Raw genomic sequence first — 284260 nt, forward strand, 5'->3', positions numbered from 1 at the left:
CAGCCAGACATGCTCAAGAAAAGTACAGAGGCCCTGCCCCCTCCAGGCCTGAGCCTGCCTCTTCCCTCAGGATGATTCCTCTATCGTATCTGTGAACATGCCGAGCCAGTGCCCTCAGACGATTTTCCGTCCTCCCCCACACCCCGCAAGCTCCTGACTAGTTAACCCCCCCGTCTGTCCCACCTCTTCAGCGGTGGATACATCCGCATCCACACATTTATTCTTGTGGCTACCGTTCTCTCTGTACTTTTGACCAAAGTGAGAAAACGTAAGTCTTTAAATACACTAAGGATATCTTTGCGGAACACCAAAGTGTCCCAAGGAACTAGGAGGGAAACCGTGCCTGTCTTCTCGGGGGGAAGGGGCCTGCCCCCAAGTCCTGTGAATCACCTGATGGCACACAAAATCAGTCCTGCCCCAGGAGGCAGCTCATCTCCCTAGTTCTTCAGGCTAGAGGGTATCACCTACTGATTCCTCGGCATGTTCGGCCCCTGTGGACCGTCTTGGGCATTGGAATCTCCTGCAGAGCTCAGACTCGGCTGCCTCTTCTTTAACCGGGAGCACGGGCACTCTCAAAAGGTCAGAGCCCCTGCTTGCCCCAAGATCTTGTCTAGCAAACTTACAGTATTCAGCTTCTGTTGTAGGGAGAGAGCAAGGCTTCCCTGTACCCATGCATCTGCTGGAAACAAGCCTGTGTCAGGCCCTGCGCGGCCGTGCCCACCCCTGCCCCTCTGAGTCACATGGGACAGAGGCAGAACTCCCACCTAGAGTGTTCTCTTCACTTTTTCGTCCAATCTTTGTTTTTAGTAAGCAAGACCTTTTTCTTTTTTTTAATGATCTTTGTAGTTGATTTGTCTGAACTGTGGCTATTGTGCATTTTTTGAATAATCACTTGTAAAAACTGTCACTGCTTCAAGCTATTTCCTTTACTCATGTTGAAGGGATTTTGCTGGTTTTGGGGGTCTTGGTAGTAACTCCAAGAGCAGAGTGGGGAAGAGCCCAAGCGTAGACTTGGGTGCCACGATGGGTGCAGTCAGTTTTATGATTCCACTTTTATGTGTCCCTTGGTAAAAGTGACTAACAATATACATTCCTCGTAAATAAAAAAAAAGAAGAATCTGAATTGTTAGAAAACCTCAAGTCTTGGTTTCTTGGGGGGTGAGAAAGTGGGGACAGAGGGAGCCGTGGTTCTGGGATTTCTGGCAAGAGCACCACCTGCATCTGACACAGAACCTGAGGAGAGGGTCTCCCTCAGCCAACAGAGAGGAGCCATTTCAAAGGGGCTGCCTAGGAGGTGAGCTTGTGTCCGGTGTGTTGGAGTGTATCAGACAACCTTTAATTACTTCCCCAGGTCCAGAGCCCCCCTTCCCCATCAGATCCACCATCAAATATCTTGTCCCCAGAGACTTGCTGTGCAAGATTTCAAGGCCCAGAGTAGGAAAGCGTCCCTTGAGACCACACCACAAATCACATACGCAAATCCGGCTCTCCTTGAGGGGTTTCTAGAGCCTTCCGCTCCCAGCTGTTTTGCCTGCGGGGAGGTGCAAGTTGCAGCCTGGACCAGAACTGGCTTGGCTGCAGTCTTAGGAGACAGGCCATTTGCTTTTTACTTCATAGATGGCATCCAGAATATTTCTCCGTCTTGATTTCAAAGAGAATATGCACCACTTTCCAGATTACAATTTAGTCCAGGATTTCTACAAGACTCTTCCTTGACCTTGTAAAAATACCATACCAGAGGACACGAAATATTTGACAGTGAGGCTTCCTAAGTCGCAGTGAAACCTCCCTCTTCATCCACAATACAGATGGAACAACTGAGGCCAGGAGGGCCAGCGACATGTTTGGGGGGCACATTAAATAAGGACCAGAACTCTGCATGGGTGTCGGTCACAGTCTGTTGAAATACAGTACCTGGTGAGCTGGACAGTTTTGACAGACAGTGAAGGACAGTGTCTCCGCCTACCGTGAGGTACCTGGAGCCTCGAGCATCTCTGTCCTCTCTGTTCCCAGGCATCTGGTCCCACCTGGAGGGAAATGTAGTATCCAGGCTTTGTAGAAAATGGACCGTTTCTTCCATACCTACAGTGAGTGTGTGACGTAAGACTGTCCCCCCGCCACCGAGCTCTGGGTGGGCTGGGAAGCAAGGCTACCCCACGGGAGCACAAGAGGGGTTTTCTTCAGCTCAGCACTGCAGTTGCTGTTCACCCTACATTTCATCTCGGGGGCCCACCATTTAATATTGCTTCCAGGATGTGGGCCCGGGTCAAACCCATGTTCCAGGAGCAGGAGTGCCTTCCACACAGACAGCCCTGACTTTGCAGAGTGCAGGGGCTGTGCGAGGAGTCCCCAGCCATCCCTCCAGGAGACCGGGCCTCAAGTGCCCTGTCCTCCAGGGCCCCTTCTTTACAAAGGGCCTCCCCAGGAGCTATTTCTGGGCTCTGTCTACTCTAGGCGCAGCCATTTGGCCCTATCTTTTCCATCTGATGAATGGACTTGTCAGGCTACAAATCACAATCATTGATGTTACCACTGATCTTTTCTTTAGATTCGTGCGATGTGCTTAACCTCTCATGAGTCCAGTTTCCCCAATATTCTCCCTTCCCTTATTCAACCCTGGCCCGAGAGGACGTCCCCACCCCCCAGCCCCCGTCCCCACCTCTGCCCCCCAGATGTAACAGAGAGATATGACACCTTTGGAAACAACTTTCTTTATGAGAATCTTGAGTTCCTAATGAGTCTGGCCTGGAGTGGGCTAGGTCAGTGCAAATATTCCAGGAGCACAGACGGGGGCAGCCGAGGCCAGTGTGGGAGAGATGGGGGCACTGCAGGTGGGTGAGTGAGGTGTTCTAATGATTCCTAGACCAACAGTCCCTTAGGAACCATGTGACTGTCACACTGACCTCTGAGACCTGTTGGGATGAATACTGAAGGGTGGCTGCTTATTCTCTGTCTGGTCTGGGTGGGCGACTGGCCAGCACCAGTTGGCTTGTGAGGGATGCTGTGACGCCAGCCCAACTCTGCCTACAAGCAGAGGGTGACGGCTGGAACTGAGTGGGGAGAGATTTCAGAGAAGACGCTGAATGCCCCTCACTTCCCTCCCAAGGAGCTCTCCTCCTCCCTGCCTCAAAGGCCACAGAGAGCGTGGACTCTGGGATCAGTGTTGGGTTTCAGGTCCAGCACTACGCACCAGCTATCTCTTGGTCTCTCTGTGCCTCACTTTTCTTCTGTCAACAGGGGCCCCTTCCCTGCAGGACAGTGAGGGGTAAAGACAGTGTATCCGAAGCAACTGGCCCAGAGCAGGCCACTGTGCACAGCAGCTAATACTGGGATTGGGAGAAGCAGAACAGGAGTCAAAGCCCCACATCCTCCCTGTTTCCTTAGAGGGAAATGGCCTTGCCCTTTCTGCACAGATAGCCTTCCTCCACAGAAATGCCAGCTGGGGGCTGCCCGTGTCTTATTTGCTTTTAAATCTGCAATAACTTGGTACCAGCTGTTCCAGTATTAGACACCTCGCTGCCAGGAGACTGCCTTCCTCCTGCCGCAGTTCCAGCCGTCAAAAGCAGTCTCTCATACCCTCTTTTTCAAACAAGAAGTGGTTCTCAGATGGCCTGTGGCCTTCTCATCTCTGATGGAGATGATCCCAACTGTTTCCTCACTGCCCTCTCCCAAGCCCACCTTGCTTGGGTGCCAATCCAGTATCTCTCCCTCCCTCTTCAGATCTGGGGCCTTCAGTCCTGGCCTGGAGCTCAGCTGGGTACCCCATTCTCTCCAGAGATGCCCTGCCCCACCCCATGGAAGGGGCCAAGAGGCTTCCCTGACAACACCAAGAGAAGAGGACGGAGGACCCAAGAGTAGAAGAGACTGGTTCTCCAAAGCTTCCCAACACCCTTGAGGGTTCCAAGTCTGTACTGACACGTGGTAACACCTTGCCTGAGCCCTCTTTCCTCCACCCATCCTCCCCTCCTCCCCACTGGCGTGGTCCCCTAGGGGCTGCACCCAGAGATGGAGGGAATGGTACTGCCCCAGGGACCCTGCCCGGCTAACCCCTTCCATCAGTCCCTCCCATCCTTGCTGTAGCCCTCAGCCAGCTGTCATCCCCACGTCACTGATGAGGATGAGCAAGTTCAGAGTTAAGTGCTTGTACAAGGTCAGCCAGCAAACAACCTCTGGGCCTCCACTTCCCTGTGTGTCGGGGGGGCCATGGCGAGGAGTTGGACAAGCTGCTCTCCAGCAGCCCCTCTGGCACTGTCTGGTGACTTACTCGGACGACAGCCAATTACAGGAAGTACTGAAAGCAAGTCCAGCCATAGCAACAGCTGATGGGGCCTCCCTAGCAGCCTAGACCCTGGCAAGGAACCCGGGAGAGCTGGGCAGGAGGGCCTCAGGCCAGCACCTACCCTTCAGAGGGAGGGTTCCTTTTCATTAGCCGTTTCGGGTTCCGGGATGTTTCCTCAGGGCTGTGAGTCCGAGGTGGGTCCAGCCATAATAGAGGCAACTCTCCATTTGCTGTTCTAGAAGAAGGGAGTCTCCATGGTGCCGAGACACTCACCCCCCAGAAGAGATGTCTGCCAGCCCATTCCGGCAGGTGGGGAAATGCGCTGAAGCACATCTCTCACAGCTGCTGGCTTCATGTCCCAGTGGCGTTCCTCCACAGCCAGTACGGGACTAGATCACCTGGGGGCCTGGGCACACACCTGAGTCAAGAGGAGCTGATCCAGAAGGGAGGCCGGAGCCTGAGCCTAGCCCGGGAATGGAACGAACCTTTGCTGAAGAGGCTCCAGAGGGCAGCCCACCTGTCAGGCTCACCCCAGCATTCCCTGTGTTGCTCCTCTCCGGCTCCAGCTCCCCCAGACCCCATCCCTGTTTCCGGGGGCTATCTGCTCCAGGGTATGGGTGGGTCTGGAAGGAAGAGTGACATGACAAGGCAGGTAAGCCCATACCCGTCAACTCTGACCACCTCTCAGACTTGACATTCACGAAGCATCTACTCTACGCCAGGTACAGCCCTGGGCTTTTTCACAAACATCACTCCTGCCTCACAACAACCCCACAAAGAGGGCCTTACTATCCCCGATTTATAGATGAGGAAGCTGAGGCCTAGCCAGAATTGCTCAGGATGGCTGAGAGTAAGTGGCAGAGCGGGGACAGGAATTCAGACTCTGCTCCCTGTCCAGCGCTCTGTGCCTGTGCTGTCTCCGCACCTCCGAGGTGCCTGCGGAAGCAGGCGTCCAGCCAGGCTCCAGAGAATAGCACGGTGTGGTGGGCAGGCCCCTCAGGTGCGCTTGGCAGACGGACCCCTCTGTGACCCCGCTGGCCCAGCACTGAGCCCAGGCTGGGACCACAGATCAGAGCCAGTCACGTGGCGGGGGCCAAGGCAGGTGATCCCTGAAGAGGTCTGTTTCCTGGGCTAACAGGCAAGGTGGCCTCCAGCTGGCCCCTGGGAGCAGCGTCGGGATACACCCTCCAGGGACCCACAGGACAGGAAGCCGAAAGCTGGGCTCTGTGTACAGTCTGCTGTGCAGACCGGCAGTAGCAGACCTGTCCATCCGAAGCTCTGCTTCAACCCTGCTCAGGTTTGCTTGGGCGGGGCAAGAGGAGGAGCCAGAGCAGGAAGGATGGAGCCAGGAACAGAAGTAGGGGGGCAGGAGCCATGCTGACGTGGCAGAGTTCTGGGCACTCACACCCTGCTGGGCTGGCCTCCACAGGCAGCCCTCTCCTGCCCGGCCTGCTCTGCTGCGGGCGAGAGGTCTGGGTCTGCTTACAGCTAATGTCCTTAGTTTACTCGTTCCCATGACCAGTCGGTTCAAATTGCAGCCGAGGAACAGCCTGTGAACTTCAACTCGCACAGTTCAAGAATTTGGCCCTTAAGCTCAAGCAGGTCACCCAAAGATTCAGAACTCCGGGGCTCCCCTAACACCCAGCCTTGCCCCCCACACCCTGGCCTGAGCAAGAAAGGAAGTCTAGGAAGAATCTTCACTGGGAGAAGGGGACCTGGGGCTGAACTCTGGGGCCCTTGGAAGCAAGGGGCTGTGGGACTGGGCTGGAAGCCTCACTCAGGACTCCGACCTCAGCTCCAGGCTAACCTCTGAGCAGGAACCCCTGGCTGCCGTGAGGCCCACCCAGCTAGCTGCTGTGCAGTTAAGCAGGGACAGACATCAGGTCGCACCCAGGCCTCTCTCCCCTTGCTCCTCCCTTCCGATCTGCCATTGTGTCAGGCCAGCCCAGCACGGAGTCGGAGCCCCTGTCTTGCCCCCATGCACCTCCCTTTTCCCATGACTTGGAGGCAGCTGTTGATTCTGTCCCCTTCTTGGCCCCTTCCCCATCACACTTTCCTCAAGGTGGAAGCCTCCAGCCACTCCATCCTCCACTTCTCAGCCTTCATGCTCAACCAGCAGCACTAGTGCCTGGGTTGGTACAAGAGGAGGAGAGCAGCCAGAACACGACGCAGCTGGTCCAGCCTCCAGGTTGGCGCTGGCAGGGGGGCGGGCTCCAGGTGAAGTGAAAAGATGGGTCTGTGGGGGCAGCGCCCCTCTTCCTCGTAGCTCACTCATCCCTCCTCGACCCAAAACTACTGTTCAACAGAGGGGTGAAGGAGCATGGAGCTGGGGAGGGCCTCACTTGGAGCTGGGAGCCGAGTGGTCTGCGTGGAGGAAGGTGGCAGTGGTGTAGTTCTGGAAGAGAGGCTGCAGGAACATGCCGATGGTGCCAAAGACACAGACGAAGACAAAGATCCAAAGGAACAGACGGTCGATCACCATGGCGACATACTTCCAGTCCTCACTCACCTGGACAGAGGAGAGGAAGGAGACCCAGGTATCAATCACATGATCTGGGAGGGGAGTGGAGCAGGTAGAAGCAGCTTCCACCACACATCACTCCTCTCACTCCACGACCCCAGAGTGACCTTTCCAAAGCATGGCCCCAGTCTTGCCTGCTTAAAAGCCTCCAGTGGCCCCACTGCGTTCAGCAGCCACCCAAACTCCCAAGTCTAAAATCAAGACCCACCCAGGACAAATATGAGCCAACCACCTATCTTCCACCCTCTGACCCAGCCTTACCAAACTCCAGCCTGTCTTCTCAGGTCTCTGTGCCTTTGGGTTTCCTTTTGGTCTAGAACTCCAGTCCTCCCTATCGCTACCTGTGAACTCCTACACATCCTTCAAAGCCTAAATCAAATGTCACCTCTTCTATGAAGGCTTCCCTGATCCCCCTAATGAGAATGAACCACTGTTTCCTCTGGGTTCCCTCAGCACTATGTACACGTCTTATCACGGTATTTTTACTGCACTGTATTGTCATTTCAATTTGTATGCCTGGCCCCTCCTTCCTCTCCCGCCCGCCTTCCGCCACTTAAGCTATGAGCTCCTAAACTACAGGGACCCGATCTGATTCATCTTTGTAATCCCAGCATCTCAAACACAGGGTTCCGGTAAACGGGTGTTGAATTAGTGAATGAATGGCTGCCTCTGCAGCCCTCACTCCTTATATGACTGCCTGGGGAGCCCCATCCAACAGCCCCAGAGGGTGAGGACTAGATCTCAGGTGTAAACAAACCCGTCCAGAAGAAAATAACCTCTGTGGGTTTGGGAGCCAGTCACAGGGTCTGCAGGAGGCCTGGCCTCCACTCAGAGCTGCTCCACTCCGGCCTGAGTCTGGACCTTTGTACACGTGTTCATCTGTAGCCCAGCCAGCTGGGGGGATGGGATGAGGCACTGTGCACCTTCCTTCAGTCAGCAGCTGAATAATGGCTCATTCATGTCACACTTGTGCCTCCTATGTACCTGGCACCATGCTAGGCACTGGGGATGTGACTGAGAGCAAGACAAACACATCCTGCAGTTTACAGTCTCCTGAGGGAGATGGACACAAAATTAGTAAAAATAAAATAATTACACATTGGTGGGTGCCTATATGGAAATAAAGGACGAAGAAATGGAGGGGGAGATATAATTCAGGGTGTGATCTGGGGAGGCCTCTTTGAGGAGGTGACACCCTAAGCTAAGATCTGATAAGTGAGAAGGAGCCAGCTGAGACAATCAGAAACAATCAGAGAAACCCAAACCGAGGGACCTTCGATTGGCCTGTACCCTTCAAAAATGTTTATGCCATGAAAGACCATTCCAGATTGAAGGAAACTAAAGAGACAGAACAACAAAGTGGAATTCAAGATCCTGGATTGAGGTGGGGGTGATGCTACAAAGGACATTATGGAGACAACTGAAAAAATGTTAGTATGGACTTTATATCAGATAAAGGTATTGTATTGATGCTAAATTTCCTGAATTGCATCACTGAGCCTGGGTTATGCAAGACAATATCTCTGTTCTCAGGAGAGAAAAGCTGAGGTATTTGGGATAAAGGATCACTATGTCCACAACTTACTCTTAAACAGTAGTGCAAAAATTAATAATAATTTTTAAAAGGAAAAAAAGAAGGGAATTCCAAACAGAGGGACCAATCTGTGCAAAGGTCCTGAGTCAGGAAAGAGCTTAGCTGGCTTAGAACAGTTGAGCAGATAAGCCAGTGACCTGAGCAGGGGAGAGATGGCACAAAGTGCACAGGAGACACTGTGTGTTTGGGTGGAGAAGCACGAGAACTGAATCAGGGAGACCATTAGGAGTCTCTGCCCTGGTCCAGGCAACAGCTGATGGAGGCCTACAGCTAGGGAGGCAGCATGGAGATGGTGAATAAAGAAGGAAGCTGAAAATCTCTTTGGAGGTTGGTTCCACAGGACAGGACTTCTGATGATTTGGATGGTGGGGGACGTAAGAAAGAGAGGAGTCAAGGATGACTCCAGGTTTTTGGTCTAAACCATTGGGTGGATGGTGATGTCATTTACTAAAAGATGGGGAGATTGGAGGAGGAGCAAGTTGGTGGTGGGGATGTAGATTAAGCACTCAGTTTGGGACATGTTAAGTTTGAGATGCCTGTGAAGGTAGGTCATTGCATCCTCATCACCTAACTCAGTAAATGCACATTACATGAGTGGACTGCTGTGGGGGAGGCGGAGGCAGTGACGCAGCCGGTCAACCCCCTGCACCACCGGCATCTCCCACTTGGCCTCAGCCACCTGAGGCTCCCGCCCCATTTCCTCATGACTTGGTCCCTCTCTTCTTCCTTCAGGACCATAACTTGCTCCTTAGCTCAAGCCTCAGCTCCTGCCCTCCCAGGGAATAGAAACACCAGGCTCTGAAGCATCCCCCCCCCACAAAAAAAACCGGTAGTGCAGGAGCCCACCCTTCCTCATCCCCCAAGCCGGAATGGCTGCAATCCAGTGGAAACATGGCCAATCACCAGAGCAACAGCTAAGTCACAGCCTGGAACCAGCCAGGTACCCAAAGACTGATTGCCGGATGGGGCCAGCCACAGCCGAAAGTGGGGGGAAGTCAACCCATCATCTTCCCCCCCCATCCCCTAGCTCAGTGCTCCCCTTCTGGGAGTCACTGCAGAAAGATACCAGTGTGCAGAAAGCTCAGAGTGGGTCTTAAAAACCCTCGCCTCCACCTGCCCCCACCTCCATAAATATTTCACAAGGGCATCCCCTGAGGACCCAGAAGAGCAGGAAAAGGATATTGATTCAGGACTCTGTGCTCTTCCCAGCAGCCGGTGGAACCTCTTAACCACCGCCACCCCTCCCATACACACTTTCTACAGCCCTCAATTTTGACCCCCGACGCGGGGCACACAAAGGACTCATCTCTATTTGTGCTAAGAGATGCAGGTTAACAACATGGGCTTGGGAGTACAAGCGGCAGAGAGGGTGTCTGGGGTCAGAGCCACGGGCCAGCTGCAAACCCAGAAGGGCCTCCTCCACTTCCTGGCCACCCTCCCAACACTAACGACACTCACGATGCCCCAGCCGAGGCATTTCGCCCTGGATACTAGTCCTCAGGAAGCCGCAAGTTCATCCTGTACCAACCGCCACTTAGGCGGCGCCGCCTCCCGGAAGTCAGAGAAGAGGCCATGCCAGCGCCCAGGCCCACAGGCCCCGGCCGGACTCTCACTGCCCACATCCTGCACTCCCGTTAGCTCCTCGGTGTCTGTCTGCGCAGGCACCGAGGGCCCTGCAGCCCGCATCCCACGCCCGAGTCCCCGCGCCTCACTCACGCTCTGGTCGTCGTCCTCACTCCGCATGTGGTCCGCGATGAAGCGCACGCCGTCCACCGCCTCCCGGAGGCCGCAGCCACACGGCCCCCCGGAGCGCCCGGGGCCAGCTGCCGGCGCCGGCTCCGAGCCGAAGGCCCCAGCCAAGCCCTGCACAGACGCGCAATTGACGAAGCACGTGCAGGAGTCTGCCCCCAGGGCTTCGCGGTAGAAGACGGCGCCGGTTCCCTCGCGCCCGCGCTGGCGCCGCCGCAGGCGCAGGCGTTGGCGGGCGCAGCGGTGGCGCGGCTGCTGCATGAAGAGCAGCTTGGGCAGCTTCTCCAGGAAGATGACCTTGACCCAGGGAGCCATGGTGTGCGTGGTGGGTGAGCGGTGGTGCACGTTGAGCACGCACACGCTGGTGACGATGGAGAAGGTGACAAGCACCATGGTGAACATGAGGTACTTGCCTACAAGCGGCACGTCGAGGGAGGTGGGTGGCACGATCTTGGAGATGAGCAGCAGGAAGACGGTGAGCGCCAGCAGCACGGAGATGCACAGCGTCATCTTCTCGCCGCAGTCGGAGGGCAGGTAGAAGACGAGGATGGCTAGTGAGGTGATAAGCACGCAGGGGATGATGAGATTGATGGTGTAGAAGAGTGGCTTGCGGCGGATGATGAAGTCGTACGTGATGTCCACATAAGTGGAGTCGTCCGGGTTCTCGTTGCGCCGGCCCGGCAGCGCGACGATGTCCCACTCGCCACTGGGCGTGAAGTCATCCAGGCTGGCCACGTCACTCTTGAGCACCAGGTCGATCTCGGTGCGGTCGTAGGTCCACGAGCGGAACTTCATGGTGCAGTTCTGCTGGTCAAACGGGAAGTGCTTTACTTCGATCTTGCATGCGCTCTTGTAGATGGCAGGCGGCAGCCAGAAGATGCTGCCATCATAGGAGACCACGGCATTGGAATAGAAGGACACCTCGTACATGCCGTCAGCACTGCCAAGGGATGAGCACAGTCAGCCCTGGCCTAAGCATTCCTCCACCCCACCCATCAACCCAGCCCTGAGTGGGAAGAGAGGAAAGCCAAAGGGATATATGGGAAGAGGGTAGCCATCCAGGGGCCTAGGGAGGAGGGGCAGGAATTGAACAAGAAGGGGATCTGGGTGGGTTGGTGAGGAGAAGAGGCCTCAGAGACAGAAGAGGGTGATGAAGAGGGGAGGCATATCTGCTACTTGTCATGCATTCTGTAAGCTGGTTGCTCCACATGAAGGTGGAGGAGTTAGGGGAGCCAGGGAGGCCAGAGTGAGGAGCCCCAACTAATGGAGAGGGACAGGGGCAGGTGGGAGGAGGAGATGGTCCCTAGTGGCTATGGACTAGTGGTTTTGGGTCTTCGAGATAAGAGGGATTATTTCAGGAGAGGGGCTGGAACCTGGAGGAGAAACTGGGATCTCCAAGTTCTTTGACCCTCCCCAATCCTCCTGGAAGGCCTATTCTTGCATCAGTTCAGGCACTGGAGTCTGTCAATCCTCGTTTTTATGCCACTGCAGCTCCAAACACTGGGAGTCCTAACTGGCTGAGAGGGAGCTGGCCATGGCCCAAGTTACCTTGGCTGTCCACATTATACCTCACTGGTTTGGGTCTGTCTGGGTAGTGACTTGTCGTTGCCAATGAAAAGTCCCTCTGTCCCCCAGCATGAGCTAACTTCCTTTCCCCAAGACCTGAGTACTCCCACGGTCTCCTCCAGCCTTCCCATCCCTCCAGGGTTACCTACTTGTTGTATAGGACCACATCTGGGAGCCAGATGTGTTTGGAAGGGAGCCGAACTTTCTTCATGTTGTCAAATTCCTCAGGCTTCCAGGTGAGGCGATAATCCTCCCACTCCTGGGAAAGGGAGAGAGGGAGGCAGCACCAACCTCCGCCCTGGGAGGGGCTCAAGGTCAAGGACAGGGACAAGAGGAGGCCTATCTGGCTTGAGGAAGTTTTGAAAAGTCATTGCATCCCCACAGTGACTTCTCTGCCCAGCAAAAGTGTCTTCTCGTTTAATTTGCATAGCCAAGCCAAGATATTAGAAGTTACGTTTTACAAATGAGAAAATGGATCTTGCCGAGTTGAACATATTCAAAGTTACAGAGCTGTGAGTAGAAGAACCAAAATTCAAATCCAGTTATTTAGGGCTCCAGAGTCTAAAGTTCTGCCTCTCTTGAGGACATGAAAAGAGGGAAAAGCACATGCCCCTCCCCCCCCCTCAAAAACAAGGAGGAAAGAGAAGCCCAGGGGTGTGGACAGGAAGAGTGCTAACCTGGGTCAGCCAGACATTGGTGGTCATGATCTGCTCCCGCTCATGCTGCAGGGAAGAAGAGAAGCTGCTGAGAAGTGCCCCACCCCCACCCCTCAAGCCTGTGGTCCCACTACACCACCCAGGCTCCTTCCCCCACCTCCCCAAGCCTTGGGAACTCCAGAAGAATAAGCACAAACACTGACTTCAGTAGCTGGGCAGAGAGTTTGGGACCTTCACTCACCACACTGATGAGCTGGGCCAGTGATACCATGAGCTGTACCGTCACCAGCTCAGAGCCATTGGTGGCTGGGCGGATAAGCTTATTGTAGCGGGAAGGATCCAGGAGATGCTCCACCAGCCGCTCCTCTGTGTCTGTACCACAGACTCCTGGGTAGTGTGGGTGGAGGGCAAGAGGTAAGTACATAGGCAAGGAGGTCCCACCCAGGATCCCACTCTCCCTAGGCAGGTGGTACAACGTAGGCCCAAACAGGAGGCTGTAGCTTCCCACAGCCCCATCCTTAAGAATATATAGCAAAATGCTTAGGTTACCCCACAGAGGCCCCTCATAGAGAAGTCCCTCTCTGAGACCACTGACCAAGGAGCCCAGTCAGCCCCCCACAGTCCCCCACTAAGAACCCATTCTGCAAGGATTAGTGGAGACCCTGCTCTTCCTGCAAGGTCTCAGAGGGTGGTTTCAAAAGAATTGACATTTCTGTCTCCATGACTTCCCCTAGAAGATACCTACAATTCAAGGAAGGTTCTGGAGGGTGGTGAGAGGGGAACAGTTATTCATGTCCCACCATTCAGCCTTTCTCCTCAGTCTGTGCCCATCTATGTGTGCAAGTAACACTATGTGCCTCTACATGTGACTGGCTGTGACCCCCTCCCCCCACAGGTACTGGGTTGGAGTAGAATAGTTGGGCTGCCTGAGCTCTGGGTCAGGGCATATATTTAGTCCCAAGTTGCGCACCTATGGCAGCCCACCTCTCATGAGATTGCAGGCGGGTATGGAAAGCTCATTTAGTTGTATATTCCCTTTGTACCTGCCCCACCACACACTCTATCTCCTTCTGCAACCCTGCACGAATGCACCCCACCCCCTCAGAGATTCCTCCCTGGCCCTCCGCCTGGCAGAGCTTCTTCCCTTCCGAGTCTCCTGCCCACCCTACAAGAGAGTTGAGAAGTTGCTTCTTTCCCCCTCCTGCCTTGCCCCTTTGGAGTCCAATATGAGGGACAGAAAATGATGGAGAGCCAAGGGAGGGTGCGGAACCAGGTAGATTTTCTTGAGATAATGTTTCACAAGAAGTCAAATGGCATCTCAGCTGCAATCAGACTCTCCCCTTCCTTCCACCCTAGATAGCCTGGGGAGATCCCCTCCCTCCTTCCTCTCTGTGCCCACACCCTCTCCACCACCCCTGCCCGGGTTGCCCTCTCTTCCCAGCATCACTTCAGGTATGTCCTCCTCCCAGTTCAGTCTCCCAGGTACTCCCTGCCGTCCAGGGGTCTCTTCCCTAACCCCTAACAGACTCCCCGCCTTAGGGATCCCTCCCGTACACCTTCGAGACTGAGTGAGACAGAGCGCGGCGACTTGTCCTTACCTGAGCACAGCCCGAGGAGGCCAAAGCTGAGGAGCAGCGCCATGGGGCCCGAGCGCCAGGCCATGCCTCTGGCATAGCTCGCCGGCTCGCCTAAAGCTGCCGAAGCGCGCCACAGGCCGGAGGGCCGCGGGCGGGGTGCTGTCCGTGGTGCTGAAGCCGCTCCCGCACCGCCCGCGCCCAGCTGGAGCTGAGCCCAGGTTGTGCTCGCAGCCTTTGGTGCTGCAGTGCCGACCGCCACGGCGGTTCCCAGGGCTCAGAGAGCTGGTTGCGAGAAGGAACCAGCGTCTCGTTTATCCCGGTCTGAGCAGGAGGAGGCTTTTCCGGCTGCTCTTCCAGGGAATACAATTGGGACGGTGAGGGGGAGGAGTCTCCGCCCCGGAGGCGGAAGCGCCAGAGCTCAGAATAAAAGGGGTCCCTGGGTTGTGTATTCTTCTGCTGGTCCTGCTTAGTTAGGGTGTGCGTGAGGCGGAAGAAGGGCGGCTCACCGGACAGTGGAGGAGTTCTGAAGCCCCTGAGTTGGAACAGGACCCTGGAGGGGTCTGAAAAGGCTCCGGAAGAAAGCGCGAGTAAGACAAATAGGTCAGGACCCGCTACGAGGGCCAGAATGAGGGGGTGGGAGTCGGAAGGAGTTTCTGGAGTTCCCACCTTCTTTCTTTTCTCTTACCAAGCCCAAATGATCCTGCTTCCAGGGAAGGCTGAGGATGCAGCCAAAAAAGTGCATTTTAGGCCCTTAGAGAAAGAGACAGGGGGCTGTAGGTTTGCTATTTTAAGAAAGCAAACCGTTTTGGAGTCTGGAAACAGGATCCTCACCTGTTTCCTTCTCTACCATCGTAGAAGGCCAAGCTTCCTGCCCTCCCCCAGGGAATCTAAGGTGGGGACATGTGGACATCTCCTGAAAGAAGGTGACCTTCAAGAGTGGAAGGGTAAATGGCCCTTATCAATTAGTCTTTCTCACCCACATTCCCTTCCTCTCCAGTCTTTGGCTTCTGTGAGACAAGGGAGGATCAGAGGATGATTTCACAGAGGCCAGCCCAAGAATGAAGCTAACACAAAGGAAAGCAAAGATGAGACAGAGACAGAGAGAGATGTCAAAACTCAATGACATCTTTGATCTTGAAAGCCCTGAACTTCTTAGGGGGATTTTTGTCATTTTCAACCAAAAGATTCCTGACTAAAGCAGCCTTATTATGCATACATCAAGGCACTGTCTTATTCCAGCTCTGCCCACTTCTTCAACCTCCTCTGGGCCACTACCCCCAGCCCCACACTCCTCTTGGCAATGTCTTTAAGATCCTCCCAGCCTCCACACGTCAGGGCCTTTTAAACATGTAGTTTCCTTGATTCTTTTATCACCCATTTCCCCTCAACCACTTTCTACTTTACTTTGTACACGTGGCAGAAACGTCAGTTCCTCAAGGAAGCTATGCCTGACCAAAGATTAGGTCAGGTGCCCTGCTACCTGTTTCCAGAGGATGATCAATGAGTAAATAAATCAATCTAAGGTGGTGGCTATCCTGCTAGATCATGAACCAGCACAGTGTCTGGCATGTTGTGAGGGCTCAACAGATAAGGAAAAGGGCTGGTATAGGACTGAAATCTTTTAACATGTAGAGGAAAATTCCTCTCTAAAAGCTCAGCCAAAAGCAATTTATTTACATGTACTTAGTTCCTGGAATTGAGGAGGAAAAGCAAGACCAGTATCAGCAAAGGGCTGGAGAGGATGTGGGATGACTACAGGCCCCATAATGCACATGGAAGTGGCCATAAAGCTGCACCACAAGCTCCAGGGCATGTGCATGTGTAAACATGTAATCATCTCTTAATTCAAGAAATCTTGGAACCAACAAAAGATGTAGAGAATAAAAGCCTTAAGGAAAAGGGAAGGAATGTGTATAGTCACTCCACTTTGGAAAAGGGTCAAAGATGGGAAGAAGACACCCCCTTCAGTAATTCAGATCAACATTTGTTGGGTATCTACTGTATGGGTATTGAAGCAGTGATCAAAAAGACCTAGTCCCAGCTACTAAGGAGATCACAGTCTGGTGGCAAAGACTTGTTACACCATGCGGTGGCTGCGCTAGTAGAGTATACACAAGGTGCATTGGAAGCACAGAGGAGAAAGGGGTTCATAGTGCCTGAGAGCCTGGAGGGGATGGAGATGAAAATTGAGATTGGAAAGATGAGAAAGCCAGTAAGACAAAGGTGGATAAAAGGCATTCAAACTCCTGAAAGAGAGAGACAGGGAGCTTTACATGTAGATAGTACTTAGTACTTTCATCTTTTGGTGGAAGCTGGGTGATTGAAGAAGGCTGTGAAAGTCTTCTGTTATGAAAATCTCTCTCTGGAGTGGTTGCTTGTCTCTGTATTGATAGACTGGAGAGTCATGTGCTTGCTTGAAGCCCTCGGTCACTCCCTGATGCTCCTCTCAGGTCAGTCAGGGCAGCCTGTTCACCTTGACCTCTACCTTTTCTTTTCAAATTCCCCAGCTTTTATTTCAAGTTTAATTCCAGCCTGGCAGGGAGTGAGTCCTCTGAGCACAACCACTCAGTGGCCAAGGAGAACTGGAACACCATTCCTCACTCCCTCATGTGTCTCACACACACCCCTTCCATATCCACCAGGGAGATAGGACAGGTCCAGAACCATGCAGGGTGATGGATACATAAAGGAGTATCAGCCCTCAGGCAAAATAGTGACCAGGCAAGGTTTTGGTGGGACAATCCCAGTGCTTTTGATGGTAAGGAACATTTTCTCTTGAAAGGCATTACAATGTTATTTTCCTTTAAGATATTTTAAATTTAAAAACTTGCTACCAGAGTAATACATATCCATAAAGAGCAATTGGAAAACACAAGTTAGCAAAACACAAACTAGATTCATAATCTTACCTCCTAGCAAAAAAATCGCTGTTAACATTTCATATATATACAGTGTAGCTCCACATGTATCTATGTGTACTTAGATATAATATACATGCAAAAAGTATATAAATTATGAGTGTACAGCTAGATAAATTTTCACAACATGAACACAGCCGTGTAACTCCCACCTAGATTTTTTTAAAAAGGGAACATTACCAATATCCAGAAGCCCCCCACTCTGTTCCCTCCAGGCATTATTCCCTCCTCTTGGAAAATAACGTCATGGGGGGGAGGGAGGAATGGGGAGTGACTGCCTAAGAGGTACTGCTTGAAGTTCTGGAACTAGAGAGAGGTAATGGTTACCCAACTTTGTGAATGTTTTGCATGCCACGGAATTGCACACTTTAAAATGGTTGAAATGATAAATTTTATGTTATGTATTTTCTCACAATTAAAAAAAAAATGACCAAAAAAAAGTAAACACTATTCTGACTTTTAATAGCATAGATCAACTTTGCCTGATGAATTTTATATAAATGGAATCATAATCTTTTGTGGGTTTTCTTTTTTTTCCCCAACATTATGTTAGTAAGAATCAAGGGCATTGTTGAATGTAGTTGTAGTTCATTCATCTTCACTGCTGTAGACTATTCCACTGTATAAATATACCATTGTTTATCCATTCCGCCAGATAGAAATTTGGGTTGTTTTCTCTTTCGGACTATTAAAAATAATACCGCTATGAACATTCTTGTTCATGTTTTGGGTGTACAAATATATGTATTTTCATTTACTTTTTAAAAAGGAGCACACTGTAAAATAACTCTGTAACCTTCCTTTTTCATTTACTATTTCTGAAACATCCCTCTATACCAATAATTATTCTTTGATAACTTTTTTTTTTTTTTTGCGGTACACGGGCCTCTCACTGCTGTGGCCTCTCCCGTTGCGGAGCACAGGCTCCGGACGCGCAGGCCCAGTGCCCATGGCTCACGGGTCCAGCTGCTCTGCGGCATGTGGGATCCTCCCGGACCGGGGCACAAACCCACGTCCCCTGCATCGGCAGGCGGACTCCCAACCACTGCGCCACCAGGGAAGCCCTTTGATAACTATTTTTAACAGCTGCATAGTATTCCATTGTAGGTAAATGTTTGCACATACCTTTAATAGTTTCCAAGTGAAATTGCTGAGTCAAAGGTTTTTTTTATTTTTTTGATTATTTAATCATTTATTGCTAAATTGACCTCCAGAAGGATTGATACTATTAGGGTTACCCTGGGGCCCCAGGCTAATGCACCCATGACCAACACCTCTACGATCTTGCCTGTGCTGAGCCCCTTCCTTGTCCTCTTCCCCTCTTCTCCTAAGTCATTCCTCCTTTGTCTTAGGCATTTCTGCCCAAGCTCCTTCTACTTTAGGGCCAGTTCTTTAAAAACATCCCCCCATTTCCATCTAAGTAACTTCTACTTTCACATTCTTTCTTGGGAGTTAATCCTGACTACTAGCACCCTTCAAGGCCCTCACCCTCCTTCATCCCTGTTATTGCATTTGTCACATTGTATTACAGTTGATTACATCTGGCTCCACTGCATCCATTACCACCTGCTCCTAAGAGCAGGGGTAAGAAATACAACAAAAATGATAACATGAGTAGCAGCTGTCATGTGCGGAGCCAGGAATCAAGCCAGGCTCTCCCCACAGGGACTGAGCTTACTTGTCTCTACACTCCCAGTGTTTATTACAGTTCCTGGCAAAGAGCAAGTGCTCAGGATGCGTTTGTTGAGTCAGTGACAGAATGCTGTACTTCTGGGAGCAACTCAAAGGAGAAGGCTGCTCACTCTGCCCAAAACAAGTGCATCTGTTCACTCTGATAAGACATGACCTTTTGGAAAAGAAAAAAAAAAATCTCTGTAATTCATTTTCCATAGAGCAGCCAGAGTGATTTTTTTTTTTTTTTTTTTTTTTTTTTTTTTTTTTTTGCCTTGTGGGATCTTAGTTCCCCCGCCGGGGATCGAACCTGGGCCCACGTCAGTGAAAGCACCAAGTCCCAATCACTGGACCACCAGGGAATTCTCCAGAGTGATCTTTTAATATTTTAAATCAGATCATGCCACTCCCTGCTTAAAATCTTTCAATGGTTTCCCGCTGTACTTTGAATAAAACCCAACAACCTTCTTTCATGAGACTCAAGCTATGCTGATCCTCTATTTTTTTTAAAAAATGAGCTCTTACTGTGTGCACTGGACTGAGCACTTTCCATGTGTTATCTCACGTAATCCTCCCAACAACCTTATGAGGTAGGGTGGTTTCCATGTTAGAGATGCTGAAAGTGAAGCATGACAGGCTAAGGAACTTGCCCAGGGTCACACCACTAGCAGCTGGCAGAGCTGGGGTTCAAAGCCCATGCTCTCAGCCGGTATATCATGAGCTTCCTGCTTCTAGACCACGCCACCTTTGTTCTCACTCAGTGTCTCGGAGGTTGGCTCTCCCTGATGGAATGCTCTTTGCCAGTTCCTCCCAGGCCTGCCTTCTCTTAATCAGATCTCAGCTCAAACCCCACCTCCCTAGGGAGAACTCCCCTGACTGCTGGACTTAAAGTAACCCCCAGTCATTCTCTCCCACATGACCCTACTTTAATTCCTTGCCTCTACTTGCCAGTCTGATATTCCTCTGGTTATTTTATTTATAACTCCTTGCACTTAGAATGTAAGTGCCATGGGAGCTGGGATACTGTTTGTCTACTGCTGTATATTCATACCTCGACCAGTGTCTGACACATGACAAAGCTCCATAAATGTTTATTGAATGGTGAGTACCTCTTGACTTTGTGGCAGTAACAGTAATCATAGCAGTTGCAGGGTTTAGCATTTGCTGAGCAATGTACTATGTACCCAGCACTGTAAGATGTGTTAATCATCCTACATATCCCATTTCATCTACACTGGCACAATGACCCACGCTGCAAGTCAGAGTGTCATACCCATTTTACAGATAAGGAAACTGCGTTTCACAGAAAGTAAATAACTTGCCCAGGGTCACAGAGCTACCAAAGCAGAGAAGCTCAAATCTAAACCCAGTTCTGTCTGACTCCCCAGTCTATGCTCTTTCCACTCAGCTGTGCTGCCCCCTTTATGGTCTAATTCAAAGGAGAGCTGTAGCTGACTCTCTCGTTAACACCTATGGCTCTGCCTCTCTCCCAAACTCAGAACCCTCACCCCACTGCATGTCCGGGAGATTGTCCACGTCGCCCTCCCTCCACACACTCAATGTGTTTATAACTCTCCACCTTTCCCACAAAGTTTAGCGCTCCTTTGAGAAGCCTTACCCTCTGTTAGCACTACTACCATTAGTTACCCAGGCATCCAGAGCCTCTCAAAATTCTAGTGACTTTTTGATCTTCCTGCATCTTAAAATAAAGCCCAAGTTCCTAAACATGGGTTTGAATATCTGCCAAGACTTAACCCCTGCCTAGCTTACCTGCATCACTCTCTTCCTCACCCTAGACACAGACCTACTTTCCGTTCCTCCATCTTGCTCCAGTCCTACCTCAGTACCTTTGCACATGCCACCCCTTCTGCCTCAGACAGTGTCCAGCCTCTCCTCCCTTAGGTAATTCTACTTACCCTTCAGAATTTAGCATATCACTTGTTCAGGGAGGCCTTCCCAGATCTCTAGTCTTGTTCTTTGAGGCACTTACCATAACTGCAATTAAGTGGATGGGTGTGTAACAAACAACTCATGAAGTATCTGACTTTCCCCCAGCCTGAATACATGGAAAAGGTGAAGACTGGGTCTGTCTCACTCAGTGCTGCATTCCCAGTGTGTCACGTGTCACAGATGCTCAGTACATTATTTGTTCTTCTTTAATGAGTTTGCTTTGTCAACTCCACCGTTATCATGTCTGTTTCCCCCAATAGAATGTAAGCTTCGAGGGCAGGGATTTTTTTGTTTTATTCACTCCTGTTCCCCTAGCACACAAGTGTTCATTAAATTAATATAGCCATAACTTCATTTCCATTTCTAATGCCCCTGCCCTACACATCTCAGCAGAACATCAGGTATGACTCCCCACTAGGCTTCTAGATGCCAGAGGACTCTCCCAGCCAGAGAGCTGAAATGCTGAACACACCAGCAGAGGAAGCGACTGAGCTCATCCCAGTGACCACGACTTGAGTTTCCTCCCTGGGGGCCTTAGAGTCTGTGCAACATTGTGAGACTGTCTCATCATGTTGTTTTCTTGTAATTAAAACTCTTTATAAAATATGGAATTCAGGATCTTCCAAATGGCTGCATATGTGGTTTTCTTGGGTAAGGGCTAGAGTCAGTGGACATGTGAAAACTTCTTGAGAAAGCATCAGAGGAAGGCAGAGATGGGTAAGGCATGGACTTCGGAGACATGCCCAGGAACTCTCCTTACTAGCTGTAAATCCTTGGGCAGTCATTCCTTTTCCCCTCTTGTAAAACAGGGATAAAAATGCTTCCCTTGCAATGTTGCTGGTTGGGGGGTGGGGTGGGGGGGGGTTAGAAATATTTGCAGGATACCCTGACTCAGGAAGTGCTCAGTAAACGGGAATTCTTTTTAAATTGATGTTAATTGATTTACAATACTGTGTTAGTTTTGGGTATACAGCAAAGTGATTCAGATATATATCAATATATATCTTTTTCAGATTATTTTCTATTATAGGTTATTACAAGATACTGAATATAGTTCAATTAACGGGAATTCTTACCACAGCCTTTTATGCCCTCAACTTGCACATTGAGACACAGAGGTGACATGTAGCTAACTGTTCAGCCTCCCCAAAGGAGATAAATAGCCCCAGGAGGACCAGGAACACATCTCAATCATCTTTGAATACCCAGAGCCCAGCTTAGTCAAAGGCCTTTATCAACCGCCACTGACAATATAAATGAATAGCCCAGCACAAAGAACCGAGGTGCACAGTCAGCTTCCGACAAAGGCTAACTCATTTCAGTCCAAGTGAAAGGAGAAGGTGGCAATCCGGCCAGCTTCTCAAGCGCCGAGTTGGCTCGGTAGAATCCATCAGGCCCTACCACGGGCTAACACCAGCCCTTGGCAGAGGAACCTCAGCCAGCTTTGTCCTTTGTGATAGTGCCACCTAGCGAGGCCCCGGAGGCACTGCCGCGCACTCCCGGCAATGCCAGGACCACTGCGACAAGGTGTTAGCCGGTGAGACTTGGGACTGGGATTGTGGTCTCCTTTCATCTTATTGCCGGGTTAATGGTTTAGACTAGTGCTGCTCTCCTTTCAAGACCCGGCAGAGGAAGCCCGTGTCGTCCCTCCCCACCCCCCTCGTCCAGACCCAAGGAATCTGATAAGCGCGAAGAGTGAGCTATCGTCTACCCGTCGTACATTAATTGACCACCGATCCCTTCGTGATCTCGCATCCAATCCTTGGGAGCAGGCGAGGCAAGCATTATTATCCTCATCAAAGTCATCGTACAGATGAGGAAACTGAGGGAAGGTGGTTAATCCACGGTCACGGAACGTCCGATAACCCAAGCCTCCTGTAACTGGGTCCCTGGTTCCTTCCCCAATCACACGCCCCTCATTTCAGTGTGTCCCCAAGGGGGCAAAGCATCAGGGACCCTGCGCCGAGGACAGGCGTGTGAGCGCAGGATAAATACGGTACAGCGTCGTCCGCAGCTCTCCCACTTTCTTTTCTGCCCACCTAGCGCCCGGCACCTTCACAGCGGCTCAGGGCGAGGGAAGAGGGGCCCAAAGCAGGAAACAGGGTCCCGCGCAGGTAGCCCCTGGGAGCACGCGGCGCCGGGTCACGTGAGAGGGGAGAGGCGGCGAGACCCGTGGCTCGCACGCACGTACGCCGTACGTAAACACGCACTGAGGCGCTGAAAGCTGCGAGCCCGAAGCCCCCGGTCACATGTGGAGGGTGGCAGGGGAGAACAAGGGGGCGGGAAAGAGAGAGGTGTCACGTGAGGGAGGTCAGAGCAGCGAGGTCACGTGAGGGGGGACGGAGGCGGGGCCGCCGAGGAGGAGGAGGAGGGGCGCGCGGCTTCCGGCGGCTGGGGGGGCCGGAGAGCGGAGGGGGGGGGCCCTGTCCCGGAGGTGGCGGCGGCGCCATCTTGGCGAAGGGGGGATCAGGAAGTGCGGACCGCGGCGGCGGCGGCGGCGGAGCCCGGAGCGGAGGCCGGAGGCTCCCGGCCCGCCGGCCCCGGAGCGGAGCGGAGCGGAGGATGCAGCAGCCGCAGCCGCAGGGGCAGCAGCAGCCGGGGCCGGGGCAGCAGCTGGGGGGCCAGGGGGCGGCGCCGGGGGCCGGGGGCGGCCCGGGAGGGGGCCCGGGGCCGGGGCCCTGCCTGAGGCGGGAGCTGAAGCTGCTCGAGTCCATCTTCCACCGCGGCCACGAGCGCTTCCGCATTGCCAGCGCCTGCCTGGACGAGCTGAGCTGCGAGTTCCTGCTGGCTGGGGCCGGAGGGGCCGGGGCGGGGGCCGCGCCCGGACCGCATCTCCCCCCACGGGGGTCGGTGCCTGGAGATCCCGTCCGCATCCACTGCAACATCACGGTGAGGATACCCTCGCGTGCGCGTCTCAGGGGGGCTCTTGTCTGGGACTCAGGATCACCCCACACAGCTTTTTGCTCTCGAAAGACCTGGGAGGTCGAATCCCCTCTCGGGGCTCGGCTCCTTTCTCCAGGTTACATTTGTTTCTGCTGTGCAGCCAGAATCTCTACTCTACATGGTCAGGGACACCCCGACATATGGCGCCTCGACTACCCCTTTTCACTAACCCACCCACATCCCAAGGTTCATGATTTCGGCTCATTTTGGCTACTTCACGACTTAACCTTGACCCCTGGGAATGCTCCTCTCCCCACCACTATCATCTTCAGATTCCAGGTCTCTGCATTGACCTTAGCTGGAAGGACCTGGCTTGGAACTCTGCAGGTTTCAGTGATGCCCCTTTCTCAGTAGTACCTTTGATTTAGGACGTTGCCACCTGTGAGATCCCTGCGCAGGCATCTCTCATTCCACTCCTCTTTGCTCTCTGAATTTTACCAAGTGATGGTGTGCAGTTTAGTGACTCCTCTTTTTCCTCTCCTTTGGATTCCCTTTTATTCTGGTGTAACCTCTAACTCTCCTCCTTTTGCCCCAGCTGGTAGCTGCCTCTCTCCTCCTGTTCTCTATGGATATCTCCAGTTGCCCTGGGTTGTTGCCTTTCCTGCTAATGATGGTGATGTGCAAGGGCTATCCCATTTATTCTGGGGGGTAACAGTTCCTTTTCTCTCAGTGAACATCATTCCATCCTAGGCATGCAGGACTAGGAGACACCTTACCTCTCCTGCCTAGGCTGCCCTCAAACATCCTGTGAAGAGGGTTGGCCTCTGATAATCTGGGAATGCCTGATACCGCATGGTATAGCACTTACAGTGATTGATACCACCTGGTGTGATAGTGTTCTCGCCCTGCTGGGAGCACTGGATAGCAAGCCAGGAGACAGTACTTAATCCAGGCAGGCACACTGCAAATGGGAGTAGTCTGGGGAAAGACAGACTTGTGAACTGTGTGGCACTTTGGGGCCTGAATTCAATTTACATGGTTCTTGTTTTCTATCCCTTTCTTCCATCAAACCAGGTCAAGGTTTGATGAGGCAAGGTTCAGCTTGGGTTGGATGGTCCCCCCTGCCCCCAAAATTCGTGTGTTCCATTTTCCTCTCCCATCTTTTTTCGTACTAAAAAGTTGAGATTGAAGGACTCGGTGTGGTTCCGTGAGCTGAAGAGTTGAGCATCTTTGATAATTTGTTTTCCTCCAGCATTGAGGATTAGAGCCATGGCAGAGTTAAGACCCCGGGTAGAAGAGGATAAGGTTTCCTCGGCATATGTGGAAACTTCAGGGGTCGATTTGGTACCTGAATTATGCTTCCAATTCCTTAAGGGTAGGTTTGCCCCCTTCTAGCTGCCTTCCCAGTTGCCAGAGGCCATCTACTGTCTTTGTCCCTGGAAGGAGGTTAGTTAGAAGATTTTCAGTCAGACTCTCGGTGGCCCCTATAAAGAAGACTTGGCCTGAACTGGCCCCCTTGGTTTGGGCGGAGGGGGAGTCTGGTCAGGCTGCATTTGGCACCGGTGGCTCAGGAATGCTGGGAATGTTAGTAGCGTAGGTTTCTTTCTCCCAGCCTGCCATGTGGAGCCCTACAGCCTACGCCTGGACTGAGAGGGTGGCAGTTTCCCAAGGGAGAGGTGGGGAAAAGTGGCCTTTGAGGGATTCTGTTGGGAGTGAGGTGGGAAGATTCTTCCTGCTACTCTTTTACGTTTAGGTTCTGGAGACATCTAGTTTCTAATCCCTCCTTCCCCAGCTAAAATGGAAGTAATCTGTGGTCTTTGCTTTTTTTCTGTCAGTGTGATTGTGATGAGGTGATCCCTTCCTCAACTGGTTAAGGAGGGTCAGGGGCCTCTGTTGAGTGTGGGAGAACTTCAGGTCTGGAACTTGTAGAGACAGCACAGGAGATAGGAAGTCTCCCTCACTGTTAGCAGCGTTTGGCTCTGCTGCTTCTCTGATGTTTACTCTTGAGAAAATAAAGAAAGGGGCCCGGCTTCTTGGAAAGGGTCCTCCTAGGGACTTTTTCTCCTGGTCTGGGATTTGTTGGGAAGCTGCTTGGTTAGATAATGACCTGCTGCACTGGGCTTGTATGTGTGTGTTTGCGGGGAGAGGGGCGGGGGGACGGTGGAGAGCAAAGGGACTAGAAGTCTTGGTGCGTGGAAGGCAGGCAAAATCTAGCTTTCCCCAGTCTCCCATCTTGACTGCTCTCCCTGCTCTTTTCCCCTTAGGAGTCATACCCTGCTGTGCCCCCCATCTGGTCAGTGGAGTCCGATGACCCTAACTTGGCTGCTGTCTTGGAGAGGCTGGTGGACATAAAGAAAGGGAATACTTTGGTGAGGGGGCCAGGGTGTTGAGGTGGGAGTGCATTTTCCTCCTGTGACACCCATGCCATGAAAACATCCTGTGAAAGATGCCTCTGGAAAGTGGGTGGTGCAGTAGCCTGTACATTTGAGGCAGGCGTCTTAGGGGAGTTGCTTCCTAAAGCCAGAGGGAGAGCCTTGCACCAGTCCCAGGGTTCGTCCCCTAAGCTCCTCCCCCTGGCCGTATGGTCTGAGTTTTAGAGAACTAGGTACCAGTTTGGGGGCTGAGACAAGAGCTCACCCATGTACCTGTCCAGATTGGGGTGGGGAAGGAGTGTTTGATGTCACTGTGGTCCCCTGCCCCCAGCTATTGCAGCATCTGAAGAGGATCATCTCCGACCTGTGTAAACTCTATAACCTCCCTCAGCATCCAGATGTGGAGATGCTGGATCAGCCCTTGCCAGCAGAGCAGGTGAGCAACGGAGGGGCTTTGGACCCTGTTATGCAGAGTTGCCCCACAGATAGCACTCAAAAAATGCATGTTACTTCAGATGAACCTGCAGTAGTTTCTCTCCAGCCCTACTCCAAACACGTACACATATCGTGACTCTTGGCCTCTTCTCCAGATGGGAATCTAGCTAAATGGGGCACTAGTAGCTTCACCTCTCTGATCAAAACTCACTCTTCTGGGTAGGATCATCCCTCATGGGGGGATTTTTATCATTAGCAGTAGGTAGCCATTGGGGACCAAGGTCCCTTGTTAAGATCCAAGAATGCAGTATCAGTCTAGAGATGATTTAGTAAAGGAGGGGTTCTTGAGGTAAAACTGGGATTTGTGAGTTAGGTGACAGAAACAGCTATTGTGCTTCTCTTTTATTCTTTGGCATATGGTGGTAGAGGAATAATGGGCCGGTAGTGAAGTCATTCCCTGGGCTGTTGCTTCCACTCAGTTCTGGCTGATGGAGAGGCTGGTAGCATTATGGCCAGGCGCACAGCTTCCAGACCCAGAGGCTCAGGGGAGTAGGTCAGAGGCTGCATTCTAGGAAACCACCGGGGTCTGATCTCCCTCTTTTCCCTCCCCACTGCAGTGTACACAGGAAGATGTATCTTCGGAAGATGAAGATGAAGAGATGCCTGAGGTAGGCTTCCACCCAACGCGGCACTGGTAGGAAGCTCTTTCTGTCAGCAGCATTGAGTCCCCGCTGTGTACAGAGCTCCAGTCTAGACCTGGGGAGAGAAAAATACCAAAGGAAATAAAGACAGATTTACTGACCTGGAGGAACAGCAGTATAGTAGAGGAAGAGACAGGGCACCCATATCCAATCACTGAAGACAGTTAAGTGCAAATCTGTTTACACTGAACAGTCAAGAAGTTAATCGCAGATGGCTTTCTAGTCAGACCTGAGCTGGCATCCTGTATCTCCTAACTCTCTTAATTGGGGAATTGTACCTACTCTCACTAAGCTGCAGTTTTCCTTATTTATAAAATGTGATTATAACAGCTACTACATAGGGTTGTCTTTAAGATTAAATAAGGGATTGCATGTAAAATGCTCCATTCAGTACATGATAAATGCTAAATAATTTATCTATTTTCTAAAAACATAATTTTGCAGAATATAGCATAATGGTTAAGAACTTGAACTTCAGAGTGAGACAGAATTTGATTCACATCTTAGCTCTATTAAGAGGTGTATGACTTTGGGCATAATAACAACCTCACCTAGATCTCAGCTTCCTCATCTGTAAAATCGGGGTAATGATAGAATAATGGTATGGTGGTTATAAGAATTAAATGAGCTAGTGTGTATAGCATCTAGTATGGTACCTGACATATAATTAAACATTCAGTAGATATCAACAATTAATGTAGTAATTAGGAGGTTAGTATTAACATATCTTGCTAGAGTGAGGTCACTGATCACTTTGTTTCTCTGCACTGAATTAACATCCCAGGTTCTGCAACTTCTGTAACTCTGTCAGGGTCTTAAGCCTCACAAAGGGCTGGGGATACCTGAAACATTCTCCTCTCAGACAGCAGACAGCCCTCCCAAGTCTGACTGAGAGGGGCTGAATCCTGGCTATAGGCTCCTTCCCCATGTACAGTGAGCTACTTCCTCACTTAGAGCAGGGCAAATAGGGACTAATTCTGTTCTTGACCTCTACCATCTGCCTTTCTGGACCTCCTTCCTTATTTCCACCTTGGCACTGGGTACCTCTGCATACCTCATCAGGCCCAGCACTTGGGAAGGCAGGAGATTTCTGATCCAGCTTTCTCCTTTAGACCTGGAGTCCTGGGAACTCCTGGGTACAAAAGTCACCTGATGAAACATGAGCTTTGAGTCACAGCATCAGGCCAAAGTCATTCTAGGAATTAAGGAAGAGTTTCTGCTGCCAAGGGAGAGCTTTAGGGATGGTTAGAGCAGGGTAGGTCTGGGGAACAAGAGAGCTGAGCCTGCTCGGTTTCCCTAGGCCCTTACGCAGCTCTGCAGCTTGAGAATTGAATAGGAGGAGAGATTTGCCACAGCCTTTAGAGTGTGGAGGGAATGGGACTGGGAGTCTTGCAGCAGTGGAAAGGGTATTTTACTCATTAGCCTGCCAGATAGACTACTGTTCCTTGACCTGCAGCTCTAGGTCAAGTGGGACTGGGAAGGCGATGGCCCCTCTCCACAACGTGTGTTGGTTTCTTTCCTCCTCTATCCCACTCCCACCCCACACCTCCCCCAGGACACAGAAGACCTAGATCACTATGAAATGAAAGAAGAAGAGCCAGCTGAGGGTAAGAAATCTGAAGATGACGGCATCGGAAAAGAAAACTTGGCCATACTAGAGAAAATTAAAAAGAACCAGAGGCAAGATTACTTAAATGTACGTGCCCTCTAGGGAGAAGCTGGGCCAAGGGGTCGGCTGGTGCTGGCTGGGAGGTGGTAGGCATTGAGTATCAGTCTGGGGAACAGAATCCACCTTGGGTGGGTTATGGGTGTGCCTCATCCTTGCCTAAATCCTGGCTGCCAGACTGCTCCTGAGGTCTAGTACGGTGTTGCTAAGCACATGGCCGTGAGATGTTCTCTCCTCCATCCCTCCCTTGTAGGGTGCGGTGTCTGGCTCGGTGCAGGCTACTGACCGGCTGATGAAGGAGCTCAGGGATATATACCGATCACAGAGTTTCAAAGGCGGTGAGTTTGCCTCAGAGAGGGGTCTGAACATGAGCTCATAAAGAAGGATATGATGGTGGCAGCAGATGCACGGATGCTTATGAAGTTTTCAGGCCAAGGACGGAACACCCCCACTCCAGTGGCTTAGATTGGATGCATGTCTGTCTGGGGTGAACCTGGAGCCTTTGACCTTTTTTTCTCTCAGCATGGGAGAGGGATCTGCATCAGGGACCACTTGCCACTTGGACCATCATCTAATGACACCCATCTTCTTCCCTCCTTCCAGGAAACTATGCAGTCGAACTCGTGAATGACAGTCTGTATGATTGGAACGTCAAACTCCTCAAGTGAGTGGGGACTGTGGGATTAGAAAAGAAGTTGAGTAGTGAGTGGAGCCACTGTGGTGGGAGTCTCCGGGGCCGTCCCAGGGAGCGGGTGTGGGCAGTGGCTTGGCCCTCTGCTGCTCGCCCAGGGTTGGTGGGAGCCTTGAGGCTCCTGAGCTGGACCTGGAGCTGAGCCTGAACTCGTTGCTTCCTAGAGTTGACCAGGACAGCGCTTTGCACAACGATCTCCAGATCCTCAAAGAGAAGGAAGGAGCTGACTTCATCCTACTAAACTTTTCTTTTAAAGTAAGGTCTTCCTTTCAAGTCCGTCCCTGGCCTAGGCTTCCTTCTCCATCTTACAGTGTTGCAGAGGGCACTGGCCTCCCCTCCCTGATCGTTGCCTCTGTCTCTCTTAGGATAACTTTCCCTTTGACCCGCCGTTTGTCAGGGTTGTGTCTCCAGTCCTGTCCGGAGGGTGAGTAGCTCAGTAAGCGCAGAGGGTGAGGAAGGGTAGGGAGCTTTTGCCAGTCACAGCTGACTAACCTTTCTTCTACAGGTATGTTCTGGGCGGAGGTGCCATCTGCATGGAACTTCTCACCAAGCAGGTGAGCCTGCCTCTCATTCTTGGCCTGGCTGGCCTGGGCAGGGCTAGGCTGAGCTCTAACCACCCTCCCCCCCACCCCCACCCCCGGGTTGGGCGATGGGCACAACGTGGCCCTTTCATTCTGCCTCGCAGGGCCTGTACCCATTGACCTGGGCAAACAGGTGATGGCCATTCTGGGAGTGAAGGGCAGGGGCCCTTCTATAGGTGCAGCTGCTCTCTGGGAAACTCTCCTGACTTGTTTGCTTTGTCCCTGTTGTTACTTAGGGCTGGAGCAGTGCCTACTCAATAGAGTCAGTGATCATGCAGATCAGTGCCACACTGGTGAAGGGAAAAGCACGAGTGCAGTTTGGAGCCAACAAAGTAAGGAGCCTGGACCTGGGCCTGGTGGGACTGGCTGGAGACATACACGCTTTAGGCCACGAGGAGGCCAAGGCGGCCTTCTTTTAGGGACTGAGAGGATAAAATCTGTGGGCTGGCAGCATCGGATGAGTGGTCCTAGGATGCCCGCAGTGGGAACAGGAGCAGGGCCTTGGTCTGAGGGGCAGCCTAGGACTTTGGGGAGGGTGCAGGTCTGGAAAGGGAAAGCTAGGGGATTGTGCCCTGAGGGGACCTCCCAGGTGGAAGGTATTTGGTGTGTCAGCAGAGCATGGCGCTGGGAGCTGGGACTCCTGGGTGGCAACAGGGCCACAGCTTGGTGGCCTGATTTAGTGGCTTCCTCTCCCCAGTCTCAATACAGCCTGACAAGAGCACAGCAGTCCTACAAGTCCTTGGTGCAGATCCACGAAAAAAACGGTGAGGCTGGCGCCACAACTCGAGATTCGGACTTTTGCCAAGCCTGAGGTTTCCACTTCCAGCCAAACAGCAAGAACCCCTTTTGGTTTCCGAGCGTTTACCACCCATTAACACAGCACCTGCCCCTGTTCTCCAAAGAACTCAGTGAGGTAGAGGCTAACGTCCGCCACCTCTTCTCCAGTAAAGCACCAGCGGTCCATAGCGCCGGTAGACTCAGTGCTGTCCCTCTTCCCCACCACCCTGTGAGAAAGCTCATCTCACTCTGCTGTCATCTCAGGTTGGGCGCATCATTCTCCCTTTCCTTATAATCTCCAGGTAGGCAGTTTCTTACCTTCCCGTACACCTTCTCCCTGCACTGGGGAGCCCTTTCTAGACTCTTTCCACCTTTGACCCTGGAGATGTCTTCAGTGACTGGGGCCGGGAGGGTGGACATCAGCCTCCACCTCACTGTTTTCTTCGGTTTCTTTGCAGGCTGGTACACACCCCCGAAGGAAGATGGCTAACCCGGGAGTGCCATCCCCTTCTTCCTTCCCCAGGCACCACTGGACCAATTACCTTTGAATGCTGTATTTGGATCTCACGCTGCCTCTGTGGTTCCCCCCCTCATTTTTCCTGGACGTGATAGCTCTGCCTATTGCAGGACAATGATGGCTATTCTAAACGCTAAGGAAAAAAAAAAACACAGAACTGTTTCAAGTACTCAAGACTGACTTACAGACCAACCAACCACCTGGCTGGAACCCTTGCTAGCAGGCATTCTTATAAAAGAAACTTTCGAGCCTCCTTATATTGCTGGAAACTCAGCTGTGCTCCAGACTAGAGCCTCCTTACCTATGCTATGGATTTTTAATTTATTTTCTCTTATTTCATGTACACTGCTTTTTTTGGTTACAGTGTATGATGGATGTGTATGAAAAAAAATGTATCTTTGGGAAAACAATTACAGTTTGTTAATTTGAAGATGCTGGTCTTGACTCATCTTTATTTTTATCCCCACGTCCCACCCCACCCCCACTCCTGAACTACTTGAGCAGTGGGGGAGGGGCACCAAGTCCTCCATGGCTTTGGTAGCTATGAGGGGCTGTGCTTCGCTGCTAAAGCAAGAGAAAGGTGGAGCTGAAGCACGCACCTGGCTCGCCCCTGAAGGCCTCTGGAGTGACCAGCACTTGTACCCCTGGGAATGCAGAGCCTGGCCTGCTGAACCACAAAGTAGTAGGCTGAAATGATGACCTTAATTCTTAGGACTACTTTTCTAGTCACAGATGTTTTCAAGTTTCTAAGAAAAAAATAACAAGGAGGCCTAAGAGGCTGCTTCACAGAACTACTTTAAAATGAACTGAGTAGGGTTGGGGGCAGAGTCTCAAGCACGTATGTGACCTTTCTGGTCTCAGCAACTTGCTATATAGCTAACACTCCAGTGTTCACTGGTTCCCCTCCCTCCCAGCAAGTGGCACTGAAGGGTGATGGTAGCTCCCTTGTTCCGCCCTCCCGTCTCTTGCTTCATCTGGTCTTATCAAAGAGGAGCCATGTGGCTTGGAGACTGGATTCTTTTAAGGCACTCATAAGGTGGGTCCTACTGCAAAGAGTCAGCTTTGAGGGGGCTGGTCTGTATACCTGTGTCCTTACCTCAGGCTCTGAGAACTGCTGGGGAGGGGAGTCTGCTGAGCTGAACCGTAGGTGCCATGTCTGTTCCTGCTTATTTAAAAGTACAGGCGTACTGTTTTTGCATGTGGTATGCGCTGCCTGCCTCTTCTGGTCAGTGAGCTTGCCTTGAGGCAGAGGCAGCCTCTTTGGACCTACTCTGCCTACAGACTGGATGGTGACAAACGCCAGAGGCCAGGGATGGCTAAGTGAAGACACTCATCTCAGAAAGCCCAGACTTAGGACAGCCATCTGGGAACCTGTAAGATGCCAGAGTTCTGTAATGCTTTGTTTGACACAGCAATTTTAACATTGGTCGTTTCTCCCCCTTTTAAGGGATTTTAATGTTTTGCTGCTTCAGGTGGACGGAGAGTTCACCAGTCCCACTCAATGCTGCTCCTACCCCACCACACCCACCTGATACAGGGTGCTAATTTATGCTGAGGTGGAGATAAAGAGGGGACCCAAGGGGGAAACTCATTTCATGAAGCTGAAATCTGGTTTCAAGGCCTCCGAGGCTTTCTTCTGAACTTATCACCAGCCCTGGCTGGAAAGTAGATTGTGTTTTTAGTAATGTGTACTGTGATCTGTCCTCAGTATAATGTATTTTGTAATGTATTTTTCTCATCTACCAAAGGATGAAACAAATAAAATTATTTAAATAGCTTGGCTCTAATCAAATTATTTAAGGAAATAATGGGATCCACATTCACCTGATGTAAAGGGAAGCACCAGCTCCTGTGCGCTATAGCTATATAAACACCAACTCTAAAGAAAGTCTTCCACTTTTCTTGTCAAGCCTAACAGTCCCTTTCATAACCTTAGATTAGGCTGCTAATGAAGTTACACAGCATTAGAAAAATAAATAAATAAAATCAAGGCCACCTCACCCTGAACCAATGTTCTAAGAAGGCAAAGAGAAAGGACACAAAACTTATACCGTATGCAAGTGTGCATCTATATCCCAGGCAGTGTCCGCACGGCCGGCACACGACAGCTTCCCAGTCTCGCTGCTTCGGTTTTAGAGGGCAGCACTGGGGAGGGGTGGCTAGACAGAGGAATCAATCACCCCAAACGTGAAGCATGCCAACATTTATTCACCAAGGCGATGCATCAATGTTTAAGTGCTCCCTACCTGATTCTATGACAGAATGCCAGGAAAATTAAAGCGTGGGCCCCTCCATTCTCCAGAATCTGTCAGGGCAACTTATATCATGCTCTGAGGGTACAAAGAAGAGACACAGGAAAGAATACAATGGCTACATCAGACTTTCAACCTCATGGAAGCTTCCAATGTTTGGTTCAAATGTTCACACTGAGCTGGGGGACGGAAGGCACATGACAAATTGAGAAGTGAGCTGGGGGAAAGGCAAAGGGGAATCCAATCAATCCTGGGCACCGCTGTGGCCTTTTTCACCCCCAAGGCCTCAAGAGTGAAAGGGCAGAGCAGGCTGAATCTAGACAAGAGAAGAAACGTGCCGATTGTAGCCATGTTATTTAAACTCTTCAAACTTCAGGATGTGCAACTGGAAGAGAAAGAGAAAATCTGATTGGGAAGGCAGGACTGCCCCCAGGTGGTCCACCCAACACCCCCTGGACAACTTCAGTTTGTTTCCTCTAAGGGAATGACAGGTAAACCCGCAGCATCCAGGCCGAGGCCAGGGCCTGCAGCTGAGACCTTGGGAGGTAGGGGAGGGGAACAGTAGATACCCAGCAGTTACCTCCAAGTTCAAAGCACCAGTGATTTTCCCTTTGAGGATGCGATGGATAACCTGACATGAACTCCAAATATCTGTAAAACAAAACACAACAACAAAACCTTGGTGGCACTTGGTCAGGCAGAAGGAGCAAGGGAGGGAAGTGAGAAGCCGGGGCTGCAGGGAAGTGTTCTGGCTGCAGACCAGGTCTTGCAGACAAGTCTCTGCTAGTTAGTACTCATTCCCTGCTGCCAGGATATCGTGAGATATCCTGCACTGCAGAGGGAGGAGAAGGGGAGGGCAAAGTAAGAGCAAGTAAAAGGAGGCATTATTGTTGTTAAAATAATTACAGGGATCTGGGATTTTACATTCCCTAATGGAAATTCTGGAGACAGAAAACTGTTCATTCAACTCTGCTCTGAGAGTTTTGGCTGGAGGGATGGAGGTTAAAAGGCAGAGAGCCTTTTTACCATGACGAGTGCACATTCCTACCTGCTGGGACAAGGCAGGGCAGAGCGCTGGTCAGACACTCACCTTTCTCCAGGACATCTGCCCTTACTCAGCTCCCGCCACCCCGCCAAACTGGGACTGTTTGTATGCATGCAACTGGCTCATATCAAGGGTCAGACCTCAGTTCCACCCCCAGCTATGCCATTTTCTTGCTATGAAACGTGAAGAAGTCCCTTTCATTCTCCTGAGGCTTACTTTCCTCATGCATAAAGGGAGAAAAATTGTACACCTGCCCACCTGGCCTCGGGGTCATCTCAAAGTCCACACAAGAGCTGAGAACCCACATATCTGGGCTGAACACTCTGGCCCCTCTGACAGGCTGGGAGCTGCTCTTTGGGGGCAGGGGCTCCTTACTCTGGGCCACCCTCCAACAGCCAAGCAGTCAGGTTCAACCCACCAGAAGCTCCCAGGTCCTGTCTGCTGGCATTACTTCCCAGGCCGAGAGGCAGGGGCCCTCTCCATGCAATGACCCAAGGTGACCTCTGGGTGGCGCCCATCAGCCTAGCAGGGAGGCTTGGCCCTGCACTTTGGGGAGGTGCTTTTCCATCTTATTTTGTGTTGTATGTGTATTTCTTCACATCCACTTCTCCTCCTCAGCCCCCAGAGCATTCTTTCACTCTTTCACATCTCACCTAAACCCCAGTCTCGAGAAGGGGCAGAGCAAAGAAGGGGCCTCTCCGTTTCAAGGGTGTAGAAACTGAGGCTCCACAGGTGCCTGGATCTACAGTAACAAACACCTCACACTATATACAAAAATAAACTCAAAATGGTTTAAAGACTTGAACATAAGGCATGACACCATAAAACTCCTAGAAGAGAACACGGGCAAAACATTCTGTCATAAATCGTAGCAATATTTCCTTAGATCAGTCTCCCAAGGCAAGAAAAATAAAAGCAAAAATAAACAAATGGAACCTAATGAAACTTTAAAAGCTTCTGCACAGCAAAGGAAACCATACACAAAACGAAAAGACAACCGATGGATTGGCAGAAAATATTTACAAATGATGCGACCAACAAGGGGTTAATTTCCAAAATATACAAACAGCTCATACAGCTCAATATCAAAAAAACAACAACCCTATCAAAAATGGGCAGAAGACCTAAATAGACATTTCTCCAAAGAAGACATACAGGACTTCCCTGGTGGCGCAGTGGTTAAGAATCTGCCTGCCAGTGCAGGGCACACGAGTTCAATCCCTGGTCTGGGAAGATCCCACATGTCGCGGAGCAACTAAGCCCGTGTGCCACAACTACTGAGCTTGTGCACTAGAACCCGTGAGCCACAACTACTGAGCCGGTGCACCACAACTACTGAAGCCAGTGTGCCTAGAGCCCGTGCTCTGTAACAAGAGAAGCCACCGCAATGAGAAGCCAGCACACCACAACGAAGAGTAGCCCCTGCTCGCCACAACTAGACAAAGCCCATGCGCAGCAACAAAGACCCAATGCAGCCAAAATAATAAATTAAAAAAAAAAGACATACAGATGGCCAACAGGCACATGAAAAGATGCTCAACATCGACAATTATTAGAGAAATGCAAATCAAAACCACAATGAGTTATCACCTCACACCAGTCAGAATGGGCCATCTTCACCAAGTTCACAAATAATAAATGCTGGAGAGGGTGTGGAGAAAAGGAAACCCTCCTACACTGTTGGTGGGAATGTAAATTGGTACAGCCACTATGGAAAACAGTATGGAGGTTCCTTAAAAAACTAAAAATAGAGTTACCATATGATCCTGCAATCCCACTCCTGGGCATATATCTGGAAAAGACAAAAACTCCGATTCAAAAAGATACATGCACCCCAATGTTCATAGCACCACTATTTACAAAAGCCAAGACATGGAAGTAACCTAAATGTCCATCAACAGATGAATGGATAAAGAAGCCACAAAAAAGAATGAAATAATGCCATTTGCAGCAACATGGATGGACCTAGAGATTATCATACCAAGTGAAGTAAGTCAGACAGAGAAAGACAAATATATCACTTATATGTGGAATCTTAAAAATAATACAAATGAACTTATTTACAAAACAGAAACAGACTCACAGACATAGAAAACAAACTTATGGTTACCAACGGGGAAGTGGGAAGGGGAGGGATAAATTAGGAGTATGGGATTAATAGATACACACCATTATACATAAAATAGATAAACAATAAAGATTTACTGTATAGCACAGGGAACTATAGTCAACATCTTGTAATAACCTCTAATAGAAAAGAATCTGAAAATATATATATATATGTATAACTGAATCATTTTGCTGTAGACCTGAAACTAACACAATATTGTAAATCAACTATACTTCAATTTAAAAAAGAAAAGAAAAAAATAAAGTAACAAACAGCACATTGGGGGAGATGCTGAGTCCAAATGCTCTAACCCCTATCGTTGGTCTCCAAATTCCAGTTTTCTTCTACACAGAATGCTTCTCTAAAGAAATCTTAAGCAAAACTCAATGTACATGAAACAGATGGAAGCTGAGCCACTCTGGCAGAAGCGAGACCGGAGGCTTGCCCTCCCCTCACTCCACCCAGAGAACTCAGCCTTCGGGCAGCACCTGAGGCTCCTTTCCAGATCTTGTTGCTCAGAGAGACCAGGTGTGAAAAACAGTTCTCAAGAAGCAACTTTGCAAGGGGCAGATGCCGGAAAACCGGGGTGAGATCAAAAGAATAGAGGCTGAAGGGCAGGCATCCTGAGGGCCTCGGCTGCCTGGACGCCATTCCCGCCGAGGTCCCAGAGGCGCGCACAGCATCTCCTGTCTCCGAGTGCTCAGGAGGGTGGAGGGCACCTTACCTTTCTCCAGCATGAATGGCTGAGCCAGGGGGGGGATGGTCCAGAAATCGTCACTATCCAGGCTGCGCAGGGATTGCACTGGGATGGTGGCCGACTGGCCGAAATCGATGAACGTGACAACAGCCCAGGAGTCCACTCGGTCCAGCACCCAGCACCTGGCCAGAGGGAGGGAGAGGAGGCTCATCTCACCTGGTGGCACGCACAGCAGTCCTCACGGAGAGGGCTTGAAGGTCTGGGCTAAGAGGGATGGGAGTTTCCTACGCTGTTCCCCACCTTGGATGGAGAGGTGATCAGGGGAGAGGTATCTTGAGAGAGGAAGCAGCAGCAAAGAAACAAGAGTCCAGAGAATGGAGAAGCGAACCTCCAGCCCTGCCTGGTACACACCTGTTCCAGGCCCATCCGTAATCACCCAGCTGGTACTCGGCCAGACAGCGGGTCCCGCGCCGCACAGCCGAGTCGTGCAGGTAGGGCTGCTGCTCCTCTGCCTCGGCCAGGGCTCTGAACAGTGCCTGCATGTTCTGGTGCAGCGTCTGTGGACGGTACAAATGCCACGGGCCTCGCTGCCTGCCCCACATTGCACGTCTGTCTCTGCAGGTGTCACCTGTTACATCAGCACCGCTGATCCACCCCAAGGGATGACGTGGGACCAGGGATCAGAGTGCGGCCACTCTGGATGTCCACCGCTGATGGGCCCCCATCAGCTCGCTGACCCCAGCAGGGCCCCACGAGGTGGCACCGAAGCCCAAGAGGACCCCCAACAAGCCTGTACCTCCGTGACATGCATGGCCCAGAAGAAGGGGGTCTGAGGGACAATACTGGTCACCAACAGCCCCACGTCCCCGCCGACGCTGTGGATGGTGGCCAGCCAGCCCAGGTCTCGGAAGCATTCCCTCAAGAGCAGCGCCAAGAAGGACCCTCTGCAGGAAGAACAGGGAACAAAGGGAAGGGAGTGAACACAGGAGTGATTCAACCAACACCTGTCCTGGAGGATGCTGGGCAGGAGAGTCACCCTGACAAGAGGGCTGTGCACCCCCCCGCCCAGGGTGGCAACAAGACAAGTGCCCAGGTAATCATAACGCAGAGCAAAGGAAGCACCACGCCAGGGGACACAGGGGTTGGAGAGTTTGGGGAAGGGGAGAGGCAGAGGGCAATAAAAACACACCAGGGAACTCCACAGAGAGAGATGGGCAAAAGCCCTCACTGGGCTGACCTTGGGCCTGCCTGAGTGATTCATGAACCTCAAGGGATGCAAGTTTGGACCGTCCACAATGCAGGACACGTCTGCAACGCCCAAACCACTCCTCCCTGTGTTTAAGCACATGCCACGCCTCATCCCACCACTCCACTAACTCTATCGCCTAAGTCACACATGGTTAGAAAGGCAGACCTGCCATTTAGAAAAACGAAACAAAAAACATACATCCTATAGCATTTCAAGTCAAACAGAATAGTCTGGCATCACGGACACTAAGAATGGTGCCTGCCGTTAAAGCGGAAGATGTGGTGGACATGCCGATCTCATGGCATCCAGGGTAGGGGAGAGTCACAGGCCATCACTGTACAGAAACGGAGACAGACTGTGTACGTCACTGTGGGTCACAGCCTTAGAGCCTGGGTCTGACGCAGGAGTTCCTGAAAACTTTATCCCCCTCCCCAGTACCATCCTTGCCACCACCCTCTAGGGACTGAGCAGACGTTTACAGTTGTCCTTTGCCGGCGGCCTCTCTACACCTCCGCTCACCTCATTTCCATGGGAACTGCAAAGATGCTTGTCCTCGGTTTCTCCGTCTTACAGGGGTCAACGGAAGCTTTAGGAACGAGCTGTGTACAAGCTGGAAAGCAGAAGGTTGTGTTCTGAAGGCACCAGGGCTGTCTCAGAGGACCGTACCCCACCTGCCCCCCAGAAGGCCCTGGCCCCACCCTCAGGGGCAGGACGAGATGGGAAGTGAAGCTACATCCTTCTGGGTCTCGGCCTCCACATCCTCAGCTGGATGGGGAGGGTTTGCTGGATGACATTCTTTAATCAAGAAAGCATCCTAAGGAGGCTTCCCTGGTGGCGCAGTGGTTAAGAACCCGCCTGCCAATGAAGGGGACACGGGTTCAACCCCTGGTCCGGGAAGATCCCACATGCCGCGGAGCAACTAAGCCTGTGCGCCACAACTACTGAGCCTGCGCTCTAGAGCCCGCGAGCCACAACTATTGAAGCCCATGTGCCTAGAGCCCGTGCTCCGCAGCAAGAGAAGCCACCGCAATGAGAAGCCTGTGCACTGCAACTAGAGAAAGCCCTCGTGCAGCTATGAAGACCCAATGCAGCCCCCCAAAAAATAAAAATAAATAAATAAGTTAATTAATTAAAAGAAAGCATCCTAGAGGAATAAAAAGGGCTATTTCCTACACTGAGGGGTCAGCGTGGGACAAAGCTGGAAGGGAGGCTGGGAGAAGTGAATCAGGAGCTGCAAAGACATGTCCTGGGAACAGATGGCAGCTCAGGATCTCACCAGTGGTTCTAGCAAATCCTTGACCAGAGGTCTTCTCCAAACCCTAGAGAGAAAAAGAAAAGGTACCACTCAGGCACAGTAGTATTCGTTTCACTGGTTTACATGTTGCGTCTCTCCAAGCAGATCTGGAGACAGCGCAGCAACAGCCCCTGTGCAGACACAGGCTTCAGCTAACTTTTGGGGCTTCCTCCACTTTCTCCTTTCTCTCGGGGAGGTCCTGAGTCAACCAAAGACAAGAGGTTCACGGAACAGGAAGGGAGGAGGGAGGGAGGTGCTGCCGGGGGTGCTGGTCGGTACCTAGAGGCGCAGAAGCCCAGCACTGCTTAGCCCGGGAGGCCCCTGCGGGCACTTCTTAGGGGAGAAAGAGGTGGAAATGGTTACTCGGGCAGCAGGACTGGGTGGAGACAGAAAGACTACAATCCTGCAGCCCTCAACCCACGCTGGCTTCCCTTGCTCCACCGTCCACACCTGGAAAATCCCCCACCCTGGTTACACCCACGGATCTGCACGCCTGCCGCTTCGCTGCTTACCCCACTCCCCGCTGACCGCTACCTGAGAACACATGCGGCCACTGTTCTCAAATGGACATGCCACAATCCCATGGTAAGCCCCTGGTGAGAGAACACCTCACCCCCTCCTCTCTTCAAACCCTCCATACTCCCACCCTCTGCCCACCCTATGAACCTGCCTCTTCATCAGGAGAAAACTGGAAGCAACTGGATGGGAGGCCCCTCATCCTCTCACCACCCAAACCACCGCCCCCCAGCCCCGCCCTCCCTGCCATCCCTCTGTTACCTTCTCAGAAGGGGCTGGCTCTGGGGCTGGCACTGTCTCACCTTCTGGAGGGCAACACCCCTGCAGCCACGCCCCTTCTCCTCTACTGCCGTCTCTCTCCCAGTGGACACCTCCCACCAGGAAACAAACATGCTCCATTATCCATGTTTGCAAAGACCCTGCCTCGCCCCCCAGCCCCTCTGGCGACCACCTTTCTCTGCTCCCTTCACTGAAAGGGGTGTCTAGAGTCCTGTCTCCTTCCAGTCAGGCCTCATAGAGATGCCTCCTTGACAGGCCAACCAAGAGGTACACAAACTCAGCATGTCTAAAACGGACCCTCCGCCAGCTGCCTCACCTCGGCTTTCTCCATTTTAGTAAGCCTAGCGGCTCAGGCCAAATTCAGCTCTCTTTCTAGCTCTGCATCAAATTCATCAGCAAGTTAAGCCGTCTCTTCCTCCAAAACACACCCAAACCCACATACTCCTCTCTCTCCATCTCCACCACCCCAATACTAGCCATCACCATCTCTTACCAGGACCGCAACAACCACGTCCAAAGACGCTGCCACACAGCCTCCTGGAATCCAGTCCCCACCCAGAAGACAACACAACCTCTTACACACCAAAATCAGATCACATCACTCACCTGAGTAAAACCTTCCAACACCTTCCCACTGTGCTTACAAATAAAACTCCAAGTCTCCAGGTGGGCTCACCAAGGCCGCCATGATCTACCCTCCTTCCCACTGCCCTCTTCTCTGCCCACTTACCCCTTTTCCCCCCATGTCACACTCTGAGGCATTTGTAGGTGGCCCCTCTGTCTGGAATGTTCTTTCCCTGGTCTTACCCATGGTAGGCTGACTTGTCATCCAGAGCTCAGCTGAGAGGTCACTTCCTCACAAAGAGGACTCCCTAAGAACCATCTAAGTGACGCCTCTCCTCTCTATCACATCACCTTATTTCAGTTCTCTGTCTGGTACTTGCTACTGAGACAGGCTGGGCCCTGGGACCCTTTGCTGCTGTGCTTGTACCTGGACACACGTCTCCTCAAGCAATGAAATACAAGGAAACTATTAGGGACTAAAAATACCTGCGTGCATGTGCAGTCGGGGCAGAGATACAAAAAACACGGAAAACCCAAAACCCAACTGCCATTTCTGAAGAGCCGGGAGCAAAAGCAGGGTCCTGCGCAAGCCCCCCGCACACACCACCACCGAAGGGGTGGGCAGACCTCCTAAGCACCCCTCTGGCCCGAGCGCTGGACACACCCCTCCCCTCACCCCATACACGAACCAGCTCTCCCTGCCTCGGGGAACCGGCAAGGGAACCTGTTGCTTGTTTTCACTCCCCCCCGCTGCTGCAGGAGGGGCCCCAATAACACCTTGCGTGAACTTCTTGTCTGGCCCATTATCAATTTGTATTGATTAACGATGCCAAGAACCCTGGTTGGTAACGCTATTTGACATTTTCTTTTTCTCTCTCTCTCTCTTTTTTTTGGGGGGGCATTTTCTTATGTATTCACTTATTTATTGGTTCACTATATGTGTCTTTCCACTGGAATTTAAACATTATGAGAATGTGAATCACATCTGTCTTTTGACAATTACCTTCATTGCTGAGGTAACCCCAGAGCCCAGAACAGTGTCTGATACATATTAAGCTCTTAGTAAATATATGTGACAGAGAGAAGAAAAAGAGAAGAAAGGAGGGAGAGAGGAGAAATGAACCGGGGCAAATTCTTAATCTAAGCCTTGGCTTCCTCTTCAATACCACGAATCACACCTGATGTGAGGATTTAGTTGGACCAGTATCTGTTCAGGACACTGACATGAAATAGGTGCTCAATAAATGGAAGCAGTATAAGAGAGGTTAAAAGTACAGGTTCTGGAGTCAGACTGGGCTCCAATCCTGGTTCCAGAACTGACTGGCTCCTTAACTTTGGCCTGGTTACTTGGTGCCCCCACCTGCAGGATGGGAGAGTAGCAGGACCTACTGCTGTATTTAAACAGGTTCACACAGCAAAGCGATCAGAACACAGCCCGCAGAGTGAGCCCTCCGTGAGTGAACTACCACTGTCCACCGATGGGGCCCAGATCAAATCTCCACGCTAAACCATTCTGCCCCTGCTGTTTACCTACAACAAAGCAAAGTGACTGTTAAAAACTGTCCTCTAGGGCTTCCCTGGTGGCGCAGCAGTTGAGAGTCCGCCTGCCGATGCAGGGGACACGGGTTCGTGCCCCGGTCCGGGAAGATCCCACATGCTGCGTAGCAGCTGGGCCCATGAGCCATGGCTGCTGAGCCTGCGCGTCCGGAGCCTGTGCTCCAAAACGGGAGAGGCCACAACAGTGAGACGCCCACGTACCGCAAAAAAAAACAAAAAACAAAAAAAAAAACTGTCCTCTAGCCAAGCACAGAAGGTGCCTTTTTATTTAGAATCTCCTAAGACAGTTCCAAATACCAATCCCAAGAACCAATTATTAGCGGTGGTTTCAGGCTAAAAATTATTATTAATACAGAAACATTTAAAACCATTTGGGGTCTAATTATGATTCCCTAATGATTTAAGAGATAAATATAACAAGCCTGTTTTGCCAGTTTGTGAAATTAAGTTTCAGAGGAAAATCTACACAATTATCATTCCACCACCACAGCAGAACCTCACATTTCAGGATGTCTGCAGCGCGGAAGTGGCCACCTGGAAGCTACAGAGATCGAGGCGGCACCTCAGCAGCTGCCACACCAGCAGACTGTGATTAGGTTCTACTGTTGCTGTAAGCAGTTACTCTACGCCCAATCCATCCACAGCTGTTAATGCTCTCGTTACTTTGTTCTGGGACATTACTACCAGCTGGTCAAGCGTTCCAAGAGGTGGCCTGGTCCAGAATCATGCTGGTGAGTCCCAGCAGTGGGAGAGAACACACAGGGTACACAAAGGTCAGTGGCCAGAAGGCTTCTGGGGACGGGGTTGGGGGAGGGTCCCATCCGGTTCCCCTGCACACCAGGGAGAAACTCTCCAACCATTACTGGGGGGTGGGGGTCACAGGCCTCACATGACACTCAGAAAAGTGGTGGCCTCCCTGAGACTGCTCACTGCCACACCCCTGGCCCACTGTGGTCACCCTGGCCATCACTTTTAAGGCCCTGTCTCTACCCGGGGAACTGCACCTGGAGTCACCTGAAAGGCACATCCACGTGGAAATTTAATACTTACAGCTTTAACCCTCGACTGCCACCCAGTACCACACCTTGTACTTCACAGGTGACAGCACAGACCTTGCTCTCAGGGAGCCACACTGAGTCACTCCACACATATTTATAAAATGCGTACATTCTAGACTCGGCCACCATGAAGCTCACACTCTTGGTGGGGGCAGCAGACAAGAAGTATACGAAGAGGTATAAGGTCAATGACCATAAGGGCAAAGAAGAAACGCAAGTCAAGGAGAGGGGACAAGCGGGCAGGGGTGGGGGAGGGAGTGATGGCTGAACAGACGCCTAAATGAAGTGAGAAGGCAAACCCACAGACGCCTGGGAGACGAGCCTTCCGGCTGGGAACACCTGAGGCCCTAAGGTGGGGATGTGCTTGGTGTGTTTGGGGAATGGCACTGGGGCTGGAGGAACAGACTCTTGCATCTCTTACCTGGACCACCTGAGACAGGTCTTCTGCTTCCACTCTGGCCCCTGGAGTCTATTCCACAGGGTCCCTTTAAAACCTAAATCTCGGTGAACAGATGAACTAATGGTGGCACATCCATACAAGAGAACACCACTTAGCATTAAAAAAAGAATTGCTGATGGTGCGACCGCATGGATGAATCTCAATAGCATTCTGCTGAGTGAAAGAAACGAGACACAAAGAAGCACATATGGCATGATTCCATTTACACCAAACTCTAAAAAGGATAAATCTCATTTAAAGTGATAGAAAACAGGTCAGTCACTGCCTGCGGGGCACAAAGCTGGGATAGGGCACAAGAGAACCTTTTGGGTGACTGAAACGGTCTATATTTGATTGTGATGGTGGTTACATGGCTGCATACACTTGTCAAAATTCATCAAACTGTACACCTAAAAGGGGTTTATTTTACGTAATACTTCAATAGTTGATTTTTTAGTGTACATTCGTGAAATCTGGTTATGTCGCTCCCTGCTCAAACTGTCCAGTGTTCTCATTATTATGTGACTATATAAATACCAATTGCTGCTGAATCAAGTTACATACTATGAAAATTTTTTTTAATTTTAACATTAATGGGACTTCCCTGATGGTCCAGTGAGCAGGACTCCTTGCTCCTAATGCAGGGGGCCCGGATTCAATCCCCGGCCGGGGAACTAGATCCCACGTGCACGCCGCAACAAAGATCATACGTGCCACAAACTGAGACCTGGCACAGCCCAAATAATTAATTAAAATAAATAAATAATTATTTTTAATTTTAATATTAAAAAAGGTATGTATTATGATTACTTTTATCCTTATACAAACTTCTCCAGGAATTAACTGCTCCTTTTTTCCCCTCCATTTACTTTTTTGCCTTATTGCTTCATTGTATTGGTGCATATCCCTCCATAGCTTTCTGAGAGCAGCTACATGGGACATACATTTTTTGAGACCCTACATTTGTGAACAAGTCCTTATTCTACCTTCATTCTAGAGTAATTTAATTAAGAACAGATTGGGGGTTAGACATTATCTTCCTACAAAATTTAATGACACATTCCAATCCTATACCCTTCAATGTGGATTCTCTTTCTGAAGCTTTATCCAATACTCTAAAATATTTCTATAATGTGTCTTGGTGTAGGTTTTTATTTTCCCAGTCATTATCCTAGGTACTCAATGGTTGCTTTCAAACTAAAAACATATCCTTCAATCCTGGGAGACTTTGTTATATCATTTGATATTTTCTCTCCCACGTTGACCTGAACTCTTCCTGCATGTTTATGTTGCACCACTGATCCTCTCATTTGACCTTTACTCTTCTCTAAAACAATTCTACTACAAAATATTTCGATTGATAAATCCTCTCCCCCAAAAGCTATTATAAAAATTGACAAAATTGTCAAAAACAACCATTTCAGTATTCTGGACATTGAACAGAAGCATACAAAAAACAGGGTATCTGTTAAAAAGCAACAACAACAGAAAACGACAGGCCCTTGGATAAGAATATGAGACTAAGGTGTGTCAGTCTGGAGCTTCTCCCACTCTCTGGTCCTTTGGCTGATAGTTCTACCACAGTAGGCAAAGCTGTGAAAACCAGTAGCTTCAGAGGTGGCTGACTTTACTGGAACCTTGAAACATCAGAAAGTAAGAAAGAACATGGTAAGAAAAAATATGGGTAAGTACAATAGGTTTTCTTCTCATGAGTTTTCTAAATTATGTTTGACAGTTGAAATAAAAATTGTAACTGTCCAATATGGTTCTAAATGAACACAGAGGGACATATTTTTTAAAATTACATTATAAACAGGGGAGGGTAAAGAGAAATAGGGTTTCTATACTTAACTCAAACCAGTAAAGTCAACAGGCATAGACTATGTTATGTATATATAACATGTAGAGCAACCACTTAAAAAGGTATACAAAGAGATACACTTAAAAAACACTACAGCAGAAGCAAGAAGAACTACAATTCTGCAGCCTGTGGAAGGAAAACTACTTTCACAAAAAGACAGACAAAATGAAAAGGCAGAGGACTTTGTACAGATGAAGGAACAAGATAAAACCCCAGAAAAACAACTAAATGAAGTGGAGATAGGCAATCTTCCAGAAAAAGAATTCAGAATAATGATAGTGAAGATGATCCAGAACCTCGGAAAAAGAATGGAGGCAAAGATCAAGAAGATGCAAGAAATGTTTAACAAAGACCTAGAAGAATTAAAGAACAAACAAAAGGGATGAACAATACAATAACTGAGATGAAAAGTACACTAGAAGGAATCAATAGCAGAATAACTGAGGCAGAAGAATGGATAAGTGACCTGGAAGACAGAATGGTGAAATTCACTGCCACGGAACACACTAAAAAAAAAAGAATGAAAAGCAATGAAGACAGCCTAAGAGACCTCTGGGACAACATTAAATGCAACAACATTCGCATTACAGGGGTCCCAGAAGGAGAAGAGAGAGAGAAAGGACCTGAGAAAATATCTGAAGAGATTATAGTTGAAAACTTCCCTAACATGGTAAAGGAAATAGGCACCCAAGTCCAGGAAGCGCACAGAGTCCCAGGCAGGATAAACCCAAGGAGAAACATGCCAAGACACATAGTAATCAAATTGACAAAAATTAAAAACAAAGAAAAATTATTGAAAGCAACAAGGGAAAAACGACAAATAACATACAGGGGAACTCCCATAAGGTTAACAGCTGATTGCTCAGCAGAAACTCTACAAGCCAGAAGGGAGTGGCACCATATATTTAAAGTGATGAAAGGGAGAACGTACAACCAAGATTACTCTACCTGGCAAGGATCTCATTCAGATTCGACGGAGAAATCACAAGCTTTACAAACAAGCAAAAGCTAAGAGAATTCAGTACCACCAAACCAGCTCTACAACAAATGCTAAAGAAACTTCTCTAAGTGAGAAACACAAGAGAAGAAAAGGACCTACAAAAACAAACCCATAAGAATTAAGAAAATGGGAATAGGAACATACGTATCGATAATTACCTTAAACATGAATGGATTAAATGCTCCAACCAAAAGACACAGGCTCACTGAATGGATACAAAGACAAGACACATATATATGCTGTCTACAAGAGACCCACTTCAGACCTAGGGACACATACAGACTGAAAGTGAGGGGATGGAAAAAGATATTCCATGCAAATGGAAATCAAAAGAAAGCTGGAGTAGCAATACTCATAGCAGATAAAATAGACTTTAAAATAAAGAATGTTACAAGAGACAAGGAAGGACACTATGTAATGATCAAGGGATCAATCCAAGAAGAAGATATAACAATTATAAATATATATGCACCCAACACAGGAGCACCTCAATACATAAGGCAAATGCTAACAGCTATAAAAGAGGAAATCGACAGTAACACAATAATAGTGGGGGACTTAAACACCCCACTTTCACAAGTGGACAAATCATCCAGACAGAAAATTAATAAGGAAACAAAAGCTTTAAATGACACAACAGATCAGATAGATTTAATTGATGTTTATAGGACATTCCATCCAAAATTAGCAGATTACACTTTCTTCTCAAGTACACAAGGAACATTTTCCAGGACTGATCACATCTCGGGTCACAAATCAAGCCTCAGTAAATTTAAGGAAGTTGAAATCATATCAAGCATCTTTTCCGACCACAACACTAGGAGATTAGAAATCAATTACAGGGGAAAAAAACGTAAAAAACACAAACACATAGAGGCTAAACAGTACGTTACTAAATAACCAAGAGATCACTGAAGAAATCAAAGAGGAAATCAAAAAATACCTAGAGAAAAATTACAATGAAAACATGATGATCCAAAACCTATGAGATGCAACAAAAGCAGTTCTAAGAGGGAAGTTTATAGCAATACAAGCCTACTTCAAGAAACAAGAAAAATCTCAAACAATGTAAACTGACACCTAAAGGAACTAGAGAAAGAAGAACAAACGAAACCCAAAGTTAATGGGTTGGGAGTTTGGGATTAGCAGATGCAAACTTTTATATATAGAATGGATAGATAACAAGGTCCTACTGTATAGAACAGGGAACTACATCCAGTATCCTGTGATAAACCATAATGGAAAATAATATGAAAAAGAATGTACATATATGTATAAGTGACTCATTTTGCTGCACAGTAGAAATTAACACATTGTAAATCAACTATACTTCAGTAAAATAAATTATAAAAAAATATTTCAATTGAAAAATACACAAACCCAAAGTTAGTAGAAGGAAAGAAATCATAAAGATCAGAGCAGAAATAAATGAAATAGAAACAAAGAAAACAATAGCAAAGATCAATAAAACTAAAAGCTGGTTCTTTGAGAAGATAAACAAAATAGATAAACCTTTAGCCAGACTCATCAAGAAAAAGAGGGAGAGGATTCAAATCAATTAAAATTAGAAATGAAAAAGGAGAAGTTACAACGGACACTGCAGAAATACAAAGCATCATAAGACACTATTACAAGCAACTCTATGCCAATAAAATGGACAATCTGGAAGAAATGGACAAATTCTTAGAAAGGTATAACCTTCCAAGACCGAACCAGGAAGAAATAGAAAATATGAACAGACCAATCACAAGTAATGAAATTGAAACTGTGATTAAAAATCTTCCAACAAACAAAAGTCCAGGACCAGATGGCTTCACAAGTGAATTCTATCAAACAATTAGAGAAGGGACGAGGGGAAGATGGCGGAAGAGTAAGACGCAGAGATCACCTTCCTCCCCACAGATACACCAGAAATACATCTACACGTGGAACAACTCCTACAGAACACCTACTGAACGCTGGCAGAAGACCTCAGACCTCCCAAAAGGCAAGAACCCCCCACACCACCACGTACCTGGGTAGGGCAAAAGAAAAAAAGAAAAAACAGAAACAAAAGAATAGGGACGGGACCTGCACCAGTGGGAGGGAGCTGTAAAGGAGGAAAAGTTTCCACACGCTAGGAAGCCCCTTCGCGGGCAGAGACTGCGGGTGGCAGAGGTGGGGAGCTTCGGGGCCGCGGAGGAGAGCACAGCAACAGGCGTGCGGAGGGCAAAGCGGGGAGATTCCCCGCACAGAGGATCGGTGCTGACCGGCACTCACCAGCCCGAGAGGCTTGTCTGCTCACCCGCTGGGGCGGGCAGGGCTGCGAGCTAAGGCTCGGGCTTTGGTCGGAGCGCAGGGAGAGGACGGGTTGGCGGCGTGAACACAGCCTGAACGGGTTAGTGCACCACGGGGGGGGGGGGTGCCGGGAGGGAGTCCGGGAAAAGGTCTGGAGCTGCCGAAGAGGCAACAGACTTTTTCTTCCCTCTTTGTTTCCTGGTGCGCGAGGAGAGGGGATTAAGAGCGCTGCTTAAAGGAGCTCCAGAGACGCGCGTGAGCCGCGGCTAAAAGCGCGGACCCCAGAGATGGGCAGGAGACGCTAAGGCTGCTGCTGCCGCCGCCAAAAAGCCTCTATGCGAGCACAGGTCACTATCCACACCTCCTTTCCGGGGAGCCTGTGCAGCCCGCCACTGCCGGGTTCCCGGGATCCAGGGACAACTTCCCCGGGAGAACGCACGGCGAGCCTCAGGCTGGTGCAACGTCATGCCGGCCTCTGCCGCCGCAGGCTCGCCCCGCACTCCATGCCCCTCCCTCCCCCCCGGCCTGAGTGAGCCAGAGCCCCCGAATCAGCGGCTCCTTTAACCCCGTCCTGTCTGAGCGGAAAAACAGACGCCCTCCAGCGACCTACACGCAGAGGTGGGGCCAAATCTGGGAGCTGTGAGAACAAAGAAGAGAAAGGGAAATCTCTCCCAGCAGCCTCAGAAGCAGCGGATTAAAGCTCCACAATCAACTTGATGTACCCTGCATCTGTGGAATACATGAATAGACAACGAATCATCCCAAATTGAGGAGGTGGACTTTGAGAGCAAGATTTATGATTTTTTCCCCCTTTTCCTCTTTTTGTGAGTGTGTATGTGTATGCTTCTGTGTGAGATTTTGTCTGTATAGCTTTGCTTCCACCATTTGTCCTAAGGTTCTATCCGTCTTTTTTTTTTAAATTTTTTTCTTAATAACTATTTTTTAATTTGATAACTTTATTATAATTTACTCTATTTTATTTTACTTTATCTTCTTTCTCTTTCTTTTTTCCTTCCTTCCCTCCTTCCTTCCTTCCTCCCACCGTCCCTCCCTCCCTCCCTCCTTCCTGTTTCTTTCCTTTCTTTCCTCCTTTCCTTCTTTTCTTCCTTCTTTCTTTCTTTCTTTCTTCCTACTTCTACTAATTCTTTCTCTCTACTTTTTCTCCCTTTTATTCTGAGCCATGTGGATGAAAGGCTCTTGGTGCTGCAGCCAGGAGTCAGTGCTGTACCTCTGAGGTGGGAAAGCCAACTTCAGGACACTGGTCAACAAGACACCTCCCAGCTCCACATAATATCAAACGGTGAAAATCTCCCAGAGATCTCCATCTCAACGCCAGCACCCAGCTTCACTCAACGACCAGCAAGCTACAGTGCTGGACACCAGATGTCAAACAACTAGCAAAACAGGAACATAACCCCACCCATTAGCAGAGACGCTGCCTAAAATCATAATAAGTCCACAGACACCCCAAAACACACCACCAGACGTGGACCTGCCCACCAGAGAGACAAGATCCAGCCTCATCCACCAGAACACAGGCACTAGTCCCCTCCACCAGAAAGCCTACACAACCCACTGAACCAACCTTAGCCACTGGGGACAGACACCAAAAACAACGGGAACTATGAACTTGCAGCCTGCAAAAAGGAGACCCCAAACACAGTAAGATAAGCAAAATGAGAAGACAGAAAAACACACCGCAGATGAAGGAGCAAGATAAAAACCCACCAGACCTAAAAAATGAAGAGGAAATAGGCAGTCTACCTGAAAAAGAATTGAGAATAATGACAGTAAAGATGATCCAAAATCTTGGAAATAGAATAGACAAAATGCAAGAAACATTTAACAAGGACCTAGAAGAACTAAGATGAAACAAACAACGATGAACAACACAATAAATGAAATGAAAAATACTCTAGATGGGATCAATAGCAGAATAACTGAGACAGAAGAACGGATAACTGACCTGGAAGATAAAATAGTGGAAATACCTACTGCAGAGCAGAATAAAGAAAAAAGAATAAAAAGAACTGAGGACAGTCTCAGAGACCTCTGGGACAACATTAAACTCACCAACATTCGAATTATAAGGGTCCCAGAAGAAGAACAGAAAAGGAAACGGACTGAGAAAATATTTGAAGAGATTATAGTTGAAAACTTCCCTAATATGGGAAAGGAAATAGTTAATCAAGTCCAGAAAGCACAGAGAGTCCCATACAGGATAAATCCAAGGAGAAATATGCCAAGACACATATTAATCAAACTGTCAAAAATTAAATACAAAGAAAGCATATTAAAAGCAGCAAGGGAAAAACAACAAATAACACACAAGGGAATCCCCATAAGGTTAACAGCTGATCTCTCAGCAGAAACTCTGCAAGCCAGAAGGGAGTGGCAGGACATATTTAAAGTGATGAAGGAGAAAAACCTGCAACCAAGATTACTCTACCCAGCAAGAATCTCATTCAGATTTGATGGAGAAATTAAAACCTTTACAGACAAGCAAATGTTGAGAGAGTTCAGCACCACCAAACCAGCTTTACAACAAATGATAAAGGAACTTCTCTAGGCAAGAAACACAAGAGAAGGAAAAGACCTACAATACTGAACCCAAAACAATTAAGAAAATGGGAATAGGAACATACATATCGATAATTACCTTAAATGTAAATGGACTAAATGCTCCCACCAAGACACAGATTGGCTGAATGGATACAAAAACAAGACCCATATATATGCTGTCTACAAGAGACCCACTTCAGACCTAGAGACACATACAGACTGAAAGTAAGGGGATGGAAAAATATATTCCATGCAAATGGAAACCAAAAGAAAGCTGGAGTAGCAATTCTCATATCAGACAAAATAGACTTTAAAATAAAGACTATTACAAGAGACAAAGAAGGACACTATATAATGATCAAGGGATCGATCCAAGAAGAAGATATAACAATTGTAAATATTTATACACCCAACATAGGAGCACCTCAATACATAAGGCAAATACTAACAGCCATAAAAGGGGAAATCGACAGTAACACATTCATAGTAGGGGACTTTAACACCCCACTTTCACCAATGGACAGATCATCCAAAATGAAAATAAATAAGGAAACACAAGCTTTAAATGATACATTAAACAAGACGGACTTAATTGATATTTATAGGACACTTCATCCAAAAACAATAGAATACACATTTTTCTCAAGTGCTTATGGAACATTCTCCAGGACAGATCATATCTTGGGTCACAAATCAAGTCTTGGTAAATTTAAGAAAACTGAAATTGTATCAAGTATCCTTTCCGACCACAACGCTATGAGACTAGATATCAATTACAGGAAAAGATCTGTAAAAAATACAAACACATGGAGGCTAAACAATACACTACTTAATAATGAAGTGATCACTGAAGAAATCAAAGAGGAAATAAAAAATACCTAGAAACAAATGACAATGGAGACACGACGACCCAAAACCTATGGGATGCAGCAAAAGCAGTTCTAAAAGGGAAGTTTATAGCAATACAAGCCCACCTTAAGAAACAGGAAACATCTCGAATAAACAACCTAAACTTGCACCTAAAGCAATTAGAGAAAGAAGAACAAAAAACCCCAAAGTTAGCAGAAGAAAAGAAATCATAAAAATCAAATCAGTAATAAATGAAAAAGAAATGAAGGAAACGACAGCAAAGATCAATAAAACTAAAAGCTGGTTCTTTGAGAAGATAAGCAAAATAGATAAACCATTAGCCAGACTCATCAAGAAAAAAAGGGAGAAGACTCAAATCAATAGAATTAGAAATGAAAACGGAGAAGTAACAACAGACACTGCAGAAATACAAAAGATCATGAGAGATTACTACAAGCAACTCTATGCCAATAAAATGGACAACCTGGAAGAAATGGACAAATTCTTAGAAATGCACAACCTGCCAAGACTGAATCAGGAAGAAATAGAAAATATGAACAGACCAATCACAAGCACTGAAATTGAAACTGTGATTAAAAATCTTCCAACAAACAAAAGCTCAGGACCAGATGGCTTCACAGGCAAATTCTATCAAATATTTAGAGAAGAGCTATCACCTATCCTTCTCAAACTCTTCCAAAATATAGCAGAGGGAGGAACACTCCCAAATTCATTCTACGAGGCCACCATCACCTTGATACCAAAACCAGACAAGGATGTCACAAAGAAAGAAAACTACAGACCAATATCACTGATGAACATAGATGCAAAAATCCTCAACAAAATACTAGCAAACAGAATCCAATAGCACATTAAAAGGATCATACACCATGATCAAGTGGGGTTTATTCCAGGAATGCAAGGATTCTTCAATATACGCAAATCAATCAACGTGATAAACCATATTAACAAATTGAAGGAGAAAAACCATATGATCATCTCAATAGATGCAGAGAAAGCTTTTGACAAAATTCAACACCCATTTATGATAAAAACCCTGCAGAAAGTAGGCATAGAGGGAACTTTTCTCAACATAATAAAGGCCATATATGACAAACCCACAGCCAACATCATCCTCAATGGTGAAAAACTGAAAGCATTTCCACTAAGATCAGGAACAAGATAAGGTTGGCCACTCTCACCGCTCTTATTCAACATAGTTTTGGAAGTTTTAGCCACAGCAATCAGAGAAGAAAAGGAAATAAAAGGAATCCAAATCGGAAAAGAAGAAGTAACGCTGTCACTGTTTGCAGATAACATGCTACTATACATAAAGAATCCTAAAGATGCTACCAGAAAACTACTAGAGCTAATCAATGAATTTGGTAAAGCTGCAGGATACAAAATTAATGCACAGAAATCTCTGGCATTCCTATACACTAATGATGAAAAACCTGAAAGTGAAATCAAGAAAACACTCCCATTTACCACTGCATCAAAAAGAATAAAATATCTAGGAATAAACCTACCTAAGGAGATAAAAGACCTGTATGCAGAAAATTATAAGATGCTGATGAAAGAAATTAAAGATGATACAAATAGATGGAGAGATATACCATGTTCTTGGATTGGAAGAATCAACATTGTGAAAATGACTCTACTACCCAAAGCAATCTACAGATTCAAAGCAATCCCTATCAAACTACCACTGGCATTTTTCACAGAACTAGAACACAAAATTTCACAATTTGTATGGAAACACAAAAGACCCTAATAGCCAAAGCAATCTTGAGAATGAAAAACGGAGCTGGAGAAATCAGGTTCCCTGACTTCAGGCTATACTACAAAGCTACAGTAATCAAGACAGTATGGTACTGGCACAAAACCAGAAAGATAGATCAATGGAACAGATAGAAAGCCCAGAGATAAACCCACGCACATATGGTCACCTTATCTTTGATAAAGGAGGCAGGAATGTACAGTGGAGAAAGGACATCCTCTTCAATAAGTGGTGCTGGGAAAACTGGACAGGTACATGTAAAAGTATGAGATTAAATCACTCCCTAACACCATACACAAAAATAAGCTCAAAATGGATTAAAGACCTAAATGTAAGGCCAGAAACTATCAAACTCTTAGAGGAAGACATAGGCAGAACACTCTATGACATAAATCACAGCAAGATCCTTTTTGACCCACCTCCTAGAGAAATGGAAATAAAAACAAAAATAAACAAATGGGACCTAATGAAACTTCAAAGCTTTTGCACAGCGAAGGAAACCACAAACAAGACCAAAAGACAACCCTCAGAATGGGAGAAATTATTTGCAAATGAAACAACTGACAAAGGATTAATCTCCAAAATTTACAAGCAGCTCATGCAGCTCAATAACAAAAAAACAAACAACCCAATCCAAAAATGGGCAGAAGACCTAAATAGACATTTCTCCAAAGAAGATATACAGACTGCCAACAAACACATGAAAGAATGCTCAACATCATTAATCATTAGAGAAATGCAAATCAAAACTACAATGAGATATCATCTCACACCAGTCAGAATGGCCATCATCAAAAAATCTAGAAACAATAAATGCTGGAGAGGGTGTGAAGAAAAGGGAACACTCCTGCACTTCTGGTGGGAATGTGAACTGGTACAGCCACTGTGGAGAACAGTATGGAGGTTCCTTAAAAAACTACAAATAGAACTACCATATGACCCAGCAATCCCACTACTGGGCATATACCCTGAGAAAACCATAATTCAAAAAGAGTCATGTACCAAAATGTTCATTGCAGCTCTATTTACAATAGCCCGGAGATGGAAACAACCTAAGTGCCCATCATCGGATGAATGGATAAAGAAGATGTGGCACATATATACAATGGAATATTACTCAGCCATAAAAAGAAACGAAATTGAGCTATTTGTAATGAGGTGGATAGACCTAGAGTCTGTCATACAGAGTGAAGTAAGTCAGAAAGGGAAAGACAAATACCGTATGCTAACACATGTATATGGAATTTAAGAAAAAAAAATGTCATGAAGAACCTAGGGGTAAGACAGGAATAAAGACACAGACCTACTGGAGAACGGACTTGAGGATATGGGGAGGGGGAAGGGTGAGCTGTGACAAAGCAAGAGAGAGACATGGACATAAATACACTACCAAACGTAAGGTAGATAGCTAGTGGGAAGCAGCCGCATAGCACAGGGAGATCAGCTCGGTGCTTTGTGACCACCTAGAGGGGTGGGATAGGGAGGGTAGGAGGGAGGGAGACGCAAAAGGGAAGAGATATGGGAACATATGTATATGTATAACTGATTCACTTTGTTATAAAGCAGAAACTAACACACCATTGTAAAGCAATTATACCCCAATAAAGATGTCAAAAAATAAATAAATAAAGTAAATGGTTCAATGGAAAAAAAAAAAACAAACAAACATTTAGAGAAGAGCTAACACCCATCCTTCTCAAACTCTTCCAAAAAATTGCAGAGGAAGGAACACTCCCAAACTCATTCTATGAGGCCACCATCACCCTGATACCAAAACCAGACAGATATACTACAAAAAAAGAAAACTACAGACCAATATCACTGACGAATATAGATGCAAAAATCCTCAACAAAATACTAGCAAACAGAATCCAACAACACATTAAAAGGTTCATACACCATGATCAAGTGGGATTTATCCCAGGGATGCAAGGATTCTTCAATATACACAATTCAATCAATGTGATACACCATATTAACAAATTGAAGAATAAAAACCATATGATCATCTCAATAGATGCAGAAAAAGCTTCTGACAAAAGTCAACACCCATTTATGATAAAAACCCTCCAGAAAGTGGACATAGAGGGAAACTACCTCAACATAATAAAGGCCATATACGACAAATCCACAGCAAATATCATTCTCAATGGTGAAAAACTGAAAGCATTTCCTCTAAGATCAGGAAAAAGACAAGGATGGCCACTCTCGCCACTATTATTCAACATAGTTTTGCAAGTCCTAGCCATGGCAATCAGAGAAGAAAAAGAAATAAAAGAATACAAACTGGAAAAGAAGTAAAACTAACACTGTTTGCAGATGACATGATATTGTACATAGAGAATCCTAAAGATGCCACCAGAAAACTACTAGAGCTGGGCTTCCCTGGTGGCACAGTGGTTAAGAATCTGCCTGCCAATGCAGGAGACACGGGTTCAAGCCCTGGTGTGGGAAGATCCCACATGCCGAGAAGCAACTAAGCCCGTGTGCCACAACTACTGAAGCCTGTGTGCCCTAGAGCCCGTGCTCTGCAACAAGAGAAGCCACCACAATGAGAAGCCTGCGCACTGCAACAAAGAGTAGCCCCCGCTTGCCACAACTAGAGAAAGCCCAGCACAGCAACAACGACCAGATGCTGCCAAAAATAAATAAATAAATATTTGAAAAAAAAAAAAAAAAAGAAAAATACTAGAGCTAATCAATGAATTTGGTAAAGTTCCAGGATACAAAATTAATGCACAGAAATCTCTTGCATTCCTATGCACTAACGATGAAAGATCAGAAAGAGAAATTAAGGAAACAATCCCATTCACCATTGCAACAAAAAGAATAAAATATCTAGGAATAAACCTACCTAAGGAGGTAAAAGACCTGTACTCGGAAAAGTGTAAGACACTGATGAAAGAAATCAAAGATGACACAAACAGATGGAGCGATATACTGTGTTCTTGGATGGGAAGAATCAATATTGTGAAAATGACTATACTACCCAAAGCAATCTACAGATTCAATGCAATGCCTACCAAATTACCAGTGGCATTTTTTTTTTTTACAGAACTAGAACAAAAAATCTTAAAATTTGTATGGAGACACAAAAGACCCCAAATAGCCAAAGCAGTCTTGAGGGAAAAAAATGGAGCTGGAGGAATCAGGCTCCCTGACTTCAGACTATACTAGAAAGCTACAGTAATCAAGACAATATGGTACTGGCACAAAAACAGAAATACAGATCAGTGGAACAGGATAGAAAGCCCAGAGATAAACCCATGCACCTATGTTCAACTAATCTATGACAAAGGAGGCAAGGATACACAATGGAGAAAAGACAGTCTCTTCTCTAAGTGCTGCTGGGAAAACTGGACAGCTGCATGTAAAAGAATGAAATTAGAACACTTCCTAACACCATACACAAAAATAAACTCAAGGGCTTCCCTGGTGGCGCAGTGGTTGAGAGTCCGCCTGCCGATGCAGGGGACACGGGTTCATGCCCCGGTCCGGGAGGATCCCACATGCCATGGAGCGGCTGGGCCCGTGAGCCATGGCCGCTGAGCCTGCACATCCAGAGCCTGCACGTCCGGAGCCTGTGCTCCTCAACGGGAGAGGCCACAACAGTGAGAGGCCCGCGTACCGCAAAAAAAAAAAAAAAGTGACCCAACTAGATGCTGTCCACAAAAAGCTCGCTTCAAATATAATGACATAGTTGGGTTTAAAGTACAACGATAAGAGGCATGCAAACATAATCAAAGGACATGGTTATATTACTATCAGATAAAATAAACATCAAAGAAAAATCACTAAGAGAAAAATTACAGAAAGGGATATTATGTAATTATAGAAGCATCATTCCACCAAGAACACATAGTAATCCTAAATGTATATGCACCAAACAACAGAGCTGCAAAATGTAAAATGCAAAAACTAACAGAATTGAAAGGAGAACTACACAAATCCACAATTATAATTGGAGACTTCAACACCCCTTTTAATAACTGACAGAACAACTAGTCAGAAAATCAGCAAGGATATAGAACTGAACAATACCATCGACCAACAGGATCCAGTCAACATGTACAGGACACCCCACCCAATAACAGCAGAATACACATCTTTACAAGTGCCCATACAACATATACCAAGACAGACTATATCCTGGGCCATGAAATAAGTCTCAGTAAGTGTAAAAGGATTCAAATCATATGAAGTATGCTCACTAACCACAAAAGAATTAAATTAGAAATCAATAACTGAAAATATGTGGAAATATCCAAATATTTGGAAACCAAATAACACACTTCAAGAAAACTCCACACAATGAAGAAATCAAAAGGAAAATTAGAAAATATTTTGAACTCAATAAAGACATAACAAAAATGAAACTGAAAAATATCAAAATCTGTGGAATGCAAGTACACTTAAAGAGAAATTTATAGCACTAAAAGCCTATATTAGGAAATAAAATAGTTACAAATGAATGATTTCAGCTTTGATGCTAAGGGGGGAATAAAAAGAAGAAAAGCTAAAAGCCAAAGAAAACAGAACAAAGAAAGCAACTAAGAGCAGAAATCAATGAAATTGAAAAAAAAATAGAGAAAAATCAATAAAACAAAGAGCTGGTTCTTTGAAAGGATCAACAAAATTGATAAACATCCAGCAAGAATGAAAAGAAAAAGGGAAGACAGGAATTGCCAGTATCAGGAGCAAAATGGGCTATCACTACAGACCTCACAGATATCAAAAAGATAGCAAGGGAATACCAAGAACAACTCTACACATAAATACAAACATAAATTTCAAACAAGAAGTTTGACAACTCAGACAAAATGTACCACTTCCTCAAAAACTATAAACTATCAAAACTCACCCAATCTGAAATAGATGATTTGAAGAGCCCCATTACTGTTAAAGAAATTGAACTCTTCCATTAAAAAAATCTCGGGAATTCCTTGGTGGTCAGGTCAGTGGTTAGGACTCGGCGCTGTCACGGTCGGGGGCCCAGGTTCAATCCCTGGTTGGGGACCTGAGACCTGAGATCCCACAAGCCATGCAGCACAGGAAAGAAAGAAAAGAAAGAAAGGAAAGGAAAGGAAAGGAAAGAAGGAAGGAAGGAAGGAAGGAAGGAAGGAAGGAAGGAAGGAAGGAAGGAAAGAGAGAAAGAGAGGGAGGGGGAGAGAGAGAGAGAGAGAGAGAGAGAGAGAGAGAGAGAGAGAGGAAGAGAGCAAGAAAGAAAAGAAAGGAAAGAAAGCAAGCAAGCAAGAAAGAAAATCTCCAGGCCCAGATGGTTTCACTGGAGAATTCTACCAAACATTTAAGAAAACTTAACACAGTTCTATATAGTCTTTTCCAAAAGGAGGGAACACTCCCCAATTCATTTTATAGGGATAGTATTACCATGATACTAAAACCAAAGAGAGTACCACAAAAAACAAAAAACCTACAGATCAATATCTTTCATGAAAATAGATGCAAAAGTCCTTAACAAAGTATTAGCAAATAGAATTCAGCAATATATAAAAATAATTATACACCATGACCAAGTGGGGTTTATTCCAAGAATGCAAGGTTGGTTCAATATTTGAAAAATCAATCAAGGTAATCCATATTAACAGGCTAAAGAAAAAACATCACATGATCATATCATTCAATACAGAAAAAAGCATTTGACAAAATTCAATATCTGTTATAAGTTGAATTATCTCCCCCCTTCAAAAAATGTATGTTGAATGCCTAAACCCCAGTGCCTCAGAATGCGACCTTATTTGGAAACAGGGTCTTTATAGAGGTAAGCAAGGTAAAACAGTCACTAGGGTGGGTCCTAATCCAATATGAGTGTTTCCTTATAAAAAGAGGAAATTTGGACACGGAGCCAGACACAGAGGGAAGACAATATGAAGACACACATGGAGAATGTTATGTGAAGACAGAAGATTGGAGTGACACATCTATAAGCCAAAGAACACCAAAGATTGTTGGCAAACCACTGGAAGCTAGGAAGAGGCAAGGAATAATTCCCCTACAGGTTTCAGAGGGAACTTTGCCTTGCTGACGCCTTGATTTTGGACTTCTAGCCTCCAGAACTGTGAGATGATCATTTTCTGTTGTTCTAAGCAGCCCAGTTTGTGGTACTTTGTGATAGCAATCCTAAGAAATTAATACAATGATTCATGATAAAAAAAAAAAACCTCTCAGAAAAACAGGAATAGAGGAGAACTTCCTCAACTTAATAAAGAACATCCATCCAAAAACCTATGATAATATCATACTTTATTGTGAAAGACTGAATGCTTTCTACACTAAAAGGATAAGGCAAGGATGTCCACTCACTACTCTAATTCAACATAGTGCTGGAAACCTAGCCAGTACTGAGAAAAAGAAACAGAAGACGTATAGATCAGAAAAGAAAAAATAAAACTGGCCCTATTTACAAATGACATTATTGTCTACACAGAAAATCCTAAGAAATCTACAAAAAAGAAAAGAAAAAAAACAAATTCCTATCACTAGTAAGTTCAGCAAAGTAACAGAATACAAGATAAATATACAAAAATCAATCGTATTTCTATACACTACCAATGAACAAGGAGACACAGAAACCAAAACTACAGTGTGACTTATAATCACTCAAATAAAATGAAATACTTAAGTATAAATCTAATAAAATATATTAGGACCTAATGTATGCTGAAAACTATACAATGTTGATTAAAGAAATCAAAGAAGGTCTAAATCAATGGAAATTTATACTGTGTTCATGGACTGGAAGACCCAACATATAATAAAGATATCAATTCTCCTTAAACTGACATATAGGTCTAATGCAATTGCTAGCAAAATTCCAGTCAAAATTTTGGTAGGTATAGATAAAACTATTCTAAAATCTATATATACAAAGGCAAAAGAAATAGAACAGCTAAAACAATATTGAAAAACAATAAAGTTGGAGGAATCACTCTACCCAATTTCAATACTTTTTATAGCTACAGTAACTGAGATAGCAGGAGGCATAGACATGTAATCAGTGAAACAAAACTGAGGACCCAGAAATGAATCCACACAAATATGTCCAACTGATTTTTTTTTTTTTTTTTGCAGTACGCGGGCCTCTCAGTGTTGTGGCCTCTCCCGCTGCGGAGCACAGGCTCTGGACCCACAGGCTCAGCGGCCATGGCTCACGGGCCCAGCCGCTCCGCGGCATGTGGGATCTTCCCGGCACGGGGCACGAACCCGTGTCCCCTGCATCGGCAGGCGGATTCTCAACCACTGCGCCACCAAGGAAGCCCGCTATATAACTTTTTAAAATACAAGATAAATTCTTTGAGACCTAGGACTGGCCAAAAAGTTCTTAGACCTGACAACAAGAGCGTCATTCATAAAAGGAAAAATTGATAAACTGGACTTCACTGCTCTGAAAAAAACCCTGTTAAGAAAATGAAAAAAAAACAAGCTACAGAGTAGGAGAAAACATTTGCAAACCATGTATCCAACAAAGGACTGGTATCTAGAATGCACAAAGAACTCTCAAAACTCAATGGCAAAAAAAAAAAAATCCAATTAGAAAATGGGCAAAAGAAAGAAAGAGATATTTCACCAAAGAGGATATACAAATAGTAAATAAGCACATGAAAAGGTGTTCAACATTAGGGAAATGCAAATTAAAACCATAATATCATTATATACCTATCAGAGTGGTTAAAATTAAAAAGTGACAATACCAAGGGACTTCTCTGGTGATCCAGTGGTTAAGATCCCACGCCTCCAATGCAGGGGGCACAGTTCAATCTCTGGTCAGGGAACTAAGATACCACATGCCGAGGGGTGTGGCCAAAAAAAGTGACAACACCAAATCCTGGAGGGGATGCAGAGAACTCCTCATACATTCCTAGCAGGAATGTAAAATGGTACAGCCACTCTGAAAACAGTTTGGCTGTTTCTTAAAAAAGTAAACATGCAATGACCATACCACTCAGCAATTTTAATTTTGGGCATTTATCCCAGAGAAACACACCAACTCCATACATGTATATTTATAGCAACTTTATTTGTAACAGTCAAAAACCAGAAACAATGTAGATATCCTTCAATGGGTAAATGGTTAAGCAAACTGCAGTACATCCATACCATGTAATACTACTCAGCATTAAAAAGGAATAAACTAGGGCTTCCCTGGTGGTGCAGTGGTTGAGAATCTGCCTGCTAATGCAGGGGACACGGGTTCGAGCCCTGGTCTGGAAGGATCCCACATGCCGCGGAGCAACTAGGCCCATGAGCCGCAACTACTGAGCCTGTGCATCTGGAGCCTGTGCTCTGCAACAAGAGAGGCCACCATAGTGAGAGGCCCGCGCACCATGATGAAGAGTGGCCCCCGCTTGCCACAACTAGAGAAAGCCCTTGCATAGAAACGAAGACCCAACACAGCAAAAATAAATTAATTAATTAATAAACTCCTACCCCCAACATCTTAAAGAAAAAGGAATAAACTATTAGTATATGCAACAACACCTGGATGAATCTCCAAAAATTATGTTGATTGAAAAAAGCCAATCCCAAAAGGTTATATACTATATTATTTCATTCATATAACATTCTTGAAATTAAATAAATAGAGAACAGATTAATTGCTCCAGGGGCTAAGGTGGGGATGGGGATGGGAGGGAAATGGGTGTGGCTATAAAAAGGCAACAGGAAGGATACTTGTGGTGGTGATGGAAACGCTCTGTATCGTAACTGTATCAACGTTAATACCCTGGTTGTGAAATTGTTTTGTAAGATGTTACCATTGGGGGAACTGGACAAAGGGTACAGTATTGTTTTTTACAAGTAACTGCATGTGAATCTACAATTATCTCAAAAAGAAAAGTTTAATTGAAAGAAAAAAAAAGTTCTTATCGTGCTAGCAGCATAAAAGCAGGCAGAGGGCCACTGGCCAAAGTTTGCTGACCCCTTTCCTGGTTAGTTATATTATGGCAAATATCTTCTCCCAGTTTTTGGCTTGAATTTATCTTCCTTTATGTTATCTTTCAAAGAAGATAAATTCATAATTTTAATTCATCCACCTATCTTTTTTTTTTTTTTCCAGTTAACTCTTTATGCCTTAACAAGTCTTATTCTACTCTGAGGTCCTAAAGATATTCTTGTACATTTTTTCCTAAAAGTTTTAAAGTTTTGTCTTTCACATTAAGTCTCTAGTCCATCTAGAGTTTATTTTTTATTTTTTTTAAAATTTTATTTATTTATTTTATTTTTGGCTGTGTTGGGTCTTTGTTGCTGCGCACGGACTTTTCTCTAGTTGCGGTGAGCGGGGGCTACTCTTCGTTGCATTGCGCAGGTTTCTCATTGCGGTGGCTTCTCTTATTGCAGACCACCAGCTCTAAGCGCATGGGCTTCAGTAGTTATGGCTTGCGGGCTCTAGAGAGCAGGCTCAGTAGTTGTGGCACATGGGCTTATTTGCTCTGCGGCATGTGGGATCTTCCCGGACCAGGGCCCAAACCCGTGTTCCCTGCATTGGCAGGCAGATTCTTAACCACTGCGCCACCATGGAAGCCCTAGAGTTTATTTCTGTGCATGAGGTAAGGCAGGGATATAATTTCGTATTTTTCTACATGAATAAGCAATTGTCCAGATTCAATAACTAAAGTGTCCATCCTTTCACCAGAGATGTACAACTCTACCAGAATAGTTAGTAGTTTCTGCATTTGCATAAGCCTCCTTTAGGGGCTTTCTATTGTATTTTATTGGTCAAACTGTCCAACCCTAGGCCAATAGTACAACGTCTTCTTGTAGGGCAAGGCCTCCCATCTTTATTTTCAGGAAGAAATGTCTTAAATATTCATAGACTTTTGGTCCATATAAATTTTAGAATCAGCCTGTGGGAATTTTTATTGAAATTATACAGAATCAAAAGATTAATTTTGGGAGAATGACTCTTAAATAACTCTTATTATCTTCCTATCCATGAACATGAAACTTTTCCTATTTTAGAATTCCTTAAAGACTTTCAATAAAGCTAAATTATTTCCCCCAGATAGGGCATGAGCACCTTTCACTGGATTTATTCCTAGGTACCTTAATTTTTAAAACTGCTGTTTGCTTTTTTTGTTTGTTTGTTTGTTTTGGGTTTTTATTTTTGCCATACGCGGGCCTCTCACTGCCGCGGCCTCTCCCGTTGCGGAGCACAGGCTCTGGACGTGCAGGCTCCGCGGCCTGCGGGATCCTCCCGGACTGGAGCACGAACCAGCGTCCCCTGCATCGGCAGGCGGACTCCCAACCACTGCGCCACCAGGGAAGCCCTAAAACTGCTCTTATAAATGGTATATTTTTAAAGTTATTTTGTTGTTTATTCATGGAAATATAAATTAAATTGATTTTTATATACCTGATATATATCCAGCTACCTTGTTAAAATGTTATTTCTAATAATTTACATATTATTTAAGTTTTTCTATGTAAAGAAACATCATCTGTAAATAATGAGCTTCATTTACCCTGTTCCAATATTTATGATTTTCCTTTCCTCACTAGATAAAACTAGACTTCCAGTATATCCTTGTCTTGTTCTTATTTTTAAAGAGAATGCTTATAATGTTTTTCTATTAAAATATTATTTTCTGTAGAGTTTTGGGAGATTGCCTTTATCAGGTTAAGAATAACCTTCTATTTCTAGCTGCTAAGAAACTTTATTTTTTAAATCATAAATTAGTAGTGAATTTTATCAAATGCTTTTGCTGTGCCTATTTAAGACGATCATATGGTGTTCACTCTTTAATCTGTTAATGTAGTGAAAGATTTATCGTTTTTCATTCTTGTTTTCTTTCTTTCTTTTTTTTTTTTGGCTGCACCATATGGCTTGTGGGATCTCTGTTCCCTGACCAGGAACTGAACCCAGGCTTTGGCAGTGAAAGCCCAGAATACTAACCACTAGGCCACCAGGGAACTCCTGATTTATCATTTATCTAATATTAAGCTACTTCTGCATTTCTAGAAAAAAAATGCAACTGCCATGATGTATAATACTATCTTCATTAGCCAATATTGACTTCATTTTGCCAATATTTTGTTTAGAAACATTGCATGTGTATTCATGTGAGTGAAACCAGCCTGCAATTTTTCTCTCTTATGCTCTCCTGTCTGATTTGATATCAGGGTTATATTGGCCTCATAGAATGAACTAGCAAGTATCTCATTTATTCTTTAGAAGAATTTATATAATATTAGAATTTTCTGTTCCTTGAAAATTCAGTAAAATTTGCCTATAAAACCATCTGGGCTTGGTGTTTTCTTTATAAGAAGATTCTAAACTTTGATTCAACTGCTTTACAGATATAGGACTAGCAGTTTTTTTATTAGTTTTGAAAATGATATACTTTAAGAAATGTGTCCATTTCTTCTAAGTTTTCAAGTTTATTACCGTATTAGCTTATATTTTATTATCTGCTACATCTATAGTTATGATCTTTTTATTACTAATGTTTACCTATGCCCTTTTCTCCTTTTTTCTTGATTAATCATTCCAAAGGTTTTTCTGTTTCATTAATCTCTTTAAAGAATGAAATTTTGACTTTACTGATCCCTTCTATTGTAGCTTTGTTTTTTTATGCTTCTTGTTTTCCCCCCTGAGATGTAACTGACATATAATTGTGGCTTTGTTTACTAAATTTTAAAAAACTTTGTTTTAAAACTTTTGTCTGGGCTTCCCTGGTGGTGCAGTGGTTGAGAGTCCACCTGCCGATGCAGGGGACACGGGTTCGTGCCCCGGTCCGGGAAGATCCCACATGCCGTGGAGCGGCTGGGCCCGTGAACCATGGCCGCTGAGCCTGCATGTCCGGAGCCTGTGCTCCGCAACGGGAGAGGCCACAACAGTGAGAGGCCCGCGTACCGCCAAAAAAAAAAAAAAAAAAATTTGTCTGTTCCTTATTTGGGTTTATTTTTACTTTTTATATACTTCTTCAATCAACTCTAAGCTCATTTATTTTCATCCTGTCTTCTTTGCTCATTTAAGCATTCAATATTATACAGTTCCCTATAAGTATTGCTTTCGCTGTATCCCACAACTTTTTTTTATATATAAATTTATTTATTTTATTTTTAGCTGCGTTGGGTCTTTGTTGCTGAGCGCCAGCTTTCTCTAGTTGCGGCAAGTGGGGGCTACCCTCATTGCAGTGCACGGGCTTCTCATTGCGGGGGCTTCTCCTGTTGCAGAGCATGGGCTCTACGCACGCAGGCTTCAGTAGTTGCGGCATGTGGGCTCAGTAGTTGTGGCTCGCGGGCTCTAGACTGCAGGCTCAGTAGTTGTGGTGCACGGGCTTAGTTGCTCCGAGACATGTGGGATCTTCCTGGACCAGGGCTCAAACCCATGTGCCCTGCACTGACAGGCGGATTCTTAACTACTGTGCCACCAGTAGTTAAGTAGGGAAGCCCTATCCCACAACTTTTGATGAGAAAAACTTTCCTTATCGTTCAGTTCTAAGTACTTTTTTTTGGGGGGGGCTGTGCAATGCAGCATGCAGGATCTTAGTTCCCCGACCAGGGACTAAACCCGTGTCCCCTGCAATGCAAGTGTGGAGTCTTAACCACTGGACGGCCAGGGAAGTCTCCTAAGTACTTTTAAATTTCTCTTATGATTTCTTCTTTGACCCATGTGTTGTTTACTTAGGAATATGTTTTTAGATTTCCAGATGTATGGAGATTAGTGTTCATCTTTTGGTTACTTATTTCTAATGCAAAAGCACTGGGAATGTTCCTGAGAAATGATAGCCATCCCAAAAGGAAGAAGGCGAGCCTCTTAACACCCTTTTCTAGTACCTGGTTCTGGCATGACAGTACTCGCCCGTCCCAAATAACCCTAAAACTGGATGAACTATATGAATTAACCGTTTCTGGCACAGGCTAATGATACTGGGTAGCAGAGAGCAGTTTGCCTGAGAAAAGGAAAGCACAGCCGGTGAGCCCACATTTACTCTGGACATTTTCCCAAACCACAGCAAAGGCAAGCAGAGCTTGGGCAGTCAGTGGCAGTCTTCCTGGGCAGAAGAAACCCAGATAAGAGTTTTGGTGCCAGGAATTTGTGAGACAGGGTACCAGAGAGAAAGGAGTCAGAGAAAAGCCCCAGAGATCTAGAGGCTGACCCCAGGTCCTTGGCCGAATCCTAGGCTGCCCGTGTGCAGGGCAAGTTCTGGGAGGCCTTCGAGAGAAGAGCTGCTGTAGAAGGTAGAGGACAGGGAGCTAAGAGAGGAATACAGGAATCAAAGATCTCACGGTGCTGGGGAGACAACAGAGTTCCGACCCGGCCAGAGTGCAGAGACCTTGGTAAGCACCCTGAGACCCTCACCCTTAGGAAAAGGATTTTGCCCAAAAACTATGGCTCAAACTGAAGTATACTAATTCGAACAAAGAAAACCAACCTTAATAAGATCAGAAGGCCAGCTAGTGTTCCATTTTTGCTAGGAAAAAATAATCAACACTATTTAGAGAACATAATATAAAGTCTCTACAATACAACATCCATAATATCCAACATACAATCAAAAATTACCATATTTGTAAGAAGTCTTGACCCTTAAGCAAGGAGGTAAATGTCACTAGAAGCAGAGCCACTAATGACCCAGCTGTTGGAATTGGCAGAAAATGATTTTATAACTACAGTAAGTATGTTAAAGAACATGGAAGAAAAGGTAAACAAAATGGATGAAAAGATGGAAGAGTTCAGCTGAGAAATGGGGAAAAAAGAACCAAACGGCAGTTGAAAACTACACTATCTAAAATGAAAAATGCATTAGCTGGGCTTAATAGCAGATTGGACATAACAGCAGAAACGATTAGAGATTTCCAATACAGGTCAGTTGGAAAGAGTGGGGAAGCTGTGGCCATACCTATACTGAGAGCAGTTGGCAAGGTGGTGTGAATATCTTCAGCGGCTCACAGGGCAGCTTCAGGAGAGATTGAGGGCTGGGTTCAACTGAGAGAGGGGTTTTGCAAGATATGACCTAGTAAGCTAAGGGAATTCAGGTCGTTTGAACTAAGGTAGTTATAACTACGGAATCTAAGCTAAGAAGGGATGTGATGGAGCAAAGAGTGTTGAATAATGAAGAAATGGTGAGGCAGTGGATTTTGGGTCCCAGTGTGTCTAATCATTAGACTGGGGGCTTTAGAGCCTTGCTACTCAAAATGTGGTCCCAGGACCACCTGGCACTTGTGAAAAGTCTCAGGCCCTGCCCCAGATGCACTCAATCAGTATCTCTGCAGGTGAGGCTCAGCAAGCTGTTTCCCAAGCTCAGCAGTGTTTCTGACGCTGTTCAAGTTTGAGAACTGCTCCTCCAAAGTAAGAGAGCTGCAAAGAAGGCGACAGGGGCAGAGTGGGATGCTCGAAATGGATATTTTGGAGATGTTCGGTTATGAGCAATGACAAGGTCTGAGATATAACTCAGGGAATGGGAAACTGTGACTGAGTGGAAGAAAAGATCATTAAAGATAAATGCTCTAGAAATAAGGGGCCAGGCTCTTAGATCATTCACAGGGACACAATGTGAGTGTCAGTAAGAGAGAAAGACAGTGAGTCAGAAGCTGAAGTTATCAGGGGAGCATGACAGCGAGAATGGCAGATGACTGCAACCAAGAAGGTCAGTACATAGCATAATCTGACAGCCTGCCCTTCCAAGAGCTAGAGTTTCAGGAGAAGGGAAAGAGAATAGTTTGGACTAGCAAGGGGAGCCACCTCTGACAATCTTACTGTGGTGATTCCTATCCACCTCTCAACTCCCATCTCCAGCTTCTGCAGCAATGGCTGACCTTGTTAACTGCCTGCCAACAGGCATTCTCCCTTCCCTTGCTGACAAGTTTAGCAACAATGTACCTATTTTAAAATAAGCTATATTTTCCAGCCTCCTCTGCACTGAAGGTCACCAGTTGTAGTTCTCTCCAGCACAACAGGAGTAGAATTGTGGTCAGGCTTCTGAGAATGCAGCTTTTATGAGGATACAGCCTCTCCACCCTCTGCCTCTCCCCTTCTTCCTGCCTGGAACTCTGATAACACCATGGAGTGCCCATACCAACCTTGGACTCCTTACCTCCTGAATTCTTCTACAGGAAAGAAAAACAAATAGCTAACTTGTTTAAGTCACTGTCGGCTGTATATATGAGGAAATCAGAACAACTCAATCGCTAACAATTCAGGCTCTGAAGTGAGATGCTTTGCTCCTGGTTCACCTTTACCTACCGAGAACGGGCCCACCTCACCGGAGGGAAGCTCCCAGGGCTTAGTTACGGGCCTTCTCGTCTCTGTCCACAAAGGCAGCCCCCACCAGGCGCTAACCCACCATTAACTCTCCCCTTGCAATACCTCACATTTGTCTTCCTGCCAGGAAGGACCAGATTTTATTCACTTTTGTCTTACTTACCCTCACACCAGCACCCAGAACAAGGCTGTGCAAACAACAGATACTCGATTAATGTCTGCTACGTTAAACAAGTAAAAGCCTCAATTTCCATAACCCACGTTGAAAAAGCCCTGACTGAATTGCCTAATAACCCTTTTTTTGTCCTTGCTAAGAATACAGCCTTCCTTTCATTTCAAAATTCCAAGTTTTCCATACTAACCTTGCTTCCAACCGTTAAAGGTCATAAAAGTTCCCAAATTTCATCCCAGCCCCTGCTCTGTCCACAGTACGACTGGGATGGAAGGAGGAGGAAAGTCCAGAAAGCAAAGTCGGCCAAGCTCTGAAGAGTGAGCACAGAGCAAACCAGAGCACAGAGAGGCCAGACACCTACCAGCAGTTCCTGGGTCCACTCAGTCACATCAAGGGTCCTCTTGGGAGACCTGTTGGAATTCACGTACAGTTTTCGTTTGCGGAAGAGCTTGCCATTCAGCTCCTGGATCGCAAGCGCCACTTTCTGCATGGAGCCCACATCTACAAATGCGAAGCTGCAAAGGAAAGAGAGGGCAGCTCTGAGCCTGGCTCAGAGCAGAGCCACAGGAGGGCACCAAGCCCAAGCCTAGGAAAAGTCTCCTCTCCCCTCTGTGGGGACAGGAGAGGAGCTGGGCTGACACTAACACACCAGGAGGCCACAGTGACATCCACATTTGGGCTGGGATGGGCAGTGGGACAGCCTGTCCTGGGTGTCCTGGGGATCAGGAGACACATGCTGACCCTATCACCGTATAACATAGGGCACGGCTCTGGGCTTCCTTCACGCCACTCCCCACAAAATTTCAAAGCCCTTTTACTGCCTGGAAAATAAGAAAGGGAAAATATGAGTAGGTCCAGATTTCAGGGGCAACCAAGGCTGAGGGAGGTACAGTAACTTGCCTCGAGTCAGAAACCAGAGCAAGGACATGACCAAAAGCAAACCCAGGTCTCTGGACTTCCAAACCAAGGCTGTATGGATAAGGCAGCGTTAGCTGCCAAGTCAGAGGGTTGGACGTGGAAAGGGGGTTTCCCAAATGTCACTCTGCCAAGTCGCAGTGGGTGTGGCTTTGGGAGTTGTTGAGCTAGTCTGTAACATCAGTGCATCAGCAAAATGGACAAAGAGGAAAGGAGTTGCTTCCCAAAGAAAACAAAGGAAGAACAGTCATTACCATTTGCAGCCATTCTGGATTTTGTGGACATGGAGAGGGTTGAAGTCCTTTAGAAGGCACCGAATTTCCTCCTACAATGGCAGGGTTTAAAAGAGAAAGAGACCCAGAGACAATACTTACAATCAGTTCTCAATGTTTCAGATCCCCAATCAGCTAATCTGTAATCAATTGAACACAGACTTAATGAGAACCTATGACGTGCTGAGCGTGTGCCAGGCTTTGTGCTCAGTGATGCAAATACAGAGACAAGAAAGATATGAGCCCTGCCTTCAATTGAAGCTCAACAGACGTGTGGGGTACAGACGAGTCCATCAAGTAAGCAGACCATTTCACCAGAGGGTGCAAAATGCCACAATGAGGAAGTACACATGCCTCCGGGAGCACACAGTATGGGCATCTAACCCAAATTTGGAGACGGTGGGCTCCCAGGAGGAAGTGACTTTTAATTTATTAGGAATGTAGGCTATCTCCCTTTCATCGCTACCTAGGTGGGGAGGCTTGCTTTAACCAAACCAACCATGCAAGGCCAACTGCCCCTGCTGACTCAGTCCTGTATTCGTGGCAATTTCCCTTCATTTCTTCCCTCACACGTCCTACAGACATTCAGCAAACATGGGTTACACACAGCGTTATGCTGAGTGTTACAGGAGATACTGATTTGAATTTGACATAAGCCTTGCACTCAAGGAGCTTATAGTTTGTAAATGCGTGATCTCTAACAGATGGGGCGGAGTGAAGTCTGAGGGTAAAAGTAAAGCCCAGAGTGGGCAGTGCACTGAGGGAGGACACACCATCGCTGGTCACCCTCTGAGGGAGCTCTCATATCCACCACGCCCTTCTCTGCAAGGCTCCCCTCCCCACTTTGCTCACTGCAGCCTGGCCTCCACTGGCCGGGTATATGGCCACCTCCCGTCCCTGGACATTTCTCCATCCCACTCTCAACTCTCCCTCCTGCCTGCCCTCAGGCTGCCTCCCTTCCCCGTGGACCCTGGTCCCACTCCTTCCCCTGGCTGCCCTCCCTTTTCTGAGATAGCATCTACCCAACCCTGATGCCCTTTTAAGCAACACCCTATTTTTTCACTTTTCTGCCAAAGGTGTAGAAAGAGCCGTGTCCGCTTAATGCCTCCGTTTCCTCCCCGCCCACTCCCTCCCGGCTGCCTGCAGTTTCGCCATGTTCCTGCTCTACTGAAAATGCTTTCTTGCAGGTCACGGATGCGCTCCTGCTGCCCACCGCAAAGGCCTCCCTGTCAACACCTACCTGCGCTTCTCCACTTCCTCCTTCCTCAGCTCCCCCACCAGCACGTTACCACTATACATCCCACACCTGTGATGAAAACCAATGTTTCCCTAGAAAATTCAACTCTGGAAAAATATATGTATACCATCTTCTGTTAAAAGCAGCTTTTACCAATCTAAAGTCACTTTGTTGGCTTCGGAAAAGAGAAATGCATAATGTATAGCTCATTTCTCTCAGTCTTCGTATTTATATTACATTTAAATTCAAATTTTCTAGTTTGCTTTTACTTTTAAATATTTAATGTTTATTACAGATGAATCTAGAAGATGCTGAGCAACAAGCAATTTGTGAGAACAAGCGATATGTGCTTAGCATTTTCAGTTTATAAAGCACTTTCACATACCTTATTCCATTTGATCTTTAAAACCACCCTGTGAAGTGTACATTATTACTGTCCTCATTCTCAGAAGCATAAAATAAGGATCAGAAAGGTTAAGTGACTGCCCTAAAATTACACAGCCAATTTAGAGTCAGGATTTGAACCCAAGGCTTCTAACTTTAAATCCTACATTCATTTCATGATATCATGCAAAACCATACCTTTCTTCTTGTCAAATTTTACCATAATTAAAATAAAAGAGGGAATTCCCTGGCAGTCCAGTGGTTAGGACTCCGCGCTTTCACTGCCGAGGGCGCAGGTTCAATCCCTGGTCGGGAAACTAAGATCCCACAAGCCGTGGGGCACAGCCAAAAATACATAGATATATAAATAATAAAATAAAGGAGAAAACTCCCATATTTTTGTACCTTCAATAGCAGATGTCAGGAAACCACAGCCTTGGGCCAAATCCAACCTACCACCCTTTTTGTAAGTAAAGTTTTACTGGAATGCAGCCATGCACAGTCATTTACTTATTGTCTATGGCTGCTTTCATGCTATTATTTACATTTTTGGCTAGAACACTTTATAGATGGTGTGATACTCTTCAATAAAATTATATCACTTTAGGAGGCTTGTATCTGGTTGTCTTACTTTTAGTGATGCTAAATTAATCAACAAATTCAGATAGTAACAGCCTGATTAAAACTGCCCATCAATATTTTACCTAATTGGGCTTCCCTGATGGTACAGTGGTTGAGAGTTCACTTGCCAATGCAGGGGACACGGGTTCGATCCCTGGTCTGGGAAGATCCCACATGCCACGGAGCAGCTAAACCCATGTGCCACAATTGCTGAGGCTGTGCTCTGGAGCCCTCAAGCCACAACTACTGAAGCCCATGAGCCTGGAGCCCTGCTCCGCAACAGAAGAAGCCACCGCAATGAGAAGCCCACTCACTGTAACGAAGAGTGGCCCCCGCTCGCCACAACTACAGAAAGCCCACGCACAGCAACGAAGACCCAACACAGCCAAAAATAAATAAATAAATGTATTTAAAAAAAATATTTTACCGAATGCATTTACCATGCTCTGATAACTACTGTCTGAAACAGCTATTTTATTATGGTTTGCAGAATGATGATTTTCTATCGTTTCTTCGGCATTTATGAGCTAAAGGTGCTCTGTAAAGAACTTTTTCTCATCCACTAGGGTGAGAAAATGGCACTGGTGTTGGCAAAGCAAAATAAACACTTATTCTTTCCCTTTAATTGTCAAGTTTTATATTAATGAACTATTGTCTTGCTACCTTCAACGTGTCCAGCAAGCTTTGCTTTCTTTAGGTATTACTTCTTTAGGTATTACTACAAATTATTGCTTTTTATCACAGTAGTTTTAATCAGAGGTAGTCATTAGTATTTTTGAAACACAAATTGTCCCATCTTTGGCCTGTAGGACCTCCTTTTCCCTTGTTCTTATGCTTTTTTATTTTTATTTGGAAACTTTCAAACGCATAGAAAATAGTATAACAAATCCCTATATACCTATCACTTAGACTTACTAATTCTCAACTCAAAAAAAAAAAAAAAAAAAAGGAGCGAGCAAGGGCACCTGTTCCTTATTTTCACTCCTTTGTGTTACAGCACGAACCCCCAATAAAGCCTTGCCTGAAAAAAAAAATTCTTAAGTCATGGACATTTACATGATTTCATCTACACCTCTCCCTACCACTAGGCTGTTCTGAAACAAATCTCGAACACCTCATCACTACATCTGCAAACATTCCAGCACATAGCTCCAAGAAACAAGTTATTTCACCTCTAATCACAACCTCTCCCATCCTTTCAACCAAACCCTTTGAGAGCTTTCTAGCTTTCTGGCATAACAGCTCCAGACCTGGAATCAGGCATTTCCCTAAGAAGGCCTAGTTCCTTTCAGTGGGGAATGGTATTTAAAGTGAGAAATCTAGCAGGTAGGAGCTTAATGCCACTGGGTTGTTAGAGTACCAAGGTCTTTCAATGAACAGAGTTAGAAGATATGTATCTTTGAAAGGGAAAATAATCATTGTAATCATGGATTCTAACTCATATATAAGAGCTACAGATAGTTTTTATTTAATTTCTTTTATTTTTATATCTTTTCTCTTATGCTGAAAATCTTTATTCCTAACAACATTAAATACTTATTGTATCTTATTTTAAATATGTAACAGGTTCAAATAACAATACCAGGATTACTACAGACAACAAAATTATTGAGTAAAGTTTAAGATTTCTTTGCAGTTCTTTTTATGCTTGTAGTATATCCTACTGAGGATCTACAGTCAAAATACCATATTCTGAGGTCACTTGGAATAATTCTTTTCTCTGGCACATTTACATATTTTAAAGTCAAAACAATAATACAAGGTTTTGCGTCGTGGGTAGGGACAGAGAAGAGGGTGTCCCAGGAGCAGATGTCTGCAAGGGGAGAAAAGTCTGAGCCCTTCCTGATTGATTGTTTCCCTTTGGGCCCCCAGGGAGAATCCTGAGATTGAAATCAGCCTCAGTTTAGAAATCCCTTTAGTAGAGAACAGAGCAGGGCTTTGCAGCCCTGGGAATTTTTTTGCATTGACTTTTTATTTGCAGAAAACTTAAAGTCTTATTTTTATTAATGCCTTTAAAAAGAGGTGAGATTTTAATACTGATTTAATATTCAATGAATAAAACTATCTTGAGTGCAAAAAATAAAATTTAAAAAAGAAATACAAGGTAAGTTCAGAAATTGTGCCACCCTCTCCCTTCTACCCTTTTTTCCTTCCCTCCCCAGAGGTCACCAGTCTTTATTCCCTTTTTATCCTTCCATTGTTAATTTTGGCAAATTTAAAGAGATATTCCATTCTCTCCCTCCCTTCTGATGCAAGAGATTGTTTGATTCTAGGTGTATTCTTATACCTGCTGACAGACTGAATGTGAAGTGTGAAAAACATATGAGGTATGAAACGAGAATATTTCCCAGGTTTTGGGCCATGTACTGAGATGGGGAAGACTGTGGGAGAAGCAGGCTGGACACATTAAGTGTGAAACGCCTATTAGTTGCCCAAGTAGAGATAAGGACTTAGGCAATTGAATACACAAGTTCAGAGTTCATGGGCAAGGTACAAGCTGGGAATACAGATAACTGGTCATGATTTTCTACTACCACAATCATATCGCCTGCACTGATGACACTTATTTCTGCCTTTCCAATTCTTATTCTTTTTCCTTGCTTATTGCACTGACCAAGGCCACCTGTACAATGCTGACAGTAATAGCAATACCTGGTGTCCATATCTTTTTCCCGATCTCAAAGGGAAAGCTATCAAAGTTGTGTCCCTAAGTATTATATTTGCCGTACATTGTTAAGTCCTTAATCCATCTAGAATCCATTCCATGTATGTTATAAGGTTAAGGCCCAACTTCATTTTTCCTGTATGGATAATGAAATGTTTCAGAACCAGTTTACTGAATAGTCCCTTCTTTCCCAACTGATCTACAATACCACCTGGTTACACACACCAACTGCTCATATATGTGTAGGTCTATTTCTGGACTTTCTACTCTGTTCCATATGTTGACTATTAGCAATGCACCCACATCAAGATCATCATTATTACAGTGGAAAATTTGCTCTCCTCTCTGTCCCCCTTATTCTTCTTCAGAAGGGTGCAGTTATTCATGGGACTGTTCTGATCCATGTAAATTTTAGAATCACCTTGTCAAGTTCTTTGGAAAACCTTTGGGTATTTTGATCACAATGGCATTGAACCTATATATCAATTTAAGGATCATAAAACTGATTCTTCTTATCCATCTTTTTATTTAGGTCTTCTTTAATGACATTCAGTAAAGTCTCATAATTTTCTGTGTATATGTCTTGCACAACTTTTATTATATTCTAGCTCTTTGTATTTTTTGTTCCTCTTGTATAGAAATACAATTGACTTTTGTATATTTAGCTTATATTCAACCAACTTAACTCTCAATAATTCTAACACGTCCAAGAGTCTTTTAAGCTTCAACTTAGGCAATCATCTGCAAATAATGACAGCTTTGTTTTTTCCTTTCCAATTCTTACACCTCTTATTTTTTTTATTTTCTCACTTGCTCTAGCTAAGAGATCACATAAAATGTTAAACAGAAGTGATAGAGGCACTCATGTCTTGTTCTTGATTTTAAAATACTTCTGTTTCCCAAGTGACCATGTTTTCTGTGTATTTTTTGTAGATACTCTTCATCAGATTTTGGAGGTTTCCTTCCATTCAGTCTAAATGTTTTTCTGTGAATTGGGTTTTTAACTTTATCAAAGGTTAAATTTTAGCTTGAAGGTTCCCAGACCTTGTAAGTAATATGAATTTAAACTGCAAGTCACGTGAAATCAGGCCTACTGTTACATGTTCTTGGGGAGACTGCTTAGCCCTACCAGCCCCAGATCCAGGCCAAGACAGATTAACTTCCTCAACACCACCCTGGGCCAATGAGCAAAGTTTCTGTGGTTCACACTTTCACTAAGGGTCCAGCCCTTCAACAATCCTGCTTTTGCGGGGATGTCAGTTACCATTCCCCTCCTCACATAGGCCCAGAGTGTCATCTCCCGTCCTGACATGGCTGTTATAATCCAATCTACTCTTTGGGTTTTGAGGTAGGCACAGATCCTAGGGCAATGGCCAGACTCTCCTGGTTTTCAGTTATTGCTTATTTGGGGCCCTATTAATTTTCCTTACTTTCTTAGGAGTCAGATATGTATTTAAAAGTGGTATTTCCTATATTTCAGCTTCTATTTCCAAGTATTATCTTGTGAGAGGTTATCCAATCTATCATAATTATGGAAATCCATTTGGCATCATGAAGGTTACTCATATACTCAGCAAGACCAGTTTGAGAAAACAGGTGAGGGCAGAAAGCAAACCAATGGGTTCAAGAGTAAGTGTGTGATCTATTTCAAAACTTACTACAAAGCTACAGTAAGTAAGTGCAGTACTGGCATAAGGAAAGGCATACAGATCAATGGAATAGAATGAGACTCCAGAAATAAACTGCTACATTTATGGTCAATTGATTTTCAACAAGGATGCCAAAATAATTCATTGGAGAAAAATAATCTTTTTAGCAAATGATGCTAGGACAACTGGACATCTACATGCAAAAGAATGAAACTGACCCCTACCTCAAACCACCCAGAAGAATGAATTCAAAAAGGATCACAGGACTTCCCTGGTGGCACAGTGGTTAAGAATCCTCCTGCCAATGCAGGGGACACGGGTTCGAGCCCTGGTCCAGGAAGCTCCCACATGCCATGAAGCAACTAAGCCCATGCGCTACAACTACTGTGCCTGCGCTCTAGAGCCCACGAGCCACAACTACTGAGCCCATGTGCCACAAATACTGAAGCCTGCACACCTAGAGCCTGTGCTCCGCAATGAAGAGCAGCCCTCGCTCGCCACAACTAGAGAAAGCCTGCACACAGCAACGAAGACCCAATGCAGCCAAAAATAAATAAATTTTTTAAAAAGGATCATAGACCTAAATATGAGAGCTAAAACTATAAAAGTCTTAAAAGAATGCATAAGTGTACATCCTTGTGATCTTGGATTAGGCAATGGATTCTTAGATATGGCACCTAAAGCACAAGCAACCAAAGAAAAACACAAAATTGGAATTCATCAAAATTAAACTTCTGAGTTTCAAAGGACACTATAGAGAAACTAAAAATACAACTGATGGGAGAAAATATTTCCAAATCATATATCTGATAAGAGATCTGTATCCAGAATGTATAAAGAACTCTTTCAACTCAATAATAAAAAGACAGGGCTTCCCTGGTGGCGCACTGGTTGAGAGTCCGCCTGCCGATGCAGGGGACACGGGTTCGTGCCCCGGTCCGGGAAGATCCCACATGCCGCGGAGCAGCTGAGCCCGTGAGCCATGGCCGCTGAGCCTGCGCGTCCGGAGCCTGTGCTCCACAACGGGAGAGGCCGCAACAGTGAGAGGCCCCCGTACAGAAAAAAAAAAAAAAAAGAAACAGGGACTTCCCTGGTGGCGCAGTGGTTAAGAATCCGCCTGCCAGTGCAGGGGGACACGGGTCCGATCCCTGGTCTGGGAAGATCCCACATGCCGCGGAGCAACTAAGCCCACGCACCACAACTACTGAGTCTGCGTGCCACAACTACTGAAGCCTGTGTGCCACAACTACTGAAGCCCGTGCACCTAGAACCCGTGCTCTGCAACAAGAGAAGCCACAGCAATGAGAAGCCCGCGCACTGCAACAAAGAGTAGCCCCACTCGCCGAAACTAGAGAAAGCCCGTGAGCAGCCAACAAAGACCCAATGCAGCCAAAATTAAATAAATAAAATAAATTTATTTTAAAAAAAAAAAGACAATAACAGATTTGGGCAAGGAAGTGGAGAAACTGGAATCCCCATACATTGGAATCCCCATATATTGCTGGTATGAATGTGACAATGTTACAGCTCTTTTGGAAAACAGTTTGGCACAGAGTTATCATGTGACCCAATAATTTCACTCCTAGGTATATACCAAAGACAACTGGAACATATGTTTACACATAACGTGTACACCAATATGCAGAGCATTATTCATAAAAACCAAAAAGTGGCAACAACCCAAATGTCCAGTGATGAATGGATAAACAAATGGTGGTATATCCGTATAAATATTTTAGCCATAAAAAGGAATGAAGTACTGAGACATGCTATAAAACATGTGAACCCTGAAAACATTATACTAAGTGAAAGAACACACAAAATGCCACACGTTGTATGACTTCATTTACATGAAATAGCCAGGATAGGCAAATCCATAGAGACAGAAAGTAAATTAGTGGTTGCCAGGGGCTGGAGGAAGAGAGGAGGAGAGACTGCTAACGGGTATGAGATTTACTTGGGGGTGATGAAAATACTCTGGAATTAGTGGTGATGGCTGCACAACCTGGTGAATATACTAAAAACCCCTGAATTTTATGCTTTAAAATAATGAATTTTATGGTATGTGATTTATATCTCAATAAAAAAAGGTTAATAAAGTAAAAAATCCCGGCTACTGTTATTGCTATGAATAATAAATCATCTTTCATCTCTGATCCAAGACTTTCATCTTCTACCAACAGCCATGAAACTGCTGCAGGCTAATCTGTTGGTTTGCAAGCAGGGTAAAGTCGCAGACACTTCATGGTTCTTCATGAGGCATTAATGTTTTTCTGTTCTGTTTTTTTTTTTAATTAATTAATTTATTTATTTTTGGCTGCATTGGATCTTCGTTGCTGAGCGGGCTTTCTCTAGCTGCAGCGAGTGGGGGCTTCTCATTGCGGTGTCTTCTCTTGTGGAGCACAGGCTCTAGGCACGCGACCTTCAGTAGTTGTGGCTCACGGGCTCTAGAGCGCAGGCTCAGTAGTTGTCGTGCACGGGCTTAGTTGCTCCGCAGCATGTGGGATCTTCCCGGACCAGGGCTCGAACCCGCGTCCCCTGCATTGGCAGGTGGATTCTTAACCACTGCACCACCAGGGAAGTCCAGCATTAATGTTAAAATAAGAAACTTCTTTTTAAAAACCTACTTCTTTAGCTCATGTCTGTCCTCTCCTATGAGACTGGTCTGCGTTTGTTAAGTTAGAAGAAAGCACCGTGGGGAAGGCTGCTGCTTTCCCGCGAAGGGGGCAAGGATCAAAGGCCCCCTATACCACAGTGTGGGTCAGCATAGCCAAGCAAGCCCCAGGTGCTGGGCTGCAAAACAGGGTCTTCTGGAGAGAGGTGGCAGAGCCTCTCAGTGCCTCGCCTCCCCAAGACCACTGCAGAACTGCCTGCAGGGCTCCTGCCCTCATCTCACTGTCAAATAATGGGTTGTAGCAGCCTGCCAACAAGGGGAAGGGGAATCAGCCCCAGTACTCTCTTCTCTCCGATGCCAAGAATCCCCCAACCCACACCTTTGACTCTTGGCTTAATTCACTGAGTCAAAATGAATTACTTTATTCTCTGGGCTCCAATACCATGTTCTTCTCTCTTTGTCAGATAAAAACATAGTAGATTCATCTCTTTTTATGGTGAGTTATTTACACGTCTTATGGATTATGTGGTTTGGTACCTGGGGGCAACTGGACATGGACTCAACTCTTGGCCGACCACTCACTAGGTCTGTGTACTTGGGGAGGGGGGACCTCTTAGAGCCTTAGCTGCCTCATCTCCAAGATGGAAATACCACCCACCACCCAGAGTTATTATAAGAATTTAATAAAACCACACTAATGAAGCATTTAGCCTATTTCCTGGAGCATCTCTGATAATTAAAATATAGTAACTGGTGTAAAAGCAATACGGCACAATTTGGGCAGAGAAGATTGAGTTTAGCTAATTGGCAAGGGGGCACGAGACGAGGACATTTTTGAAAAATGTCTGACATGCAGCAGGGGCTCCACAAAAGTTAGTTTCTCTCATCCTTCATCTAAGACTGAGCTTGAGCGCAAGGACCAGGTTATCTTTTAGCGTGCTGAGTGAGCCCCAGGCACATTATTCTGCGTTACTCGCAAATTTTTAAATGCTCCAAAAAATTAAAAAGGCAGAGGATGCTTCAAATCAGTAGATTACACTTCCGTTCTCTCTTCATCTATACTTCAAATGCACTTATTACAAATTTTAAGTACTTATGTTGTTCTATAATTATTTCGGGTTTGGTGGTCTGGCCTCCCCAAATAGACAGGAAGATTCCGGGGGTCAAATATGGTTGTTTCTATTCTACTCTCTAAGTACACAGCCAACTGACTGAACTGGTGCATTTCAAAGTGAAATGGGTGTAGTTTCTTGGCTGAGACCCCACCGCTCCCTATGACCAAAGGATCGGCAATTGAACCCTCAGAAGGCTCCCTTCCTAAAGGGAAGCTGCCTCACCGCTGCCCCTCCATTCACAGCGATAAGCAGGGTGACCACCCATCCAGGTTTACATGGATGGTTGGATGCAGGATGCTCCACACTAAAAGTGGGAAGTCCAAGGCGAACCATGAATTGGCTGTGAGCTGGTCAGCGGAGTCACCAACCAGCGACTGCTTGCACATTCGTAGCTCTAAAATACCTTTTAAAACTGGTAAAACTGTTACTGGCAGGTTTAAGTCATATGGGGGAGACCAAAGAAGATAAGAAGCAACCGTTCACAGAGAGTGAAGCATACCTCAGAGATATCCAGCGGGAGATTGCCAACGTACACCTGTGTCTCTCTTTTCTTGAATCCTAAGAAGAAAAATAGCCAAAAAGAAGGCAGGTGTAAGGCTAGAGGATTCAGAGGAGTTAGAACATGTGATAAGTGACACATTTTCCTCAAGGTTAAAACATACACACACAGTCCCCTACAAACATCCCCCCCCCCGCCCCCCGTGATCAGTGAAGGGTTATACAGCACTCAATCGGTCAGCAGACACTTATCAGGGTTATGGGAGTGGTCCAGTGTTAAGTGTTGGCCTTGGATATCACTGCCTTCAAGGCAGGAGCGTACTCTCTCTCTGGGGGTTGGGAGGACAGCGAGTCATCAGCACACCAGGAATCCAGCGCTTCCAATGGGGTATTATGTAGTTTCAGGACCAAAGTGGGTAGTATTTCAAAGTTAACATTCAGCTGAAGGAGGGAAGGAAGTGGGGGTTAATGCAGGAGGGAGGCAGAAGGGAATCCAGGCAGAGGGCAGGGCACACGCAAAGGCATGGAGATTCGAAAAGGCACGCGTCTGGGAGGCTGCCTGGAGTCAGGAATAGCTAGACGCACGCTGCAGGTGGGTGAGTGGTGAGAGCAGAAGGAAGAAAGGCAGGCCAGGCCAACTGCTGAAATCGCTGACTGCTGCCCACAGCAGTCTCAGCAGAGTCCACTGGCCGTGAGAAGGAGTTGAAGGGTTTAATCAGAGAGGTGACATCAACACGGCTAGGTTGCAGAAAGATCACTTTGGAGATGGTGGAGGGTGAAATGGGAGGAGATAAGGATTAAAGAGAAGTATGGGGTTAGGAGCAGCCAGCGCAACAGCGCCTGAGGGTCTGCACAGTGTGTGGCAGAGGGATGCATCCCTCATGTGAAAGGAAACGTGGTGACTGGAGCAAGGGCAGGATCTCAGGTTTCATGCTTGAAGAGAAACTGAGTAGATTAATTAGGATCCAGGTTACAGACTGAGCGTCCCAGCACCAAGCAAACCCCCAAGCTAACTCACTTGGAAATTTCTGTTTCTCCAACACTCCATTCTTCCCAAATACTTCAGCAGAGGGTCCGAAGTCACTGCTGCTCCAGGACCTGTCAAACACAGGTCTTAGCATTGCACCTCCCGAGGGCAAACTCCAACAGAAGGAGTTTGGGCATAACAAGCAGGGCCCGGCAGAAGCCTCCATACCCGCTTCTTGACAGAGGGTTTCCCTTCCTCCCTCCAGACTTGGGTTCCAAGTACGAAGCCCTCCACTGGACCTTTTTAATCGCTAATTGTTACAGCACATTTAGTGTCAGAATCAACAGGCGAGAAATGCTGGGGTTGACTCCTAAGCTCTGGGCATTGGGAGGCAGGAGGAGAAGGAACAGAAGGCTGTGGGGTGGAAGGAGGCTTGTTTATCAGCAAAAGGGAACAACTTACATGCTGCAGTTTCTTTCCAAAAGGATCTCCTGCAAAGCCAACCAGCCACAGTTAGAGGAATGCCAGGATCATTCAGCATCACATTACTGAATAGGTACTGCGGCAGGCAGAATCATGCCCCCCAGCAAAGCGGTCCGTATCTTAATCCCCAGAACCTATTAAGGGTTCTGGTCACCAATTCCGATGTAGGGGGGGAGCAGTTTTACCACACCACCAAGCACTGCTCCAGACACCAGCTGGGTGTCCTACAATGCAACTCAGTTCTGACACTGTCTACCCAGGAGATAACATCAGATTCCACAGGTTAAGGGCTCAGTCCCACAGGACTGCCCCGCTTCAGCCGCCAGTCACCTGTGCTTCTGACTGACCACCTAGAGACTGGAGGTTCGCACGACCCCTCCTTGGGTCCCATCACTTTGCTAGAGTGGCTCACATCTCAGAGAAACATTTTCCTTACTAGATTGCCATTTATTTAAAAAGTATATAACTCAGGAACAGCCAGATGGGAGAGATGCATGGGGCAAGGTACAGGGAAAGGGCACAGAGCTTCCATGCTCTCTAGGTGCGTCACTGTCCCCAAATCTCTACTGTGTTCACCAACCCGGAAGCTCTCAGAACCCATACTTTTGGGTTTTCATGGAGGCTTCATTGCAGAGGCATGACAGATCAGCCCTTGGTTCTTTTCCTGCAGGTAAGAAGGCTGTCAAAGTCATTTTAAAGGAATTTTTTTCTTTACTTTGGGAGAAACAAAAATTAAAACATTAAATTTTAAAAGAAAGTAGTAACGCTGTCCTCTAAATTGTTCCCAGCTGCAGGAGGAAACCGCTTTAGTTGCAACTAAATTTAAATAGAACTAACAGTGGTTAAGATAATTAAAAGGCTTAAGTATTGATGAATAAAAATAGAGAGGTTTATGGGCAGAATCAGGCTATGGCTGTTACTCCCAATTTCCTGGTAATCCCTGGAAAAACCTATGGGCTTCTGGAACAGGGAGGGCACCAACACCTCCCAAGCAAGGGCCCAGCATAAATCTTTCAAAGATGCCTTTAAGGGCCTGCCAGGTGCTATGCTAACTAAACAGCTAATGTACATTGTCTCATTTAATCCTCATGGAAACTCTCAGAACTTGCCATTATTACCCCCCTGTACAGACGAAGTCCTGGAGGCTCAGAGACCATAATGGTAGTCTGTCAAAGATCACTTAATTTATGCTCATAAATAGAGAAGCCTGTTTTTTGAATTCAAACCATATGACTCAAAAGTCATGAGCTTCCACTCTATTGCTTGGTCTGGAAAAGTGTCTTATTTGTGTTTTTAAAAAGACAAAGAGTAGGACTTCCCTGGTGGCGCAGTGGTTAAGAATCCGCCTGCCAACGCGGGGGACACGGGTTCGAGCCCTGGTCCGGGAAGATTCCACATGCCATGGAGCAACTAAGCCCGTGCGCCACAACTACTGAGCCTGCGCTCTAGAGCCTGCGAGCCACAACTACTGAAGCCCTGGCGCCTAGAGCCCGTGCTCCACAACAAGAGAAGCCACCGCAATGAGAAGACTGCACCACGACGAAGAGTAGCCCCTGCTTGCTGCAACTAGAGAAAGCCCACGTGCAGCAATGAAGACCCAACGCAGCCAAAAATAAATACATTTATTAAAAAAAAAAGACAAAGAGTATATAAAGAACTCTTACAACTCAATAATAAGGCAAATAGGGAGTTCCCTGGTGGTCTAGTGGTTAGGATTCAGCGCTTTCACTGCAGAGGCCTGGGTTCGATCCCTGGTCAGAGAAACCATCCTGCATGCAGTCCGGCGTAGCCAAAATAATAATAATAATAATAATGCAAATAAACCAATTAAAAGTGGACAAATCACCTGATAGACATTTCGCCAAAGATAAACAAATGTCCAATAAGCACATGAAAAAGACTCTCAACGTATTTAGCCATTAAGGAAATGCAAATCAAAGCCACAATGATACATCACATCCACTAGGAGGGCTATAATTCAAAAGACAGACAATAAGTGTTGAGATGTCGAGAAATGGGAACCCTCATATTGCTGGTGGGAACGTAAAGTGGTGCCGTTTGGGACACAGTTTGGCAGTCTCTCAAAAAGTTAAAGAGAATTCCATATGACCCAGCAATTCCACTCCTGGGTATCTACTCAAGATAAATTAAAATTGATGTCCACCAAAAACTTGTTCACAAATATTCACAGCAGCATTGTTCACAATATCCAAAAGAAAAACAACTCAGGGACTTCCCTGGTGGCGCAATGGTTAAAGAATCTGCCTGCCAATGCAGGGGACACGGGTTCGATCCCCGGTCGGGGAAGATCCCACATGCCTGCCACGGAGCAACTAAGTCCTTGTGCCACAACTACTGAGCCTGCGTGCTGCAACTACTGAAGCTCACACACCTAAGGCCCGTGCTCCGCAGCAAGAGAAGCCACTGCAATGAGAAGCCCGCGCACCGCAAGGAAGAGTGGCCCCGGCCACAACTAAAAAAAGAAACTAAAGAAAGAAACTAAAGAAAGCCCACATGCAGCAACGAAGACCCAACGCTGCCAAAAACAAATTAAATTTAAAAAAACAAGAAACAACTCAAATGATCATCAATTGACAGATGAACAGATAAATAAAATGTATACCCAAAGAATGGAATATTATCTGGCAATATACGTGGACTAAAATATTGATAAATGCCACAACATGGATGAATCTCAAAAACATGATGCTACAGTAAGAAACCACACACAAAGGGCCACATATTGTATGATTCCACTTATATGAAAAGTCCAGACTAGACAAATCTGTAGAGACAGAAAGTAGACTGGTGGCCGCCTAGGTCTGGGGGCGGGGGGGGGGGGCGGCGGGGAATGAGGAGTGACTGCTAACAAGGTTTCCTTTTGGCGCCCCAAATGCTCTAAACAGGGAAATGTTCTAAAATTAGATTGTGGTGATGGCTGCACTGTAAATATACTAAATACCTTTTAATTGTACACCTAAAACAGGTGAATTTTATGGTGTACAAATTATATCTCAATAAAGTTTTTTTTTTTTAAAGGTAAGGCACATTTTCAAGAATGGCTGGAATAAGCAAGCATTTCTTCTGCCACTCCACCTCACAAACCAACGCCCACACAAATGAAGCCAATGAGTGGCCAGGATCATTCAGTCCCCCTGGCTTGTATTGGATTTAGAACGTATTGCGTTAGCCTCAACAGCACGTTTAGTTTTTTAAGCTAAAAAGTTTTTCAATTTAAAGTTTTTAAATTCAGTCTGGTATCCACTCCCACCCACCAACCCCACTAAAAATTAGTTCTGCAGACGCACCTGGCGAGAGCAAGCGACAAGCTCCGAGGGGTAACACGCGCCCCGCCACCATGGAGGGGAAATGAGAGGTGCAGTTTCCACAAATGCCTCCCAACGCCCAGGTCCCCGCCACCGTCCGCCCGACAGCCCGGGGCCGGGAACCAAAAAGCTGTACCTTGCCCCTGCCAGGTACATCCAGCCTGCAGCCCAGACGCTGAGCCTTAGCTCCTTCCTGCGCGCTTCTACTCCTCCGACGCCTGCGGGGCACGGGGCGGGGCCGCCCCTCCGCAGCCAATCCCCGGGCGGCTGCAGCCCGGCCGGGCGGGAAGACCTGCGTGCTAGCTGCGCTGCGCCAGCAGTGCTCGCTAGGACGGTAACTGCACCGGCTCGGGAGCAAGCGTCCCCGGGCCCTGCTCCCGCTTTTAATAGACACCCTCCCCCCACACACACCCCCAAAATATGCTTGCAGAGAGAGTGGAGCGAGTGACAGCGGCGCGCGCGTAGCTCTTTTAGGAGTGGAGGGGCTCCCATCCTGGGTCGGAGAGGTGCACGTGGAGCACTTGGGCTGCGTTTGAAGGCAGCGCCTGGCCGAGACCGGCTCAGTGCAGATGGGGAGCTGCTTACCCAAAACGTGGGGGGCCCTAACCACGCAGGCGCAACCGGTCAGCACGTAGAGCTGCTGCTACCTTCCCCCAAACATGCACCCCGGACCCGCCTCTGCAGAGGCACTGACCCCGGCGCCCCCGGATCTGGGCGGGAGGTGGCGGGCGGGGAGGCGCCAGCCTCGGAGGGGAGGGGCGCGCGGAGAGGGCGGGCTGCCCGCTGGCGGCCCACCGTCCGTCGCGGCGCCGGGGACACTCCCGCCGCCTCCGCTTCGTCTCCCCTGGTCCCCGGGAGTGTGGGCAGGGCTGTCCCCGGGCTTCCGTGGGCCCGGCCTCTCCCACTTAGGGAGGAAAACGCAGGGGAAGCCCCCGGCGCCCGCCGCCCCCGGAGACCCGCGGAGCCCCCGGCCGTGCAGGCGCTGAAGACGAGCTCGGGCGGGGCCCCGGTGCGTCGTGCCTGTCGCCGTCCGTGTCCGGAGCGGCGGCTCGCGCCCGCCCGCTCGGCGCCCCAAACACCCCTCCCCGGGCCATAGGGGCCCCACCCTGCAGGGTGTAGGCGACGGCCGGCCCGGGACGAGCGGAGCAGCCGTCGCGGGGCCTCGCCGCGGCCTCTAGCGCCCCAGCCCCGGGGAATGCAGTGGCCCCCGGCCCCTGGCGCTTCTCCGTGTCTAAGCTGGGCCTCCTCGCTCGCCTGCTCCGCGGCCACGACGCTCCTGAGCCGCGCCGGCCGGGCCCCCCTCATGGCGGCCAAGTGGTTCAAGGAGTTCCCCCTGAACCTGAAGACAGTGTCGGAGCGGGCCAAGCCCGGCGGCGGGGGAGGCGGCAAATTGCGCAAGAACTCGGAGGCGGGCGGCGCGGGGCCCGCCCCGGGCAAGGGCCGAAAGAACTCGGCGGCCGAGCTGGGGAGCAGCCGGGCCGGGGTCGGCCCCCCCAAGGATAGCCGACTATCCCGAGACAGCCTGCAGGGTCTGATTCAGGCCGCCGCGGGCAAGGGCCGCAAGAACTCCCGGGCCACCGAGGAGGAGCCCCACCGGGGCGCGGCCAAGAGCTCAGGCTGCAGCACCTACATCAACAGGCTCATCAAGGTGGATACTCAGGAGAAGAATGGGAAGAGCAACTACCCCAGCAGCAGTAGTAGCAGCAGCAGTAGCAACAGCAGCTCTTCCTCCGCGTCCTCTTCGCCTTCCTCCCTGGGACCCGAACTGGACAAGGGCAAGATTATTAAGCAGCAAGACACGGTAAGAATACAACCTCCCTTGGACCACCTCTCCCCTACTGAAGCGGAACAGTGGGAAGGGAGCATCGTGAACCCGCTAAACTCTAGGGTTCTTTATACCTCAGAGAAGGTGAGGATGTATTTACCCCCTCTAACATTTGACTCCTAAGTGACCATTTAAAATAGATTTTGTTTTTTTTAATCTTGAAAAATTCTCATTCTGGCGTTGGGGAACTTGGCAGAAATGTACTTCCCATTTAATTTTGTTATCAGTTTAGAAGAATAAGTGAGACAGTTGGGTGCTTTGTTAAATGTGATCCCCTTGTAGATGTGGTTTATTTTAATTTAGAAATCCAGGGGAATTGCAAAGCTAGATTTGTGTGTAAATTTTATCCTTCTTGAGCATAAGGAATGGTAACCTCTAAACTGTTGTAAGTACTGATTTCAGCTGCCCCCCTTCTCTGCTTTTTGGAAGCGCCATCGTTCTTTGCACTTCAACCCAGTAAAGGGTTTCTCAGCCCTTCACTAGCAGCACAAGATTACAGCCCTCTTTCATTCATCCCATGAACATTCACTGTGCAGGAGCCATATAGGATAAGGGGCACAGGGCTCTAAGGACTGCGGAGGCTACAGAATAGGACAAGGAAATGCCCTGAAGGGAAATTACAGATCAGGACAGAAGGTGTTTCCTGCTTCTTACACGCTGGAGGTTTTCTGGGTGCTGTCCAATGTGAGACAGTTAAGAAAAGGAGTGTGAACATGTGAAGAGACCCACTCATTCTTACAGAGATGAGTTGGGGTTTTGTTTGTTTCTTATTTTTTTTGGCTGCGTCGGGTCTTAGTTGCAGTGCTCAGGCTTCTCTCTAGTTGTGGCGTGCAGGAGGTTTTCTCTTCTCTAGTTGTGGTGCGCAGGCTCTAGAGCACGTGGGCTCTGTAGTTTGAGGCGCGAGAGCTCAGTAGCCCTGCACGTGGGATCTTAGTTCCCCGACCAGTGATCGAAACCCTGTCCCCTGCATTGTAAGGTGGAATCTTTACCCCTGGACCACCAGGGGAGTCCCCGTTCGTTTGTTTTTAAGTCTGCTGTTCCGTGTGAAGGAGAGAGAGAAGAGCTTACACCCAGCTTTCAGACTCCAGCCCAGCCGATCACTTCCCTGTCATGAGAACTTTAATTTTCTCTTGCCCAGTCTTCAAACATGTGGCCCACCCGGATGGAGTCAGGAGTGGTAGCACATACCACGTGTGTCTGCATTGGCACTTCTATTCATTCCTCCACTTATTCTGTCCACAAGTATTTACAGCGTACCTACCCCCCTGCCAGACACTGCCAGGAGAGCCATGGAAAGATGATCAGCTCGTCCAGACATTAGTCAGTGGTCTCTCCATGTGTTTAACTAGATCATAAGCACCTTGCAGCCAAGCACTGAGTATCATGCTTCGTGTTCCTCGCTGTACCTTGGGAATGCAGTACACATGTTCAGGCAAGAAGAATGGAGTGAGGGAGTGAATGGTAATCACAGTCCTCTGCAGTGATTGCCCGGTTATTGGTCGTCGCTTCTAGATGTCAAAAGTTTCTTAGGCCATCTCCTCCCAGGAAGAGGACTCTCATCCAGGCTGTCCCCTCCTCCTCACTTCTCCCTGTTTAGCTGGATTCTTCTGCCAGCTCCAGTGGTGCTTCTCCGTGAACTCTTTGGAGTATGTAATCAGAGATTGTACCAAGGCCTGGGGCTTCCTCCCTTCATTTTGATTCACCTTTGGTTTTTATTCCTCTCTTTCTCTTTAACTGGAATAAGTAGTTTATCTATACTATCCTAGCTGTTTATTTGTGGAGCCACGTTGACAATAGGGAAAGTGCTGTGCTTTAAAAATGAATATATCTTTTTTCCCCATAAAACTCTTCCTCCCTGAGAAGCACCTGTCAAGCTCAGGCTCCCTAAGCGCCCACATTGTCACCCAGCTGCTGCAGAACAGAACTATTGCACTCACACCACCTTCCCAGGCACTTTTCTATTTTTGGAAGGATGGATGCTTTCTGTAGCAAATACGGATCAAAACTCTATCTGATCGTAGTCTATGAGAATCAGTCTGCCTATAAATTATTGAACCTAGAACTCCCACAAATACTCTTCAGCTCTGACCTATTTCTTAGGCTTCTTATTATGAAGCCTGCCTCTTTAGAGCTGTTACAAATTCCTTGAGGACAAAAAGTAAGTCTTGGTCTTATTTTATTCCCTCTCAGTGCCTAGCCAGTGCTGGTGGGTGTTCAGTATCAGTGGGTGATGGGCTGACTTAACCATGACTATATTGCTCAACTGGTTGGCATTAAAAAAACCAAAATCATGGAAAATGTAGTAGACCAGTTCATTTTTTTGTGCTCTAAAGCCATAGACATCTTCCACCTTCTGCCATCCACCCCTGCTACACTTTAACCGGCAAATGCCTTATTGCTTGGGGAGAGAGAGGGAGGTGAAAAGAGCCTTGGGGATAAGCAGGAGAATTTAGATGGATTGTTGCCAATCAATTATACTACCAAAATAAACCAGATGTTTGTCCAACTGGGTGGATAATAGTGTAATCAAGTGCAAAAGCTCTTCACTGGTTGGAAATTTTGACCTCTTTTTGGGTCTGCAGGTTTTTTAGCAGTCTTTTTGATACCATTGTCACTCTGGTATATGACAATCCTTAGCAACTCCCCTGTCTGGTTCTTTTACAGGTCATCATTTTAGAAGACTACGCTGACCCTTATGATGCTAAACGGACGAAAGGCCAAAGGGATGCAGAAAGAGTAGGGGAGAATGATGGATACATGGAACCCTATGATGCACAGCAAATGATAACAGGTTTGTAACCAGGAGCTGCTTTATACAGACTGAAATCTCACACTCACTCAGAATGTAGTAAAAATAATCACCAGTGTGTATTTTGGGAAGAGGGGAGAAGGGACTATACCAGATCCTGCTGAGTGGAAGAAACAGAAATTAGACTCAAAACTAAAGTCAAAATATCTGGTTAACATCCCTAATGGTTTTCTGCCCTTCAGTTTTAGAATTTGTGGGAGTCTTTAAAGTTTTTCTAATTCTATGCAAAATGACACTTGTGAATTTGCAGATCTGCTCAGAATGTGACCTTCAGTTTTAAGATTATTTAAATAAACTTTTTGGCCACTTTCAAAGCTTTGACATCCATAATGGGAGTCATAAATCTGTACCAAGGGACTAACACATACTTAAAGTACTTTAAGTTGTTCAAAGTTGCAGAGGGCTTCCCTGGTGGCGCAGTGGTTGAGAGTCCGCCTGCCGATGCAGGGGACACGGGTTTGTGCCCCGGTCCGGGAAGATCCTACATGCCGCGGAGTGGCTGGGCCTGTGAGCCATGGCCGCTGAGCCTGCTCGTCCGGAGTCTGTGCTCCGCAACGGGAGAGGCCACAACAGTGAGAGGCCTGCGTACCGCAAAAAAAAAAAAAAAGTTGCAGACATGATGTGATCCTCTGTTTTATAGTAGAAGATTGATTTCTCAACAAGCTTTACGATATTGGAGGAAAAAAATTTAATTACTAAGGAATGAGTATTAATCACTGACATGAGCCAAACCACTCAAGGCAAACCTCCTAAAACCAAAGTTGACTACTCTTGTAACTTTTCAAGTTGGAATAATTCCAACTTGTGAGTTGAGCAATCACTGTCATTTTTTGTGTCACACTTTTCCCTTTTATTCATAATTCTCTTAAGTTGGTATAAACAATACCTTAAAAACTAATTATTTAGATTTATTTGTGCAATTTTAGAGTAAGTTATCTATTCACCTAATTTTCCTTAAAACAAAACATTCTTTAATCTGTAATGAAAAAATGCAGTTTCTAAGTGCTGACTCAAGGGAGCCTTGTTTGAACATCGTGGGTTTCACGCCTGGGAAAGGAATAATTGGTCACACATTAAAGACTTTGTCTCTTCTGTTTAAAAACAGATGGAAAAGCTGTAAGCTCAGGCTCCATAAGCATAGTCTCAGAAGAGTTGAGCATGAGGGTAACTGCAGCACCCTGGAAGGGTCAAGACAGGCTTCAGAGTGAGACTGAGCTGCAGCAGGAAAGCACTGCTCTGTTTCCTGCTCTCTGCTTACAGAGATAAGGCATCACATTTGGGAAGGGTGTACCCTGACCAGGCTGTGACCCTGAAGGTTACTGGACTGTGACCTCTAATGAAATCTGTGAATGAAAGGAAGTGAAAATGAACTTAGTCAGAATTTTAAAAAATATCAGAGGCTTGAAAGGAATAGGAGGAAAGATTTTCTTTTACATAAAACTGAGGGAAAAGATTTTCTAAAGCAGAAAATTAATGTTTTGTTTTGATTCACCTCTTTGTCCTTTGGTTTTCATTCCTCTCTTTCTCTTTAATTGGAGTAAGTAGTTTATCTATATTATCTCAGGTTTTTTGTTTTTTGTTTTTGTGGAGCCACACTGATAATAGGGAAAGTGCTTTGCTTTTTAAAAGTGAATGTCTTTTTCTCCCCCCATATAACCAACTAGGGGACCCTCATACTACCCCCTTGTTACAGGGTAGAAAATAAGATCAAAGAGATTCTGACTCTCCTATGTTCATAAGACTCTTCAAGAGACAGAGCAGGAATTGGAACCCAGATCTTCCCACTCCAGACTGGGTGGTCTGCTTTCTACACCAAGCTGCCTCAGGACCTGTGAAATGATGTATGAAAAAGTTTAAACTTTACATATAAGCAAGGCACCTTTCCACTCAGACTCACAAGGAAAGTTGTATTTAAAAGTCAAAAGTTGGTATGTAACTTGTTGCTTTTCCCCAAAAAATAAATAAATAAAATTTAAAAATTAAAAAAAATAAAAGTCAAAGTGTCCAATACGAAATAAATGTAATAATAGTAGTAGCTAGCATTTAATATTTGAACATTTATTAAGTTCCAGGCTCTGTTTTAAACAGTTTATCTGAATAAATTTACTTAGTAATACAAAACTAATGTATTCAATTGGAGGATAAATTCAAATTTATTAAAAATTTAAATTACTAACATTTAAGAATTACTAGTTTTTTTCCTTTGCTCTTTTAAAAAACATTATATTGGTGAATTTAAAAAGTCCTTCATTTAAAATATATATCACAAAGTACCTTCTTTGTGCTTTGTGATATATATTTATGTGCTTCATATATATAAAAAATATATATCACAAAGGTATAAGAGAATATACCTCTTATTCTACGCATAGGTTACACAGCTGGACAGAATAACAGGAAGTGGGTTTATCGGAAGCTGGGAATAAAAGATTTGCTGCTGGGTGGGTTTTTTTTTTTTTTTAAACCTTTTACTTTTTTCTGTCCAGTTTGCTCCCTGTGGGCTTGGTTGTCAAGTCCAATCTCAGAAATGTCTCACATTTCTTGAGAAATGTTAGGGATTTTGTTTATTTCAGCAGGAGATAGAGAGGATTCTGAAGAATATGATTTAACTGTGAAGCACCAACTTCTGTACTGCCTTTTTGGGTGTGTTGTTTTGTTTTGTTTTGTTTTTTGGCCATACCACGCAGCTTGTGGGATCTTAGTTCCCCGACCAGGGATTGAACCCGGGCCCTCGGCAGTGAGAGCATGGCATCCTAACCACTGGACCACCAGGGAATTCCCAGTACTACCTTTTTAATACCTGTGAAGTGGAAGTAACATGCCTGATTTCAACAATATCTTGGATGTATAGAACACTGTTCATGATGGTATTTTGTAACAACCATCAGATATTTCCTAGGCATTTCTTTACCATGCACCCGGCCCTGTGCTGGGCTCTGGGCATCCAGGCAACAAGATGCACAGGACCCATGTCCTTATGGACCTCACAACCCAAGGGGCAAACAGACCTAAGAGCGGAAAATATGTCACTTAGCCCTTAGCCATGAAGAGGAGAATAAGAATCACCGTCTGCCTCAGGGAACAGAGGAAGGAACAGAAATTGAGGCATTTATTACTTTCCTATGGCCAAGGCTTAGGGGACCCAGGCTCCCTGGATTCCCCCCTGGCCAAAACTTTGCTCTTAACTTTTAAAAGCTAAGGATTTATAAATTTATGAATAAATGCTCACTTAGATTTCTCCAAAGGATTGTTAATAAAGATATGACAGTCAGTACAAGGCAATATTAGTTTAAACCTGTTGTTCTGTTAGATTTGCAGGAACATTTTAGCTAAATAATTAGCAGAAACATTCTACTTAATTTAGCATGATAAGTTTTCGCCACCAGATTAAAACGTTAGCATTGGGAGGATCTTTAGAAGTTCCCTAAGATGAGCCAGCATTCAGCATGATAATTCCTTCTGCAGCTGATATCACACAAGTCGAGCGTCTACTAGGTGCCAAGTTGCCACATTACCCCGCTAAATCCTACCACCCTGTGTAGTGGGTGTTAGAAGGCTCTGTTTTACAGAGAGGGCTCTGTTTTACAGATGAGGAAACCAAGGTTCAGAAAGATTCAATAACTTTTCCAAGTTATGCAGCTGGAGAGGGGGGATACCAGGTCATCCAACACCCTTTGGTTTTAGTTACCGAGCTCCAGTCACAGATTGTTTTTAAATTTTTATTGTTGCCTCCAAATGGTTTTATTGGTTGGTGTAGATAGTCAAGTCTAAAGGAGAACCTCATTTTTTCAGTCTCCATTTAAAAAATTATCCATGATGGAAAAAATAGAAATAGAAGACTTTTTGATTTATTTACTTTGTCTATATTTTGCTTGTTAAACTTAAGTTTCAGGACCTCTGAATTATATCTGCTTTTGTTCAGATATTTAGATTTGTTCAACAGGAAAATATTAATTTTAAATCAAAATTTAAACATTGGTAAAAGATCCCTATTGCTGATTCTAAGAGAAACATAGAGCCTTATGAGACTCTAAGTTTGATGTTTTGAATACATGGAATGGATTAAGGGAAAATGTACATTACAGAAATTGTAACTAGCATTCTACATGAAATCTTTGAGGCATAAAGTAAGATATGATAGAGAAGGCATGGGCTCTGGAGCTAGTAGTGAATGGCTCCCCTGCTGACTACTACACAGCCTCAGTCTTTTCACCTGTGAAAATGGGCTAACACATCTCTTGCTGCATTATGATGAGGCCCCACTGAGCTGCAGGTGTAACACGCCTAGTACATGCATATGTGAAAAATATCACAGTTATTTAGACACTCTGGAGAGAGAATTCCATTTTCAAAGAGAATTCTGAACAAGTATAGGGGAATATTAATTGCTAACTAGAATTAATTTAGCAAGAGAAAGTCTTAGTCTTCTGCTGATGTTTTAAAATATAGATGGCATACTTAGGTACAGTGAGAGCTGGGAATTGAGAAGGGAAAATTTTCGGCCAGTATTATGTTTCACGGCAACCAGTTGCAGATATGAACTGGTGCAGGTCAGGCCTCAGTTCAGCCCTTGGTGAGATGGGTGTTTATCTGCAGCCCGTTGGCTGTATTCTGTTGTCTGCCGTGGTAAATGGCCTCTATCGGCAGAGCCAGGGCGTAGCTTCCTCTAGCCATTTCCTCCTTCTCAGGCTCGTTTCCTCTCGGAGCCAGCTCTGCACGTCAGGGGCTATTCTCCCTGCAGGAAGGGTCGGCTTGCAGCCCCCGCAATTGTTTCTGTTTCTATGGCGCCTCAGGTTGGGGGCAGCCAGGTGCTGGAAGGGACTGGAAGGTTACTCCCCTTGAAGGGGCAGATAGGCCCTGCGCTCAAGCCCTATTTTTCCCCGTAATTAAACATTGTTTAAAAAGATGATCATACTCTGCAGATTTTGCCCAATCCCAGGATCATCCTGGGAAGGAACATTCTCAGCTGTAGACTTTCCAGTGTTTTTCCCAGAGCTCTAAGTGTGCAGTGACTATCTAAAATAGAAGGAATACTGAATTCCCTGGCGGTCCAGTGGTTAGGGCTCCACGCTCTCACTGCGGAGGGCCTGGGTTCGATTCCTGGTCCGGGAACCTAAAATCCCACAAGACACGTGGTGTGGCCAAAAATAAAGAAAAGAAACAATCATATATTTGGGACTTCCCTGGTGGTCCAGTGGTTAAGAATCTGCACTTCCACTGCAGGGGGCACGGGTTCAATCCCTGGTTGGGGAGCGAGGATCCCATATGCCACGCAGTGCAGCCAAAAAAAAAATTAATAAAATGAAATAGAAGGAATACAAGTGCTGCCTCATCTCAAAAGTAAAAACCCAAATACATGTGTAATAAGAACTCAAGATTCTAATCACTGTACATCATTCTAACACAAACTCATTGAAATTTCCTGTGAGCAGGACTCCTTCTGTCTTAAGGTTGGAGTCAAGCCTTTTTCTATTTTGTTCGACTGGGACAGAATTGAAGCAAGGACCTTAGGAAAGGTTTCCCCAGCCTATGCCAGTCTGAGGGTAAACTTAGGTTTTGATCAGAAACTTTAAAATTCTAAATTAGTCCTTTGAACTCCTTTGTGTTTTCTCTTTCCTCTTTCCTAGTTCTGTAGAAAAGTTCTTTTTCATAAATTCCAGGCTTATCTTAATTGAACCAAGAGCAGAGTGAGTTTTTTGTTTCTTGTTTTCCATAACTCCATCTAGAATAAGCCATGAAGAAAAAAAACTGTCGATTGAAAGTCAAGAGGCTTGAACCAGAGATGCAGGAGACCTCAAATAACCCCAGGCACCTTCCTGGCCTGGGGATGGGGAATAGTCCTTCTAACTCTCACATTCGGATGTGGAAGTTTTTGATAGTAGGAGGACCCTTTTCCTTGGGCTGGGGCTAGCAATGATAAGATTAGCTCTGGAGGGCAGGAGGAACTGGGATGGGGACTGTGGGGACCCAGGTTTTGTGGGAGTACTTCTCGGGCTTAGCTTCTTATTAGAATCACCTGGGGGAGCTTTTGCAACTCTGACTCCCAGGCTCTACCCCAGCTCAATTCAGTCAGGACCTGTGGTGATGGGACCCAGCCATGAGTATTTGTTAAAGCTCCCCCAGGTGATTCTAATGCACTAGAACTGCAGTTTTATAGGATTGGAGCCAGCTGCAGTAAGGGGCCCTATCCAGCAGAATTAGAACCTCATCCTACAAACAAATTCTGCCCCTTTGACTTTAGTGTCCTGATTTTAATAACTTTTCCCTAGAGTGTATCCTTTCCTTGTTGTAGAAGTCGTATGGAGTCAGTGATCCTTCTCTATAGAGTGTCACCATGCCCATTTTCAGTTGCCTGGAGAAAGTCTCACTTTCCTTCATTTCTATGGCACTGTAAGTCTCCTGATCCTCTTCCTCCTTACCTGACCATTCCTTCTCAGTCTTCTTTGGTGGCATCTCTTCTTCCAACCACCCTTAACTGAAGAAGTCCCAGATTTTGCCTTTGATCCTCTTTCCTTTTCAATCAGCCTCCTTTTCTCTGGCGATGGCTTTCATTCTCACAATACCAACAATGATCCATTTGTGAGTAAATCCTAGACATGTACCTCTGACCTTCATCTCTCTGCCAAGCTCCAGGTCCATACTGTCTGTCACCTGCCTGGAGAAGTTCTAGAGCTCCTTCCCCTCCCTCTCTCCTCCCATCCATCCATCCAACCATTATTTAGCACAACTGTTTCCTACAAAGTCAAACAAGACATGGGGGTCCCTGGCCTGGCAGTCTCCACCAAATTGGAAACACAGACACATCAACAAATAAATCCATACACTGAGAGAGATGTAAGGTGAGAGTGGGTTGGCAAAGCGGTGGCACCTGGGGGACATGGGGCACTGGAGGAGAAGGTAGGCAGGAAGGAGGAGGAGATGCTAGGCTAGACTCCAAAGGATTGGCAGATCACCAGAACACTGGTGGGTATAAGACAGTGCAGTGTGCAGGGAACTTCAGAAGTTCCGTTTGGTTGGAACAAAGAATTGGATTTTAAGGGGTTCAGGGATAGGGTGGTATTGAGAGAAGAAATTGGAGAGCGAGGCAGTGATGTGACCACAGAAGGTGTCCCATGCCATGCTGAGCAGTTTGCACTTTGTAAGTGGACATTTGAGAACTTATTGGGTGTTAAGTGATGAGGTGAGATGTTTGTGTTAGAAAAGTCCTCCTTCATTGTGACCGGGTGGACGGATTGAAGGCTTCCTCATGGGCATTTAGAGGAACCACAGCATGATGCTTCTGTCGGCCTATATCACCAGCTCTGGTTGTCAGAGACTCTAGTCATCGCTGACTCTACCTGCCAAGGCCTCTGGGCCCCAAGCTGGTCAGTCCCCAGACGCTGCTGCTTCCTTCCCACTGTGGCTGGCCGGCTGGTTAGCTGGTGGTTGGTTGATTTGCATCCGGTTTTTTGCATCCATTTCTGTGCCTCCGTTCAGACCATACCTTTATTCAATCCTGTACACTGTGTTGGAGTTATCTTCCAGCAAATCACAAATATAATTATTATTACCTGTTTAAAAACTAGCAATGGTTCTCCACAATATAAACTTTTTAATTCTGGCTTTTAAAACTTCTGCACTTTGGTGCCTGTCCTGCCTGCTTTTCCAGCTTCTTCTCCCGCTACCCCTCTCCTCTCTTGGCCTCTGTCCTTTGAACTTCTCTCTCGATTCCCCCTGATGGGAACAAGCCCTTTCTGGTTCCCACCTCCATATCTTCACTCATGCAGCTTCCTCCACTGGAAATGACCTTCTCTATCAAAGTCAATGCATCTTCCATTTCTCTTCCACTTGGAGTCAGTCCAAGTGTGGTGGCTAAGAGTATGGTTCCTAGAGCCCAACTTCCTGCTTTTGAATCCAGGCTTTGCACTTACTGGTTTGGGCAATTTCCTTAAACTCTTTGTGCTTCAGTTTTCTCTTCTGTTATATAGGGAACTAATAGAACCTATCTCATAGGTTGTGAAAATTACAGTGCACTTAGAAAAATGCATAATGCATAGTACACTATGGCTAAATGTTAGCTCTTGAGATATTATTTTGGTTGTTTTTCCCCCAACTCCTTTTACTTTTATTTATTCTGTCGTTGTTAGCCTGTTAAGTATTATTTGTGAATATGTCACTACGTCGAAACCGCCTAGAAGTCAAGAACTCTGTCTGACGCACATGAAGATCTTACCTCAGTGTATGTGGTGGCCCAGTGCTTGAATATAGTAAACACTCAATTTTTATGAACATACTTTGATCACAGCTTCCTAACAAGATGTAAACGCTTTGAAGGTGAACCACACTCAAGAGGAGACAGGGGGACCGGGAGTTGTGGAGCAGGTTGCCTTGAGGCCACTTCTCCAAACTGCACGCGCGCGCGGCCCCGGAGGCAGGCCTGTCTTCAGTTGTGATCCCCTAATCGTTGGACTCGATCCTATTATCTGGCTTGATCCTATTATCTGGCTCAGGCAACTGGCGGGAAGAAGTCGTAGGGCCCTTCCCCCAGCTGGGCAGCCATCAGCCCAGTAAGGAACAATCCAGGTGTTCTAGGCCACCTTCAACCAGACAGACCTGTCGGTTGGGGGTGCAGTGATAACTGGGTTCATCACCGGGCTTCCGTGACACCTTTTCTTCAACAGTATTGTGAATGGTGTGTGTTTTTCAGAAATCAGACGACGAGGTTCCAAAGACCCTCTGGTGAAGGCTCTTCAGCTGCTCGACAGCCCCTGTGAGCCAGGGGAGAACGGCACGAAGCCCGAGGCGCTGGCCAAGAGACGGAGCTCCAAGGAGCTGCTGGGAAAGCCGCCGCAGCTGTACGACACGCCCTACGAGCCGGCGGCTGAAGGCTGCCCGCGCGCCGAGGGGCCGGAGCGGAAGGCGCGGCTGCCCCAGGACGACGAGAGGCCCGCGGCCGAGTACGAGCAGCCCTGGGAGTGGAAGAAGGAGCAGATCGTGCGGGCGCTGTCGGGTGAGGGCTGGGTCTGCGCCCCCCGCTCCCTCCTGCTTTCTGCTTCCCTGATGGAAAACCCCGCCAGCCGCAGCCAGGGCTTTGCAGCCAAGGCTCTTTTCTTTATGTTCCTCAACTGCAAGCCTCTTTTCCCAAGAAATCTGATGATATGGGGAAACGAGAATTTGGCTATGGTTGGAAGACCAGGACTGAAGACGAGCCCTTAATGTTGCATGTATCCTGTATCCTTCTGGATATCTTTATTTTCCTTTATCTTGGCAGTATGCGACTCTTTTGGAAATGCCTTAAGTCACTATTGAAAAACCTTATCTAATCACCACCAAAGCTATCAAATTGAGAGCAGCTTTTTCTAACTCTTACTTGGTGCTACTCTTCAAACCTGTTAAAATCCCTGTTTATAAGATGCCAGTAGTGGATCAAATGGATTAGAGGAGAGGTGGTTGGAAAGCTGGAGGAAGCTAGCTTTTTTTTTCCTGTCAAAAATCCTCCTAAAGGAATCAATTCTTCAAGTATGAACTTCTTTTAATAACTTAAGAGGAAGTTGATAAGTAGATTGTCAATAGTTATTAAAGGTAATTCTCCCTCCTGCTTCTCCCTGGCCACCGAATTTCTTTTGCCTTTGATTTTAAAAGTTAGGGCTATCTTTTCCCTCTAACAGTAAAGCTATGTTTTTGACTAAAAGTGTAGTCAGTGTAGGGAATTCCCTGGCGGTCCAGTGGTTAAGATGCTGTGTTTCCACTGCAGGGGGCACGGGTTCGATCCCTAGTCAGGGGAACTAAGTAAGATCCTTAAGCCACACAGCCAAACAAACAAAAAGTATAGTCGACGTAAAGGGTGAATAGAAAAGGTAGTTTGTTTGATAGCAAACATTTGAGTCAGGTTTTCTGTTTGTGTGCTTTAATTTTTTTATATAATTTTATTGAAGTATAGTTGATTTACAATGTTGTGTTAATTTCTGCTGTACAGCAAAGTGATTCAGTTATACATATATATATTCTTTTTCATATTCTTTTCCATTATGGTTTATCACAGGATATTGAATATAGTTCCCTGTGCTATACAGTAAGACTTTGTTGTTTATCCTATATATAATAGTTTGTATCTGCTAATCCCAAACTCCCAATGCTTCCCTCCCCCACCCCCAAATCAGTTTTTGTCTTATTTTAGAATTGTTTTCCACAAATCTCTGCTGGGCACCTGCTACAGTGCTAGATGCTGCTCATTTTATCTCTTTATCTTCTATCCAACCTAGATGTCATAGCATCTTTAAGGCACTATTAGTAGTTTTTTTCTGAGTTGATTTTTCTCTTTATTATTTCATAGTGAAAACTTCATTTGGTGTCAAAGAATGATATGCACTCTTGCAGGGAGTGATTACCTGTAACTCTGTTTAGTCTCTTATTCTAAATATACCAAAACAAAGAGTTTTTTATAAGTGCATGGTGAAGGGACTTCCCTGGTGGTCCAGAGGTTAAGACTTCCCTTCCAATGCAGGGGGTACGGGTTCGATCCCTGGTCGGGGAGCTAAGCTCCTACATGCCTCATGGCCAAGAAGAAACAAAACATAAAACAGAAGCAATATTATAAAAAATTCAATAAAGACTTTAAAAATGGTCCACATCGAAAAAATCTTTAAAAAAAAAAAGAACATGCTGAAATATACTAAAGTGGTTTCCTCTCATAATCTAAAACTGTTCTACATTAATAAATATCTTGCAGAAAAAGTGGCTGCATGTGGATGCTAACAGTATGATCAGATATCAAAGACAGCAGGAGCTCAGCTATCCCAGGGCCTTTTGCAGTATTTTTTTTAATTAATTTATTTTATTTATTTATTTTTGGTTGCGTTGGGTCTCCGTTGTTGCACGCGGACTTCCTCTAGTTGTGGTGAGCTGGGGCTACTCTTCATGGCAGTGCGCGGGTTTCTCATTGTGATGACTTCTCTTGTTGCAGAGCACGGGCTCTAGGAGTGTGGACTCCAGTAGTTGTGGCACGAGGGCTCAGTAGTTGTGGCTCGCAGGCTCTAGAGCGCAGGCTAAGTAGTTGTGGCATGAGGGCTTAGTTGCTCCACGGCACGTGGGATCTTCCCGGACCAGGGCTCCAACCTGTGTCCCCTGCATCGGCAGGCGGATTCTTAACCACTGCATCACCAGGGAAGTCCCTTGCAATGTATTTTAGCTCAAATTAAAGAGTGGGAAAAGCTTCTTTCCTAAGATGAGGCAGACAAGGTCTTTTCTTTGAAGTTTACATGGGTCACCTCAGTGGCCTCTGATGTTAAATGGAGGCTTCCTTCCAGTTCAGTTTGAAGGCTCTGAGCGACCTTCCGTCAAGGAGGAGACAGTGAGGCAACACCACCGACAGAAGAGTTGGACCCAGAAGATCTTGAAGCCAACCCTCTCTGACCACAGTGAGGGGGAAAGAGTAGACCCAGCCCTGCCACTGGAGAAGCAGCCGTGAGTCTCCTCCACAGATACGTGTAACACACAATGACCGGGAACTTGGTCGGGGCACACTGGACCATTTTACATGATTCTTTTTGGTGCTGAATACTTGTCTGGGTGGGACTTATTAGTGAAAACCCATTTTCAAAGCCCAGTGCATGTGTGCAGAGTAGAGAATGCACTGCATCCCCAGAACCTGATCTCAAATTCCATTCCTCCGCATAGAGTGAAAACTTTTAAAATGACACTAGCCCTGTTAACTCCCTCTTAGGTGATTGATAGGTTTTGTGATCCAGGATTACCCACATCTCATTTTGTCTATTTTGAATGGGAAGCAGGATCTAGTCCAGCTCTTGAGCTTTCACTAGAAGTTCATTTCAAATAATGCTTTATGGAATGATGCCCTGTCTGGACTGGTATCTTGATGCTCATGGTTTCTCCCCCTGCCCCATTTTTCAGTTGGTATCATGGTGCCATCACCCGTGCTGAGGCTGAGAGTCGACTACAACCCTGCAAAGAAGCTGGGTACCTGGTTCGAAACAGCGAGTCAGGGACCAGTAGGTACTCCATTGCACTAAAGTGAGTATCGTAGCCTCCCTGTCCAGATGCAGGAGAGGAGACTTTCCTATCATGGGTAGATGACCAGGCAAAAAAGCTATACTTTGAAGGTGGTTCACAGGGGTATGTACTGTCAGAAAATAAGATGCATTTGCTTGGACAACAGAGTAAGACATGCTCTGATTAGAATGCAAAATTGGGGGAATTCCCTGGCGGTCCAGTGGTTAGGACTCAGCACTTTCACTGACGTGTGGCCCCAGGTTCAATCCCTGGTTGAGGAACTAAGTTCCTGCAAACCGCATGGCATGGCCAAAAACAAAAAAAGAATACCGAACTGGTACTGGGTAAATGTCCCAATACCTCTTATGATAAAGAGAGTCCTATTTTATTACTGTTGTACACTGATCACTTTCTGCCTTACATTACGTGATCTAAAGTAGGTCCTCTCAGCAGAGAAATAATTCTTGATAAAAAAAATAATGTCTAACAGGATAGTTCAGTGGTTCTTTTATTCCCTAGTGTTTGGGACTTTAATAAATCTAATCCCTTGATTGTCAAAATGCCAGCTGCAATTTTGGTCCTAGTTTCTTTTGATGAAAAAGGAAGCACTGCCTTGCAATGACTCCCCTGCCCAGTTGTACACAGAACATTCATTTTGGCCTGGTAGGCCTGGTGGAGCTGGTGTCATGGAAATTCTCCTTGCTCTTGCGAGTTCAGTGGTGCTATATTGGAGGATCATTGTCAAGAGCCCTAACAGCATTTCCTTCCTGAGGAAGCTGAGCCCCTGCAGCTGAAACAATCAGACTGGAGGGGATAAGAGGTTGTCGGGGGGAGCAGCATGGCTCAGAAAACGGGATAGGCCACCAGATACACAATACCAGGAATAGCTTTGCTGTGTTCCTGAGACTGGTGCTCGTGGATTAGATCTTTGAGCCTTCGGTGCCAGCTGTCATTATACACAACCAGGAACAGTCTTTCCAGATTGGGTTGGCCGTGGGGGGAGGAAGGAAACAGTTTTATTATTATTATTATTCTTAATGTGTTCTTTGGGGAGGAAACCTTACACATGTTCTTTTAGCCATGACAAAGAGGGTGAGTTTAAACCTCACCTTCGTGGTCTCATACTTGGGTTTAAGCACTAGTTTGGCAATTGGGGGGCCAGGAGGGACTGGACGTTTTTTTTTCCTTTTGGTCCAGTGCCTGATGACTTGTGTGTATGAAGGATAAACAACCCAAGGGATGCTACACATTTAGCTGAGGGCTGTGAAGCTTCTGAGAGCTTCACTGGAGTGCTGACTGCATTTCTGTTTGAATATCACAGTTCCAGGAATGGATGGGAACCTGTTCGCCTGTGGATCTGGCTGAGATTGTTTTCAGTGGGGAGGGATCCCTCTGCTCACTCACTCATGTCTTCTCCTCCATTTTGGTTTTGTTCCAGGACTAGTCAAGGATGTGTCCACATCATAGTGGCTCAGACCAAAGACAACAAGTACACCCTGAATCAGACGAGTGCTGTCTTTGACAGCATCCCGGAAGTGGTACACTATTATTCCAACGAGAAGCTGCCTTTCAAGGGGGCAGAACATATGACCTTGCTCTACCCGGTGCACAGCAAGCTGCACTAAGTTTCAGCCACCAAAAGCCCCAGCGGGGCCTCTCACACCTAGGAGGGCATCAGCACCCAACCAGTATCTCAGGGGACAAGGCTGGACTGCACCCTAATATTTTGGAGGAAGCGGGACGCTTCATTTAGGAGTCCAAAAGTCTTCGGCCTTGAATCCATTCCATGACACTTGGTTACTGACCTGTCCCTTTTCTCCTTGCTAAGTAGTTCTACAATGAGAAACCATAATTTACCAGTTGCCTCCAGTCCTGGAGTAGGGTGCTCTATTCGGGGCGTGACCCTCAGGAAAGGTAAGTCAGGAGTCCAGAAATATTAAGATTCTCCAAAAACGTGCTAGTTGTTCCGTGGAATATCTGGTCTCCAAACAAACCAACAAAAATGCACTTGGCTTCTACATAAGACAACAAAAAATGATCATGTGGACCCAAAGAGCATGTAATACAGGACCCCTTCTTGGGGGAAAAGCACGAACAGTGGAAAATAAGTAAATAGTGGGCACTTTGGAGAAAGCTATATTTCTCTCTTGAGGGTCCTAGTTCAGCTCCGGAGTCCATAAAAATTCACAACTGTAGGGTCTGGCAAAAGGATTGTTAAGAAAGTTTGTGTTTTCTCAATTTCTGTGGACTTTTTCAGCAAATCAGTAATATAAGCATAAATAAGAAGGAAGATGCCTCTGGTTTAAGAATCACCAACATAATTAAGCATTGGCAGCGTTACCATTATTCTGAATTACAGAATAAAATACACAACGAAGATTTCATTTCTGATTTTTAACAAATCTGAAAATTTACAAAGCTCAACAGGTCTTTTCTTATTGAATAATTATACAGAACTTCTGATATATTTTGTTTCACCTTTGCTCATTTTAGTTATTGGAGCCATTTTTAATTTTTATCCCTAAAATTGGATTCGCTTTGTATTTTAGAGTAACTTAAAAATATATATATATAGGGAGTTCCCTGGCGGTCCAGTGGTTAGAACTCCACATCTCACTGCCCAGGGCCCGGGGTTCAATCCCTGGTTGGGGAACTAAGATCCCACAAGTCACGCAGCACATATATATATATATATATATATATATATATATACACACACACACACACACACACACACATAAACTCTAGGATATGATTGTGTGAACTGGGTCTCTAAAACCTGCAAAGTTTCTCTAATGCTGTACAAAGCAGACCGGTTGGCACCGTATAAAAATATTGTAAAAGACTGGCATTTTCTCTATCTACTACTGCTTAAAGATATTAAAATAATATTCATAGTACCATTATGATTTATTGTGAACTTGTATCGCCAATGTACTTACTGTGAAAAAAAAAAACTGTGGGAATGGCATACTGTGAGAAGGCTACAGTGAGTGGCTCTATAATTACAACTGAGCAGATGTTTCTGTATTCTGGGGTTTGTAATTTGGTTCTTGAAACTGGTCCAGATGCAAATGTGCTGACTGTCATCAATGAAAAGTTAACTTTTGTAACTAATGTTAAATACACAAAAGAAATGTTGATTCGGTTAATTTTTAGGAAAACATATCCTTCTAGTTATTAGTTATCATTTTACTATTATGATTTAGAGATTAGTAAATATTCGCTTCTTTATTCAGTTAAGATTGTAGCCAAAGAGTCATGTGATCTTTGTTTTTAAAACTTTGAAAGGAACTTTTCCTCACTGGATGTCAAAGATTTTATTAATCAAGAACGTTCTGTTTTTTAAGTACTGATAGAATTTTTTAATGTATTGGTTTACGTACTATATCTTTAGTACGAGATTTTTTTTTAATTTTTAGCATTTGTAGTTCCAATTCCATTAAACAAATATTTATCTTCCATATACAAATAATTCATTCTGTTAAACTTATTTTCAGTTCAACATTCTAGAAATGAAACCTTATTTTTTACTTAAACGTATTCTACAAAGGAAATACAGCAGTCACCCTAATTTTAATAAATGCTGAAAGCTTTGTAAACTTTTTCTTTGTGCACTAAATGATTTTTGGCCCATACCCAGCAACTGTGATGAATGTAATAATGAAATAACATTTTGAAAGCAGACCTGATACATTAAGTATTTATTGAGCTTCTATCATAGGCTCAGTATTGTGCTTTCTCTATATTGTTTTTCTGTGACAGTCATGCTGTTTTCTTTATATAATTAAAAGTGGAGATGTGGAGTTTATATATGGTCCAGTTCCTTCACAATTGTACAGGAGGTTATAATAAGGAGAAATATAGTAAATTCGTAGAAGGGGGGTAAGCTACTATTTTCTTCAGGTTGTGACACAAGCTGACAAAAGCCAGGGAATTCACAGCTGGGTGGTGGCACAAAGTACCATATGTTCTAAAAACAATTAGGCCCAGCAGGGTTTCCCTAATGGCTTCCTTGTTAAGCCTCCAGGGCCAGCTGAGCTGAAGCCCTCTTGACATGTCTCCTCTCTGAGCTCTGAATGCTTGTGCTTTTTGTCATTTTGTCTTGATACAAGTATTTTCCTGTAGTCGTAATTCTTTTGAATTCATTCAGTCTCCCAGAATATTTTCTGATTCTTTCTGGAGAGAATAATGTCTTCTAGCAAATTTGTACTCATTTGCCTTGAATTTTAGCATCCATGGAGCTTCCTACAACCGTTCCTTCCCCTTTATCGCACCTCCTTTTAAAAAAATGCTCTGTTCCAGGTTATGAGTTTATTTCATTGGCTCATTTCAGGCCTATAAGAACGGAGGGTAAAGGGACACTTCTATTTATTTTGCTACCATAGCTGTTTCTATCAGGATGGATTTCAACCACTGGAGTTGGTGTATTTAAATAAGTAGGAATAAAATAATGGAGAAATGGTAATATATGTACAGAAAGGTAAATGCTGATATGCCTATTCTGTTCTGAGGATGGAAGTGTCCTTTTTAGTTATCCAAAGTACTTTCTTAAGAATCATATATAAAAAGAGCCTTTATTCTTATCTGTTCAAAGTCTCCATGCTTGGCGGAATTGTTACTCATTTATTGGCCTCTGCCAGAGGACGGGGAGGTGGGCAGATGATCCGTAGGGACAGCCAGAAGATTTTGAGATAGGTAGGAAAATAATCCTAAGTTATTAATTGGGTCATTTGACTATGTCATTAGTCTGTTAACGGCCACTGTTAGTGAATAAATCTTAATACTTAATTCAGAAGAACAACTGAGCATTTGAGACATTCTTCAAGTTGCTTTTTAAATGAGAGTAGCATTTCTATTCTATTAAAATGTCCTTTTTAGTCAAAGGTTAATGGCTCATTTTTCCTTCAGTCTAGGGGTATATTTCATTTCCCTTCTTTCCTCATCCTTTTAATATTTAGCAGAATTTATTTGATACCTTTCTCACACGTCTCATTCATTCGTTGTCTCTTTCTTATTTTCTGTAACCAGCACTATTTTGGCCTTATGATCTCTTTAGAATCACTCTTCTTTATTGTTGTCTCCAATTTTTGTACCCCCATTAATTTGGACTTAGAGAAACTTGGCCTGCAGTGAACCTTAATTTATTCTCCTTAATTTCTGACGCTATAGAAAGAAAACGGTGGTGTGTTACTGCCATCTAATGGAGAGAAAGAAAACTGCAGTGGGAAAACAAAGCGCATTTAGGGCAGGGTTTTCTGAAGGATTTCTGATACAGTCCTTAGCAAGAAAATGATGACACAGCAGTTGCCATCTTGAAATCTGCCCTTTCCTGCGGAAAGGGTGATTTGCAACCTAATACAACCATCGTCACGAGGCCTCTGGACTATGGCTGGATCATGTCGTTTAGAATCTGAAATTTTAATGAATATGCTGGCAACAGATCATTGAGACAGGCATCTCATTTTGTCAAGTTCTTACCCATTCAGTTATTTTGTCAGGGGCCTTAACATTTTAAGTATCAACTAATACATAGTTTTAACTTCTGAAAATATCTGAAGATTGTATGTAATACTGGTGCCTATCGGTAGTGCTTTAGTAATTTATATTATATCAGAAAGATTTTATAAAAATTTCTGGATGTACTGCAGTAGCCAATATAAGCTGCATGCCCGCCTGAAGATTGGTTTACTCTGAAATGTAACTTTAAATAAACATTATTCCAGGAAAACCAGTGTTTCTGCTTGAGTCAATTAGTTTTGAGAATCACCTCCCTTCATAAAAAACACTTTTCTGCTATAGCAGAGAGAGTCAAAAGTTTCATTTGCAATCACCGTTGATGAAATGTATAAACAAACCGCATTTGAACATAACCAGCAGACGTGACTTTAATTTTTTTTCTGAGTTCACCTTTAGAGCCCTCCTATTATGTTTTCCGTCCCAAATAAAACAGGACCACACTGAAGCTCTCCTCTTCCTCTCCACGGCCGTCTTCTTCCTGAGTAGGCGGTTGTTACATTTGTCCTTGTCCCTGACTAGGCGTCAGAGTTGTGGCTTTGCTTTTGTTTTTACCCTTGTTTGTTATTTATACAGATGCCCCCAGCCCATCCATGGGATGTGATGCTGCAATCTGTGATGAATCTTAAGTTTTTTAAACTTCTACCAGGTGATTCTGATACCCAGCCAGGGCTGAGAACCACCACTGGAAGCAACTGTTTAGAAACGCACAAATAGATTCATTTGAGTCTCTAGAAGAAGGCTATAGTGTTGAGTCTTTCACTATCAAAGTCTTAATTTCCATTGAACATTTATATAAACTGCCACCCAGTGGTACATTGGGTGCTTATTGTTTTTTCCCATCTGTGTTAACCGAAAGGGAAGTTTGCATTGAGAAATACTCACCTCCCCAACATCACCACAGCAATTGAGTAATTACTTTCAGAATTCAGGTTGAACACATTTACAAGAGCCCAGGGTTTGCTGAGTATTGGAATTTTGACCCTGTGAAAGGCCAAGATGTAAGTAATGAGAATAGACTCTTGGCTACACTCCAGGTGTGCTCCTAAACAAATGCTTTTCATGCTACATTATCTTGCTTTAATCCTCCACAACTCAGTGAACCAGGTAACCTCATTTTTCAGATAAAGACACTGGGTCAGTCACATAGTAAGTAGTAGCCCAGATTGCAGCCCAGGTCTAATTCCGGAGTGGCTCTTAATTGGTGTACCTAGACAGGCATACCTCGTATTATTGCACTTTAATGCACGTCACAGATACTGCGATTTTTACAAGTTGAAGGTTTATGGCAACCTTGCATCGAGCAAGTCTATTGGTGTCATTTTTCCAACAACATCCTCTCGCCTCCTGTCTCTGTGTCTCATTTTGGTAATTCTCATAGTATTTCAAACTTGTTTATTATTATATTTGTGGTGGTGATCTGTGATCAGTAGTGTTTGATGTTACTCTTGTAATTGTTTTGGGGCACCATGAACCATGCCCATATAAGATGATGGGCTTAATAAATGTTGTGTGTGTACTAACTGCTCCACTGACTAGCCATTTCCCCCATCCCCTGCTCGGGCATCCCAATTCCCTGAGACACAGTAATATTGAAATTAGGCCTATTGGTAACCCTACAATGACCTCTAAGTGTTCAAGTGAAAGGAAGAGTCTCTCACTTTAAGTCAAAAGCTAGAAATGATTAAGCTTAGTGAGGAAGGCAACGCCTTAAGCCGAGACAGGCCGAAAGCTAGACCTCTTGCGCCATTTAGCCAAGCTGTGAATGAAAAGGAAAAGTTCTTGAAGGAAATTAAGAGTGCTACTCCAGTGAACACACAAATGATAAGAAAGTAAAACAGCCCTATTGCTGACATGGAGAAAGTCTGAGTGGTCTGGATAGAAGGTCAAACCAGCCACAACATTCCCATAAGCCAAAGTCTAATCCAGAGCAAGGCCCTAACTCTCTTCAGTTCTATGAAGGCTGAGAGATGTGAAGAAGTTGCAGAAGAAAAATTTGAAGCTAGCAGAGGTTGCTTCATGAGGTTTAACATCGAAGTACAAGGCGAAGCAGCGAGTGCTGATGTACAAGCTACAGCAAGTTATCCAGAAGATCTAGCTAAGATCATTAATGAAGGTGGCTACACTAAACAGATTTTCAGTGTAGACAAAACAGCCTTCTATTGGAAGAAGATGCCATCTAGGACTTCCATAGCTAGAGAGGAGAAGTCAATGCCTGGCTTCAGAGCTTCAAAGGACAGGCTGACTCTTGTTAGGGGCTAATGCACCTGGTGACTTGAAGCTGATGCTCATTTACCATTCCAAAAACCCTAGGACCCTTAAGAATTATGCTAAATCAACTGCACCTGTGCTCTATCAATGGCCCAACAAAGCCTGGATGACAGCACATCTGTTGACAAAGCCCACTGTTGAGACCTACTGCTCAGGAGAAAAGATTCCTTTCAAGATATTACTGCTCATTGACGATGAACCTGGTCACCCAAGAGCTCTGATGGAGATGTACGAGATTAATGTTGTTTTCATGCCTGCTAGCACAACATCCACTCTGCAGCCCATGGATCAAGGAGTAATTTCAACTTTCAAGTCTTAGTCTTTAAGAAATATATTTCATAAGGCTCTAGCTGTTGTAGATAGTGATTCCTCTGATGGATCTGGACAAAGAAAATTGAAAACCTTCTGGAAAGGATTTGCCATTCTGGTTGCCATTAAGAACATTTGTGGTTCATGGGAAGAGATCAAAATATCAACATTAACAGGTGTTTGGGAGAAGTTGATTGGAACCCTCACGGATGACTTGGAAGGGCTCAAGACTTCAGTGGAGGAAGTAACTGCAGGTGTGGTGGAAATAGCAAGAGAACTAGAATTGGAAGTGGAGCCTGAATATATGACTGAATTGCTATAATCTCATGAAAAAACTTTAATGGATGAGGAGATGCTTCTTATGGATGAGCAGAGAGGTAGATGTTTCTTCTACTCCTGGTGAAGAAACTGTGACAGTTGTTGAAATGACAACAGAGGATTTGGACTATTACATAAACTTAGTTGATAAACCAACAGCAGGGTTTGAGAGGATTGACTCCAGTTTTGAAAGAAGGTCTATTGTGGGTAAAATGCTATCAAACAGCATTGCAGGCTACAGAGATATCATTCATGATAGGAAGAGTCAATGCATGCAGCAAACTTCATTGTTGTCTTATTTTAAGAAATTGCCACCACTATCCCGACCTTCAGTAGCCACCACCTGATCAGTCAGCACCATCAACAATGAGCCAAGACCCTCCACCAGCAAAGATTATGTACAACTCACTGAAGGCTCAGACACTGGTTAGCACTTTTTAGCAATAGAGTACTTTTTTAAGCATTTTTTAAAATTTTATTTATTTATTTTTGGCTATATTGCATCTTTGTTGCTGCATGCGGGCTTTTTCTAGTTGCGGTGAGCTGGGGCTACTCTTCGCTGCGGTGGGCAGCCTTCTCATTGCGGTGGCTTCTCTCGTTGCGGAGCACGAGCTCTAGGCACGCAGGCTTCAGTAGTTTTGGCATGTGGGCTCAGCAGTTGTGGCTCGCAGGCTCTAGAGCGCAGGCTCAGTAGTTGTGGCACGTGGGCTCAGTAGTTGCGTCTCGCGGGCTCTAGAGCGCAGGCTCAGTAGTTGTGGCACGTGGGCTCAGTAGTTGTGGCTCGTGGGCTCTAGAGCACAGGCTCAGTAGTTGTGGCACGTGGGCTCAGTAGTTGTGGCACACGGGCTTAGTTTCTCTGCGGCATGTGGAATCTTCCCGGACCAGGGCTCAAACCCGTGTCCCCTGCATTGGCAGGCGGATTCTTAACCACTGAGCTACCAGGGAAACCCCGGCAGGTGAATTCTTAACCAGATTCCTTGCCGCCAGGGAAGTCCCGTCTTGCACTTTTTAATAAATAATTTTTCATAAGCAGTACAACCTGGCTGAACTATCCCAAAACAGAGGGATTATAGTTAGTTAGTGAAAAGCTTACTCTAGTTGTAAAAACATACAGGCTCATGAAAAAAATTTTAATATGCGTAAAAGAAAAAAGAACGTGCAAATCTGGTCTTCAAGCAGCTCCCTAATGCTCTTAGGATATCAAAAGATTGCTCACCACAGAGCATGTCCAAGGCAGGCCTCCCCCCCAGCCCCAGGCCCTGCACCAGCAGCCTCCCTGGGCCGCCCCCTCCACCCGGAGCCCTCCTCCTCCGTCTTCACTCTCCCTATCACTTCCTTCCCCGACTCCCTAGACCAGATTAGTCACTTGCTCCCAGAGAGCGTTTGCACCTTAATTGTGTGGCTCAGTGACACTTGGGGGAGGAATTGATTCCTCTTATATCCCTGCAGCCGGCGTGGTGGTTGAATGGATCTCATGGCCCAGAGAGAACCACCTCTTAGTGTGGTGATCGTTCACCCTTTCAGAGGCAGTGGACAGAAAAAGATTCCCACGCCATAAAAAAAGCACAGTTAGGGGATTTCAAGGAAGTTCATTAAAGTTCACACCAAGGAAGCAACAGAACACAGAGTTCAGAGGAATAGATAAAGGGCTGATGCAGAGAAGGGGAAGTGGTTTGGTTTGGTTTCTGATCAAGGACCATTAAGTGTAAGGAGCTGCTTGCTGCCCCTCCCCTTTGTGGCCCATCTTCTCTGTGGCTGCCTGTTATGTGAGCAGCGCCGGGGCCTGGTGGCCTCAGGGACACGCTGAGGCCACCGGCGTGTGGCTCAGACTCCCAGGGTCTCAGCTCCCACACTGACAGGTGTGATAAACCCAATGAGGAATCCAGGTCCATCTCTCCGCAGGGGTGAGTGGGCCAGGCCCCACCCAGCACAGGTGAGGGCACCTGGCCTGGAAAAGGGGTTGGAAAGATAGGCCCATCTTCATTGTCACCAGGGGCTGAGGGGCCACACAAAGAGCACTGGCCTTGGAGTAAGGCAGACATAGGTTTGGGGTCTAGGTCAGCCTCTTAACTCAGGTGTCTTAGATCACTATCTTCACCAATATGAGCCTCTGTGACCTCACTTGTAAACAGGTGAAAACACTTTCCTTGCAGTGCCATTATGAGAAAGAATATCCTGTTTGTCAAGCACATGGTGGAGGGTCCATAAACGGTTGTCGTTATCGTGAGCTAATTTTTTTTTAAGATGTTGGGGGTAGGAGTTTATTAATTAATTAATTTATTTTTGCTGTGTTGGGTCTTCGTTTCTGTGCGAGGGCTATCTCTAGTTGTGGCAAGCGGGGGCCACTCTTCATCGCAGCCTCTCTTGTTGCGGAGCACAGGCTCCAGACACGCAGGCTCAGTAGTTGTGGCTCACGGGCCTAGTTGCTCTGCGGCATGTGGGATCCTCCCAGACCAGGGCTCGAACCCGTGTCCCCTGAATTAGCAGGCAGATTCTCAACCACTGTGCCACCAGGGAAGCCCTATTAGCTAATTTTAATAGACCACCTTGACCAAAAGGGGATGGTGGCCTTCTAGGTAACCAGTGGGGCCGGTGGAGTAGCTCTTTGCTGTCCACAGATTTTGTTACCCAATTAGTACCGGGATCCTCCCAGACCAGGGCTCAAACCCGTGTCCCCTGCATTAGCAGGCAGATTCTCAACCACTGCATCACCAGGGAAGCCCTATTAGCTAATTTTAATAGACCACCTTGACCAAAAGGGGATGGTGGCCTTCTAGGTAACCAGTAGGGCCGGTGGTGTAGCTCTTTGCTGTCCACAGATTTTGTTACCCAATTAGTACCCACAGTAACATGTTGCTATAGAATCTCACCTCCTGCCCTGTGGTCTCCAGCACAGAGACCCTCAGAGCTGGCTGCACAGCAGGAGAAATTGAGGACCTTACACTCAGGTAAACAGACACCCACTTTTGTGATTCAGAGGGCCTGGGGGTGGAGCCTGGGCTGCCTCTAATTCCTGGACCCATCCATGGACATGATCCACTGAAGTTCGCCAAGGCCTGAAGTCCGAGGCCCCAGAACACCCACCTCATCATAGAAACAATCACGGTCCACAGTCACCCTCAGGGTCCATTACCACCACCTTCCTCAGAAGCATCTCAGTCCACATCAGACTGATCTGGAATCCCTGCTCGGTTGTGGTGACTCCAGTGTACACCCGTGTATACCTGCGCTCTGCAGGGCAAACATGCTGCCCACACAAGTGGCTGTGCGCACGCCGGCCTCCTCTACCTTTCCCTCCTCTCTTCGTCTATGGTTGGGCACAGACCCCAGAACGTCCCACTTACACCATTCATCATTGCAAAACCCTCATTGTGCAGCACAGGCATTTAAAAACCAAAATAGAATTCAACTGTCCTCCCAGTAAATTTCATTCTTTAAAACATCGTAATGAAATATTAAAATGGACTGTGGTTGCCAAGGGGGTAGGGGTGGGGGAGGGAAGGATTGGGAGTTTGGGATAAGAAGATGCAAATTTTTGTTTTTGGCCATGCAGCATGGCTTGTCGGATCTTCGTTCCCCAACCAGGGATCGCACCTGGGCCCACAGCAGTGAAAGCACCAAGTCCTAACCGCTGGACCGCCAGGGAATTCCCAGATGCAAACTATATAGAATGGGTAAACAACCAGGTCCTACTGTATAGCGCAGGGAGCTGTAGTCAACACCCTGTGATAACCCATAACGGAAAATAATATGAGAAAGAATGTCTATATGTATAACTAAATCACTTTGCTCTACAGTAGAAATTAACACAACGTTGGAAATCAACTATACTTCAATAAAATAAATTTAAAAAAAAGAAAATAGTAGGCTATTTTCTTTGTGGACATTGGGCAGCTTTACTCAGCAATTTGAAGTTACCTTAGAAGAAATATCCTAACTGAATATTGCATATTCCCATAGTATGAGTGTTTCCAGATTTTACTGAAAAACTTCATTGTATTCCTGTCTTGGATGGTCACGGAAAACTGCTGGTATGAAATAAGATGTGGCTGAGGTTGTTCTGTTGTTTTTCACTAACACATCAGCAAGAAGACAGAACTTTCACAGAGAAAGGAGGGGTTGGCAGTATTTGAAGCACAGTGCAGGGCTCGCCCTCACGCTCAGGACTGTTTAAAGCGACAGGCTACTCAGGCAGCCCACCTGGTCACTACTCTGCCGGAGGGGCTGCTGTGCCCCCAGCCCAGCCCTTGAACACTGCATGGACCAGTTTAAGGCCCTTCAACGGCACACTTCTGCTACTGCAGGAAGGCACACAGTTCCCTGCCGCTGGCCTGTGCTTCTCACAGACATGGAGAAAGGTTCGGTCTCCTTATGCATTAATAAATAAGAAAAACGCTTTCCTTAGTGGCTGTTCCAGGAACTGAGTGTTCCTTGCCATCCTCTACAAGATTCACCATCTGCTCCCCCAAATTCTTCTGGAAAGAGCATCGTAAGCATGTCATCCTAACAGTGACACCGTGGAGAAGAGGGAGGCACCCTCTCCCATTTCCTGCCCCTTACCCCCACTCCTGCACCCTCCGTGGGGCCCACACAGCCAAGCCACCATAGGGACATCTGTTTCCTGTGTCACTTTCTGCAAGACAGGGACCAACCTTAAATGAGACAGTGGCATCCTCAAGGAGTCGATGGGCGCTGTAGGTGTGGTCGTGAGGCTTTCCTCTGATTGCCCAGGCAGCCAGGGGTGGGGTGGGGTCACACAGCAGGGCCTCACACTTCAGCTTTTGGTCTGAGTTACACAATTTCCAGGTTTCCATGCAGTTTCCTCCTCCCCAGCCCTGAACTGTTTACACAGCAACTCTTATCCACAGAGCAACCACACGATGACTTTCCTCTGTTTGGAAGATATGGGATGGCTGTGTCCCAAGTTTTTCCTATTGAGGACCCTTTTCAATAGGGGACAGATGCAGCCTATCTGATGATCAAGAAGTACAAGGTTGCCTTTGTGATTCCGTTAACACCCCCCTGTCCAATAAACAGTCTTCTGATGAATAATGGCCCTTCCTTTTCCTTCCCCACAGGTTCATCACCTGCTAATGATGTAAACATGGCAGAAGCAACCACGCCCCTTCCAGAAACCCCAGGGCTCATTTGGGGAAATACTTTCATCATTAAAGTCTTTGAGAGATTGCTACTTATTTCTTAAACTTACCTGATTTTTTTCCCAGAGGTAATTTAATCCTGCATTAAGGAGAAGCTCACCCCAAAAGGGTCCTCCTTAATTTTAAACCCATCTTTCCTTACCCCTTTCCCCCATAATCATTCAAGTCTTTCCTTGAAATGACCCAGGTGCCAAAGCATAAATTACCTCTCAAGCATAATTTTAGAACTTATTTATTTCAAACATTTACAATTTTCACTTTAAAAGCAAAGTAGCTGGTAAAAAGAGAAAACATTGAAAAACATCATACTGACCCTTTGCCCCATATACAGACATCATCAGCCTTTGGTATTTGCTTTCAGATAATTAAGTAAAAAAATAAAAACAAAAACTTAAAACTATTATTTCTCTCCAGAAAAAAACAATGTAAAGTTGAGGTATTCTATTTAACGGATGTGTGATCTCCAGCCAAATATGGTTTCTCTATTAATTAACAGCCTTGCTACATGCTGTTCCAATCCTTTCCTTCTGAAGTAGATCTGCATTTGAGCATATGTTCAGACAACTGACAATGTTCCTTAATAATCATTAAGGTTGCCATAGAAACTCACTGGCGCTGGGGCCAGGCTACACCAAGGACACGATGCTGGAAGGACCTTTCGGGGATGCTCAGGAGTGTCTGGCACAGAAGCTGAGCCAGCTGGGCTCCCTTTCAGCAACAGCCTCACTGCCAACTGCTGCACGGAAGGCTGGGATCCAGGTTCCCGCTCCCAAGGACCACCAGTTGCCCCTGCTTCTCCAAATTAAGATAAATTTCTCACCAACTCCTCCCCGACTGGGTCAATCTTAAGTGCCTTTGATGAAGCGATACAGCTCAGCACTAAAGCAGCCAGCCAAGACATTCCTGAACATTCTGCACGAAACCCACAAACCATGACCACTCCCAGCCTGCCCTGCTCAGCTCTGTCCACCACCGGGTGGGCTCCCAGTCCATTCCAGCATCAGATTCCACCCCTCATAACGGTGTTTCCTTCCCTTGGGGGCAGCTGGGAAATGGCGGACACTCGGGGTGAGCCAAGAGCCTAGCCAACAAACTGCAAGGGCCAGGCTCCCTCAGGGCAAAGAGCTCTCAGAGCCACCAAGGGCTGTGTTGACACATTCAATGCTACCTCCTTGACCTTTTTTTTTTCATTAATGCTACAAAAATTAATGACCACTTTAATTGAGACCTTGATCTAGCATATTTTCAACTTTTCCCACCCAGCAGGATAAGTTGCCCATCTTTAACAAAAATTGTCGCTGTGCTAATAACATTTCACATCTGGCTGTGTAGCAGATGGCTACAGATATTCGGTGAGTAGCATCACTGTTGAGGATAAAAGGCAGCACGTGTGCTGCAGAAACACAGGTAAGGATGACCTGTGGATTGAAACACATTCACTGACCACAGATTCAAGGACAGAGAAAGCTTAGGGTGTATACCTGTGTACACTGAGCAAGGCCTACGACCCAGAGAAGACAAATATTTTTCCTTCATCTATACTAGCTTATAAAAAAAAAGGGAAAAAAACCCTCTTCAATTAAAAAAAAACGCAGTTCCGTTCCAATAATAATGAAAGCAATAACAATTTGGAGATCAAAGCTGCCTAGCTCTCAGCAATCATGAGCTATCTGGATTTCACATCTTCCACTAGCACCGCTCCGCCTGGCTCTGGTAAAATTACACGTGGGTAAAACTTTGTCAAGACTTAAAGAACCGTGGGCACAGAATCACCCTATCTCGTGCAGATTCTCATTTTTTATATTTCCCTTTAACAGCATTTTTGCTGTTCGCAGTCAAGGAAAATTTAGAGAAAAACAAAACAAAACAAAACCACCTGCCTCACTTTTGTCAAGTTAACATCAGCTGCCAGAAGCAGCAACAGGGTCTGAAATTTACAGCCAAAGCCAGCAATGAAAATCACCGCGTAGTCCAACATCCTAACAGTTTGAACCTGGCAAACGGTAAATAAAACATGGTCATTTCCATCCTTTCCCCACCTATCTGGTGCTGGTGGTTATTTTTCTAAAAGGGGAGACTACTAGAAAAGTTTTGTGGTCTGGTAAATTTTTAGTGGTGGTTACACGACTGATTTTAATCACAGCTTCATTCTGGGACATCCCAGAATACTTGAGGGTGCTTGTTTGGGTAACCACGAACATCACTGAATTTTCAAAGCCCAGACGGAAAAGTGAACTGAAGTGGTTACTGCAGTGTCACGGCTAGACATTTACTCGGTGCTTCAATACTAGCTGAACTGAATCACATTCAAGGAACTAACTAAAGAGAGGAAGGCACCAAGTTTAGGGCTGTTGTGTTTCCTCTAATGAACCTCCTCTGATACCCGAGGGCTCGTGGCTTTCAGGGGTGGGGATTTTCAGCTGACCTGCTGGGTAATCGTGGGAGGCTTGCTTCCCAGCACCGTGACACGAGCTGGACACCGTTTCCTTCTCAGCCGCCTGGGGGAGTAGTAACAAGCTGCTTTTCCGCTAAATTAGAGAAGAGGCAGACTTTTTTTTTTCACTTTTTAAGGCAAAAACAAAATTTAGAATGAAACCAGAGTCTCTTCTCTAATAGGGCAAAATCTCCTTTTCTCCCCCTTTTCCACTTGACTCAGTTTTGTGTTAAACAAAGCTATCGTGCTTTTCCCCCATTATTTCTATACTGACACTCAGCTAATACTGGATCTTCCACCCTCTGAAGATAAAATAGTCAGCAGTTTTTTTAAAAACCAAATTAAAATCCATTCTTGCCGGGTTCTTTTGTCTTTCTGCATAAATATTACCTTCCCTGGTTACTCAGGCTCCGCTGAAACTAAAATAAACAAAGCCGGAATAAGGCAGCTTTGATTTCACCACTGGCAGAAGCCCTCCCTCATGCCAGTTCTCATTTTGGGGGGCCAGGGGAGGGGGAGAATGGAGAATGGTGGTTTGCAGAGGCCGCTGTCCCCCTCAGCAATGCTGTGACAGACAAGCATGGAGACCCTGTCCCCACCACTCCCCTCCTTCCCCACGGCTTCTTTCCTGAAGTCCTGGGATCCAAAAAGGGACCTGGAGCCAGTGCAACTGCTTCTGGATTCAGCAAGCGCTTGGACTATCATTCACATTTAGAAAAATGCTAATGAGGAACTGATTATAATTCCATTTCAAACCATCAGGCCCTGAGATACAATCACCCCCCTCTCAGCTGTTCAGTGAAGAAAAGCAGGTGAGACGTTTCCCCCAGCCACGGTGGTTTAAGAAAAGCCAATCTCAGGCCTAGCAAAACTGAATTGAGAAGGCACTTGGGCTTCAAGAAGCTTAGAAGATGAAGCTGTGCGGTGGGCCAAGAGATAAGCGACTCGCGGAGTCTTCGGCTGGACGTTCATCCCACCCGCCTGAGGGCGCAGCTCCTGGAGGTGGGTCGGGGTGCGCGGGCGGCCAGCAACTTGTCCACGCCAAGCCCAGGGGGGAGTCTGAGGCCTGTGCAGCCACCTGGCTCTGCCCACCTGAGCGTCTGGGAGAGTCTTGACACCCCTCTCTTCACGGGGGCCTGAGTTCACTCTAAGCCCTGTAAGCAGGGCACTGGGGGAAGAGTGGTTCAAAAACTCAACCACCTCTTCCTTCTGAACAGACGCAGCAAACCTTTTTTTCACCCAGCACAGAACTTTCTGCGAGGCCCTCCTGTAGAGGCGAAGCCAGAGGCCGCGAGCACCCGAGGTGAGCCGGCACGGCAGCGAGGAGCGTCTTTGCTAGGCCAGTTTGTGCTTCGGCATCCACACAGTCCGGGGGGCCTGACACCCCAGGCTGCCAGGTGCCACCCGGCCAGCCAGCTATCTGGGGAAGAAGTAGTCTCTGTTGCTGACGTCATAAGGTCTCTGAGGGCCACTGGCATCTGGTCGGCTAGTCCTTGAGGTGGTGTCAGACCCAAGGCTGCTGGGGGACACCGGCAGGGAGATGAGGGGCACAAGCACTGGGGTGGGCTTGGGCCTCTCAGGGACCAGCTGTCCCAAAGAATACGGTGGGTGCACGCTCGTCTTGCCTTCTTTCAGAGCCTGCAGCTTCCCCGTCTTCTTGAACCTTCACACAGACACACAAAGACAAACCATGCAAATGTTGAGTTCCCTCTGTGATAAACCCGCGAGAAAAACACCAACAGCTGGCGGCCCTGGTGGCCTGGCGCTCCTGGGTTTCAGCTCCAAGAAGTGATAACTATTTATTCATTGGCTGTTTATTGTTACCAGGAGTTACACAATCCTCTGAAGAGTCATCAAAAATATCCCAAGAGGGCTTCCCTGGTGGTGCAGTGGTTAAGAATCCGCTTGCCAATGCAGGGGACACGGGTTCAAGCCCTGGTCCAGGTAGATACCACATACCGTGGAGCAACTAAGCCTGTGCGCCACAACTACTGAGCCTGTGCTCTACAGCCCGCAAGCCACAACTACTGAAGTCCACACGCCTAGAGCCCATGCTCCGCAACAAGAGAAGCCACCACAATGACAAGCCTGCGCACCGCATCAAAGAGTACTCCCCGCTCGCCGCAACTAGAGAAAGTCCGCGCACAGCAACGAAGACCAACGCAGCCAAAAATAAATGAATAAATAAAATACCCCAAGAGAATAGGTATGTGTTGTGGGTCCAGTTTACCAATGGGGAAACTGAGGCTTTGAGAGTGTGGCTTTGAATGCCCCTTTATAGCACCGAGAATTTAGTTTGTCCTGCTCCAGAGGCTACCCAGAGGGGCCCCTCAGTCAAATTAACACTGGCTAGAGGTAGAGAATTGGCAGCTGCCTTTAATGGCAGGGAAAAGGCTGTACTGCTCCCTCAGCAGCCCTCCTGCTCCTCTTGCTTCCAATATTCCCGGCGTCCCCAATTCTCCTTACACCTCTGGGTCCCCTCACACCATGCTGGCATGTTCTCACAGACTCGGCCGTGGGCACCACTTGGGCACAAGTGACTCATCTGACAGGAAAGTCAATGTTAAACAGGAAGGAGATAGACATCTCTCTGATCATAGCTTCGTTCACCCTGCTCCATTCTGGGCCCAAAGCCAGGGCTCAGTAACTGAGAAAAGTCACTTGACAGCCCAGAGAAAGATGAGATGGTGATAGCAATCTTCAAAGGTACAGTCAGGTCTCCTCCCTGAAGGGGCCCTTCTGTTGGGTGGGGCAGCTCATCTCCCCCTCCTGCTTCCCACTTTGTCGCCTATTAACTTATCGCCCATTGACCTCAAAGTGGGAGCAAGGTGGTCTCCCTCAGTTCTACCAAATGTCAGCTACTCCAGGAAGGGCTGGGAGGGAAGAGGGGAAACCAATGTCAAAAACAAGGTTTGGGGATTTTCCTTAGGTTTCTTTTTATATCGACAGGCTACTCCTGTCCTTGTTATGATAAATAATTGATAGTTGGCTCCAAATCTGCCATTGGCTCTTAGCCTGTTATCCAAATGGAATAAACAATCTGCAGAATGTGACTTAGGCTTCACCATTCAGGCACTGCACAGGAAGGGAACACAGCAGGGGTGCTTACTGGAGCTACGCTGTGTCCCTGGGTGGAATCCTTCTCCCTCATGAGAGAACTGAGGATAGAGTCATTATGCTCTGGATTTCAAAATATTCAGATCCTCTGACCCAAGAATTCCACTCCTGGGAATATACCCTCAGGAAAGAGCATAGCTGCGGAAAAAGCTTTATGCACAAAGATGTTCAACACAGTGTTATTTACAAAAGCAAAACAACAACCCAAATGCCCAATAATAGGAGGTTGGTTAAGTGATCTTGGGTATTATAGCCACCTAATGGAGGAGTGATGAAAGTGAGGTTTACAAAGAATTTGTAATAATGGGAAGAAGTGCTTATGTTATATAACTGATACTAAAGTTATAAGGCAGGATTCAGAGCTGTAGAGACAGAATAATCATGGCTACATAAAAACAAACAAGAAACTATGCAGAGGAAAAGGACTCAGAAGAAATTCATCTAAATATAAAGTGTTCATGAGCTGGGTGTCAATTGCACGGGTATCTTCACTTTGTGGAAATTCATGGCACTGTACACTTATGACATCTGCACTTTCCTATATGTTTGTTAGATTTCAATCACATTTACATTTTAAAAATTAACAGTGGCTGTCTTTGCATAATGTGTCATTTTTCTCCCTTCTTCCTATTTGTCAGTATTTAGCAAATTACCAATTTTTAGCAATCATGTATCACAATTTTTTTAAAGTCCCTATTGATGTTACCTAACCAATATGGAAAGCAGTCTCTGTCCTCAGTTTTTTTCCAAAGCAATTGGACGGGTAACTGAGAAAGATGAGCTTTCCTTCTTTTGAAAAAATTTGAGGAGTGAATGAGATTTTTTGGCAAATCACTAAGCTCAGAGGGGCCTTTGAAACCCCAGGGCCTGGGGTATATCCACACTTGGCACTGCCCTGCCCTGGGCAGGGGTCTGAGCAGGGCCTGGGGGCTGGAGAGGGTGCAGAGCGGGTAGAAGGAACGAAGAGCTGAGCTGTCAGACTTTTGCACCTCAGCCGCCACCTTTTACCTATTTTACATACTTGGGCTTCGTAATGTTTTGCTTAAAGAAAAGGTTCTGCAGCTAAAAGAAATTTTTAAAAAACACTTATAGGGCTTCCCTGGTGGCGCAGTGGTTGGGAGTCCGCCTACCGATGCAGGGGACAGGGGTTCGTGCCCAGGTCCGGGAAGATCCCACATGCCGCGGAGTGGCTGGTCCCGTGAGCCATGGCCGCTGAGCCTGCGCGTCCGGAGCCTGTGCTCCGCAATGGGAGAGGCCACAACAGTGAGAGGGCCGCGTACCGAAAAAAAAAAAAAAAAAAAAAAAAAAAACACTTATAATATCCCTTAACCATAGAAGTGGGAGAGTGTGATTTTAAAATATTGAAATGAGGGACTTCCCTGGTGGTCCAGTGGTTAAGACTCTGCACTTCCCCTGCAGGGGGCACAGAACTGAGATCCCGCATGCCCCGTGGTGCAGCCAAAAATAAAAATTGAAATGAGACAATACATTCAATACAAAATGATTTAAATCATAGGCATACATATAGGAAGTCCTCACCTAATAGCGTTAGCCATTCTAGATAAATGTGCAGAAAAGCAATTCTCTGCTATGAGAATCCTATTTTCTCAGTGCCTGAGAGCATAAAATAAAGAGAGAGAAGCAGTGGGGCACAGGGAGTAGGGTGGGGAGAATTGGCCCCTGTAAGTTATAACATTCACTTAAGATGGCACACCTTCTTCAACAGCACATTTAAATTTTAAAAACTTGTCACCGATGTTGCTGGAAAAATATTTAGGAAAATACTATGCTTTGCTTGAGACACAAAATAAATGTACTAAAAATAAAAAGATGGTGTCACAGGTGGGCGGGCTTTACTTCCTCCACCTGCCTCTCATTCTGTCCACTGTAATCTGGCCATCCCAACTGTACAGTGGCCCAACCATTTTGGCACCCCAGGCTCCCACATCATCTCTACATTTATACTCTTGTCTTGACACGGGGGACTTTGGGAGTAGGAGTTTTTCATTACTTGAAATAACTGGCCTCTTTCCAAATAAATTTGCCTTATATGAGAGAAAATGGAAACTCACCAGGCTAGGAAATAAATTACTGATATGTTCTCTGCACAAGGCACTGTGCCTTCGGGGACTCTGGTTGTGTAGCAACCAGCCAGTGCACAAGCACCATCAGCACATTAGCAAACTAAGTCTGTGATGAGCACTGTGGCCAATTCCCAACCTAACGCTTCTCTCTTAGGGGTTAACAGCACACCAAGATGGCGCTGCTTGTTTGCGGGGCCACGGGCCAACACTGGACTGATAGGACCAACTGGGCCCACCTCTTAGCTGACAGCAGGCTGGTGCAGTGGGCAGGGACTCTCAGGACACAAGTTCTAGGCCTGTCTCTGCTAATTAATAAGTTGTGTGTCCTTGGACAAGTCATTTACCTTTCAGGGCTGTTTTCTCATTTGTAAAATTAAAGAGTTTGACTAAATGACCCATAAGGCCGTATCCAAAAAGCACAAGCTTTGGGTTTGAATCTTGGCCTTATCCTTACTAGCTGTAATCACTCCACCTCTTTCAGCTTTCATTTCCTCATCTGTCAAGTGGAAATCACGATATTTACTCTGTAGGGTCTGTGGTAGGTTATAAGAAAGGCCTTTTGAAGCCCTAATGATATAGAAATAGAAAGAGAACACAGAAGTATGTGTCTGAGGTGAGGCAAGGGATCCCTTAGAAGGCAGCAGGAAGACCTCGGAAAGTTGTCATGGCCCCTCTCTGACCCAAAGGTATAAAAGACAGTGAGTTCTTGGTTCCTCCAAGGAGTTACCTCCACTCTTGAGGAACCTTATCTTCTGCACACCCTTTGGACAGCTTGCTCACTACTTCATTGGAAAATCAAAGCAAAACAACCCGAACACAGCTTGAGTTGTCATCTTCCAACCCAGACCACCTTGGTGGGCGAGCTGTTTCAGGGTCACTGTGAGAATCCAATGAGCTGTAACATGTGGAAAAGCTCTCTGCCGAGGTCTTACCCCTCCTTCCCAAGCACCCTCAAAGACCACCTCTCACAACCACCAGGTAGAGTCCTTGAAAGTTACACACAAGGGGAGAGACAGGAAAAACACAGTGAAGTTTCTCCTCTACCTATATTATTGTAATGAACCACCATCCAAAGTCAGAGCCCAGCCTGATTTCCTTTAGGGCTTCAGCATATGCAAAATTACCAGTTCCTGCAGTAAAATCATGAACATAGCAAGTTTTCTTTATTGCCCATTCATTGGGAGCACTGTTACGTGATCTCTCCGCAAGCTTGGGAACGAAAGACAAACCAATGACCGAATGGAGAGAGAGACTCGGATGAAATGGGCAGGGGCGTTACAGTGACCAGGGTGCCAACCGAGCCCTCACCTGTGGTGTTTCCTCACCATGACCAGACGAGGGCACTAGGACAGGGCATTTAAAGGTGATCCACTAGGTCTGCTTATTTGGAGACATGGAGTATTCCCAAGAATGTCTAGCCAGGCACTTCAGAGTTACCTGTGCACATACCCCTGGTGTGGTGCTTCTCTCGTGGTATTTTACTGATTTTAGTACGTGGCTCTTGGAGGAGAGGGAGGGTCATATTCGTACCGTAATCCCAGAGCCTAAGGGGTTTCTTCAGTGTCTAACACACACTTCTCCCTCTGGTGTTCACAGCCAGGTTTTCCTGCTGCTTCTCCTCCCTGTCAGGCCACTCCTTCTCAGCCCCTTTCTCATCGCCCCCTCTACACAATTTTTCAATTGTATTCCACAGGTTACGTTGTTGGCCCCATCCTCTCCCCTGGCCCCAACTACCACCTGCCTGCTGCCAATGATCTGAATTACCTCCAAAACTTGTTCACTTGGAGTTTCCCCAGTGGCGCCAACATGTAATCGTCGCTTTTCACTCAGTTGTTCTACCTCCAGTGTTTTCCATTCTTCATGGACGACACCCACCATCTGCCCAATTGCTTAAGCCAGAAACTTGAGGGTCAGACTTGACTCCTCCCTCTCTTCCATTCTTCTCTTCTGAGCTGTCATCAAATCTTGTCAATTCTACCTTTAAAATATACCTTGAATCCATTCATGGCTCTCCAACCCATTGCCAGCATCCTAGCCCTGGCAAAGCTAGATCAGAAACATGAGAACACCACAGGACCACCCCCCGGGCCCATCTCACCTCAGGACAATGCCAATACAGAGGAGCGTCCCGAAGGCCAGGCTTCCTCCAGCCACCAGGAAGGTGGGCAGTGGTACCGAAGTAGAATCTTGCACTAGAAAAAAAAAAAAAAAGGAAGAGAAAGAAGAGGAGCAGGAGGAAGAGAGGAGCAGAGGAAAGAAGGGAAAAAACCACTCAGCAGGTGCTGTCAAAACCTCAACAGAACCTCACCCCTGTAGGAGGAAACAGCTCTGCGTTAAGCAACAGGCCCCTTGACGAGCTTGCCAGTTTTCTGGCCAAAGCCACCTCTACAGGAGTCACCCCCAGCACAACCTGACAGACCCCAGGATGCCACCACTTGGCAAGAGATACACCTCAAGCTCAGAGCTTCTGAGCGCCTGCGGCCAGCCACAGACTCCCACTCACTTTCAAAGTGGCTTTTCTAGTGGCATTCAGCCTGCCCCACAAGGCACAGAGGGAGTGCCAGAAACGGAGGCTTGGGGGACCTCACTGACGGCAGCGCCACCGAGGACAATGTCACGGAGGCTCAGGTGCTTTAAATCAAGTGTTCAGGTGCAGTTTTCCCCAGTGGGGTGTCACCTCTTGCCTGTCTCCCCATTTGGTACTCAAGCCCCAGCCATATGAACTTCATTCCGTCTTCCTCATGCCATGTTCCCTCTTCCCCCAGAGCTCTTCCCACATGTCCTCTTCTCCCCCAGAACGCTCGTCCACCTTCACTGCACCTCTTTGCTGTCCAGTCCCTCCTGGACCTTTGAGTCTCACATGAGGTGATGTCATTTCCTTTGAGAAGTGACCCTGCTCCAAGCTGGCTACGCGCCCTTCCTGGTTACTCCACCCCCTCCAGTCTGAGCTCCCTGAAAGCCGGGACCGCATGTGTCTTTTTCCCAACTGCTCCCAACGGCTCATGTGGTGCCTTGAACAAAGCAGGCTCACCAATATTTCATTGAATGAATAAAAGAACAAACTAGCTTCACGGGCTGCCCTGGTGGCGCAGTGGTTGAGAGTCCGCCTGCCGATGCAGGGGACAAGGGTTCGTGCCCTGGTCTGGGAAGATTCCACATGCCGCGGAGCGGCTGGGCCCGTGAGCCATGGCCGCTGGGACTGCGCGTCCGGAGCCTGTGCTCCGCAACGGGAGAGGCCACAACAGTGAGAGGCCCGCATACCGCAAAAAAAAAAAAAAAAAAAAGAAAGAATAAAAAAACTAGCTTCACAAGCAGCCACGTCCTCCCACAGAAAGCTCCTTCCCATGGCTGCCAGAGAGAGACCCTGGACTAGACAGAGAGTACATCTGTCTACCATCATTCTCTCCTGCTGGCAATGCAGATACTTGCAGTCTCATGGACTTGGGATTCAGCCCCTTCCGCCCCAAACAGTACCCAGTGCTGATGAAGATGTCACCTACCAGTCATCAGTTCGAGTGCCCAGTGGATCAGGCTTTGCCTTGAGCCCCAGCTGGTAGTGGGCACTGACCACAAGGACGGGTCTCTCCTAGTATGTCCTACGTCTCTTGGCAGAGACAGCCATTTCACGTAAGCTTGGCTGACTCGTTTACTAATATTTCATCACCTTTTGTATTTGTCCCTTCATTAATTCAACAAATATTTATTGAGTGTCTATCGTGTGCCAGGCTTTGTTCTAAGCCTTAGGGATACAGAGAATTGGATGACAGAAAGGCTCCTGGCTTCCTGGATCTTACATTCTAATCAAGCGAGACAGACAAATACGTATGTAATATGATGTCATCAGTGACAAGGGCAATGATGGAAAACAAAGCACAGGAAAGGAAGAGTGACAGCAGGGGGTTCTGTCAGATTGGCTGGTGGGGAAAGGCCTCCCTGAGGAGGGGGCATTTGAGCAGAGGCCTGGATGAAGGGGCTGGCCTAGTGGAGGTCGGGGGAAGAGCACCCAAGGCAGAGCAAGCAGCAGACGAGAAGGCCATGAGGTAGAGCATGTGTGGAAGAGTGAGGAGGGTAGAGTGAGTGAGAGGGAGAAAGGAGGAGGCGAGGTCTAAAGACTGGGGGCCTGACCCCATGGAGACTAGGGCCTTTCTTAGGTCTTTGGCTTTTACTCCAGGAGAGAAGATGGTGTTGAGTGAAGGAGAGCTTGGATTTGTGTTTTAAGAATCATTCTGGGGACTTCCCTGGTGGCGCAGTGGTTAAGAATCCGCCTGCCAATGCAGGGGACACGGGTTCGAGCTCTGGTCTGGAAAGATCCCACATGCCGCGAAGCAACTAAGCCTGCGCGCCACAACTACTGAGCCTGCGCTCTGAAGCCTGTGAGCCACAACTACTGAAGCCCACGCACCGCAAGGAAGAGTAGCCCCCGCTCACCACAACTAGAGAAAGCCCGCGTGCAGCAATGAAGACCCAACGCAGCCAAAAATAAATAATAAATAAAATAAATAAATTTTTTAAAAAAAAGAATCATTCTGGCTGGTGGTTGGAAAAGAGTCTATTGGTGATTAAGACTAAAAGCCAGGAGACAAGCAGGCAGCTCCTAAAGTCCTACAGGAGGAAAGACAGCAGTGGCTGGACCGGGTGTTGGCAGTGGAGGAGGTGAGAAGTGGTCAGCTCCTGGACGTGCCTCGAGATACAACTGGCAGGACCTGCTGAGGGACTGGACATGGGATGAGGGATAGAAGAGGAAGCATGTCTAATTCCCTGGCCCCAGCAACCCAGAAGATGTGGTGTCAGTTCCTGAGATGAGGAAGAAGGATAAGAACAGATTTGGGTTGAAGAGGCGGGGAGGCATCAAGCATTCTCTTTTAGGCACATTCAGTTTGAGATTTTTAGTAGGTATCCAGGTGGACACGTCACCTAGGCAGTTGGATACACGAGTCTGGATCTTAGTGGAAAGGTTAGAGATGGAGCTAGAAGTTTGGGAGTCATGAGCCCATAGATGGTCTTTAAAGACATGGGGCTGAATGAGATAGATCATCAGTGAGAGCAGATGGAGAAGACTCCAAGGTCCTTCCTCCACAGCAGCCCCTGAACTGCTGCCCCAACCTCCTGCCATTCCACCCATATCATTTAAGGCTCATTTCAAACGGCACCTCCTCCATGAACTTTCTCTGATTCCCCCAATGGACATGTTCTCTCAAGTCTCTAAATCCCACTTTGCTTTATCTATGGCTCTCTTTTGGCCAGTCTCACACTCTGCTCTCTGTTAGTTACTACTTTACTCTTTACCAGAGCCTGCCCCCGGGATGGTAGACTCCTGGAGAGCAGGGATGCGTTCAATTCCCTCTGAGTCCCCAGCTGTGCAGGCAGAGCTTAGCCTCAGGTGTTTAGTAGGTCCCCCCAGGTGCACTGCACTAGGTAGGGCTTTGCAACTGGGATGACAGAGCATGGGCGTCCAGCATCAGGTGTGGCAGGAATCTGCCCAGGTAAAGGTAAGGAGGCCAAGGCCTTCCTCAGAAAGCCATCAGCTGGATCTACTCAGCTACCGAGCCTCCAGAGTCTGGACCCCATGAGTGCCATACATAGAGTAAAAAAGCACAGGACCTGGGATCTTTCTTTTTTCTTTCCTTTTTTTGGCTGGGATCTTTCTTGATGAGAATGTTACTAAGTTTTCCTGGTCTCACAGGTATAGGGAATCAGAACCATTGAAATCAAGGGTTTCCGAAGCAAAGATTTATTCCATTCCTCAAAGCGTATTGCATTTCAGACTCCAATAATTTTGTTGGTAGCACATTCATTTGTATTCTGGGCCAATTGTGAAGTATTTTACTGACTTATCCCACCCTTCTTATGGTCTCCTCACTATATCATAGCTAACAATATCAAACTTGGAGGTATAAAGTAACAAAAAAGAATATTTCTGCCATTGATCCTTTTCATTAAGCAGACTGGTCCTCTGCCAATATTTCCAAAAAGAAAAGGACTTTCTGCAGAGACAAGTTCTTTTGCATCCCATAGGCCATAGAAATACAAAAATATCCAGTCCTTACCTGGGAGGCTTGTTGCATTTGCAGAATCTTTGGAGAAAATATTTTCATTATCTTCATTAGTAGTAGGTGCCTAAAAGAGACATTCCTGACTGTAAGCCTGTTTCTGCAGATTCCACCATCATTCAGGACCCAGCTCAGGTGCCACCTCCTCCTTAACCCCCTGCCTGATCCACCCAAGGCATTCCTTTCTCTATCTCATGGACCTCTCCATGTCTGAGCTGTCAATCTCAACTTTTGCACTATTATTTATATCTAACAGCTTGCCTACTCAAGGTGGGGATTTCTTCCCATCTGCCACTCTACCAGGAGCTTAAGAGCACAGCACCTTCCACAGAGGAGAATCAATAGATACCCTGAAGCAGCAGTTGTATTACGGGTCCGGTCCCAGGGCGTGGATACCACCACTTACTAGGAAAACCACAGGCTAGAACTTTGGATCCACCACTTACTAGCTATGTAACCCTGGGCAAGTTTCTTAACCCACGTGGGCATCACTTTTCCTCCCTTGTAGGCACAACCATCCTGACACCCAAATCTTGGTTATCCTAAGGATGAAATGAGTTAGCAAACGCCAGGCTCAGAGCCTAGCACGGCGTGGCAAGTTCTCAGTGTCAGTTCCCTCCACGCTCCAGCCCCACAGGCATGGGCTTCACCTTGGAGCTGCTTCCACTGGTGCCTGGACAGTCCTGCATCCAACATAGCCAAGGTGCAGGACCCTAGGCTCCTTCCCTGTGCTGTCCAGCTCCAAGAGTGGCTGAGCCTCCCAGCTTAGCATTTAGGGAATTAAGGGCCAGGAGAGGAGTTGTAGTTGGATGGGAAATTGGATTACTCGAGGATTTGTTGAGCAGCTTCAGAAGTAATCCTCTTTCCAGAAAATTATGACACCAGGAGTCCACAGGGGAAGAGCTCAGAAAAACTGAATGTGAGTCACAGGCTAAGCTGTTAGTGGTGCCCAGAGGTTCAGAGATGAAACAGCAGGCACCAGACACAGAGCAGCTCAGTGAGCTAGACCGGCACCGCTCCACACTTTCCATGGCCCACATCCCCGGGACGAGAACTGCTCTTACCCTGCTTTACAGAGGTGTGAAAAGGACAGGCAAGTTGCCCGTGGCCATGTTTCTAGTAAGTGGCAGAGCTGGGATTTAAACCAATTTCTGCCTGATGCCAGCCCACAACCCTTAACACTAGGTGCTGTTGCCGTGACCCTTTGACAAGAACATGAGCTCACCTGTGTGGAGGGGGGCAGCTCAGTCTCAGCTGGAGAACTCTTGGATTCTGTGGATAGAAGAGTCATTATTAATGATTCATGGATGCTGAAAGTCCTATCTGATGGAATAAAATTCGTCACAATGAATTTTATGCTGGAAACAAACAAATATCCAAACCTAGAGGACTAGCTATATAAATTATGATATAGCCACATATTGTAATAGCCTTTAAAAATATTTTAGAGGGCTTCCCTGGTGGTGCAGTGGTTGAGAGTCCGCCTGCCGATGCAGGGGACGTGGGTTCGTGCCCCGGTCCGGGAAGATCCCACATGCCGCGGAACGGCTGGGCCCGTGAGCCATGGCCGCTGAGCCTGTGCGTCCGGAGCCTGTGCCCCACAGCGGGAGAGGCCACAACAGTGGGAGGCCCATGTACCGCAAAAAAAAAAAAAAAAATTTAGAAAACAGCTAAGAATATGCTATGTTTTATGAAAAATTCAAGACAAGAAAAAGGCCACAGAGTTTGATCCAGAGCTTCTAAAGAAACACATTTATATCATTTTTCATTATATGTTATATGATATATTGCAATATATATATTCACACAGAGGAAAAAAAGTTGGAAGGATACACAGCACTAGATATAAACACCATTAAAATTTTAATTTCCTTTATGCACATTTTTGCAATAAAAAATATTTATTTAAACAACAGATTCTGGGGACTTCCCTGGTGGTCCAGCGGTTAAGACTCCGTGCTCCTAATGCAGGCGTCCCCGGTTTGATCCCTGGTCAGGGAACTAGATCCCGCATGCCGCAACTAATACCCGGCACAGCCAAATAAATACATACTTTTAAAAAAATATAAACAACAGATTCTCACCTGCCTGGGTGGGCTTAATACACTTTGCCCGAGAAGGGAGGTGGACTGGGCACCCTCCCAGGCCCGTCTCCCTCCATGGGAACCACGTTTCTGCAGAAACCCGCAAGGCTGCAGAAGGCCAAGTATCAAAGCGAGAGTGCTGACACAAAGCCAGGCTCAGCGGCAAACGTGGGCCCGAGGGACCAGGCGCTGAACCCTGACAGGCAATGTGTGGAATGCTCTGGAGTTTAAAATATTTTCTTTTCAGTTCATCATTTTTCCATCAAGAAATTAAAAATACCACAGAACCGGTTTACACAAAGATGTCGAGCCTCCCTGAGCCAGGAGTAGAAGGGCTAGCAAGGGGTTGGAGGAGAGGGTGACCCTACTTCTGCTCAGGACAGAATTTCCAGAGGGAGTGTGACTTCCCAGGAGGGGAGAAAAACCACACACTAGCAGCAGTGGAAGGGACACAAGAGCATGTTCACCCTCCGCATTGTACAGAGAGGAAACAGAGGCCCAGAGAGGGAAAGCAACTTGTCCAAGGTCATACATCAAGTTAGCCCCAAATCAACCTAGGATAAATGGGAGGGACACAGTCTCGTATTCCTGTGTGTTCCTCCCAGACCAGCCTAGCAGAGAACAGTTAGACTCATAGCAGGGGGTGATTGAAGGATTAAAGGAGGGGGCGGGGATACTAGAATGAAAGCTAAAACCGGGAGACAGGGGCAACGCTACATAGGAAACATGGCTGACCATGGATGGTCATTCAGTGCAGTGGTTCCCAAACCCAGACATGTTCAGCATCACTGGTGGCTTTTGAGGTCCCATCCTTGACCTATGGCCTCAGGATCTCCAGGATAGGATTCAGACATCAGGGTTTTGAAAAGGTTCCCCAAGCCCAGAGACATGTTTCAGGAAGAAAGGGAGACCAGTATACTTTCAACCCTCAGCTCTGACCCCCCAACATGGTACATGGTCCAGAAAAGGATGTTTAACCTTTGGTGGCTCAGATTTCCAGGGATAAGATAGGAATTTTATCTCAAGTAACCCAGGAATGTTACCAGAATGGACAAAATTTTTCTAATGCATAGTAAGATTGTCTTACATAACAAGACTTTTTAAAAAGCTCCCTAGGGACTTCACTGGTGGCACGGTGGTTAAGAATCCACCTGCCGATGCAGGAGACATGGGTTCGATCCCTAGTCTGGGAAGATCCCACATGCCACGGAGCAACTAAGCCCGCGAGCCACAACTACGGAGCCCACATGCTGCAACTACTGAAGCCCGCACACCTAGAGCCCATGCCCCGCAACAAGAGAAGCCGCTGCAATGAGAAGCCCACGCACCACAACGAAGAGTAGCCCCCGCTCACCACAACTAGAGAAAGCCCGCACACAGCAACGAAGACCCAACACAGCCAAACAGAATAAAAATTTAAAAAGAAAGAAATAAATAACTTTTTGTAAAAAGTTCCCTAGATGATGATGGGGACCCCTGATTCAGACCATTTGTCCCCTGAGATGGAGCAACTTTTGCATCATTATTACTAATAATCATTTCCATTTTACAGATGAAAAAACTGGGGATCAGGGTCGGAAGAAATAAGTTAGGTTAATAATACTAACTGCATACTAATAGAATATTACTAGTATTTCTAGCAGCGCCCTTTGTGGAAGCTCGCCCTACTCCAGTCCCAAGTGGTTCTCAGCCTACGTGATGCTGACGGCTCACAGCAATATACGAGGCAGGTACTATTATCTCAGGTTTACAGAGACATGGAGGCTCAGGAGGCTATAAAACATTAGCAACATCTGTGAGCACATTTTTTTTTTCTGTTTGGACAGAAGTATTTCATATTTCTCCTAAAGTATTTTATATTTCCCAATGCCTCCCTTCAGCTAGCATGCTGGGTGAAAGAGGGGAAGGAACCATCATTCACTGGTCCCCTTGTGCCCCCGTGTGCCCCCCACGTGCCAGGAGGTTACAGGGGTAAGGATAGTGGTGGTGGTAACTAGACAAAACAGCAATAATAACAATGCCTAATATTTATTGAGCACTTACTATGTGCCAGGCACCATTCTACCTACTTTACATGAGTTAACTCATTTAATTCTCACAACAGTACTCTGAGATTGGTACCATTTTTATCCCCACTTTACATATGGGGAGAATGAGGCACAGGGAGGTTAAATAGCTTGCCTGAAGTTTTGTAAGAAACAAGTGTTAAGGCTTTCTGACTCCAAGAATACTCTTTTTTTCCCCTTTGTTAAAAAAAAAAAAATCACCTCTAGATTGAACATGTCTCAAATTCAGGGACTGTATCTTACTCATCTTCGTAAACTCACTTCTTAACACAGGCCTGGCATCTTGCTGAAAAACTTTGTAGTTAGAAAAATATTAATTGTGGAAAAAATCACTTGGAAAAAAAGACTATTTGATACATTAACAGCAACACTGAGTGTGTCCCTTGTATTAATATTTCCAGATTGTAAGGTGTACTTTTATATTCATAACAAAGTGAGTGAATGAATGACCATACTCCAATAAGTGAGACTGATAAAGACCACCTGTGAGTTTCTTCCACACAAGTTTTTAAAACAAGAGACTTATTTCTGTTAACTGAGAACGGATTTGGGTTTGCTTGCTTGGGTCTTGGAATAGATAAATCCAATATAAAAGATGGCAGAGGTCTTCATACAGATGTGTAACCTTGGTCAAGACACTTAACCTCTTTTAGGCCTTGTTTCTTCACTTCTAAGCAAGGGGATAACTTCCTCCTGCACAGATCACCTGGGATCACAGGCTGAAAGGACCTAGCACTCAGGCGGCACAAAATAATATCTGTTTAAAAACTGACCCAACTCTCAAAATTCAGAGCAGAGAATATAAAACATTTCCTAACACAATAATTTTTTTTAAACCTAGATGACCTTGGGTATAGCAATAACATTTTATTTTATTTATTATTTTTTAATAAATTTATTTATTTATTTATATTTCTGGCTGCACTGGGTCTTCGTTGCCGCATGTGGGCTTTCTCTAGTTGCGGAGAGCAGGAGCTGCTTGTCGTTGCGGTGGCTTCTCTTGCTGCAGAGCAAGGGCTCTAGGCACCGGGGGCTTCAGTAGTTGTGGCACGCGGGCTCAGTCGTTGTGGCTCGTGGGCTCTAGAGTGCAGGCTCAGTAGTTGTGGCGCACGGGCTTAGTTGCTCCGCGGCATGTGGGATCTTCCCGGACCAGGGCTCGAACCCGTGTTCCCCTGCATTGACAGGCGGATTCTTAACCACTGCGCCACCAGGGAAGTCCCACTCACACAATCTTTTTAAATTGTATATTATAACCAGTTAAGATATGGGCCACTGGGCTCCAGGGTTGGAGTACATAGAGGGAACATAGGAGTGGGCTGAGAATAAGAAGAGGAAAAGGAAAGTAAAAGGAAGCCAGAGAGGGTCAGAGAGATGAGGACACAAGGGAAGAGGGAGAAACCACAAAGCCAGACATTCCCAGAGAGGGGTTGGGGGCGGGGACACAGGAACCCACAAGCTGAGCAGCACCTTCCACTCTGAGCTTCACACCTTCCCTCACAATGTGTAAACCACCAACTAGCAAGTTAATCACGGCCCCTCCATTCATGAAAAAAACAAAACAAAACAAAAAAACCTCACCAAGGAGCTGACAGTCTCCTGAGGAGAAAGAAGTAACCTCCAGCTGTAACCCCAACACCACCCAGAATGATCTGTGGAGAAGCCTATCGGTCTGGGGCCAAAGGAGAAAAAGACGGACAAGGCAGCATGGATATTTGCACGGTGTATGGTCGCCCAAGTGTCTTCCTTCTGAGCTTAAGCCCTTGTTTCAGCCTCTCCTTTATGAAATAATGGTGATGGTCAATGGCAATAGCAACTTTTTACTTAACCATTTAACTTTATGTCCTTACTTTGCAAAATTAAAAGTTGGTGACCTTATTTGGTCCCCAAAATTCTCTTTGAAATTTTATAGAAATCCCAGGAAGCTCTGAGCTATCAGGGAGGGTGTGGGAGCGATATGCAGGCTTGTGATCTAGAAAGATGCCCGTAGCAGTGGCATGGAGGATGGCCTGCTGCTCACACACCAGAGACAGAGATCAGTTTCGGGGGTCGTTATAAGAATTCTGTCGAGGGCTTCCCTGGTGGCACAGTGGTTAAGAATCCGCCTGCCAATGCAGGGGACACGGGTTCAAGCCCTGGTCCAGGAAGACCCCACATGCCGCGGAGCAACTAAGCCCGTGTGCCACATCTACTGAGCCTGCATGCCACAACTACTGAAGCCCGCGCGCCTAGGGCGTGTGCTCTGCAGCAAGAGAAGCCACTGCAATGAGAAGCCCTCACACCGCAACAAAGAGTAGCTCCCGCTCGCTGCAACTAGAGAAAGCCTGCGCACAGCAACGAAGATCCAATGCAGCCAAAAATAAACTAACTTATTTATTTATTTATTTATTTATTTATTTATTTATTTTTAAAGAATTCTTTTGAGATGGGACAAGAACCTGAGCCAAGGAAGGGGGGTGTCTAGCCTGATGTCCTGGGGATGTCCCGGCTCAGGGAGCAGGCTGGGTGGTGGTGTCCTTCTCTGGACAAGGAATACAGGGAGGTTTGTGAGGGAGGGTGTGGGCCCAGCTCTGGGCAGAGTGGAGACAAGAATCCAGAGCTCCAGGGACAGGTGTGGCCTGAGACACGTGTGAATGGCTGGCATTTGGTATACACTTACCACGTGCAGGGCTGGGTGCAAACGGCTCTCCATCTCGTTTAATCCTCACCACAACCCTGTGAGGCGGGTTTTTTGGTTTTCGGGGTTTTGAGGCAGGCCTGTTATTCCCATTTGACAACTAAGCACACCTGGGCTCCGTCAGGCACTTCCCTAAGGTCGCACTGTGCAGGGGTAGGGCCAGCAACCGGAGCCCAGTCCGCCTGTGCCCAGCGAGGACAATGCACAGAGTGGACGTGGAGAGGCCACCCCGTGGAAGGGGCACATGGAGACGCCGTGGAAAACAGCGCGAGAGCGGAGGCAGGGGATGCACACTGACGGTTGAACGGGGCACAGTCTCTTCAGAAACGTGTCCCCAAGTGCCCTTTAACCTGCACAATTTCCCCCTCGGGGGTGCCAAGGAGAGGAACACAGTGAACGCCCCCAAAATGGGACCGGAGGGTTTGAGGTGACAGTACGTGGCTTCAGGGATCGGGCCAGGGAGACACATCTGCCCGGAGAGTCCACAGCCCTGGCCTCTGGGCACCCCAAAGGCCTTGCGGATGCAAACCTCTGGCACCTCCTCAACAGTGTGATTCCAAAGAATGGGTCCATGTCACTCGCTACCTGTCACAAGTGGTTCTAATTATTTTCCAGGTGTCAGTGAGCAGGGTGTGAGAGGGAGTTAAAGGGAGCAGGAAATAACCCTCTTATGCCTAATGGGCTTTTCCCTAGCACTTTGCCCCAAGCTCGCTGTGCAAAGGGTCCACAGACTTGCCAGATGCCAGTCCTGCCCGTGCTACCGGAAAGGACAAATCTGGAAGAACTCCCACTCTGGGAAGAGCGGCTGACCAGCCGCCTGTCAATGTATAAGCTCTTCTTCCTGCCCTGACATCAGGGTGACATCAGCCCTGACATGCAGGGACTCGATGAGTGCCGGCAGCAGGTGCTGTCAGCAGTCACCTGGCCTTGCTGGCCGGAACAGGGGCCCCAGACTGGGTGACTGTGCGCCCGGCGTTCACCCAGGGAACCTTGCTGTGGCCACAGACTGTGTGCGGCCAGGCCTTGGCCTCAAGGGGGCAGCACTCACTGAAGTCCAGACTCCTCAATCCCCTCCCCCAGGCCTCTACCAGCCCCCCCTCCACCCCCACTCTCTGCAGGCCTTCCTGCAGGAGTAGCCTGCCTCCACCTGCCCCACTGGGACCTCCCACCCACACATCTGTGCTCCAGCCCCACCAAAAGGCCCTGCCCTTGTTCACAGTCCGTGCCTTTGCACCTGCTGTTCCCGCTGCCTATAAGCCCCATTCTCTACCTGGGAAACTCTTATACATCCTCCAGGACATAACTCAAATGTCACCTCCTCCATGAAGCTTTTCCTGCTCTTTCTAAACTGCCCCAAGTATTGTCAGCTCCACAGCCTTATCAAGTACAATGGGATGCTCCCCCAGCCCCACAGCACATTCTATAATCACTGGGAAAGCTTTCGAAAATACCATTCCACATTCTAATTCAGTGGGTCCAGGATTGTATCCAGGGCAATTCTAGGATGCCCATAGCCCCACTCTCTTTATCCCAAGAACCAATCAACATGGCACTGCAAATTGCTAATCCTTCTACATTTGCAGTACGGGTTATTATTTCTAAAGAATGTTTTCTCACTAAATTCATAAAAATTCCCAGAGGGGACAAGACAGGTCATGTCATCTCCATTTTACAGATGACAAGACTGAGGCTTTGAGAGGTAAACTAACTTTACTAAGGTCATACAACATGATTCCCAGGTGCAATGTAGTTCCCTTGACCTCTGTGTCATATCCCCCACACCTAGGCAGGGGCATCCTATCTGCGTGAGCTTTGAGGGCTAGAGGCAGGTCCTTGGGGTTGGAAAGCCCATCGATGCAGTATCTAGTGCACTGACATGTCCCAAACAGTCAAATAACTCTACCGTCAGTAAAACACACCTAACCTCCCTCTCATTTTCCAGAAGTGCTCCCCAATTTCCAGCCTAAGTTCTTCTTGCACCAGAATCATCCAAGTTCCTCTTGCTCTGCCCTCAGTGGAGAGGGGAGAAGCTGGTATCTCTCTTGGACATTCACCACTGGGGTTTTGAAGAACCCCCCCCCGAAAAAAAAACCCCACACATGTAGAGAATGGAGAGCTCAAACTCTTCAACTGCTTATGTGAACAGAGGCCAAGAGTTCTGTCTGAGCTTACACAGTCACTGTAGCAAGTCACAGAAGCACAGGACCTGAGGCTGAAAAGTCAGAGACATGTCTCTGCTACACCATCTTCCGCTGTCAGGAGAACGTCAACAATTTAAAGAGGAACATCCACAAATGAGACCAGCTTTAAGGGAAGGTGACCAGACAGGTAAGGAATCCACAAGCCATCCCATACAACAGCCTGGGAACAGAAGCCCAAACAGATATGAGTCCCCTGGGAATTCCAGAAGAATTCAGAGAGCGCAGACTAGCAGACTTATCAGAGGTTACCCTGGAGACCAAGGCCCACTGAGGCCAGATTTGGATTCACATGAGAAAGAACTTTCTTCTTGAATAGACAGTTCTCATAAAAAGATATACAAAGAGCCAGTAAGCACATGAAAAGATGGTCAACATCACTATTTATTGTGGAAATGCAAATCAAAACCACAATACCACACCCATAAGGATGGCTATTTGAAAGAAAGAAAGAGAGGAAGGGAGGGAGGGAGGGAGAGAAAGAAAAAGAAAGAGAGAAAGGAAGGAAGGAAGGAAGAAAGAGAGAGAGAAAGAAAGAGAGAGGGAGGGAGGAAGGAAGGAAAGAAGGAAGAAAGTGCTAAGTGTTGGCTAGGCTATGAAGAAATTGGAACCCTGCACATTGCTGACAGGAATGTAGGAATGTAAGGTGCAGCCACTGTGGAAACCAGTATAGTGGTTCTTCAAAAAATTAAAAATAGTATTACCATACGATGTAGCAACTACACTTCTGGGTATATACTCAAAAGAATTGAAAGCAGAGACCCAAACAGATATTTATACACCCATGTTCATAGCAGCATTATTCACAATAGTCAAAAAAAGTGGAAGCAACCCAAGTGTCCAACTACGGATGAACAGATAAAATATGGTATATATCTACAATGGAACATTATTCAGCTTTAAAAGGGGAGGAAATTCTGGCACAGGTTATAACATGGATGAATCCTGAGGATGTTATCCTAAGTAAAATAAATCGCTCACAAAAAGACAAATACGGAATGATTCCACTTATATGAGGTACTTAGAGTACTTAGAGTAGTCAAACTCATAGAGACAGAGAGTAAAGTGGTGGTCACAGGGGCTGGAGGTAGGGGTGAATGGGAAGTTACTATTTAATGGGTATAGAGTTTCCGTTTTGCAAGATGGAAAGCGTTCTGGAGATGGATGGTGGCGATGATTGCACAACAATGTGAATGAATTTAACGCCACCGAACCATAAGCTTTAAAATGGTTAAAGTGGTAAATTATAGGTTATGTATAATTTACCACAATTTAAAATTTTAAAAAAACAAGAAAGAACTTTCTAACAAAACAGGATTTCCTAAAGCTGTTTGTAACCATCTAAATTAAGTGGTTGGGATAAAAAGTAAACAGGTGTCGGCCTGTATCCAGAACATTTCCTCTGCACAATGTGATAAATGATTTGCTCCCCTTGCAAAGGCTCCTAAGGCCATGTTAATGTTTGGCCTTCAGATAATGAGCAGCTCAAAGTGTATACAAACCAAAGACAATCATGGACCGGGCAACACAATCTAGACTGAAGGATGTTCTGATTTATTTAAATGGTCTTTCTAAGTAAGATATAGTAGTTAGGCCTCCCTTCTTGTCCAGGCCTTAGCAGGAAATGAACTTTTGAGGAGAGGATTCAATAGAAAGTCGCCTCCTGCTCTTGATGGACAGGAGCGGGGGACAGCACAAGAAAAGATCTGAGCCTGCGCTTGACACTGCCTACATCCAATTAACAAGACACCCTAAAGCCCTAAGCCCACTCCTCTGGCTCTCCCAGGACAGGAAAGACAAGGATCACACACTGCAAAGCCAGGGTAGGGAAAAGGCCATCACATTACAGCATCCATTCTGGGGGAAGAATGCCAGCCTACATATAAAAGTCTCCCTGAAGGGACTTCCCTGGTGGCACAGCGGTAAAGAATCCGCCTGCCAATGCAGGGGACACAGGTTGGAGCCCTGGTCCGGGAAGATCCCACATGCCACAGAGCAACTAAGTCCGTGCGCCACAACTACTGAGCCTGCGCTCTAGAGCCCGCGAGCCACAACTACTGAGCCCACGCTCTGCAACTATTGAAGCCCACTTGCCTGGAGCCCGTGCTCCACAACAAGAGAAGCCACCACAATGAGAAGCCCGCTCACCACAACGAAGGGTAGCCCCCGCTCACCGCAACTAGAGAAAGCCTGCACGCAGCAATGAAGACCCAACGCTGCCAAAAAAAAAAAATTCTCCCTGAAGCCAGGGGTAGAAGAAAATGGCAGGGGTAGGGATGGGCCTGGACAATTTATATCATTCTATCCTTTGCTTTTTTTCCATACACACTCAATAAATGGGTATTTTATTATTTTTTAATTGTCTGGTATTTAAGAACAACTAATTTGGTCCAATTATGCTGCTGGACTAAAAAGATCTGACCCTGAAGCAAGCCTGGAAGCTATTCTAAAATAAGAACACTGGGAACAATGGGATGGGCTGCTACAAGGGATAGTAAGCTCTCCATCTCTGGAAGCATTCAAGCAGAGGCTGGGTAACCACTCTCTGGGAGATTCCTGCACTGGGTATAGGTCTATTACATCCTAATTTTTCATAGGAAGGAGTCAAAAGATAATGTCTCAAATTATTTTCTCAGAAAAAAAAGAAAAAAAAAAGCCATAAGTTTGTTATTCAGAGTGAAGGAGGCCACCAGCAGAAGAACTAGAAACAGAAACTGAGCAGCTTCCTCTAGAAAGCAGGGCTGGAAATGGGAAGGGGTGGGGCAAGGGACACATTATTATAAGCCCTTCTTTGCTTCTTTGCCATGAGAATGTATTAATTTGATAAAAATTAAGTTAAAAATAAATTCCCATGGGTTAAAAAAAAAACATTAGTCACACAGTTGCTAAACAATACATTTCTCAAAAATATTGAATTACATGGGAATGCTCACAAAATTTTATATATAAATACACACACACATAAATATACTTAGAATAGGAAAGACGTATAATAAAATGTTCTCACTGGTTTTCTCTAGGTGGTACGAATACTGGTGATAATTATTCTTTATATTTTTTGTTTAGAATTTTTCACTAATCGCATTATTACAGATGATTATTACTACCTTTAACATCTTTTTTTTTCAAGTAAAAAGCATTAGTTTACTGTGGTAGGTTAAATATAGCTACAAATTCTTTGCGGCTCCTCCCATCAGGCTGTGGAGGAACTTTCCCCCCTTGAGTCTGGGCTGGCCTGCTGGCAGATGACAGACCTCAAGAAGAACCGAGAGCTCCAGCCACCAGCCAGAGTCAACCGTCAGATGTGGCAGTGAGGCCATCTTGGACAGTGCAGACCTGATGCAGCTGCCTTCATGATTCAGGCAAAACCTGCACAAGAGCTGCCCAGCTGACTGATTTTCAACGAATTGAGCAGATGAATGGTTGCTTTTTTACCATGAGTTTGGGGGTGACTTGTTACATAGCAACAGATAATTGATACAGTAACAAAGCTGAAACATCCCTTCCGCATTTCTCACATACCTGTCCAAGGGACGCCCGTGACCTCCTGGCTCCACTCACTCCATAAGCCATGCCCAAACTCCTCCTGGGCCCGAAGCTGCACCACATGCTTCATGCCACTCCAGGCGTCGTGGATGATGCAGTGATACTGGAGCTCCTTGACCTGAGGGCGAGAGGCGCAGGTGACTCTGGGGTGGGGCCTGGGTGGCACCAGGTTAAGCGGCTCCACAGGGACACGGGAGTCCTGGGACAACCCCAGCCCTTCAGCTGCTCCCTCTTGGGTCCGGTGGATGACTCAGCTGGGCAGAGATGCTCCAAAGGCTCACACCACCCTGGAGGCTCAGAGCCAGGTGGGGTTGCCGTCTGGGCCAACTGGTGCAGAAGCTGTAAGTCACAGCCCCTGCCCCCATGTAACACAGAATCTTGCAAGCCACACCCTTGACTTGCAGGCAGCCCATCTCTCTTCCCAGCTCACACTCGATCTCACAAACTGGCCTGCAAAGAGGAGACTGGCCTGGCATTATTATTCCCATTTTATAAATGAGGCAGCCAAGGCTCAGAAGGGTTCAGAGACTTACTCAAGGCCATGCAGGTAGTGAGTGGCTGACCAGGACCCAGAACTCATTTTTTTCTTTCTAGTACCCTTTCTACTACTCCTGAGTATCTAGGGGCTCTTTTCTGTCCAGAAGTAAAAGAAAAATTTACCATCCACATTGTGAATGTCTTTGATCGTTCAGCCCGGTATCGGAGCTCAAACTGTAACCTGTAGAAATATGAGTTCCAGGAAGGGGGGTCTTGCCAGGTGACGCTGAGCCAGCGGGGGTTTCTGTCCACGGCGGTGACCGTGACATTGACGGGTGGGTCAGGCTGCACTGTGGGAAAAGGGAGCACAGCTCCTATGCGGCAGCAAGTTTGGTGCCAAGGAGAGACCCATGAAGACTGCAAGTCCCCAGCAGGCAGGACCCCACCTCCAGCCCCAGACCACTTCCCCAGGCACACCCTGACAGGGTGCTCGCCTGCCACAATCAGACCTCTGGCAAGTATCCCAAGGGCTTCCCCGGTGGCGCAGAGGTTAAGAATCTGCCTGCCAATGCAGGGGATACGGGTTCGAGCCCTGGTCCGGGAAGATCCCACATGCCACAGAGTGCCACAACTACTGAGCCTGTGTGCCACAACTACTGAGCCCACGTGCCACAACTACTGAAGCCCGCGCACCTAGAGCCCGTGCTCCGCAACTAGAGAAGCCACCGCAATGAGAAGCCCACCCACCGCAACGAAGAGTACCCGTTGCTCACCCCACAACTAGAGAAAGCCCATGTACAGCAACAAAGACCCAACACAGCCAAAAATAAATAAATGAATAAATAAATTTATTAAAAAAAAAAAAACTAAAGCCCAAAAGGCACCAGCTCACCAAACCCCTCACCGTCCCCTCCAAGAAGTCCATGAGGAACATTAAATCAAAAAAAAGGAAACAGTTGGAGGGGAGATGGAGGCCTGAAGAGCTTACTTACGGATTCCATAACCCTCAAATGTTTGGGGTCTGCTGGACTGGCTCCCAGCACTGTTGGAGACACACAGGGACACGACGTACAAAGAGTTGTCTCCCTCTGGGACTGCCAACTGGCAGGAGAACTGCTGCGACTCCTGGGAGTACTGGCACGGCTCCTGGAAGTCTTTCACCGGACTGCAGACACAAAACAAGGGCGGGGCTCGCTATCAGTTGCTGCACTTACTCAGGACAGGAGAGAAGAAAGGGCAGGGGTTAGGAGCTCAGGCTCTGCTGTCTGACCCCGGTTTTTTTTTGTTGTTGTTGTTTATTTTTATTTATTTATCTTTGGCTGCATTGGGTCCTCGTTGCTGTGTGCGGGCTTCCCCTAGTTATGGGGAGCGGGGGTTGCTCAATAGTTGTGGCACAGGGGCTTAGCCGCTCCGCGGCATGTGGGATCTTCCCGGGCCAGGGCTCGAACCCGTGTCCCCCGCATTGGCAGGCAGATTCTTAACCACTGCGCCACCAGGGAAGTCCCGTCCCTGGGGGTTTTAATCTCCACTTCACACTGAGTAGCACTGGGGATTTTGAGTAAATTATCCAACCTCTCCAAGCCTCTGTTTTCTCATTCGAAAATGGGAATATTAACAGTACCCACCTCACAGGGGTTTCTTAGGATTAATTCATAAATGATTGTAAAACATCTAGCTTAGCATCTGGCATGGCAGTCTAAGGGGCTGAACTAGAGGGCGCGCTCAATTACCGTGGCATCAGAGAGGTAGTGCGTTCGGGCTCCCTGACAGGTCCTGGGCTCTTGGCACTGCAGGGGATGCAGAAAGGAATCAAGAGGCCCCACCCTGGTCTCAAGACACTAACAGAAAAGACCTGCCCTCAGAGGACTAGGACAGCCAGTAGAATGCCATCCCAGAACCTCGAAGTGCTGGAAGGGTTTGCAAAGAGGTGGCAGCGTTTCCGGCAGTGAGCCCAGAAAGGAATCCTGGGTGATGAAGATATTAGAGGTGAGTCAGACACTGTCCCACCTGGCCTGGAAGCCTGAGACTTCACCAACTTGTGACATGTGTGGGCATGTGAGTCCAGGGCAGCCACTCACCCTGCCGCCTCAGTGACAAATCACCCATCAACCCCTGATTTGAGTTTTAACCCCAGGCCCAGCACAGACTTTCCTTCTGGGAAGCCTGCCCCCACCTTCCCAGTCTGAGTTAGGGCCTCCCTCCCTCCCTCCACCGTCACTCAGGCATCCATCCCACCTAACACTGAGAAGGTGGGGCCGTCTGCTTACAGGTGGGTACCCCCGTGGGGCTTGAGGACAGGGGCCCAGTCCTGTTTGCCTTGTGCCTCTCCCTCAGCCTAGTACAGCACCCAGCCCACGGCAGACGCCGAACTCGCCAAACACTTAGGGAGAGAACAAGCGAGCAAGCGCAGTGGGGCGAGGGTATGACTGCGGGCACACACACGAGCAAAAGAGCAGAACATACAAAACCTCTTTCCAGGGGCCGGTTTCACCCCCGCAGTCCCAGGATGGGCCTGAGTGGGTTCTGGAGGCCCCAAGGCTCTCACAGTGGCTCCCCATTCCCCCTTCCTCAGTTCAGGGTAGACAGCCCAGGAGGAGGATGGACACGCCCAAGCTGCTGGCAGGAGGAGGCTGTGAGCTTAAATGCCCTGCCCTCTCTCATTCTTACTGTCAACACACAAATTACTCTAGTCCAAGTGTCAACTGAATAAAGCCTTCCCGGGGGCGGGCTGGGCAGCTGCCGGCCACTGTACAGAACATCCCATTTACGGAGGAATGCCTTCCTGGTGCCACAGAATTATATCCCAACTCAGCTTCGGGCTGTGGAGATTTCTGACCTTCCTCTACTTGGAGTGTGAACCATCAGTCCTAATGGCATCTGCATCATGTGCAGATGGGCAACCTATACATGTCCCTGTGCAGAGACCAAAGCATAAATATCACCACCAGGTGACTCTCTGGAGACAGACGCAAGTGGAAACCAAAACACCCAGATGACGTCCGTCCCTGCTCGGATTTTTTGATACTCTAATGATTGCCAGCTCAAACTCAGTGGTAAACAAACATCTGGACTACGGAGACCTTGGCTCTGGGATGGAGACAGAAAACTGCAGAGATGTAACCTTCCCCCTTCCATCTGTGCCTGAACTCATCCCAGGTCCCCTCACTTTGTGCCACAGGGACCCCCAGGCAGGTGTGACTTCCTGCCCCACTGCCCCCAGCTCCCTCTCCCCACTCTATCACCACTTCCTCTCAGCTGCCATTAAAATGGGAAAAGCCTGATAAGCTCACAATCAGGACACTGATCACAGCTGCCCTTCCCCTCCCAGGACATCTGCATCTTCTTTAAGAGCAACGCCCAAAACCTTTGTATTTTGAATGAAATCAGGCTGGGGTTTGATTCCGGGCAGAGCTACTTACTAGCTAGATGACCTTAAACAAGTTAACCAATCTCTGTGATGCAGTTTCTCCATCTGTTAACGAGAAAAACAACACCCACCCCCCCACCCCACCCTCGCTATTGTGTGGGTTAATAGGACAAATATTGTAGCACAGTGACCAGCACTGAGCACTGGTGGCGAAGTCTCAGCTCCCTCCTTCATTCCCTTCTCCTCGGTCCAAAGTACTTACTTACTTTCCAATAACATTTTGGAATCACTGGCCAGCCAGTCCCATTGGGCTCCTCTGAGAGCCGCCACCACTCCCAGGGCCTCAGTCAGGAAGGATGGAGAAGGCAGACACACAGCCCAGCCCAAGATACTTACAACTTCCTCACCAATAACACGGCCTTTGTGGTCGGGGACGGGGGACTCCGAGGACTCCACTCACAACCCACGTTGCTGAGGGGGCTCCTCCGGAAGCAGGAAAGCTGGGGCTCCTCGGGGGGAACTGGAAGGAGAGCACAGAGGCTGAGGAGGCAGCACACCTCACCACCCGTCTGGGGGAGCCCTTGACTCAGCGCCCTCCCCCGACCCTGGCACCAGCCCGTACCACAGCCAAACAGCCACGCACAGATCTAACTGTGCTCGGGAAATCAAAGGATGCCAAAGTCCTCATGTCAGGCTAGGAGGTGGGGCAAGTGAGGGGAGGTGCCTGGGGGCCAACTTGCCTAAAGGGGAGCAAGACTGGCACCAAAAGTTGGGGCTATGGGGCTTCCCTGGTGGCGCAGTGGTTGAGAGTCCGCCTGCCGATGCAGGGGACACGGGTTCGTGCCCCGGTCCGGGAGGATCCCACATGCCGCGGAGCGGCTGGGCCCGTGAGCCATGGCCACTGAGCCTGCACGCCCGGAGCCTGTGCTCCGCAACGGGAGAGGCCACAGCAGTGAGAGGCCCGTGTACCGGAAAAAAAAAAATGTTGGGGCTATGGGGTCCCACAGGTCTGGTGGTGTGGCCTTGGGCAAGTCCCAACCTCTCTTCAGTTTTCTACGATAAAGTTAAATGATGATAAAATAGTCACCGTAATACTGCTGCCTCTCACTGGGACATTGGGAAGATGGTATGAGACACCAAGGAAGAACGTCCCTCAGCACAGGGCCTGGCACACAGGGCATCTGACTATAGGATGTCTTATGAGATGCAAAGGAGTTAGGAACCTACTAACTCTAACAATAAGAATAGTTCATTTGAGAGCTTACTATGTGCTATGCAGAGCTTTTAACACCATATTTAATCTTTACAACAACCCTGAAGTAAGTTAATAACATCAACCTTATTTTACTAACAAGGGAACTGAAGGGCAGAGAAGTTAAGCCGTGAAGGAGGAGGATTCGAACCCAGGCCCCTTGCCCTCGACCCCCCAAGCCCTAACCACACAGCAAGGCCAGCTGGACGGCATCTCCATCAGCCAGATGCCCCCACCCAGCTGGAAGCTCTACCAATCTCGCTGGCAAATGTCACTGGGCCTTTCCCCGAAATGCTTGGGCCAGGGAAATAACAGGAATTTAAAGGGTCAAGCAGGGAATCTCTCTCTGGAATGCGCAGAGCAGTGCTGGGAGCCGTCTCTGGGAGCTCTGAGGACACAACTCACCATCCACCAGCAAACGCACACTTCCAGCTGGGCGGCCGTCCTCGTAGCACGAATAGTTTCCAGAGTCGCTGAGCAGCACAGACCTCAGAAGCAGCCTCCTTCCCACGCCAGCCCATCTGCCTTGGCGTGAACCTGTGACCTGATTCCTGAGCACCCAGTGAACGGTGGCATTGTCCCCCGCTTCCCCACCTGGGCAGGTCAGGGTAACGCTGGCCCCTGGCAGGCTGGTCAGCACATCGGTTGCCACCTCTGCAGGGGGAGAAGACACTGGGTAAGCCCACAGCAACCTGACAAAGGGACTTCATCCGATTCGGGAAGCCACAAAAGGCTCTAGTGCTAAACATCTCTCAAGTCCATCCATTGGCCCGGGCCACCATCACATCACCTCTTCCTGGGTTACGGCAATGGCCTCCCTGTGGCCTCCCAGCCCCAGTCTTGGCCCTCTCCACCCAGCTGCCCCCGGGAGCCTTCCAAAGCGGCTCTCTGGCCACCCCACTCCTTTGAATAGAAACCCCTTCAAGGGCCTACCGCTGTCCACAGCACAAAGTCCAAGTTCAGAGGCCTGGCCCACAGGGCTTTCCACCACTTGCCCCCTGCTGACCTCTGAGGCCTCTTCTCTCCCCGATCAGCCTTAGAGGAAGCACAGTCCCCCCACCCCATCCCCACACAACTTCCTCCTGTTGCAGGTCTCAGCCTAAATGTCCCTTCCCCAGAGGCCTTCCCTATCTCCTCAGCTGCATTAGGCCCCCATTCTACCTTCCCCACCATGTCACCCGTCACACACTGCCGTATAATTACCAATTCCATATCCATCTTCACTTCAGGACCCCAAGTGCCACAAGAGTAGGCACCCTGTTTTGTTCTCTGTCATATTTCAGTGCCTAGATCATTGCCTGGCACACGGCGGTGGCCCACTGAGCACTTGATGAATGTATAAATGAACGTATACACACAGGAATGAATGCCAGGTACCCAGTGGGACTCACAAGATGCATGAGTACACAGGAAGTCTCAGAATCCCGGGGTCTCCATTTCACAGGTAATAACTGAGGCACAGAGGAATCAGGAGACTTGCCCAAGATCACCAATAACTTAGCTACACAGCTGAGAGGCGAACCAGGTCTTCCAACTCTGTTCGGTGCTCCCTCCAGAACCCTACACCTATCTATTAAACCACTTAGGGTAATGCTATGTTTATTCTAGGGACCAAATTGGAAAGTAAAAGAGAACAAATGCAGTCCCCATCCCTGAAAAATATTATGCTACTCAAGGAAAGGATATTAAAGATACAAGTAAACTTTCTTTTAGTATAGGTTAAATAGATTCATAGAATCTAAGATTTTGGTTTTTTAATAAATTTATTTATTTATTTATTTTTGGCTGCGTTGGGTCTTCGTTGCTGCACCCGGGCTTTCTCTAGTTGTGGCGATCGGGAGCTAACTCTTCATTGCGTTGCGCGGGTTCCTCATTGCGATGGCTTCTCTTGTTGCAGGGCACGAGCTCTAGGCGCGCGGGCTTCAGTAGTTGTGGCTCGCGGGCTCTAGAGCGCAGGCTCAATAGTTGTGGCGCACGGGCTTAGTTGCTCCGCAGCATGTGGGATCTTCCCGGGCCAGGGCTTGAACCCATGCCGCCTGCATTGGCAGACGGATTCTTTTTTTTTTTTTTTTTTTTTTTTTTGCGGTACGCGGGCCTCTCACTGTTGTGGCCCCTCCCTTTGCAGAGCACAGGCTCCAGACGTGCAGGCTCAGCGGCCATGGCTCACGGGCCTAGCCGCTCCGCGGCATGTGGGATCTTCCCGGACCGGGGCACGAACCCATGTCCCCTGCATCGGCAGATGGATTCTTAACCACTGGGCCACCAGGGAAGCCCAGAATCTAAGATTTAAATCAGTCTAGCCAGCTGAGGAAACTGAAGCCAGGGAAAACAGCAAGTTTTCATGTTAAGCACACTTGGTCCTTCTAACCAAATGTGTAGCCATTTATTAGCAAACAGCAGCAATAAGTCTGGTCAAAGATTTCCGAAAGGCCCAGCAACAGCCTGGGCACCTGACCTCACCTCCCACCTGTGCTCCTGGGCTGGGAGGACCAGCACTAGTGTCCTCCCGACCTGCAAAGCCTTCTTGCTTGGGAGGAGTTTTTAATCTCACGCTTAACCGACTGTCCCTCCTCCCGCCAAGGTAGCTGTTGGAGAGGAGAGAATAAGGCTCAGTGACTCCCAGGAGGATAACACTCACAGCCAGCGGGGCTGGTTGTCCAGATCAACCGCCGGCCACAGTCCAGAGATCAGGGACATGAGCATCAGAGGGACAGCGGCAGCTTCTGTCTGGCTACACAGACTCCCTTCAATCTTCCTTCTCACCTTATCACTTGGAGTCAGAGTCCTCCACCCTGGCAACCTCTGCCCCGAGGTTGGCAGGTAAGGGACAGGCGCAAGGGCAGCATAGCAGCCAGTCACCTAGGGTTTCTTTCTCTTCACTATCAGAGCCTTCGACTTTGGGTGAGAAAAATGGCTGAATCTCATCTTGCAGCGAAGCGAGTGTGGCCAGGTTCCTTAGACCCCTCTGCCTCACTTTCCCCCACCATGGGCCAAGATGCATGAGTACATGCATCTCGAGGAGGTCCCCAGAGCCAGGCACCAGTGAAGAGGACAGAGTTAGGTGGCAGAGAGACCCTGCCCTCAAGGACAAGACATGTAAGACGCATTCACTGCTGCAGAACTGGGACAGAGGACACAGGGCGCCCCTGAACACCAGCAAAATCCCAGTCCCTAGGAGACCAAGTCCACTGAGGGTACCTCCACACCCAGAGGGCTTAAAAGAGGTATGAAAAGCCCTAACTACAGGACAGCTTTCATACATAATCTTCAGTAATGTATTTCCAGCATTTCAAGTATCATTTTTAAATGTACTATATGATATTGAACACACGCAAATTAATATATGTAATGTACATGAAAGCTATGAAGCATGAAACACGCCCGAACTCCTACCAACCAAACCACTAGCACAATCATTGTCTCTGAAGCTCCCTCTGTGCTCTGCATCCCCCAGCCTCCCTGCTTATACAGCGTTACATTTTGGACTTATCGCTCCCTCACTTTTTTTTTTTAATAGATCTTTATTGGAGTATAATTGCTTCACAACACTGTGTTAGCTTCTGTTGTAAATGGGTTCAGTTTCGCTACTCATGGATCCCTAAATTTTTCTTAACTGTGTGATATTTGAGAATTATGTAAATAGATTACAGTTTTCTGCGACATGTTTTTTTTTCCTGTGACATGTTTTTGTCATTCATTGTTTCCATGATTCATGTAGCTATAGTTATTCATTTTCACTGCTTTGTAATATTCCATTGGACAACTATATCATTCTCTTGCTGAGGGAGGTTTTGGGTCATTTCCAGTGTTTTGCTATATCAAAGAGTGTGCTATTAACTTTCTCGAAGGTGGCTCTTGGCGCATTTGCCCAAGAATTTTCCTGAGTAGAATTGCTGGTCCTGGTGTGTGTGCAGGTCACACATGTCCTTTTCCTTCATAATTGACACACAGTCCAAACCTTTTAAGTCTTATGTGCACCTGACAGTGGCTATGGCTTGCCATGTCCAGTCCACATACTGAATTACATCTGTGCCTGAATCAGGTTAGGTCTAGAAGACACATCGACACTTTGAATCAGTATATCGATACTTTCACTTTTCCATTTTCCACTTAATAAAGCAGCTATAAGTACAAAACCTAACATGGATGTCAAGTTCATGCACAAATTACCAACATTGTAGAAGCAAAGACGGAGACACCGTCGGGAATTCCCTGGCGGTCCAATAGTTAGGACTCCGAGCTTCCAGTGCAGGGAGCACGGGTTTGATCCCTGGTCGGTAAACTAAGATCCCGAAAGCCGCATGGTGAGGCCAAAAAAAAAAAAGATGGAGACGCTGTCAGAGTAGGACAGTCTTCTGGTGGGTGGCCCCGCTGTGCAGTGCTTACAACATCCCTCCATCAGCTGACAAGCGGAAGTCGGAATTCACAAGGCACCAATACACAATAGATTCTCAGCGTTGCCTGAAAGTTCAAGCAGGGGTCAAGGACCATGGCAGGCTCATCCTTTCCTTGGCACTTTCCACATGGCACCATCCTTAACTATATATACGTCCCCCTCCCCAGTCATGACTATGAGGCTGTGAACTCCCACTAGCACTCCTCAGAGAACTCAGTAGGTGCTTAATTAATGTTTAATGTAGGGTGCCTAAGAGGTACCCACAAGGTCAGGGCCTCCACAGTGCACACTCCCAGGAGCCCCTGTCACACAGGACACAGCGGTCTACGTGGTGCCCCTCGTGTGGTGCAGTGGGCAAGCCCTATGCTAGAGACCAGAAGAGCCAGCTTGTCACAGCTGAGGAAAGAGACTCTAAGCCTGGAGCCAGAAGGGACTCTCTTTTCTGCTTCTGCCTTTGCCAGTTCCAGGAAATATGTTTCTCTGGTCACTTCCCTAACCCCCAGTTCAGATGGAAGCTCTTGCCGTGGCTAGTGACCAGCTTGAACAATAGCAGGGGCTGTTCTGTTCCTGAATTCACCCACAATGGCCAGAGGATTTGGGCAGCTCAGAGAAATCACAAATAAAAAGACTTTTTTTCTCTTCTACTAAAGCAGAGCTTCAGGAGCAACATAATGGCCACTTCCTCTGCCAAAGAACTTGAGTAATGGTTCTCTGAATCTTTAAAACTGAGTCACTATTTTTTTTTAATGGGGAATGATTAATTATAAAACACCCATTGGCAAGTATTGCCTGTCCCTGCCCTTCTTCAAAATACATTTCTTCTAGAACCTGTGAACAATGCTGTGTTAACTATGCTTTTAAAAGCATTCTATGCAGGATGATCACAGTCAAACACTCAGAGAGGAGAGACCACAAGAAAATACCCTTGCTACAGTCAGAGTGGGCAGTGCTGCCCCTACCCAGCCGCCCACCCTTCTGCCTCCCGACCCGAATCTCTGAGTCAGTGCCCGTGACACCGTGGGGCTGCGTAGGAGGCCCTGGGCATCTCTCTCTCTTTTTTTTTGGCTGCACCTCGCGGCTTGCGGGATCTCAGTTCCCCAACCAGGGACTGAACCTGGGCCAAGGCAGTGAAAGCCGGGCATCCTAACCACTAGGCCACCAGGGAACCCCCGCCCGAGCAACTCTTTGAAAAGGAAGAGGTGATGTTCATAGAATGCCCTCCTGGTACTTCCACCCACCTCTCCAAATGATGGGACTAGAGGCAATTTCTTTCTCTTCCTTTCATCTTTCTGTATTTTTTTCAATTTTCTATAAGTTGTTTGTATTACTCTTATAATGAACACACACAGACACACATACATATGTGTATATATATATATATATATATATATATTTAAGACAAAGAAGCTACATAGCCTGGATCTGTCCAAGTTATCATGCCTAGGGAGGGAGGAGGTGGGGCAGAATGCAGTGGACACCAGGAAATAGGGGTGGGGTGAGAGTGAAGTTTTCAGGACAAGCAGCTTCTGACGGCACCTTCCAGGTCAAAGAACGTTCACCCCCCACGCTTGCAGCTCTGCCCTCCAACCCTTGCAGCTCTCTGTTTTGTCACTTTCGCTGCACGCTGCACGCTTAGCCCTCAGCCATGCTGGCCTCATCTCCTGGTGGACACAAGGTCACCGTCCCTCCCTATCTGCCCTGTTTGTCTACTCCCTGGAGTCTGCCAGGGCCCTCCTGAAGGCCTCCCTTATGGGGAAGAGCCAAAGGGAAGAGACACAGTGGGGAACAGGCGAGGAGGGAGCTCCTGAGAACATCCTGTTCCCCAGAGATGTGCCCCAGCCATTCTCACACTCCCACTCTGGGAGGTGAGGGGACCAGGTGGGGAGGGAAGGGTTGGCCCTTCACACCCTGACATTCAGCACAGCATGCAGTTTAGCATCTGCCCTTGAGCAATTGCTCAGCCATTTGAGGCCAGCATTGCAAGCCCATGCCCGTCCCCTCCTTAAGACTCAAGAATTTTTTTGTGCACCATCAAGTGCAAAAGGCCAGAAACCTTAATCCTGGAGAGAGAACTGACAGTTAGTGGTGAACACCTACTATGCACTGACACTCCTCTCCACAAAACCCCACGGAAAACTTAAAACTACCTATAACACAGGCCGCCCTAAGGTAAATGTCCCTGACATGTTGAGGGAGCCAAGAGGAGGGGTAGAACACTCAAAAACAGAGGGATTCAATGGAAGAGATATTTGGGTTGAGTCTTGAGACATGAGTAGGAGTTTGATAAGTGGAACTACAGGGAATGGCATTGTATAAAGAGGGAACAGCATGGAAAGGCATTGAGAAGTGAGGGCCCGGGGAGGGCAGGTATCTGGTGTCCTCCAAGGGGATCAGAAACCTGACTCTGCAGGCAGAGGTATGTGCAGGCTCAGTGCCCACCCACCTCCAACCCCAGCCTCCAGGACAGGAGCCAACAGTGCTTCCTCCTTCTGTTAATCTTCCAATCACCAGTGCCTGCCCCCCCCCACTGCCTCCCACCCCTTCCTGGCCTCCTAGTGCATCACAAAGCATCCCAGAGGCAGCAGAGAGGAGGAGGCAGCGAAGGACTGTTGAGCCTCCTTTGTTCTTACCAAGGCCAATGTCAGATGCAGGGTGGCAGCACCCTACATCCCAGCTGCCTACGAAAAGGGATTGTGCAGAGGACCAAAGCACCTCACTTGGGACTGAGAGCAGCAAAGTATCCCCTCCTGAAAACAAACCTCCCCAAATCTCCTCCTCAACTGTCTGGTCTTGTTTAGTCACTGACAACTAACTGGGTGGGGCTGGACTGACACCAAGATACACTCTTGTCTTGATTTGTCCTTTAACATAAAACACATCTCTAAGAGTGACAGGCAGCCTGACATAGGGGAAGCAGCCCTGTGTTATCAGAAGACTCGAGTTCTATTCCTGGTCTTGCCACTGACTTGCAATGAGCCTTGGGCACATCACAGCCCCTGACAGAGCCCCACTCACCTTCTCTATGAGGTGAGGGTTCAGACTACAGGCTGAAGCTCCCTGCTGCTCCTGTTCCTGCCGTCAAGCATCTTATCACTCTGAATCACTAGCTCACAGAGGGCAGGAAGCATGTCTGTGTCTGTTTATCTCAGACAACAGCCCAGCTTGAAAATACAATTAATCTATGGACTTATTATTCTAATAGTCAATGACTTTTGGAGAAGGATGATGGCCAGGGCATCCCAGTGCCCTCAGACAGACGCATCTCCTTATCCCTAGAGAGCCCCAGGAGAGGGAAATTCCCATAACCTCCCTCGCCTCTCACTCCTCAAGGGGAAGAGAGTTTAGGTCCTAGTAACTCTGGCAACCAAATCCACACCTCCCGGCCCAATGCTCACGCAATCCCACTCCCTGGGCCACTGGGCCCCCCACCATGGCCGACACCTCTCGAGCCTGGGAACTTTGCAGTACGGCCCTGGGAAGTGAGGCTCTTCCCCCTTCCAGACCTAAGGTTGGGTGCCAGAAACCCAGACAGCTTTCTTGTTTTTCTACTTTTTTCCTTCTTCAAGTAAACTTGCAAATGTCAATAACCAGAGAAAAACACGCACACGGAGACACATATTTCTCAACTCTCTTGCAGCTTGTTGTTGTTCTTGCCAGCAAAAACAAGTTCAGCTTCCTGGACCCGTTTATGTAAGCGGTGAAGCAGCTGCCCAGTGCCACCGCAACACGGGTTTAGCTCACGCCTGCTAATCCCACCGCCCCGGTTTCTGAGCAGGGACAGTCGTCTGGGCTGGCAGCTGGGCCAGCTAGCAGCACAGGACGGCCTCCAGCCTCTGGGGCTGCAGAGACACAGGATCTCAGAAGGGGGTCACAGAGGAACCGCAGGCCCCTGTAAAGACCCTGATCTGGAAGGAGGGAGCTGCTGAGAAGTCTCCAGGAGAAGAACGTGGGAACCTCATGTTCACAGGGAAACACATGCAGAATTTGACCCCATGGGGCCTAGAACGAGTCCCCAGTGTGCTCTGTCCCCTCTCCCTGCATCCCCATCTAAGGACTGAAACCAATGTCCTGACTTCCCGAGTAATAATAAACGTAACACTCAGCACCACCTACAGCATTTAGCAGGTGTCAGCGTTTTACCTAAGAGCCCTCCGCTCCTACAACAACCCTGCTATGGGGGAGGCTGGTCCCCGTTTCCGTGGAAGTTCAGAGAAGTTAAGGAACTGGCCCGAATTCACACAGCTAGTGAGGGAGGGAGTCTGCATCGGCTCCGGGTGAGTCTGGCCAAAGCCTCCCTCTCTCTGGGGGTCCAGGCGCACACCCGTGTTCCAGCCCAGCCCCACTTCTCTGGGCTGCCCACCACCCTGCGTCTCCCCCTCTCTCCCAATTTCCCCTCCTCCTCCCTGCTCTCCTCAGGCCTTTCTACCCATCACAGAGGCTCAGGGAGGGGAGTCCTGGGGTTGAGGGGTCTGTGTGAAGGGGGAGCGAGCCTTTTCCCACGCAGCCCTGCCACACCAACTAGCCCCTCAGGGGCTCTCCCAGGAAACCGGGGGCCAAGTACCCTTGATCCTTCTCCTTCTACGCTACAGCAACAGCACTCTTGTGATGAGTTAGTTTAAAAGCGCCCCCCTCCCCGTCGGACTCCCGATCTCACACACTCACCAGATCGTCCACTCACTTCCCTAAAATCCCCAGAACGCCCTCCCCTGCGATTTAGGGCTGGGCTCTGTGGCCCCTGCCACCTTCTCTAACTCAGCTCCCAGCCCCACCTCCTCCACAGCCTGCTCCTCAGGTTGCTGACTCCTGCCCTCCTCTCCGTCTAATGTGTTTGTACTTCTGTACCTGCTCGTATTTGTCTTGTATTTGGTGGAGTCAGTATTTATCTTGGCATGGCCTTCCCCTCCATCCGCACCAGGGACTGTATACTTACTGCTTGGACGGAGGGTCTGGGAGGCTCCTTTGGACCATAAAAAGGTAACGCTGGCTGCTGACTCAGAGACCAGCGCGTGTGACCAACTCCTCACAAGAAAAACATTCAATCCTCCCCTGGCAGCATCACAGATAATCAGCTGGCCCCGGGGCCGGAAGGTCTGGCCTGGGTCACCTCTCAGAGATTATAAACTAATTAGAGGAAAAGATATCAAAGGAGGGCAAACAATTCAATTCCCCCACCCCCACCAAACTCCAAGCAGCAGATTGAGAAATAAAAAGAGTAAAGGCAAGACTAAGCAGGCCGGTAAGAAGGGCACATGGCCACAGGTGGACACAGATGGGACTTGGGTCCAGAAAGGGGCTAGGTTGGGGCTACAGCCACGGAGTGGGTGCTGATCTAAGAGTTGCTCTTCTAGGGCTATAAAGGCCCTTCAAGATGATTCAGCCAACCTGCCCATTTTTATAGATGAGGAGAACCAAGGCCCAGAAGTCTTACAGCCAGTGTGTGGTGTAGCCAGGACTGGAGCCCTGGGCCTTGGGACTCTGGGTCATGCTTGCCCCACAGCCCAGTGCCTTCCCAGGAGCACAGCACAAAGGGTCCTGTCTTCCTGTCTCTGAACTTGGCCTTGGAGTCTAACCAGGAGCCTGACCCACATCAGGGTCTTTCCTGTGTTTGTGGAAGCAAAGGGGGGGGCAGGGTGCAGCACACACCTGATATCTGTTCCGCCTTCCCCATCCCAAACCATATCCACTCCCACCACCTGCCCCAGCTTCCACTCCTCCACCCCTTTAGATATGAGGAAGCAAAGCTAAAGATTTGAGAAGTCACAGAGTGGAGGTGTGGTAGGGAGTGACTAGAAGGGACACAGGAGAGCCTGCTGGGGCTGGTCATGTAGCTGAGTGGTGGTTACACGGCTATGCTCAGTTTGTGAAAATTCATCGGGCTGTTAAATTTATGCTGAGTGCACTCTCCCGTATGTATGTCACACTGCCATACACATTTTATAAAGCCCCTAAGTCCTCCTGCCTGAATTCAAGCCTACATTCTTCTCCTTACTCCCATGTACCATGAGCAGACACACACACACGCACACACTGGTCTAGCTTCATGTCACCATGAAGAAAGCAGCTCAGAATGGAAGAGCAGGCATATCTACCCTCAGTGAAACTGTGAAACCTGGTTTCCAGTTTTCCTGCCCCCAGCCTGTTCCCCTCATAAATAAGCCAGGCCAGGCCTACCATGTTTTGAGCTAGGGAGACTCAGCATTATAACTATGTCAGTGCTCCCTAAGTTATCTCTAAATTTTACTTGATCCTAATAAAAATACCAACAGGACTTTTTTTTCTTGGAAGTAGTCAAGCTGATTCTAAAGTTCAAACAGAAAAGTAAACAAGCAAGGATAGCCAGGAAAATTCTGAAAAAGCAGAGAACTGAGAGGAGGATTAGCCCTACCAAACTCTAAAGCATATTATAAAGCTATAGTTATTAAAACAGTGTGTGGTACTGACACATGAGTAGACAGACAAAACTATGGAGGAGACTAGAAAGTTCAGAAGTAATAGTAACCAAAAATAGCTTTGTCTGCACTATTGAACTGTACCCTTTAAAATGGCTAAGATGACTGACCTCCCTGGTGGCGCAGTGGTTAAGAATCTGCCTGCCAATGCAGGGGACACGGGTTCGACCCCTCGTCCAGGAAGATCCCACATGCCATGGGGCAACTAAGCCCGTGTGCCACAACTACTGAGCCCGTGTGCCACAACTACTGAAGCCTGTGCACCTAGAGCCCGTGTTCCGAAACAAGAGAAGCCACCACAGTGAGAAGCCCATGCACCGCCACAAAGAGTAGCCCCTGCTCTCCGCAACTAGAGAAAGCCCGCGCGCAGCAAGGAAGACCCAATGCAGCCATAAATAAATAAATAAATAAATTTTATTTTAATAAAATAAAATGGCTAAGATGATAAATGTTATGCTTTTGTATCTTACTACAATTATTTTAAAATAGCTTGGTTTGAGTGTTGGCTATATAGAGGTGCTATTGTAAGCTTGCACATGGATGACCTAACTTGATCTTCCCAACAGCTTATCTTACAGAAGAGGAGGCTGGTTACATAGCTAATTAGGGGTAAGCCTAGATTCAAACCCAAGCAATCAGGCCTCAGAATTTGTGCTTTTTAACTACTCAATCTGCCGACAAGAAGTATAAACCCAAGTATATACAGTAATTTGGTAGATTTTAAAGGTGGCTTTTAAAATCAGTGGTGGAAAGATGGATTATTCAATAAACTATAAAAAAGGACATCAGGGGATAACTGGGGGAAGAAAAGTTAGAGCCATACCTCAGTCCCTGATAAATTCAAAATGGATCAAACATTTAAATACAAAAAATTCTTAAAGACACCGGAAAAAAAAATCTTTTCTTTACTCCCTCCCAAAAAGAATCTTTCAAGACAATCTTGGCATAGGGAAGATCTTATTAAGTATGATACAAAACGTACAAGTCATAAAAGAAACTGATAAACCCAACTACAATTTTTTTTAATATACAAAAACCAACCCCCACCCAGAAAAGTCAAAAGACAAATGACAAACTAGAGAAAAATCTTCACAACTCATATCATAGAGGACTAAATTCTTTAATATATTAAGAGGAAAAAACCCAACAACCCAGTTTTTAAAAATGAGCAATGAATGTGCACAGGCACTTCATAGAAACAGGTTATGCAATAGTCTCTTAAACATGGGAAAACCTGTATATTCACACTCAGATAAGATAAATGCAAATTAATTCCACACAGATGCCATCTCTGTGTAAATAGCAGTTTAATAGCACATTTTCATCAGAACTGTGGGGACACAGGCATTCTCTCATTGCTGCGGGGAGTATGAACTGGTGCAACTTCCAGTGTCACTCAAAAGTACAAATGCACATGGCCTTCGACCCACAGGTTCACCTTCAAGGAATTTATCCTGCGGATGTTCTTGAGCTCAGACAACATGATGGATATGCAAAGTTACTCCCCAAAGCACTGTCTGTAATGGCAAGACAGGAAACAAGCCCAAAGCCAACGTCCATCAAAAGGAGACTGTGTAGGGACTTCCCTTGTGGTCCAGTGGCTAAGACTCCGCACTCCCAATGCAGGAGCCCCGGGCTTGATCCCTGGTCAGGGAACTAGATCCCACATGCTGCAACTAAAGATCCCACACACGGCAAGGAAGATCCCACGTGCCGCAACTAAGACCCCACGCAGCCAAATAAATAAAGATTTAAATATATTTTTTTAAAAAAAAAACTAATGTTAAAAACAGCACTGGGCTTCCCTGGTGGCGCAGTGGTTGAGAGCCCGCCTGCCAATGCAGGGGACACGAGTTCGTGCCCCGGTCCGGGAAGATCCCACATGCCGCGGAGCGGCTAGGCCCGTGAGCCATGGCCGCTGAGCCTGCGCGTCTGGAGCCTGTGCTCCGCAACGGGAGAGGCCACAACAGTGAGAGGCCCGCGTACCGCAAAAAAAAAAAAAAAAAAAACTTAGCACTATTTTCAGGACATACCTAATCTCTCAAAAAATGTGAACAATTGTAATTATTATTCCCACTGCAGTAGTGGGTCTTTCCCCTTTTCTGTGAGAAAGTCTTCATGCTATAGCCTCCCCCTCTCCTCCCATCAAAATGGGGTCTTCAGATCAATAGCAGCTATCAAGCACCTGCTTTTGTTTGTTTCAGCCTCAAGACGTGTTGCTCTGCCTGGGCTTGGAGTGACTTGGCCCAAGGTCTGCTGGCTTGTTAAGTGGGTAGTCAAGAGACAGGCCTGGACTGTCTGACCCCTGAGCTGTTTTCTCTCTTTGCTGTCCCAGCTGCCTTGTTAAGAGACAGAGAAAGATCACTTACAGTGACATGTGGTTGCAAAACATTCCCCTGACCCAAAGTGATATGAATGGATATGGGGGAGGAGGAGGTTACAGTGCAATGGCTTAAACATACACTGTGGCCTTAACTATTCTTCTTAAGAGAAGTACTGAAGAAGGACACTTCCTGGGGCAAAAGTAGGGCTGTCTTTGCCACACCAGTGCATATGGAGCTGGTGAGTCTGAGGACACTGAGAACAGAGACGATATCCTTGAAGTCACCATGCTTTGGGAAGGGTGGGAGTTGTGGGTGACACACGTGATACAGTGGAAAGAGCAAGGTTCAGAGCAAGGTCGTCACTTCCTTGCTGTGCGATGTTGAGCAAGTTACTTAATCTCTCTGAGCCTCGGTTTCCTCTCACCTACTCAAGGACACTGCTTCAGCGATTCTCACCTCTCTGTCAATTTTTGATCTCTACTAGATCATTTCCACCAGCAAGCAAACATGCTGAGATTTCAGTTTTTTGTTTTTTTGGTTTTTTTTGCGGTACACAGGCCTCTCACTGTTGTAGCCTCTGCCGTTGCGGAGCACAGGCTCCGGATGCACAGGCTCAGCGGCCATGGCTCACGGGCCCAGCCGCCCCATGACATGTGGGATCTTCCCGGACCGGGGCACGAACCCGTGTCCCCTGCATTGGCAGGCGGACTCTCAACCACTGCGCCACCAGGGAAGCCCTTTCAGTCATTTTTTTAAAAATTCTTTTCATGACCCCACTTCTCCAGCCAACGAACAGTCCATTTCTTTTCTCCCCTTTACAGCTAAAATCCTCCGAAGAGTAGCCTCTACCAGCCGGCTCCAGTTTCCCTCCTCCTGCTCTCTCTGCAAACCACTCCTGTCAGCCTTAGGCCTTCACCATTTCGCCGAAACTCCTAACATCAAGTCAGGGTCACCAGTGGCCTGCGTGTAGCTAAGTCCACTGGTTAGGTTGTCCTCTTGCCTCTCAGCAGCGTTTGACACCACTCACTGCTTCTGCCTCTTGACGCACTGTCCTCACTGGATTTTCTGGACAGCAACTCTCCTGGTTCTCCTCCTGCTTCATTGGTCTCACCTTCTCAGTCTCCTTCTCCTTTTCCAGACTGAGAAGGTTGGAGTGTCCCAGGGCTCAGCCCAGGGCCTCGTCTCTTCTCCATCTACACTTTCGCCCTCGGTGATCTCAGCCACTCTCAAGGCTTGAAATAATATCTGCCATCAGTCGACTCCCAAATTCATACCTCAACTCAGTCCTCATTCCCAAACTCTGGACTCCGTACCCAGCTCGTCAGCATCTTCTCGCCTTGTCCAATAGAAAGCTCAGTTTCAACGTGTCTGAACTGACCTCCTGATCTCCCCCCAGCAAGACCTGCTGTCCTACAGTCTACCGCATCGATGCACTGCCCTCAGACTCCTCTCACACACGGCTGCTGTGAAGAGTAAATGAGGTCACAGATGCAAAGAGCCCAGCACGGTTCTGTGTACAGTCGTCACTCAGTATGGTAACGGTCGTTGTAACCATCACGTAGAGAGAGAAAACCAGAGGATGCTTTTCGGGGAAGGAAGTTGGGAGGTGGAGGGAAACTGAGCACAGGTGCTGGGAGACAACCTGGATGCAGGGCCTCAGGGGGCACACTCCTAAGAGCAGAGCCAGAGGGCAGAGCTGGCGGGGGCAGGTAGGAGTGAGGTGCAGCTAGAAGTCAGGCCAAACCCAGGACCGTGCCAGAAAAGCCCCTGACTATGCCAGAGACTTTGGACCTTTTTGGATCTCAAGTGCATAAGAGAGTAAAGCACACAGATGACCCAAAAGAAACTCCCCAGGGCTTCACCAAACAGAGTCTAAGAGTTAAAAGCCTCTTTTTTGCCGTCTTCCTCTTGCCACTCCAGTCCTCAAGGATTCTCTTCCAAAGACTGATACCTCAATGACAGTTAGCAACAGGACATTTAGCATTTCCCTGTCCAGCTGGAGTCTAAGAGGCCCCATGGCTGAGGCCTGGTCTCCCCAGAGACAACCCCAAGCTTCACCAGGGCAGAGGGCACCCGTGTGTCCCCACAGAGCCCTCCGCTCCAGAACCCAACAGGCCCTCAGGTAGGACCAGATTGTTAAAGAGGAGGCAGGAATTTTCCTGCGCAAGATGGGAGTATAAGGAATCCCTAAATATTTTTATATTTCTTCAGGCCTTCATGCAAGCATCATCTTCTTGGTGAGAACTTCCCTGGCCTCCCCTCGAAAAGATCAATTCTACATCCTCCTCAACATGTACGCAGTTCCTATCTCCCGCCCTTGCTTTATTTTTCCTCCTTAGTCACTATCATACTATATATTTAATTAACATCCCCAGTAAAACGAAGCCGCAGTGAGCCAGGGATTTTTGGCTGTTTGGTTCACTGCTGTATCCTCAGCTCTTAGAATAGTGCTTGGAACATCGGAGGAACTCAAAATATTTTTTTCAAATGAGTAAGTTATTAGCTACGCGCATTTAAGCATTTGCTCTGTGCTAGAGACCTCACTATACACTCTGTAGTACCTTACTTAGGGCATTTATTTCATCGTCGTAACAACTCTGCAAGGTAGTATATGAATTATTTCTATTTTCCAGATGAGAACAGTGAGTCTCTGAGAAGTAAAATCCCTCACCCAAGCTCACGTTATTTCTCCATGGCAGGGCCAGGCAGAGATCTGTCTGGCTCCAAAACCTTAACCATTACCTGTGCGGGATGAGCTGTGTTCAGGTGGAGAGAAGGTCCAGAGAGAGATAAAGGAAGAAGCAACAGAAAACCTCTGGAAGAAACTGTTTAGCACTCGAGACCAGTGCTGTCCAGTAGACCTTTCTGCAATGATCGTGAAATGCTCTATACCTGCGCTGTCAAATACGGTAGCCAAGTGTGACTAGCGCAACTAAGGCACTACATTTTAAATTTGATTTCATTTTAATTAATTTAAATTCAAATAGCCATACTTAGTAAATGGCTACCATATTCGAGAGAACAGCTCTAGACCTTTAAGACTGACCTGGAAAAGCCCAGATTTGGTGATGGGCACGCTCTGGCTCACAGGTGGGACGGTGGCACGCAGGCCTGGTGGGACAGGAGAAGCGGAGGGGAATTGACAGCAGTGAGCACCGGCGTGGCTTTGTGTCATCCTTACAAACACCCTCTAAGGGGAGGATTTGTTAACCCAGTCCTCAGAGGGAGATGCGGAGGGTCAGAGATGAGATATGCAGTGAGGGTCCACGTGCCGCTGTCTCAGGGTCTTGGTCCATGCCCCCTTCTCCGACACCTTGTCCTTGGGTAGCTGGTACCCAGCGGGACAGGTCAGAGGGTTTCTCAGTCCCTGTTAGGGATTTAACCTTGACCATTTTCAAGCTCCTTTTAAGGTAGACTCAGGGTGGCTGATCCCAGGGCTTCACAGGACTCAGTAAATGTTTGCTGCAATGAGTACACAAGAGGCAGAGCTAAAGTGGGGAGAGATTTCTGGCAACTAGAAGCCCAGTGGGGGAGGGCCCTCCTTCAGTTCCTCAATCACACCACTTAGCCAGTCATCCTCAAACTTGCGAATCACAAGGGGTGCTTGTCGAAAAGGACATTTCCTGAGCCTCACTTCCAGACATTTCTCTTCAGTAAATCTGGGGTGGGGGCCAAGAATCAGCATTTTTGTCAAGCACCCAACCCCCACCCCCAGTGCATGTGGCACACCTGCACACACACACCAATTCTGATTCAAACAGACCCAGAACTACCCTTTTAAGAAATACTGGTTTAGGGTGAGACTAGGAATGCAGGTAGACACTGGGGGCAGAAAGAGGTTGCTGTAAAGGGAAGTTCAGAGGCTGAGACAGGACTCTGAGAGATTTAAAGGTGTACGTGTTTGTTTTGCACACCGTCTTGCATTGCAGATCATGGAAGGAACCTGAGTCACCGAGGTCCAGACCTTCCACACACCCAACACCTACGTCCCAGCTAATCCAGGCCCCTAGACGGCGATTCACCTGAGAGGCCCTGCCAGCTCTCGGACGTGTGGGCAGCGGCTGATCCCAAGGAAAGTGGGCCCACAGCCCGGAGGGCCAGCGGATTTCCCCTCTAAACTAACTCCAGCCTCTGCTACCCCTCTCGGCCCCTTACTTCTCCAAAGCAAGGCATCTCACAGTCATTTGCTCCATGCTTCCTGTACAATGTCTTTATTTTTGCTCTCAAGTTTGTGGGCTGAGTCTCTGTGGGTGTGGGAGGGGAGATGGGTATTTTCTACTTCTCTGCATTTTCCTTCTGAACTGGGAGGGCTTTCACTTCCTCCCCAAACTCTCAGTTCTGCCTTTCACAGCCTGTCCACGCCTTGAGACCACTTGGCTCGTCCCACCTGAGCACCAGGAAAATGGAGAACTGGCTGCAACCGGCTGCCCTCGCAGTACCTTGCAGCCACTTAGGAGCAAAAGAAAGCAGCAGCTACAGCAGTAACCTCCCTGGGGCAGGTGCCCTGGGGTGTGGTGTGAATAGCAACACAGGCAGGCAGGGAAGCCTTGTGCCCTCCTGGGCGACCCAGGCCTCACCCCTGCCTTGCCTCCCTCTGATAAAACAGTGGGCAAACCCAGGCTTTCCCTTCCCTTGGCCTCTTCTGCCCAGCACTCAGCCAGCCAGGGGTGACTCTCATCTTGGCCCCCAAACACCCCCAGCTCTGCCTGCTGGGCTAGGATCTACCACCCCCGAGCACAGGGCCATGGAAGGGTGGGCCTCCACCAACTAGGCCTGACAACTTCCCATCCCAACCTCTCTGAACCTCAGCCTCCTCTTTGGAACAAAGTATTATTTAGATCCAGCGGAGAATTAGAAAACGTGTGTAAAGCCTAGGTGGCCTCAATCAACAATGGCTGTTACTGGCAGGGGTTATAAATGTGTGCTGAGAAAAAGAATCCCTTTACTTTCCTCTCCCAAGCACGAGGAACACAACCATTCAGAAGGCAAAGGGACCTGCAAGCACACCAGCCCCTGGCTCTCTCCAGCAGAGAGGGGTCAGGCTGAGGGTGTTCACCCAGGGTAGGAGCGCCGTGCGGTCTCGCAGTGAAAGCCAGAGCCACTGTCTCCCCAGCCATCTGTTCCCAGAAGCCTGCCGGCTGCCCCCTTGGTTTTCCGCTGTGTCCTCAAAGAAGCCCTCAGACCCTAAAATAAACCTCTGGAGAAGCAGTTGCCCAGCTCCTCTAGAGGAGAGCCTAGACGCGCAGCTGGGCATGCCGCCAGAGTCCAGAAAAAGGACTAGCGGCCAAAGGCACACTACAGTCCACAGGAGCAACAAGTGCCCCGTGCCCTCTGCCTCACCCCTCCTTCTCTCGTCTGGAAGTGGAGTCCAGTGCGTGCCAGCCTCAAGACGTCCCAATCCCTGGCCAACCTCCCCACTTGGCTTAAATTCCCAGGGCTGAGGCACACGGCTTGCTAGAGCTGGTGTCTGCCTAAGGGAGTGCGGGCAGCGGGCAGCGGGAGGGTCCGTGACTCAGCGCCCATGATGTCACTCCCTTCACAGTCAAGGCACTGTCATCCACACATAAACCCGGGGGGCTGAGGGAGAGCCAGGAGGGATGCCTTCCCCAAAGCTGAGGGGCAAAGGGGGCGCTGGTACAAAGGACGCCCCGGGCAGGAACTCCACCCCGCGAGGGCATCTCCTTTTAAAGTAAGCCGGGCCGCAGTTGTGTAAGGACTCCTGGGGCACTGGGAAGGAGACAAGAGAATCAGGTTTCTGAGAACACACCAAGTCCTGTACGCAGACCGCAGGGAGCTACCCGGCCGCAGGGCAGTCACGGGGAAAGCGCACCCGGCCAAAGGCGCAGGACGCAGCAGGGGGCGCGCGAGCGAGCGCCCGCCACCGGACAGCTGGGTCAGCCCGGTGCCTCACCTCGTGCCCCGGGAACCCAAGCTAGCCCCGGACAAGGGGAGCCGTCACCGCTCCGGCCTCCCTCCGCCGCCCCGCGTCTGCGGCGCCCACAGCGGTTCCCTCACCCGCCAGCTGCTCCAGCCCTCCAGATGCGCCCGAAGCCCTTACCCAGCGCGGGGCAGCCCCCCGGGGCCAGCGCCGTCCCGGGCGTCGCAAGCAGGGCGGTCAGCAGCGCGCAGCGGACGGCCAGCATGCTTCCTCCTCGGCTAATGCCCCATGGTCCCAGAGAGGCGGGCGGGCGGGCGGACGCGCGGGTCGGGAGCGGGCGGCCGGGGCGGGGCGGGGCGGCGGGCGGGCTTAAGCCCCGAGGGCAGCCCCCATCCCCTGGGGGCCCGCGATCTGCACGCACGGCGAGTCCCCGATCCCCGCGCCGCTCTCGGCTCGGCTCCCTCTGGCCAGGCTCCGTGTCAGTGCGACTTCCCACTTACACATGACTCAGAGCAGCGGACGGTCCTGGCAAAGCAAGAAAACATTTGAGGAACTCGCACTGGAGCTGTCTCTCGGCCGTTCCAGGGTGCTGTTACGAAAGCCGAAGCGGATGGCGCAACAGCCCCGCGCACCGGCCGAGCGGAGGGGTGGCTTCCTGCCGCAACGCCGCACCTGAGCCGCGAGGGCAGGATCCCCGAACCCGGCGGGAGCGAGCTCAGCCGGCGGCCCCCCTCCCGACTTCTGTTGATCAGAGCAGGGGAATCAAACACCACTGGCTCGGTTTTGATTTTTGGTTTCGTGACCAGGATTACTCTGTGAAAGGAGCACCTGGCGAGCCCTGGAGGAGGCGATGTGCCTTTTACCGTTACATTAAAGCGGTGCTGGGCAGCCCTTTCTGACCCTTGGAATCACCTGGGAGCCCTGAAAACCATCGATGCCTGGGTCCCACCCCCAGACATTCTGATTTAATGGATCTGGGATGAGGCTTGGGCATCAGGGGACTCACTACTGTAAAGGTACCTTCTCTCTCCGTGCCTGTCTTTTCCTTGCAGCACGGGCAGGGAGAAGGTTTGGACTTTGGAAGCAGATAAAGACCTGGGTTCCCATCCAGACCTCCACCTACTGTGTCTGTGACTTCTGTTGAAATCCCTCGAGTTTCCTCATCTGTCAGATATAAGAAAGTCTATAGTGGTCGGGATGTTTATGAAGATACCGTGGCTGTGAAGCTCTATACACATGACACAGGGTCCAGACCACAGGTGCTCAATCGATGTCAAAACGTGCATGTCCGCCCTCCTGATCTGACAGACAGAAACTGGTGCTTGGCTTTCAGAAGCAACCACAACCAGCTCTTGAAAGGGCTCACCAAGACTCCCCAAGGAGCCTGAAGCCGACAGGGTGGCCTCAGAGCCGAGTTTGGAGGGAGCGCAAAGTGCGGAAATAAGGTCTCAGCTAAAAAGTTTCTGGCCCAGCAACTGCTAATTAGAATGTACTTTTCCACTTTGGGCTTCAGACTGATTCTAACCAGAATCCAGGTTCCTGGGACAGCAGGAATGGGTGTGGCCTGACGGAAGCCCCCAGTGGATGGGACCTGGTCTGAAGAAACAGAGCTTCTGAAATGCAGCCCTCAGACCCGGTGCATCTGGCTTTCTCTGTGGGAACCACCCGTCGGCGGTGCCTGGCAGAACTAGGCACATGCCCTGACCCACCTCCTGACGGAGGCTGGTTTGTGTGGGCTTGCTCTGGCCACACCCACAGACAGGGGGGAAAAAAAGGCATGTTGAAAGGTAGAACTTTTGGCCACCGGCCCTCTCTCCTGATATTTTAAATGAGGTTGCAGGCGGCCTGGAAGGTGGTTCCCACTGTGGTTGCCCCCTTCCCCTCTATTTGTTGCAGATACAGACCTGAAAAAGATCAAAGGGGGACTGAAACCAGAAGGCTGCAGAAAGCCCTCTGCTCAGAGAGGAGAGTCTGAAAGAGGGATGTTCAAGCCCAAGAACAGTTGTCTCAGACCGCACCCTTCTTCTGCACTGAAGTGGACTGCCCTGTCCAAACCACCAGCAGGAGCTTGTGTTCTGGAGTCAGACAGATCGCGTTCCCATCTCAGCTCTGCCATTTGCTGGCTGTGAGACTAGGGCAAACTACTTAACGTCTCAGAGCCCCTATTTCATGATTTGTATGACGAGAGTAACAATACGCAAGTTACTGGCATTGTGGTTCACATGAAAATATCTGGCCTATCTTTATCTTCTCAGCCTCATTTTCTACATCTCCAAGCTTGAATACAATTCTGTTTCTACAATATTATTTATGTCTTCTCAACTCCACACCTTTGTTCAAGTTATTCCCTCTGCCAGAAATCCCCCTAGAGAACTAAATTGTTGCCTGCCATATTAGTAAACAGAGGATGTTGCAGCCATCAAGCCGTCACCCTGCTACCCCCATGGTGCCCCCTGAGGAAACTCAGGATGAGGAAACACAGGATACTGGCCCCAGGTAGCTGAGGTGCATTTCAAAGGAATGACTTCAGTGAGCCCAGACTCTTGCATCTTCCCGTACTGTAGAAAAGCACTAAATTCCTTAACTTCAGATGTTTGGTTTTCTTTTATTAACAGTAATCTTTTGATGTCCCGACTACCTGGTCTTTTGATGCAAAAACTCCCGTATATCCTGGTTTCCTTCTTGCCTCTTCGGAGCAGTCTCTCAGATTTCTTTGAGATGTTGTCTTGAAGTCCTAAGAATGTCTGCTAAATTAAATAGAACTCTCAACTTTTTTTTTTCAGTTGACACCCTCCTTTGTCCTACACCCTACTAACCCTTAAGACTCATGATGTCTTCTCCAGGAAGGTTGACTGCTTCCCTGGAATCCTATCATCCACGAGGTTGGATTAGGTGGTCTGTCTCTGTGCTGCCTCAAAACCCCCTCCCGACTTTGTTCACCACCCCATCTTCTCTGCCACACCGTAAAGCTCATCATTGTATTCACACGGCTGAGCAGGGCCTGGCATGTGGAGGGCCTTTGTCGGGGAGATGTGGCCTCCCCTGGGGTACAGTCTGAGCAGACTCTCTGAACTCCTTCAAGCCCCACCTGAGTTCTGCACTAAGTGAAGTTTCAAAATTCATGGGCCAACATTCCAGGCTTTGTTATGAAAAACACTGATAAGGAAGAGAAGAAAACAAACATATTCAGTTCAGCCTGACCTGCCCTCTCCCAGGCCTGGTTCTTGATGCCGGCACCCACGGGGGTCACCAGTGTCTCAGGCCAGGCTTATTGCCCCCAGGAAGAGGAGAAGACTCAGGCCTGTGAGGGGTATAGACTTGGCAAGAGCTCTGGGGTGAATTGCAGAGTGAGGATGGGGCTATCTGGTCACCAGAAATCAGAAATAAAGACCAGACAAAGGACTTCCCCGGTGGCACAGTGGTTAAGAATCCACCTGCCAATGCAGGGGACACGGGCTCGAGCCCTGGCCCAGGAAGATCCCACATGCTGCGAAGCAACTAAGACCGTGCACCACAACTACTGCTCTAGAGCTCGTGAGCCACAACTACTGAAGCCTGCGTGCCTAGAGCCCATGCACCGCAACAAGAGAAGCCACCGCAATGAGAAGCCCACGCATCGCAATGAAGAGTAGCCCCTACTCGCCACAACTAGAGAAAGCCCGCGGGCAGCAACAAGGACTCAACACAGCCAATACTAAAAAAATAAATAAATAAACTTATTTAAAAAAGAAAAAAAGACCAGACAGGGCTGAAGCACCCTGGGGACCTCGACTGTCAGACTCACTGCAGTGATCCTGCAGTAGAAGAGACAGCTAGGACTTTAACCAGGGCACCCCTCTTGGGTAACTGTGCTGCTTACAAAATGCTTTCACAACTTGATCTCCTTTGAATTTCTTAACCCCGAGAACTAGGAGATAGTGTCCCCAGTTTTCAGAAGAGTACACTGAGGCTCAGAGAAGTGAGATGACTTGATCAAGACCACACAGCTGGTACCTGGCAGCTCTGGAGTAAAGTCTGGCTCTTGACCCAGAACTCTCACTGAGGGATGGTGCAGTGAGCACAGGACCAAGGACACTGCAGGACATCTGTCGATCCCATCACAGCAGGCACTCAGGGATAGGTAGGCTGAGAGGGGAGAGTAGGCTGAGGGTCCCTGGCACTTGGGACACCCCCTTCTTGGGCCTCCCAGACACTCTCCTTCCACTGTGTGTGTCCCTGCAGTTACCCTGGTCTCCCCTAGAGGGAGAAGCTCTGGGCTGGTGCCACTTTTTTTTTTTTTTTAAATTGAAGTACAGTTGATTTTAAATGTTCTGTTAGTTTCAGGTGTACAGCAAAGTGATTCAGTTATACATATAAATATCTACTTTCTTTTCAGATTCTTTCCCCTTATAGGTTATTACAAAATATTGAGTATAGCTCCCTGTGCTGTACAGTAGGTCCTTGTGGTACTGCTTTTATCAGACTCCTTCCTAACCAGCAAGTCCTCTCTCACCTTTGACCTGAAGAGATTAAGCCTCTTAAAGTCTGCCACAGACAGAAGTCTGTTGGAGGCCCCATAGAATAAATACACAAATTGTTTTGAATCCAAAACGTATTATTCATCATCTGCTCCTCCGCCCTCAGACCTCCTGAGGGAGACTGGTTTGCCAAAGATGAAACAGGCAGTGACTGCTGGTCAAGATCCCAGATATACTGACTCAAAGGAGTCTTTTTTTTTTTTTTTTTTAATTCTCTCCCTGCCACCATGCCCTCCAGGCTTGGGCTGCTGTGTTAGGGCTATTCTCACCTGGGAGAGTTTAAAACAATACCCTTTGTTTTCTATTCACTTTTAGGGGCAATCATGATCCTAAGAAATGCAGCAGGGTTGGGGAGTGGGATTGGGCTGACCTGCAGACCCCTCCCCTGGCCTCCTGCCCTGACTAATGAATAATTACTGGAAGGTGCTCATTATTCCCTGAAACTTTCCCCTCCCTTTCTCCTCATCTGGGAGGAGGTTGACAGCATGCGGCCAGCTGAGGTATAACATGGGGACCCCACTAATCAGCAGAACTCAGTGTCTTAGGCCAGCAGCACCCCCAAAGATCAAGCCCCAGCCAGGGCCCGGCACCCTCATCCTGCCTGGGAAGACTTTCACAGTGGAGGTGAACCCCAGCTCCACAAAACACTCAGGCTCTCTCCAGTCACCATCTACAGCAGAGCTTAATACATTTTCCGTTCCCTTTTTCATCACATCACCAGCTGAGTTGGCCCTCAGAAAAGGGATTTTATTTTAACAGAAGTATAGTTGATTTGCAATATTATATTAGTTGCAGGTGTACAACATAGTCATTCAATATTTTTATATATTATACTCCATTTAAAGTTATAAAACATTGGCTGTATTCCCTGTGCTGTACAATATATCTCTGTAGTTTATTTATTTTATACATAGTATTTTGTACCTCTTAATCCCCTACCCCCTCTCCCCTGCCCCACTGGTAACCACTAGTTTTTTCTCTATATCTGTGAGTCTCTTTCTGTTTTGTTATATTCATTTGTTTTATTTTTTTATTTTTTTTTTTATTCATTTGTTTTATTTTTTAGGTTCCACCTATAAGTGATAATATACAGTATTTGTCTGACTTATTCACTAAGCATAATATTGTCTAGGTCCATCCATGTTGTTGCAAATGGCAAAATTTCATTCTATTTATGTCTGAGTAGTATTCCACTATATCCATTGTGTGTGTGTGTGTATCTCACATCTTGGAGAAGGGATTTTTAGCACCATTCTCCAAAAGGTTTATAAAATCTCCCCTTTTTGTAATGTTTATAGAATGTTATAACGTAACTGCTAAAAAGCAGCACAATTAAAATATGATCTAGCAATGCCATTTTGGGGTATATATACAAAAGAATTGAAAACAGGGACTCACACAGATATTTGTATACCCATGTTCACAGCAGCATCATTCATAATAGCAAAAGGTGGAAGCAACCCAAGTGTCCATCTTTGAATGAATGGATAAACAAAATATGGTATCTCTATACAATGAGATACTATTCAGTCTTAAGAAGAGAGGCAGTTCTGACACATGCTGCAACATGAATGAACCTTGAAGACATTATGCCAAGTAAAATAAGCCAGACACAAAAGGACAAAAACTGTATGATTCCACTTATACGAAGAACACAGAGTAGTCAAACTCATAGAGACATAAAGTAGAATGGTGGTTGCCAGGGGCTGAGGGGAGAGAGAAATGGGCATTATTGTTTAATGGGGATGGAGTTTCAGTTCTGCAAGATGAAAAGAATTCTGGAGATGGATGGCGGTGATGGTCGTACATAATGTGAATGTACTTAATGCCACTGAACTGCAGACTTAATTACGGTTAAAATGGTAAATTTTATATGATGTACATTTTACCACATTTTAAAAAAAGCATCACAATTATAAAATTAAACAAACTAGGGGCTTGAAAATTCAGATATATAAAATAGATGCACTATTGAGTAGGTGGGGAAGGGAGATGACCCATGTTATTAAAGGATTTACTTGAAACTCCTTCAGAGTGTGGACTTTTTAAAATGCAGTATACAATATAATTCTATGCACACAGACTCTGGAGCCAGATTGCCTGGGCTCAGTTTCCAGCTCTGCTGCTCATTAGCTGTGTGTCCTTAGACAAATTACTTAACGTCGCTACGTTTCAATGTCTCTATCTGTAAAATAGGGGAAATAAAAGTAGCCTCATAGGATTTTTATGAGAATTAAGTTAATTACATATGTAAACTGTTTATAACAATGCCCCACACGTGGTAGGTCCTATATGAGTGTTTGTTTCAAAAATGTAAAAGTAAATTTTCCCAGAGCACATTTTTTTCAAGACAGAAGAGTCCATCTGAATATGTTTTTAAATTATAGCTCATTATATCACCCATAAAGTGAACAGGTTGCAATAGAATTTGGTTATTAGACACTCTCTTAGACCCCTTCTAGCTTCATGGGTTAAACAGTGTTCTAGAATAGAGAACAATTTACCAGCAGACTTAACACTCCAGACCAGTTTGCTTCTGCCCGTCAACAGTATTCTTTCTCAGGGCTGGGGCCTCTGCAGTTTCTACCTCTGTCTGTCATTTTACCATTCCTGGAAGATAGTCTAAACTTGGATTTCACAAGTACACGTGAGCTGTTTGTTCTTTCACTTCCCAGCAGAAGCTGCATTACACTCTGGATTTTCACAGAATAAGGGTTGAGTAATAATTACCCTTCCCATCGCTGATCGCTTACTCCATTTGTGTCCATTAGCTGGCTCTTTAGCAATCATTCCTGGATGTGTAGCTGTATACATACGTGCAGACATACATGTGTAAGCAGATTTCTGAGCCAAATTGCCCGAATTCAAATCCAGCTCTGCCATTGACCAGCTGAGGATCTTGGATAATTTCTAAACCCCATTTCTCCAACCTCATTTTTCCTTATCTGTAAAATGGGAATAGTAAGAGTTTCTACTGCACAGGGCTATTGTGAGGATTAACTGAGAAAACTATCCGATGTACTTAGCTCAGTCCCGGCACCCAGGAAGTGCTCAGGAACTGTTAGCCTGATAATGATAATAATCTACATGTGTGGTAACCTCGCCCACCCCGTGGAGATGGGTGTTACTTATGGGAGAAGGAAGGTGTTACTTATATCTTTTTTTTTTTTTTCTGCTAACTGAAATTTTCCTCCAAGGAAAAAACCTTATTTATACTGACCGTTTTCATGAGTCTCTTTGCTAAATATATTATACACTTTTCTGGATCATGCTGAACATAATTTTCTTAAATTTCAAGCAATATAGTATAGAGATTAAAAGCTTTTCAGTCAGCTAGAATTTAAAAGTCAGATAATAACAAATGTTGACAAGGATGTGAGCAAATCAGAACCTCATACACTTTTTTTTTTAAGATTCAATTTTAATTGAAAAACAGCATTGTTTGATTTTGGGTTTTGGGGGGGTTTTTTGGCCACACGACATGTGGGATCTTAGTTCCCCAGACCAGGGATCGAAACCGTGCCCCCTGCAGTGGAAGCACAGAGTCTTAACAACTGGACTGCCAGGAAAGTCCCTCATCTACTTCTGGTGGGAATGTAAAATGATACAGTCACTTTGGAAAACATTCTGGAAGTTCCTCAAACAATTAAACATAGAGTTACCATAAGACCCAGCAATTCCACTCCCGAGTATATACCCAAGAGAAATAAAAATATTTGTCCACACAAATGCTTGTACACAAATATTAAAGAGGCATCATTTATAATAGCTAAAAGGCAGAAAGAACCCAAATGTCTATCAGTGGATGAATGGATAAACAAAATTCAGTATCTCCGTACAATGGAATATAATTCAGCTATTAAAAGGAATAAAGTAGTGATACATACTATAGCATGAATGAACCTTGAAAACAATGCTAATGAAAGAAGGCAGTCACAAAAATCCACATATTATAAGATTTCACTTATATGAAAGTCCAGAATAGGGAAATCTATAGAAACAGAAAGTAGATTAGTTGTTGCTTAGGGCTGGGAGCGTAGGGGATGGATGAAGAAATAGAGGGGTGATAGCTAAAGGTTATTGTGTTTCTTTTTGAGGTGATAAATATGTTCTAAAATAGACTGTGGTGATGGCTGCCCATATCTATGAATATACTAAAAAAGACATTGAATTGTACACTTCATTTTTTTAAATATTTATTTACTGATTTATTTTATTTGGTTGTGCCGGGTCTTAGTTGAGGCACGTGGGATCTTAGTTGCCATGTGTGGGATCTTCGCTGCGGCATGTGGGATCTTTTTAGTTGTGGCATGCGGATTCTTAGTTGCAGAATGCATGTGGGATCTAGTTCCCAGACCAGGGATCGAACCCGGGCCCCCTACATTGGGAGCTTGGAGTCGTAACCACTGGACCACCCGGGAAGTCCCAAATTGTACACTTTAAGTAGGAGAATTATATGTCATGTTAATTATATTTCAATAAGCCTATTTAAAAGAATAAATAAATAAAATGAAATAAATTTTTGAAGGTTTTGAGTCAGACAGACTCAGTTTGACATCTTTGTATTAGTTATTTAATCTTTCCCAGCCTTGATTTCCTTACCAGTAAAATAGGACCAAGAGTAGGACCAAAATCATAGGGTGGACATGAGGATTACATGAGATAGTACACATGAATCACTTAGCACAGTGCCAGGCACATAGTATTAACTCAGCATGTTGCTAGGAAATAGCATTATGTTTCTAACAAATATTTATTGGATGTCAACCATGTGTCAAACTTGGAGCTTGACACTACAACAAATTCAAAGATAAGAAGGACAGATTATGCCCTTCTTATCTTAAGCTAATACCTAATATATTAATAATTGTTCATGTTAATTATACCTATAATTGATTACTCTTATATATAATACTATATTAATTACATATAAAGGTAAAAAGAATCATACAATAGACATCCATGTACTGCCATCCAGATTAAGAAATACAGAAACATACTCTAGGGTTACTAATGTGACCTTTGAGCAGACTTGGACAAGTTTACCATTCCTTCCTTCTTTTTTTTTTTTTTTTTCATTCCTTCCTTCTTAATTCACTCATTTGGCTTCCTTACTATCACACTTTCCTCCCACCTCCCTGGCCACTCCTCTCAGTCTCTTTTATAAACTCTTCCTCTTCAATCTGATGTTGAAATTACTCTCTAGGCCACCTTCTCCTCCCAAACATTCTCTCTCTAGTCTATTTCATCCACTTGCACTGACTCGCAAATGTTTATCTTCAGCCCAAATATTTCGTTTGCACTTGTGATCAGCACATACAACTGCATACCTGACATCTCCACTTTGAGGTCTCATGTGCTGCTCAAACTCAATGTGTCCAAAACTGAGCCATCCTCTTCCTCTCACGACTTGATGTCCCTCCTGTGCTCTCTACCTCGGGGACTTGCCCAACCCTCTGCCCATGTCAGAAACCTAAGAGTCATCCTTAACTCCTCCTTCTCCTTTTCTCTGTCATCCAGTTCGTTACAGCACTGCAATCCAGAACAGATCTCAAGTCCATCTGCATCTCTCTATATTCACTGCACTAGTCCACACCTATCATATCTCTCTTTTTTTGCCTAGAACTCTTATTTTTTTTAATTTATTTATTATTTTATATTTATTTTTGGCTGCATTGGGTCTTCGTTACTGCGCGCGGGCTTTTCTCAAGTTGCGGCGAGCGGGGGCTACTCTTCGTTGCGGTGCGCGGGCTTCTCATTGCAGTGGCTTCTCTTGTTGCGGAGCACGGGCTCTAGGCACGTGTGCTTCAGTAGTTGTGGCGTACAGGCTCAGTAGTTGTGGCGCACGGGCTTAGTTCCTCCGCGGCATGTGGGATCTTCCCGGACCAGGACTCGCACCCGTGTCTCCTGCATTGGCAGGCGGATTTTTAACCACTGCGCCACCAGGGAAGTCCCACTTAGAACTCTTATTGCCTTCTCGTAGGCACTGTGTCTGTCTGGTCATCACTCTATCCTCAGTGCATAAAACAAGTTCCTGGCACAGAGTAGACACTTAATAAATATTTATTGCATGAATAACCAAAGAATGTTCACAACCTTATTCAAGGAGTCTTTGTTTTAATCAAAGTGGAAGAGGGAATGAAGGCCATATATGAAAAACCCACAGCTAACATCATACTCAATGGTGAAAGAATGAAAGCTTTTCCCTAAGATCAGGGACAAAACGAGGGTGCTCACTTTTGCCACTTCTTTTCAACATAGTACTATAAGTGCTAGCCAGAGCAATTAGGCAAGGAAAAGAAATTAAAGACATCCAAATTGGAAAGGAGTAAGTAAACTTATCTCTGCTCACAGACTACATGATCTTATTTTTTAAGAAAATTCTAAAGATCACACACACACACACACACACACACACACACAAACTTGTTAGAGCTAATAAATGAATTCAGCAAAGTTGCAAGGTACAAACTAAACAGACACAAATCAGTTGCATTTCTATACACTAGCAATGAATAATCAGAAAAGGAAATTTTAAAAAACAATTTTATTTACAATAGCATCAACAAAGTAAAATATTTAGGAAGAAATTTAACCAACAAGGCAAAAGACTTGTATGCTGAAAACTACAAAACATTGCTGAAAGAAATTAAAAGAGACCTAAATAAATGGAAAGACATGCTGTGTTCATGGATTGGAAGACTTAATACTGTTAAGATGATGATACTATCAAAAGTGATCTACTGTTTCGAGGCAATTCTTATCAAAATTCCAATGTCAGTTTTTGAAGATATAGAAAAACTCATTCCAAAATTTATATGAAATCTCAAAGGATCCTGAATACTCAAAACAGTCTTGAAAAAATAGAATAATATTGGAAGACTTACACTTTTTTATTTCAAAACTTACTACAAAGCTACAGTAATTACAACAGTGTGGTGGGACTTCCCTGGTGGCACAGTGGCTAAGAATCCACCTGCCAATGCAGGGGACATGGGTTCAAGCCCTGCTCCGGGAAGATCCCACATACCAAGGAGCAACTAAGCCTTAGTGCCACAACTATTGAGCCTGTGTGCCACAACTACTGAAACCAGTGCGCCTAGAGCCCGTGTTCCACAAGAGAAGCCTGCGCACCTAAATGAAGACTAGCCCCCGCTCGCCGCGACCTCGCATAGCAGTGAGGAACTCGCCCGGCCAAAAATAAAAAAATAAATTTATTTTTAAAAAACAAAACAATGTGGTACTGGCATAAGGACAGACATAGAGATCAATGAGATAGACTAGAGAGCTCCCAAATAAATCTTTATACATATGGTTAATTGATTTTTTTTCAGTGCTATTGAGGAATCTGTAATTGATATGGCCAACTGATTTTCTGACAAGGGTGCCAAGACCATTCAACAGGGAAAGGACAGTCTTTTCAAAAAATGGTGCTGGGAATACTGGATATCCACCTGCAAAAGAAAGAAGTAGGGGGAATTCCCTGGCAGTCAAGTGGTTAGGACTCAGCACTTTCACTGCCTTAAACCAGGTTCAATCCCTGGTTGGGAAACTAAGATCCCACAAGCCTCCGGGTGCGGCCAAAAAAAAAAGGAAGTCGGGTTCTTACCTAACACCATATACAAAAATTAACTCAAAATGAAGAAAACATACAGAAAGGACTTCCTGGCAGTCCAGTGTTCAAGACTCCACGCTCCCAATGCAGGAGGCACGGGTTTGATCCCTGGTTGGGGAACTAAGATCCCACATTCTGCACAGCACAGCCAAAAAACAAATAAAAATATATATAGAAAAATCTTCGGGATATTGTATTTGGATATGACATTTAAAAAATAAGCCAACAAGGGACTTCCCTAGTGGTGCAGTGGTTAAGAATCCGCTTACCAATGCAGGGGACACGGGTTCGAGCACTGGTCCAGGAAGATCCCACATGCCGCAGAGCAACTAAGCCCGGCACCACAACTACTGAGCCCATGTGCCACAACTACTGAAGCCCACGTGCCTAGAGCCCATGCTCTGCAACAAGAGAAGCCACCACAATGAGAAACCCGCACACCGCAACCAAGAGTAGCCCCCGCTCACCGCTAGTAGAGAAAGCACGCGCGCAGCAACAAAGACCCAACACAGCCAAAAAAAAAAAAAAAAAAGCCAACAAAACAAAAAAATAGATAAATTGGACTTCATCAAAATTACAAACTTTTGTGCATCAAAGGGCACTATTAAAAGAATGAAAAGAGGGATTCCCTGGTGGTGCAGTAGTTGAGAGTCCGCCTGCAGATGCAGGGGACACAGGTTCGTGCCCCGGTCCGGGAAGATCCCACATGCCGCGGAGCAGCTGGGCCCGTGAGCCATGGCCGCTAAGCCTGCGCGTCCGGAGCCTGTGCTCCGCAATGGGAGAGGCCACAAAAGTGAGAGGCCCGCGTACCACAAAAAAAAAAAAAAAAAAAAAGAATGAAAAGATAACCCACAGAATGGGAGAAAATATTTGCAAATCATGTATTTGATAAGGGATTAATATTCAGAATATGTAAAGAAACTCCTACAACTCAACAACAAAATGAAACAATCCAATTCAAAAATGGGCAAAGGGCTTGTATATACATTCTCCAAAAAAGATATGCAAATGGCCAACAAGCACATGAAAAGACGTTCAAGATCACTGGTCATGAGGGGAATCCAAATCAAAACTGCTATGAGAGGGACTTCCCTGGCAGTGCAGTGGTTGGGAGTCTACCTGCCAATACAAGGGACACGGGTTCGAGGTCTGGGAAGATCCCACATGCTGCGGAGCAACTAAGCCTGTGCACCACAACTACTGAGCCTGTGTGCCACAACTACTGAGCCCGAGTGCCACAACTACTGAAGCCTGTGCACCTAGAGCCCATGCTCTGCAACAAGAGAAGCCACCGCAATGAGAAGCCCCTGCACCTCAAGGAAGAGTGGCCCCTGCATGCCACAACTAGAGAAAGCCAGCGTGCAGCAACGAAGACCCAATGTAGCCATAAATAAATTTATTTAAAAAAGAAAAAAAAACCACTATGAGATACCACTTCACATCCATTAAAGTAACTATTACCAAAAAATAGAAAATAACAAGTGCGGGTGAAGATGTGGAGAAATTAGAATTGTTGAGCGTTGCTGGTGGGAATATAAAATGATGCAACCTCTGTGGAAAAGTTTGGCAGTTCTTCAAAAACTAAACAGAATTACCAACTGATCTAGCAATTCCACTCCCCTATTATATACCCAAAAGAACTGAAAGCAGGGATGGGACTTCCTTGGTGGTCCAGTGGTTAAGGATTGGTCTTGCAATGTAGGGGACGCTGGTTCGATCCCTGATCGGGCAACTAAGATCCGCCCATGCCCTGGGGCAACTAAGGGTGTGCCGCAACTAATGAGCCCACGCACCACAACGAAAGATCCTGCGTGTTGCAACTAAGATCCGACACATCCAATAAATAAATAAATAAAAATATATTTAAAAAAAAAACACCAATAACTCTTCATTCCTCCCGCCCCCTAGACTCTGGTAACCACTATTCTACTTTCTATCTCTATGAATTTGCCTATTTTATGTACTTCACATAAGTGGAATCATAATATTTATCTTTTCCTGTATGGCTTTTTTCACTTAGCATAATGTTGTCAAGGTTCATCTATGTTGTAACATTTTGTTTGTCCATTCATCAGTTGATGGACATGGGTTGTTTCCACCTTTTGGCTTTTGTGAATCACACATCAATGAACATGGATCACACATCTATGAACATGGGTGTATATTATATATCTGGTGTATATATAGCTGTTCTAGTTCCTGCTTTCAGTTCTTTTTTTTTTTAATATTTATTTATTTATTTGGCTGCGTCAGGTCTTAGTTGCGGCATGCAGGATCTTCGTTGTGGTGAGGGATCTTTCGTTGTGGTACATGGGATTCTTTCTAGTTGTGGTGAACAGGTTCCAGAGCGCACGCACGGGCTTAGTTGCCCCTGGGCATGTGGGATCTTAGTTCCCCGACCAGGGATCGAACCCCCTTCTCCTGCATTGGAAAGCGGATTCTTAACCATTGGACCACCAGGGAAGTCCCGAGTTATTGTTTAAAAGGTAAAGGGTTTCTGTTTGGGATGATGAAAAAGTTGTAGAAATAGATAGTGGTAATGTTTACACAACACTGTGAATATACTTAACGCCACTAAATTGTGAACTTAAAAATAGTGAAAATGATAAATTTTATGTTATGTACATTTAACCACAATAATAAAATATGTAGGGGTTTCCTTGGTGGCGCGGTGGTTAAGAATCCGCCTGCCAATGCAGGGGACATGGGTTCAAGCCCTGGTCCGGGAAGATCCCACATGCCACGGAGCAACTAAGCCCATGCGCCACAACTACTGAGCCTGTGCTCTAGACCCCGCGAGCCACAACTATTGAGCCCGCGTGCTACGACTACTGAAGCCCGCGCGCCTAGAGCCCGTGCTCCGCAACAAAAGCCACCACAATGAGAAGCCCGCGCACCACAAAGAAGAGTAGCCCCCGCTCACTGCAACTAGAGAAGCCCCATCGCAGCCAAAAATAAATAAATAAAATAAATTTATATTAAAAAAGTAAAAATAATAAAATATGTGGAAGGGAGAAAGAACAATTCAAACTTACTCTACTTCCAGGAAGGATATCATAATATCCATAAAATAGATAAGTCTGCTTTTTATAAATCAGAGTATGGTCAAGAAAGCAAAAGCCACTCCACATTTTTTTTTTTAGATTTTTTGATGTGGATCATTTTTAAAGTCTTGATTGAATTTGTTACAATATTGCTTCTGTTTATGTTTTGGTTTTTTGGCCGTGAGGCATGTGGGATCTTAGCTCCCCGACCAAGGATTGAACCCACACCCCCTGCATTGGAAGGCGAAGTCTTAACCCCTGGACCTCCAGGGAATTCCCTCCACGTGTTTTCAATTGATGGAATGAAATATAAGGAATTAGTTACAAAGGTATTGGGAGGGCTGGAAGAGCAAAAGGCGGAAGTGAGATTTGGACAGAACTACTACACCATCAGCTCTCCTGGGGCTCTAGCTTGTCAGCTGACCCTGCAGATCTTGGGACTTGCTAGCCTTCAAATCACATGAACCAATTCTGTATAATAAATCTCTTTATTAAAAGAGATTTATATAGGATATACAGAGAGAGAACACACACGCACACAGGGTATATGCATCCATCCATATACAGACACTTATACAGGATATATATCCTAATGGTTCCATTTCTCTGGCTAATCCAGACAGGAATGGAGGTGAGAAAAAAGTGGCCGTCATTAAAGGTTTGGGAGTTTGGGAGTTCCTATTCAGTTTGAGGGCATCAGTTTCATAGTGGAGTTGACACTGAGCTGGACTTAAACGTACCATGTCTGTAAATAGAGATGGAGAGGTGAGGGAAAAGACAGAAAATTCCAAGCAAAAGCAACGGTATTAGCGAAGACATAAAGACAGGAAAATTCTGTCTGCATTTGAAAAATAATATATCACAGTAAAGTACTTTATAGTTCATTGCTTCCTTCCACACACCCTACTGAGTCATCACACAGGAGCCAATAGAAAATTGGGACCCAGATAAATTTACCAAAGGGCCCACATAGCTAGACCCAAGTTGTTAGCTCCATCCCCAAACCCACAGCCTCTAGAGAAAAGTACAATCTCCTCAAAACACTTCACACTCTGGCCCCAGGATGCCTTTTCTTCCCCTTTCCCATAAGCCCTCTCCAGATATACTGTGTTTCAGCCAAAGAAGACTTGAGACTTCCAGACAGAGGCCAAGAACCAGAAAGTCACCCGTGTGTCAGTGGTAACTGACTTAGCCAACTTGAGAAAGCCAAATCCTAAACTTCCAGCAGGGAAAGACAATTTATTCCACTAACTCCTCAAAAGACTCATGAGCTGACAGTTCCAAGGACCTCTGAAACTGAGTGTGTGTGTGTGTGTGTGTGTGTGTGTGTGTGTGTGTGTGAATAGTGAGGGGTGGTTGAAAGCTATTTAAGAGGCAGCTCTCTCAATCTCCCTCTTCTACCTTCTATTATGGGGTAACTGTCTCCCTTTCACTCCCACAGAAATCTGCAGGTTTATTCTCTAAACAGGACAAAACAGGACCTCTGAACTGGGGGACACCAGGCACATTTGAGAGCAGAGGCGAGGTTTCTAGAAGAAGAGGATTGGCTGTGTGTATGCGGAGTGCTACATGCCGAGGCCCACAGCCCTCTGCTCCTTTCAGCAACCAGAATACGAGGGGGCCAGACCAGTGTTCCCCCCTGGAAGGCAACTGCTAGATTCTTTTCCGGGAAATCTGACGAGCCTGAGAGGAAAGACCTAAAGATTCAGATATTTGGGAATTTTCCCAGCAAACAGTCCCACTCAGATACCACCCCCCCGCCCCACAGAGCTCCTTCCTGGTCAGCATTTCGGTTCCTGTGTCGGTTCCTGTGTCTGCTCCCCCGCCCTGCCCTCTGCTGGGGGACGCTCCCAGGTGTGGAGGATGAGCAGGCTCCCGCACCCTCCAACTTCTGGTTGGTTTGACCAACGTGGAAGCCAGGAAGTAAACAGGAGGGAGGGAGGAAGGCGAGGTTGGGCCGTTTACCCTTCTGTTCCTCTCTGATGTCACCTGGGCCTCCCTGTGTCTCTCCACCACAGATGCAGCTTCTCCACTCTGCCTTTATAAACAGGCATTTTGTAAATAAACCCTCCTGAAATTACCCTAGTTTGAGTGAAACTATGTTTACTGTTGGGACCTGACTGATACAGTTTGCCTCTCAGAAATAATCTAGGATTAACAGATACCTGAGTAAAAACCTTCAGCATAGAAGATACCAACAAGCAAAAAAACAGAATGAAAAGCAACTTGTTGACACAGAGTCTGTGCAGGAAGAAGACTTTTTAAAAAGTATCACTGATATTCTCAGAGAGACACTAAAAGATATTATGTTCATGAAACAAAAATAAAATGTTATTTAAAAAGAGGAAGAACGTTCAAGGATCAGAAAAGAGCTCTTTGAAAATTAAAAACATGACAGCAGAAATTAAAAACTCAGTAGAAGAGTTGAAAGAAAATGTTAAAGAAATGTTCCAGAAACTATAGCCAAAAAAAACCAAAGCAATAGAGTATAAAAGGAAAAGATAAGAAAATGAGAAAAACAGTCCAAGAAGTACACTATTTGAATAATAAGAGAGAAAAGAGAAAATAGAGAGGAAAAAAATAATTTGAATAATTCAAGATTTCTCAGAACTAAAAGACATGAGTTCTTGGACTGAAAGAGCCAGCTGAGTGTCTAACACAAGGAATGAAACTAGACCCACACCAAGGAAACACTGAAGACAAAGCAAGACTTTTACAAACTTTCAGCAAGAGAGAAAAAATAATCAGCACAAAGAATCAATGTGCCAGTTACCAATGTACTGTTTCTCAGCTCCAAATCTGCCTTTTAATACCTTCTCAGTGACGATGGATGGGATTTTTTTTTTCAATCAATTAATCTATTTATTTATTTATTTATGGCTGCGTTGGGGGGATTCTTTTAAGCATCTCTCTTTCACAGCGAACAAGCTGGTGCTCGCTATTAAGCTTTCTAGGTAGAAGGTGCTGGAGGGACATTGCAGGAGGAAGGGGCTTTTCCTGCTGGGTCCAGCAGCTGCACCACTGGTCAGAGGTGGGAGGGAAGGACATCCTGGGTTGCTCTGCCCTAGCCACATGCCCCACTGTCCTCCCAATGCTGTGACCCTTCACATATGGACTCTGTGCGCTGCAGGCCTACTGCACCAGTGCTCCCACCCTCTTTGTATGCCGGACTACCAGCTGTGGCTCACCTGTGCCCTGAAGGGTTGCTTCCTGCATGCCCAGCAAACCAACACCCTTCTCTGCTATCCACTGGGCTGCAACTACACCTTCTCCAGTTAGGTCTGAACCCCTGCCTCAGGGAGAGATCCCTTCCAAATGTATTCTTCCTTGGATATCTCCCTCAGCCCTCAGATATCATAGAGTTCTCTTACATCTTATAATCATTCTTTTGTCATACTTTAACACTTTTTTTTTCTTTTTTTTTGGCCACACTGCACAGCTTGTGAGATTAGGGATTGAACCCGTGCCCTCAGTAGTGAAAACTCCAAGTCCTAACCACTGGATCACCAGGGGATTCCCACTTTAATACTTTTTTATAGTAAACTTCCCTGTGTAAATCACTGTGTGTTCCTGTCTCCTGATTGAATCCAGACTGATAGAAACAGGAATCAGAATGGCTTGGTCTCCATAGCAACACTAGAAGAAAGAAGGCAATGGAGCAGTGCTTTCAAAATTGTGATGGGAAAGTATCTCCAACCTAGAATTCTATACCCAGCCAAAATACAAACCAAATGGGGGGGGGGTAAAATAAGGGTGTTTTAAATAAAGCTGTCAGAGTTTGGAGCTGCACACAAAAATGTGGCTAAAAACAGAACAGGCCTGTGGGATCTGCAGGAGGGAGAAAGCAGCAGTGTAGATTTGGAGCATGGGGAGACGACTGCTCCATCTGGAAGAAGAGGTCTACACCTACCCATGTACAGAAATGCCTGCAGCTCTGCTGCTACAGACAAACCAGTGAAGAACTGCCAATCGTTTCCTCCTTGCTTTTAGAATCAGGCTCTCTCCTCTAGATGGCTTTGTGATCTGTGACCTGCCAGGCTCACGGGACTTTCCAGTGCCTTCCTTTCCCCTCCCCACCCTCCAGCCCTCTGCCCTCAGGGTCCCCAAGTTAAACAATCAAGATGTACACTTCAGCCTCCAGGCACCACACCCCATCCCTTTCCTGGATCTCCACCCTTCCCAAGGTGATGGAGAGGAGGGGATTAGAGGGGAGGAACTCTAAATTCAATGAATAACATGAGAAATGAATACATTGGACGTTAGTCCTATTGTTATCTTTGAACCATAGGAAAGGGCAGTGTGAGAAGGACCCAAAAAGCCTCACTCCAACTGAGTTGGAGTGGGGCAGGCTCTCCTCCACTTTACACCCCTCATGGGCTACGGCTTATTCCCAGTATCAGGCTGAAACACCTCCGCCAAGAAAAGGTTCTCCAGAAGCCACCTCTGCTTTTATGTCTTGCCTCATCTCTGGCCTCTTTCTCCTTGCTGTCTGGGCTACAGCCTCAATCAACAGTGCTCTTGCATTCAAGAACATTGACTTGACATGAGTAAGTGGGGCTCCTGCCCTGGGCCTCACACTTAGAACACCCCACTTTACACACACACACACACACACACACACACACACACACACACACACACACACGGCACAGCACTCCCCAGGTTCAGTTTGAGGACAGACATGATGGATGGCAAAGGAGACACTTCCTCCCTCTTGCTCTGGGTCATGCTGAGTGCAGATATGAGACCTGGGAAAAGATAGTGCCAGAGCAATCCTTGGAGCATTGCCCCCTGGCACCACCATCACCCAAAGGATGGCAGGACAGCTGAGCTGAAGCCCATTCATGGCCATTTAGACCCTTCTGATACTCCAGCTCAGGGTTAGCAAACCCTAGCCTTTGGGCCACATCAGGCCCACTGATTGTTTTTGTACAGCGCGGGACGGATGAATCTCATGAATGTAAAAGACACAAAATATCAGGCTGCCTGATTCAATTTATATAAAGTGTAAAAACCAGCAAAACTGATCTATGGTGTTGGGGGTCAGGATAGAGGTTATTTTGGGGAAGTGGGGGCAGGTGTCTGGAGCAGAGCACCAGGGAGGTTTCAGATGTGATTATATGGATAGTTCACTTATTAGAGTTATTTCTAGATATTTGTTTTGGAAGCTTATTATAAATGGCATTTTTCTTTTTTTAAAATACTTTTCAAATGGAAACATTATACATAGCCATGAGGTACACTAAGTGTAGACCTTAAGTGCATAGTTCAATGAATTTTTGCATATGTATACATTCATGAAAACTCCACCCAGACCAAGATATAGAATATTCCTAGCATCCCAGAAGGTTCTTCCCCAACCCCAGCACCACAAGAGTAACCACTATTGTGAGAATGACTGTTGCTGGTTCTGCTTCTTCTTGATTTGGGCATACATGAAGTCATATATAATGTTATCCTTTGTGTCTGGCTTATTTTACTCAACATAATGTCTCTGAGATTAATCCATGTTGTTGTGTGTATCCCTAGTTCATTCTTTCTATTGCCATGTAGTATCTCATTGTATGAATGTACAATTTGTTTACCCATTCTGCTGTTAGACACTTAGACTGTTTTGACTTTTTGGCTATTGTGAATAAAGTTGCTGTGGACATTCTTGTACATGTCTTTTGATAAACATATGCCCATATTTCTCTCACCTAGGAGTGAATTTTCTAGTCACAGAGTAGGCATACATTTAGCTTTAGTTAATACTTTAGTATTTAAGGATTAAGTTAGTACGTTTTATGTCTTAACTTTCTCTCTACTTCAAGGTCATAAAAATAGCCTTCTTTGTTTTCTTCTAGAAACTTTATTGTCTTACCTTTTATACTTTGGCCTATGATTCATTTTGAATTAATTTTTTTGTGTATGAGTGTAAGGGTCAATATTTACTTTTTCCATATACATTCAATTGTTCCAGCACTATTTATTTAAAAGAACATGTTATTGTTGATTTATATAGAAATGCAATCAATTTTTATTTGACCTTGTATCCATAATCATCCTAATTCATTTATTAATGGTAATAATTTATCTATAGATTCTTTTGGGTTTTCTACGTACACAATCATGTTATCTGCAACAATGATTTCTTCCTTTATTTCTTTCTTTTTTCTTTCTTTCTTTCTTTCTTTCCAATACTTGCCATTTTTATTTCTTTTTCTTGCCTATTACATTGACAGGAGACTTCAGAACAATATTGACTGGAAGTGATGATATTGGATAACTTTGTCTCATTCTCAGTCTCAGGAGGAAAGCTTTCAATATTTCACTATCAAGTCACGATGTAAGATGTAGGTATTTTACTATACTCTTCATCAGAGTAAGGAAGTTTCCTTCTATGTCTAGTTTTCTAAGAGGTTTTATTATGAATTGTATAGAATTTTATCAGGCACTTCTTCTGTATCTATTGAGATAGCCATGTATTTTTCTCACTTATTCTGTTAATATGATTAATTACATTGATAAATTGTCAACTCTTACACCAGTCTTGCTTTCCTAGAATAAGTCCAAATTTTTTGTGATGTAGTAAGTTTTTTTATATATAGTTAGAATCAATTTGCTAATGTATTATTTAGGATTTTTTGTATTTATATTCATAAGAAAGATTAGCCTACATATATATATATATATTTTTTTTTTTTTTTTTTTTTGCGGTACGCGGGCCTCCCACTGCCGTGGCCTCTCCCGTTGCGGAGCACAGGCTCCGGAAGTGCAGGCCCAGCGGCCACGGCTTACGGGCCCAGCCGCTCCGCGGCACGCGGGATCCTCCCAGACCGGGGCACGAACACACGTCCCCTGCATCGGCAGGCGGACTCTCAACCACTGCGCCACCAGGGAAGCCCCAAGCCTACATATTTTTTATTAATGTTCTTATCAGTTTTTGTTATCAAGGTTATGGTGATCTCACAAAATGAATTGGAAGAATGTTTTTACTTCTTGCTTTGGTGTTTATTGGAATTCACCAGTGAAACCACCTGGACCTGGAGTTCTCTTTGTTGAAAGATCTTTAATTTTTAGATACAAATTCTTTAACACATACAGAATCTTCAGACTCAGATTTTCTACTTGTTTCTGTTTTGAAAAGTATTCTTCATGGAATTTGACTATTTCATTGGAAATTTCATGTTTATTTATGTAGAATTGTTCACAGTATCCTCTTATTATCTTTTTTGGTTTTTTTTTGGCCTCACAGTTTGTGGGATCCTAGTTCCCCTACCAGGGATCAAACCCAGGCCCTCGTCAGTGAAAGCACGGAGCCCTAACCACTGGACCTAGAGGGAATTATCCCCTTATTACTTTTTTAATGTCTATTGTGATATCTCTCTTTTCTTTTTTTTTTTTTCGGTACGTGGGCCTCTCACTGTTGTGGCCTCTCCCGTTGCAGAGCAACAGGCTCCAGACGCACAGGCTCAGCGGCCATGGCTCACGGGCCCAGCCGCTCCGCAGCATGTGGGATCTTCCCGGACTGGGGCACGAACCCACGTCCCCTGCATCGGCAGGCGGACTCTCAACCACTGCGCCACCAGGGAAGCCCTCTCTTTTCATTATTGATAGTGGTAATTTGTGCCTTTTGTATATATATATATATATATATATATATTTTTTTTTTTTTTTTTTGCGGTACGTGGGCCTCTCACTGTTGTGGCCTCTGGAGCACAGGCTCCGGACGCGCAGGCTCAGCGGCCATGGCTCACAGGCCCAGCCGTTCCGCGGCATGCGAGATCTTCCCGGACCGCGGGCACGAATCCACGTCCCCTGCATCGGCAGGTGGACTCTCAACCACTGTGCCACCAGGGAAGCCCTGCCTTTTATATATATTTTTTTAATTTATTTTTTTTAATTTTGTTGCGCTGGGTCTTGGTTGCAGCAAGCGGGCTCCTTAGTTGCAGCAGGTGGGCTCCTTAGTTACGGCTCACCGGCTCCTTAGTTGTGGCATGCGAACTCTTACTTGCAGCATGCATGTGGGATGTAGTTCCCTGACCCCAGGCCCCCTGCATTGGGAGCACAGAGTCTTATTCACTGCGCCACCAGGGAAGTCCCAATTTGTGCCTTTTTTAAAAAAAAAGTTTATCAGTCTTGCCAGGGGGGTCATCAATTGTATTAGTTCTTTCAAAAAAACAGCTTTCGCTTTGTTGATTCATACTATTATATGTTTGTTTTCTATTTCATTAATTTCTGTTCTTAGATTTATTTCCTTCCTCCTACTCTCTTTGGGTTTAATGTGCTGGGGTTTTTTTCCTGATCTTGAAAATTGATTATTATATCATTGATTTGCAGCCTTTCCTCTTTTCTAATATATGCACTTAAAGATATAAATTTCTCTCTGAGACTGGGTATAGCTGCATTCCCCAAATTTTGGTATGTTATAGTTTTTTGTTTTGTTTTGCGGTACGCGGGCCTCTCACTGCTGTGGCCTCTCCCGTTGCGGAGCACAGGCTCCGGACGCACAGGCTCTGTGGCGATGGCTCATGGGCCTAGCCGCTCCGCGCATGTGGGATCTTCCTGGACCAGGGCACAAACCCGCGTCCCCTGCATCGGCAGGTGGACTCTCAACCACTGCGCCACCAGGGAAGCCGCTTCCTTTTACTTTTAACCTTTCTGTATCCTTATAATTAACGTGTGTCTCCTGTAAGCAGCATACAGTTGAGTTTTTTTTTTTATGCAATTCAACAGTCTTTGTCTTTTAATTAGGGAATTTTGTTCTTTACAGTAATTGAATTACTGATATATTTGGATTTAAATCTTACCATCTTATCATTTGTTTTATATTAATTTCATCTTTTCTATTTTTCTTTTCCTGTCACTCTGACTTCTTTGGATGAATTAATTATTTTTATTATTCTATTTTCCCTTCTGTTCAATTCTTAGTTATACATTCTTTTACTATTTTTGTTGGATACCTTAGACCAGAAATTCTTAAAATTTTTGGTTGAAAGATCCCTTTATACTCTCAAAAATTATTAAGAACACAACTGGACATCCACATGTAAAAGAATGAAGTTGGACTCTTATCTCACACTGCATAGCAAAGATAACTCAAAATGGATCACAGACCTAAATTTAAGAGGTAAAACTATAAAAATTTTTTTTAAAAAAACTCTTAGGAGAAAGCATAGGGGTAAATATTCATGACCTTGGATTTGGTGATGGTTTATAAATTATGTTACCAAAAGTTCAAGCAACAAAAGAAAAAATAGGCAAGCTGGACTTCATCAAAATTAAAAGCTTTGGGCTTCCCTGGTGGCGCAGTGGTTAAGAATCTGCCTACCAATGCAGGGGACATGGGTTCGAGCCGTGGTCCAGGAAGATCCCACATGCCACGTAGTAACTAAGCCCGTGTGCCACAACTACAGAGCCTGCCCTCTAGAGCCCACAAGCCACAAATACTGAGCCCGTGAGCCACAGCTACTGAAGCCCGCATGCCTAGAGCCCGTGCTCCACAACAAGAGAAGCCACTGCAATGAGAAACCCGTGCACCACAATGAAGAGTAGCCCCCACTCATCGCAACTAGAGAAAGCCCGCACGCAGCAACAAAGACCCAACGCAGCCAAAAATAAATTAATTAATGAAAAAAACTTAATTAAAAGCTTTTATGTTTCAAAGGATACTATCAAAAGAGTGAAAAAATAATCCACAGAATGGGAGAAAATATTTGTAAATCATATATGTGATAAGGGTCCAGAATACATAAAGAACTCTTAAAACTCAAAAACACAAAACAAAACAAAGCAAAAAAAAAAGGCAAAGATTTGAATAGATAGTTCCCCAGAAGAGCTATACAAATAGCCAAGAAGCACATGAAAAGGTGCTCAATGTCATTAGTCAGTAGGAAAATGCAAATCAAGATCACAATGAGGGACTTCCCTGGTGGTCCAGTGGTTAGTAATCTGCCTTTCAATGCAGGGGATATGGGTTCAATCCCTGGTTGGGGAACTAAGATCCCATATGCTGTGAGGCAATTAAGCCTGCACGCTGTAACTAATGAGACTGCGTGACACAGCTAGAGAAGCCCATGAACCGCTAATAAAGATCCCGCATGCTGCAAAAAAGATCCTGCATGCCGCAACGAAGATCTGCAAATATGACTCAATGCAGCCAAATAAATAAATATTTAAAAAAGCAAAACAAAACAAAGCCACAATACCCTCAAAATGAATGGCCTTAATAAGAAAAAATTTTAAAGGGGAAAATAAGTATTGGAAAAAATGTGAAGAAATGTATACACTCATACACTGCTGAATGTAAAATGGTACAGCCACCGTGGAAAATAGTTTGGCAGTTCCTTGATAAGTTAAACATTGAATTGCCAGTATGACCAGCAGTTTCACTCAGTATATATGCAAAAGAATGGAAAACACCATTCTTCGTGTTCAAACAAAAAACTTGCACACAAAGGTTCACAGCAGCCCTATTCACAATAGCCAAAAGGTGGAAACAGCCCAAATGTTTATCAACAGATGAATGGATAAACAAAATGTGGTACATTCACACAATGACATATTATTTGGCCAAAAAAAGGAATCAAGTAATAATACATGCTACAACATGGATGAAACTTGAAAACGTAATGCCGCGTGAAAGAAGTCAGAGACGCAAAAGGCTATGTATTATATGTTTCCATTTATATGAAATACACAGAATATGCAAATTCATCAAAAATAGAAAGCAGATTAGTGGCTGTCAAGGGCTGTGGCAGGTGGGGAAATAAGAGCGACTGCTTAATGGCGCAAAGTTTCCATTTGGGGTGATGAATAAGTTCTGGAACTAGATAGTGGTAATGGTTGAACAACATTATGAATGTACTTAACGCCACTGAATTGTACGTTTTTAAGTGGTTACAACAGTAAGTTTTATGCTAATCTATTTTACCACAATTTACAAAGTAATTGAGGACCTCAAAGAGCTTTTCTTTATGTGGATGATATGTAACAATATTTACCATATTAGAAATTAAAATTGGTTATTTAAAACTATGTATACTTTAATTCATTCTAAAATAATAACAAATTAGACCATTACAAATAACATATATTTTATTTGGGTTTTTTGTTGTTGTTGTTGTTTGTTTGTTTAAAAAAAAGAAACAGAAATAAGAGTGGCATTGTTTTACATTTTTTACTTTTATTTCAATTCTGTCTTATAAAAGACAGCTTGATTCTCATGTCAGCTTCTGTCTCCAATCTGTTACATGATATTTTAGTTGAAGTATATAAAGAAAATTTGCACACCCATTGGATGGCTGCTGCCAAAAACAAACAAACAAAACCCAAACCTCACAAAATAAGCTTTGTTGAGGATATGGAGAATTGGAACCCTTGTGCACTGTAGGTGAGAATGTAAAATGGTGCAGCCACTCTGGGAAACATTATGAAGGTTTCTCAGAAAAATCAATTCCGCCTCTGGGTATATACCCAAAAGAACTGAAAGCAGGACATTGAAGAGATATTTGCACACCCATGTTCACTGTAGCACTACTTATAATAGACAAGAGGTGGAAACAACCCAAATGTCCATCAATGGATAACTAGATAAACAAAATATGGCATATACATACAGTGGACTATTATTTGGCCTTTAAACAGGGAAATACTGATACAAGCCACAATGCAAATGAACCTTGAGGACATTATGCTAAATGAAGTGTCAGTCATAAAAAAGATAAATATTGTAAAATTGCATTTACATGAGGTATCTAAAGTAGTGAAATTCATAGAAACAGAGAGTAGAATGATGGTTGCCAGGGGATAGAAGGAGAGGGAAATGGGATATTGTGATTTAAAAAGTACAGGCAGACCTCGGAGATATTGTGGGTTCAGTCCAGACTGCAATACAGTGAACATCAGAATAAAGCAAGTCACACAAAATTTTTCGGTTTCCCAGTACATATAAAAAGTTATGTGTTTACACTATACTGTAGTCTAGTAAGCGTGCAATAGCATTGTCTGAAAAAAATATACATACCTTAGTTTAAAAATACTTTATTGCGGGGCTTCCCTGGTGGCGCAGTGGTTGAGTCCGCCTGCCGATGCGGGGGACACGGGTTCGTGCCCCGGTCCGGGAGGATCCCACATGCCGCGGAGCGGCTGGGCCCGTGAGCCATGGCCGCTGAGCCTACGTGTCCGGAGCCTGTGCTCCGCGGCGGGAGGGGCCGCAGCAGTGAGAGGCCCGCGTACCGGAAAAAAAAAAAAAAAAAACTTCATTGCTAAAAAAAGAAGTGTTAACCATTATCTGACAATGCAGCGTTGCCACAAACCTTCAATTTGCAAAAAAAATGTAATATCTGCGAAGCACAATAAAGTGAAGTACAATAAAACAAGGTGTGCCTGTGAAAAAGAAAGTTTGGCATTTACAGGTATGTAATTGGAAAATAGAGTATTTTAATAGCCTTTTAAGATAATTGTGGATATTCTCTTTTTTTAAAAAATTTATTTATTTATTTGTTTATTTTTGGCTGTGTTGGGTCTTCGTTGCTGGGTGCGGGCTTTCTCTAGTTGTGGCGAGCAGGAGCTGCTCTTGGTTGCAGTGAGCGGGCTTCTCATTGTGGTGGCTTGTCTTGTTTCGGAGCATGGGCTCTAGGCACGCGAGCTTCAGTTGTGGCACACGTGCTCAGTAGTTGTGGCTCGCGGGTTAGCTGCTCCGCGGCATGAGGGATCTTCCTAGACCAGGGCTCGAACCTGTGTCCCCTGTATTGGCAGGTGGATTCTTAACCACTGTGCTACCAGGGAACCCCAGAATGTTCCCATTCTTTTTGTACATTAAAATACGTTGGTCAAAAAACCCCAAAACGAAACAAAACAAAACATTGGTCTATCTTGTGCTTTATTTTTAAATATTTATCTTAGACTCAGGCAAGATCTTAGTTCCCTGACCAGGGATTGAACCCACGCCCCCTGCAGTTGAAGCGTAGTCTTAACCACTGGCTGGCCAGGGAAGTCCCTATCTTGCGTTTTTAATGGGCTTTTTAATCATGCAAATTTTTATAACACTGTGCATTGGTCATGGTGTATGATCCTTTTAGTGTGCTATTGAATTCATTTTGCTAGTATTTGGTTGCAAATTTTTGCATCTATATTCATCAGGAATATTTGCCTATCGTTTTCTTTTCTTGTGATGTCCTTATCTGGCTTTGGTATCAGGGTAATTCTGGCCTCATCAAATGAGTTTGGGAGTGTTTCCTCCTCTTCAATTTTTTGGAACTTTGAGAAGGACTGGCATTACTTCTTTAAATGTTTGGTAGAATTCACCAGTGAAACTATCTGGCCATTTCTTGTTGGGAAATTTCGATTACTGATTCAATCTCCTTATTTGTGATTAGTCTGTTCAGACTTTCCATTTCTTCATGATTCAGTCTTGATAGCTTGTATAATTCTAGGAATTTATGCATTGCTTCTAAGTTGTCCTATTTGTTGGTATGTATTTGTTCATAGTAGCCCCTTATGATCCTTTGTATTTCTGTGGTATCAGTTGTAATGCCTCTTCTTTCATTTATAATTTTATTTATTTCAGTCCTCTCTCTCTCTCTTTTTATTTGCTAACCTGACATCAGTTTGAATTCTTTTCTTCTTATCTTGTAATCTAGCAGCCAGCCATTTACTTAATTCAAAGCTGAGCATTTTCCCCTTCAGTTTTACCTTCAGCAAATGTCTAAAATTTTCTTAAAGGGATAGCACATTTAAATAATTAATTTAAATTATTATTTTTTAGATAGCTAGTGGGAAGCAGCCGCATAGCACAGGGAGATCAGCTTTGTGCTTTGTGACCACCTAGAGGAGTGGGATAGGAAGGATGGCAGGGAGATGCAAGAGGGAGGAGATACGGGGATATATGTATATGTATAGCTGATTCACTTTGTTATAAAGCAGAAACTAACACACCATTGTAAAGCAATTATACTCCAATAAAGATGTTTAAAAAAATAAAAATAAATTATTATTTTTAATTTATTTATTTGTCGCACTATGTGGCTTGCAAGATCCAGGAGTGGCTGTTTGTTCCAAAGGAAAATAACCCTGTATCTGCAAGCCTATCTCCATCCCCTTTCTCTTCTCAATGGGCACACCTACAAATGAAGACTCTTGATCTGCCCAGGGTGAGGATATTTTTATCTCTTTTTACTCTGCAATGCATGCAGCAGCTCTTCTCCCTAGTTGACCCAGTTGGTGACAATGCAGACTCTGTGAGCAGAGGCCAACCTGCAGCTGCAGGAACCTTCTTTTCAGCATTCCTCTTACTGCCTCTGGAAGCCCTGCAGAGCCTCAATCATTGCCCTGGTCCATCAATAGGAAAGTCCCAATCATTCATGATGGTGGCCATTCCACCTCATATCTCATCCCATCTCATTCCACCTCACATCTCATCCCACCAGCCTTTTCTGCCCTCCCCTCTTCTCTCTGGGTTCTGCTTATGTCACTGTGTGATGATTTCAGTAGATCAAGTAAAAATTGTATTACAGATGACAGTAATGCTAGGAGGAAAGAATGAAGAAAACCAGCACACAGTGATTAGAGCCCATGTTTGCACAACCAAAGAGTCAAGAAATTATGGATACAAAAAAAAGAAAAGAAAAGAAAGAAAGAAAAAGGAATGATGGATTGATGGATACAGAATGAGTAATCAGCTGTGGCTGCCAGGTGACACCATAGCAACTCCAGCTAGGACAAGGCAAAAAAAAAAAAAAGGTCAGCAAGCCCTTCATGCCTTCGTAGTATTTATTATATGGAGAGCTATTTTTAATAGTCAAGCTCTTCTGTTATAGAACAGATTTTCTTATTTATGAATATGTAATCTAACTTTGATTCTCATCTATCCTTGGCCACTGGCCAAGTAGAAGCCTAGTGCCATGATACAGCATAAGGAGTTTTGGACTTCTGGATAAATTATGCTAGAATTCCACACAGTTCAAGCGTCTATATCCCCAAAGCAGGTATTCTCCTTATACCACTCTTAGACTCAGGCAAGAAAGGCTACTGTTCTGGGTTCATCTAGAGCACCCTCTCATCACCACCATGGGCCTTCCTCTGGCCTCCCCACCCTAGGGGCTGGCTTTTCTGGAGCCCACATTGACTCCTTCTAGACCGGGGCTACTCAAAATGGTTCTCTAACCACTACCAGTCAGCAAACTTCTTGTTACTGGTCCACAACACACACTAAATATAGGAATTTATATAAGAAAAAAAATAAGAAATTTTTTTTTTTTTGGTACGCGGGCCTCTCACTGTTGTGGCCTCTCCCGCTGCGGAGCACAGGCTCCGGACGCGCACGCTCAGCGGCCATGGCTCACGGGCCCAGCCGCTCCGCGGCACGTGGGATCCTCCCGGACCGGGGCACGAACCCATGTCCCCTGCATCGGCAGGCGGACTCTCAACCACTGCGCCACCAGGGAAGCCCTTGCATAACTTTTAAGCGGACCCTGAGCCAATAAGATTGGTTATTGGCCAACAGTCGGCCTGTTCCACTATGCTAGTTCCAGAGACAGAGTCAAGGACTGTCTCTTCCTCTTCTTGGGGCAAACCTAGAGAACAGCCATCACTGGTGGCCATGAAGGTCTCCTGCATGCTTCCTGTATCCTCTGTTTCTCCCGATGACAAATCAAAATTATAAAGGAGTATCGACTGAAAAAACAACAAAAACAAAAACTGCACAACCTAAAAGCTGCGAGTTGTGTTTTACTGAGAACTATAGACCAGGAGACAGCCTCTCATATAGCTCTGAGGCAAAGGAGGAGCCAGGATATATAGGAGTTTTTGCTGGGGAAAAACAAACAAACAAAAAACAGTAGTCAAACGTCAAAAGATTATTGCTAATCACAAAAAAAGAGACATCTCAACTTAATGATTTTAGTGCTTTTCTGTGTATGGAAAGGTGCAAGAGTCTGGGATCACTGAAATTATTCCTTTGATATGCATCTTAACTCTCTAGGGCCAGCATCCTGTTTTTTTTCCATCCTGAATTCCCTTCAGGGTGCACTGCTGGGGCTGGCTGCAGTCCTAACAAGCCCCAAATAAACACCTGTTTATTTCAGTCAGTCTGTTTCTAAAATTTGGATTAACACTCCCACAGATCAGACTTGCTGGGTTTCTAGGAGTCGTCCCTTCCTCTCCAGTAAAGACCCAACCCCAAGATCCAAGCTCTCGCGTTTCCCCCCCACTCTGGCCCCGAGGGTCACCAGGCGTTGGAGAAGCCACTTTCCCTGCAGGGGCAACCGCTGGCCTTCCTCCCGCTGTGCTGGCAGGGGAGCCTGGGGCCGCTATGAGGAACAGAGGCACGCTCTGTGAGATGCCTCCAGCATCTCTCCCCGAGATGGGAGCAGGTTCCTAACCTGGAGCCCTGTCACAGCAGCCCTCCACCCGGGCGTTTCCCGCAGAAGCACCACATCCAAGGGTGACCAGGGAAGAGAGGCACCCGGGCTGGCTCCACGAGGCGAGCAGGGCCAAGAGAGTGGCTTGCGCAGGGAGTGGGGCAGGACATGGTCTTTTCCTTCCACCCGTACCCCCTCCTCACCTCCTGCAGGCCCTGAGTAAACCTGGGCACCCTCTCCGCCTCTTCCTGGTACTTGGACCCACACTAGTCCCTGCTGGGCCCTGGGGCACAGAGAACTGACCTTTCCCAGGGTGGCTGGGGCCTCTGGATCCTGCAATCATGGGCAGATGGAAAATTTCTGCGGAACCTCCTGCCCAGACAGACTTCAAGCCTCAAGCTGTCCTAGCCAAGGGGGAATCTCATGCTCTTGTCCAGAAACACTCGTTTCTTAAGGGAAAACACCCCATAACTTTTTTTTTTTTTTTTTTTTTAGGTGGATTCTAGGCCCTAGGAAATGTTTGGGAAAGACTTCCCTGTTGCAACTCGGCAAGATGAAGGCTACACCCTCCCTGGCTGGCTCAGCTGCTGCCTCTGCAGCACAGCTCCCAGCAACTCACTGAGAACTGGAAAGCTTCCAGAAGTCTTGGGAGAGTCAGAGAGGAGGTCAGCGTCTCTAACTGGGGTCAGGACACAGTTCTTCAAGATAGGAGGATGAAGCCCCACAGGAGCGTCTGCATTGAAGCCTGGAACAGACACCGTGTCTTCAACTGGACACAGTCAGAGCCACCATCGCCTCCCCCATCCCTGACCTTAGGAGGTAGCCCTCCAAACCCAAACTCTCCCCCACACAATGTAAAAACTTGGGTGCAGTTTTCCCAACTTTGTTCTGAGAAGAGATAAGAGGGAGAATTCAGCTCCTCCCTTCAGCCCTAGAGCTCCAGCTGCTGGTGCAGGGAATCTCCTAATAACCGATCCCTCCTGAATAGAGACCACAGTTCATAGTCCTGGGTCTTTATCAGTGACTCCCTCCTTTGTACTCGAGGGGGTGGCAATGGTGCGATGCTGCAGCCGCCTGCCTATCTGACCTGAGTCCTCTGGTCTCTCCCCATCATCTCCTGCAGCACCAAGGAATGTAGTGTTATCCAGCTTTTCTGGCAGAAAAAAATGTCTTTGTGTTTTGAATCTCAACCTATATGGCTCCTGCTTAGGGCCAGAAATCTGGTTGGTCACAATCACTGGGAAATAGTGGCTCAGGACATTGCAGTTTAATTCATTTCATGCTAAACATCAAGGAAGATGAAATATACAACTTGGGACATGGTGGCACCAGAGCAGATGTATGGGGTTTTCTCCAGGACTTGCAAGTCTGGCTTTGGTAACTGGGAAGACAGCGTGTCATTCCCTGAAATAGAGGGTGCTGGAGGAGGAGCAGGTGCTGGGGGGAATAATGTTCATTTGGAGGCATGTTGAATGTGAGGTGCTCGTGGGTCATCCAAGGAGAAAAGTCCAGTGGATAGTTGAATACAGGCCCTAGAGCATGGGGGTGAGCAGGGAGAAGTCCAATCTGGAGGTGAACCATGGTGACGCTCCCAAATCTTATGTAAACCATGGGTTTGGATGGGGCCATTCAAGGACCTTGTACTGACCAGAAGAGCTCAGAGCCAAAATGGTGCTGGTGGGGGGGGGGGGAAGAGCAGAGGAAGGAGCTCCAGGAAAGGAGACTGAGAAGGAGCAGCCAGAGAGGCAGGAGTGAAACCAAGAGGGGTTTTGTTTGTTTGCTTTTTTGTTTTGTTTTTAAACCAATGGATGACAGAGTTTCAAGGAAATAAGTCAACAAAGTCAAATACTAAGAGATTGCAAGTAAGATCAAACCTGGGACTTGGCCACATGAAAGTCAAAGGCGATTTTGGTGAGAGCATTCGAGGGGTGGGTCAAGGAGGAGCCGGATGGTAGGGAGTGCAGGAAGAGGACGAGGACACAGATCACTAAGTAGTTTACAGGGCTGAGGAGGGGGCAAGTGCGGGAAAAGCTGAGCATCCTTATTTGGTAAAGGGAAGAACCATGAGCGAGGAAGGGGAAGGTAAGATAAAGAGGACAATGGGGCTTCCCTGGTGGTGCAGTGGTTGAGAGTCCGCCTGCCAATGCAGGGGACGCAGGTTCGTACCCCGGTCCGGGAAGATCCCACATGCGGCGGAGCGGCTGGGCCTGTGAGCCATGGCTGCTGAGCCTGCGCGTCCAGAGTCAGTGCTCCACAACGGGAAAAGCCACAACAGTGAGAGGCCCGCGTACCGCATAAAAAAAAAAGAAAGAAAAAAGAAAGAGGACAATGGATGGGGGATCATGGAAGGTGAGAGGATGGAGGCTGCGTGCCCTGCCTCTGCAGAGTGAAACTTGTAGGTGATGAGGAAAGCTGAAGAAGTTATTTTCCTCTGTGAAGTAGGAGGTAGAACCATCTGCATAAGGTAGGGTGGGAGATGGTGGGATGGAGTTGAGGAAAGAGAAGAAAGTTAGGAATTGTCATTGAGGGGAAGCAGAATGAAAGTGAGCAGAGATGCACAGCATTGCCTGTGTGACAGGCCTGCTGAGGCGGGAGTCTGTGAGTTCCCAGCTCCTCTACTCAACATGGTCACGCAGCTTCCTCCTTTCACATGGACAGCTCACCACGGGACACGGCATGTTGACCCAGCGTCAGAGTGTTGCTGGGCAGAGTGGTTAATACCAGACCACAGGCTATGGGCTGGGATGCGAAGCAAGTAAGAGCCCACACAAAGGAGCTGCACGACCAGAAGAGGAGGAGTTTGTAGTATGTATTGGGAGTATAGGTGAAAGGCAAAGGAGCTGAAGGATACAGACAAATGCTGGATTATGACCTTTCAGAGGTGACACTCCCGATGGCAGTGGGGCGCCCATGGGAGTGCACTGTTTTGTGGAGAGGAGGTGAATGCCCTCAGAAATGAGGAGGCCGAAGGAGAACAAAGCGAGGGCATCACACAGGTTTCTCAGACACACATTCTGAGAAGGCACTAGGGTAATGGTGGGAGAAGCGACCAGAAGACAGTAAGCCAGGTGCCCAAGTCCCCAGTGAGTGCAGGGAAGGAAGTAGGAAACCAAGAACAAATGGGTTATCTGAGCGGCAGGAGACTCCAACTCATGCTTATCTAGAGATGGAAGAAAAGATATCTGCAAGAGGCAATGAGAGTAAAAATAACTCAGGCCCTGCCCCTCAGACATGTATAAGGGGATCCTGGGTGAGGGGAGACCTCAGCTGCTCATTTGAGAAGTGGGGGAGAACATTCTCTCCATGCTTGAATAGCACTTCGCCTGTCCTCTGAAACCTCTCTTGTAGGTCAGCAGTGGGTGGGGTGGGGAGTGGGGACCCTGAGGATCTGTCACAGGGTGAGGGGCAGCAGCCCTTTGTTCGGGGTGAAAAGTGGCAGGAACAGGAAAGTTAGGAGCCTAACCAGCCTCAAGGAATTAAGGCCTGTTTCTCTGTCCTCCGGGTGGGGGGATTGAGGCCAGGTGCCACTTGCTGCCTGAGGCTCAGGGTTCCAGAAAGAGCCTGGTAAAAGACCGATTTGCACCTGAACAAGTTCTTCCTGTGTGGAGGCAGGTACCAGTTTGTGTCCCAGGGGTCTGTGGGCTATCCCTGCCCTGGACTATTCCTCAGGAGGAAAACTGATCTTATCTCCATGTCTTTCCTCCAAGCTTAAGCACCACAGATTTTTGTATTTTATTTATTTTTATTTACTTATTTATTTTGGCCACGCTGCGAGGCATGCGGGATCTTAGTTCCCTGACCAGGGATTGAACCCGGGCCCCCTGCAGTGGGACCGAGGAGGCCTAACCACTGGACCACCAGGCAATTCCCAGAAATCTCTATTTTTGAGAAGGAAGAAAGGGAGGAAGAGGAAGGACTGCCACCATGACAGGAAGGACTGGCTAGGTCAGAAGACGAAAGGGTGGGGTTGGGGAGTTGACGGGCATCAGAGTCCAGCACTAGCCCTGAGCTCTCCTAGGACACGAGCTCGCCTGGCTTCCTCACCCCTCTCCCTCCCTGAAAGACAGAAGCACGCCTTATCTGCTAACCTTCACTTCCTGCAGTCGTCTTTTTTTTTTTTTTTTTAGCTGCACAGCATTCGGGATCTTAGTTCCCTGACCAGGGATCCTGCGGTGGAAATGTGGAACCTCAACCAGTAGACAACCAGGGAAGTCCCTACTTAGGCTCCTTAATATTTACTTCTGTGAAAAGCCAGGAAGATGGGAGGCTATGAGGCCTGTGCTAATGGAAAAGGCATGGGGTGGTGGTTAAAAAAAAAAAAATCAAAATATTTACTCGGTTCTTTCCCCTACACATACCCACCTATCTGGTATGTGTTAGGAATGAGAGTTTGGCTTGTGTTTGGAAAAGCAAACAGTCAAGGTCCTAAGCACCCAGCCATCAGCAGAACACAAAGTCCCTGTGATCCACCTCAGTCCCGCCCACTGCCCCATCTTCCAGCTGAAACTCAGATACCAGAAGGTGTGCAAACAGAGGAGGTGCTCTTCCGCACCAGTCAGATTCTGTTTTCTCCACTTCGGCCCACATCTACCCACTCAGTTCCATTTAAGAAACAGTTTCTATCTGTCTTTACTTTTACCACCAGTCTTGGTTAAACATCAGAAAAGAGACAAATTACACACTTCTCAGAAACTGGAATTTTATAAAAAGGCATTTTTCTCTTATATCCATAAAATGATATAATTTTTGCAAGTATAGAAATGTGTCATAAATTATACAGAATGTTCCTTAATTACAGCTCATTGCAACTTGGTACTTTCCTCCCTCCCTAAAAAACGAGAGAGAACCAAAAAAATAATATATATATAACTGTATATATATATATATTTATATATATATATATATTTATATATTTATATTTATATAATATAGACAAACAAAATATGAAAAAAATCATTTCCTCTTTGGTATAAAAATCAGACTCTCACCTTGAGAGACACACAAACAGACATGATGTTGGGTTTGTAAACCATGTGGCCTAAAGAATTTCCCTGTCAAGCTTTCCCCGCCCCCATCCCCTGCCCACCCCACCCTGCCTTAACGCAGCCCACCTCCAGTTCCCTTGGGACTCCCACATAGCCCACTCCCAGCTCCACACCATTCCTGAGTAACCCTCTCCACTACCAAAGACAAGGAAAAAGTTCTGCCCAAGACTGGTTTGGTAGCAACTAACTTGGGAGACACGTAATTTGGGGAAGTGCTTCCTAGGTGTAGATGATGGAGAGGAAGGACAGGCAAGCCGAAGCTCTGCTGTCCAGACCAAGCCAGGCACGGGGCAGCCGCCTCCTCTGCTTTTCCCCACCACTCAGTACAGGGACCCCACCAGATCCTGCCGCGTGCTGGGCCTGGAGCGGTTGGGACCTCTTTTACCAGAGGGAGAAGTAGAGGTCAGCTCCCCTTTAGCCTCATCTCATGGTGCTCAGCTTCCCCTTTTGGGCCACCTCAGGCGCAGGAAAACACCAACGAGGAGGGAGAAGGAAAGTCAGAACAGACTCTGCCAGTGAACTTGGGTCTAAATTTAAAATGAAAGAAAATGTTCTTAGGACTACATTTCACACCCAGCTTTAGGTCACTGAGAAGGACAGGGCCACTTTCCTAGGCTCCAGCCCAATACCAGCAGGACTTACGGAATCCAGGAGTTGCGTGTGCTGAGGAGGGGTAGCACTTCACTCTCAAGGTGAGGAAAGAGACAGGAGCAGACCCCTGTATACTCTCCCCGCACCCTGTGGCTGACAGGCACCTCCCTCCCTGGTCAGCCTCTCTGTCCCTCGTGGGCACCAGCCCCTCCCCAACCACTCCACATCTATCCAGCCTCCTCTTCCCCAGGAGAGTTAAGACACCAATCACAACATAAAAGTCATATAAAGGCCTCCTCCACTTGCCAAATAAAAAAGACAAAACCAAACTGGACACAAACACACATCAAGGAGAGACACACACACTGTGAGGGGCCGAGGGCCCCAGCAGGTCTCTGGCTTCCCGGCATGATACATTCTTGTGTAATTCAGGAACAGGGGCTCTGGGGCCCCTCTGGGGAGTGGGAGTAAAAAAATACAGAGATTACAGTCTCCCTGTGGGCTCCCAGGCAGGGCAGGGGCAGACACAATCTCTCACAGTTTTTTCTTCTGTTTTTGGTTCCACATCTGATCCCCCACTGGGGCTGGTCAGCCCCCGCTCTGCCCTTGGGGCCGGCCCCCTCCACCCTCCCAACTGCTAGGAGGGCCCTGGGCTGGGGATGCCCCAGCCACTCCTAGTGGGACCAGCAGGACAGAGTCTACCAGGGGAGATGGGATGAGGACCTGGGCAAGGAATGAGGACCCGCAGTTCCGAGATGCTGTCCTCTTGGTGGCCGGCCAGCCCTGCGTGAGCTGATCACCGGCAAGGGGCGTCCCCGTCCCAGCCGTCACCCCTTGAGGGGCTTGTCGGCCCCTCCGCTGGGGCTGCTGGCGCTGTCACTCTTCTTCCTGCGCAGGCTCTCAATCCAGCTGGAGCTGGAGCGGGTGGTGAAGCCAGAGAGCGCCAGGGAGCTGAGCCGCATGTTTTTGCCAGACATGATGAGCTCCCCGAAGCCCTCCTGGTGGGAGAAGGCGTAGCCGGAGCGCCGGGAACCCGTGCGACCCACCCGCCTCATGCAGCGGTGCTGGGCCTTCTGCTTCTTCCTCACCAGCTGGGTGTAGCGGACCTGGCGGGGGAGGCACGAGGGAAGGAGCCTCCGTCAGCGTGGCAGCGTCAGACACCACCTCAGGGAAGGGCCCCAGAGCGCCTGGGATGGGGCAGGCACGGGCACCTCCAAGACTGCCCAGGCTGTCTGAACCCAGGAAGGGCAGAGGACAACCGTCCACGCACTTAACAGAAACTGCAGCCACAGGCGTATTTAAGCCCAAGGGCTTTCGGACACACGAGCCCCATCCCCCAAAGCAGACAGGCTGGCCCCTCACCGTGTCTGAGAGATCCGGCTTCAGGTTCAGCCTGAGGAACCGAAAGGCGACCACAGGCATGATGCAGACGACTGTGGTGAGCACGATGGTCAGCCACACGGTGGGCTGGGCCAGGGTGTTCTGGGCATTACCTGGGAACAGAGGAGTCGGGGCCTTGGGAGTCACAAAGCAGGTGCAAGGGCAGCACCGCCCCGCTGAGTTCCCCATTTCTTTTTCTGGCAGCCCTACTTCCCCAGTCTCAAAACCTAAGTCATCCCTGGCTTCTCTTTCTCTCTGCTCTCCAAATATTTATCTCCAACTTGGACTCTAGCTCCAAACTCTGAAAACAACTTCAGACCTGTTTTGTTTTGTCTTTTTTTTTTTTCTTTTTTTGGCTGCACGACATGCAGGATCTTAGTTCCCCAACCAGGGATCGAACCCGCACCCCCTACAGTGCAAGCGCCAAATGATAACCAATGGACCGCCAGGGAAGTCCCCAGACCTACTTCTTTAACTGTCTTAACCTGACATCTCTGTTGAACATCTAACGGGCACCTCGGTTTCGCACGGCTGAAAGTGAACTACTGTTTCCTCCACCCCAATCTGCTCCACGTCTTCCCCAGCCCAGGAGATGCCACCACCCACTAAGCTGCTCCAAGTAAAAGCCCCGGAGTCACCCTGGTTCCTACCCCCACCATCTCAGGCCCCCATCCAATCTGCTGGCTCCATTTCCAAAATATCTATGGGATTCCACCACTTTTCACTCGACTCCAAGCCACCATCATTGTCACCTGGGTTACTGCTATAGCCTCCTAGCTGGTCTCCCCGTTTCTACCTTTGCCCTCTACCTTTTATTATCCACAAAACAGTAAGAGTGATCCTGTAGAAACATAAATCAGTTTATGACATTTCCCTGCTCAAAACCCTCTGATGATGGCTTCCTATCACATTTAGATTAAAATTCAAAGTTCTTACTTTGACCTATAAAGGCTCTAATTACCTGGACTGATTCTCATCTCTGCCCTCCTGCCTCAGCCATACCTTCCAACCTCGTTTCCTTCACTCCCCCAGCTCCTCTGCTGCTGACGACCTCCCCACAAGCCCTCACCTAAGGCTTCCATATCACTGTTTCCTCTTCCTGGGCTGTTCCTGTCCAGAGAGGCACATGGCTCACTCCTTCCCTTTATTCAGATTTCTCTGTGCCAATGTCTCTTCCTCAAAAGGGCTTTGCTGATGACCCTTGTACCTTGATGCCATTCCCCACTCTCTCCTCAAAAAAAAAAAAAAAAAAAAAAAAAAAAGAGAGAGGCTCCTGGCAAGTCAAGTGCACACCTGACAGCCTGGCATTCTGATTCCTCAAATGGCCTGCCTTTCTAGCCTCTCTTCCACTGCTTCTCAAAGGGTATTCTTGTCCCACCCTAGCTGGAGCACTCTCTATTTCCTGGAAATAAACAGCCTTTTCACACTTCCAGCTCTCTGGCTTGGAATCTGGCTCCCCAGTCCTGGCTACACCCTCAGCAGCCTCTTCTGGGGGACTATCCCTGACCACCCCACAAACAGTCATTCTGCTGACCATGAAGCCTGCCACCCCTTCGCCTCCCTTGTAGCCTGGCAGGGCTGTTCTTCACTTTCATGGATACGGAGACCCTCTGAGGGCAGGGCCTGGGTCGGATACAACTAGATCCCGACAGCACCCTGCAGAATACCTGGCACATAAAGAGTGTTGAATAAATGCCTACCTACCCCATTAGTCCCAGAACAACTGTGATTCCTCACTGATGCAAGAGGAAGCCACAGGCACTCACCCACAAACCGGAATTGGTTTGGAAACATGTCGAAGAGCCCATTGCTGTGCATGGCAAAGAGGATAGCAAAGTAAACCGCCAGGCTGCCCCAGATGAAGAAGTGGTTGATGGCCGTCCAGTAGCCGGTATCCAGCCCAATCTGCGAAAAGCAGTTGTTACAGGCAGAAGGAGCACCCCCCCCCGACAAACCCAGTCCCCCCTCCCAGGAACAGAACTGCAGTGCCCAGTGCACCCCAAGGACAGGAGCCCCACCCCTTCCAGAGGGGAGGCCAGTTCCCGGACTGCCTCCTACCTGCACACTGACCACGATGACCAGCGAAGTGGCCACGGTGACCGCAAAGGACTGGTAGTCAGCCAGCTGGGTGCCATCATCGCGGGTGGCCTCAGCAAACGCCCCATAGGGGATGAAGAACATGAGCACAGATGTGTAGATGCCCTGGGCGATGCAGATGAAAAATTCCCGCTTGTTGAAGAGGAGGTTCAGCTGGCCTGGCTCGTACAGCTTAGGGTACTCCATGCTCCGCTGCTCCGGGACATCCTGTGTGCGGAGGGCCAGCGGCACAGGAAGTCTCAGAAGCTGCCGCTTTAACTCAGGAAGGCCAAGGGCAGACTCTGTCCCCCTGCCTCTTTTTTTCTAAATTCGACAGCTATATCCGACCTCAAGCCAGCTGCCCCCAATCCATCTTTTGTTCAGCAACCCAGGGGAGTTACAGGTCAGGTGTGGCTGAGAGGGAGAACCACCCACACCCTGACCAGCTCACAGAACTGCCTTCCCAGGGACCACAGGCAGTGGGCACAAGCCTACCACTATCAGATGGCTCCCTTGCAGCAACGTCTTTCTCCCCAGCCCGCCCGGTCATCCAACTCCCCCATACCTGATCGAAGACCCCCATAGCCAGGACTGGGAGGGAGGTATACACGATGTTATAAAGGGTGATGAAATACTGGTCATAGACGGTCTGGAAGGAGAACAGGGAGTGAGAGAGGAGTGAACATGCAGTCTTTCTTCACTACAAATCAGGCGGAGGAAGACAGCCGACGTGGCATATGTGGAGGCCTAAGGAATTTTCTGGAACTCCCTCTCCACTTCTTCAACAAGCATTTTTTAAAATGCATGCATCAGACAACAGCTAGGCCCTAAGGGGACCAAGCAATGAACAGGACAGATACAATCTCTGTCCTTAAGGAGCTTAAGGATTGGTAAGTCAGGGCAGTGGGGAGCTCACTACCTGGGCCGAGAAGCCACAGAAGAAGCCAAACCAGAAGTGGACCATGGTGAAAGCGAAGTTCTTGTAAAAGAAATAGCAGAGGAACTTGCACATGCGCAGGTAGGACCAGCGCCCATGCACCAGCAGGAGGCGTTGCAGGAACTTGAACTGGGAGAAGGAGTAATCGGAGGCCAGGACAGCCTGGATCCCTTCCTGCCCACTGATGCCCACACCAATGTGAGCCGCTGCAGAGACAAGAGATGACAAGAGGATGAAGACAGCCACACCCTTCAGACTCACATCACATTTTGGCCCCCTCCCCCATCATTCCTCCCTGGGCCCCTCTCCCTTCCCCAGGGCCCAGCCGCCACACCTACGCAGTCCACTCACTTTTGATCATGCTGACATCGTTGGCTCCATCTCCGATGGCAAGGGTCACAGCCTTCTTGTACTTCTTAACCAGTTCCACCACTTGTGCCTTCTGCAAGGGGGTCACCCGGCAGCAGATGACAGCTTTGCAGGCACAGGCTGTCTCCAGAAACTCCAGCTCCATGTCTGCCTCTAACGCATGGGCCTGGGAACACAGAGTGCTGAGAGAGCCCCAGTCTTCTCCAGGAGAGACCTGGGGGTCAGCTCGTCCAAGTCCCTGTAAGACCGCAGCCCCCCGAAGTCCAGGGAAATGGGAACATGGTAAGATCTAAGAGCCGCTCTCTGAAAAGATACTGCCCAAGCGAAGGATGACGACACTTACCAGGCTGTGCCCGTTGATGACCAGGGCGTACTCCCCAGCCACGGCTTCCAGGACAGAAGTGAGCTTGGAAGAAGAAAGCTTCTCCTGGTAGGTGAAGCCGTTGCCTACAGTACGGGACGAGTCCATCATCTTCTCCCGGGCTTTCCTGTGAAGGGGGAAACGAGACCGTGGTCTGCCAGGACAGGAGCAGGGATTCAAGCCCAATCGGGGAACCTCTGCCCGACCCCCAGGTACACTGCAGAGCATCTACCTGCCTCGGGCCTTTTTACCTGAGCTCCTCCCGCACTTCCAGGACTGTGTGGCCAGTGACGATGAACACCTCCGTCATGTCGTCTGTGAGCATCTTGCAGGAATAGCCAATGTTCACGGCCGTCTCTACCAAGAGAGATTGCAGGAGCTCTGGACAGGCCCCTGACAAGGTCAGCGCACTTGCCAGCCCCATGCCCCAGGCTCATGCAAGGACTCCACGGGGCTGTGTCCAGATGCAATCTCCTCGGCCCTGCTGGTTCTCACCTTGCTTGTCCCCTGTCAGCACCCAGATCTTGATGTTGGCCAGCGTCAGGAGGGCGATGGTCTCTGGAACCCCTTGCTGAAGCTTATCCTCAATGGCCGTGGCGCCCAGCAGCTGAAAATACCACAAGGGTCCCTGGGACGAGAGTCCAGGCACGACCCCTCCTTGCCCACCCTTGGCCCGTTCTGCGGCCCATACCATCATGTCGCTCTCAACCTCCTCGTAGACGCTGGCCAGCCGGTCCTCCCGGCCGTCCTGGGCCAGGCTGGCCTGGAGCCGTCTCTCGGCCCACTCCTCGTAGTACTCTTCATCCAGATCCTTGTAGGCCAGGACCAGGGTCCTCAGCCCTTCGCCCGCGTACTCCTGGAGAAGGAGTCAGGAGAGTCAGCCCCCAGCCCCTCCCACCACCCCGCGAGTAGCAGAACCACAGGGCTCCCTTCCTCATGCCTACATTCAGGTGGTCAGTGGTGGTGTTGAGGAGCTCTTGGGTGGAGTGGTGGAGTCTGTCCAGCAAGATGGTGTCAGCCCCTTTGCAGTACAGTCGGATCTTCCCCTCTGGATTCCGCACTATGGGTGGGGCGGGGGGGAGAACGTCCCAGAAGAATTCAGGCAGGTGAAGCCCCCCAACCTTAAAACATCAAGGGTCACCCAGTACACCTCACCCATCCCGGGTCTGCATGCTGCCCCTGAATGCCCCCTGCACCCCCGTCCCGGCCTCACCTATGACTGACATCCGTTTGCGGATGTTGTTAAAGTCCAGGATGGCCAGCAGCTGGTAGGTGATGGCTGTGCCCATCTCGTGGACAGTGATGGTCTTGGGAGTACGAGAGCGGAATACGAAACCAAAGTTCCTGGCTGCGGTGACCAGAGCCCCCTCGTCTGGCGACTGGGCTTTGTAGTACAGCTCCCCTGGGTGGGGAGGAAGAACACAGGTGGTGTCAGTGGCCCTATTCTCAGCCGAGTGTCCCGCCCAGGAAGCCCCAGGCAGCCACACTGCCGATTACAGCCCGAGCCCACAGGCACAAGTCAGGTGGGGGAGAACACAAGCCAGCTCCTCGGCTCACCTTCGTTTCTCTTTTTTTTTTTTAAGGCCGTGCTATGCGGCATGTGGGATCTTAGTTCCCTGACCAGGGCTCAAACCCGTGCCCCCTGCATTAGAAGCATGGAGGCTTAACCACTAGACCTCCAGCGAAGTCCCTCACCTTCGTTCTTTTCTTCTGACATGACGGTGTGACACAGGGAAAGGAGGCGGAAGAACTCGTGCGTGTGTGGGTCCCCCATTTTGACAGCCTCCAAGAGGGTAGGGTCCCAAAATAAGAACTTCTTGTCAGCCAGAGGATTGAAGGAGAAGTTGACGGGTTCAGGCCTCTGGAGCAGGTAAGAGTGTGATCAGGAAAGGGTGGGTCACGAGGCTGCCTCCCAGGGAGGAGCTGTCCTCACCAAGATCCTGTCCACTGTGGACCTCAAGATTCCCACTTCTGCTACCAGCTCTTCCTTAGAACACCATTTCCTCCAAGCAGCTTCCATTTCCTGACCAGACAACACATCACTCCTAACCACACCAACCCTGCCCAGGCACCCTGTGTTTAATTGGCACAGACAATCACCATGGGGTCTGGACCTTACCTCTCCCAATTCAGCTTTGTGGCCCAGGACATCGAACACGTCACCTACACACAGCCAGGACAGAAGGAGGAGCACCGTCAGAGCTCGAGATCTCGCAGAGCAGGGGGAGAAGCCTCCAGCACAGGACCCCCACAGGCATCTGGAACCCGCAACCCTAGTCGCTGAGTGAATGTCACCCAGATTCACACGGCTGACTCAAAGGACAGGAGGCACAGGCACCCTGGATCCTCAGAACCCCAGGACTGAAAGCCATGACACCCACTGCTCTCCATCCCCATCCACGCTCCAGCTCCCCCCCCAGGACAGCTCCAATTCCACACCCATGTCCCCAGGCCTCCCAGGCCCCTTCAGGTGCCTTTCACTCTTTAGGCCTGCACAACAGACAAAGCCTCACACACTGGCCATGGGGCCTGGGTTAGTAGAGAAATCAGTTAGGAGAGGGGCTTACTCTGCATAAAAGACCCCACACACCCTGCCCAAGCCATCCCAGCAGCTCAGCCACAAGGCCACTGCAGTGGGGCCACACTGGAAAGGCCATGGTCACATTCCAGAGACTCGCAAGGGCCCTGGACAGCAACACAGGGAGAGTCTAGACTCCAGCAGGGCTGACAAGGTCCAACCTGGCTGGGGTGCCCAGGGGCCAGTGTCTTGGGCTTCTCTTCAAACAGCCTAGGAGCTCCCCTACTGCCTGGAGCTGGGATCGGGGTGAGGGCACCAGCAGAGGAGAGGGGAAGCACTGTCAGTGTCTACCTCCTGACCCGGGGCGCAGAGCAGACCCTCTCAAGTCCCACAGACCCAGGTAGGAAAGAAGTAAAACCCAAACATCAAGACAATTGTGGGAGCCCCAGTAGCACAATCCTTCAGGCGAGACGCAAGCCCTCGGTCCCTGGAGGCGCAGCCATACCGTAGCTGCGGCCGTTGATGGAGCACTTGTTGAAGACCATGATGTTCTGGGTGAGGGTGCCTGTCTTGTCGGAGAAGATGTACTCCACCTGGCCCAGCTCCTCGTTCAGGGTGGTGGTGCGGGCCTCCGCGGGCGTCCGCTTCTTCATGCAGAACATCTTCTTGTCCCAGTTGATGAAGTAGCTGTGGCCCAGGCGGATGACCTCCACGCTGCACAGGGTACAGGAGGTGAGGCTGGGGGCAGGAAGGGGAGGGGGACCCCACCCCCACGGGCCTTTGCTGCAGGCCCTCCGCCTGGGGAGAAACAAGAACAGAGTGGATACCTGGGCAAGGACACCTGGGTGGGGGAGGGCAAGGAGAGCCTAAAGGTGGGGGTCCCCGACCCTGACCCTCTGACGCTCTCCAGACAAAAAAAGGTGCAAAGGGCCTGGGCAGGCGGGACAGACGGCACAGGCAGAGCAGAGGGGACTGCGGACAAGGCACTCGACCAGTTCTTACCTCAGGACTAATAATACAGAAACCATGCAGAGAAAACAAGAGAAAGAGCAAGAGGGAAGGAAGAGAAAAAAAAAAGAGAAAAAGAAATAATGAGGGTACTGCGCGTGCCACAGGCACACAGACGTCCCTGCAGGGAGAGGAAACTGAGGAGGCCCTGGAGCCCGTGCCTTGCTGCCCGAACACAGGCGAGCGAGCTCCTTCCGCCCGGCTCTGGGCTGCACAACCTGACCTGGGGTGTTTGGGAAGAAGGCGGGGCAGACTAAGATGCTGACTCCAGAAGGAAGCGGGGCCTCAAGAGTCTGGGGAATAACACCAGTTTACAACGGCACAGGGCTCTCGGCATCCCAAGGTGTATTCGCATCATCCTCTTTACTAGGCATTACCCTTGGGATTTGGACTGTTAGCATCTCAGAAAGGGCCCCATGTTTAGGTCCAGCACAGCCAAGCAATGGGGCCACATCTGCAACCCTGCTTCCAACCTGACTGAGGCTGCTGTCAGGATCCACCTACCACACAAAAAATGAGCTGGCTGGAAATGCCTGACTGGCCTTTGCCCCACTCTGCTGATCAAGCGTCCCCTCTCCACCCTCCCCGCAAACACACACTGTAACCTGATGACACTTAGAAACTTTCTCAGGCAGCTACCATAGGCTTAGAGTGAACTTGGATACAAAACACAGTCAGTGAAGTCCAAAGGTGGAAAAAAAAAATCAGATTGGAAACAAGAAAACCTTTAAATAGTAATGAAATACCAGAGTTGTGATGATAATGATGAACATGCTACCACCCGTTATTCGTACAGTAATTTAATTTTTAAAATGTATTTTCCAATCTTGTATCTTATATCAAAATGTCCCTATTAAGAGAATGAAACTGGTATTATTCTTCCCATTTTACATGAGAAAACCAAGGCCCTAAGGGACTGTGGATTTGCCTGAGGTCACGTGGCTACTGAGTAGGCAGGACTAAACCACAAGCCTTCTGAGTCTCCTCCTAATGCTCAAAAGCCCCTGTCCACTGTCCACCCTCAGCACAGAAACTCCTTATCTCCTACTCACTGTCAACAGCACTAGGACTCAGTGGCTAGTGGGGAGATCTGAGGACTATTTGGGGAATCTATGTGAACAAAAAACAACATATGGGAAGAGATCTGAGCATCTCTGTAAAGCATTTCCTCAAAAATGTTACAGGTTGGGAGTTCCCTGGCAGTCCAGTGGTTAGGACTCTGCGCTTTCACTGCCGAGGGCCTGGGTTTGATCCCTGGTCAGGGAACTAGGATCTCACAAGCCACGCAACCAAGATAATAATAATAATCAAGTATACAATTTGATAAATTAAAAAAAGTCATAGGTTCTCTTATCTCAAGTGCAAGGCACTAAATACAAAAATATCTTCTCTCTTCTTGCCATTCTTTCTTCCTCCTGCATCCCCCCGCCCTTCCTGTTCATTCTCCCTGTTAACATTCTCTTTCCTGCAAACATCCTAGATGTCCTCTTACTCCTATTCATGCTGTACGCCACTGCCAGCCAACACTTCCTAAAGCATTCTTTAGATTTTTTTTAAGAATCTTTTAATGGTTTACTAAGTAAAAGTCCACTGGCAAAGATTCAGGACCCTCCACAATAGGGAACAAGCTTATGTTTCCAGCTCTCTGTCTCACAGCCCCCCACTCACAGTCCATGATTCTGCCAAACTGTCCCAGGACCAACCATTCCAAGGTCCCTATCTCTGTGCCTTTGTTTCCAGCCCTCTCCTCCAGGCTCCACCTTCACCCATCCCTGCCACCATTCAAAGCTCAGTTCACCAGCAACCTCTTCAAAGATGTCCTCTCTGATTAACTATGCGGGGAGTAATGCTCTTCCAACCCTCACGGCACTTTGTGCCTCTGTGGTATCTCAGTGGGATGCATGGTAGCTCAGTGTCTTACACTGTTTGCATCTCTCCTCCCCTACCAGTTTGCTGCTTTTGAAGGCAGAGGCTGTATTACACATCAACTGTGTCCCCTTGCTTTACACATAAGGGTAACACTGAACGTGTTACAGCACTAGTTCCCATTTTGTTTTATAACATGTTCAGATTTATCTCCCTCTACTAGACTGAAGCTCCTGGAGGGAAGGAAATCCATTCTTAATACATCTTTGTTTGTGCCACAGCACCTAGCATGCTTCTTTGCACAAAGTCTGCATGCGATAAATATGTGCTGAATAAATCAATATGGTTTTTATTCTAATACAATCCAAAGTACCAGGAAACTGTGGTGAAGTTTGCTTTGTACAAAAAGATAAACAGATAATATAAAATGTTCACAGCACAGGAAGGAGAGGACCCCAAGTTCCCTCTCAAGAATTTCATCTTCACAGAAGACAGAAGTTTGCCAAGGGACCACCTGAGCTCCCTGGAGAGACCCCAGAGCAGAGAGAGCACATACCTGACATAGAGCGATATGGGCACGACGGTGTTGAGGATGATGATGTAGGACCAGAAGGAGAGGAAGCCAGAGAAGAAGGCACTGTCCACCGCCTCATCCCAGGGCAGGTAGACCTGGAAGCGTGTCCCAACCTCGTGCTCCCAGATGGCATTGCCAATGGCTAGGATCACCCCCATGCAGACCAGAAATCCAAAAATCTGCAGAGGAATGAGAAGCAGAGGCTAAGCTGCCACTTAGGAAGCCCTCAAAACCAAGTGCATCTCTGAAGGTCACCACTGGTACCCTGAGCCCTTGAAAGCTCAGGCATCTTTTCTTCTTTTTTTTAATAAATTTATTTATTATTTATTTATTTTTGGCTGCGTTGGGTCTTCGTTGCTGCGCACAGGCTTTCTCTATTTGTGGCGAGCAGGAGCTACTCTTCATTGCGATGCACAGGCTTCTCATTGCGGTGGCTTCTCTTGTTGCAGAGGATGGGCTCTAGGCATGTGGGCTTCAGTAGTTGCGGCACGCAGACTCAGTAGTTGTGGCTCGCAGGGTTAGCTGCTCCGTGGCATGTGAGATCTTCCCGGACCAGGGCTCTAACCCGTGTCCCCTGCATTGGCAGGTGGATTCTCAACAACTGCGCCACCAGGGAAGCCCCTCAGGCATCTTTAAAATGGTGGCATGCTCTAGTGGGAAGCACCCAGAACTAGTGACAGGTTTTAGTCTGTCATTGACCATCACGTGGACCTTCTCTCACGATGTTTTCTCAACTGTATGCTGGGAGGGCTGAAATGGTTGTGTAGCTCCCACTCTGACATCCTAAAACATTTGGGAGACCTCAAAGATGGTAAGAGTGGGGGTGAGCTACTTTCAACATACCAAAGCAGCTTATTAGAAATCACCCATTTACCGGAGCTAAGCCTCTACAAGCTAACGAAAATGCCGGGACTTGCCTGGTGGTCCAGTGGCTAAGGCTCCACGCTCCCATCGCAGGGGGCCTAGGTTAAATCCCTGGTCAGGGAACTAGATCCCACATGCCACAACTAAGAGTTCTCATGTTGCAACTAAAGGTCCCACATGCGACAGCTAAGACCCAGTGCAGCCATAAATAAATAAATAAATATTTTTTTTAAAAAATGCCAAGTTTCTGTAATGTTCATTATCTTATACAGATTGCCAAAAAAAGTCTTTTAACCAAGACACAAATTATGTCTTCATAAATGTAGATTTCTTAATAGTCAAAAAAATTATAAAGCTTGGAGTCCCTGAAGAAGGATCATAAGAAAGTTTTGGTGGTTTAAAAGAAAAAAAATGAGACCATTGCGTGATTTCAGACATCTATCTTCAAAGCTGCCTCCACTCTGGATGCTCTGAAGCAAAGCAGGAACCATCCTGATGCCCAAGGACTACCGGGGGCGATGCAAGCCTTGGCCTGATAGCCTCTCAGACTGGGGTTTCTGCAAACCCTTCAAGGCCAGGGAGGAAACTGTCTCACCAGAGGCTGACCCCAGCTTTTGCAAGCTGGCATGTGGGGGGCAGGCAGCAGGCAGTGGGAGCACAAGAAGGGGAGGAGAGCCCAACAAGGAGCTCAAATTTCTAGCCAAACAAGAGAAGGATTCAGGAATTGCCAAAAACTAAAACAGAAACTTTTCCTTTGGGATCCTTTGCTCTTGGAAGTCAGGGGAAAAGACCCTGCTATCCATCCTCCAAATGGAAATTTTTCTTTTAATTCGCTCTCCATCCCCATGAAGGCCTCCTTGTCCCTGGCAAAGCAAACAGAAGGTCACATGCTACACTAAGTCACCATCATAACTGGAATCCAGAGAAGGGAAGATCTGTTTTAACTTTCTTTAAGTTGTTGATTCATGCACGTTCCTAAGGTTTTTTAAATAACATCTTCCAAGTCCAAAAAGAGCCTGAAATACACACTGTCTTTGAGTGGTTGACCTGCCAGTGGCTTTAAAAGCTAAAACCTGAAGGCTGACTGCTGACCAGAGAGGAGAGATGGAAGTAAAGGGACCCGCCCAGGGAGAACCAGAAGGGCAGAGGCAGGAACCACATGTGGGAAGCCTTACCCAGAGCACCAGTGTATTCATTAGGCGATCAATACTTGTTCTCTTGAATTTTGTCCTGCCGCTGTTCTGCATCAACTTAGTGTCAGGACCTAGAAAGGAATGCGAAGGGCTGGGAAAGCCAAATAACAAATCTGCCTCTGGGCTTCTGCCCCGGTCCGCAGACTACAGGACATCAGGGTGGAAGAGAGACACTGGCTGGATGAGAAGCTTGGATCCGGGGCCCACTCAGCCTCCTCCCACATTCCTGCGGGAGGGTGAAGGCAGCAACTCTCGCCCTTCTTTCTTTGGGCCCTAGGAGGCTCACCTGCGAAGATGACCAGCCCGAAGCACCATTCGGTGTTTCGCAGCACGCAGCCCCGCAGCAGCATGTTCTGGTTGCTCAGGGGGAACTTGTTCTCCTTCCAGTAGAGGGTTCCGCTGAATTTGTCCAGCTTATTGTTGGGAGGTTCGCAGATCACTTCACCTGAACAGAAGACAAGAGTGCCCCCGTTCAAGGTGCAGTCTGTAGCTTAACCCCAAGACAGCAACACAGAAAAAGAAGCTGCAGGGAGATGGTGTTAGAATGTGAGCCCATCACACACTGCTGGTGGGAGTGTGAACTGATGCAACTTTCTGGGAAAGGAATGAAGCAGCATGAACTCCTATTAAAAGTACACATATCCTCAGACCCAGTAATCCCACTTTGGGGACTCATTCTACAGAAATGATAGCATAGGGCTTCCCTGGTGGCGCAGTGGTTAAGAATCCGCCTGCCAATGCAGGGGACACGGGTTCGAGTCCTGGTCCAGGAAGATCCCACATGCCACGGGGCAACTAAGCCCATGCGCCACAACTACTGAGCCTGCGTGCCACAACTACTGAGCCCACGTGCCACAACTACTGAAGCCCACGCGCCTGAGCTCTACAACAAGAGAACCCACCCCAATGAGAGGCTCGTGCACCGCAACGAAGAGTAGCTCCCCTTCACTGCAACTAGAGAAAGCCTGCGTGCAGCAACGAAGACCCAACACAGCCAAATTTAAAAAAAAAAAAAATGATAGCATAGCTCAAAACAATTTTATTGAAGCATTATTTGAAGAGCAAAAGACTGGAAACAACTGAATAGTCAGGGGAGAGCTGAACAAATTACAATACATCAATTCTATGAAACATTATAGGGTTATGAAAAAGAATGATGTAAATTTCTTTACATAGTGACGTGATAAGATACTTATGATGAATTTAATAAGTACAGAAAGGCGGTTGCAGAGATTTTAGTACAGTATGATCCCATTGATTTATGCTCACGTGTCTGTATAAACAGAGAAAAGTGTGGATGAATACACACTAAACTGCCAGTTAACGTGACTACCTAAGGAGACTAGAATTGGAGGAAAGGAGGGCTTTTTCTTATACATGCTACATAGTTTGTCTTGTTAGAAGGATCATATATCATTATTCTGAGACAAATAAGAAATAAGAATAAGTTGAATTTCAACATGTACAGCAAGGAGGGAGCTATCAGCCATGAGGATCTCTTGAAATGACCATCAATTCACAAGTAAAGGATAGCCACCTGGCATTCCTGACACCCCTGCCCCCCAAAAACCCAAAAGAGTCCAGAGCAGTGCATAATCACAGGAACAAGAAGCCAAAAAGAGAAGGCACAATTTAAACCCCCAAACCCACCCACCTCCTCTACCTGAAAGCTGCTTCTCCAAAATTACTCACCATCAAACTTGGCAAGCTTACTGATGTCTCCCAATTCCGAGGTGACTGGAATCGCCTGCCGTACTTTCATGTTGGTCTCTCTGGAAGGACAGTGTCCCTGAGGCCTGGTTCCCTTCCCTTCCTCTAGATTCTACCTGGGGGCACCTGACCATGGAGGACCACCCCCCCCCCCGCAGGCATTACTAGGTAGGTAATTCTTTTACACACCCCAAAGGCTTTCTTACCCATCAATTTTCCAAAAGGTACAGAGCCCAGACCTGGGAACCTCTTTCAAAAACAAGCTTGTTACCCCAAAGGAGGCAGAAGGAGATGTGTGACACTGAGCATGCGACTTACCCATCGAGTTCTGCTGTCTCTATGTAACACAGCCCATGGGGCTCACTGCTGGAAAGGAGGAGGAGATCCGCCTAGAAAGAAAACCTAGTGAGAAGGCCAAAGACCCAATCCTCCACCCGCAATGGACTCTTTGATGATCCCTCCTTCCACTAAGCACTCTTGGTTTGCTTAGTCCCAAGCATGTGAATGGCTAGAAAGGAGGCATATTAATATGACACGGAAGCTTCCCACTCAGGAAAGTTTCCTCCCATATGTGTTTAAGAGGCAATAGTCAATCAGGAAAGACTCATCCCTTTCTGCCAAAGTAAAGGGAGAGCACTGTAGGCCTAGAGGGGCACCTTGTCCCTTACCGCCACAAACTGGTTATTTTCTAGCTTGATAATATCACCAACACAGACATTCATCCACTGCTCTTGCTGGAGGCTGAGGCAATGAGAAGATAGAGAAGAGGCTGTCAGTAGCTAGAGAAGTTCCCAGGGGACCCTTTTCTTCCCCAAGGCCCTCAGTCTCCAACAGGCACTCACATTCCATTGATCAGCACCTGAGACTGACGGTTATTCACCTGGTTATCACTCTTGTGGCGGAACTGAAGAGAGGAAAGAAAGGTAAGACACCTTCTCCCGCTCCGAGGGACTTAGATGATCAGTGGAATGCAGAGCATGCTGGGTACTACCGTGTCTACACCTATTCACAGGTATCCTCTCTCCCTGACTCCCCCTCCCTACTCTCGGCCAAGATATCATGGATCTAGCTGGACCAGGTAAGGAATGGCAAGGTCACTGAGGAATTGTGCTGGGTGGAGGAAAGTGAGTTGTGGGGTGGGGGGTGGGAAAAAGGTATAAGAATGAAAACAACTCACATAGTCATCAGTGGCGTCTTTAACAGCTGTGATTGTGAGGACAAGAACCAAAGGCACAATGGTGGTGAACCAGGAGAGGGAGGAGATCTGTGGGATCAACTGAAAAAAGGAAAGAGAAGGCATGCTTCCGAGGCCCCGTCCTCGTTTCCCCTAGACCTTTCTCTTCCTTGACTTTATATCGCTTTGTGAGTTGCAAAGGGTTTACCGCAGGTCACTTACCTGCAGAATGAGAAGGAACAGGAAGTAGGTATTGGCAACTTCCTGGAACTGCTCAAAGAGGTTGACAGGCAGGAAGGTGAGAATATTGTACTTGGAGGTCTTGATGCAGTTACTCTGTGGCAGTGGGAGAGAAGATAATGAGGCAGCCTCCAACCCCAACCCAGAATGAGACTGAGGCTGCCTCCTCCGTCCACACTTTCCAAACCTCTGTCCCCAAAAGCCAGTGACCAGAGGTGTGGGAAGGCGAAAGAGGAGGAGGGAAGAGAGTCTCACAGGGTCAATGTATCCTGCTTCACTGACAGGTGAAGGCCATGAAAAATTCAGCACACAGCAGGTGGAGAGTGGCGAGGAGGCTGCCTTCCCCTCCCTCAAGCACTCTCCCAGCAGTCAGCCCTGTGTCCCAGCCTAGGACAGAGGGGATGCACCTTTCCCCTTTCTGACTCAGGAGGAGAGCACAGGTGGTCTAGAGCCACTTACCGCATACTGGAATCTCTCATTGTATTCTCGGTCATTGGCCCGCGCCCTCCTTTCTTCTTCTGCAACAGAATGATGCTGCAGTCAGGAGCAAACTGAGGCCTGGCCCAACACCTTGTCAGGCCCACCCCACTCTATGGGTTTTCCACTGAGGGGCCTTGGTTCCTTCCACAGCACACAGTTTTTAAGGAGTTAGCACCACACCTGAGGTGCCACTAAATTCTTCCCTCTAGTCCACCTCTCACCACCAGCCTGACCACTGGGCTCTGCAGGTATTACATTCTCAGGACAAGATGCCTTCTCCTTTCCTCACCAACAACCATCAAGGTCTTCCACTGGGGACGCTCAGTTTCTCTCCCCCATCCCTTTAATTAATGCTGTAGGAATTAACGGCATTGGGTATCTCCAGAGGAACAGTAGCTGAAGACACTAAGCTTCCTTCTCCTGGAAACCCCTGCAGATCAAGCCACGGTACTGCCCTCCTCCTAACCTAGTGGGTGGGGTGGGTCGCAAGACAGAGGGTCACTGTGCCCTGGAACTGCTCTGCGGCAGCATCCCAGCCCCACGTGCAGTCCCCCCTACAGAAGCCTCTGCTTGTCACATGTCATCAGCAGCGGCTTCTGACTGGCCCACAATGACATCATCTTATTTCAAAGCTCATCTTCAGTATGAGCTGAAGGGGGCTGGTCAGGGATATGGGTCATGCAGACTGAGACAGAAATGAAAGAGGGAGGAATGGGATGTAGTTGAAGCAGTTGCTCTCTAACCGTAACCTTTCTTGTGCCATCTGCACATATCTCCCCTAAAAAACACATCTGTCACTGAGTGACAAATGAACTACACCTATTCTGAACACCCACAGATCTGGGACTGCAGGCACCAAGTTCAGGTCCCAGAATATGGGGCTGTCCTAGGAAGTGTTCTCCAGCCCATCTCCCGTGGTCAGGACCATAGGCTGAAAAAGGGGGTACCCTGGTTAGGCAGTAAACATAATGCAAACCGGTCCTGGAGCCAAAGGCAGCATTCCAGACGCCTTCCCTCACCCCCTCCCAAGCCCCCTGCAGAGCACACTGCAGTAACAAAAACCTCAGACCGAAGCATCCTCTGCCTACCCAGAGTGCTCCTTCCCTGCGTGGTCACTTTACTCCCAAAACTTCCCCAGAGGGGACCCCTCAGGCTGAGTGACTGTGCAGTCACCAAAGACCATGCAAAAGGAGAGGCAGGGACCAAACGCTTCGGAGTCAGGATCTCTGAGTCTGCAGAGGACAAGGGAAGGCTGGGGGAGGCCGGGGACAAGCGAATGTGAGGGAGGAAGGGGGTAAATTACGGGCTCGGGAGAGCTGCCAGTCGCTGCCTCCTGTTACCTGTCCCCCAAGAGGGCTTCTTTCGGCTCCAGGAGGGGGGAGCCCCGGCCCGGGCCCACTTCTCGGGCATCTCCTTGGGGACCGTCATGATCCCAGTTTGAGCGGGGGAAGGGCGGGCTGTCTGTCGGTCTGTCCTCGGCCTCAGCGGCTCCGATGGGACGGCCCCCCAGGGAGGCACCGGAGCTGCGGCAGCTCAGAGTGGAGCCCCGGCCGTGTGGCGCGCGCCCCACCTGCAGCCCCGGCCATCCTCCCGGCCGCCCGCACCCAGCGACGCCGCGCGCTCTGCTGCGCCACCGCCGCCCCCGATGTCCCCCGCGGACGCCAGCGCGCTCTGAGTGGCCCCGGACACGACTTGCACTCCCTGGGCTCCGCCCCCGCCCGCTCCCCCGACTGCAGGGGTAGCAGCCTGCCAGCGCGCCGCGTAGGCGAAAGCCAGCACGGAGTCCCGCCTCCCTCGGCCCGGCCAATGCGGGTGAGGGGACTGCCAGCGTTGTCCGGGGCAACCGCTTTCATCCCACCGCCTCCCCCCCCCACCCCCGCCCTCAGGAAAACAAGGAGGACCTGGCCTTGGATGGGAAAATGAGGGGAGGAAACGAAGTGCGAGGACGGAGAGGAGATGGTGGGAACACAACACCCCGGGCTCCCCAGACCACAGAATAGGAGCTCCAGGTGCCCCAAGATAAGAGTCTATGTGTTTGGGGGTGAGGGGCAGGCACTCAGCACCCTCCTGGGGAAGAACCCAGCTTAGGGAATCAAGGCGAAGAATTCGGTTTCCTAAGGCTCCCCCCAGGATGGATAGGGGCTGCAATCTACCCTCCTTCAGGCTCATTACCTGTCGTCCCTCTTCCTTTGCTCCCTGAGTCATAATAACACCCACTCTTGATGGTCCCAGGGATTCCCCCCGACCCCGCCTCCTGCCTGTCTTACCTGGGGGGCGCTTTTTTGCACACAGTGCCATCTCACCCAGCAAGGTCCCAGCAATCCCATGGGAGACCCTGCAGGAACGTGACATATGCGTGAGGTCAGGAAACTGAGGGTAACCTTCATTCCCCTTTTCAGACTCCTCCTGAGGGTTTTCTTCCCCAGTTCTGACCTTGCCCCTCCCCCAGCCTTCCCCACTAACTCCACAGCAACACTCTGCTCTTACTGCCCTGATAGGTCCCTGAGAAAGAAGAGGGAACTTCCCCACCACCTCCCCCAATGCCTCTGCCTTGGATAACATGAGGTGACTGACCGTTTACAAAAACCAAGACCTGCTGGGAAAGGAAGGGGGCAAAGAGAAGAGGCCAGATATTGACCGGAGGGGCACAGCTCTCAAGGTGCCCATCCCAGGGACAATGGATGCCCCATGTGCCCTCCTGGTGGCAGTGAGTGGGTGCCTGTGTTTACTGGAAAGCAGAATTTCCACTAAAGGGTGGGGTTGAGGGAACATGAGCCAGGAAACACCTGGCAGAGCATCAGGAAACAGGGTGGGCAGGCCCCACCCTTCTCAAAAAGCTTATAATCTTCCCATCCCCCCCCATTACTGGGGCTTCCATTATCACCTCCTCCAGGGGAGCTCACTTTAGAGGCCTGGCCTTCACTTCCTGCACACAGTCCCCATACCACTTCCTCTCAGTCTGGGTTAGCCGCCCTTCTGGGCCAGCAAAGGGGTCTTTTCAACCCTGCTGGGGAGTCATCCCTATCTCTCTCTCTCTCACCCCAAGCCTAGTCCAGTCAGTCTGGCACTGGGTGAAAGCTCAGGGAGCATCAGTCAGATGGACCTCTGCTTCTTTCTATCTCCCCATGTCCTTCCTTTCCCCCAAAAAGGTAAAAGCCCTGGCCTATAAGACAGGGTCACAGAGCCTCATCCCAGCTTAGCTCAAAGGAAGCTGCCAGCCAGGTCCTGGGTCCTCTTGTCCACCTCCTCTTTCTTTGTCTGGGTGGAAAGCCTTCCTACCCCTTGGTTCCCCTGTCTCCAGCCTCCTGGGAACACCCTGCCAGCCTGTCAGCCCTAAGAGATACTAATTGTCTGTCTGCCCAGCCTCTATAATTACACACTATGGCCAAGGCCCTGTCACCCACACCAATTCTTCGTTCACTAAGCCGGACTCCCTTCCTGAACCCCAGTCAGGCATATACCTAGAGCCAGAAGTCCTTTTCCTCTCTGACCCTCCCCAACCCTGGCAACCAAGGGAAGAAGAAAAACCTCATCCACGTTTTCGAGATGCCAAGCCTTCCTACAGGGCCCCCAGCCAGGGTCTCCACCCAGTCTAGGGTCTGAGTCATAGGAGGGTGGGGCATGGAGAGGTTAAAAGAGAGGATGCAAGGGTGGGCATCACAAGTTCCATAGCCAGCCCCGCCCTCAGGGAGGGAGGCAATCAAGAAACACTATCAGCCTGAAGATCTGGGTTTGACTCCTATGAAAGAAAGAGTTAATGAAGGAGCCGCACAGGCTGTCAGGAGTCTGGACACCTACCAGGAAAGTTGTTTTACCTCTAAGACCCTGGGGAGACTGAAAGCTGGCTGGCCCCAGACTTCATCCCCTCTGGGGTGCCATAATAGGGAAGGAAAGGGAGGGGTGAGACCTGGGAACAGGGACCCTCTCTCACTTCTCCTTCCCAGTCTCACACAGCCTGGGTTTTCTGAGCCCAGGCCCATTAGCCACGTGGCTCTGCCCCGTCACCCTGCCCCAGCCCCCTCTGCAGCCACATTTGGGATAAAAATAGCCAGCTCTGGGAAGAAGGCAATGCTCCATGGAGGAAAACGGCTCCTCCTCTAGGCCTGGCCCCTGCTCCCCTCCAGCCCAAACCCAGGAAGACTGACCCCTTCTTTTAGAGGAAGCTGGCAGGGATATTTATGGGCAGGTCAGGGAAACAGAAGAGAATGGAATCGAAGACCCCCGGCTCCCTTGCCACCAACGCCTGGCCACTTTCCATGGCCAAGGACAGAACCCAGGACTCTCCCCCAGCTCTGGACTCCCAGAGCTAGCACCTCGCCTTGCACCCTTGGTCTTCCTCATGCACAGAGACCTCCACCTTACAGAGACAACGCCTACCACCCCCAAACTCCCTTCTCCAGGCACCCAAACCCTCGGACCCCAGGTACTCCCCTCACCCCCACGACTCTGGCCGGTTCTCCCCTCTCCGCTGCTCCATAAGCTTCTCCTCCACACTCCCGCGCCCCTTTGCTGGTCTCCACGCGCCCCTTCAGCACCCCACCCTCCCATCCTGCGGACGGCCTCCCGAATCTCCCCCACCCTTAGGCACCCAACACCATCTTCTCTCCAATCATCCACTCCCCCTCCTCCGTCTCACCGCAGCTCCGACTCCCTGTCCCCTGTCCTCCCCTGCCCACACCCCCCGCCCCGGCCCCTCCAGTCCCGAGTCCGCGTCCGCAGCAGCATCTCCCCCTGCCCTCCCGGCCCCGCGCTCCTGGGCTGCTACCCCCGCCTTGCCAAACCTCACCTCAGCGCTCAGCGCTCGGCGCCCGCCCCGGCGGCCACGTCCTGCCCATGCCGGGGGCTGGGGCGGGGGGCGCTCGGCTCAGCTCCCCGCGGGCTCCCGCCCCCCCAGCTGCAGCCCCTCTCCCCCCAGGGCCTCGGCCCGCTACTTTGTGTCAGTTTCGGCCACGGCGGGGCGGAAGTGACGGAGGTGGCGGGAGAGGGCGGGGGGCGGGAGGGGGTTTTGGGGAGGGATGAGGGAGAGGGAAGGCGGGAGCCGCCATCTTTGTGCGGGGCAGGGGGAGGGTCTTAACCCCTCTGATGCTCCTCCGCAGTGTGAGGCCGCTATCCCCGTCCCAACCACTCTCCGATCCATCCCCGGTCAAAAAAAAAAAAAAAAAAGTCTGGAGGCGAGATAGCGCTGAGATTTTTTTTTTTTTTGGAAAAAAAGGAAACAGAAGAACGCTGTTTATCTGCTAATGTGTGAGAGACTTAGGGGAGCGGTGAACGACGAGAATTTTCCTCCGCACCAGCTTTCTTTACCCCTACGCTCATTCCCTCTGTTCCTTCGCCTTCTCTCCTCGCCCTGGCTCATCTCACTGTTCACCCTCTCCTTCAATGACACAGCCCGGAATGTCTAGGTATTGGGTCAGTGCGTCAGTTTCTCCCGCTTGCTCTCCCAGTCTCCAGGCGCTTGCATGCCTGTGTTCCTCCGGCGGCCCTCCCTTTTTTCCCCCACCACGCCCCCTTGGTGGAGGCGGCTCCCCGTACCCCTAATTACTATCTGCGGGGTGCGAATCTCTGCGAGGCGCCCCAGTGAGCGGAAAGGCGGGCGGCGCTGAGGTTACGAGAGCAAGGAGTCAGGCAGTGGGGACCAAGCTTTGGAGGAAGTTCCCTGGGTTATGCCCCGCACTAGATGGTCAGCCCCCACGATCCTGCGGATTCCCGCAGCCTTCCCAATCCGGGTTCCAGGGTGCGCACCCTCTGGCGGCTACTTTGAGGAACTGCGTTCCTGGAAGTCCAGGGTCCGAAAACCTGCCTGGGCAGGAGGCGATGAAAAGCCTAGGTCCCTTACCTGATCCTCTTCAATTCTCCCTGTCCAGGCATCCTCCCCAGTTTAGGAGGAAGCGATGCCTAGATGAGTAAACGGAGAAGCTGCCCAGGGCCTGGTGTACTAATAAAGAGAACAAACATCTTGTCACCAGGCATGGGTCTCTGGCCCTCTTCAGTGTCCATGAGGGAGGTGAGGACTGTCATGTCAGAATCACAGCTTACTCTCCTGCACCTGAGTTGCGGCAGGACTTTCCGAGGCTGAGGCTTCAGGTTGGGCACACTCTAAATCCTGAGCTGGCTCTGAGTGTTCAGGATGGTGCAGAGCCACCAGCCACTAGTGTGTGGCTGTGCTAAGTGTGGCCCTCCCTAGAGGGCCTACCACCAGCCATTGCCAGCGCTACAAGAGAAGATCAGAAGGGCGATATCAGGGTGAGTCCCTTAGGCTTCCCTCTGAAGGACTGGCGGTAGTAGTAAGAGAACTCCCTAAAGCAGTTCCTGGGGTGATAGACACCAGAAAGAAGGTGTCTTGGCACCAGAGCATAGCACTTAAAGAGGAGACTCCAGGAGAGCTTGGTCCAGCCTCTTGCCTTAGGGAATTATCCGAATATCTGTGTTTTGTTGATGAGATTACTAATGTCCAAACAGGTAATGTGATGTGCCCAAGAACACAACCTCTAAATGTCACTGTTTCAATGAAAAGAGTGGAGGGGGAGGCAGGGGACAAAAGAGAAAGGGAGAACTTGGGTTTAGAGGAGGTTCACTGTCCTAAGAGGCCAAGAGAACTATTTAAAAGGAAGATCTGGGGACCAAGGCTTAGAGCCTTTAGCAGAGGGATGAGTGGAAGGACAGCACCAGGGCAGGCCGTCTCTCACCTGAAGACTTCAGGGCCCCAGCCAGCCACGTAGGTGAAAAGCCGTGGGTCGAGGTCCCAGGCAGGGTTGATTGGGAACCCACAGCTGGCACCCATGGATAGCCTGATGGCCAGAATCAGCAACCCCACTACCACAGGCTCCACACTCGCAGGCACTCCCTTGTTCCGTGTGTCCAGGATGGCTAAGATCCCCACAATCAGCATCCAGGTGCCCAGAACCTTGGAGTGGACAGAGGCAGAGGGGCTCCCATCCGCTGTCAGGTGCTCCATCTGCCCTATCTCACCCAAGCACTCCAGGCTACCACCCCATGTCATCTGACTTTGTCCAACACAGGCAGCTGGGGAAGGTGAGGTGCAAACATAAATGCAACCCCACATCCCACCCAGAGCCTGAACAATAGGCTGAGGTCCCAGGGGACAAGGGCAAAGGTTGTGGCTTTCCCAAATCACCCCCTCATGCCTACCTGATCCAGGAAGCCATTGCTCAGGGACAGATAGGGGGCAGGGTAGGTGACAAAGATGGAGGCTGTCTCCTTGGGACCAGTCACTGTCAGGTTCCCACCTGTATAGTTCTGTAGGGCATCTGCAGGGTCACCTTTGCTCATTCAAAACTGCTCTAAGGCACCCTTGCCCACACACAGGTGTCCCCAACCCTGTTCTCTCTGTTACCATGATAGAGAGCATACACCTATGCTCCAGAGGCACAGAAAGCAGATAGCAACTGCACCAAGGAGTAAATGGGAAACTTGGCCCAGGGGAGGCATCCCAGGAGGCACATGACCAGGGAGAAGGCTGGATTCAGGTGGGCCCCTTCAAGGATCAAGAAAAGAAAACCAATATCCATTGTGTCACTGCCAGGCACTGTCACCAGGTAACACTGCTACTTCTCCCCACAACTCTTAAGAAGACAAATGTTACTCTTCCCATCATATAGATTAGGAAGTTGAGGCTCAAGGAGGTTAAGCAACTTGTCAAGGTCACACAGTGAAGCCAAGTTTGAACCTGGGTCTGTCTGCTCTTTCCACTACAGCACTTGACGCAATGTGTGCCTGGGGGACGAGCAGGTGAGGTCCTGAGCAAAGGTGAACCCCCAAGGGCTTAGGTGGGGGACAGAAGAGGAGAGTACTCACCCTTGATGCTTTGCCATAGATCTCCATCTATGTGAGTGGAGGATTAATGTGAAGAAGCGGGATGGCAAGATACAGAAAGGGAAGGGACTGGACTGGGCCAAAGGCATATCTCAGTCCAGATCACTGGTCAAGCTCAAGGAGATAATATCTATGAGTCACCAAAGGATCTGCCTTTTCACAATTACCACACTCAAGTACACAATCCTACCCCGTCTGATGACCAGACCTCACCCTCCTTACCTGAGACATTACCACTGATGTAGATGGCTAGCCTAACACCCAGAGAGCTAGCCAGAAACATGATGAAGAAGTTGCCTTTGGTTCCTCCACTGGTGACAGCCTGGGCCAAAGTCCCCTGTATGAGGAGCTGGTAGAGAGAAGGAAGATGAGGAAGAGGGAACCAAGAATAAGGAGCCTGGTGGACCAACAGGAGAGAGAGACTGGGAAGGTGAGGGGAGTGGCCAAGAGAGATGAATGGACTTGAGAGATCAGCAAGAAAAAGCAGAAAGAGGGAAGGGGAAAAAATGGGAGAAGCAGAGAAAGAGTAAAGAAAGGGGAGGAGGATAAGAGATGGAAAGGGACAGGCATAAAAATGAGGGAGTAGGAGAGGGATAAAAGGGACAAGAGCGGGGAAAAAGAGAAATGATGGAGAGTTGAAGCGGGACACCAGGAGGAAGAGATAAGGATGCTAGGAGGAGCCAGAAACTTTTGCCCACCTCCCCTCTTTCCTTCCCCCAATTACCCTGCCTACTGTGAGCACAAACACACCCAGATACTCTGGCCAGGCACTGCCGGGCCAGGATGCTGTGGATCTGAAGCCGGTCCTTGACTTGGGCCAGGGACTGAGTGTAGGCCATGGTGGGGACAACTTATCTCTGGTTACCACTCCCTCTGTCTGCATAGGTGCACTGCTGCTACACAGCTTCTGCCTGTCAGGGGCAAAGATAAGGAAAAGACTTTAAAACCAATTATCTCAGTTACTGAACAGCAGCTAATGTCTGTCTGTGCATGAGTGGAAGCTAGGGAGGGAGAAGGTCTATGGGCAGTCTCTGTGCACAACTAGAGCCTGGAGTTTGCCCAGCCTCTGTCTCCTCTGTCTCTCATGCCCAGTCCTCCCAGGAGGAGCCTCCCCTTACGCTGAAAAACTGGGAGGAGTAGGCTGCTTCATGTACATTAGTTCTCTTGGTGCTCAAGACAGCTGTGGAAAGTAGTATTGTACTATCGCTCCTGCTCTGCGGATGAGGATACTGAGAGAGCCTTAGAATTCCCCAGGCCACACAGCTAGTTAATAGCTAAGTTTGAATTCAAATGCAGGTCTTCTGACTCTCCCTCTGATATTCCACAATGCCCCTCATGTGGAACGTGAAGTCTTCCCCCAAACCATTTGGATGCTTGGGAAATTCAATATGCCTCCAGAGAGACTGGGCTGAAGACCGCAGGCTGCAGGAATAAAACCCACATAAGGAATGCTTGTACTTTGATGCAGTCTCACCTTGACTAGAGAATGCTCTGTCTTTGTGTCTCTTGCCATGGCTCCAGATGAGGGCTTCATGCCCACGCTGAGCTCCACCTCCCCTTCTCTGGATGCTTGCCACTCTTATTCTGCTTAAGACAGCCACTTCCTACTTCTTCATATCTCAAGCCTCTAATTAAGATTCATTCAACTATGAATCAAGCTCTAGACCCTGGGGAAACAGTGGTAAACGAAACATAGCTCCTGCCCTCTTAGAGCTGATGCTCTAGTAGGTGGAAACAGACAATATACAGATTTTAAAAATACTGATATAGTTTATGAGGTTCTTGAGAGCTGGGCTATATAACCCTGGGGGCTCTAGCACAGTCCTGGGCACATCTCTGTGAAATAATACTTCTTTACTGGCTTTAGCGGATATTATAGTGCTCCACCCAGGTCCCCTTTTCAGGGCTAATGCACCCACTCCCCAGCTGCTGGGAATAACAGATGCTGATAGCACTCAGCTGCTTCCCTCATGGCAGTGACTTCTGTGGCAGGGAACTGCTTCAGCCAAGGTCACGTGTCCTCCTATAGGATCCACATCAATGAATGGTTGATGCAGGGATTCAAAGACCGAGGGGAGTTTGGTAGCGTTATACATAGAACTGGATGCCGAGAGTGCTGGACCAAAGGAAGTGGAACATAAAGTTAGATGTGGAAGAATTTATTGATAAGGGAACACTCTCCTGGGATTTAGGATTTAAATCCTGGCAAGATCCGTGGGATGTGGGGTGAATACACTTCTAGGAGGCTTGGGGAAAATGATAGCTCATGCTAAGAAAAGTAAAAATGCCTAAACAAGTCATTTACATTGATGAACATTATTGAAAAAAGGGAGCATACTCAGACATTTTGAGGATTTTTGGACAAAGGATCTGAACTAACATTGACAGCTGACAACCCAAAGCTGTACCACGACCCCTTGTTAGAGTAGGAGCATATGGGGTCCAGATAATAAATGGAGTCCTGGGCTCAGGTCTGGTTCACAGGATATTCACTGAGACCAAGGATCCACCAGGTGGTCACTTCCTTGACACCCCAACATATAATTGAAATGGACATTCTTTGAAGTTGCAGAACACTCATATTGGTTTCTTGACCTGTGGAGTAAGTGATGAAGGCCAACTAGAGGGCTGAGACTACCTCACACCAAGATAATAAATAAAAACAATACCATATCCTAGGGTAAATGGAAGAGATTAGTGCCACCCTCAAAGATGTAAAGAACATAAGAGAGGTGGTCCCTTTCATACCACCAGTTTGGCTCCTACAAAAACCGGATAGATCATGGCAGATGGCAGTGGTCTACGGTAAAATTATTCAAATAGTAACTCCAATTGCAATTGTTGTGTCCCAAATGGTAACTTTATAGAGCAGTTTAATACAGCCTCTGGTTGGTAGTATGTAGCCATTAATCTGGTGAATATGTTATTTTGCATCCCAACCAGATCAGAAAGGAGGATCCCAAGGAATTTCATCCACGTGGGAAGTCTAGCGATAAACACTTATGGTCTTACCCCAGGACTATGTAAACTCTCTGGTCCTCTGTCATAATATAATCTGAAGGGAGCTTGACTATCTGGACATTTTGAAGAACATCATATTTGTCCACTATACAATGGACCCTTGAACAACACAGGTTTGTACTCCTTAGGTCCACTTACATGTAGATTTTTTTCATTAAATATGTATTACAGTACTACACGATCTACAGTTGGTTGAATGCGAAGATGCAGAACCACATATACAGAGAGCTAACTGTAAAGTTATACTTGGATTTTTTTTTTTTTTTGGATCTGCGAGACATGTGGGATCTTAGCTCCCTGACCAGGGATCGAACCCGCACCCCCTCCAGTGGTTAAGGCGAAGTCTTAACCACTGGACCTCCAGGGAAGTCCCTGGAGGGGACTTGGATTTTTGACTGGGCAGATGGTCAGAGGCCCTAACCTCTGCGTTGTGCAAGAGTCAGCTATATATATAACATCATGCCAATCAGATAAGAAGAGGAAGAAATGGAAGTATATTGGAGGGCCTGGAAAGATAACATGTATTCAGAAGGTGGGAAACAATCCTATAAAGGTTCAGGAAACTGCCACCTTGGTAAAGTTTTGAGAGGTCCAGTGGTCTGGGACATGCTGGATATCCAATCTGAAGTAAAGGACTGATTATTGCATCTCCTACCTTCCACCACTGAGAAAAAAACACATCACCAATCTACTTAGGATTTGGGAGCGACGTATTTCACACTTGAGAATACAACTCTGACCATTGAAGGCTGTCAACTTCGAGTGGGGCCAAAGCAGAAAAGGCCTCTGCAGACATGTGACCCAGCAGACCCAGTGAGACTAGAGTATCTGTAGTAGGAAAAGATACCGTGTGTGGTTTGGCAAGCTCTAATAGGAGAATCATAATGTAGACCCACAGGGCTCTGGAGCAAAGCCATGCCATCTGCAGCAGAGATATACATACCTTTTGAAAAGCAGCTCTTACAGTGCTACTGGGCTCCAATAGAGACAGAGCATCTGATTACAATTCATCAAGTGACCAAGTAGCCAGAACTGCCCATCACAAGCTGGGCTCTGCCTAATTCTCCATGTCATTAGGAAGGGTGGGCCCAGCAAGAACACATTGTAAAATGGAAGTGACATCTTTGGGTTCAGGCATAAGCAGGATCAGAGGGCACAAGCCAGCTGAAAAGTAAGTGGCCCAGACTCATGTCATTTACCAGGCATCTCTCCCTCAGCTCACATGACCCTATTGGGGATTGTCTTAGTCCATTCAGGCTGCTATAACAAAACACCATAGACTGGGTGGCTTATAAACAACAGAAATTGATCTCTCACAGCTCTATAAGCTGCTGATTCCAAGATCAAGGTGCCAGCAGATTCGGGGTCTGGCGAGGGCCCACTTGCTGGTTCATAGACAGCTGTCTTCTCACTGTGTCCTGAGGTGGCAGAAGGAGCAGGGAAGCTCTCTGGGGTCTCTTCTATAAGGGCACTAATCTGATTCATGAGGGCTCTACCTTCATAACCTAATCACTTCCCAAAGGCCCCACCTCCAAATACCATCACATTGGGGGTTAGGTTTCAACATATGAAATGGGTAGGGGGGGCACATTCAGTCTATGACATGTATCCCTTGTGAAGAGGGATCAGAGAAGGAATAAGCTTGGTTCAGACATGAGTTGGCAGTTTGTGGGCAAAAGCCAAAAATTGACTGCTGCCGCATTGCAACAAATCAAGAGTGGCCTTGAAAGACAGTGGTGAGGGGAAATCCTCCCAGGGGACAGAGATTTGGACAGTACATCTGGTCATCCACTTTGCGTGGAAAGAGAAGCTAAGAACATACACAGTCACAACTGGCCTGGTTGTTTGGTCAGGCGCTTGAAAAGACAGAGTGGAAGATCAGGGACAAGAAAGTCTGAGGATGGACCTATGGGAGTAGTCTTGAAGTGTAAAGGTCTTTGTATTATACGTTAACGCCCACCAGAAAGCATCCATCACAGATGCACTGAACAACCAAGTAGGAAGAATGACTTAGCCACTGCCTGTCATCAGCCACCCACTTCTGAACAATGAATACACTGAGTAGAGTAACTGGTGGTAGGATACAGGCTATGCACAGGTCCAACAGTGTGAGCTCCTACTCACCACGGCTCAGTTAACCACTGCTGTGGCCAACGTGCAATCTGCCATTAACAAATACCAACACTAAGTCCCTAATACAGTGCTATCTCTCGAGGAGAGGAAGCAGACACTTAGGGACAAGGACACTAGATTCCCCATCACTTTTGACTGGGATTGACACTTACTCTGAGTATAGGTTTGCCTTTCCTGCCCATAGGGTCTCAGCTAATATCACTCTATAAGGACTTATAGAGTACTTGATCCGTTAATGTGGGATCCACATTATATAATTTTTAAAAATTTATTTATTTTTTGGCTGCGTTGGGTCTTCTTTGCTGTGCACGGGCTTTCTCTAGTTGCGGTGAGCGGAGGCTACTCTTCGTTGAGGTGTGCGGCTTCTCATTGTGGTGGCTTCTCTTGTTGCAGAGCATGGGCACTAGGGCACACGGGCTTCATTGTCTGGGGTATGTGGGCTTCAGTAGTTGTGGCTCACGGGCTTAGTTGCTCCACGGCATGTGGGATCTTCCCGGACCAGTGATCAAACCCGTGTCCCCTGCATTGGCAGGCAGATTCTTAACCACTGCGCCACCCGGGAAGTCCCTGAAAACTTTTTTTTTTTTTTTTTGGCTGTGTTGGGTCTTCGTTGCTGTGTGCGGGCTTTCTCTAGTTGTGGCAAGCGGGGACTACTCTTCACTGCAGTGCACAGGCTTCTCATTGCAGTGGCTTCTCTTGCTGCAGAGCACGGGCTCTAGGTGCGTGGGCTTCAGTGGTTGCAGCATGTGGGCTCAGTAGTTGTGGCTCACTCACGGACTCTAGAGCACAGGCTCAGTAGTTGTGGCGCACAGGCCTAGTTGCTCCACGGCATGTGGGACCTTCCCAGACCAGGGACCGAACCCATGTCCCCTGCACTGGCAGGCGGATTCTTAAACACTGCACCACCAGGGAAGTCCCTACATTTACAACTTGAGTTTTTCTATCTGGTATGAGGGAATGTTCTAATCTACTTGTTTTACATGTGGCTGTCCAGCTTTCCCAGTACCACTCGTTGAAGAGACCAATAATGTTTTGCTAGTTATATTTTCCCTAATATATACAAGAAAATAAAAATATAGCCAGTAAAGGAAAACATATTTGCCCATATACTTCATCAAATTATCTCATGAACTATCCAATCATAGTGCTCCCACACCTAGGGAAGCAGTTTTTCCTCTATACTTATACACATACTTCCTTTTTTTTAATCTAATGCATCCCCATATAGAAATTTCCCTGGAATTATCACTAGTTATCTTATCTCTTCATAAGGAAAATCATCTTCTAGAGATACCTGACCCTTACTTATCAAAATCAGGTTTTGGAAAGTAAAGCAAAAAATTAAGAAATAATTTTTTGTGGGCCAAGTTAATTTGGGAAGCCCTGGATAGTGTGAGAAAGTGGAACAGCCATGACAAAGCCAAGACTAAGGAATTAGCATAAATAAAGGTTTTATTGGTCAGTCTGGGTGAGTGACATACTGACATACCCCCAATTCACTGTTCCACACACCCAAGGTGCTGACGTGGCAGGAGGAGAACTAAGCCCATTGCTGGTGAGCAAAGGGTGGGAGGCAAAAAGAACCTAAAGGCCTCTGAGGGTTAACAAGGCTACCGGGACCGGAACCAACGTCCTAGGAACAAATCCAGGATAGAAAAGGCATCATCCAGGGATGGAGGTGTTGGTGATTCTGGACCTAAGGAAGAAAGTGATACACAGAGGCTAAATGAAAGAGACTAGACAGGGGCAAAGGAGAATAATAATGTTAAAGGGTAGGAGGATTAAGGGTTTCCCTTTCCCGAGGAATTAAGAAATGGATCCCTTTGATTCATACTCTTTACTTACCATCTCTAGGAGAGCCACCTGCTTCTTGATGGGTTACTGTGGTCTCTTTCCGGCCCTCACTGTCCACCACAGTCCGGCGCTCCTCTACTGTCTACAAGGAGAAGCCCCCACCATATCCCTAACATCACTAAAGGTGAGTTAACTGATTTCTTTACATAGGTAGCCCTTTCCAGAACATTCTCTGACCATAGTTCCCTTTACCCGTCTCTCCCAACTCACCCCATCTGGCTTAGTGATCTTAGTCACAGAGATGCTCTTGAAATAGGATTTGGGCTGGGGCTGCAGAACTGGGCCAAGGCCCTCCTCGGAAACCTGGGTATCAAGATCTAGAAGGGCAGAGAGAGGAAAGAGGAAAGAAGGAGTCCAAGGGAAAGAAGGGAACAAGTGTAGCCGGAAGAAATTTCAGGGAGGGAGAACAAAGGGCTGGTAAATGTCCTTTCCCTCCAAACTCACCATTGTCCTCTCTGGCTCTAGAATGGGGGGTCACAGGCCACGTATCATCAAACTGCAGAAGAAGCCAAAGTAGGTCAAATGACACCTTTCAATCAAATTTGAGGGGGTCACAGAACCCAAACTATTTCCAAGTTCCAAAACTACTTTTCCTCAGCAGAAATAATCCCAGCCAGGATAGCTTTATTTACTTCCACCTTCCACCTTCCTACCTGTTTTATGTATCCCTCTACCAAAAAGCATTCCTCAACTGATACTTTTCTGTCCTCCCTCAAGAAATCTGCTTTGTCCAAGAATCATTTAGACCAATTTTTTTAAACAAAAAGCAGAACTCACATTTCCCCCCAAAGAAAATCCTACAAGAAGCTTAATACAGAAAACAGATAAATACACCAAGTGGAGGGCCTAGGACTCCAACCCAAGACTGTTAAGATTCCAACAAGGTTTCCAGTCTTTGCAGTCAGTTTTCTCCACAGGCTCCCACTTCAGGCCCAGATGTACTCACCCTATGAAAAGGTCTCTGGGAGCCCCAGCCTGGTGCTGGTTTGGAGGATTCAGTTCTTGCGTCACTCTCCAAGGCCCCACGAAAGATCCTAGGCTGGTGACTATCTGGATACTTAAGCATTGAGTCCCGAAGCGTCTGTCCTTCCTGCCGTCTCTCACCAGGTGTCTCTGACTCAGGACCTGGAAGTTCTGCAGAAAGGTGGCAGGTGGATGCTGGGGACTTGGACTCTTTTAAATCTCCTTGAAATCATCAGTTTTCTCACACTTCCCAACCCCCAACTACTCTCTGCAGGTTCCTTTTTTCACCCACCGACCCAGCAGAAACCACAGGTTCTCCCCCGGGACATCCACACACCAGGAGGGCGGGAAGGCAAGGTCCAGGCCCCCATCTCGCTGAAGATGTTATTGAAATCCCGTACTAGGTCATCAAAGCCGAAGTTATCGTGGAAACGCATCCCTCCTCCTGGGCTGAAGCTGAAGCCGAAGCCAAATTCCTCGGGGGGCTGGGGACCCTCAAATCTCGAGCTCCCACGGCCCCACGTGGCTCCTTCTTCTTCCTCATCATCTTCATCTTCATCGCGAGTCATCCCTCCAAAAAAGGGATCTCTGTGGCTAGGGGTGGAGGCAGATCGGCCACCAAGATTTCAGCACTACTTAAACCACAAAATCAGCTAATGGGTGACAAAGTGAGACAAGAGTTGCGATCTAGGAAGCTGAAGTGAGGGTTAAGAGGACTGGCCATCGGGTTTGTTTTGTTTTTATCAAAGTCAGCCCTCACCTCGCGGCTCCCCCAAACGCTTCCGCTCGGCTTTTCTTCACTGTTCCCCAGCCCCTCCCTTCTCTCCCAAGGTCCTGCTCACTTGCTCACTGTTCTCTTCCCCAAAGCCCTATTGTCTTCCCCACCCGCGCCCCTGTTGCATCACCCCAGACTGGAGAAAGGTTTAAGCGGCTGTTTCCTCTCCTCTTAACGACTGCCCTGGTTACTGTCGCGGGGTGAGCGCTCAATATTGACTTCCGTTCTCTCCGCACGAATTGAAAGAGTAGGGAAAGGGATGTTTTTCCAAAAATAGGGTGTCAGGGGTCAAGCTCACCTCAGAGGATCCCGCCCCACCTTCTCTGGCCCGGACCCGCTCTCACCTCCGAGGTCCAGAAAAGCCGAAAAAGCCCCGAAAGAGGTCAAAGAGGCTCATTCCCGCAGTGGGACTCGAACTTTCGAACCCCACAGCTGGGGGTAGCCAGAGCTACGCTGACGGAAATTGAGCGAAGCGTCAGACCACGCTACCGGAAAGCAAGCCTGCGATCGGACACTGTCGTAAAACGACCGTAAGCCGGACTGGGGGGGGGCAGGGCGGACGGGCGTATCACGTTCCAAAGGCTTTCTCTTTTACTGTTTCCTGTGAAGGGAGCGGGCGTACTGAATTTTCATTTTACAACGATCACCTGCCTCCTAAGTCAATTTTCCTTCCTGCCGATCAACCCGCTCCAACAGGGTGTTTCGAGGGTTTGACACTGGATGGCACCGGAGGCAGCCGCCAGAGGGCAGCCCACCCGCACAAATGAACCGGACCGAGACCCACCCTCACCGCCGGCTCACCAACCCATGGACGACCAGTCTTCCTTCTAAACCCACCTCGCCCCTTTCCTCCGTCCAGTTTGTTTCTTGACTGATACAAATAAAGTCTAATATTAATTAGAGGGATGGACAAAATGTTGCATTAAGCTTCTTCTAGTATAGTGACTTCCCCAGAGTTGAGTAAAAGATAAAAACAGAGGAACGCATGGATTTAACTCCATCTCTCCAGCTATTAAGGATTTTGTCATAACTATACGGGAGTCTCCTAATTCTTTCAGGCAGGGTCTACAACCACCAGGATAAAGACTTTGTAAGAGAGCAAGGGAAATCTATTGAAGTGTCTTGGGAGAGAATCTGGGGCTATAAGTATCCCCTTTTTCGGGTCACTGACTTTAAAAGCCTCCCCCTCCCTGTACCCCCACCTCCATCCCAACCCTGGCCTTGCTCTAGACTCCTTTTCAAGGGGTTGGATATTAGCTACTTGAAGTGAAAGCACTCAAGAAGTAAGAACTACTGCTTCAGTTTTGCTAGCCAACAGTGCATGTTGCCCTCATTTCTTTCCAGTTCATTTGCCTGGATCCATCTAAATTACACTTTGATTCTACAAAGCCATTTCTTTCAACTCCTGCTTAACCCTTTCCCTTTCCACCCAATATCTGCTATCCCTTCACTGCCTAAAATCTGCTGTAGATCTGGAGGAAATGAAGATTTGCAGTGATTCTTTCCAGGCACCATGCTGTGTAATTCTTAGGGGAGGGGGGGAAGGGAATGCCCTCAAGGGCAAGATACTAGCACATTAAGGTCAGAGGAGTTCTTAAAGGGCGAAGATTTCATTTTATTCCACTGCCTTCGGGGCCTGCTAGAGAAGGCCCAGTTGGTACAGTAATACTTATTCATCAAGCTGGTCATCGACGAGACTGAGGATATCCTAGACGGAGCAAGAATGGGCAGAGGCTGAAGGTAGAGGTTTTCTTTTTATATATACAAGACACATTAATCCATTAAATTTGAGGACACAGTACAAAAAAAAAAAACACTTCAACTAATTCATCTGACAATGCTGTTCATATTCATGACGCCATTTTTTTGTTGTTGTTGTTTTGTTTCCTAATAATAAAGGAGGAGACTTAGGGCTGTTGGGCTGATATATATTTGGGGGTCCCCCCTCCCTACCTCACCCACACACCACCAGGGTGAACAGGAGGAGGAGAAGGGAGGGCAGGGCCCACAGCAAAGTTTCATAATCTTGAATGCAAGGGGGGAGGAGGAGAGGAAAGGAAGAAAAAAAAGGAGAAAATACAAATCCTATAATACATACAACAGAGTGGGGATGGTATGGGAATGGGACAGACATGAAGCTGAGGCATGGGATGGGCCGCTGGGGGTGGGGGCAGTGGAACCCCCCCACATTCCTTTCTCTCTTTGATGCTGTTTCCATAGTTGCCAGGCTGAGAAGCCCTCTCAGAAGATGGGACCGGGAGAAGAGAGTCAGGGCCTCAGTTGGCCCCCCAGCTGTAGCTGTTGTAGGCAGACTTGTTGGTCTGGGGCTTCTGCGGGATGGAGCTGGTCTGGCTACGTTGCCCGCTGCCCGTCTGCAGGGGAATGGGAGGGTGAATGGGGAGGAAAAAGATGTCTAGTTAGTGGGACAAATTTATGACATCTTCAGGTGGAAATCTGGAAATTGTTTTACTCTCCCATTCCCCTTGCTTAGAAACTACTCTGAAGCTTACTTCTTAACCATAGGAAATTTGTTTTATACAGCAGTTAGAGCACCTCTGACAAGTAAAAAAACATTTTAAAACTTTAAATAAGGGAAAGATGAAAAGAGGGTGGGATACTTTGAGAGACAAGATAGTGCATCAGTTCTACTGATTTTCAATTTCACCTTCTCCTCACCCCCCAAACCCACCATCCCCTGATCCGAGGAAAGGCTACTCTCTAGAGAGAATTATAGCCTCTTGGAGATGAGTGATCACAAGGTGATTTCACTTTTCACTGATCCCCATGAATGCCTCAATTTGGACATCTGTCTTTGAGAGCAAGGCAGCCCTTATTCTAGCTCCGCAACCACCTATGAGGAAGGGGGAGAGGTCACCTGCACCACCCCAGGGCTCCCCACCCCTACCACACATCACATCTGCGAGCCCATTTCAGGAAAGGTAAGAGAGACAGTCTGAGGCCCCAGGCTCCAGATGCTGCCCCAAGAATCCTTTCCATTCCAGTAACCAAGTGTTTCAAGAGTCGGGGAAGGGTAGAAAGAAAAAGACACTGAGGAGAGGAGGACAAGAGGAACAGGAGGCCAGAGAGCTCAGCAAGGTGTTTGTGTTTGTGTATCCCGATTTGTGACCGTGCAATCTTTTCTCTTCAAGTTCCCTGAGACTGTGGAGGTGAAATGGGGACTGAAAAGGAGTGGGTTCAAGCATATCATCATTCAGTTTCATTACCTGCTCCTCCTGCTGGCGCTGGCAACAGAGAATCATCTGCAAATATGGTAGCTGAGGCAGAACCAGGATATATGGAAAATAAAGGGACAAACTTTGACAATAGAACTCCACCATTAGAAGGGAAAGCTATAATGTCAGGGAAGGGGGAAGGCTGGGAGAGGTAAGAGGGGAGGTGTGACCCAGGTCTGATAGGATGAGGACAACTGTGCTATGGGAGGAGGTGGAGGAGAAAGGCACCAAAGGAACTGGGCAAAAAAGGTTTCAATCTGGCCTCTTCTCTGACATCTCCTTTGCCGGCCACTCGTGTTGTGTGCGCTTGTGTCTGTATGTGCTGTGTGCCCATGGCTGGCGCTGGGGAGGACTGGGTGAAGGTGGTGGTGAGGAAGGGTAAGAAAAGGAAAGGGGAGGTAGTTTTAGGGTATAGGAAGGAAAAGGAAGGGAAAGGAAAGAGGGGGAAGGGCTATTACCTGGCCATCCTGCTGCAGGTGATGGTGAAGGATCTGGGAGTGCGGTTGCTGATGGGGGGTCAGAATGTGCATAAAGGGGGCAGGTGGGTAGGCAGCAGCTGTGGCCGGATTGATGGGCCCCCCACTTCCTAGGGCTGAAGGCAAGTTGAAGGAGGCAGCAGGAGTACCGGAATGAAAACCTTGTTTCTCAAAGGACTGCTATCCAGGAGAATGGGAGGAGAGAGAGTAAAAGGGATCAGCAAACTAATCCTCAGAATTTCTGAACCCAAGATCCCCCACCCTCAGAAAGCAGCGTGGTGTCAGAGAATGAATGCTGCACCTGAAGTCAGACATTCAGGTCTTAGCCTCAGCTCTACCCTTTAACAGCTGTGTGAACCTGAGAAAATTAATCTCTCAGCCTCATTTTCTCTTAACATGAATCAGGGATGCTATTAACCTCTCAGTTGTAAGGACCAAATGAGAGGATAGATGTGACAGCACTTCATAAATTCTAACATCATTCATGAACACAGTGAAATCTGCTAACTACTCTTAGCACAAATAGCGATACCCCTGGAGTTGGGTAAAAATTAGAACTCCTTGGATATTTCAAAAGAAATGAATACACACTGAGGTTTCTTGAGTGTTAATGGTCTTGGCCATGAAAGACTCCACCATAACTCCTAATACTTTACATCAAGCTTTTACTTATTTATGGTGTGTGTTGGGGGGAGCAACACAATACAAATCTGTGGATAATTCAGATGCCTCACTTTACCTACTGGGTTGTGTCCTCTCCTACTGTTTATAGATATACTTACAAAAAGAATGGAAAGAACTAGTTTCCCTTCATTCCATATGTGTTCTCTCGGAAACTTATGAAAAGGTTGGGAGTGGGTATGTAAAGGGCCAGGACAGTTGCACAGTAAATCACATGACATATCACAACAATTTACCACACTGCAGCTTCCTGTAACATTTTTCTTGCTTTTTCCCAGAGGGCTAAATTTAAACTTCTTCAAGAAACTGAGGTTTAGAGACACTCATTTTCTAGTAGAATGGATTTCCTGACACCTCTCTTAGTGTTGTTCTTGTTCACTGTATTTTTTTTCCCCCTTTGGCCGCGCCACTCAGCTTGCGGGATCTTAGTTCCACGACCAGGGACTGAACCCGGGCCATGGCAATGAGAGCGCCAAGTCCTAACCACTGGAAAGCCAGGGAATTCCCATGTTCACTGTACTTCTATCATTCCAACTCCACCTCCTCTATGTCATCTCTTTTTCCACTTCTATCCAGAGCCAGGCACCTACCTGGGTTTTGGAGTACACAGAACCCGAGATATCTGGCACGCCTGTGTTACTGGAGGTGACTGATACACCTGGGGGAGGAGGAAACAGACAGGAGGATTAGCTCAGCTAGCTGCCTGGCCCCATCCCTGGGAGATGATGTGTGTAGCCCTTCTAGCTATAGCACTGCAAGGGAATTTTGGTCTGTTTTTCCAGCTTCATGTCAGTCCTGAGGGATAAGAGTTCACGACACAAGAGCTCCCTAGGTTCTCCTGCCCTTTCCAGATGTGTACTGAGTATTTATGTGAGAGGGAGGTGTGTTGTATTGGGGAGGACTAAGGAATATAGCCTCACTAGCATATGGTTTTCAAAACACTTCTCTGTGCCAAAGCCCAACAGGATTGTATTAAACTTTTAACGTCCATTTCAAATCAACTGACCCCAACTCCACTCAGTTCAGCAGTGCTGCTCCTGAACGGATTCAAAATCCATGCCTCCGCAGCATAAGGTAAGTATTAGACGAGCACTCCTATTCAACCCCCAAGAGCACTTTCATTCTCGGAGCCTCAGTTTACTTAGTCCAGCTTCCCCAGAGTCTTGGCAATTCTACGCTACAGACTTATGATTTAAAGAGCTGGCGCAAAGGCTAATTTCCATTTGCTCAGTTTAAGCCAAAGCATGGAGAGAGAGGGGTAAGGAAGGTAGATAGGGGTAGGCTCTCTCCTACAGCCTAGGTGGAACACAAAAATCCAACTGTCATTCTAGTTTACAACTTCAGCTTTTCCATGAGTTAAAAGCTCTAATCCATACTCCAGCAACTTGCATATGTTTCCTGTTGAAAACCTCCCTACCACCAACTACAATTTTAAGGAAACCACAATAGTACAATTCTCCATTTTGATTTGTACTCCTTAAACTGAAATGCACATACTGTACCTCCTAGGGTATGGGGCAATAAGTTAAGGATAGGAAAAAGCCATCAGGTAAAATAACCCAGCAACTTACTTGAGAAACTGTATACCAATATTGAAGGAAAAGTAACTCAAATTTAACTAGGAATTTAGAGCATCCTTTCTAAAGATCTGTTAGTTTTCAGGAAGTGAGATAAAATGAAACCTCAGAAAAACTTTGCATTTTCAGTTTATGTCTTTGGATCGTCCTCCTCTGCTGTTAGGAGCACTTTGTTCAGAGTTTTTTGGAAGCACTAAACTGACCAAATCACAAATGAGGAATTCTCCATTCACCCACAATTCAACAGCAATCTCTCTTCAAACTCCAGAACCCAAATCCTCTCTAGACCAAGGCAGCCTTCAAAAGCTAAGCCCACCTTGGACAGCCACTTTAGAATCTTCCCAGTAGAAGTGGCATCTTACCCTGGAGAACCCTCCCACATCACAAGTTCAGATAGTTCTAGGGAGGAGCAAACACCAACTAGGAAAAGAACACAACTACAGAAACCAAGCATGAGAAAGTACTTCCCCATCTCCAAAGTATCAACTCTACACTTTAAAGGCACTGAAGAAAAAGGGGACAATACAGGAACTAACGGAATAGTTTTTTCCCTTCCCTTTGCAAGCCCCAGGTGCCCATTTGGCAAATCACTGGTAATAGGCATAACTTTAAGAACAGGAGTTCATTTATGGAAAAAGCTAAGCTAATGAGGAAGTTTGTGTGGAAGGGTTGAGAGTAAGGTGTGACAGGATATAAATGGAACATTTTTGAGGGAAACCAGAAAAGACAATGATCTTTACTGCAAAGGCTCAAACAGCTTGCTGACACCACTTGGTCATCCCATACAGAATGGGAGAAATGGCCGACTCTCAAGTCGGGTGGTAGGGAGGAATTTAGTTCCAATGTGCCCCTACCTGGTCTCATCCTTTCCAGAGGGTGGACTAGCTAAAAAACAGCTTCTAGTCTAGAGGCCTTAATTGGCCTGTTGGTTGAAACAACTGGAAATGCTGGAAAAAAGAGAATACTTTGTGTAGTAGCCCTAAATGGCCTCAGTGTAAGCACCTGAGACCCTAGAAAATAATGGGCATTGGTTTCCCTACCTATCATTCACCAGTAATTAGCAATCTCCTCAGACTACGGAGTTTTCTTGCTTTCCTTCCAACAGTCAACACCCCCTGGTTACCCCCACTCCCAAGCAGTGCTGATCATACAAACACAATGTGGATGGCCGGGAGGAGAAACAAGAACCAATCTCTCCCAGCATGGCAGCCCCTGGGAAAGCTGATCACACTCACAGTACAAAATTACTCCAGAGGGCTGGGAACAAATACAAAGAAAGTGAAGTACCTGGGTTTCCAATTAACCAAGGACAGGGTTCTCACTGTCCAAGTTAACTCTATGAATGAAGGGCTGATGGTGTACCAGTTGGATTGAGAGGGAATGAGAATTTCCATAGTCAAGGAGATGTCTAACCAAATCTCTCCCACATTCTTAGCTATACCCACAAGTGCAAAACGACTAATAATCCACAATCCCTGAAAAGCCATCGAGGGACTAAGAACAATGTTCCAGGCTAGAACAGTTTCCACAGCCTGAGTCATCAACTAGCTGGTCACTAATGACTTTATCTGATCTCAATCAGCCACTTGGCCCTTGGGAACCAGATGTGGGAATTAAGCCTTGGAAGATACTTTCCTAACAACAGCTCTGAACACCATCTCTTCAGCCTTTCACAATGACATGACACAAACTTTTTTGTCCTTTCTCCTCTGCTTATGTCAGAGACAAGGGGAAGATCTAAATGGAAAAGTGAAGAGCTATAATAAGTATGGCGAATCGGGCATTTTCTACAAATAGCTTTCTTGACTAACCAATCAACAGGCTGGGAACTGAGGCCACTTCCCCTCCCCCACCTTAATAAAATCACCATACTGAAAAGTTAACAGTTCTTTGGCTATGCTGGGGTTTGATTGAAAAGGCCACCCTCCACCCTTCATCCACAGCACAACATTGGCTCCTAGTGTCCAGAAAGACATGCACGGAAAGAACGCCAGAATTAGCTAAAGAAATACCACAGTTTATTGAAGACTACAAATATTTTGTTACAAGTTGGAACTACATGCCTTCCAGAAATCAAAAGCAACAGCAGGTGTGTGCATTGATGCTTCGGAGGAGGTGCTGCACCGCTTGAATTCGAAATGGGTAAGACAGGGTCAGACACATGGGGGAGAGGGAAATGGGGGAAGGGCAAGTTCAAAAGCCCAGAAGGTATCCACCAACTCATTTCCCCAAGCCACGCAGGCCATGGCCACAGCTCAGCAGGCTCTCCTCAGTGGTCTGGTTTCTGAAACAAGACTTCAGTGCAAATTTACACACACACACAAAACACAGCCCCCAGCCTTGGGCCAAATTAGCTCTCTGCCGTCCAGAAATGCTTGTAAGGGGGTGGATATTTTCTTCCTAAAAGGAATCAAATACATAAAAATAAATGAATTTAGAGGTTGATGAGGAATGGGATGACAAGAGCCCTCTGTGGGGTTGGGAACTGGGGATTCTTAAAGGGCTGTTATAGGAGGTCTCTGAAATCTTAAGGGAAGTAAGAAGCTAGGATTTCCAAAATCAGTTATGCCATTTTCTTCTATAACCAATCATCTACCTCTTCAAATTCTTGAACCTGGTCCAGCTAAGACCTAAATCTAATATTCTTGGAATAGGGCCACTCCAAGACAAAAGCTTATAATCCTCCCCACCAAAGACTAGGGTGGACCTGCTCAGTGAGAGGGGGGCCCTAGGCACAAGGAGTCTGGGCATTATTAAATCTCAATGGGGTCTCTCAGGATTTCTTTAGTTTAAATCTTGACCCACTCTAAGTCATACAACACAGTTCAAAGCTCCACCTGTTAGATCCCAGACCTACTGCCCTTTTGCTCAGCTCAGTTTCCCAATAATTGAAAACCCTGGGCAATTTTAACCACCTGGAGCCCATACAAGGGTGAAGAACACAGATGTAGCTCCATCCGAATCACCATGTAACCATAACTAAGAATTTTAAAGGACAACCCTCAACTCCAACCCCAAGCAATAGCAACCACCTCCTCCCCATACACATCTACAAGGCACTGAAAAAAGTAGATGGAATTGTTTTATTCAAAGACTCTTACTCCCTGTCCTCCAAAAATGGAGAGTAGGTGTCAGGTACGGGAGCAGGGGATAGGCTAAATATCTTTGAGGTCAGCACCCATTCAGAGGATTCCCGTATTTCCCTCCCTGCCATTAGAGGTGCAAATGGACTTTGCAAGAGACCAGCCATACAAATGAAGGAACCTAAAGGTCCAACTCTCCCTCTATTGAGTATTCATGCCCTACTCCTTTCTCTCCACATCTTAGGCCCTCTAGATAGGCGATAAAAAGGGGCCACATGAGAAAAGCAGTACTACAAAGAGATTTAAGCCAAAGCTACCACAGCATGCTAGCTAAGAACCCATTTAACTGTTCTATTCAGTGAATATATCCCCTATTGTACTACCAGTACCTTAAACGTTAACAATTGCCTCCACTGACATCTCAGTAAAATCTGGGGGCCCTCTGCTTCCCACCCAAAGTTTAGGCCAGCCAACATATTCTAACAGCCAACTCGTGCGCCAGGGCATTCCCGTCATGAGTAGTGAATACACATTCTAGTATTAAGCTCCTCTGTTGGTGCTGCTCAGACAGACACCCAAGTCAGGCAGACGTTAACAATCATACATGGAGCAGCAGCACACCCTCATCAACCCTGTTTTCTCAAGCACCAGATCTTCCTCCCTGAAACTCATTTAATGACATCCCACAGACACCAATGACAGCCAGGGTCAAGGTGAGCTTACCAGTGTTGTATCCATGAGACCCATATCCACTTGGCTGTTGGAAAGGGGTGGCTGATGCATTCACACTGACATTCACACCATGCTGCTTGGAAGAGGTAGGAGCCACCTGAAGAGCAATAGGCCAGAACTACAGTGAAATGGCAGCAAAGTACCATTCAACCGACCCGTCCTACTCCAGAGACTGGGCATTCAGATGGCTACCCACTCTGATGTATGCTGTCCACAGTTTACTTAGCAAAATGGGTTCAGGGAATGAATGAGAGTCTGAGGGAAGCAAAGCTGTACATTCCCCTTTTAGCTAATTCTACGAATGGGTAATTCCTTACCCCAATCCCAGCCCCACTCCCTCTCCCAGGCCAGAAAGAGGCCAGAGGTGGAAACTGTTCCTCTTCATTCATTATTAAAAAGTCATCTAGCCTTGAAAGCAGCTAGCATAGTGTCCAGGGCTAGGACTCTTCACCACAAGTAAAGACCAAGCCCAAGTACTTACAGGGAACACAGCAGGCCCATACTGGAAGGTGCTGGGGAGGCCCGGAACCCCTGTGTAGTATGGCAGGCTGGTGTAACTGTAGCCAGGAGGCAGCGCCGGGTTCAGGAATGTCTGCTGCGTGGTATGGTGAGTCTGTGTCTGGTTCTGCTGGGGCTGGGCCAAGGTTGTGGCCGGGGCCGGGGAGGAGGCATCCCCACGGCCGAACTTTGTGAGGTCACCTGTGACACGAGAGGCTAAATGTATCTGCCACTTTCACCCCCCAACACCAATGCAGAATTTCCTCTTCTGGTTTCACATGATTCCAGGAGAGCCTTCAGAGACTATTAAAGTCCAATGCTTTGAATTCCATTTCTTTGCGGCTCCATTTAGCACTGCTCAGTACACAATCTGCACAGTGCTAGTCAAGGACTAATGTTGCATGACTGTGCAATACTGTGACAGAAACCAGCTCCCAGAATAAAGCTCCTGTATGATTTCCCTGCCCACCTGTTTTCTTTCATCTCTTCTCCACCCCACCCCCTCCTTTCCTTCTCTGCTTCCCCTCCATGGGGAAAACTCCATGCTGGACTTGAAAAACAATGCTAGGTCAGGGAAAATGACAGGGCAATAAGGTCAACAATAGGTCAGGCCCTGGCCTAGCAAGGCAATGAGACTGCCACATGAGTAAGGAACAGGAGCAGAGATGAGTAGAGGAAGGTCAGTTCAACCACAGTACTTCCTGGAAAAAGCTAGAGAATAGCTGAGAAGTCAACACATCATCCGGAGTCACAGGGAGACAACAGAAAGTGGGATGAGAAGCCAAGCTGCTACATGCCCATCTTCAGCAGGATTCTGAATCTACCAACCCTGATTTACCACATCCATTTTGTACTTCTGTCAAAGATCTTAATTAAGGTGAGAACTGGACCCCTTCCTTCTACTAATCAGATTTCTGCCACCAAGGCCAACACAACCTCCCTATCCCAATCCTACCAGAATAAGGGTTGCTGGCCAGGCTACCATCCCTCCCAGTCAGCGGAGTGGTGGGTGTGGGAAATGGGATGCTGTAGTAATCCTGAAAGAGAGAGAGAAAAGCGCAGAGACTCAATGCCACTCATTCCCAGAAGTGAGGACATGTCATTCAGGGTGAGAAGCAAGAGAATGTTGGAGTACTGCAATTTATCCAGCCATTGATTAAGCTGGCTTGAACTGGCACAAACTCCATATTACTCTTACATACACTGTCCCCCCTGCCTGGCCATGGGGACAGTCAGGCAAGGTCTACAAGTATGCCCACCAGGAAACACTTCAAGTCCATCGGCACCAATAATATTCTCAAACCTCTAGATATTATCCCTCATAGTCTACTACTACTGAGAAAACAGATCTTCCTTCTGGAATTCATCAAAGTGTTTGAGACATACAGGAAGCATCCCAAGAGCTCCACAGTACTCTGAGCTTTATAACAGTTTATTATAAAGCTTTATTTTAAGTTTATTATAACATTTATTTATAATAAAATGTGTTTACTTCAAAGATGTCACAACTCTGATTAAAAAAAAAAAAAATTACCTTCTGTTAGAACCACTCTCGAAGTACATTCTAATATATCTTAAAGTATGTGTATGGAAGTATGGCTTGAGAAAGAGCCAAGTCTGTGACTTATCAACTGAACATTTGGAATAATCCAAACATTAATTTTAAGATCACTTTCTTTTCCTAAGCTCTACAACCATATACTCACCAATGGAAATCTTGTCTGAAGCATCTGCAAGTCATCATAACCATATACTTGTGGCTGAAAGATACAAACATGTAACAATATTAATGAGGACTGGTCATGATGGTAGCAAACCAAGGAGCTAAGACACAAGATAAATCAACATTCATCCTCATTCTTAAGAAGAAGAGGACATAAATTATTTCCTTCATTTTCTTTAAGAAAGAAGTGAAATACTAAGAGATTACATGATTCATGAAAGGTCTTGAAGCTTTCCTTGAGCTACACAGTGATTCAACTAGGCTGGCCTCTGGGTAGCAGTAGGGTACGCACAAGTCATACATATATAGCCTGCTTTATTCTACCTGTTTTTGCCTCCTTTGCCCTTCAAAATATGGCTTAAAATTTATCTCCTTCAGAAAGGATTCGCATTTTACTCTACTCTTTAATGTTTGGGTACTAAGGTAGTGTGTTAGCTATTAAAAAAGTGCTAATGGATGTTTCATATGTATGATATTCTTCTAGACTCTCCGAAGGCAAAAACAAGTTTTTGGTTTTTTTAAAATTTTTATTGGAGTATAGTTGATTTACGATGTTGTGTTAGTTTCAGGTGTACAGCAAAGTGGATCAGTTATACATATATATCCACTCTTTTTAGATTCTTTTCCCATATAGGCCATTACAGAGTATTGAGTAGAGTTCCCTGTGCTACATGGTAGGTCCTTATTAGTTATGTTTTATATACAGTAGTGTGTATATGTCAATCCCAATCTTCCAATTTATCCCTCCGCCCCACCCCCGCTCTAATCCCCTGGTAAACATAAGTTTGAAAAACAGACGTTTAAAAAAATTTTTTTTATTAAATATCCTTCATCTTAATAGGCACTGAATACACGAAGCTGATACAAGACACAGCAGAGCAAAAGGCTACTACTGTCAGTCACCTATTCTCAGATAGCCCCAGACTAAGTCAGGGAACTCTACTCTGACTAGGTCAGAGCCAGCACAGACCCCCAGAAATTAGGAATCTATCCAACTAGAGAAAATAATTCCCTAAGAAATAGAAAGGGATTCCAGTTAGACACTCTGGCCTTTGGCTTCTGAGGCCCAGAAATTGTGTTTCACCCGACAAAATACACAGTAGAGGACCTGGTCTAGGTTTAGTCCTTCCTCTCTAAAAAATTATTTTTTCCCAAAACTACAAAGATTAAAAACTTGTTTGCTTACATGTGACAACCACTCATTTATTATTTAATTATATTCTTCCACCTGAAGCCATAGCCATAAAGAACAGCCATACCACCTTCCTCTTTTGGAGAAGATCCTTCAGTCTCACTTACCGGGTAGGCATGTAACAGCCCTGGAGCCATAATATATGGATTAGGCAACAACGGCGGGACCCCAGGAGGGAGGTTGGGAGGAGCTTTTCCTGAAAGAGAAATTATATTTTTATCTTGTCACACTATTACTTTGCTCATTCATACCAAAGGAATGCAATTCATCTTCTATGCAGGGCTACCTGAAGTTGTAGCAACTGAGCTTCGAGTGGAGGCTGTGACGGTAGAGTTGCTGCCTAGGCTGAGGCCCAAGCTACTGCCACTATTGAGACTGGAAGAGACACTGACCACTGGGGGAGGTGCAGAGACTGTGCTGGATGTGGTGGAGAAAGTGCTGGAGGAAGAATGAAGATTCGCCTCACTCTCCACGCTTGTGTGCTTCAAAAAGGCGGTGCAGTGGAAGAGAGGAGGAGGAAACAGTGATTAGTATAACAGGTCAGGAAAGACAATCCCTTCTGTTGATTATATCACACCAACTTCTCAATTAAAAAGGCTGAGGCAGGGTACTAGGGTGCTCTCTGCCAAAGTAATTAGAAGAAGTTACTAAATACTGTCTGGCTACACATTCCCCAACATTCATCTGGTAAGGATGGTAACAACAGACCCACTGCACATTATCACCCTGTTCAGAAAGGCAACAGAGCGAGTGGGGACAAACTCCCTAGAAATGAACACTGACTAGCCAATGAGGAGACAAAAAATAGTTTAGGTCTGAAAAATATATCATAGTCTTCTCTCCCACATTCTTCTTCACTAGGCCAGCACAACAGACAAGTTCACAAGCTAGAAAGAAGTACAAGTTCTAATGAATTTAAACCTGAAATAGTACACTTGAGGAAAGAGAGATTCCTGAGAAAGCCTTAACCCTCATTACCTTGCCCCAGGCTTTTGACAAACCAGACACCTTTGCCCAAAACAGGTCCTCCTGAAGTTAGTTTTCTTCCTTACCATCTCAGCTTAATTCCACAAATTGTTATAAAATCACAACAGTGAAATTAATTCTTTGGCCAAAAGCTCTCATCTGGCCTCTACTTTCATAGGATGCCCAGACTCAAACTGATTATTTTCAGGACTCATGTTTGCCATACCCCAGACCAATGAATGAAAATGGCTGTACCAGTTAGAAAGGGATGTTCTTACAGAATTTATCATAGCATACAAAGTCCCACCCAATTAAGTGTTAAAAAAAAAAAAAAAGTCATATATTCAAAAAAGTCACTTCCAGGGCTTTGAGAATTGGCCCACAGCTCTGCAATATTTCTGGATTCTTCTGCCTCTCTCGGCTTCAAACATCCTTTTTACTCCTTTCCTGCAACTTCAGATGAATTATCACTTTGCCACCTCATGAAGAAATTTTCAAGACTCCCTTCTTGGGAGACTCTTACAGTTGGATAGTTGTTTAAGTGTAAACAAGACCATACTTCCTCTTTTACAGCATCACACTTACCAAAAGAGTGGATGTCGAAGTGCGCCCAGAAGATGTTGATGACGAAAGGGTATTCTGCTGAGTAGATAACGTGCTGTAAGGTAAAAGAGGTTGCCATTAGCCATAGGGCTATGGTTACCTGACCTGGAGCTTCAGTCAAGAACACAGGCCACGGCTTCCCTGGTGGCGCAGTGGTTGAGAGTCCGCCTGCCAATGCAGGGGACGCGGGTTCGTGCCCCGGTCCGGGAGGATCCCACATGCTGCGGAGCGGCTGGGTCCGTGAACCATGGCCACTGAGCCTGTGCTCCGCAACGGGAGAGGCCACAGCAGTGAGAGGCCCACGTACCGCAAAAAAAAAAAAGAACACAGGCCAGACACAGAGAACTGACTTGTGGTTGCCGGCAGGCAGGGTGGGGAGGGATAGAGTGGGAGTTTTGGGTTAGCAGATGCAAACTAGTATATATAGAATGGATGAACAAGGTCCTACCGTATAGCACATAGAAATATATTCAATATCCTGTGAGATAAACCATAATGGAAAAAAATATAAAAAAGAAAATATGTATAACGGAATCACTTTGCTGTACAGCAGAAATTAACACAACATTGTAAATCAACTATACATCAATTGAAAAAAAAAGAAGAACATAGGCAAAGAAGGCATAATATGGGACCAAGGAGATCCTGAGATCATATGGTAAACACAATGGCCAGCCAAGAGTAGTGAGCAGTTAAAGCAAGAATGGGTGTTGAAAAAGGGAAAAAAGCCTCCTCTGTCTTTACTTCCCATAGCTTTTAGGTTACCCACTTAGCTAATGTGGTCTCTGCTAGGCAGAGAGGACAAGATAGAACCAGAGAGCTCTGTTATTACTACTCACCAACCCAAACCTCCATCCTCACCCCAAATCACCTGCTGTGTTGTGTGGTGGTACTATTTGGAATCTCCTCATTGTGGCTCAAGCCACCCAAGGAAGATGAGTGCTGATTGGTTGTCGTCAGTAAGGAAGCTGCAGATACCGTTTCACTGAGAGGGGGGATGCTAGAAGTGGAAGGTGAGTCAGATTTCACTGCAGAGCCTGTAGCACCTGGAAATAAAGAAAGGAATTCACCTCATCAGAGGAAGTTATTAAGAGATGACGACAGCCCTAGGCTGTCCCAAAGACAAGAGTGTGAGTTATTTAGTAATGGACCACTAACATTTAGGTACAATCTTTTCCTTTTTTTTTAATTCCAAGCATTTCACAGCACTGATCTCATTTGTCCAATAAAGAGAACCCAGAGGATTATCACTGTTACAAGACAGAGAACCTGAAACTTACGATAGTTTGAGATTAAACAGCAAGGTAGAAAAAACCAAGCTGAGACTATACCAGAAGTTTTGATCATTGAGGCAGGGCTCTTTTCACAACAATCTACGAAATGCAAAAATATTTAAAGGGGAGTAAAAACACTACAACTGAGAGGAAAAAGCCTGGAGAACACTCACCTTCAACAGATTGCGTGGTCTGTAACTGCGTGGCCTGCACAGAACTGAAGCCATTCTGGTAAAAAAAAAAAAAAAGAGGAATAAGAAACAGACAAACTCAAGTGAATAGGTCAAGTTAGCACATTGACTCAGCTTAACTTCTGTCAACCAATTTCTTTCAGAGAAATTCTACAATGAAAGGATTAACATAATGTATACTACCCAAACAAAATAAAAACAACAAAAATTTAAAAACAACAACAGTAAGATATACCAACCCTGTGTGACCCAGGGCAACAGAAGGCAATGCCCAAACTGCTGAAGAGATCCCAAACCCCAAACAGACATAGGAAAGGTCCAAATCCAGTGATCCCTGGGGGATGATGTGGGAGTATGACAGTTCAGCCAAACCACCTATTCTGCTGGCTGCATCTGACAGTCACTCCACATTGCCTCTAGCATATGCTGTCCCCCTCACCAAGCCAAGACATAGCAAGGTGAGGTCTACTGATATGCACCCACAGAAGGCTGGCAATCAGATCTTCCAAGAAGAGAAAACAGGTAATTGAGACTGATTCTACTAAAGAGAATGAATCTTTAGTGCAAAGAGAATGATCTTCTGGCTCTGAGTCTCCAAGGTTAGTGAAGAGAACTTTTATTTCACCAACCACAAAAATGTGGTTCAGCTTCTCAATCAGCACTTCAGAGGTGTCTTAGCACCATTTGTCAAGAAGTAAAACACTAATATTTCAGAGATTTTGCCCACTATTCTCCTAACCAATGCCCAGGGGCTCATGAAGCCAATACCTTTGCCTGAGTCAAGTCCTTTTGGGGTGATGAAGAGATGGAGCTGGGGTACCGCCGAGTCTGTGTGGATCTCTGTTCATATAGAGGGCCCTGAGCATTATTTTGGGAGGTATAGGTTGTCGACTGAATTGGGCCACTCTGATAACCGGACTCCTGACTCTGGTTAGATGAAATTGTGGATGAAGATTCACTGTGGGGAATGGAGAAGGAAAATCTGAGAGAGACGAATAGAGCAGATCCACTGATACTAAAACAGTGGAGATCCACTACTTGTGTAAGTTGATTACAATCAAAAAGAAAAATTCCAGCAACAAATAAAAGAAACTGCCGCAATTTTCTCCTGAGAACAGTAGGAATTTCCACATCCTATAGAGCCAGGGATCTAAGCTAAGAATCCAGTTTAAAAACATTTTCAACTCTTAAAGGAAGAGAAAAATTTCTTGTTCCCTTACATGCTGCTGTTATTAGAAAAAGAGGCTAAAAGTCAGTAGAAAGGATATACTACTCTTGGTCCCTTTGATACCATCATAACATGAACCCTAAACATGGGAAAAATCACCTTTTGCTCATGTTCATTTTAAGGAATTCTGAGCTCCTGGCCCTCTCAAAAACCCTATGAAGTAAAATTCTCTTGAAAGGAACTTTTAAAATATTCATATGCATTAACAGCAATTATGATTCAACAGAGCTAGGCTGGGGCAAGACATCTCTATTTTTAAATTCTAAGGATTGAAAAAAATTCCTCCAGGGTTTTCTACTGCTTAAGATGGCCTTCCCTGATAGCTATCAGAAGAGGCAGGGAAGGTTCTACTGGAAAGGTTTCTTTTACTTGTGTAATGTATTAATGTTACCTCCTTCCTAGGAGTTCAAAGCTACACCCTTCGTAGGCTTAAGTCCACACCAAGGGGCTAAAAGTGTCAAACACATTTTTAGCTGTGGTAGAGGCCAAGGTACTGTTAAAGGTGGGGTACATGTCTCTAGGAACTGTGCCTGGACATTCTAGAAGTGCCCAAGGGATACATTTCTGCTTAGAGTTAGGAAAAACCTAGTAACAATATTTTAAAATGCTCAACAAAATGCTAAATTGGCTACTTTTCTCTCACTCAATCAGAGGCTTGGCCTGTCCAGAGTTCTAGGAATCAGCAGGAGATTTAGAAAAACTGGTAAATGTCTGATAAACGAAGTCTTATGACGGCTGTTTCCTCTACCTGGCCGTGCTGGTATAGAGGCTACTTGGAGCCTGGCTTGAAGAGGCGCTCGTGGTGGGGGTGGACTCATAATCAGAAAGGACAGGCTCTGACCCAAACTGCAACGCCCCAAACTGCAGATTTAGCCCTGAGATATCTGCCGAGCCAGGCATCTCCACAGCCAGAGCAGGAATCTGTAAAGAAGATAAAGTAATGGTTTACTATAAGCTTACTGTAAGACTAATAAAAAACTTCTGCTTTAAACCTCCAAATTACACCCTTACAATCTCAATTCTCAAATCCCACACCCCTTTGCCCTAAAATAATATCTATCTAAAAGTTCAAATATACCTTAGAAGTCAAGGAGGCTTTTTTCTTCTGCTGTTTCAGTTTTTGCTGAGCCGGCTGAGGGCTGGACGATTGGTTGTCTGAAGACCCAGGAGACATTTGTGGAGCCGAGGTGGATTTGCTTGGCAGAGGAGAAGACGGGGGTGGAGGTGCAGCAGTGGAGGTAGCCACTGCAGGTGGCTTCTCCTGAAGGAACACCTCCATCATGGTTGAAGATGGGGTGAAAGCCTGGCGCTTTGTAAAGGGGCTGTGCACTGTTGAATCATTTGGGTTCTTCAAATCTGCACGAGGAAATCCAATAAGCATGAGGCCAGAGGTGTTCGTGAACCTCAAGAAAATGCTATTATCCTGCTCTAGAGCCATGAACTAGGCCCCCAGGAATCAGAAACTCATATAAACAGGTCCTCTTTTAAGATGTAATCTCATTTCTATAGGTGGCAATCATTGGATTTTATTTGTTAAGCAGAACCTAATGAAATCAAAACTATTATCCTGCCTATGTAAGAAAGGAATTCAGGAATTGTCCATGTTTAAAGTGTAAGGTCCTAAAATGGAAAAGCCCAAAGGCAGTATGATGTTTTCAAATACTACAGATAAACCTAGGGAAAACCCAAAACATCCTCAGGTCAACAGAAGACTGCAAATGTGTACAGGGCTAAATTTGATGAAAGAGATATAGAGATATACAGCTGCAACTTATGTATTTAATTATTACTCCCCAGCTTTCTGAACTAAGCCTATCTCACCAGGGGAAATCACTGTGGGAAAAGAGCCAGTTGGCTGCCCTTCTCCTCACTTCAGAACACATTCTCTACCCCTACTCCTGCTAGCCTCCTGGCAGTAATGCTCCAATGCTTAAAGAATTCAAATCACTTTCCATATTTCTCACCATACTGCACCAGCGATGGGGATTGTGTGGTGGAGCCCATGTCCCAAGAGGAGGTGGTGGTGGTTCCAGATTGAGAATGCTGAGCTGCCAACTGAGCCAGGGCCTGAGCAGTCTTGAATTGCTCCAAGAACTGGGAGCCTGTGGTGCTGCTGCCTTTAGCTTCACCGACATCACCAAATCCTTTCCCTAACATGCTCACCTGTAGATCAACACAGAGATTAGAGGAATCCACATCCAAGCAACTTTGTTCAACTACTCAAAATACAAACAAACAAACAAAAACAAAACACTTATCCCTGTTAAGAGCCAGTACAGTTAAGACAAGTAAAGAATGTCCAGGGGCTTCCCTGGTGGTGCAGTGGTTAAAAATCCGCCTGCCAATGCAGGGGACACAGATTCAAGCTGTGGTCGAGGAAGATCCCACATGCTGCGGAGCAACTAAGCCTGTGCGCACAACTACTGAGCCTGAGCTCTAGACCCTGTGAGCCACAACTACCGAGCCCGCGTGCCACAACTACTGAAGCCCACGCGCCTAGAGCCCGTGCTCTGCAACAAGAGAAGCCACCACAGTGAGAAGCCCGCGCACCACAACAAAGAGTAGCCCCCACTCGCCGAACCTGGAGAAAGCCTATGCACAGCAATGAAGACCCAACACAGCCAAAACTAAAAACTAAATAAATTTTTTTAAAAAAATGTCACAAAATAGAATAGTCCATTACAGCATAAGCTCTGGACTCAGACTGTCTACATTCAAATCCTGGTTAAATAATTGTGGAAAAATTACTTGTAATTGGTCTGTACCTCATTTTCCTCATCTGAAAACAGGAATAAAAGTAGTACCTCATAAAGGTATAGGAAGATTAAACAAGATTAAAGCATTTAATATGTGCATGGCACATAACAAGCAGTCAAAAAAATAAGAGCCAGGGCTTCCCTGGTGGCGCAGTGGTTGAGAGTCCGCCTGCCGATGCAGGGGACACGGGTTTGTGCCCCGGTCTGGGAAGATCCCACATGCCGCAGAGCGGCTGGGCCTGTGAACCATGGCCGCTGAGCCTGCACGTCCGGAGCCTGTGCTCTGCAACGGGAGAGGCCACAACAGTGAGAGGCCCGTGTACCACAAAAAAAAAAAAAAAAAAAAAAAAAGAGCCATTAAAATTTATACCATTACCATCACTTTCCCCTCCTTCCTTCTCAGGGACTCCTTTAATGACTGGAGGGGTTTTCTCCCCTTTGAATTTTTAAATCAACTAATACTTGATTATTAAGCTAACATGAAGGTGATATAAAATTTCACTTCAGGGGCTTCCCTGGTGGCACAGTGGTTGAGAGTCTGCCTGCCGATGCAGGGGACACGGGTTCGTGCCCCGGTCCAGGAAGATGCCACATGCCACAGAGCGGCTGGGCCCGTGAGCCATGGCCACTGAGCCTGCGCGTCTGGAGCCTTTGCTCCGCAACAGGAGAGGCCACAACAGTGAGAGGCCCGTGTACCGCAAAAAAAAAAAAAAAAAAAATTCACTTCAGCCATTAAAGTCTTTGCCCCTTCCACTGAACAGCTCAAAAGGAACAAAAACAACTAACTGAGCTTCATCTCAATGTTTCTAATAACTAGCATAGAGACAAAGAAGCAAAGTCAAGGAGCTATCTCAACTTCTGCATTAAATGATCAAGTAATGAGTCAATCTGATTTTATTGTTTTCTGTGTATATCCAAGTTCTACAGGGTAATCGTGATGACAAAACAAAATTTACTCTTAATGCTTTTGGGGGATTCTCTCTATTCCCTACTACCAAGTAAAACTACCAGCCTAGACCAGAAGATTAACCATGTGGCCTTGACTATTCTAAAGAACCTCCAAGGAGATTTAGTCTAGTCTCTCTTAGGTTCTTACTTAAGCACATCATGATCTTCAATTAAGCGGTGCTTATACAAAACCCATCTGTCCAACCCAACGTAAGACTTTTTTTTCCACTTCAGTCTGTATCCCAAGACTATACAAACAAGTACAAAAACACTGGAAATCTAGTTGAAAGTACAGGATTGAGGCAGAGAGATGATCCCGCACAGCATGATTACCAAATATTCTGCAAGCGTGAAACACTGAAGGTATAGAAAATTACCTAACATTCATATATTATAATGGGGAAGGGCTCCTATATTACTTACATCTATTAAATTTTAAGGGAAATTAATCCTCTAACCTCTGTCCTCAATGGAAAAGAACTACATTAAATAGCATACTGATTAACGCAGGTAATGAGAAAAAATAGCACTTATGTTTAGTTTCACATATCACATGACACACATTAAACAGAATGTTAAAGTGGAAGTATACTGAAAACTTATTTTTGATATGAGAATTTGGATTTAGGTGTAAATCTTCAACTCCAGACATTAAAGGCAATTAAAAGTGACACAGAGCACTTAACCCATTTTCCAGTCATATATCTTAGGTGTTGGTAGTTATTTTCTGATCTTCATTACATCTTCCTACGACCTTTGTCCCATTTTGTTTCTTCCTTCTTTTCCTTTTTAGTCCCAACACTCCTCTCCCTTCTCTGCCACTTTTTCTCTCCTGTGACCACTCATACATGGCAGAATATCAACCACCAAATTACTATTAACACAAAAAACTATTTTAAGACAACAGTTAAAAACTAACAGAGTGGGACTTCCCTGGTGGCACAGTGGTCAAGAATCCGCATACCAATGCAGGAGACACCGGTTCGATCCCTGGTCCAGGAAGATCCCATGTGCCGTGGAGCAACTAAGCCCGTGAGCCACGACTACTGAGCCCTTGTGCCACAACTCCTGAAGCCCGCGCGCCTAGAGCCCGTGCTCCACAACAAGAGAAACCACTGCAATGAGAAGCATGAGCACCGCAACAAAGAGTATCGCCTGCTCGCCGCAACGAGAGAAAGCTTGTGCGCAGCGATGAAGACCCAACACAGCCAAAAATAAATAAATTATTTTTTTAAAAACCTAACAGCTCTGGATTAGAGGCTGACTTAGCAGTTTTACAGCTGAATTACTCTAACCTTACTACTAGAAAAATAAAAGTATATGCATAGGGGCTTCCCTGGTGGCGCAGTGGTTGAGAATCTGCCTGCTAATGCAGGGGACACGGGTTCGAGCCCTGGTCTGGGAAGATCCCACATGCCGCAGAGCAACTAGGCCTGTGAGCCACAACTACTGAGCCTGCGCGTCTGGAGCCTGTGCTCTGCAACAAGAGAGGCCGCGACAGTGAGAGGCCCGTGCACCGCGATGAAGAGTGGCGCCCGCTTGCCACAACTAGAGAAAGCCCTCGCACAGAAACGAAGACCCAACACAGCCAAAAATAAAAAAAAAATAAAAAAATTTAAAAAAGTATATGCATACACATAGTTTCTTACCTCTTACAACTATAGTAACCCTCCAGCAAAAAATAAACAGGAAAGTAAAATAAACAGGAAAGAAGAGAGAAAAAGCAGTACCTTTAGGATTTACTGACCATCTTTGTTTAGTTATTTAGACTTTGCTATAATTGATGACCTTGAATTTTAAAAAATATTCTGAATCAACAAGTCATTTGCCATAAGTGCTCTAGGTTAATAACCAATACCACTACTTGCACATTTGCGGAGACTTTACCCATTATCTTATTTATCTTCCTGAAGCCCTGTAAGATAGGCACAGCAAGCACTCTTATCCCTACTTACAGAGAAAGGGAGAAATAGCTAATAAGCGGGCAGATTCAGGAAGACCCCAAGTTTTGAGAAGCCTAGCTCAGAAATGTCTGGTTTAAATGAATACATATGACAATTCTGCTCTATCAAGAAAAAGGGAACGGCTGGACTTCCCTGGTGGTCCAGGGGTTAAGACTCCGTGCTCCCAACGCAGGGGGCATCGGTTCAATCCTTGGTTGGGGAACTAAGATCCCACATGCCACACAGTGCAGCCAAAAAACAAAAAACAAACGACAGGGAACTGCTACAACCTTCCAACCAAGTTTAATTAGTATTACTAATACTAATTAGCATTAAAATTGGTTGTCATTGATTTTCACTCAAGAATAACAGTGAACAATGTTTGCACAATAAGTATTCAGTAAATGACGTTAACTCATTCTTTTTTTAAAGCCTACACGTTAAAAAAAATACATTTAATTAATTGATTGATTGATTTTGGCTACGCTGGGTCTTAGTTGTGGCATGTGGGCTTCTTAGTTGTGGCATGCATGTGGGATCTAGTTCTCCGACCAGGGGTCGAACTCGGGCCCCGTATATTGGGAGCGTGGAGTCTAATCCACTGGACCACAAGGGAAGTCTCCTAACTCATTTTTATAAGATGACTCAGTCTGTCCAAAGCTAAGTCCTCTCCTAGAGCTATATCCCCTACTACCCAACTCGACATCTCTACACCCAAGTCAGCCTAGGAAGACAAAAGAAGACGCTTTACCTTGCCCCAAACCTCTGGGTATCACTGAAAGGAATTACTGTATGTATGTGCTGGGGTTGCAGAAAAGTTTGGTTAGGATACACCATGTTTCCTACTTACCATACTGTGATGAGAAAACGTGTTCCCTGAAGCAGGCTGTGATATGGCACTCTGCTTCGAGTTACTGAACACCAGAGGCTGGGCAAGAGAAGGAGCCTGAGATGGATCCAGATTAGATGAATCATTCTCCATTGAAGATGGTGTCTTCCCCAACAGAACAGCAAGGTCAATTCTGGTGGAGAGATGGGAGCTTGATGAATAATGACTGAACATTCCAGCATTCCGCAACACCCGACTCAGATTATGGTTAGATCAAAATGAAGTCACTCCCCAGAAACACAAAGCCGTGAAATGCTTAATTCATCAAAATAACAGATCTGTAAGAGCCACAACAGTATCTACCTATGCTCCAATGAGGCTGCCAACCTTAATAATGTTATATATTTTAATTTTAGTGAAATTAACTTAGTGAAACATCAAATGTTACTTTTAATACAGCAGCTCAATAATTGGGCCAAAATTTACAAATTTTTACCCATGATTTTAATACTGAATACCTGTCATTACCAATATCTAATATATAAAACCACATACTAGAATGCTGGCATCCTCAAGCAGCTTTGGAACAAGAAGGGTTTGGGGAATTTTTCCCAAAATTTTTAAAATATTTCAAGTTACTTGTGATATAATGAAAATATATACTAGGGGCTTTTCAAATTTCCTGAGTAGTAGGAGTGTCTTTTGTTTTTCATAATTGGTCTCTTTCAACTACAGTTTATGCTAATAAAGTAACTCAGGGTGGGACCCCTCACAGAGTTTCAAGAAGGCGGCGGGTCACCAGAAACACCAAGAAAGTGATTAGAGAGTTGGAACTTTCAGCCCCACCACACTCCACCCACTTCTAGAGAAGGAAGAGGAGCTAGAGACTGAATTCAATCACCAATGACTTTATCAATCATGCCTATGTAATGAAACTCTCATTAAAAACTCTTGAACAATGAGGTTCAGTGAGCTTCTGGGATGGTGAACACATCGATGTGCCAGGAGGGCAGTACACCCAGAGAGGGCTTAGAAGCTCTGTGCTCCACCAACCCCCATACCATGCCCTATGCATCTCTTCCATCTGGCTCTTCCTGAGTACTGGTTATAATAAACCAGGGACAGCAAGTAAAACTCTTTCCTGAGTTATATGAGTCATTCTAGAAAATTATTAAACCTGAGCAGGGGGCTGTGAGAACTCCCAAATTTGTAGTCGGCTGGGCAGAAATGTGCAGGTGGCCCATTTGCAGCTGACCTCTGAAGTAAATAAAGGCAGTCTTGTGGTACTGAGCCGTCAACTTGGGTCTGCGCTAACTCTGGAGAGTTAGTGTCAGAACACCCAGCTGGTGTCAGAGAATTGAAGAATTGGTGTGGAAAAAAATCACAGATATTTGGTATCATAGAAAAAAAAAAAAAAGTATGGAGGTTCTTTAAAAAACTAAAAACAGAACTACCATATGACCCAGCAATCCCACTACTGGGCATATACCCTGAGAAAACCGTAATTCAAAAAGAGACATGTACCACAATGTTCACTGCAGCACTATTTATAATAGCCAGGACACGGAAGCAACCTAAATGTCCATCAACAGATGAATGGACAAAGAAGATGTGGCACATATACACAATGGAATATTACTCAGCCATAAAAAGAAACGAAATTGAGTTATTTGTAGTGAGGTGGATGGAGCTAGAGTCTGTCATACAAAGTGAAGTCAGAAAGAGAAAAACAAATACCGTATGCTAACTCATATTTATGGGATCTAAAAAAAATGGTACTGATGAACCTAGTAGCAGGGCAGGAATAAAGACACAGACATAGAGAAGGGACTTGAGGACATGGGGGAGAGGAAGGGGGAAGCTGGGGCATAGTGAGAGTAGCATCAACATATATACACTACCAAATGTAAAATAGCTAGCTCTTGGGAAGCAGCAGCATAGCACAGGGAGATCAGCTCGGTGCTTTGCAATGACCTGGAGGGGTGGGATAGGAAGGCTCAAGAGAGAGGGGATATATGTATGAATATGGCTGATTCACTTTGTTGTACAACAAAAACTAACAGCATTGTGAAGCAATTATACTCCAATAAAGATGTATGAAAACAAAAAACACATTACCTCTGGTAATGACATCCTGAACATCCTATTCCTATCGCACTTCTCTTTAGGACATTCTGAATCAACAGCTATCATACCCAGGTCTAGAAATAATCCAAGAGTCTTTCAGGGGATAAAAATATTCCCTGACAAGTGTTATCTTCCTCTACTGACCCCAATACCTATGTTCAAGTTCTAAAAATTTCATAAGCCAGATCCTAGGGAAAAAAATTATCACCGTGCTCAGTGGGCTAAGCAAAGACCGTAATTATTAAGCAAGAGAAGAAACTATTGAACAGTTCTGCAAATTCAGAAATAAATGAAAACTTTCCACTTTCAGCTTCTCTTTACCTGACTTACTACAAGTTCTAAGTTTTAATCAATACCTATGATGCTGACAAGGCTGACCTATGTATTAAAGGGCTGTTTGGGGGAGAGTTAGCTTTAAAATTGTAATATATGGATTTCCATTCAGTAGATTACTAATATCAACTCTTACAAATCTACCAATCAACTTAATAGGACCCTAATATGATTTGGTTATCATTATTACCGACACCATGGGAGTCTGTAGAGGTCCAGTGCCATTCTTCCTTACAACTAACTTAGCAGATACCCTTGGGAAAAGATACAGAATTATACCACACACTTGCCTCTGACCAGCAGTGATTGTCACATTCTCCGCAGGCAGAGGCACTGATGACACATTAGAGGCAGTGAAGATCTTGGTCTCAGAAAGCTGGAAAACAGAGGAATTAGTCACTCCTAGTGTTAGGTAGGTTTCAGTCAGAAACCTGGCACAGGTTAAGGGGAATTCAACATCAAGAAAAAGGGGAAAACTCTTTGAAGAGAGAACCACCTACTCTAAGGAATCCTGAATGGACTGACTTTCAAGCCCCTTCTATCTGTGCACAGTGGTTTTATCAAAAGAGAGGGTAGAATCAAGAAACCTAATAAAATCGAGCGGAGTCACATAATATGGGCACTGAACTTACACGAAGGTGAATATGGTAGACAGAAAAACAGAGAAAGCCCCTTTATGTTTTCCCACTACAGCTCCCAACTCCTACCTCAATCCAAACCATACTTTATCTTCCACTACTCCTCTCAAAGAAAGGAAGATCACAGCCAAGATGAAGACAGATATAAGTTAATTCTTGGCTTTTGAGCAGTAAGGGCCCAAGGGCTGATGAGTCGACATATGGAGGAATAATTTTAACATGCACTTTTTGGGGACTTCCCTGGTGGTGCAGTGGATAAGACTCCGCGCTCCCAATGCAGGGGGCCTGGGTTTGATCACTGGTCAGGGAACTAGATCCGACATGCATGCCACAACTAAGAGTTCGCATGCCACAACTAAGGAGCCGGCGAGCCGCAACTAAAGGAACCCTGGAACCACGACTAAGGAGCCCGCCTGCCACAACTAAGACCTGGTGCAACCAAATAAATAAATACATATATATTTTTAAAAGGCATTTTTTGCCTTAAAACTGACTTTGTTACACCTAGTCTCTCCACTATAAAACACTAAAATTAGGTAAACAATTGTAAGGAATAAATCTTCCTACTATTCAAAAGTTGATTTTTTTTGAGGGGGGGGGGCATGCTGCCCGGCCTTCTGGGATCTTAGTTCCCTGACCAGGAATTGAACCCTGGCCCTAGGCAGTGAAAGCAAGGAGTCCTTAACCACTGGACCACCAGAGAATTCCCCAAAAGCTGATTTTTTTAAAAAAACTTTTTGATTAAAATCTCCCCTCTAAAAACAGTGAATCCACTCCCCCAAATATATCATTCTCTGAAAGGTGGTTAAGCTGACAAGCCAAATCTTAGAAAGTATTCACAAAGCAGTCTAGCTCTGCTACAAGAGAAAAGAATCACCCTCTAATGCTGATACATCCAGAATTTTAAAATTCAGGCCTGAAAACCAAAACAGTTTGACACATCATTTCCTCTTATCATCTTCTGTCTTGACTGAATAAATACAAGTACAGGAAGGTTCATCCATGATCACGGGAAACTGTAATTCATAGCAAAAGCTTGACTGTGACCAGGGATCAGGAAAATTCTTTTACTCAGGTACTACTCCAGCGAATTCATATAGCTTGTCTATATGCCACCCATCTATGAGGTTTCCTAGTTTAGTCAATCTGGAAGATAGCCAAACCTACATGTTCATCTCAATTACAATCACCACGATGCACTCTTAGTACAAAAACAAAAGGGGTCCCAGAGTCAACCAGACTGTAAACTTAAGAACTTGGTACTGTAACTCTCATCTGTACCCACCTCTAAGCCAATTACAGGACCATACACCAATGCCTGAATGTGAACCAAATAACTGATTTGCTCCAAGGAGAGTCATGTGCCACCAGAAGCTATTACTCAATGCACTACCTGCCTAACTCCATTTCTAGTGCCCTACCCAACCACCATCTCTTCCTGGGATAAATCCGACAATCAGATATTGGACTTACACAAGTGCACTTGCCCTTTCCATAGTCTGGTTCCACAGAGTCCTGTTCATGCCCAGTCTCCTTCATATAACATATGTGAAATGTTCTGGCTCAGAACACTATTTTGGATGTAAAAGTTTTGGGTCAGAATTTTAAGGGTGAATTTTGAGGGGTAGAAACATACCCATTTTCTATCCCTAAACACCACTTAGGGATAGAACGTACTAATGAGGAATGACCTGGGAATACCTACATCTTCATTCCAATCTTCAGTTCCCCACTCCTCTGTTGCAGTCCTCCATGCACCTGGGAATAAAGGAAAAACAATGAAGTAATTTTAAGTACCAGTACAAAGCACAGGCAGAAAATACGGACGTTTTAAACTTTTGGCAGCCAAAAGTGTAACTAGAATTTAGTAATCAGAAGGGATTCTTGGGCTTCAGAGGGAGGAAAAGACTTTTTAGAAAGGGATACCTCAGAACAACCAGGGTTTTAATAAGATTATGATTTCACAGCTACTTTCAGTTCTTGTTACACAGCTGTAATAGGAAAGAGAGCAAGACAGTAAGAAAGAGAGAGAAAATGCAAGAGACAGCAAGACTCCAATGGACCCAATGCTCCAAGCAATCTCTTAAGGGCCTTCAAGTCCTCTGACTTAGTAGTCCGTTCAGTGAAATGGCAGCAGACAATTTAAACTGAAACATGCAAGCTGTACTTATTTGGTATAAGACAATACTGCAGGCAGTCTGAAGAAAGATGGCAGCAGGGGCAGAGGAACACAAATGGTTGCCACATTATAGTCAAAGGGCAGTGAAGAAGGAAAGGCCTGAAATCCAAACTGAGAGCACTGACACCTACCTGCTATGGGAACTGAATTTAAAAATGCATACTCAGGGCTTTCCTGGTGGCACAGTGGTTAAGAATCCGCCTGCCAATGCAGGGGACGCGGTTCAATCCCTGATCCGGGAAGACCCCACACGCCATGGAGCAACTAAGCCTGTGCGACACAACTACTGAGCCTGCGCTCTAGAGCCCATGTGCCACAACTACTGAGCCCTCATGCCACAACTACTGAAGCCCACGTGCCTAAAGCCCATGCTCCACAACAAGAGAAGCCACCACAATGAGAAGCCTGTGCGCCACAACGAAGAGTGGCCCCGCTCTCTGCAACCAGAGAAAAGCCCACGTGCAGCAACGAAGACCCAACGCAGCCAAAAATAAAATTAAATTTAAAAATGCATACTCAGCAGAAGTCAAGTTTATAGATCGTTTTGATTTAACTATAAGAAACCCCAATGGATCTGTTCTTTTCAGAAGACATGAGATGAGATTGAAAAATAAAATATGTGTAATAGTTACCGTACTGGTCCTAACTATACAAAACACAAAATCTGACCTGTAAAAGTCATGGCACAGACAATGGAGGGACACAGTTTCTGTAGGAGAGGTCTGTAAATAATCAAACCACCTTGCATATTCCCCTTGTTTTGCTTTACGTATACGCATATCCTCAGAAAAGGAACCTGGCATTTTTTAAGGAATATAGGTGAGTTTCTATGAGACCTAAAATTCTTCCCTTCAACCAAAGAACCACACTAAGAAACAGGAACCTCTGTGTAGCAAGGACCAGAAAACGCCTTATTTTCTTTTCTAGGATAACAGTATATATTTAATAATTCTTAAAACATTCTCTCCAAATGGGGAAACTTCTTACAAGAATGAAAGTATGAAGGCATGGCATTCAGATTTCACTGTCACTGAAGAGAAATATTCTAACACCTACAAAACCCGTCTGAAATTCTCTTAAAACATTTAATAATGAAAAATCCTATTTCCTAGAGAAAAATATGTTCAGTGCAATGCCTTTCCCAGGACAATATTAAAACTATGCCAGGGAAATTCCAAACCACTTAATAATGACAATGTTCTCCAAATCAAACTAAAGTCCAATCTCAGTTTAGACAAGTTACCAACCACACTCTTCTCTCCCTCTCTAGTGATGGCATTTTTCCTCCCCATTGACAACCATCCCACCCTGGCTAAACTGGAATCCAAAATCTGGGTTAACACATACACACAATCCTAGAATTGGAAGTGATCTAAGAAGTCATTTACTACTGAGAGGCTATCTCTCAATGCAAGAAATTTTTTTTCCCCCGTACTCTAGCGACTGCATCTGGAATGGAAAGGAAGACTGTAGACAGCTACTTGACACCTTCCTATATAGGACATATGGTCTTGGCTAAGGAAAAGGACTACACTGAGGAAGCGTTAAGGCACAGAAAGAGTGCAAATGCTCTGAACAAAAGATTAGGGCTTCCATTCCATCAGCAAAAAGCACAGACAATGTAAATGTTAAATATTCATTAAACTAAATTTTTTAAGGAGGAAAAACAGACACAGAATATGAGAGAAAAAAGCAGAAAAATAAAAAGCAGGAAAACAGAAAAATGACATATCCACAGATATTTCAGTTCATAAAAATCTATTAAATATCCGGGGCAGTTAGGCGCCTGGATGTATCATACCAGGAGCAGTCTCAAATTTTCGGGGATAATTTGACCCCTCAACCCCAATGAAATCAAGTCCTGAAACAAAAAAGAAAAGAAAAGAAAAAACAACCAGTGAAATTTTGCTTGTGAATGAGAATGTTTGCCCCCAACACACAATTCCCACTGTACCTGTGGATATTTTAAGGGTAGATTTGAGTCTCTTTTTAAATTAAAAAGGGAATTTGTAATTTGCTATCATGAAAACACAAAAAGAGATCATGCATGAAGCTTAAGTTCAAATCATGAAACTTGAAGGGAATGCATGAAACTATACTCAACACTTTCACACTAACAAGCAATTCACGTAATTTTTCATTCAGCCACAAATCAAAAATTTCTGAGTCTAGCCTCCCAAATCTGCTATTCTCTACTCGGTATAAATAAACACACACCTCTTTCTTCCCTCTCTCTTTTCCCAACCAGATCCTTGTTGAAAATAGCTAAGGCTTTCAATCTAGGACTGGGACTCCATGCCTAATTTTCTATCCACAACTAAAAACAAATCCCTCAACTTCTATTATCTTTTCTGCCAATGATAAAAAGCCAAATACCCAAGAACGAACTACAGCTCAGAAACATATCTGTTATTCGGACTGTTACCAATGCTCTACAAAGCCATCAAGAGATGAATGAAGAGCAGTTCTAATGCCTCCAAAGTATAAGTTAAAACAGAAAAGGATATTTCATAGCCAAATGGTTAAGGAACTTCAAAAAGATATCTAGCTTGCCAATAACTCAACTTTAGCCTCCACCAATGAGAAATCTGTATTAAAAATGAGTTTATAAGATAGCTTGACGAACAACAAGCAAGTAACATTCAGGACCTGAGGTACAGCATATTGTGGGCAGTAGATGAGAAGTGATTTGTGCCAAAGACCTTCCTAAAGACGCAGGATTAAGGTAACTGATTTCTGAAAGGGGGTAAGGCAAATTTAAATGGATAAGGAGTCAAAGAGCCTATTTCATGCTCTACTATTAACCCTTCCCCCACTTTGTAAGAGGAAAAAATTCTCAGGCTTTCCATGTGCTGGCTCAGCCAGAAAGAGGTAGCTGGTCTCATAAGAAAGTACTCTGGAACCAAGAGGCTGTTCTTATTTAAAGTAGTAAAAGTTATCTCTTACTCCCAAACACATCTTGGTGTATCCCACAAGCCTAACATATCCTCAAATATATATACACTTCCCAAATATGCATCAAAGTCAGCTAACAAAAAAAGCGAATCCCATAATACTCTACCACACCCAGAAGACTATCCAACAAAGAAAGGCAGAAAGTCTCCAGATTTCCTTCTTGCCCATAAACTGAGATTTCCCAAAAATTAAGGGAAAAAGATAATCCTATCTCTGTATGCAGAAACAAATAAACTGACAGTGGGCTTTGATTCTGGGCCCTATTCATCTTTACAAGTAGTGGCTTGATTAATTCCGGATATCTTTTCAAAAGGCAAAGCTAAGTAGCCAAACAGAAACACTAGGAAATACAATTGGAGCTAATGGTGTAATGGAAAGAGCATGAGCTTTGAGAGTCAAAAAATTCTGAGTTCTAACAAATTTCATAACCACTCTTGCAGTCTAAGTCTTGTCATCTGGAAAGTGATGATAAATAATGTCTATTTCATAAAATAGTGATGAAGATCAGGTGAAACAGCATGTATAATGTGCCCATGGGCACAAAGTAAATGAAGGAGAGTACACTGCAATTCAGTTGTCACCCCTTTCCTCTCTCTGACTCAGCAGCCAAAAACTACTCCACTTTTTTGTTAAGTATATCCTCAAAAAAATTATTTCTTTAGATTCCCAGAGACAAGAAACTAATAAAAGTCACTCACTCGTCCCATCATCTGGTTCAAAGTGGCCAGTGTTGTTCCATGTATTGCCGCTATTATTGCCATAGTTATCATCAGTATTGGCCGGCTCTGCATAATCAGCTGGGTTAAAGGTTCTGGGAGAAAAAAAAAACAAAACAAAACTTAAAAGAGTCTCTGAGCTCTAAGCAGCACCAGTGAAAATTAACTCAAAAGGAGGGCAATCAGAATCTTTACTGTCTCTTTCCTAGTACAGATCAACCATGGCCCCATTCTATAAGCCTATAAGCTGTCTACTTTTGCTCACTTACCAGCTTACCTAAAATTTCATGGTATAATCTTTTTTTTTATAATTTTAATTTATATCCACTATCCCTTTTGGATTAGGACACCAATAAAATCCACGTGAAAATTTTGAGAAAATAGCAGGTATGTGTATTCTAATGAGATAAAATAATTCAGGTGGTAAATGCTTATCTCCCAGATATAAGCCCTATGCCTATACACACCTGATGAAATAGTCCAGCAATCTTTCTGATCACATTTTGGTTATAGCTGCCTATTATCCTCAGGATACCAGGATATTAACCATGCTAAAACATTATGGTAATGCTTAAGGAAAAATTAAAGACTTTAACACTGGATCAATGAAACTTACCCCATTCCTTGAGCAGAAAACCTTCCTCCCCGCCTACCAGAGCCACCTAAAGAATGAGAAAAAGAGGGACAAAGAAATATTTTAGAAGTTGATATAAAATCACCTTGCCAACAGAGGCAGCTTTGGAAAGTAAGTGGTTGACATCATCAGATATTCCTTCTCTCACTCTGTAGCACATCAGTTAATATAACACAGCAGGACAATTATTATTGACAAGGTTGTTCCTTTGCTGATCAAACTGCTGGATCCTCAAGCAAATACAATAATAGCAACAATAAAGAGCAGAGGAAATGACATCTACCTTCCTTCCCACTGCCCACTCAGTAGTCTCTAGAATTTGCATGACACTTCCAACAATTAAGGTATCCAGAGTCCATGTGAATTTGTCTGGTTTTAAATAAAGTAGACCCCTACTAAACTAATAAGAGTAGCTTGCCCCCAATATCCATCCCGCCAACAAACTGATCACCTCTGCCTCGGCCACGACCTCTTCTGCCTCTTTCTGTGCCTCTTCCAGAAGGCCCTCCACTCTTGGTGCCATCTAATCCATTTTCCTGACCTCGAACTGAAATTTAAAAACAAAACAAAACAAAACAAAACAAAACACCACAGATGGCCAGAGCAAAGTGAATAGAAAGTATGTACATAAATGGTATGTATACATGGTGGTGGGGAGACAAAAACAAAGAAGAGAAAATGAGCTGGAAGGATGGAACATGATGGTTACTAGGGAATGGTTACTAGTCAAACAATTTTACAAACGGCTACAAGGTAACTTCATGCTCAACTGGTGGCTGTTGCTAGAAAAGGCTACATGCAAGAAATGCCAAGGTCTCAGAACAGATGATTTTAAGAAAAATCATAAGGATGATATAATGGTTACTAGATCCAGCCTCGCAGAGCCCTGACATCCCTCAAGTCTAGACATTACTAACCCACAACTGGTTTTGTTAAAGCCCCATGCATACACTCTCGTCCGCGGCTGGCACCTCTCCCCCGTCTTGGTGGCCCACCACGTCGCCGACTATAGTCTCTGTCCCGGTCTCGATTTTCTTTGCCTTCCTCGTTGGATTCCGTTTGGCCGCCGTCCTTCTGTCCTGAGACTCCTTTCTTCTTCCCAACCATCTCCCAGGAATGCTAAAGAAGAGCAGAGCATTCAGGCCTAATCAATATAGGCTGCTACCAGGAAACCAGAGATAAAAGCTGGGACAACTGTTAACCATTCTCCTCTCAGCATCCACATCTAAGATAACTTCTATTAGTTTATTTCTGTTTAAGTGGAGAGTATAGACAGAACCTCAAAACAAATTCTACACCTATCACTGCAAAATTAAAGCCCTTTTTGTAGAAGAGGTGCTTATAAGCAAATGGATTGCAGGGATCACTTCCAAAAGGGTTACCGAGATCTCTGTCCAGTTCAGTCACTCGGCGTGGTAGTCAAAGGACCTAGTTACTTACTGGACCTTTCTGTCAAGTGTGTTTCCTGGGCTGAAAAAACTAATTCCCTTTGGATTCAGTGACTCCCAGTTTTTTATAGCCTTATCCATGTCAAATAAAGCAGAAAAGAAAACTGAAAGTTTGTAAAAGTTAACTCTGAATTCAGAATGAACGAATATCATTTGACTCTTGAGTATATTCTCTAATTCAGCAACCTAGAATTTATGAGGAAAACAACTATACCTACTCCCCAACCCACCCCCCTTCACACACACCAATTTCCTTTATTTAAAAGAAGACCAAATAGCAGTCAGGAAAGCACAGCCCTGGCCTTGAGACATGCTGACTATAGGAAGCCTTCCATTCCTGGTTTTATTCACTGTGTTCTCCCCTATACATCCTGAATTGCTACAATACGATTCAACCTTCCTCAAAGCAGTTCATTCCAGATTGCAGGAGGGAATATTTACAGTAAGGAAAATGAGCTAAACAGTCTTGCAAAAACTCATTCCTTAGGAAAATGAGTTTTATAAATTTGAAGGTTTTTTTTGGCCTTGCTGTGTGGCTTGCAGGATCTTAGTCCCCTTACCAGGGATTGAACACAGGTTCTCAGTAGTGAAAGCGTGGAGTCCTAACTACCAGCGAATTCCCTATAAATTTAAAGTTTTAAACACACAAATACATTGATTTACAAATTTTTGCAGAAAATATGTACAAATAAAAGTTCCAGTTCAATCACCAAGACTATCAGAGCTTTACTATCCTAGATACCATCTAACCCAAACTACAATGGCCCTGTTGCTCAGCAACAGGTGTCTAATATCCAATAACTTTGAAAATATGGAATAGTAGTATGAAACTACTATTAATTTTGTCAGGGTTGATAATAATATTGTGGTCATATAAAAGAGTAACCTTTAAGGGAAACATGCCAAAGAATTTAGGAAATAAAGTACTATGATGTCTACAACAACTTATTTCCAAATAATCCCAAGTGTCCACCAGTGGATGAGTGGATAAACGAGATGTGCTACAAACATACAACGGAATATTATTCAGCCTTAAAAAGGAGTGAAATTCTGACACAAGCCACAATATAGATAAACCTTGAAAACATTTTGCTAAACGAAGACACAAAAAGACAAATATTATTTGATTCCACTCATATGAGGTACCAAGAACAGGCAGAACCTTACACGAGGTAGTGAAAATAGGTGTTACCCCAACCTGGGAGTTGGGAAACGGAGAGTTAACTGTTTAATGGATACAGTTTCTAATTAGGAAATGAATAAGTTCTGGAAATGGATAGTGGTAATGGTTGTCCAACACTGTCAATGTCCTTAATGCCAATGAATTGTATACTTAAAATGGATAAACTGGTCTATTTTGTTAAGTATATTTTACCACAATTTAAACATTTTTAAGTTCAAAAACAGTATATTTAAAACCATACTAAAAGCATATCTACATGTTCTAAAAAGTCCACAAGAAATAGTTTACTAAAAATTAAGTATCTGCCTAGCACTCGGCAGCTCCTTGTTGCCTACTCTTTCAACCCACCCGGATTCCACATTATAGCTGGTAGGTCAATTTTTGCTCACAGTAGCTTCAATTCATAAATTATAGTAACCTTGTAGCTAAATCTACAACAGCAACACTGGAAACCAGACTCGACACAGTTCTTCGAGTTTTTGCTACTCTGTCTCAAAACCTGATAGGTTTCAGAAACCTGTCACCTTTTTCTTCTCTATGGTTATACATCAGCTGCTGGCACGAGATGGGTTCTGTAAGTAAAAAGAATTACTATAATCTTCCCGAGGCACTGCCAGTTTTCTAATACGATCTCATCCAATCAAATACATCCAACATTGATTCCCACTGGTTTCACTAGTAGCTTATTTATTTGTGGCATAAACCTACATTCTCTACCTTTTTTTCTTTTTTGATACTGTGAAAGGTCAGACTTGTAGCACTAGGCAGGAGATGCTAGAAGGTGAAACAAAATATGACTTGTGCAAAAAAAAAAAAAAAAAAATTCACTTTTTTTTTTTGGCCGTGCCATGCAGCATGCAGGACCTTAGTTACTCAACCAGGGATCAAACCCGTGCCCGCTGCACTGGGAGCTTGGAGTCTTAACCACTGGACCGCCAGGAAAGTCCCCCCAAAATTCACACTTTTTAAAAGTGTAAGTAGATTCACCTCTACCTCTACCCCACTGCCTCGAAAATACAGAGGCAATTACTCTGGAGTAAACTCAAGATGAACCAGAACTGCTTTCTGATTATCCAGGCAGTAATTTTCAAACAAGGCCCATAATATAAAATCTAATCTAGGACCACACTTTTGAAGAGAAAAAGGTACGAATTTAAATTCAATGATTAAAAATAGTTTTTCACTATTATTTCCCATTGCTTCGAGGAAACTGACAAACCTCCAACATTCAGCTAAAGTGACACTGTAACATCAGTAAGTTAATCTCTCTAAGGATGAAATCTGGTTATCAATTTCAACCAAAGATCCCCTGAGTAAGACCAAGTAAATAAAAATGACTTCAAATGATACACTCCTCATTAAAAAAAATAGTAATAAAGGTCTCTACTAAACACTGCAGGAACATACCAAAGATTAATTAGTAAGGCAGAATCCCTGCTCTTAAGGGGCTTAAAAATTTGAAACAGTAATAAGACAATAACAAAACACAGGATTCTCATTAAATAGAAAGGAAAGGAGGAGGTGAAAGCAACTCTAAATTCTAGGGCAAGAGTTCCTCCAATATCCCCTGTCATCTCCAGGGATGGTCAACAGGCTCTAAAGTTTGTTTCCCTGCTAATTCAACAGAAGTAAGTTCACATGATGAAAAGGTATTGTGAAATGTAAAGCTGATATTGGTGGGAGTGTTCTGAAATCAGAATCCAGTAGTCTGCGGCTTTGTTCAATAGCAATAAAACGTGTGAGCAGAAATCTTCCATGATTAGTAACTAAGGCTATTAAATAGCACCTCTAACTCAGACTAACCAAATCTTGAAAACAGTCACTAGCCTAGAATGAATAATTTATTTCCAGGCCAACTAGAAGAAACTGATTTTATCTGTTTTCTCCTATTTATTGTACATAAATTTTAAGTATTTGCAACCTGCGGTAAATAATCTCCAAGACAGTTCCTTGCTTTATTTGGAGAATAAGATACTGTGCTTTAAGGTGAGTTACCCCACTTGCTATTTCTGGAATTTACTAGCCTCTCAATGAGGGACCCACTTTCTAGAACACTTTATTAGCACTCTACCGTATCTGGGTTTCCTTCCAGCAGTACATTGATGGCTCTGTTGACATCTCCGTTGCAGTCATGCAAAGCAATGACACATTCATCCTGGTTCTTGCCTGTGATATCAATCAACTGAAAGAGAAAGATCAGCAACCATCATGAACAAGCCTGCACTCCCCACAAAAGAAAACTAGGTGGAAAAAAGGGAGAAGACACAGCTGAGTTTGAAAGAAGCAGGCTTAAAAAAGTAAAACATGCAGAATTTTGGTACTCTAGTTCCAAAAGCAAAATATTAACAACCTGTGATTAGGGATGGGGCAAAAGTATTTATAAAGCAGTTGAATAATACAGCATCTAATAGAGAATCAAATGCAGAAGCATACAGGATCCAGTATACCATGACTTGCCACATTTCCTAGATGCCACAACTACTTGAAGCTGCTGTACAATGGTATCAACAAAGTCATTCAATAAACAAGAGATTAAAATTAAGGTAAAACCTCTTTGAACAAGGTATCTGTCCAAAGGGGTACAATCAGACAATAAAAGCACTCATAATTCGTTTAATACTATAGTGGAAAATATCCTGGTAGGCAGCAATTCTATTTAACTGTGCTTTGATCTTGATGTCTTTTTCCACAGCTTATGGCAAATTAGAGATACACTCACTTGTTTCACCTTTTCCTCAAAGTCAGCATCATTATGGTCCGAAATCATCTGTGCAAGTCGAATTTGTTCCGCAGTGGCCTAAGAAAGCGTGATCAAGAGACAACAGTTTAGAGAAATAAGAGGGATCTATATAGTCAACATTCATCATCTCCCACCCCAATTTCCTTCTCCTTGTTACAAATGACCAACTAATAAAACGCTACCACCATGACAACAAAGAGTAAAGCTGTGACTATTTCAAGCTACAATCTCTAAAAAAGCAGGGAGCTTTTTCACCTATGTTCACAGTTAAAGAGACTTTCACTTTGGGGTCACAGCACCACTTTGAAACGTCTGTGCCTTAATTCAATTTCATTTATTTGCAAAGTCATGTGTAAACCCTGTTCCTGATTCTGCAATGACCAATGCCACCCTTTTATTCCTTAGGGATGAGACTATCATTAAGGTTTAGTCTGAGGATACACTCGGCATATCTTCCAAGTATCCAGTGTATGTTTATAAGATGTCAGAAATTTTAGCCCCAACTGAGATTAAGTACTAAAATTCTGCTAGAAATTCACCTGGAAAAAGAAGTGAAAGAAAAATGAATAAGAGGAAAGTTCTAGTCTTACATATTCAATTTAACTGACCATAAACAAATGCAAATTAATTCATTCATATTAGCTGCCAACAAATACCACACTAGTTATTAAAAAAAAAAGATCATATCTAAATCCAACTTAAAAAAAAAAAAAGAGAGAACTCATAAACCTCAGCACCCAGGTGCCAAGGAGGTTAATTTACTCTTTAAAACTGAGCAATACTCTAGGGTGTCTCATCCGTTAATCTTGAAGGAACATAGTAAAGATGCTAACTCCTCATGGGAAAGGAAAAATCAGATTAGGCCTCAATGAGACCAGAGAGGAAAACAAAAGACAAGTTAGGGAAAAGAAGAGCAAAGGAAAGGAAGAAGGTGGCAAGACAAAGATTGGCTAGAGGGATATCAAAGTGCAAGGTCTAGGAAATAAGAAATGTATTGCTAAAACAACCCAGGTGAATGAAGGAAAATGCTATCTTAGAGATACAAAGCACAGGACCCATTCTTTCCAAGCCTCATAATGCAGTAAATTAAGCCCATTGCATCACAGCATGTCATTAACAGTTATCAGGCCCCAAGTGAAAAGAGGCATGGATTAGAAAATAAGAATAACGAACCCAAACTAATAATCCAAAGCACAGAATGATGCTGCACTAGATGGAAACCAGTATCAACCAGCAAGGCTATCCCATGGATCCATATCCCTTGGGTTCTTTACCTGGGGCCGCTGCTTGTGCTGTGTCTGATTTTGGTTTTGAGGTGGTTCCCAGTTTCCCCGGGCTCGGTTAGTGCCCACCGACGTCATCATTTACAGTATATACAAATAACAGTATTTACAAGGTAGAATACTGAAAGATTTAAGAAAAAAAAAACAGTTTAGATGTTAAATGTGGGCAAAATGTTTTCAACCTCTCTTTCATCAGCACCTTCACCACTTTCTCTTCTTTAAAGAGACAAACCAACATTCACCTGTTCTTAAGACAGATTTCCAGTATGATAAATTCCTTAGAGAACTATGACTATTTATCTATTTTTGTAAAACAAGAAATATATAAAACATGTGTTGTGATGGTTTGTTTTAAAGTTATGAGCACGATTTGGTTACAGTCCCCTATACGCAGCCTTTGTGAAGTTTTGCTATCTTGATAGTAAGCAAAACAATGTTAATAATCAAGTCTTCCAATAGGTGAAAATACCCAACGTCCCTTTGACAGAAGGAAAGATAATCAGCAAAGCCTGGAAACAAAAGCCTTCCAGGAAGGGGAATAGTCTACACTCCAAATAAAAACAATTTAAAATGCTGTACTCAACCTACCTTTGAAAACAGCTTTACCTGCCTTACCACCTTTTAAACGTAAGTTGCATGTGTCCTCCATCATTTGGGAAAGGACAAGCTCAAGCCTAGCCTCTTTCTTCCTCCCTCAAGTTTCTATCTCTCAGTATGGTGTGGGGGCACGTATCAGCCCCAGTGACTTTGCCCAGAATCTCAGTTCCTTGGATAATAATTCTAACATGCTGTTTTTGTGGCTGCTTCTGTGGCTGCTTCTGTTGGTTTCCTAAGTTCACAGTTCCAAGAAACCAGAATTGCAATTCCCCTCCACCACTCACCTTAATATATAGAGAATCCCAAATTTGTCCCAAACCAAAAGCATCTAGCACAGAGTTTTATTTGGAAGAAAGTGCTTCTGGGAAGTCATTTTAAACTTGAGACATTATTGCCAGCAAGATGACTTTGTTGAGTCTCTAGAGACATGGAACACACAGGGCCTTCCCAAAACCAGATCAGTTTTGTTAGTAACACTTCTAACAAGCAAAGATTCTACTGAATTTAAGTTGCCTTCATTGATACTTTGTTTTATAATGCAATCTCAGCTGTTGCATTTAGTAAACAAAGAAAACATTCATCATATGATGGAGTGCTCAAAATAAGGTTAGACTGCATTGTTTTACTCCCTGCCAAAGAGGACAAGTTTATACTTTTCTGCTCTATATTGAATTTTTTTCATTAATGATACTTCATATAGGGTAATTCTAAGCTGCCCAGAAGACATTGATGGATTTGAGGGACAGGTAGGCTGGGCTTCTAAAGAAATATGCAAGGATTAATATTAGGAGACTGAATTTCACCTGTTTCTTGGGTCACAAAGAAAGTCAACTTCCCTGTGGATAAATTCTTCAGCCAGTTGGGTCAATATGTTACATAGGTCTTTGTTGTTTGATGCAGTCATTAAGAATTGAGTTTTACATTCCCTGTCACCAAGAAATATTTTTAAGGAAAGTTCATGGCTAATTTTTAACCATTACCTCTTCTCCCTACACAAATGTGCACAAAAAGGCCTGTAAATATGTATAGGTAGTACAGGATTATTTGATACACTGTAGTCCATTTTCCCAGGCTGCCATTATTGTCAAGTTCCAACACTTAATTTACAATAAACAAGTGTTATTCAACCAAGTACGCCTGGATTCAAATCAAACAGAAAAATAAAAAATATCAGGGTTTATTATAATTGACTCTAAGATGAACATTCTAACATGGGAGTGGCCTCTCCTGTAACTTACAAATATTGATTGCTTTCTACTCATCATGTGATTTCAATTTGTGAGCATGAGTTACACTGTGGATACGAATTTCAGGACTACCTGTATGGACAACTGCATGTACAGTACCAATCAATGTAAATACATTAAAAAGTCATTTTGAAAGCCACACAATTACTCAGGAAAGGGGAAAAAAAAAATCCTCCTAATCACTCTTGCTATTAGCTTCTACTTCTCTCTTACAAATGCTTTGAAATGTGTGACTAAGACAATTTTACCACCTAGGTAGTAACAACACTGACCAAAAGATCAAAAGTAAGTGATGTGGGATGGATCACTGGAGGGCACAGAATTAGTAGCCTTTTAGTAGCAAGCAGAGACACATACCCAGAGTTATCACAGTGGAGATGAGGAATCTTGTTAAGTACTCTTTCTTAAAACATAAAAATATTTAAGGGAAGTAGGTGACAAGTATTGGAGACCAAGGGAATAGTGCAGGAACAAATACAGATTTCAACACAAGAGTGCCCTTGACTGTTTTCTGAAAACCAGCTACTTAAAAAAATAGCCAGAGAAATTTTACAGAAAAAAATAAATAACAAGTATTTATTGAGTATCTACTGTGTGTCCAATACTTTAGAAAATACAAAAGCAATATGACTTGGTTGCTGCCCTCAGGGAGCTTACAATCTAATTTGAGAAACAATTCAGAAACTATGAAGCTGGAAGGGGGGTGGGTAAGGCTTGCTACTTCTAACAGAGCAACTAATTCCCCTAGATGCTCTGTGGAAATGATCCCTGCATCCCCTTCCCCAACTTGAATCTAATTTAAAAAAGAGTACTTCCCAGTTAGGACACATTTGGCAACAAGGGGTTTTAAAAATCAAAATCCAAACAGTACATTTTAAGGCCTTTCATCATTAGTTTACATGCCAGCAACACTTCCCGACTTCCCATTCACGACGGAAATAATCACTGAGATAGTCTAATCTTTAAGGACAATGGTTGTAGGATCTCAAAGCAGTTTTAACAACCCATAGACAGCCAAAACGTTTTACTTCTCCTGTATTTCAGGTTGTCACTGACCCTCATCACATCCCAGCAAGTCACATCAGACATCCATCCCCAAAGCAGAATACGGGTGGTGGAAGTGGTTGGGGAGAAGACAAAAAGGATTTCTCCATCTAATAATCAGGGACAATCAAAGGCAAAAGGGGTAACAATAACAACAAAAAAAAGGCCTGTTACTGTGGTGTTTTTCTTTCCACAACATCCTACACCAGAGATGGCTACATTTCAAGAACGGTGGAAAAGGAGCGGCCTCCTGTTTGTGACATCAGTTTGCAAAGCAATTTAAGGACTGTCCACAAGGTGAAGGGTCGAAGAAATTTGGAATTCCTGTCCCATTATAAGAAGAGTGAGCACATACCCCACTGCTCTAATGACGTCCCTTAGGCGCAATATACCCTATGGGGGCCTTCAGGCCCAGCTTCCCAAATAACATCATTAATTGTTTGGGGTACCCAAAACTACAGTATGGAAGACAGGAAGCTAAAGACAGCAGCAAAAAAATATATTCCAAGAGCTGGAGCGGTGAGCAAGAAGGAAAGGTAATAAGAGGAGCTGACAAAGAGGCTGGAAACGGAGAGGGGACGCAAGCCCACGCGTGGAGGATGGGAGGCTCACCCCGCTCAGCGCCACATCGGGAGCTCCCGGGGCCAATCGCCTCCTTACCTCCCACCCGGAACAAATTAATCCTCCGCACTCCAAACTGAGGGCCACATGGGGGAGTTTGGGGCAGCTCCACCCCATCGCCCTTCCTCCCCCCCCCACACCCCGCCACCCCCAAACCAGGCCGGATCCGGATCAGAGGAGGCCCGCAGAGGGTTGGAAAAGGAGGAGGCCCTCTCGTCTTCTCCACAGGCACCGGCCAGGGTACAGAGAGAGCCCTACCTCAGGCGGGGCCCAGGCCTAGCTCGCTCGCGCTCTTTCTCGCTCTCCCCCCTCTCAGGCTCTAGCCGCATGGCCCCCCCCTCCGGCTGCCCCAAGCCCCGCCCCGGCCACGCTCCCAAATCGAGGCCCCGGCTCTGGCGCGGCCCACTAGGCCGCGAACCCAACCATAAACAAAACCTCCAGCGGCCGACTGGGGGGGGGGAGGGGGCAGGGCTCGCAGGGCTAGGAGGGGGTGTACAGTGGGGAACACACGGTGCGGGGGGGCCTACCGAGGGAGGGGGATACGGCGGGGGTAGGAGAGAAAGGAGGGAGGGTAAAAGGGGGATCGTGGATTTAAAGGGGCCGCGGACAATACCCGGCCCCGCCGCGCTGCCGCCGCCACCGCCGCCGCCGCCAACGCCGCTGCGCTCCCAACTTTACCTCAGTCTCCTCCACACTGACACCCCGGGCCGCGCCGCCCCTGTCACGTGATATAAGGTTCCCTCCTCCCCACCCCCCTCCCTCCTTTTCCCTCTTGCGCTCGCTCTCGCGCCTTCCCCCTCCCACTTGCCTTCCTGCGTCCCCCAGCACGTGACGTGAAAAAGGACGCGCACGCAAGCGTGCGCGTGCCGCCTCGCCACGAGACACCTCATTCCGGCTCCGCGCATCCGCCCCGCCTCCTCCGCGGCGGCCCCGCCTCCACCACGTGACGCGCGGATAGCCTCCGTTTCCTCTTACTGGCGTAGTTCCGCGTCTCCGCACTCGTCGGTCCCGGTTGTCATTGCGTGCCTGAGTCACGTGCTGGGGGGAAGCGGGAAGGCGTCGTTCTTCTTTCCTAACCCCCCCCCCGTCCGCCATGTTTTCAGGCCCGGTCAGCCTTGGTCTTTCCCCGTAAGGAAATGGCCGGGGCGCTTCAGGGAACCCAGGCGCCGTTGCCTCGGCGCAGCCCGGGCTGACGAGGCAGGGCAGCGGGGTAAACCGGAGCGGTTCTGCGCGGGGTGGGGAGGCCATGGCGTCCGGCAGTAACTGGCTGTCCGGCGTGAATGTCGTGCTGGTGATGGCCTACGGGAGCCTGGTGAGGAGATTCCCCCACCCCATTTCCTGCTGTCGCCTCTGACCCAGTAGAGACCCTCCTCTTGAGCAGTTCCCGGTCCTCATTCTCCACCCACTCACCTGCGCTTTTTCTGGGCTTTGACTCCTATCCCAGGAGTACCTGGGAGCATAAGTCACCGACCGCCCCGCCCCTGGCCGAGAACCCTCCCCCTAAACCCTAGAATAAAGACCCCCAAGCTTCTACGCTACAGGCTTGTCTATGTCCACGCCATCGCTGACGGCCTTGCTTTGTCCCAGCTTATACTCCAAAGCATTCGTGAGAGGCCGAATTGAGGGATTTGAAATGAAGGCATGCCTTTTTTTGGTCTAACTTTTTAATTCTAGGTTATTTACTTTTCATATCTTTTGGACAGGTGTTTGTACTGCTATTTATTTTTGTGAAGAGGCAGATCATGCGCTTTGCAATGAAATCCCGAAGGGGACCTCATGTCCCTGTGGGACACAATGCCCCCAAGGTAGGTCCTTAAGTCATGAGATAGGCCCGGTTTTCCAGATCCATTAGGGCTCAGAATGAGATTTCCTTTGCCTTTAGAAATGACTTAATTCCCGTGTTTCCTTGTTCAGTTACCCATGTGTATATTAGTATATTCTATATTAGTATATTGAGCAATAAAGGTCATCTTGGGTCTTGGCTTACCTGCTCACTGCCGTGGCACAGCAAGTAGCTTATCCAGGGACTTCAGTTTCTGCATCTGCAGAATGAAGGACTTGGATGAAAATTCCCAACTCTCTATGGTATGATGTTTCCCAGTTCAATTTAAACTACCCAGTGTTTAATGTTTGGGGTTTTTTTTTTTTTTTTTTTGATTTAGGATGGGGTTAGAGTGGTTAGAATTAGCCCCAGATCAGTGAGAAGGGTTGCCATTGCAAAACTTTAGATTTATAAGGGCCCCATAAATCATCTAGGTCTATCATTCATGTTACCAACTGAAATCTAAGAAAAGGAAGCAGCTTACTGGAGGACATACAGGAAGTGAATAACGAAGCAGTCTCTGTCTGTACTTTCTCTTTAGGTAATTGTTTTCCTTACCTTGGCTTTAAATATCTACTGTTGAAATTTTATTTCTATCCCATTCCTCCTTCCTGAGTTCCATCTTTGTGTATCCAATTGCCTACCTAACATTTCCAATTAGATGTCTGATAGGCATCTCAAACCTAACATGTTCTAATGCCCCACAGAACTCTTAATGCCCCCAACTGCCACCCCCATCCTGCTTCTTCCGCCTTACACTTCTGGGTAAAGGTTGCCTGCTGTCCTTACCAACCTCCTTTTGTATGGCTCTTCCCTGATCACTGGGATCCAGCTACACTGGTTGAATTTCTTTATGTGTGCTGTCACTGTGGCCTAGAATGATCTACCTCTGGTTTTCACTTGGCTAGCTCATTTGATCTTTAGAACTTACCTCAAATACTATTTGCTACAAAGAGGAATGCTTATGACCCATTATAAAGTAGATCTTTGTTTTCAGATAGCATTTTACTACAAATATTCTTTTATGTTTATTTGTTTATTTTTTTTATG

At 46.6% G+C, this 284260-nt stretch overlaps 11 protein-coding genes, 1 long non-coding RNA gene, 2 other non-coding genes and 1 pseudogene across 57 annotated transcripts in view; 6 read left to right on the forward strand and 9 right to left on the reverse strand.

The window, feature by feature from the left end:
- The window catches only part of ADAR (adenosine deaminase RNA specific), an 11712-nt gene extending 10589 nt beyond the window's left edge, over positions 1-1123 (forward strand). The window contains exon 10 of the mRNA XM_060137387.1: positions 1-1123. This exon is cut by the window's left edge and continues 1665 nt beyond it. The gene's annotated coding sequence lies outside the window, so the exon portion shown is untranslated.
- Positions 1124-6420: 5297 nt separating this feature from the next.
- CHRNB2 (cholinergic receptor nicotinic beta 2 subunit) lies at positions 6421-14027 on the reverse strand. Its single transcript, XM_060137400.1, has 6 exons — positions 13964-14027; positions 12607-12752; positions 12387-12431; positions 11859-11968; positions 10111-11083; positions 6421-6788 (listed from the first exon to the last, which is right to left on the reverse strand). Exons 1-6 carry the CDS (start codon positions 14025-14027, stop codon positions 6618-6620), a joined length of 1509 nt encoding a protein of 502 aa, XP_059993383.1. The 3' UTR covers positions 6421-6617.
- Positions 14028-23028: 9001 nt separating this feature from the next.
- On the forward strand, positions 23029-31534 carry UBE2Q1 (ubiquitin conjugating enzyme E2 Q1). The gene is made up of 13 exons (XM_060137707.1): positions 23029-23370; positions 25629-25733; positions 26068-26172; positions 26789-26839; positions 28428-28568; positions 28792-28876; positions 29142-29202; positions 29394-29484; positions 29595-29653; positions 29735-29783; positions 30047-30142; positions 30508-30574; positions 31046-31534. The coding sequence occupies exons 1-13, from the start codon at positions 23044-23046 to the stop codon at positions 31075-31077; spliced, it is 1269 nt and encodes a 422-aa protein (XP_059993690.1). The 5' UTR covers positions 23029-23043; the 3' UTR covers positions 31078-31534.
- A 1758-nt stretch (positions 31535-33292) lies between these two features.
- Positions 33293-130518, reverse strand: TDRD10 (tudor domain containing 10). Of its 6 annotated transcripts, XM_060137742.1 has the most exons (14): positions 130513-130518; positions 126564-126657; positions 83288-83316; positions 82877-82956; positions 81860-81918; positions 71058-71128; positions 70250-70403; positions 39734-39776; positions 38977-39067; positions 38005-38152; positions 37620-37765; positions 37236-37390; positions 33937-34007; positions 33293-33741 (listed from the first exon to the last, which is right to left on the reverse strand). In XM_060137742.1, coding segments are annotated over exons 3-14 (1053 nt in total). In that variant the 5' UTR covers positions 83290-83316; positions 126564-126657; positions 130513-130518; the 3' UTR covers positions 33293-33708. The 6 variants fall into 6 exon arrangements, with proteins under 6 accessions (XP_059993725.1, XP_059993710.1, XP_059993742.1 ...); XM_060137727.1 differs by lacking the exons at positions 126564-126657; positions 130513-130518 and adding an exon at positions 87220-87260; XM_060137759.1 differs by lacking the exons at positions 126564-126657; positions 130513-130518 and adding an exon at positions 86771-87197 and having other exon boundaries at positions 70250-70298.
- SHE (Src homology 2 domain containing E) lies at positions 87428-105925 on the forward strand. Of its 2 annotated transcripts, none has more exons than XM_060137664.1 (6): positions 87428-88543; positions 91124-91250; positions 99955-100257; positions 102554-102710; positions 103158-103277; positions 104695-105925. In XM_060137664.1, the coding sequence occupies exons 1-6, from the start codon at positions 87830-87832 to the stop codon at positions 104879-104881; spliced, it is 1608 nt and encodes a 535-aa protein (XP_059993647.1). In that variant the 5' UTR covers positions 87428-87829; the 3' UTR covers positions 104882-105925. The 2 variants fall into 2 exon arrangements, with proteins under 2 accessions (XP_059993647.1, XP_059993657.1); XM_060137674.1 differs by having other exon boundaries at positions 87658-88435.
- On the forward strand, positions 110395-112093 carry LOC132516438 (tigger transposable element-derived protein 1-like; annotated as a pseudogene).
- IL6R (interleukin 6 receptor) lies at positions 117047-167689 on the reverse strand. 2 transcript variants are annotated; one of them, XM_060137693.1, is made up of 11 exons: positions 167407-167689; positions 148585-148833; positions 147324-147447; positions 145291-145347; positions 144553-144725; positions 143744-143910; positions 143060-143201; positions 131741-131787; positions 130513-130582; positions 126564-126657; positions 117047-120927 (listed from the first exon to the last, which is right to left on the reverse strand). In XM_060137693.1, exons 1-11 carry the CDS (start codon positions 167489-167491, stop codon positions 120681-120683), a joined length of 1455 nt encoding a protein of 484 aa, XP_059993676.1. In that variant the 5' UTR covers positions 167492-167689; the 3' UTR covers positions 117047-120680. The 2 variants fall into 2 exon arrangements, with proteins under 2 accessions (XP_059993676.1, XP_059993669.1); XM_060137686.1 differs by lacking the exon at positions 145291-145347 and having other exon boundaries at positions 167407-167561.
- Positions 167690-203427: 35738 nt separating this feature from the next.
- ATP8B2 (ATPase phospholipid transporting 8B2) lies at positions 203428-226072 on the reverse strand. 6 transcript variants are annotated; one of them, XM_060137437.1, is made up of 29 exons: positions 225918-226072; positions 223399-223466; positions 222472-222654; positions 221111-221169; positions 220634-220747; positions 220415-220513; positions 220080-220141; positions 219906-219978; positions 219556-219626; positions 219220-219299; positions 217814-217972; positions 217510-217598; positions 215453-215649; positions 212528-212736; positions 211624-211667; positions 211200-211365; positions 210718-210906; positions 210449-210564; positions 210196-210360; positions 210000-210111; positions 209756-209861; positions 209487-209631; positions 209126-209309; positions 208757-208980; positions 208403-208486; positions 207820-208065; positions 207528-207666; positions 205744-205874; positions 203428-205487 (listed from the first exon to the last, which is right to left on the reverse strand). In XM_060137437.1, the coding sequence occupies exons 2-29, from the start codon at positions 223427-223429 to the stop codon at positions 205209-205211; spliced, it is 3756 nt and encodes a 1251-aa protein (XP_059993420.1). In that variant the 5' UTR covers positions 223430-223466; positions 225918-226072; the 3' UTR covers positions 203428-205208. The 6 variants fall into 6 exon arrangements, with proteins under 6 accessions (XP_059993420.1, XP_059993411.1, XP_059993429.1 ...); XM_060137428.1 differs by having other exon boundaries at positions 222472-222663; XM_060137446.1 differs by lacking the exon at positions 222472-222654.
- A 1084-nt stretch (positions 226073-227156) lies between these two features.
- Positions 227157-229803, reverse strand: AQP10 (aquaporin 10). The gene is given in 8 exon segments (XM_060137809.1): positions 227157-227323; positions 227326-227342; positions 227818-228035; positions 228281-228399; positions 228486-228626; positions 229187-229313; positions 229698-229724; positions 229726-229803. Coding segments are annotated over 8 exon segments (894 nt in total).
- A 5749-nt stretch (positions 229804-235552) lies between these two features.
- Positions 235553-238436, reverse strand: HAX1 (HCLS1 associated protein X-1). Of its 4 annotated transcripts, none has more exons than XM_060137774.1 (7): positions 238055-238436; positions 237273-237529; positions 236919-237106; positions 236417-236468; positions 236183-236289; positions 235964-236054; positions 235553-235814 (listed from the first exon to the last, which is right to left on the reverse strand). In XM_060137774.1, the coding sequence occupies exons 1-7, from the start codon at positions 238105-238107 to the stop codon at positions 235729-235731; spliced, it is 834 nt and encodes a 277-aa protein (XP_059993757.1). In that variant the 5' UTR covers positions 238108-238436; the 3' UTR covers positions 235553-235728. The 4 variants fall into 4 exon arrangements, with proteins under 4 accessions (XP_059993757.1, XP_059993765.1, XP_059993778.1 ...); XM_060137782.1 differs by having other exon boundaries at positions 238009-238429; XM_060137795.1 differs by having other exon boundaries at positions 237273-237588; positions 238055-238428.
- Positions 236937-238612, forward strand: LOC132513463 (uncharacterized). Its single transcript, XR_009538481.1, has 2 exons — positions 236937-238240; positions 238407-238612. It is a non-coding gene; the product is annotated as an uncharacterized LOC132513463 (long non-coding RNA).
- A 680-nt stretch (positions 238613-239292) lies between these two features.
- UBAP2L (ubiquitin associated protein 2 like) lies at positions 239293-279453 on the reverse strand. Of its 27 annotated transcripts, none has more exons than XM_060137489.1 (29): positions 279280-279446; positions 277871-278000; positions 276576-276653; positions 275928-276038; positions 272143-272344; positions 271677-271772; positions 271208-271253; positions 270574-270686; positions 268722-268781; positions 266447-266499; positions 264394-264479; positions 261665-261836; positions 257132-257330; positions 256246-256523; positions 255916-256088; positions 254708-254897; positions 253922-253976; positions 253346-253520; positions 252457-252529; positions 251192-251387; positions 251013-251101; positions 249697-249750; positions 248946-249027; positions 247974-248191; positions 247484-247589; positions 242691-242758; positions 241402-241599; positions 240935-240985; positions 239293-239418 (listed from the first exon to the last, which is right to left on the reverse strand). In XM_060137489.1, the coding sequence occupies exons 2-29, from the start codon at positions 277958-277960 to the stop codon at positions 239380-239382; spliced, it is 3351 nt and encodes a 1116-aa protein (XP_059993472.1). In that variant the 5' UTR covers positions 277961-278000; positions 279280-279446; the 3' UTR covers positions 239293-239379. The 27 variants fall into 27 exon arrangements, 24 of the variants coding, with proteins under 24 accessions (XP_059993472.1, XP_059993495.1, XP_059993560.1 ...); XM_060137512.1 differs by having other exon boundaries at positions 272176-272344; positions 279280-279441; XM_060137465.1 differs by lacking the exon at positions 239293-239418 and adding an exon at positions 239452-240082 and having other exon boundaries at positions 241402-241596; positions 279280-279450.
- On the reverse strand, positions 249112-249247 carry LOC132516591 (small nucleolar RNA SNORA58). The gene has a single exon (XR_009539414.1). It is a non-coding gene; the product is annotated as a small nucleolar RNA SNORA58 (small nucleolar RNA).
- Positions 254282-254418, reverse strand: LOC132516592 (small nucleolar RNA SNORA58). Its single transcript, XR_009539415.1, has one exon. It is a non-coding gene; the product is annotated as a small nucleolar RNA SNORA58 (small nucleolar RNA).
- A 2978-nt stretch (positions 279454-282431) lies between the features above and the next one.
- The window catches only part of C2H1orf43 (chromosome 2 C1orf43 homolog), an 8698-nt gene continuing 6869 nt past the window's right edge, over positions 282432-284260 (forward strand). Inside the window, exons 1-2 of one of the 3 annotated variants that reach the window (XM_060137837.1) lie at positions 282432-282700; positions 283092-283193. In XM_060137837.1, the coding sequence (XP_059993820.1) occupies positions 282635-282700; positions 283092-283193 (168 nt within the window). In that variant the 5' untranslated portion in view covers positions 282432-282634. The remainder of the gene's footprint in view (positions 282701-283091; positions 283194-284260) is intronic. The other 2 variants (XM_060137822.1, XM_060137830.1) reach the window with 2 other exon arrangements.

Source organism: Lagenorhynchus albirostris, chromosome 2 (assembly GCF_949774975.1).
Source record: "Lagenorhynchus albirostris chromosome 2, mLagAlb1.1, whole genome shotgun sequence".
NCBI lineage: Eukaryota > Metazoa > Chordata > Mammalia > Artiodactyla > Delphinidae > Lagenorhynchus > Lagenorhynchus albirostris.

Excerpts from the sequence above, each read along its gene's own strand:
- IL6R (XM_060137693.1), bottom strand. The coding sequence starts at position 167,491 with ATGCTGGCCGTCCGCTGCGCGCTGCTGACCGCCCTGCTTGCGACGCCC. Across the intron at positions 144,726-145,290 it reads ACTACCTCTCTGATGCCACG|TCCGGTGAAAGACTTCCAGG; the intron begins GTAATTGAGCGC and ends TTGTGTCTGCAG. Across the intron at positions 120,928-126,563 it reads TGTATTGGCATTGTCCTGAG|GTTCAAGAAGACGGGGAAGC; the intron begins GTGAGATGGGCC and ends GTCTGTGTGAAG.
- UBAP2L (XM_060137457.1), bottom strand. The coding sequence starts at position 277,960 with ATGATGACGTCGGTGGGCACTAACCGAGCCCGGGGAAACTGGGAACCA. Across the intron at positions 256,524-257,131 it reads CCCATCGCTGGTGCAGTATG|ATTTGAAGAACCCAAATGAT; the intron begins GTGAGAAATATG and ends TTCCTCGTGCAG. Across the intron at positions 251,102-251,191 it reads CTCAGTTGCTACAACTTCAG|GAAAAGCTCCTCCCAACCTC; the intron begins GTAGCCCTGCAT and ends TTTCTCTTTCAG.
- SHE (XM_060137664.1), top strand. The coding sequence starts at position 87,830 with ATGCAGTGGCCCCCGGCCCCTGGCGCTTCTCCGTGTCTAAGCTGGGCC. Across the intron at positions 91,251-99,954 it reads TGCACAGCAAATGATAACAG|AAATCAGACGACGAGGTTCC; the intron begins GTTTGTAACCAG and ends TGTGTTTTTCAG. Across the intron at positions 102,711-103,157 it reads CTGCCACTGGAGAAGCAGCC|TTGGTATCATGGTGCCATCA; the intron begins GTGAGTCTCCTC and ends CCCATTTTTCAG.
- ATP8B2 (XM_060137408.1), bottom strand. The coding sequence starts at position 223,483 with ATGTCACGTTCCTGCAGGGTCTCCCATGGGATTGCTGGGACCTTGCTG. Across the intron at positions 210,907-211,199 it reads GTCAGAAGAAAAGAACGAAG|GGGAGCTGTACTACAAAGCC; the intron begins GTGAGGGACTTC and ends CTCCCCACCCAG. Across the intron at positions 210,361-210,448 it reads CCACCACTGACCACCTGAAT|GAGTACGCGGGCGAAGGGCT; the intron begins GTAGGCATGAGG and ends CTCCTTCTCCAG.
- TDRD10 (XM_060137742.1), bottom strand. Across the intron at positions 38,153-38,976 it reads GCAGTTCCCATGGAAATGAG|AGGGTCCTTCTTGGCGCTGC; the intron begins GTGAGCGGAGGT and ends TTCTTCCTGCAG. Across the intron at positions 37,766-38,004 it reads GGGCCATGCATGTCACGGAG|ACGCTGCACCAGAACATGCA; the intron begins GTACAGGCTTGT and ends TACCGTCCACAG.
- UBE2Q1 (XM_060137707.1), top strand. The coding sequence starts at position 23,044 with ATGCAGCAGCCGCAGCCGCAGGGGCAGCAGCAGCCGGGGCCGGGGCAG. Across the intron at positions 26,173-26,788 it reads AGCCCTTGCCAGCAGAGCAG|TGTACACAGGAAGATGTATC; the intron begins GTGAGCAACGGA and ends TCCCCACTGCAG. Across the intron at positions 29,784-30,046 it reads TGGAACTTCTCACCAAGCAG|GGCTGGAGCAGTGCCTACTC; the intron begins GTGAGCCTGCCT and ends GTTGTTACTTAG.
- HAX1 (XM_060137774.1), bottom strand. The coding sequence starts at position 238,107 with ATGAGCCTCTTTGACCTCTTTCGGGGCTTTTTCGGCTTTTCTGGACCT. Across the intron at positions 237,530-238,054 it reads GGCTTTTCTGGACCTCGGAG|CCACAGAGATCCCTTTTTTG; the intron begins GTGAGAGCGGGT and ends CTCCACCCCTAG. Across the intron at positions 236,290-236,416 it reads TAGAGCCAGAGAGGACAATG|ATCTTGATACCCAGGTTTCC; the intron begins GTGAGTTTGGAG and ends CTGCCCTTCTAG.
- CHRNB2 (XM_060137400.1), bottom strand. The coding sequence starts at position 14,027 with ATGGCCTGGCGCTCGGGCCCCATGGCGCTGCTCCTCAGCTTTGGCCTC. Across the intron at positions 11,969-12,386 it reads CCAATGTCTGGCTGACCCAG|GAGTGGGAGGATTATCGCCT; the intron begins GTTAGCACTCTT and ends TCCCTTTCCCAG. Across the intron at positions 11,084-11,858 it reads GATGTGGTCCTATACAACAA|TGCTGACGGCATGTACGAGG; the intron begins GTAGGTAACCCT and ends ATCCCTTGGCAG.